The following is a 282,952-nucleotide window of genomic DNA, read 5'->3' on the forward strand; positions in this document are numbered from 1 at the left end:
GACAGACAAGAAAAACACTTAGTAATTGAAATGTTCTCACAGGCTCCATCCCACATGCAAACAGGGCAGTAAATCACTAACAGTGACAATGTTGTGGTGTTGGGAATCACTGCCCTTCTATTGACTTGGCATTATTGATCTGACTACGGTCTCACCACAACTCATATGAATCTGCAAGGTCAATATTACTAGTCACCAAACTGAACCCTGTGTGGCCTGTGCTTTAGCCTTGCCGTCTGACGTGCGTTATAACGCAGTTTGTCAGGTTGAGATGGAATTTGTGAGATTAATTGTGCATGTTCAAGTTGTAATCCTCATTATTGTATCTTTAAATGTATTTTACTTTTGTTTTTATGCTACTCCCAGAGATCATGTGACAATCAAATGCTGTATGTCAAATAATTTGGAGTTTCTATAATTCAGACAGCTAGTACATGAGTTTATGTTGGTGTTAACCTGCAAATATGACTGATTCATCACATGAGCATGTACGGCTGATGAGCCAATGTGCATTATTCCTGTTCCCACATTATTCATGCTACAATAAATATTTTAACACAAGCAAATGTCATTATATGCAAATCTATGGAGACCTATTAGGCTTCTATTGTGTGCTGAAAAGATTATTAGCCCTGGGTGTTTGGAGCAGGAAATGTAAACACATTCACAAACTGGCTACGCTGACTCATTGTAATTTATCTATCAGCTTATGAGACAAGCAAAAACAGACATTTAATTCCATGAAAATACCATTGTTAATTTAACCTTGTGGCTGTTTCATTAGGTATGTATAGACATGCATGTTAATGGTGTAGCAGAGTAGCGTTCTCTCCATGTCACCCAGAGATGATCCATAGGAAGCAGCTCGAAAGAAGGAAAACTCTTCAGTTTGAATCATTATGGCGAGCACGTTGCATCTTCAGTAATTGCACGAGGGACCTTGCAGTTGCACTTGAATTTGTTTGTGTTGTTCTTTCAAGGTCTGCTGCGCCTCAAAAGGACAGACGCTCCTATTCCTTTCTGCAGCGGCTTGTCAACCTGACTCTCTGTCCAGCGGAGCAGAAAAAGGGGTCCAGTCCGTGTCCCGTCTGACTGGCATGTCGCTCACAATGTCCGGATAAAGGGAATGAGAAGTGAGTTATGCTTGTAAATACCAAGCAGACATCTGTGCGTAACATGGAGAGGTATTTCAGAAAGCAGAGTACATGGCTGCTGTCACAATAATACTGCTGGGGTCTTGAAGGTTCACCTGCTTTACATAATTTTGATATATGAAAACCACAACTGGGAAGCTTTTTATATGTATCCTTGTGATACACTAGCAGCACTGCAGAAGATGATCGCCATTACATTGATTTTAGTCAGTATCCTGATTTTTGTTGCTGACTCTTACTTTGTGTTCTTACTGAGAACAGGTGATTGCATACAAAGTCAGGTTTCCTAAGGCTTTATGGATCTGCTACATAAATGTACAGAGACCAGAGGAAAGAGGAGCTTGGTTAGATGAAAATAGAAGAAAGAACTGGAGTTTTGGTTGAGTTCAATTAGATGCTGAGCTGAAACACACTCCCATAAACAGTGTGTGATTACTAGCTAGCGTAAATCTAATGTCTGTAGAGTCGGCACATGGCCTCTCAAACCATAACTGTATGAAGTTATTTGTCTGTATGCTCAATACTTTCCAAATACTCTGATCTTCACTAAAATATTTCTAAATACAGGTTTTCTTTGTTGGTAGTATAGTAAGCTTTCATCTTTTTTGTAAAGAGCTAACCATGCCAGCTACAGATGACAGCTGTGCATTTTGTAAACTTTGGTGAAAATGTCAGTTTTTGAATATCAGTGAACATAGTGAGGCTCAGGGGAGAAGGAGATAATGCTGCAGGAGTGGGGTGCGATGTCTCTGACATTTTGGCCATTTTGTTTTACACTGAAATTGATTCAGCATTGGAACTGCTGTGAATCCAAGCAGAAAACAACTTGTGTCCTCTTCAAATGAAGAAGGCACAAACTTTTCAGAGCTACCTTTCAAGTACGTTGGTAGTGAGTGCTTTTACTTTAAAGATAGATTTTCTGTGGAGAATTGCTTAGTTTTGAATTCTGATGACCACATTTCTATTGCAGTTTTTGTTGGACTTTATCTGTGACACACAGAAATCAATCCACAAATGTATTTTTTTCAATTTGTGTTGATTTGCAAATATGCATAACATACTCTGTAAACGGTTATGTATGTGTGGATCCGTTTGTACATATGAAACATTTGTTTTTAGATTTCTGTCCAACTTGTACTACAGCTGACATGCCTAAAAATGAGGTGTCCAAATGTGATTGTCTTCTGTGTCCACAGAAGACAATCCAAAAATGCGTGCCATGATACGCAAATATTTCACCATGCATAAACTTCTACTAGCCTGCTTCTACTCATCCTTCCAAACTGTCCCACCACTTGATCCTACCCTTGGTCCCACCCCAGCAGGCTAAAACTGTCCACAGTTAACTAGCTAATAACAATGGTAAGAATAAAGTATATTCCACAGAAATTAAAAAAGAGAGAGAGAGGGAATGGTATCATACATACAGCTACAACTGCTGATCCACATGGTCTTGCATCCTTACATAGAGGCAGCCCTAAGAGTCATTCCTTTTTGGGCCAGCTGTGCCTCAGGAGGTAGTGGTCCACTAATCAGAGGGTCGGTGGTTTGATCCACGGTCCAATGTCCTTCGACAAGATTGTGAACCCCAAACTGTACCTGATGTGCCCATCAGTGTGTGAATGTGTGTGTTAATTAAAGCACTCTATGCTTAGCAAGAAAGTGATGTATGAATTCTTGGTCCTCTTGAAGAATGAAGCACTTTATCATTTGTATGAACATATGCCAGTGAAACCATGAATAGCAGTTTCATTTAAGAAATAACATTTTGCCAGAATCTAGATTTCTTTTTTTAAGAGAAAGTCCATCTCTACTTGATCATATGCTTTTTCTGCATCCGTGGATATCACAAGCTGGGTGGTAGCTCAATATGTATGATAAAGAGCTTACGAGTATCAAAAAAGGAGGTACCTCCTTTGGAAGAATCCTGTCTGATCTGTGGAAATAATGTGAAGGAGAACTTTTTCTAAGTGTTAAGCAAGATATTGCTTGCCAGAACTTTGTAATCCCAGTTGTAGAGCAATATTGATCTATGTGACTCACATAGCAACAAGTCCTGATCTTTTTTGTTTTTTTAAGGTAGAAGACATACTACTACTATTGACACTTGTCTCAAAGTGGGGGGTGACTGATCTTTTGATAATGCCTCTGAGTGCATAGCTAGAAGCAAAGGTGCAAGGTAATTTTCAAAATGCTTTATAAATTTATGTCACAAATCCATCAGAGCTGGGAACCTTGCCTGACTGCGTCCTCATTATAGCACCTTGAATCTCCTCAATCGATAGGACAATCTTTATTCATATCTATATTCAGAAAATGTGTCATTAAGTTGATCATGGTCTGAGACTGTGGAACCCTAAGAGGTCTTAATTTGCATTATTTGCCTTAAGACGAAAGACTGATGTGCCTGACTTATCACCATGTTCACAGATCAGGTGACAAGCCCTAAGGATTAGTTGCTCTGCTTTAGTAGTAGAGGCCAAATCATATTCAGTTTGAAGGCTGATCTATTTTTGATAGAGCTCAGGGGTTGGGGATGTAGCATACTGTCTACCTCTGCTATACAGTCAGAGAAGCTCCCTCAGTTTAGAAATACTCTTTTTACTATTTGCTCCATAGCTGATAATATGACCATGCAGGAATGCTTTCAGAGTCTAAAAGGGCTGGGCTGCTTTGGAAAAATCAATTCGAGGAATGAGGGACATGATAGGAGATTATAATAAAATAATCATTTTGAGAGAAAGAAAGAGTGTACCCTGCCATTCCAATATTTGAGCCTCCAAGCCAAACTGCAATGAAGCTGTTTAAAACAGTGGCCATTTTTAATGGTTGAGCAGATCTGGTCGATGCATGATCCAGTTCAGAACAATTTATATCTCCCCCAATTATAAGAGAGTGGCTATCTACATTTGGCAGGGTAGAGAACCAAGAACATATAGAACCGTCATCATTCCAGTTGGGACGGTAGATGCTAGCCAGGTTGACAGGAGTTGTCGGGAGGCAATAATTTACCTACCATTTGGATCTGCAATAATTTCCCTAGTTTCTAAGGGAATGTCTTTATGGATAGGACTTGAGGGATGCCTCTGGCTATAGAATCAAATCTAGAATTTTAATTTCACATAAAAAAAATATAAAGGTTTTACAAAACTAAAAAGTTTTACCACAACAATACATGTAAAGTGACATTTAGGCATTTGTGGATCCATGAAACATGTGAAACAGGTTTTGTGCGTTTGTGAATTGCTTCCTGTCAGTTTGTAACTGCTGGTGTAGCTAGTAACCGTGCCTCACATTTTTGGAATTTTTTTCTACAGATCAGCTGCGAAAGGAATTGGACAAAAAAACTGCAAACAAATTGGAGGGAAGTCCCAAATGTCACTTGGCTCACAAACTGGCAGGAAGCAGTCCACAAAAGCACATTTCACATGTACAAATGGATCCATATGTGTGTAAACGTTTACATAGTAAGCTATGCGTATTTGCAAATGACTATGTATTTTTGTGGATATGATTTTACACAACATAAATAAAAAAACGCATGTTTGTTGGTAGTGAAGCATTTGTGAATCATAGTGCATATAGTGGGTTGTCTTTTGTGGGATTCAAATAATAAAGTCCAGTAAAAACTTTCATAAATATTCTCCCACTGTCTCAAAAATTTTGCTGAAGAATGGTCCATTTTAACAGATGCTTTGAGGCACCATATGCTCCTCTGCAGCATGTAAGCAAAGGTAGTGAACAGCTGGTGGCTGGAAACCCAGGATTGGAGTTGGGTGTCCACATGGATGTGGCCTGTCTTAGTTTGATATAAGCTAACAAATTACATTCCTGAGATGCCTGCTTATCTTAATGCCTGTGCTCATAAATTTGGGGGGTCCTAATTTGCCTTTTTCCCTCAGTGATTTGACAAATGTTGCAATTTACTGTAACAAATTCTCCATCTGTTCCAGTAAAACCATGTTTATGTGAGATCTTGTGAACAGGCATAATTAACATAACAGAAAATTAGCTGCAATATGCTATAATAGCTTTTGGAAAGTAAAAATTTCGACAAGATTTCTAGTTTTTGTTTGATTTTTAAGTTCTCAGTCTTGTCCTTCTTTGATCCAGACATTGCCTCCCACCAGATCTATTGCTTTGTAGTTGACCTAGACCTTTGACCTTCCTCTCTTGAGTCTCAGCATCCAAACTTGATCTATTTTACTGTAGGTTCTGTAAAACAAAGCTACTGAACAAAGACTACTTTTTGTATGGTTTAGATATGTCACATGAAACAATGAAACAGTGAACATCATTATTTTACATAAGCTCTTCTAACTTTCCATTCACTGTAAATATGTGCTGCCTGCTCTGAGCAGCCACACACTGTAGGACCAAAGACCAAATCCACTTTCTATATACATAAGCAAACATCCTGAATCAGGTCTTCAAAAGTCGCTTGAAGACCTACCTTTTCCCAGAATATCTACTCACCTAATATTCTGTTCTTTATCTCTCTCTCTCTCCCTCACTCTTTCTCAGTTTCTCCGTTCATTGTTCTTTCTATTTCTTTCTCTAATATTAATTGTCATTTCAAAGACTTCTGCTTGATCTACTGTGGCTTGGCCTGTACCTCATTTGTGTGTTACTTTGGACAAAAGCAACGGCCAAATGAATACATGTAAATCTAATTAGGTCACAGAAACACTTGATCAACTGCTCCATTGTTCCTACTGGTATTTTTTGATTCTTTTGATTCATCTTTTATGGTTTCAGTCCCTTGTTGATGTTCGCTGCACTGAAGTCAGTTAGGTAAAGTTATGACTATGTGAAATTTACTCTGTTCAGCTTGTGTGTGTGTGTGTGTGTGTGTGTGTGTGTGTGTGTGTGTGTGTGTGTGTGTGTGTGTGTGTGTGTGTGTCTGTGTGTCTGTGTGTCTGTGTGTCTGTGTGTCTGTGTGTCTGTGTGTGTTAAAACTTGGTCTTCAGAGTAAGCTGTTGTGTAGTAGAGTCATGGTCTAAACTAACCTTAAAATGGAGATAAACTAAGTGCAAGCACCTCAAAGCTGTATTTAATTGCAGTACTTGAAAAATGTACAGAGTTACTTTCCACCTCCTGCAGAAACTATACAAACAAGTGACGTCTTTGTTCTGGTTACAGATGACAGCCAAATAACAGCTTTAATGATAATCTTTGCTAAAGTGTAATAATCCCATGTAGCAGACAGTTGTGCTCAAGCACAAGAATCCAGCATGAATATATTGCATTTTCTTTTCTTGCTGAGCACAGCCCTTTTAATGTGCATATAGTATTGTGTCTCTGGCATTACTATTATAAGAATCCACACATGCACAAATGCAATTAGAAATAAGTCTGTATACTACTGGTAAACATGAATATAAATATGATGGGTAAAAATAAACTGGCAGAACTTTTACAACCCTGTCAGTCACAGTGATGGATTATGATTAATTACACTGCGGCCCCTGCTGGGACATCATTCAGACAGACTGAAACGTGGTTCTTAACTCTGATAGCTAGCTGAGCTGAGCTTCAGGCGAGAGAGGGAAACAAACCTCATCTCAGCAGCCGAACTCTTCCTGTCGTTTTACCACAATCGGGCAAGTAAGTACAGTGCTGCAGCTGGTTACAGTGATGCAGTAAACAGTAAACATCAGCAGGTTTAAAGAAATGACGCCCTGATGTGGGTTAGGGCTGGAAAAAAATCGACAAAGTATCCCTTTTAATACTCAACAAATGCACGGTCTTTGCAGTGTGAGTAATTTTTCATACATTACACTGATGATGTGACAGGCCCTGGCCTGGGCCAATACGTCATCATAAAAGCCATTCAGTGAAAGCCTGATAGCACAGCAGTGCACAGGGAGAACTTCTCCATCTGCTAATAAAGTGCACATTCACTGCTCATGGAATCTGGTGTATGTGTGTGTGAGTGAAGGGGGAGGGGGGGGTGAGTTATAGTAATGGTCCTCGAGTGGCAAGGGAGTCTTAAATGGTGCTCTTTCAGAAGATAGACTGGCATCTGCAAAGCTTTAGCTCACACACATACACTGGATACACACACTCAGGGAAGCATGTGCCTCCATGTGTACACACTTGAGGCTTGTTGTGATATTACGCTGTATATAATAATGTAACTTCTGCAATAAAGAGCTCTGAGGCACTGTGCATGCTGTCCTCTAAAGGAGCAAACCTCTTGCATTTTCCCAGAATGCTACTGTGCTAAATGTTAACCGTAGTCCCCAGACCATGCAGCCCTCAAGGACGTTTTCCACCTACCAGAGAGGGCATAAAGACATGGAGAAAAGTAACATGTCAGAATGTGGGGAGGCTGGTGCTGCTTTGTGTCTCCCTATGGGCTGAGATGGGACATCTTCGTGTGTATAAATAAGCATCATCATCTACAGTTTTGGATTTATAGCCTGGGAGCTCAAAGTTTTTTTTTTTCCCTACTTTGAGGAGGGAATTAGGACACTGTGTTTGTGTGTGTGTGTGTGTGTGTGTGTGTGTGTGTGTGAGTGAGAGAGAGAGAGAGAGAGAGAGAGAGAGAGCAGATGGAAACACTGTAACTCAAAGCAACTCAGTGTACAGCAGCAGCAGTGTTTCCTTCCATGGATGGATGGTGGGGAAATCCTCTTGTTCGCCGTCGCCTGCATGCAAATCGAGCCGACCGAGACAGAGTAAGGCTGGTTTCATCCGTTACCAGCACTTGACTTTTGCAAGGAGGGTAGCTTTTCCTCGAGCCCGAGGAAAAAAGGCATCGCCACTGAGAAATTTCCAGAGCCTCCACAAAGGCTCATACAGGTGACAAGTGTGCCCAAGTTCACCGCACCGCCTGTAGCCTACCGACGCGCTCAGAGTGCGTTTTATCCAGCGGCAGTGCGCTGCTTGAGACCGCACTTGTTTTGACGTGACATTTCGCTTGCGCTGCTGTGCATATGTGGCCACAAATGACGCATTTGCGCCCATAGCTGTTTTTTTTTTTTTTTTTTTCTAACGCCAGTTTTGGCCGCTGGATTGATGCGTTTTCGCACAAGTTTCCGTGTCGATTGGTGTGTTCGACATGTCCGCCGGGGTTAAGTTGTGCGTTCCTCTGTAGAGTCGCACAGAGCCGGGCTCGATGCAGAAGTTGTTTGGGAATAATAAGAATTATAACAGTGCGGAGCGCGGAGGAGGAAAAAAAAGAGGTGACAGCGGCTTTCAGGGGGTGTTGAGTGGCTGAATTTACAACCAGCATCATCAGCATCTCCGTGTGAGGATCAGAACTGCGGGAGACTGCTGCTGCTCACTCCTCTTCATCTTCATACTTCTAGTTTTTATTTATTTTTATTATTATTATTTTTTTTTTTTACAGAAGCCTGTCAGTGAATCCAAGGTCCTGAAACCACAGCTGCGTAAACTTGGCCAGATCTGGTGACATTATAGTCTCTGTGCGTGTTTGCCGAGCAGCCTGGATGGATATGCGGCTCACCGAGGGAATTTGAAAAGCAAGGGGGGATTACTATCAGTCCCTCTCTTATTATAACCTCAAAATGGATGCCGACGACAGGCTGTGGAGACGCCGCTGGATTAGCCATTCTTGCGCAGATCTGCTTGACATCTAAGCGGCACAAGCGTTCAAAGTTTGGATAATCTAAAAGGCTGAAGGTGTAGGATGCAGTCTGGAGTGAAGACGCTCTCCGCAGGTGGAGGTGCGTCACTCTGCTGCCTGCTGCTCCTCTGGCTCATCTACTCCCATCTGCTCAGAGAGGGTAAGGACACTTATTGCTATTTATTACTTTGTCAGCAGCACCATTGTCTCTTAGGGCTTCTTATTGGGATGCAGCTGCGCATGGTGTGGTCAGACTGTGATCCCGTGGCAAAATCCCCATAATGTCCAATAAAACAGCACTAAGGGGACTTGTAATACGTCTGTGCTCAGAACTAGTCCTTTTATGGTGACCTTGTTGCACCTTATGGTTATTTTGTGATCTGATGTGATATTTCTATTATAATATTCCTGTAGGGAGGTCTGTGATACTGAACAGCCAGTGACAGTATTGAATCTAACCACATACTGTAATATAGTTTATAATATATCACAGTGACTGTATTTTCACAGTAATGTTCCGATAGGGCACTTTTTTTTTTATTTAAACAGTGAATTTTGAATAGTATTTGGAATAGTTGTAACCTTTTTGCCAAACTAAATTCATATTTTTTCTTATTCTGATGCTGCAACATAACACAGGCTCTTTGCTGCCTCTGTGGATTATAATTTGGAGAAGCCATAATTGAGCTTCAGGTGAAAAAGCAACACACTGTGCTTGTTTAAATTCTTCATGCAGACAGAAAAAAAACAGCCTGTCTTCTGCCTTCAGAACTTTATAATTTCACTCAGGTTAAGGCTATATCCATCCATGCCATGCTTTCCTCTTGAATAATACATTGACTGGTGCAATTACACCTTCACCCTGACACAGAGTAGAAAGCAAAAGGATGTTTCCCTGCACTTCATTGGCTGCTGTCCATGACAAGATATTTTGGATTCTGGTGCTGTCAAAGACACAGAGAACGGGCTTAAAGCACTGGAACTTGTTGGGAGATGTTGAACACTAAGTTTGCAGATTAGATCTTTTAATCAAGCATTGGCCAGCAGCATAATTACCGCTGTGGAGGAGGGATAGTGCCTACATCAATGTCTTTGGCAGCTTGCCGGGAACAAAAGTAGACACTGATGTGAAAAATGAACTGCCTGTGCACTGAAATGTGCTCCCTTTGCCTCTAATTTGCAGTGTTTTCTCCTAGAATGCCACTGTCACCAGCCTCTTATTGCCACCCGTGAATTGAACCGTCTTTCAAGCCTTTGCATATTATCTGTGGAGCCACTGCAGCCCTCCCCTTCCCCTCAGCCATCTATTATTGACTCATTTTCAACTGAAAATGATCTCATTAGCATGTTATTGTACAAAATCACTCAATCAATCTCTCGTGAACTTTATTACCCTTGATATTCCTAGAGTAAATAGATTCTCCGGGGTTTGGCCTGCTAGTTAAAACCTCTGGATATGATTTGAGCTTTGACAGTCTCTGTATGACGCTCGCTCCTCTTTACAGCTCTGAGCTGAATTTCAAGAATGAAGCGTTTAGTATTTTTGATGCGGAATTTCAATATTCAAACCCTCCTGAAATCCCCCTGCTTTGACCAGTCAGTGCTGTTGTAGTAGGAAGTAGTTCTGCCCACCACTGATGGTTTATCATTTCATCAGCAAGTATAAGACTCTGTTTATTTTTGTGTGTTTTCGGACTGCACGCCACTCACAGAGCCAAAGCACCCTTCACTTTCCATGACTATATACCAGCTCTTTACCACTTCCGTATCCATGACTCTCCCAGGGGCCCCATGAGCACCGTCGAGTGTGGGTGAACTGGTGGGCAGAGAGGTGAAGCCTTGTGGTGGTGAGTGGCTGCGTCACCTCCACCCTCTCCATGGCTCATCTGTCATGGCGGCCAAGACAGGAAATCAAAGCACACCAGCCTTGTCCGCGCATGCCACTGGGCCAGCGCCCGCCACGATGAATGGCCTGTCAGCCACTCTCAACGCTGCCAGTTTATTCAACAATAAATTTGGAAAATGTCTGGATTTTCCTCAGATTCTGGTTCAGCGGTGCAGTCACAGAGTAGAGCAGTGGCAACTTCTCTCTGCTTTGTCAACCACAAACCTTTGTGCTGGTGTGAAAGGAGGTGGGCGGCATTTTTACCCACATTTCTAACTTGTAGGTGAACAGAATGTAAAGGCCAAGGCTGAATTTCAACTTAAGGTGAGAGCATGAAAAAAAAAAATCCTCAGACTGAAATAATGTGAACAAATGAGGCAAATGTGCATCTCAGAAGTAGACATTTCCAAAATTTCTTGCCTCTTTGATGCTGTGGTGTTTCTACACTGCTCTTTCCAAAGGTCACCGGTCAGTCGCACAGTTTGTACAGAACTGTACCGTCTTTTTCTTTTTTCTTTCTCCTGTTCAAGACGTTTAAAGCTCCACTAAAAATATTTTTTGGATCAAATGACCATGTGAAAGCTTTGTGTTAATGAACCCACTGAGAACTGAGCTTTTGATCCTCTTTTAAAAGAATTTTGAAAGAATTTTATTTAAAACATGAGCAAATATCATTAATGCGACAAAATAAGTTGGATGAACCAAATTACTTCAATTTGAATCTACATACACATATCCTAAACGTGGTGTTGTATTAGTGCAACAGGCAGTAATGCTGCTTTTTACAGCACAAGTCACAATTAACACGTCGCTGTGATTTGTTTGAATAATCCAATCAGTGCTTCTGAACACAAACAACAGCATCCTGAAGCTGAGAAGCAGACATGACAATCTATCCTGTCATCCTGATCTGCAGTACAAGCTGTCGATGGGAGCGACACCACACGTTTTATGAGATGCGTCTACAGGCTGTGTCACTAAATCACGAGGTGACTCACTTTGGCTTTACAATCAGTACAGAACTCCATTGATGATGGACTCGCGTAGTCAGTCCGCTCTCTGAATTGTGGACTCGTGGACTGTAACATATCTCCGATGTTTCCTGTCCGAGTGTAATTTACAGACCAGGCTGATTTTATCCCAGTAAATTATCCTGGATGCCATGGCAGCTGCTTTTTCCATTTTTAACCGTTCAGCTCCTGTGTGTGGGGACAGGACATCTTGATGGGTTACCATAACGATGAATTTAAAAATCTTTGGTTAGTATTCTCTTTTAAGTCCCGCAGCAGGGTCTGTCCATCTGAGCATTAAACTAATCAGAGAGAGAATTACAGACTTTTTTTTAAGTGAAAAGGATGATTTTCATTCCAGTCTTCTTCAAGGCGGCATTAAGCATGCAAAGGGAGACCCGCTTTGATTATGACCTTGGCTGTAAATTGTAAGCAAATCATCGAGGCTTGCTTCTATAGGCGGAGGAGCTGTAAAAGTATGAGCATCTTTATGGAGCAAAATGAAAAGAATTTTTACAGCTAAATCAATTTGGCAGCACACAAAGCTCATATCTCATAGCTCCCTGAATATGAATTCTTTCTAGCCGTCAGCTTTGACCTCCCTTGTGGTTGAGTGAAGTGCACCGCTCAGTGCATTTCTACATTGTTATTTTCTCTGCAGAAGGCTCTGGGCTTGAAACTGCTCCATCACTGGCAGAGTGGTGTAAATGATTTGAGTTATGTTCCTTCAGTCTTGTGTCCTGTTCTATTTTCTGCCTGATGCCGTGATCATATTTTCTGTGAGGGTTGTGCTTGAATATTAAACCCACAGTTCACACAGTCACGCATTACTGTTCCAAACTTATGGGGGCATAATGGTCTTCCGACGCTCACCATTTTCTCCGTGTTTGCGTTAAAGAAGGAGGGCATCCTGGAGGGTTATCTGAGTGAAATTTGACGTGAGTCACCTTAGCTTTAGAGTCCTCTCTGCATTACATTCAGCAGAGCTACTGTTTGCTTTTGCAAGGCATATTGCACATTCACTCTTTATGCCTCAAGCCTGTGTTCCTCCACAACCCATTTGTCTGAGTATACTCTACATTGTAATAACTCTGCAGCCTGGATTGTGCTGCATCACTGCAACAGCAATCTATCAGAGGCCTCCATCATGTGTACTGTACAAGACGTGTTGAAGGCCAGACCTGAATTACAGTGTCAGTCCTAGCACGGGATGTATGTAAGGGGAATATTTTCTATTTTAACACTGCCCTTGGCAATGTCACACAATGGCAGCTTTGAATGTTAGCGAGTGGTAACTGTGCAAAAAAAAAAAAAAAAAAAAGAAGTGAACTGCAAAGATCTAGGAGTCCTGTAAAGTGACGTTAGCAAGTCATACAGCACGCGCCTGCTTTCCAGTGAGAAAGGAAACAGTCTAACGCTGTTGAGTCTGGCTTCCTCCCGAGGGAGCGCCATCCTACTGCTGCTACGAGAAGTTTCAATTTGTCATTCTCTGTGGGCGGAGTAGCGTACACACCTGACACGAGAATTAAATTTGGGCAAATAGAGCACATCTCTGGCATCTCACTCGGTGGGGGTACAATGCTTTTCTCTCTTTCTCTGCAGCCCCACTGGGTGCTCGTGATTGCATAAAAATCACGCTTGGTGCAGCTTTAAAAATTCCCACATGTGAACACAGTGCACATTCTAACGTGAAGGGCTTTTTAGTGCATAAACCCCAACTAGTACTGTCTTCAGGATGTGAGAGTAGGAACTGCTCCTCAGTACAATAAATGGTGGACTGACGGTGGGCCAACACGGTACTTATTTTACTGCTTGCAGATAAATGAGCATCATCCTGTATTAGCATAATATACCCCTCATCTCCAGAAGTCACTGCATCTGCTCCCACACTTCCCTTTACCATTGTTTCTGATTAATTTCTGTTAGCTTCAGATTAAGTTGCATACTTAGGTGCCATTACAGGTCCTCCAACTACAGCAGAGAGTTGTTCACTTGCATAAATATTGATCAGACTGCCGTAGAGTATTCTAATGTTATGTGAAATCAAGTGATGGAATTCACTTTAAACCAAGCACATTAATATAAAGTGCATGTTTCGCTCCACTGCTCCACTGCCCTACTCGTTTAGCAGCAGAAGATCACGGTGGTGTCAGGAAGCGTGTAGCATGGGGTCAGTCAAACATCCGCCTCTCTCACCTATTAAATGCTACCTACTGCGCCATACACGCCAAATGGCGTTAAGGTAATAAGATGCACTTGGCTGTGGCTGCCTTGATGAGCATATGCTCAGTCAAATAAGACTGCTGTTTGATGTCATCCTGACTTGTTAATAACAAGCAGAGCTGTGGGATCAGAACGGGCACAAGGGAGAATTGGGTCTTAGCACTGCAATCAAAAGCGACTGACCAAGGTGAGCTAATGCAGGTCATAAGAGCGCTGAAATACTGATTCAATTAATTATTTCATTTACACAAAATTTATGATGAATAATTTTTATAATTAATGACTTTTTAAAAATAATTTGTTATGGAAGAAATTCAAACAAGAAAATAAAGGGGGAACTATATATTATAAATGAAAGGGAAACTATTTTGATAATTGATTAATCGTCAAAGTAATTTTTCAAACAAAAGTGCTGAACAGTCCCTACAAATTTTCCTTCCTGAGTATAAACTATATAATCACCTTAGGTTTTAGGAGATTGTGATGAGCATTTTGCACAAATTTCTAACATTTTAAAGCCCTAATTCTCATCCTAAACCTCCCTCACTATTTTTCTGTGAGGTTTCCAACGTAAAGTGTTTCTGTCAATATGAGCACATTCTTTTGATTGTACAAACCCGTCTTAAATTGCTTATTTTCACTTAATGAATTCTACCCGTTTGTGAGTAGGTGCAAGTTTGTAACATTAGCACACTAAACATCCCAAAACTGCCACATAAAGCTACTTGTTTTTCTCAGTTTCATACTGCAGAGCTTCACAGTATCACAGAAATAAAGATGGATGCCTTGACATCAAATTAGATACCAGAAAATGCCTTTGTAAATCCAAGTGTTCCACAGTTGACATGGGAGGAGCTCAAGGAGGCGTAGCAGTCACGGAGATAGACAACAGAATACATTTCATTACGGGTGAAGTTACATGGTTGAGTGTTACAATAGAGGCTGTTCTCTTAAATCACCTCGTATGTGCCTGGTTTGGTGCTATTCATTGGAAATTAAATATTTATTAAATTTATTAAATATTTAAATATTCTGGCCGGACAAAACAAATCAGCAATCATTTCATCATTTTCTGATACTTGGTACTCATACCTGAGTTGCAGCCAGGTGGTAGGTTGTTCATTAATTGCAGGCTTTGTGGTTTTATTTCAGCTCCTTCTGTCTCCACACAAGTGTTTTTGAGCAACACACTGAACCCAAAATTGTGCCTTGTGTAGCCATGGGTATGTGAGTGTGTTTGTGTGTGTGTGGGTGAATAAGAAATTTAGAAAAACCTTTGTGCCCAAAAGCATTTTATATAAATGCAGTCCATTTGAATAATCCAAATTGATCATGAAAATAATCATCAGTTGCAGCCCCAAACACAAGGCTAAATGGCTTAAAGAGAAAGGAATAAATCTACTTCATACTGAGAGCTGGCTGGATTCAGGGGTTTAGTCAGTGCTCATTACATTTTAAATTTGATAACTGCAGCCACTACAAATCAATTCTGACTGATTACCTGCATCATTAATATTTATAACATCTCACGCAATTTTTTAAATCTTCCATAAAAGATCAGTTGAATTCATATCTGATTTGATCTTTGTTAATATGATTGTCATGCTCTCTAAACTGGTGTTTTGTTGGCAGCTCCATTTTCATCCTTGAGAACCTTCTATCAAAAAAGGAACATACAATGGAATGAAGATAATCACTCAGACTTATTATTGTATGCCAGTGTAGTGATTAGAGTCTGATTGGCTCTCTCAGGAAAAACTGGTTCAGATTCAATGCCAGGGCATTTAAGCCAAGCCAGCACAGAATGGCTCTGCGCTGTAGCTGTGTCTTAATGGGAATAATACCAAATACAATACATATTGTCATGAATAATTAACTGCACTAGCTTTACAAGAAGTAGAATTTATAATAAATATGGTTTGAAGCTGTGGCTTGCAAAGGTACTCTTTACAATAAAACATTGTAAAACATCAATTCCATCTTTAGCAGCCCACAAGTAATTACACTCCATAAAGGAAGATTGTTTTAATATGGAAATGGAATTCTTGTCATAGTTCATTCAGTGCAGCCTGTCATATAATTTTATGGCAAGTTCCCTGAGGAGAAGCAGAGCCTTTCTCACAGCTCCCAGTCTGGTTTAGGCTGTATGGAAGCAGTGCAGAGCTGTGTCTCCTGTAATTGCTTGTTAGATCTGATAAAGGTATTTTATCAGTTAGGACTAACTACTGATGTAGTTATCTGCACTGTCTTAATCAAAGAGACAAACAAGTAAAAAGATAAGCTTGAATGAAATGAATGTATTGTTGTTTGTTAGGTTCAACCGTCTAGAAAACATTAAATAGCTGGAATAGATTGCAATGTTTACCAGATGGATGATAATTGGTGGTTCTCTATATTCACTGTACGTTGTCAGGGTCAGTCAGTGTAATGTATCTTGAGTTTAATAACCTCATCATGCCCACCAGCTCTTAGTCCTGCAATGACGCACATAGAATCAGGGGAACATTGTGAAAGCGACTGTGGACTGCTGGCAGCCTATTTCAGGCAGAGATATTAAGATATTTGTGCTCCTGTACTTTGGTGATCTGCAGTGTGTCTGATCAAAGCGCTGATATGTAGAGCACAGGCTCACATCTTTGCTCTAAGCTGTGTGCGTTTGAACGCCTATGTGCGTATGCACTGCCACTTTGCACTCGTGTAGTGTTGTGATTCACTGATAAGGTCATCGGGCTGCCAGTCAGTGCTGAGAGCCAGTCTAAGTGCTGTGTATCGGCTTCCTGTAGCCCTCTAGATGTCATTTCTGACAGGATCCAGAGCCTGGACAGCGACGTGCTGCCATCCTTCACTGGGCACGCTCCTCGCCGCCGTACCCACGCGTCATCATGTGAAATAGAGACGAGGCTCAGTGTCTTCACACTGTTGAGTGACAGAAACCCCCTGTCACATGAATTAGCTCCTGTATGTATGATGGAACGCTGGCCGTGGCTAAGGGCAGTTTACAAAGCACCCCCTCGACCCACCCACACCCACACACACACACACCCTATGCAACTTCCCACTTCAACTCTCCCCTCCGCCTTACTTATTCTCCACCTTCAGGCTTATTGCATGAAGCCCATTCATCTGTTCAATGTTGAAACATGGCAGGGAGCACTGATATCTAATGGCACCTCCGTCCTCCAAGCACACACCAAGTGTGCAGGGACTTGCCTCAGCAAAAAGAGAGAGGAGGGTGGGCTGAGTGATTATGGTGATGGTGAGTGGGTGGGGGGAGAAAGATGGGCGGCCCAGCTGATGCTATGAAATGAAATGTGCATTGCACTTCTTTGTAGAGGTGATTGTGTTTTATGACTCCCAGCACTGGTGTAGGTAATAATTTTATGTAAAAATACATCAATCTTATTAGCCTAAATCACAAAGTGTGGCTGCCACAGAGAATAGAAACTGACTCGTAAGGTCTTGAGTATGGATTTGACAGGGAAAAGTATTTCACAAAAGTCTAAAACCTGGGTAGCAGGAATGAAAAAGGTTTATCTTCTGGTGAGTAGGAAGGTATTTAAGGCCAATTTCAACATTAGATTTCTTCTGTACAAATAGAAACACTGACCTGGTTGTAATGTTAGAGATAAGGTCAGGGATTCACCAACAATATAAGGCTCCCTCACTGTGGTTCATGAATATCTTCTCAGCCCTTTTGTTTTCCATATAGCTTGTCACAGACCAAACTGTTGATCAAGGAGAAGTTTCACCTGACAACAATGCCACTGTATTACAAAGATCGATTCTCTGGAGACCACAAATTTAGGCAGCAGAGGAAATTCATCTGTTTTATGACTTGGGTCAGGAACAAGGCTGGATTACAGACCAGGCAAAGCTGACCTCTCCAGTGCCTGAAAGCTGTAAGTTCACTGTGTGCCTTTTGAGTCATGGTCATTTGATCCATTGATTTGTTAGAGAATATTGATTTCTAAAGTACAAAATGAACCAAAGTCAAATGATAAGGGACTTAAAGGAACAGTTCAACATGTTGGGAAATATGCCTGTTCGCTTTCTGACAGAGTTAGATGAGAAGATTAGTAACTTCTTGGAGTCTCTGCTGGTTGCCTGGCAACTACTCAGAGCCAAGAAATAGTCTGGCACACAAATCTGTGTAAAATGGTGAACTGTTGTTAAGGCACTGGTTTTTCTGTGGATTAAATGAGACAGATGTTAATTACTAAGCTTTAGAGGTGCTTGTAGACTACTGGAATCTAAGAGCTTTTCTAAGTCAAAAGATGTTTGAGGAATAGTTTTTATTCTTTGAGTAGTATGAGGAGGAGTAAAAGTGACTTGTTGTCTTTCACTTAAGTCCAAATTTTTACCTTCAGCAGATTCTGCTAAATGTGGGTGCAGGTGCATTTTTAAAACTCTTCCTCAGTTTTTATTATACTTATAGGAGTTGGTGCACATTTTTAAATCATGAACATGAAATTAACATGAACTTAAACAAATAAAAATGGGCATCACTTAAAGGTTATGTTACATTCTTGAGAGTTGAAGGGTCACTGGGGCCTTAACTTAATTTTTACCACAGGGCCCTCTTGCAGGTTAATCTGACCGCGGCGAGCAGACATTTTGACCTTATGATATAGCTAAAATAAAGGTTACGGGGTTGCCATGATCAGTGGAAATCATCCTCTGTGATATTTCCAACTTGTCTTGCCCTGAAACTTAGTAGCCTCTGAAACTCAAACATCTAAGCACCTGCTGAGGTAATTTTAGGTGTCATTTGTGTTGATCAACAGTGCTTTCAACCTTTGCCATTATTACAGTCATTTCATGCTATAGAGCAGTTAGCGTCTCACTTAATGAACCTTTGAGGGTGTTGGGGAGCGTCTAGAAGCAGCAGTATAAAGGAGTGATGGTTGGTGAATGCCAGGGATTGACCTTAAAGGAACTGCGGCACCGACTCCCCTCTAATCTACCTTCACTGAGCTGATTTTATTTCAGTGTCCGCCTGAATGGCTTTCACTGGCAGCTTTCCATTCAATAAAGAAAAGAAGGAGGAAACCATGTTACTTTTTCCAGATCATTACAAAGGTGAGGGAAGGTTCCTCAACTTTTTCTGAGATTTACTGTTAAACCTACAGTAGATGTGTCGCGAGATTCTGTACATTTTAAATGCATTTATATTACACTCAGAAATGCAGCTCAAGATGAGTCCGATTGGATGTGGTCACACATATTAATATTGTTCGACTTTAGTTCGGCTGGTTATTGTTTAGCTTTGTTTTTTGTTTTCTCGTGTTAGGCTGCAGCAAAACTCCCTTTGATTTTAAATGACAAATGTGTCATCTGCATATATTGAAACACTTGTTTTTGCAAATGTGATTTTGAAAGCAGCAGAGACACCCTCAAGCAGTTTACTGTGATTAAAGCTCGCTTATCTGTAAAACACAAGCCTATTAACAGTTAATAACTCCCTCAAACGCACCAGGAAGGCCTAAATAAAAGACAATTAAGTGTTCCCTCGGGTTTCCAAATAATTTACCCAAACAAAACTACTACCTCAACATTAAGTGTTGAGGGAAATTGTCAGCTACAAAAAGGCCACGCATAGGGTTCATTTAATAAATCCAAACACTGAAAACATCATTGTTACAGCTCTTCTTTTGTTTGCATGTGGCTGCTGGAAAGTTTTCAGTGTGACACATCAGAAATGATCATCAGAGACATGCATGAACTCTAGCTGCAATTCCTGGCACAAAGCTCATCTCTTCACCTTGACATGGGTGTCTGTTTGAATGCTGAGCAGCTCCCACTGCTAGGAATTCATCTTTTGGTGTAACACAATCTTGAAACTCAGTATTTCAAACGAACACGATTCAAATTAGAATCATTTCATCATGCAATTTGCCAAGTAGAAAGTTGAGCGGAAATTTTGAAAAAAAAAATCTACATTTTTAACTCCCCTGAAATGAAAAAGTCAAGATGATGAATTCACTCTTAGATGGATTTTTGTTTAATTCTTTTCCCCCTCCCTAGTTCCATTTGTGTGCTGCAGATTTCTCCAGTTTCTGTAATTAATTGAGCGATCACATTCTAACAAACTTTAAACTCAAAAACCTGTTTAACCACAGGTTCTTGGCCACAGTTATCCATCCATCATTTGTAACGCCTGGTGAACTCTGACATAACTCTCTTTGCATGGATAGAAGTGTAAGAATAGCACACACACATACAGCAGAGCGGGGTAATCATCACTCTGAGACATTCTGTACATTTGCCTTCTCAGCAGAGCTTCACTTGGCTTGAACATTACTCTTTTGTAGGAACATGGTGCCCAGCAGCCACTGCCATGTCAACCAAGTCACACATTATTTCAGCCAGTAGTTAAATTGATAATTCATTTGTCAAAAAAATAAATATTAAATAAGAAGATGTAAGTTGAGCAATGGCTTTGATTTCCCACAATTCTCCTCCAATCAACACGCGACACTAAAAACCCCACTACATATCAACCAAATATAATCAATATGAAATTATAACATAGAAATATAATTATATATGATCTCAAGCAGGTTGTGCTGTGCTGTAACGATGTCATCTGCCTTCTGCCCTGGCTTCTGAAAGACAAAGTCTTTGTTAGCAAACAATAAGCGGCCCTCGTCATGTAAAAACATAATTTGCTTTAGTCATTTGAACATGTGACCAATGCTGTCGTCTTCATAATGTTATGGGCTGATTATAATGAAATTTGCTGAGAATATTCATGTTCACAGTCTGAAAAACTGCTTTGATTTTATCCCTAAAGCTCTGAGAAAAGTAAAACAGGCAGGATGTTGTTTCTTCCCTTTAGCACTTTCACATCTTGGAGCTTGAAACTTGCAGGCTTGTTAACTTGCAGTTATGACTAACCAAATAGAAAATATCCTTTTAACAGATTCTTGGAGGAACTTTTGTTTTCCACATGATCACTTATAAGGCACTTTTATCACAGCAGCCAGCCGCACTGTATTAAAACTGAAGAAGCGCTCCAGCCTGCTGCTTTTAAAACATTGGAATTAGTTTCTCATTTTTCTATTTGAGACTTTAAATGAGAGTAATAAACTGCTCTGCGTCCAGGCTGCCTGCTGTTTGTACCTTCAAACACCAGTTGCTTCTCTGTAATATGTTCATTATAGTCTCATTATGCTAATGTGATGTACTTTGTCCCTCGCTGCTGTGTTTGGCAGGCCAGTTAGCGGTGGGAACCTGCGAGATAGTGATGCTCAACAGAGACAGCAGCGTTCCCAGGCGGACCATCGCCAGGCAGACAGCCCGCTGTGCCTGTCGGAGAGGCCAGATCGCCGGGACCACGAGGGCGAGGCCAGCCTGTGTAGACGGTAAGTTCAGTGACCTTTCTAGCCCAGTGGTGGGCAATTGTCCCATGGAGGGCAGATTTCACACACTTAAGTTAGAATGAGTCAAAGTAACAGGCCAACTGGTTTGAGAAGCAAGTGAAAAAAAGGAAAAGTGAATGTTTTTCCTTTGTTTCAGTACCGCCGCAGGCGAGCCCAGTCTTATGAATGTGAAGCAGGGTGTTTCTGTGGATAAATAAATGTTAAATTAATGAAAAATAGGTTCCTCGGATTCTCTTTAGGATCATTTGAAACGGTTTAATTTTATCGTAAATTAATTCACTGGATGTTGGTTTGTTCCAAGTGTAACCATTACTAATCCCATCATATCCACCTCTGCCTCACCTGTAATAACCTTTATATTTTATTACTAAATGAACAACAACATTCTGGCAGTGGGTCAGAGCCCTGTAATATTAGTCTTTATAGAGTCCATTGCATGAGTCCCAGTGGTGTTGTGTTTAAACTACAATTACTCTCTCAACATTTCTTTTGTTTGAAGCCTTTAATGTGCACCAGGTGAGCACTGGGTAAATGCTTGACTCATGACTTTATTTTAGCGCAGTGGTAAATATAAAGTTGATGAAGTTATATTATAGATGTTTATATTAGTTAAAGCAATAGTTTGACATTTTGTTAAATAACACTGTGGTGAATTTGAAGCTACTTGCGAGTAGCTGGTTAGCTTAGCATAAAGACTGGCTCAGACCAGTTGGCAGGCAATTCCAGAGAGTAACTGGTCCAAGCCAAGAAATAGTCCGCCACATAAGTGAGCTGTAGAGATGCTTGTAGATGGATTTAGTTCCCTTTGGACAGGGCTAGATATTTCACCCTTTATGGTAAGCTTGAGCTTAACTCAGACAAAAAAGCGAACAAGTGTTTTGTCAAAATATTGAACTATTCCTTTGAGGCAGGTAAAGTGGTACAAAAACAGAACCATGGTATCGGTTGTTCTTTCCAGTATAGCACTTGTGTACTCTCTCCCATATAGTGCAACAATGGTGACACGTACCAGCAAACCAGACATTTAATCCTGAATTTTGGACACACCTCGTAAAATATTCTAATACTGAATATACGGTAAGTTTTAAAGGCCTCACAAAGGGCACTAATGCTACACACAACAGACCAGTCCCCCTAATATAATACACTGTGAACAAGATTCACAGAAATAGATTACTAAACAACATCACAGTACAACACTGCAGTGACTAAAAATACAATGAAATAAACATTGATAGTGGCACATGAAACCATTAACTCTGCTTCAGCAGAATCCACAGTTTTTTTTTTCTGGGAGACGTTTCGACGTAACAGGAACATCATGAAAAATCATAACAGGAAAAGCACCGGTGTAACTATTAACATTAATGATGTCTCTGTTCCATTATGTGTCCCATTCCAGTGAGCCAGCATGCGCAATACCAGGGCCCTGTCGCTGTTATTAATGTTATTAATTACACCTGTGCCTTTCCTGCTGTGATATGTCAAAATGTCACAATATCCTGAGAACAGCTCTTTTGTGACAGGACCTTTTTTCTTTTCTCTCTCTTTTTCTGATCTCTCTTTTAAAATTTCTCACATCATGACATTAGTGATATTGTGACAACATTCACTGGGAACAAACACAGCAGAAACTGAAATTGCTGCTGGCTCCACTCTGGAGGAATTAGTTGCAGAGGCGACTGCAATATCGGTAGTGCGGAGGTGGTTTGATTATAAAAGATTAGATCTACAGTGTGTAGAGTCAGTAGAGTAAGAATACTGTAACAGTAAAATTGATCATTGGCAGGTTGAGAAAACAACCTCACCATGCTGTTGGTTTTGTGGGTGTTCATGGAGCTTTTGATCATATCACATAAGATATAACATCATGAGACATCCCTACTGTTCTCAGAAATAATTTAAATGTGAAAATTCTGGGCTTCAATAACAGCAACAGAGCACAGCCTCACCCCCCCCCCTCCAAAAAAAAGTACAATAGAACAAAATGTATGGGCTTCCTCCTCTCTCCACTAAAAGCAGCCACCATTATAATGTGCTTGTTCAAGCAGCTAATCAATAATCACATTGTGTGTCAACCTTTTCGATGCCTTTTAGACTGCTTAACTTTAACTATGTGACTGATTGTCTGCATTTGGCCTCCTCTATTCAGCCGCTGTGACACCAGCAAATCACTTTTCCTCCTCCCCGGCGTTTTTAAATATACTCCATCTGACCTGAGATCACTTGTAATGGTGAATGTGCAGCGTTCATCCACTTTGTAGATAAGATTTCATACTTTGGAGCGTTCTCTGTGTTACTGGACACTATCTACAGGAGGGTGATAAGACAAATGAGAAGATTGGGGGGGTGGTCACAGTCCATCTGCGATGCTGATTGGATCTCACAATATCACATTCACATGCATCAGATGCACCATTAGTTCCATCGTGCAATGACTCATGTTAGTCTTGATCTAATAGCCCTGACATGAGGCTGCAGTCCCACAGCCTGTGTGACGCTTGCCACGCTGCTTTTAACCACCTCTCCCTCTCCGCCGATGCCTCTCCGTGACACTCAACAGATGCTAATTAACTTACAGAGAACTATGATTACAGCAGCAGGAAATTGATTATTACTGGCTTCCCGCCGCACCACACCCTACACTCCATTAATACCCAGTGCATTAAAGATGGAACCTGTTGCTCACAGGCTCATTTAAAGGCTTTCTGCTGACAGCCGAGATGGCATCCATCATCACGTGGCTTTAAAGTGGAATTTCTGCATATAGCATGAGAATGCAGTGGATCTAATGCTGCCACTGTTTAGATATCCTCCCTGACCTTTAGTTCAGAGTATATTCAGTTATGTTTGCTTTTGATGTGAATTCCCATAAATGCCCCTTTGCCCTTCTAAGCACATAAACCAATTTACTGACTTATAAACATGTTAATTCATTTGTATCTCTCACTGAGCCTTTGCAACAGTTCAGATTTTTTTTGCAGTGAGTTGTTATTAACACAGCAAGGGCTCACTGTCCTCTGGGTCAATTTAATATAACTCTTTCACAGCAGCAGCAGGAGGAGGATCGCTGCCTTTTTGAGATGTGTGGTGATAGAATAGTGACCTTTAATGAAAGTGGAGCCATCACTGAGTGAGTTAGCAAAGGCTAAGAGCTCTGTCCTGGTTTTGTGTGTTTAGATTAACTACAATATTATTCCTCATTTTCAGCCATGTCTGAACTTCTAGAAAAATACATGTAGTTACAAAACCAAGCTTGCATTTCAGGTTAAAGAGTAACTTGATAGTAATACTTGTTTTTTGATGCACTTAATGTCACTTAATTATACTATCAGCTTATTCTGGTCCAAGTCTATAGCAATGGCAGTGCTTTCCCTTTGTCCAGAAAAAAATCAAGTATTTGTCTTTTCTGTCCTCTAAAACAAAGATTACAAAAAAAAAAAAAAAAAAAAAAAATCTGTGAAAAATTGATGTTGCCTTGTACACTCCACCCCAAAAGTACAAAGCAATGCACATTCACTCAGATGTGAGAAATTCCCCCCTATCAAGACACATAAAAACAGAAATCAAATCTCAGTGGTGTCTGACTGTCAGACAGGGGAAAGTCAGATATTTCAGACCCTTTCTGTTAACCAGGATTTGTAGAATTCTAGTTTCATATGTGTAACTCTTGTTTGCATTCATTTGTTCATTTGTTTGTGTTGACCATATAACTGTGGTCCTCCATGTTTCCTGGCTGTACCTACACTGTCACTGTCTTATAAAATGCTAAAAAAATATATATAAAATAAAAATTCCCCCCAAAAAAGATCAAATAGAGACTCACTGGAGCGAAGATCTGTCAGAGCTGTGAGGCAGGTGGGGGTGTCACTGGTTGTTAGCCTGATTTCTTGGCCCTTGCTGTATTTCTTAAAGTTTTTAGTCTGCATTTGCATGAAAAAGGCCCAGAGACAGTAAACTAATCTTGGACAGTTGTGTTGTCAGAGGAACGCTTGTGCCTTTCTGGTAATAACAAAGTGTTTTTTTAAAGTTGATGATTCACAGGTGAAACAATGCCAGAGACAATAAAAACTTCACAATATGTTCAGCACAGTCCATTTATGTTTGCAGCGGTGCGATAAAGGCCGATAATCATGCTAAATGCTAAATAGGGTCCAGGTGCACAGAGAACACACCAACCGTGATTACAAATCTTTACAAAGCTTATGCAGAAGTGACAAAGAGCCACAGTGGGCAGAGATACCCAAATTGGTGCAGACATTAGGCAACTAAACTCATAATAACTAAAACGATCTCCTAAAAATGCACAACAGACTAAACAAAGGCCACCTGGTGAGGTGTCTCCACGACTCAGGAACCAGGATCTGTATCAGCAATAGCTTAAGAGGTGAGGCAAATGATGAGGCTGAGGCAACCTATTTGCCCTCAGTCCTTATCAGCAGGAATCCAGTCTACCAGCACAAATGATGACGAACACCGAGGACAGCTCCAGAGTCAGCACCACGGACAGCGGTCAAGACAGATTTACTGAGTGGATTCATTTTCTTGGAAACACTTCAGATGTATCCCAGTTCCAAACTACAAACTCCTACATGTAACTTCTAACTGGATTTAAGTATGTAGTGTGTTCAAGCTGGAAAAAAATGCCTCAGTTAAGTATTCACAAAAGTATCAGGACCCCTTCTAAAATCATTGATTGTTTTTTGAAGGCAGGATGAGCTGACATTCTTGTCCCACAATGGATGTACGAAGGAAAACCTTTGGTACATGTCTTACATTGTTTCTTTTTAGTACAAAAGTACCTTAATGTCTTGTAAACTAACTGAAAAGACAGTGTGCCGTGAAGATTAGCAGTGTTGGTAATGTGATTTCCGGACAAAGCATTTATTTCAGCCTCGGCTGGTGTCTCTGCTTGACTTTTCTGAATTGTAAATTAAATGAGTGGGCAATAATAGATTTGCCTGTTCACATGTCTGTTTGTTCATCTGTCACATGGAATATCTCAGGTGCAACTGACTGGATTTTTAATGAGCCTCAAAGAAATGGCACATCTTAACAGTGTTCAAGCGTTTCCACTGCCAGTTAGAGTGATTGGCGTGTTGGTGGTGGCGGCGGGCTTACAAATCAGAGCTGAAAGTTTAATAAACATCCACTGCTACTCCGCAGGTTTGACTGATGTGGGATTTAGTGCACATACACAGCAACGCCTGCATTAAAAAACTTACTTCAAGGACCATCAGTTTATGTCATATTAGATTTTCCACCGTTTTGAGTCTCCCACAGCAGCAAGAAACAGACGCTAGCACACAGGACCATCAGCTTTGCTTTCTGTCAACAGATTTGTGCTGTGCTACTTTTCACACAGTACCCTGATCAAGTACCATACACTGCGTTTGCAGTTGGCCTTTCAGAGTGAGTCCAGGCAACTTTATGCAGTGAGAAACTCATCTGGACCGTTATAATCACCATCAGAAGCTCATGGATTTGAGCCTCTTTGCTGTTTCCTGTAATGAATAAAAACTAAAATCCGGGGTTTACATCTGATGCAGCCTCTGGGACATTTTCAAATTTACACCAGTCTGCAGCTGGTGGCTTAAAGGAGATAAATTGGACAAATATTTCCAACTCCCTTGTCATTCTGTTAGTGTTCACACTTCCATATTATGACATACCAACAGGCTTACCTAAGCCCCACAGTGACTAAAGTTTGTTATATGTGATTTACCTAAGAATTTATCGGCTGATTGGCCCAGATGGCAGCTGCAGCGTTCGTGCAGTGTGACATGTTTGCTCCGTTATTCCTTATTTATTTTAATTCACTGAACAATTTCTCACCATGCGACTAGTGCTGTGTTTTTGTTTTTTTGGTTTTTTTTACAGAGCTGCCTTTTTTGTTAGTCTTGTTCGGGACATATTTCAAGCTTTTTGCCCTCTTTTTGTGCTGCTGTGTGTCACTGTTGGGCAGGTTTAGTCTGCACACTGTACACAGGAGGATTATGTGCTTTTCCTTGCTTGTCTCCCTGCTCTCACTGTAATCTGCTCCCCGACTCTCTCCCTTTCCCTTTCTCTGCTTGGCCCATTGTTGCCATGCCACCACATCACACTGTAATCGTATGAAGCTTGATGGCCCCAATGATAAGAGTCTGCAGGCTGCAGGGAGACTGTTTATATGCTGGCGGCAAGCTTCTGCTTTCACACCCAGCGAAATGATTTCTGAGGTTTCTGCACATTTACAATGCAAACACACAATTGAGGAGATTTGTTGTACTCGCTTTATTTCAACTGCTTAGCGAGACCTATATTTAAAACAGGCTTGTATTGGAGGCAGGTTTTTTTTTCTCAAGTATATTTTAACATATTTCCATAAGACGCCTCCCTTTTTATGATCTGCTCCTGTTTAGATTTGCTGTTGATGCGGTTTGTTTTTCATGCAGACTCATCACTTCCTCCCTGTTTACCTGTTGTATTTATAAATTCAGTATTATATACATGTTCACAGCTGTAATTCTGCTGTACAACAACAGGGTCATGTACTCATCACTGAGCTGAGTCTCCCTTCACCAACAGAAATATTGTTTGCATTCACAAAGCATCTCCAACTGTTTGTTTTTTTTCAGTTTCTGTTAAGCTAATGTCAGTGCAGCTCAACACCTGCTTAGATGTTTCACAATAAAAAACCTTGCAGTGTCTCACATAGCATAATCCATGCTTTTTAATTTCAAAAATATAAAGAACTGAGTTTCATTCACAGCAGCTTGACATTGATTACAACAATTGGAAAGGAAAAAGCCACTGGGCTTCTCAATATATAACCAATGGAGACTAAATTTTCCATCCATGTTATCAACAGCAAAACCAAAGAATTATATATCTACTGATAAAAGTTAGCGTGTTTTCCACAAATGCCAAATGGACAAATTAATGTGACATATCAGAAAAATTAATATCTCTGGCAATGAAAATGTTTGTGACAACAGTGTGGTGTTTCTCTCAAAGCAACATTTATAAAATGACCCTGAAATATCTTGTTAGAATTTCATCATTACTAGCAAACCGTACTAATGAATGACTGACTCATGCCCTCTGAGCTAACATCAGAGAGTCAGTTTAGATTTAGATTCTTACTATCACACTGCTGCTAAATGCTTGAAATGTACTGATGAGTTCCCTACAATTGATTCAATGTGTGATCTAAGTTACCAACTCGAGCATTACCAGCCAGTTATACGGAGAAAGAAAAGCCATTTTGAAAAAAAAAAAATGCAACAGAAAAATCTCAGTAATTCTCAGCAACAGCTTGCTCAACAAAACACAGTTTATGATGGAGTATGGAGACATTTGTAGCTTGGCTGCTGGCTGTGTTTGATATGCATTTATGTTGGATTTTTCTGTTGTCATAATTAGAACTGAAAGATCATCAGGCCACTGGTAGCAGGCTGGAGGACAGAGGGCCCAAAATCTGGCCGCTTCAAATTGATCCATGATTGAAGCTTAATTAACGACGGCCAGAAACCCTTTAAAAACCTGCTACTGTGTTTCTGATGCCCAGCTAAGCTAGTTAGCTTATCTTGTTGGATACTTAGCAAAAGAAGGATCAGTACTTGTATCATTATTAAATTACCAGGAGAGACACATAATTTATTGCTTCACTTTATGTCGTCTTTTCAATGCAATGAACTTTCTCTTGGCGTCTTCAGAAGCTGCCTCTGAATCCGTATCTTTTTGTTTGTTGTACCTCATCTGAATGCATTTTATATGTGCTGCCTGTGGCTTTAGTAAAAATTTGATGTTATTTTTCACTTGTGCAGAGGCAGACTTTCATCAGACTAACAGTGTGTCTGGTTTAAAAGTCAGTGCTGTGCCTTCTGCTCTGCTCTGATTCCCATCTGGCAGTGCTGTGTTGCAGGGCAGGGCAGGGCTTGGCACTATGCACGGGGGGGACAGATGGTCTTACGTGTGATCTAGTTGGAGGTCCAGAGCCGTACCCCAGTAGGGACCCTGGCAGGTGACAAGCTTGGCCCAACGTCCACTTTCCCTGGGTGGGACTCCGGCAGTGACGGCAACAGGAGGGGCCACCCAGGTGTCAGCCAGACAGACAGAGACTCTCTCTGTCTTCCAGCCACCACAGTCAGCTGTTTCACCTCTGCTGCTGCTGCTGCACACTGCCACCATCACACGCAGGAAAAAATTACACAGCAGGACGGAAATCATGTTCAAACACAACGCCAAACAGATATTGCCAACATGGCCACAAAAATTCTCAGCCATTTGCATCCAACAAGCCAGATTTATTATAAGAAAAGACACTGTAGGATGAAATATAGCAGCAGACAGATATTTTCAGACAGCTTCAGCTCAGTAGCTTAAAGTCTGCTCTGGATGATGTTGATGTGTGTAGGTGGTTGTACCATATAAGCATTTTAATGTGTCTACAATTGCGTGTGCCAACATATTGGACAGATAGCTTTGATGGATGGAGACGTGCCGAAGCCAAACTGCAGCGATGCTGTTTTGCTGCTGCGTGTGTTATTCATGATGTCGCTGTTGATGAAGTTATCGCGCCGACGCTCCCATACGAACAAGCGCAAGCCGAGTGAGCTCCACGGCTTGTGGCACCAGGAAACTCATCAAGTCATCATAGATCGAGTCACGCTGTCATTGATGGCATTGAAAAAGTAACAAGGACAGGGTATCGAGTGCCCGGATACTGTGGCAGCAGCTAAAAAATGCATTTATTTTAGCCAACCTCCGCGACTCTGGGCTGGCTGGGCTGATGCACTCCACGGTTAGTCAGCACTCCCGCCGCTTTGCCAGCTCAGCTTTTATTCCGTGCCCTGGAAATTGAGTTTTGCTGGCCCTGTAATGTACTCAAAACTACATCTGCAACTGACTGATAAATCTACGCTTTGTTGCGCCTGACGGATGGCTGTGAAAATGAAAATTCACCACGGCATGTTGCTGTGTCAGGAGGAAGGTCACTTTAGATTTTCCTCTGCTCGGTGAGGAATCTCTGCTCGGGGTGAGGCCGGAATGACCGTCTTGTCTCAGAATCACATTGAGAAGCTTTAATATTTTCTTAAGCTTGTTCGGTTCAATGAGATGACAGGTTCCTGGGTTGCTTAGTTCCACTGCTGTGTCTCCTAGCCACCTGACCGCACAGGGAGGGCACACTAAAAAAAACAAACCCACTGCTCTCTTATGATGTGTCAACAATATCTATTATTTGCTGAGGAACAATGACTTTATATCTACAGAGCAGTAATTGCATGTGTGTGTGTGTGGTTACATGCATGAGGGTGCTGTTCAGCCAGCTTGATAAATACCACAAGATGACAGATCTTTATTGCAGAGCAGCAGTCAGGGTCTGACACTCCAAAGACCAATTTCAGACTGTTAACAAGGCCTGGATCAGGAATACCTCACAGCAAAATGTCACAAGGCCTCCCTTTCCACACCTCTTTACTCTCGCTCACTCCCACTCCCTCTCCGTTCTGCCCTCAGCTCTCCCATGGACATTCAACGAATTGTAGTTCCTCTCTTTCAATTTTCCGACCATGTTACCTCGTTCCACAATGTGCTGCCCCGGGGGGATAGTGGGTAGGCAAGAGCAGCGGACCCGGCCAGGTCCGCAGAGAGCTGATAACCTTTCAGTGTTGCTTTAGCACACTGTGTAAAGAACAATCAGTGCTTATCACCGTCGACTACAGGCGAATGCTAATTCAGTGTCATGCAGGCAGACTGCAGAGGGAGAATGAGAGCATCACTGGCTTTCCCTCCGACAGCCTGACGTCTCCAGCAGACAAATAACTTTTAGAAGACTGAAGTTTTTTGGCTTTTTATTCCCTTTCTGTTCTGTCACCCACTCCCTCAAATCCATGAGTTGAAATATTACTGAAAATGTATGTTAGGTTTACAGAGCCCTGCAGTTGTCGCTATATATATATATATATATATAGTTAATGATTTGTGAGTAATTAATTACAGATAATGAGATCAGTTGTGTTAACATTTTAACATATGTTTGGATAAGGATGTCATATGTAACAGATTCATATATCATATATCTAAAATCTGGACAAAACTGGATTAAATCCAAGTGGCTCATTTAGATCAGATTTGCAAACACATTAATACCAAAACACAGATGCTAGCCTGATGCTAACTGTGGTTTTCCTAAACAACCTCTTGTATTTCTTTCCCCATCTCTCTCTCTCTCCCCTAATTTTCTGTAATCTCGCTACTGTCACTGATTCATTTAAAAAAGATTTTAAAGAAGTGCCCCCCAAAAAAATACTATGAAAGAGAAAAAAAAACAGCACTGACTACATGCAGACAGAGTTCTAACACCTTTTAGCTTTACAGTTGAGTTTACAAGTATTTCCAAAGGGCATCTGCTAATTTATCACAGGAAACTGTAATCACACTGCATTCTTTTGTGTAGCAGGTAATAATTACTTTTTTTTTTTTTTATAAAGAAAAAAAATGCAAATGTAAAATTCAGCACTGGTCCAATTGTAGTACTAAAGCTCTTTTGCAAATGTTTATTGCTTTCCTTGTTCACTTGCAGAGTCTTTGTAGAGAAATTACTCTGTGCTTGGGCATAAGGCGACAAGGCCTTTTTCATGGCCCTTGTTACAAACCAACAATGAACCTGCACTCTTGATATTCCTGCTATGTGGCTCTATTCACTTCCACTGCAGGAAGCGATGTCCAAGATATGTGTGATATACTATAAAGTACATCGCCACAAGATCTCATAGGGAAACAATTTGGTCCATTATTGTTCATTGAACGCAAATTGGAGAAGAAGTTGTATAGTATATCTGCAAGACGAGAAATTCAACAAAATTATGCTGTTAAATTGTACAAAGTACTTTTTACCTGGAACCTTTTACCCTAAATTACTTAGAAAAACCTTTTCAGGAGGAATATTAATTGTAACAAAATGTCAAAAGGAAGAAGCAGTCTTTCTGCAGCAGCAGTGAAAGCAAGAATTAGCAGGAAAGTAATTTATGGACCGCCAGCTGGTCTGTAAAGGTTACTACCACAGGCAATTCTGACATGGGAGTTCAACAAGAACCTAATTAAAATACTACAGGCTTGTGGACACATCAACATATGAAGAAGCTTTCCTGCCCAGTGAGCATAAAAGAGACAGCTTTGTTGTTTGTTAGTCTTTCCCTGGGTCTGTGGATCTGTCTGTCTGACTTGCCTCTTTGCCCTCTTGTTTTTCGTCCTCCCAGCGCGAATCGTGCGGAGCCGTCAGTGGTGTGAGATGGCTCCCTGCCTGGAGGGGGAAGTCTGCAGCCTCCTGTTCAACCGGTCCGGCTGGACCTGCACCAGGGGCAGCGGTCGCATCAAGACCGTCACGGTAATTTACAAGACGTGACATTAATATATGCCATATGCACTTAACAGCATCACACCCTCATTTTTCAGCATGGGTTACCCCTTCAAGCTGATGGTGCCATGTGAAGCCTCAGCTCAGAGCTAGAGGCAGCGCATTTTTGTTCAAACAGCAGGCCGGTGTCCAGGTTTCAAAGGCTGCATCAATACTGAATCACAAAGGGAAGAAAACTAATTCTGCACTTCTCTCTGTGAGCTTAAACCTCCAAGCAGCAGATGTTTAATGGTTTCATTACAATCCACAATTTAACCTGTCATTGCTGGATGCCCTACTGGAACAAAATCAAATAAACACACTACAGGGCCTCACTTTAATTCACCAACTGTGTTAGACTTAACACACTGATAATGCTATAAAGGACACTGAGGCATAAACAGGAGTAGAACGTGATCTGAAGATTATGAACATAGTTATATGATCTAGCTCAACTCTAATATTGCTTGATTGTTTGATCTTTTGGTCAACTTAAATACACCCACCCAGAAACACCAGCATCTGAATTAAAAAGGTGCAGGATCACTTTGTACAGAACCTCTTCAGATTTGAGCCATGAGTGACCAGCACATATCAAATATGTTACGAATACAAAAAGCTTGAAATTGCAAGTGAAATATACTGGGTGTTAGGTGATTTGGTCAAATGTAATATAACAATTTAATTATGTGGGTTATGTACCAATCCAGTCTTTTAAACTCATTTGTGTAATTGTTCTTTTTTATATATTTTTGCTGTGTTTTACATTCCACATGTGTATATATGGACCCCGGGAAAACAGGCCACTCTATCTAATGGTGATCAGGATCCTATTCAGTCGCAAGTGCAACGCTGAGCTGCTCACTGTTTTAACCACTGGTGAGCAGTTCAGCAGCTGTGCTGTTTGATTCGCTGTTCTGCATCTAACAATCAAACAAATCTGTGTGAGGTTTTTCCTTGTGCGTGTACAGTAAAGCTTCAGATTAATGCTGACAAAATGTGACTTTAAATATGAAGACGAGCAGCTGATTAAATAATTTGCTCAAATATGAGACCAGAGATTTTAGATATCGCCTCAGTGCTGAGTTAAATAGCAATATCTGACAACACTCTGTGACCTCTCCTTGACTCTGTGAGAGATGTAAATGAACACAAAACATGGTGAATTTTTAAAACCTTCAATATGGTGTCATCTGGTCTACTGTAGGCTCCTCTCGCAGCAACATGCATCCAATGCCTCGGAGCTGCCAGTGCTGCAGTGCTAACTGAGGCCGTGCAGTCTGATTAACTCTATTTTTAAAAATACTTAAACAACAACACACAGCCGTAACGTCATCGTGTCAGTATAAGTGATTATTAACTTGGTCCTTTAGTTGTTTTTGTATCATTATAAAGGATGTATTATTATAAATGTGTTTGAATGAAGGCACCTACAGACTGGCCAACAATAGTCACTCTCTGGGTGCTACACTACTGCTTGCCCAATGATTGAGTCACCATGGATACAGGTCTCACTGTAGCTTTGTGGTTCACACCATACCACTTGGTAATTTCACACTATGCAACTGTATGCACATTGGAAACAGGAGTTCTCTGTGCCGTCTTTCACCAGGTGACCGTCTTTCACCAGGTATCTCTGGTGGTGGTGATTATTAATGTGTTTGACATGTCCAGGAAACACATTAACATTCCCACAGTTCCACCTGCTTTGTCTCTCACAACCTGGCTCCACTGCTATTATTCGTATCTATATATTTGTTGTCCAAAAGCCGACACTTCACAAGTTCAGCTTTTCTGGTTTTGGCGGGAATTTTCTCTGCTTCATGTTTCCTTGTGCATCCACTGGTTGCTTGATCTCTGAAATCACTTACAAACTGGGAACTCTGTCTGTGTCGCCCTCTGAAACCACATTACATCACATCACTTCGGGGAGTGCGTAACCATGCAGATACTAAAATCTGAACGGCCTAATGTGACCTTTTATCGCTTTTATCTCTTTGATTAAACAGTGACAGGAACTTAAATGAAAGGCATCTCTCCATTTGATCCTTATTTTGTCCACATTTTGTCTGCTGCTTAATAAGGTCAGGGTCTTAGTGATGTGCTCATTAATCCTGTTTCAAGAGCCAATGATGTGGTCTCAAGACGTCTCATTAATAGATACAAGTGTGACTTTGTAAACTCGGGTTTTGCAGCTGCAGGGTTGTGGTGGCTTAAGTTTAACTTTTTGTTTCATCACAGTTATTACAGTTACAGTTAGTTTCTGTAATTGTCAGTCCTTTCTTGTTACTTATCAGCCCACATATCATATCAATGTAATATATTAGTGATAATCTAATTACTGGCCAATATGTCTGCCCAGCTGATTCATAGATTCCAGTAGACCATTTCAATTATAATTTTCCACCAGCGTAAAAGGAATAAATCTGCTCAAAGAGTAGCAAATACACAGATATCTGCCTCAGGTATGCAGATGTCAAAATATATCGAGACAGAGAAACTAAAGGACGACGCAGAGGGACTTAACTTAAAGAGACAGAGCGAGTGAAACGGCACAATACAGCATGTTGATGTCAGCAAGAGATGACAAGATGGACAGAGCAGGAGGGACTGCTGTCCTCATCATCAGGTACAGAAGGCCAAAGGTCAACCTGCGACTGGCTCTGTTGATTTCAACTCTCTCGATTTTATCCCTCTCTCTTGCTGTGTCTTTATCTCTCTCGCTCTTCTGCCTCCTCCGTCCAGCAGCCCTGGGCAGCTGTGGCAGATTTCACGCACGCATTCCCACTGTGCTGTAATCTACCCTGACAGCACTCTTAGGTTAGTGTTTTGCTTTTGTACATATATTTACAAAATGCAGATTATGTGTTCCACTGAATATCCTCAGTTAGCTGTTGCTGAGCAGTTTTATTCCAGAAGTTAAGCGATGCTGGTGTTTTTTGAGGGCAGGGATGGTGAGGATTTGGCAGCAGAAGAGAGGACGTATTTGTTGTAAGACCTGAAATGGGAGGAAAGCACATTCTGGAAGATAAATGAAAATGAGAAATCTATAAAGAGGATTGATCAGGCTGGAGCAAGAAGAGATGGATGGAGATAGAGAAGCAACGGGACAGAGGGCCAGGCTGTCGCTCGGCCACTGGCCAAGCTCTGTCTGTCCACATCTGTGTGCAACTATGTGTGAGAAAGCGAGTGCAGAGAGGGAGTTTTAATTGTGAGAGAATCTGTCTTTGCGTGCCCATAATCACATTACATACTAGCATTCAGTGTGACAATGTGGGCTTCTGAAAGCTGATAATGGCAGCAGTAATTATTCACGCTGTGGTGCACAGGTTTGATGTAGGTGGAGTGAGCCGCTCGAATTAAGTGACAAATGTACCTGATGGTGGTAGATCACGCAGAAAATCGTGCATCTATTAAAACACATATTATGTTGTTAATATCAATTGCACATTGGGTTTGGGTTCAGTAGCATTTTACCAAATATAAACCCAGTGTCAAAGTACTTATTGAATCCAATTAGTTTCTAATGCCTTTTCAAATCTAAGTTCAGTTTTTGTACGTTAACTAAAGTTAACAGTGACTTCAAGGTTAAATCTGATTGGCTCAATGTCTGTTTTGTTGGTTGAGGATGCAGAAACACTTTTCAGCCGCAGCCTAATTAATTTTCACAACATGTAGCTACATCCTGAAAATATGACGAGCAGCAGAAGATATGAAATGTTTTCAATGAATTTTATACCTTGAAAAAGCTGGTGTAGCCTATTCACTTGTAACACCTTACGTTTCACAAGCTAATTCGGAAATATGAAGTTCAAATGTTTAAGTGACTGATACCATGTGTGATATTATATATTTGAAAACTTTCTTGTGAAAAAGACAGACAGCAAGTTGACAGCAATTAAAACTTAATATTACTTAAAATATTTAATGAATATTTACATTGTACAACTGGTTATTTAAGACAGGAGAGGAGAGGAGAGGAGATGAGCTCACAACAACACTATTCAGTTCAACAGCTGTGTTGTGTTACCAGAAGACATATTTATATGTCCTCTAGGGAACCCTCTCTGTTATTTTTCAGCTGTAGCATGATTTTGTTTTACCTGTGTTGGCTTCTAGACACCATTTTTATATTGTGTGTTGTTGAAATTAGTGAAAGTGAACCCACTGATAACATTGTCCTGTTTGGAGCTCAGGGAATTGTGTTATTGATCTGTTTGTCCACCTCTTCTGTCCAGAGAATGACATATCAACAGCTATTGGCCAGCTTACCCCGCAATTCTCACAGTTATAGTCCCCAGTGGGTGACTGCTGATGTGATTCCTTGATTTTAGCAACCCAGTGACCTTTCCTCTAACACCATAGTGACACCTAAATTTCTTTTTGACTAACACTTTAACACTGGCCAGTCTTAAAAACTAAAGTTTCCATGAAATTTGCTGTGAATATTCCTGGTCCTCTTGGGATGAATCCTGTTTTGTTGCTGACTCCCTGACCCTTCCTCTACCACCACTCTCAGAATGCCAAGACAAGAAATATTAAAAATAAAAAGGCAAATTTACTGAGAGCGTTTGCTCTCCTGAGAGGAGGAACTCTTTGCATTTTCAATACTTGATGAGTCACCCTTAGAGCAAAATACAAGCACAAAAATAATCCAGGTAAAATGCACATCAGAGTATTTATAAACACTTATATAAAGTATTTATATAGATAATAATGTTTTTTTCTTGTTAGCCATTGAGGAAAAAAAGCCTCTTGCGTGGACAAATGTCCAGGGTTATGTGTGTGTAAGAACAACCAGTTCTACAATAAGTATCAATAAAAAGGCTGAACATTGTGAGAAATGTCTGACTAAAATGCTACAATCAACTTGATGTATTGATAAAATTATATGCCAGTCTACCTGCATTTTACACACACACGTGCACATATTTAAGACACCTCACCCTGCACCTCTAACTCTTTCTAAACACAGCCCCCTCATCCTCATCCTCATCCTCCTCCTTCTCCTCACCGCCCAATCTCCTGTGTGTGCAGCTCACGGTGGCACAGCCAGGTCACACTGTCCAGCCTAACCTGTTAATGGAGTTTGCATATGCAGCCCGCTCTCCACTGCCAGCTAGCCATTAATATGAATCACTCTCTGGCGGCCCCCCCACCAAACAAGCTGGCAATTTGTCTTCACTAGTGAGCGGCTGAAAGATCTACATATGATATTCTCTACGGTGGAAAGTGCATTTCAGGAGGGATGGGGTGGAGTGTTATGAGATTGGTTTCATACACTTGACAGGGAGGGTGTGGATGTGAGTTGCTAGGCTACAAAAGAGCATGGTCATGTGTGTGTGTGTAGGGAAGGTGGATATGGCCTTCAGGTAGAAAATTGACAAGACACAGACAGAATTTAGGACAGATGATGATGATAATTTTTCTCTTTGCAATCAGGAAGGTTGTAAGATTGCGTCACTTGCTCCCTGCTTAGTGAAAGTACTACTGAGGTCCGTTATCAGCCTTTGCTAATCAAGTGATGGGCTCAAATTGAAACTACAAAATGCTCCTTCAGTGCAGGACAAGATCAGACTATTTTCCCAAATATTATGTTCTGAGCTTCAAATGTTACTTCACAGTCTACAAGGAGCTTAAATCATAAAATGTAGGTACTTGAAACCCTGATTGGACCATATTCAGACTGTAGTTTCATGTGCACTCTGTCCCTCAGACAATACTTGACAGTAGCTGGGAAGAAGAAGAAAAAAAAATCTTCCTACACCCACACAACAAATGCCACCGCTCAGCTAGTGTGTGGCCTAGAGAGGAACAGACCAGTCGCAGTTTGGCGTTTTTGCCAAACAAAGGAGAGTTGCAAAATGAACAGCGTAGACACAGACACAGACACAGACACAGACACAGACACAGACACACAAACACACACACAGCATGACCCAGGAGGTCAGAGAGACTTGCATCATGTTTTTTAGCATTTTCTTTTTTTTCTGCTCTGGTGGCCCTCCTCCAGCTATGTGCTCTTTGTTCCAGTGTCAGCCAGGGCAGAAAACTAGTGGAGTGTGTGTAGTCCTGCCAGTGTTGCTGTAAACATGAAGACATCATAGCCAGTTAGCCCTGCAAGATTTTTGAAAGGATGCCATGTGAAAAAAAAAATCTTGGTTTGTACAGGGAAAAAAAAAAGAGGTAAAAGGTGTATATTACTGAGAAAAAGAGAAATGTTTCAAATGTGATACACGAGGGCAAAACAAAAACTGGATAGTATTGATGGCACTGCATCGATACAAATGTTCCTGCTCAGTTATGAAATTCTCACCTCTTATGAAAGAGGTGAGAAAATGACATGGGCAGATGATGTAGTTCCACAGGGTCGTAATGCAGCACTTGCTACCACCTCCGTTATAAAGGCTTCAGTGTCTTCGACAAACAGCCAGGCCGCCAAGTCATGTGTCGCCGCGGTCACTGCTGTGCTGGCAAACCATCTGACCTGAGACAGACTTCTAATGAGCTTGCTTCTCAAAGGGAATGCAACACACTCCCAGGCTCTGTCAGCAACACGACTGTTTGTCTGCGGCTTCTTGAAATGAACTGTTGATTAGTTGGTGAGGTTGGAGAGTCGCATTGGAGATGACAGATCTCTGATCGGCTTGGTATCATTACTGTAAAGGGATGGAAAAGGATGTAGTGCTCAAGTAAGAATAAACAGAAAGCAATAAGGTTTAAAATTGAGTCTCAGGTGCACCGTCCAAAATGTCCTTGCGTGTCGTCTGTCTCAGACTGTCTTCTTTTTGAAAAAGAAGACTGTCTCAGACTGTCTTCTTTTTCAAAAACAGCTGGTCAAAATTTAATATTGTGGTGACATCATTTCACTTTTCCAGCAACCGCAATTCAACTTATTTCAACCATTTTCTTAAATGTATTTCATTTCCTATACTGGTGAGTTGTTTTAACAAGTCATCAACAAATCCCATGGAAACACCAGCAACAATGAATTAATATATATTAGCAGGGTATGTTCATTATATCTTAATAAACGAAGCGGCTGATGCCACGTCTGATACATATCATTCCTCAGTTCTTGTATTAAAAACACATCAGTGAGATGTGAGACGCACATGCTACCTCATTATCATGAACATACACAGTGTAGTTTATTTTGAGTCAATCACAGATACACAGCCCTGCTGCTGCTGTATGCACTCACTTAATCAGCAAATGTGTATTAATCCTCCGCTGAAAATAGTCCCCAACAAGTGCAGTGCTTACTCCTATTCCAGTAATCTCCAGTGATGTTTGCTAAAAACTACAGTTCCCAGCTGTTTTAGGAAATTATAAAGGCTTTTGTAAAATGACAATTTATATTTGCAATCTGTTTTTGAAGATTTACATCTTCAATAGGAACCAATGGACATATAACTCATGGTTTTGATCTTTTCATGGGATTTGTTGACAAGAAATATAATTATTTAAGACAGAATGTACATTTTCCTAATCATTCAGGTGTGGCCTGTTAAAACAAAGTCATATCTGCTACAGATCTAATTTAATTGCTCAAAGAGTGTATCCGTGTAACAAAAAATAAATAAATACAAACACATTATTTATTTTCTTTTTAGTAAAGTTGGCCTACACTGGGACTACATGCTTGAATTTTTGCTTTTTCAATATGCTGCTAAAAGATTCAGATGCAGACGCCCACACAGCTCTCATACATACTGCTTCCTTGCTACTGATGCAACACAACCAGTTTAGACCAAATATAACATTAGTCAACCAGAAATACAGAGGTGCCTTTGCTCTTCTGATTTATTATCCTGAAAGCTGCTCTGTCTCTGGAAAAAAAAAATGTTTGTATGTTATATATAAACCCCCAATCTGCATATAGTGATTCATATATGCCTCATGTGTGTGCCACAAAAGAGCATTTTGCACAGAGTGATGTATTACAACAGTGTTAGAAACAACCTGTGAGCACTGTTGGCTCTTTGCTAATGAAATCCTGCAGAAAATGTTTCCAAACGATGAACAAATTCAGCTGAGAGGCCTGAAGCCTGCTGGTGGTGAAGGGGGTCACATTAGCAGCCAATCTTTTATCTGTGAATGTGATTTCATTTTTACAGGCACATTTTTCATTCTGATTGTACCAAATCTTTATCTAAACAGCTCATCCCACGGAGACTATAATCTATTTTTCAAGTGGTCCTTTAGTCCTCTTTTAGCGTTAACTCTAATTTGTTAGCATTTGCATTAGCGCGTATCTGACTTCGCACTTATCTTTTATATGACTTGAGTGTATTAAGTTATGTAAATTGTTGCTTTTTGTTCTTGTACAACTCCTGTATTCGTCACAGAGCTGCCTCCTTAACCTCTTGCCAGCAGATTTGTATTCTCGGTGGGACGCCATCTTTAGATAAAGGTTGTCTTTGATGGTGAAATCACTTTCATTAGGTGCTGTAGTGCAGAGACCAGCAGCATTCATTTAGCCCAAATAAAATGCATAATGAGAGAAGTAAAGTAGGTTGTTTCTTGAATAGTAACTCCTCGTACTGAAGGCTGTGAAGGATACAGTAAAAATGGTCCCTGAGTAAGAGGATGTGTTATAAATGTTCTCGTTTCTTATACAGCAGGAAAATATTAAGGAGGAAATCAGGACTGGAGGTCATTAGAGAAATATTTGCATCTTTGAAATGCATTGAAAAACCAGGGCAGAACATTTTCAAATATTAGATATGCATACTGTGCACCGTGTCCTTCAATGCTCTGCTGGTTTTCAGTCTCATTTGCAGTTGAAATTATTAAATTCTGTGCACCAGCAAGTAAATTCCAACATTCTCGCACCAGTAATAGAATCTATTTCTGCAGGGTTGAGTTGAAAAAAAAAAAAAACTACAGATTTACTTTTACTGGAGTTTTTTGCAGCTGCATGTACTGAGAGTGATTCAAATCTGCAGTTAACTGAAACTATTATTTTCAATTAATTCTCAGTTTGACAGCTTGAATGCACCACAATCCTCTCTTTGACTCACACGTCAGACAAAAGAGCATGAGTCCTGCTCTTATGTTTTATGTTTCACTAGCTCACCCCCAGGCTTTCATATACATTCCTGTTTGTGAACTGACAGTAGCCCTGCCATATTATATCTGACAGCCCCTCTCTGTGGATCCTCGAGTATAACATGATGTAGCCTTTGGATGTACATTTATAAAGTAACTGACATCCAAACAACACGCATGCCCCCTGCCAAACACACACAGAGGTTACGCTAGATAAGAAAACATACTCTTTATTTCAGTTTCATTTACAGATCTTCTATTTATCAGGCGGAAAAGAGAAATGCACTCCTTGGGCTTCAACTCATCTATTTGGCGGATGCTACGGCATGATCATCAGTCTTGAGCCGATAGCGTGTGGACTGATGCAGAAAATATATTGAAATAGGTTAGATTGATGGAGATGTTCAGAAAAGAGAGAAATTGCTAAACCAAGCCCACGTTTCCATTTCCCTCTTTCATTTGTGTTATCATAGATGTGGTGTTATTGAACATGTATGCTGCGGGAAGCTTCATGATTACATTTACAGCAACTAATATTTTCTTTGGTTGTCATTCACAGGGTGTAAAACAACACACATTGCTTTTCGTTTTTGTTTCCTCTGGTATTGCCATTGTCTATTAAAAGAGTTCTTTTTTCAATTTGACTTTGCTGGGCATATGTTGCCCCCCCCCCCCCCCCCCCCCGCCCCCTTCTCTGTCTGAGATGGGAATGAATGTGGTCCCTTCTGCTGTCACTTTCAGCACACTTTACCCCACTCCCCTATTTGAAGTTCTGTCATAGCCAGGCTTTGAACTGCCATTTGTGTTTTTACCCGGCACACTGCTTGTCTCCAGAGCTTCATCTGGTGTGAAAATTGTCGGAGCCATAGGCCACATTTCAGCACAGGGTTGTTGTAATAAGTAATGCAGAAAGCCTCTTTATGGACTGGACCACATCCTATTTCGGAGCTCTCATGCCTTTTGTGCCCTTTGGATCTTTTGTTTATGCATTTTTAATGAAGTGTTTAGTGCTGCTACCACTGATGCAGCCAGCCACAATCTATCATCTCTGTGTTATTTTAGATACAGTAGACACCCTCAAAAATGTAACCTCAGATCTGTTTTCAGTGGGAGAAAACAGATAACTGCAATTACTCAAATACTATACTTAAGTAGTACAAAGTATAATTTAGAAGTATTTGCACCTTTGTTGTTTATTTTGAGGGGGGCTATTTTCAAGTTCCAGTGAGGGTCTAAGGATTGAGGGTGTTGTATGCGGTACAGATGGTTAAGTTCCTTGAGGGGCCCAATATCACAAATGTGTGATTTGAGATGTTGGGCTTTATAATTAAAATTGACTTGACTCGACCATATGTTCTCTTAATTCCAAAATGTTTATGTGACAACTGTAAATACTAGTTACTTAGCAGGTTATGATTTTATGAACAAATGATCAAGTGATAGATTATGATGAATTAATTGAACCACATGCTGACATGTTAGTGCATCAGTAATAATAATATAAAATATATGATACCTGTTTATTGGTTTTCACACCATACAGAAATGAATGGAAACCAGTGTCTGTCTGAAACAAATACATCTAAAAATGCTCAGCAAAAAGCTCTGGGTCTGATGGTCTTGAAGCTATTGTACATCAGACTCATTCTTTGGCCATGAAGCATCCACTCAGGATCTTCAGTAAGCTATAGCTGTGCTTGTTAAGCCTAATAACAACAGCTGGAGTGGCTGGTAATGACTGGGGGACCTCTATGAGTCTCCAGTTGATGAAACCAGCTAAGTCCTGTGCAGGAGTCCACTTGTTACAAGAAACCCCGGGGAAAGATCTTTAGTTACCGCAGTGATGGCACACTGCCTGTCTCCATAATGGCTGGGTGGGCTGCTGGTGAGAATTTTGTGGTCTCTGTTCATTTCCCCTTGAGCACTGAGAAAACAAGCTGTCTTCTGTACCTGCAGTGGTTCTCCCTATCGGCTACAAAGATTCCTGGGAGTTGTAATGCTACCTTGGCTGAGCGTTTTATTTGTGTAATGCAAAGCATACTGTATCTTAAAAATACTTTGATCCTAAAATATGCTGCGTTGATGATAAGGAAGGAAGTTAATTGAATCCCTTAATATTTTTGCCAATCTCCACTGGCACTTGCTCAAAGATCCAGGCTATGCACCTCATTTGAACCGTGAAACTTTATCATTTATGCACAGTGCTCAGTGTTTACAAGTGATGATGAAACAAGGACACCCCAAGCTCAGAGACGAGGTCCAAATGTTTCCATTTCACCACAACATATCCAATTAGCAAAGCTCTTATTAGTGCGTTCCCTCTATTCTTTCTCTCCCTCACGCACTCTTTATCTGTGGATCTTCCTCATCGTTCATGCCAGCGGGAGATGAATATGTCTTCAATGTCCTTGGATTCCGGTCATGTAAACACCAGAGGTGGTGAGCACTGTTTACCGGTGTGCATGGCAGGCAAACAGCCAGCTCTGTCGCTTGCACAGTTCGTCCCATGGGGCCAAACTCACCTTGTTACCCTTTTAATTAGTAGGAGCAGTTAATAGTACTGGCTGCTTCTGCCACCTCAGCACTCTGCTCCGACTTCAAGAATCCCTCAAATCGATGGCTAAGAGTTGGACTGAGAAAGGGAGCCGAGGGAGAGGGAAGGGGTTCATATTATTTTCTTTGAAGGAACCTTTGGGGGAAGTGTACCAATAACTGTCCCCTCTCTTTTCTCCATGTACATTTGAAGGGATAACAAGGTGTCTGGGTTCCTCATGCACATTCCTTTCACCCAGTGTCTCCTCTTCTGCGTTTCCTCTCCCTCGAAAATGAATGTAATCAAAAAGCTAAGGGTTTGCTCTGCAGATTCTATTATGCCCTTATAAGCTTTTATCCCTTCCAACTGCTCGCCCTGTGCTCATTTCTTTTCTTGTTTTGATTTAAAGATGCAGTGGAAGTACTTAGCATTTAGATGACATGCTGCTGGAGAGGTGTGATGGATCAGCGCCTCTTCAGAGGACTGAATTTCCTCGACAGCGCTGCAGCCAGTCGGCTGGTCGGACAGACAGAGCGACAGGTCGTGGGACGTCAGGCTGAGTGGGCACCGGAATACCAAGTCTGCCTCGCTGCTGCAGAAAGCCTGGCACAGCCGAGCGGAGAGCAGCTACAGCTGGGAATGCCAATTCGTTGCCCAGACACCCATCTCGCCTTGGCTCCTCTGATTGGCTAAACAGACCATTAGCTTCCTGATTATGATTAGCAGAGTCATTATCTACACAAAAGTGGCTCATTCACCAATATTAAGAAGGCAAGGGAGCTGTTTTCTTCCTCCAGTCAAGGGGAAAACAGCATGTTTTCATGTGTTCTCCTAAAGATGAATGTAGGAGGCAAGAAGTTGTTGTTCACAGAGAAACAAAGTGGAACACTGTTTATCACCCTGCCCTACAGCTAATGTGATAAAAGTTTCTATCTGTGTGATGCCATTGATGGAGGAAAGGAAAAGCCTCTCGCTCATTAACACGGATGATGAGGTGGCCATTAGTCGCTCGTATTTTTCGGTCGAGGAGAGAAGGGGAGTCCTCACAGGTCATAAAAACTGGAAGAGAGTAAAATAACCTTCATCTTCCTTCATCTCGCCTTAGATATAATTGGAAGACATGCCATCTGTGCTTTTAAATAGACATATGCTTCTCTGCGTCCAAGACCACTATGCTTAAGGAAAGTTGAATAAAACGTAAGTGAAGGCTGGCCCTCTGTTCCTCTGATGCTGACCTTCTGCTTTTCTTTTCCAGCCTTTGCCCAAGGAGCCGTCGTAGGATGCAGAGGAAAACAGCAGGTATGTGAGTTTTTAATGATGTATTTTATTTGAATTTGCATACTGAGTGCAGGTTCAGGTCACTTTGGTATACGGGCAACCAGAGACTTTCTTATTGCTGCATTTTGTAGGAAGCAGGAGTAATAACTTTTAAAGGAAACTTAATGAACAGCAGAATCCCTGCCTCTATTTTAAGTTGTATGCAGGTTCAGTGTAGCTCAGACCTGGGATGAATCAGCCATTAGTGTCTATTCATCAAGTATTTTCCAGTACCACTCTCACCACTGAGCTTAAACAAAGATCATCCAGGACTTGGAGAAGACACAATGGAATCCATCGTTTCTTAGGATGCAGTAACTTTGATGTATCTATGCAAAAAAGAGAAATCAAAGCGGGTTATTGGATTTGCGGAAATGCATAAGGGTGGAAACTTAAAAAGCCCCTCTGTGGTTACATCAAAGGGAGAGGCTACTTCGAGTGCCGAGGCTTTCTTCTATGACAAAGGCAGAAGACTTATCACTATATGGGAGGCTGTTTTTGACAAAGCAATAACCTATAGAAAAAAACATTATAATACATTATGTAATAAAAACAACGATAATAACAAAAACTTTCTAAATGCCACGGTAAAAGATTCTTAAAATTTTTCTGTCTTATTTTCTTCGAAGTTGATATCCACTCATTGAAAGTCAGCGTGTGAACGAGAGTCAGGAGCAGGTTAGCCAGACTCTGCCGGCAGGTTAACTTCACTTCCACAAACATTTTTTTTCTCTAAAAAACAAGGAAATCTACTAAAGATTAAACTGAATTCTTCTCCAAAGAACATTGACTGAGTATCTGTGAAGCTTTTATATTCTGAAGAACCACAGGCATTTGGAATCTGCATGCTTTATGTCTCCTAGCCAATATTCTAAGATTGATTTTCCCTCTTCCACCGAGAAAACAAAATGAATCACGCACAATTACCAAGGACAGGGAGAAGAGGGGAATTGGGGGCGTCATAAATATTTATTTGCCAGCCCTGGGAATTTGTGCAATTCTGTGTGGATTTGCCAACTCATATTTAAGTGTCTGAATGATTTATATGGGCAGTCCTGGGTGTCACATTTGTCCACTGTCACCCTGAATCATTTATGTATTAACATTTATGGATTTATCCATATAACATATTCATGGCAGAGTTCTGTTATCATTCAAATGGGTTTCTTGATCAAATGATTGCTTAAATGAAGTCATTAACTGCAGGATTTCACTGGAGGCTAAATGTATTCTATGTGGAAATGAATACATTAGTACATATACTGATGGACCCGTCCCTTTTCAGAATACTTCATAAAATTTGCTTTGTTAAAGACATGAAAGAAGAGCTAAAAGACTATCCTTAAATAAAGCCCATTTCAAATCTGGAATACATAAAATTGCTGATTTCGCCATCTGCTTAAATAATGGCTGTTTTTCATTCAGACATGTCCGTTACACAAATGTTCAGCATTATTAAGACCGTTACGGACCAAAGCTGACACTTTATTTGGCACCATTGGCACCAAAGGTAGAACTGGCACTCCTATGAACAGCAGTGAGTTAAGAAGTAAAGCTATGAAGGAAGAAAGTGTTTTCCGTTATCTCACAGGTTGCATTAGGGATGGATTTTAAAACCTATTTTGCTGCTGAAGCATTAATCAGTGACCATCGGGAGCATGATGTACTCTCTCTCTCTCTCTCAGCCTTCACACTGTGAAGCCCATCATAATATTTCTTGTCAATTTCATCATTTATTATATATATATATATATATATATATATATATAGATAGAGTTAACGGTGAAATATGCCAAAAGAAGAATTCCATTGCCTGTTTTTATAAAGCCTTACAGTGCACGAGCACAGAATGACAAGACGTTAATTTGGGACTCTCATTTAATTCTTAATTTGCTCACACGCTGTATGTGAAGTGTTTTGCTGGACTTGGCACAGATGAAAATTGAAAATACAGGGAGGCATTGCTGGTCTGTTTATAACTGTAGATATGTTTTGGGGGGTTTTTTTTATGTTTCTTTTTTTTTCTTGCCCTGTTTTGTGTTTTATTAAGCTGATTTAATTTTTTAATGAAAATACAACAAATCATGAACCACTTCTCAGATATGACAGTGATGTGATAGAAAATCCTGATGCACAGCAGCAATAAGTGTCCACAAAAAAAGGGAATGAATTTATAAAAAAGTCAGTACTTCCTGCTTTATCAAGGTACACATGTTAAAAATCTTTTGTAGTGTGTAGTATTTATAGTGAATATAATACACAGGATTAAAGACAAGACATTCTTATTTTCTCTGTGCAGAAGAAATGATAATTAAGTCGCTAAATTTACTATGTTGGTCTCAAGTAGGGGGATGACATGCACTTAATCTCTATGCATATTAAACATTGTTTAGTTCTGCTGTAGCCTTTAGGTTAATGAGACAGTATTCAGTTTGGTGTCACAGAAAATGTTAGGGAGATGTTACACTACATTTGACCTTGTAGTACTGCTATCCTAACTTGAACATAAAAGTGTCTCTGTGCCTGTTCAGGCTTTAAACCAACATCTAAAACTGTCAGTAACTGACCTAACAAAGTCGATGTCTGAGAGAGGCTTACTGTGTCAGAAAAACATGTAATTTTTATCTTAACCTTATGTTTTTCTTCGGTTCCTCAACAGGCTCATCGACATCCATGATTTAAAAAGGAACTGATGCCAGTCACTACAACCGAACATTGTGTCCATTCACCGACGAGGTTCCAAAATTTTTACACCAGGCCTGACCTTCAGTAAATAAAAAATGAAAAAAATTAAAAATTACCCCGAGCTTCTCCAATCACCAACGTGAAAGACTCTCGGCAGACACTTGTGAGAACTCTGAGAAGTCTCAAGTGAGCAGCATGGTACACCATCGGCATTGATTCTTCACTGCAGCCAAATTCACGGACACATCATAGAGCAAAATCCCTGTAAAGAACAGTTATGAACGGGGCAGTGGAATATTCATTGAAGTACTTTACCTTTTTTTTTTTTTTTATTTGCCACCATGCAGCGTGCAGGGGACGGCTTCTTGAAGATTTTTCGTACCTTTGTGACTAGATTTAGACTTTGTCAGAAGGTCATTCAAAAGTCAGCTCCCTTCATCTTCTTTACTGTCACCGCTTTGAAGCTGTCCAGGGTTATATTCCAGCCAAGTTTCTTTAATGACAGCTCGCTGCTAAAGAGCCGGCTTTACTGAGGTTGAGCCAGGCCATGTTGTCCATTGGGTTCTAGCCTTTTAACACCTCTCTCTCATTTGGCTGGGTGAAACTTTACAAGGCCATATCCTCTGAAATCTCTGCATACACAGTATGGATAATGTGGATGTGAAAAAGCATGAAAGTCTGATGGAAATGTCACAGAAGAGACGACACAGACGAGTTGACTGTCTCCTCAGTGAATCAAGGTCGTGGTGGTGAAGTGTGGACATTTTGGACGACTTAGCTTATAACTTATGGGTTTTTTTTGTTTTGTTTTGTGTTTTTTTTTAATGTGGTGCCAACATAGACTAGAAGAGTAGTTTTTGTCAATGAACCTCACACATCTTGTACACACCACCGGGAGCATTTAGCAGATGTGGACCCTTGGCTCATTTTAATGGTCTATACTTTGTGTGTGTGGGCGTGTGTGAGTGCATGTTTGCATCTGTCCATGTGTGAAAATGTGTGTGTACGTGTATGCTTGTGTGGCAGTGTGTGGGTGTGTGTGCACATGCAGCAATACACTGTGAAATAAGTCTTATCCAATGCATTATTCATACTCTTGTATATTTTTGGGACACGCCCAGACCAGAGCTCACCATCTGGCAAAAAGAAGCATTTGTGATTTTACAGATGTTGGATTTCATTTGGATCTTCACAGATGAATCCTGTGTTTGCCTTTTCTTTTTCTTTCTTGTCTTTTGTTTAGTACATAGAGATATTTATATTTGGGGGAAATATTATTGAAACTGGGGAAAGATCTAAAGTATGTCACATAAGTTAAATTCTGTAATTAAAATCAATTTATGTGTGATTAAATGTATTTCAGAATCCTTTCAAAATCCCTAAAATTTACTGTTTTCGTATGAAATGTTTTGGCCAGCCGGAAGTGATATTTGCTGAAGGGGGGGAGCAGACAGAATAACATGAACACAAGTAGGATATTTCACATATAGAAGACATGAATCAATATACATCAACCCAGAATAAAATAAAGCACAATCAAAGTATCACAATACAACAACGGTAATCTTAGTGTACGTTGTTGCAGGGTGATTTCAATATGTTCTATTGTACAGTCTTTCCTGTTAATGTGTCTGCTCCCTGTTTTTCCTTCTTACTTCTTTGTACTAAAGAATCTTGTACATCTCCATCTTAATGTATGCATTTGAAATATATAATGAGAGCGTCTGCTATTTGGGGTGTGGGTGTCGGTGTGGGTGTGTGTGTTCCAGGTTAACAGTGGTTTGTGTAGTGAAAAATCACCAATTTCAACCTGCTCACATACCTTTGATTTCATGCTGCCTTTATTTATTGCTTCTTTGGTTTGCACTCGCTGTAAATGAATTGTCCCTTTGATTTGACTCACCTTAAACCCTCTAAAACCTACACAGACAAAGAAACACCGGGACAGAGTTTTATGTTTTTGCCAATTCAGAGCTTATTTTTTCAGTCAGGTGTTATATCAAGTGTTATACATCATACGATTCAGGGCAACCTACCCTTTCTTTCTGATGCAGTGTAAAATCACCATCATGAACACGTGCGTAAGGATCATCAGTGCTGCGCTCGAAGTTAACGGCTCTTAGAGTCACACTCAGCAGGGTAGTGGCTGCTGGATCTTTTAGTAAAATATAAAAAAGAACAAATATCTGGATCTCTTTCTGTACTTGTAAAGTGGTGTAGAAATGTCAGTAGTTAGGCAGTTGTGGCAGCATATATCACTAAGTTCTGAAAGTTCTATCTCTAAGCTGATGGCGCTCGAGCTCTGATGCAGTGTGGTGGAGGGACTATTGGGCCCCAAAGTTGAGGGAGTGTCCTTAAACTTTCAGGACTATAAATGCCTTTTGTGGTCCTCAAATGTCTCTATATTGATGTTTTGTCCTTTTATTTCACACTGTCCTTGTTTTGAAAGAGGCTTTAGGTGAAAACTACAAAACTGCAGGACAGTTATTTCCCAAACATGACAAAGCAACAATATCTGAGACAAGGTCGATAGATAGATAGAGATATACATATACATACAGATGGATTGATAGAAATAGATTACCGTTGTTGTATTATATATGATGTATTATACTGCAGTATAACAGTAGCAGTCAAGTACCACAGTTGCTTATAATCACTCAAGCTCTTTCTTTGACAGGTCCCTAAATGACTTATCATTTCCTTATATCTCCATACATTTATGTACAAATGGAGAGTTAAGTCTTTCCATGAGTGATCAATACATTTTACATGGGTCTAAACTGATCAGCTCTTTCAAAGAAATCTCTAATGGAACAAACAACTGCAGATGAACTCAATACAAATAACTTACTCTAATAACTGTCCCAGAACATTTAGTTCCAAGTAACATAATTCTTTCCAGGAAACCCCCAAGAACTCCTTAGTCTTCACAACATAAAAAAAATAGGTAACGTTTGCTGGAATAAACGCCAAAATATAACACACAGTGGCATGAAGAATACTGTGTGTTCCACTTGGCTGTAGAAAGAAGAGATGTGTGGTTTCTGTGGTTGCTGCCGAGCCAGTATTCCCACTCAACTCCCACTCAGCTTGAGATGTTCTTTTAACGATTCCCTGCCACTGCCTCCTTCCATTTTGAATGTCTGTCTTGCTGTCTCAGGGTTTTGACCGTGGGCTGCTGTCAGGATCAATGGTATGACGGTGGTATCCTGCCCCCTGCCATCTATGGTGCAGTACAGTGTGTTTGCTGGAAAGCCCTCGCATTAACAGGAGTAGTCGTGAAGCTGCTCTGAGAAGCTGTAACCACAGTCTTTGTATACTGTGGTTACAGAAAGAACCATAATGTTCATCATACTTTATGATCTTTCATGCAGAAAAAGAACATGTGCAGTAGTGGTATTTGATGTAATTATTATTCTTTGAATGGTTTTGGCATTTGTTAGTGGAGAACATCGTACACAAAGGGTTGTAGAAAGTCTTATGATGCATTATACATGTGTTAAAATATGTTACTATATATTGACATCAGACATTGTAGACATGGCCTTTATAGAAAATGACCTCCCTTCGAAGATCACCAACTGGCGCTAGCTATGTGTCCAGTGATTGAGGAATAAAACAATGTGTGGATATGTGTCGTAGTTGTAGAAGGATAGACATGGGATAATGGTGGTGTGGAAACAGAAGTGCTTTATTTCTGAGCTACACACTTGCTCAAGTGTTGTCAAGTAGCTTCAGATTGTGTCAGTGCTTGTCCCAGATAGTAACAACCAATCATGTAACATAATAACATCTGGTTTCTGGTCTTAGAGGCTGTTTTTCTTCTTTCAAAAAAGCAACTGTGCCTGCATTCGTGGGATATCTTTCCCCTCTTCAATAAAACCTTCAGGTGCAGCAAGGACAGTGTTTTCAGCACTGCAGGCCTTTCATCATTGTATTTCTGTTTTGCCACTGAGTCCTCCCTGTCCACAATAGATCCCTGGCCGAGCCTAACAAGACACAAACACACCCCAGAGGCTCAGACTGACTTGCTAAACACAGCATCGTTTAACAGCGCAGCCGTGTAGTGAATTAGCATTTATGCCCACATAAAAATCCATTTACTGATCCATTAGCTTAGCATAGTGCTAATGAGTTGCCGTTGATGACTCGCAAGGGACTTTGGTTAGCAAGCGAATCGTCATTAAAGGTAGACACTTAAAAAGGCAATGGCTTCATACATGTAAAGAGAACACTACCAGGGCCTGCACTAAGACTTAGTATTAACCTCACTTTTCATGTGTATCATTGCTATGTTTTTTCATCATGTTCAATTCTACTTCTTGTTCCACAGCTTCTCAAATGCTGTCCAGACACCTGCATGTTTTGCCTCTGGGAAATAGAAGTGCTGCTGTCACAGGAAATCTGTTGCACTATCCCTGAAACTCATGATGAGGGTGCATACTACCCTTCACACATGGTAAGTGAAAAGAAGAATATATAATCAAAGCTATCAATGCACTGGGTCCTAAGCAGCTTATACAGACCAAAAGATTCCTGGAGATGGATTTTTGACTTTTATTTTCTTGGCCTTCACTTTCTATTATTACAACAGACACTTCAATGTCAAACTCAGACCTGTTTAGGTGAAGGTAGGTGCAGCATGGCACCACGCCATACCCACTTGACACCGATGAATGTGAAAAGCAGACATGCAGCTGAATTAAATGTCACTCACACCACTGAGTGATTTCCTATGAGGAGAGAAGCAGCCAGAGTGATATCAGCGTCATCTGAAAATGTTTCCTTGCTGCCAAAGCCTCTCAGTCCTGGGCCCTTTGCGGCGCTTCCACACTAAAGGAGGAGTCATCTCCGTGGGGGAAGATGAAGGTATAAAATGGTCGTTTTGCTAGAGCAACACAAGACAATTTATCATTCTCCAGGGGTCAGGCGACGCTCCCCTGGTTGTGAATTTTAATGTTGTTTTTTATGGGTCTTAATAAACTCTATTTTGCTGCGAGCGTTTATGCAGAAGAGCACAACATCCTTCACTCGGCTCATTTAGTGAGTCAAGGAGAGAGGGGCCGGAGCCAAATTTAACCAATGGAGTCATCATTTTCTTACACTATTAGGACACAGTGAGGTGAAACATTGAAGGTATTGGAAAAGTTATGAGAGTCATCTATGTGTTTTTTTAAAGATCTGTGTTGCAGTGTCATATTGTTCACATTCATACTCATTACTCAGCAGCAATATTTGAACAGTAATGTTAATCCTTTACTGAAAATCAGTAGATCAAACGTTTTACATATAACACCCCCATATTTCTAGATTTTTTTTTTTTTTTTTATTTCATCAGTTCAAGTCCAGTGAATAACCTTAAAAGGTACAAAGGTACATCATAAATGAAACCTTGAAAGTTAATGCAAACCCTCTGTCTGTACAAAGGCAGTGTTGGAACAAAAATTGTTACTACACTCTCTGATGCTTTATTAGGACAATACTGTGCTACAGGAAGTAGTTCTGTGTATTGATCTCAGAAAGGCGAAAAAAAGACAAGCAACAAAGGACTGGTTGTTCAGAAGTTCATCCTACAGCAAGAAAATGACCCAAAACCTTAGAAGAACAGAACTATATGGTGGCTTCACATGATGAAGACCAGAACAGTCTCCAGACTGAAACCCCATGGAGCTACTTTGGGATGAACTGGACTGAAAATGAAGCCAAAGCAACCTGTAAGTGCAGTGCTGGGATGAACTTTCTGAATAATATTTCATTGTTGTTGTAGAAAGAACATCATGAGTGTGTTCAGCTGTTTTGGCTGGCTGAGTCAAGAATTTAGATTAAAGTTAGTTCAGCAAGAAGATTTCATGATTCCTTCTTTTAAATTTCCATTTGTTCATTGGTTCCATGCTTTAATGTCAGAAACATTGAACAGAGACATTGAATTATGTCATTTTAAATGGCAGCTGGAAATACGGGGGTGTTTAAAAACATTTGACAGGTAATGTATTTTGTATGATAATTAGGTTGAATATGTTGCATAATCACTTTATGTTTTCCTTGTTTTCAGACCAGCCTGGCTCTATGGATGGTAATGTATATCTGTCAGTTAGTCCACCGCTTTGGTCCAGACTGAAATATCTCGGTAACTACTGGATGGATTTCCATTAACATTTATACAGACCTTCATGGTCCCCAGAGGATAAATCCTGATGACTTTGTTAATCCCCTGACGTTCCTCCAGCCATCATTAAAATTTTGACATGGTGATGGCACTACAGGATGGCAAACCAGTACTTTGGTTTATGACTGTATTGTTGCAAAACCAATGATATTCCCATCAGCTTTAGCTGTACTTTGTTGTTATTGCTAATAAGCAAATGTAATTAAATAGCGTACTGAGATGGTGAACATAAAGTTTAAGTTATACCTGCTAAGCATCATCATGTTAGCATGTAACATTTAGCTCAAACCACAGCTGCGTCTGAGCCTCAAAAAGCAACTAATGTGACTGTTGCCTCACAGTATAATGTCATGAGAAAACTGTAAATTCAACACAAGAGAAAACTTTCCAGCAATTTTTCATCTAAGCTAGATGAGTGTGAAAGAATAATGACTAACAGAACAGCAAGACAGGACTGGAATTTCATTTTTAAATATTTTACATGGATAATTTAGCAATTTATCACTAGAAAAAGAACTGGTATTAGAGCAGCTGCCCAAAGCTAATGGTGAATTGTCCCTTAAGTGTCAGGGACGGCTCTTGGACCACCCTGAAAAGGGTAAGTCAGAGGTCACATTTTGCCATTGACCCATTTACGCAGCAGGAAATTCACTGTGATGAGGGTATGGATCTCCATGCAGGCCTACTGACTTGTTTATCGAATTTTAAAAGGTTAAGTGGCACCATTTAACTCCAGGGTCAATTCATCACATGATCGCTTCCTGCCGCATCTGTCTCACTGATCCCCAGCGCTGCATGCAGTCAATTAACAGGCCTACTGCTGAGGACTCGGTTGTTTATTTGAACGTATTTTGCCTTTGGACTCGACCCTGGGACACACACAAAGAGAACATCCAGATGTCACAGAGAATGCTGGGTACTTGCGTAAGGAAAAGGACAAATGTACATTTTATTACAGCAACAGCAGAGAGATGCAGTAGGCTCAAAGTCAAGCACAAAGCCTCTGAAACACAGCATTCTCTACTCAAGGACAGCATTCAATCAACTGTATTTCTTATGATGAAATGAAACATAATAGGTGTATTATGAGCAGGGAAACAAACAGCACTGGAGCTCCAACACAATCATTGTGTGATTGTGTTATTGATGAAGAAGTGGATGGTAAAATATCCTAAGAGAACAAGACTGGCAATATTCTATGTTTTTCAGTTTGTCAACAAATCTGCTGAAAAGTCCTAAACCTATAATGAATTGATCAGACTAACAAATGTTGTTTGTGTTGCCAAAGCCTGATTTGTCTGTGCCATAGAGCTCCACTGATGCCATGTGGTTGTAGTTTACTTTGAGTCAATCAAAACATACTGATTTGCTGAAATAAATCCTCACTAGGACACCCAATGTCTATTAATCGGTGGCTGATCCTGTTTAAGTAAGTATGCTAAAAAATAAAATAAAAAATACAGTGTCCTGCTGTTTTAGGAAATTTCTTAGACGTTTTGCAATTTAAGGATTTGTGACCTGTTTTATTTGTAAAATTCATGTCTTTAGTAGGAACAAATGGAATTTAAATAGTGTGCCACAGGCAGTGCAGAGAGGTCACAAACTATTGAGATACAGACTAACGTGGTTTTTGTTTCCAGGGCATTTATTGAAAATCAGAGAAAAACAAGAGAGACTCAAGCTTTAACTAGTTTGCAGAGTAAAGTTCACCTACGTATTCACCTTTAATAAATATTTATATTTATCATGGAAATTTATCATATAAAAACCTGAGTGCCGTCTTTCATGCATTCCTCTTGGTTATATATTGAAACATATACTTTGAGTATTCATTTATGATGTCTGTCCTTTGAGACAGACATCATAAATGAATACTTTTCTGAATATAATAGGATTGGGCTCCATTCTGTTCGTTAGCCTCATAATTGTCAGTGACTGAAGCCCATAATTTACCTTTATTATTTTTCTCACTATTGAATAACTGATTATAGCTCATGGCACTGACCTGCTGTGATAATACTTTTTTCCTGCATTTTCCCTGCACCAGAAAGACTGCAATTAATAATAAAAATTATTAATTATTACTTTATTGTTCATATAATTATTGTCAGTAAATATGGCTGAATAACCCGAAGCCGTCTATCCATTCAGACATGTGCCTCAGTCCCATGACAGGTGATTAAGCACGATCCATATTTGCCCTACAGGACAGATTCCCTTTTTCCATGCCTCCAACCAAAGAAATGGGATATCCTCAACTGTGAAATATGTAAAAGTGGAAAAAAAAAGTCTGTCATTGCAGGCAGTCTGTCATTGCCAGTCTTGATTAGCTCAAACTCTGCTGAGCTCAGTGTACTGTCCCAGCCCTCCTGACTCGAAGACGAGGTCCTCTGGGTTTTAGCTGTGACAGATTGAGGGTGTCAGGAGGGACTCCCAAGGGTGTGTGTGTGTGTGGGTGTGTGCGACTTTGTGTATGTGTGTGGAACCCATTTAAGTGTGTGTACATGCATGTGCTTTTTCTGCATCAGTGCATGATCTAATGTGTGTTCATTTGTGTGTATGTGTTTGCTGCCCACATACTGTAAATGTGTGTGCATGCACTAGCTTAAATGTGTGTATGTGTGTGTGTGTCCATACTTGGAGGCTGAGTGTACCAGGGCCAAAATTTCTTCTGTGAATCACATGTCTCCCATCAGTCTGACAGCATTAACCCAAGCCCAAGCAATACCTCGAGGGCCTCCAATCCTTGCAACTGGACAACAGACAGACACACAGAGAGACAGATAGACACACTAGCGGGTGACTGAGAAAGGATGAGAGGAGGAGAGGGTGATGGAGAAATTACTTGTTAACTGATGAACAAGAGCCTTGGGTCCAAGGCTATGTTCACGTTGCAGCCAAAGTGTCCCTTGTCTCATTTTTGTCCTCGCATTTAACTCACAGTCTGATTTTTTTAGTCTTAAGTATCAAAAACATGCACTTCGATCTTGACAATATGAACCTCAAACTTCCAAAATCTGCTCACTTCATCTTTGAGTGACAGTGAACATTTGTGCAAATTTTAAAGAACATCCTTCAAAGTATTCTTCAGATATCACATTTGCCTGCATAAAGTTAAATGTATGATCACAGCGACTGTGACCTTTGACCTCTGACTTCCAAAATCTACCCAGTTCATCCTTGAGTCAGTCAAAATTTGTGCAAAGTTTGACAGGGAGACCTCAAAGCATTCTTGAGATATTGCACATAAAAGAATCTGGGACAGACGGACGGATGGAAGGACGGATAACCCGAAAACATAATGCCTCGGGCATTGGCATAAAAATGTGTCTACTTGAAAAATTTAAATTGAAACATTTGCAAAATGTTTGGAGTTCAGTTTAAAGTTGAGGTGTCACACAAACACAGTGTTACATACTTTGCAGGCTAGTTACAGCACATGTCTGAACAATAATCTGTTTGTGGCAAATTAACACAGACTGCACAAACAGCCCACTGCTCAGATGCGAGAATAAAGAGAGATGCCTCAGCACGAGGCTGTTTTCAGCCAAAAATCTCTAAAAACAGACAATGTGCCACCTGCTCAGCACCAAGCAGACAGACATAGTAGGCGACTAGCTTGTGAACATAGTGGAGCATTTAGCAGCTAGAGAGCCAGATATTTCCCTCAGGAGTTTGTAGAGTAAAAAATGAGGAAATATTGGACTTGTATTTGCCATGTGGACAGAAACACAACTCAAAATAAATGTTAATGTTGCTGGATGTGTAAAAAAGCTACAATTGCCAATTCAATTTAAAAGCTGATAATATGTCAGTGTTGCAAGTGGCTAAAACATCAGTTATTGGAGGTTTAAAAATGTAGCACTCACAGCAGTCTGTATTAGCATGAATGACTGTGGCCATGAACAGGATCCCCAAGGATCCCCAAATTGGTAGAAAAAGATAAGAAGTTTTGAAATAAATGCATTAGTGCACACTTGGTCTATAAAACAAACAATATAAATATAAATATAAATATAAATATAAATATAAATATATATATATATATATATATATATATATATATATATATATATACTGTCAAACTGTGAGAAACCAGATTCTCTGGTCTGATGGAACAAAGATTGATCCGTTTGGCCTCAATTCTAAGCGTCATGTCTGGAGGAAGCTAGGCACCACATATCACCTGTCCAACACCATCCCACCAGTGAAGCAATGGTTATGGCAGCAGGACCTCAGGCTGGGCTGAAGCTTTATCTTCCAACAGGACAAGAAAACTTGAGGCTGTAATCGCTGCCAAAGGAGCTTCAACTAAGTGATGAGTAAAGGGTCTGAATACGTCAAACGATATTTCAGTTTTTCTTCTTTAATAAATTTGCAAAACAAAGTTTAAAATTCTGTTTTCACTTTGTCATTATAGGGAAGTGAGTTTAGACTGATGAGGAAAAATGAATTTAACATAATGAACATACATGAAACAACAAAAATGTGAAAAAAGTGAAGGGATCTGAATATTTTATGAATGTGCTGTAGATAGAGAAAAAGAGAAGGAGAGAGACAAACAGATCAAGCATGTTTTGCTCTGTGTCCCCTGGGGGGGCCCATGTCCAGATGGCTCACTGGAAAGTATCCCCCACCCTCCATACACAAGAGTCCTGTCTCTCATGCAACACAGAAGGCTTGTTATTCCTGACTGTTCCTCCATACTGTGGTCTAGAGGTGGGCGATATCTCGAATATACTCAGTGTATTGTGGCTTGTTCTGCTGGGGATGTAGTAAATGGTTATATTGACAACATTGAGCACAAATTGTCATGTCGTGTTTTTTTTAGCTGTCAGAATGAGCCTCATTTTAGCGTTTTGCTTCTTTCACTCTCTTCTATGGCTCCCTCTCACAGTCACACACACTCTTCTTCTTCTTCTTCTTCTTCTACTACTATGACTACTGCTTCTTCTTTTCTGTGTTTATTGGTGGATTGCAAAGGTGCATACCGCCACCTACTGTGTCAGAACCTATGGTCAGAGTGTGCAGAATCATGGCATTAGATCATCTGAATAATGATTGTGCTGTAGACAGAAAATAATCACACCCTACTTCTTAATAATCCCTAACTAAACCTTAACCCTAAAACCATAAGACTCAAGCAGCCATTTAAACATGAGTGGTCCAGCATTTTAGTCCTCCAAAAGCTGTCTGACCCCACAAGTATAGTGGGCTATGTAGCTGATGCACTCATCAACTCGTTTGCTCTGAACTTGTGTCAATTGCTATGTTAAGGACTTTGAAGAACTTTGATGTGTTGATATGTAAAATTATATGTTTGAGTACAAATGTCAGCCTCAATAACAGCTTAATGAAACATATTACACTCTGCAAGTGTTTGTAAGTCTCTGCAAATGATAAGGGGAAATGCTCATTGTTTGGTTCATAAATGGCAGAATTTTTTTTTTCCTTTGCTATCAGGAGGTGCATGCTTTGGATGAAAATTTTAATTCTCTTCCTCTATTTATAAAAAGTCCCAGTCAGCAGTGTTGCTTTTCACTGGGGGTTTTAATGTGCACTTCTTTGGCATGCAAATCAATGAGTTAGCAAAGCGGTGATTGGAATTCCACACATGTGGGCATTTGATCGGAATTTGCACCAAGATCCATGGGGCAAGTCGATCAAGGGTAATTCACTATGAAATATCCAGAGTTACGCTTCGGTGGGCGCATCTGGCCCCAGCCATTCATTTTGTTTAGCCATTCCAATGTGGCAATCAAAATGAATTAGCATGACAATTTTATTTCTGAAAAGGCTTAGGGTGGCCCATTTTTATTGATGAATTTCAATAAGGACTTGACAAAAGGTCCTTTGAAATTGACTGCCCCCCCTTCCTCCACTTGACCTTCAGGTATCTGTGTCTCTTCTGTGTATGAATGTGGGCACAGTAAATGTCCATATCAGCCGTAATCATTTTATATTGCTGTCCAGAGCTGTATTGGTCAGGGCTTGAGAAGGTAAGCACCCGAGGTGATGGAAAGGTCTGAATAGATGATGATGATAGTCATAAATCTCCCAACGTGTTGTGTTAGAAAGTGGCACTGCTCATTCTAATCTTTTCCTCAGTTTGTCCGTGGGTTTAATACATTGTAATTTGCATGATTAATGGTTAGTTTTCTAGAGTATTGAAGGTGATACAGTTAAATGGAATATCTCTAGCTCTAGTTTTAAGATTTATTATTGTTCTAGGCTGGATAATGTAGAATGTGTAACAAGATTTGAACTAAAGAAAATTATACGACCTACTGGTTGGTGTTTTATGTACTAGATCCACAAATAGACGTTTACATGGTGTTATAATGGTGGTTTTTTTCCCTACTTTAGAACTGTGGTTGTTGCATTTGTCTGTAAAGCCCACTGAGACATGACTTGACACCTGTTACAATTTGTACTGTTTAATGTAGGTCCCAAAGAGCACCTGATTTAATTTTTAATTGTACAACTTTCTGTACTTCATGTACGACAAAAAAGAGGAGGAAGTGAATCAAATGACTGAACCATCTTTGTTTTGGATATTTTATTCTGCTCTCCAAACAAATGTTGAAATAATTGATTTGTCATTTTGTCAACTGACTGAAAATTGATCAAAAACAATTATTAATTTAACAATTTTTTTTTTATAAAGCCAGAATGTCAGATCGTTGTTGATCCTAGTTTCTCAAATGTGAGGATTAGGTGAGTTTTTCTCTTTCATATCATTATTAATTGAATGTCCTTTGGTTTTGGATTGTTGGTCAGACAAAAAAAGCAATGTGATCTCGGGCTCTGAGAACTTGTGTTGATATGATGTTAGACACGTTAGACAGTGTATTGTATTCCACATGAGGGAATATCGTGGAATGGTTCTCCATGCACAGTTGTATATATATATATATATATATATATATATATATATATATATATATATATATATATATATATATATATATATATACATATGTGTGTATATATAGAAAGGTTTCTCTCTATATACATCTATATATACAGACACACTGAATAATAAAGTTTATATTTTCTACTTTTGAAGTTTTTTTTACAGCTACAGCTTCTCTTATTGGAGCCGCTTTGTACCAGTACAAACACAACACTGGAGGCCGAGCAGCCTTGGATGTGACTTTGTTAAAGTAGAAGTGTCCAAGTGAAAGGGATGTATTCATTACTAAACCTTCATCATGGTTCACATTGTTGAAACTACTATGACTATTAGCATGTATTAAAGACAAATAATACATTTCAGATGGCTCTCTGAAGAGTTCTCACCCTGAAAACTGCATTCTGGTGATGCTTCTTAGGAAACTTAATGAGCTGAGTGAACTCTGAGCAGTTTCTTCAACTCATTTCATGTGAAAAGACTTTAGTTCAGAGGAACTCATATTTATGAGTTCTGAAGTGGTTGGAAAATTAAAACAACTTTTTGTTGAATTAAGTGGAAATTAATGAAACATAAACATTTGCATTAAGTTAATAAGACTATTTGATTTGATTTGATTTGATTTGATTTGATTTGATTTGATTTGATTTGATTGATAGTTTCACCAAATTTCATTGCAATCTATCCTCATCAAGACATTTCACTAAAAGCCAAAAATATCAACCTGCTGGTGGAGCTGGAAGAAAGTCATGAAATTAACAGCATCACCAGGATTCATCGTCTGGGGACCATGAAGGTTTGTCTGAAATATTCATCCAATAGTTATTGAGATATTTCAGTCTGGACCAAAGTCGTGCACAAACTGACACTGCCATCCGTAGAACCTGCAAGCTGCAAGCATGGCCTCACTCAAAACCACCAATGTCAACCTTCTGGTGGTGCTAGAAGAAAAGTCAGAGGATCACCAAGTTCATTAGAATATATAATCTGGGAACCATGAATGTCTAGTGCCTAGTAGATGTCGAAATATTCATTAAATAAGTAAAACATTTTGACCTGCAGTTGGCACTAAATGGAAGACTAGGGGATCGCCAAAATCATATGGATTCTCTCTTCTGGACACCATGCATTATTTATAAGGAATTTAATTGCAATCCATCCGATTATAACCAAAAATCTCAGAGGAATTGTTTCTCTAGGGACCAAGAATGATTGTAGAAAACTGTGTGGCAATACATGCAACAGTTGTTGAGATATTTCAGTCTGGACCAATTGATGGATTGACTGACTGACAGAACAATCAACATCCTATGGCCAGAACCATGCTGCTTGCATGGCTGAAAAGAAACTCTATGCACTACTTGATAACCAATACTATTAGCTGCACTTATACTACACAAAATTCCTCCCTTTTCTCTGCTCATCTTTTGTGGGTTGGCCCAAACCTGTGCCAGTCATTATGACTCATTTACTTCTTGGCTCCTCCACCTGTGCATCACAGCACACTCCAACAGTGGAACTCCTCAAACACTCCTTTTTTTTGTGGTGCCTCCCGCTAAGAGCGTAACTGCAGGCTTGCTGCTACAGGTTGTTAGGCTTTTCCAGTGATAAACTGAGGGGGATCTGATGCCCTGGGATCCTTAGTACTACCACCATCTCTGCTGTCATCAAAGAGCAGCTGGTGTTTGATCTGGCCTGGATCAAAAGGTGAAGGACAGAACTGTCCTGCGGTGCTACAAGAGATGTAGGGATGTCATGCAGAGAGAGCTAGAGACTGTAGAGAAGAAACACTGCAGTACCAAGCAGAGGCTGGTATAATTGAAGCCGAGGGGAGTCCATCTTGGGTCCTGAGGGGATTTCCCAAAAGGCCTCATCTGCGTTTCTTCAAAGGCAAAAGCTACATGTCACTCTGCTCACAGATCTTCATCCTCCACAACCCTTGAATCGGATAGAGATACAGGAAGAGTCACATCATTATCATAGGGAAGCAAAGAAGACTTGAGGGGTGGAAGCTCTAACAAGTCGGCGACGACCCTTCATTGGTTTTCCACAAGAGGGTTCTTAACCGACTTCTGAGTAGATTTTTTTCCTTTTTTTTCAGTCTCAACCCTGTTTGTGTCCAACTGTCTTTGTTCTATTGATGTTCGATGGCCAAGGAAGTAGCTTTTGGCCCTAATCATTTGAAAGCACATCATCTCCCTCCCAAAGGCGCATTCTCATTAGCTTCAAAAGTGCATCAAAGAAAACAAAGTCAAGACCATGTGAAAGAAAGGAGGAAAGATAGAAAGAAAACGACAGAGAGGGAGAGAGATGTGGTTTGCCTCAGCATTCATCACCATCCATCTGTCTTAAAGGCTTGGCTCAGATCCCTCGTAGTGGAATATGTTGATGAGGAAGAAAGAAAGAATGGCAGCAAGGGAGAAAGAAGGAAGGAGTTATTAGCAGAGTGAGCGGAGGACAGGAGGAGGGGCACTGGATAAAAGAGAGAGAAAGGAAAAGGAGCAAGAGGAATAGAGGACAGAAGGATGAAGAAAGAGGGTATGTAAGAGACAGTGTTCTCCATCAGATCAATGCTGCGCGTTGGAGGCCGCAGCGGCAGCGCTGAGTGCAGAGACGCTGTGTATAGTCAATTAGATGAGCTGCTTCACCTCCTCCTGTCAGATGCTGGTTAAAGCTCCCGGCAGTCATGGCAGGTTGTCCTCTTCGTCTAGACTAAGACAAGCTTCCTATTGCTTTCTGTTTGTGTCTGCATGAGGTTATGTGATGTGCATGTGTGAGTCAGAGCTTTCAGTATTCAGGTTACTCATTGAAGACCTAATCACAGTAAATTATTTAATAACTTTACTTAACCAGTCACTGATCAACAGAAATAATAAGTTACATTATTTATTACATAACTCTATGCTACTCAGCCCAGCCTCGTCAGAGGTCCCTCTGATGTTCCCAAGTATATGACGTTACAACACACACTGGGAGCACTTTATAGAGCCATGGTATTTGGTGGCTCAACGCAATGCAAAAAGTAAGAAGCTACACTCAATTGGACAGGAACTTGTGCTTCCAGCGGCGGTGGACATGTGTGAAGTTGTGCATTTGAAAGCAGTATAACTGAAATTTGTATCACTTTCAAATGACACGGTGAGGAGGAGAATAGAAGAACAATCGGCTGACATTCAGGCACAGCTACTGGATAGACTATGTTCATGTGAGCAAATATCTATTCAGTTGAACGAATTGACAGACATTTCCAGTGCAGCTCAATTGATAGTTTTAGTGCACTATCTCTGGGATTTTTTTTTTTTTACATTTTTTAATCGCCGTGACGATTTTAAGGGGGTCCTTTTGTATTTTCTCTCCTGCAGGGGGTCCCTACCAGCGGAGCTATTCAGCTGTGCTGCTGTGTGACAAAAATTTGACAGTGCCTTCCAACAACTCAAAAGCTGACACACCCACATATTCTTCTTCCAGCCTATGCGTTTGAGGTATTTACACACACACACACACACACACAGGTGATTCCTGAATGTAAAAATGTCCCAAAATAAAACAATCCTCAAAATACCATCCTTCTCTCTGGCAAATCTGTGAATCAGTTCAAACTGCATTTAACAGTAAAAAATAATCCCACCATATTGGCACGTTTTGAATGTTTTAAAAGCATACTAAGTGGATTTCTGCTGTGAGTGGATTGTAAACAGCTTGCAAAGTGACCCATCTCTCTCCAGATCAACATAATGCCAAGGTCACGGCTCCCTGAACGCAGCTGCCAGAATTCAGCAGCAACAGAGCCTCTGAAACCTCAGGGAGCTGCTTGGGAAGGACAGAACTGAATAGGCCTGAGTGATGAGGTGATAGGTATAGTAACAGATATTAGGCTAATATGGAATAAAATGTTTTTATGGTGTTGCCTAATTTCAAGTTCCATGCAGTAGATCGCACTGCAGGTTCATGCACTCGCTATCTAATAATATTTTAATCGCTAATATTTTAAGATTACATACATGGTATGATGCATATTGTTTTTGCAGCATTTTTTGCTCTGTGTGTATGTATGTGTGTCTGTATGGCTGTTTGTATGTGTACGTACATGTTATTGTTACCTTTTCAGAGACCTTTTCCAGTATAAACACTGACATTGTTGGGACCGGCAGCCCTAATGGGGATCAAAGCCTGGTCCTAATTAGGCAAAATGTGATTTCTGAGGTCCTGGTAAAGGTTAGGATTAGGTTTAGGCGATCCACAATGAATGGAAGTCAATGAAATGTTCCAAAATGGATAGCTAAGCAAACTTGTCTGTATGTGTATATGTGTGTGTGTGTGTGTGTGTGTGTGTGTGTGTGTGTGTGTGTGTGTGTGTGTGTGTGTGTGTGTGTGTGTGTGCGTGTGTGTGTATGCATACACTCCATTTTTAGCACAAGTAGTCACCAGATAGGGCAAGCTGAGGGGAGTTAGTGTGATTGATTGAGAGAATGAGTGAGTCCGACCGAGTTTGAAGGAGTACGTGCGCACCAGTAGCCTCTAATAAAGTATTAGCAGGACAAGCAATTTGCTTCTTTGCCAGGCTCCTTGGCATGAAAAGAAGGACTTTTATAATAATGAGAGAAGTAGAGAAGGCAGTGGAAATGAACTCCTATCTCAACTAAAAGAGGAAAAGAAGGAGACTTAAATAGCATAATATATCAGCATAGCGCAGGAGGAAGGGGAGGGGGTAAATAGAGACACAGAGAGAGAGGAAAGGCTGATTATTCGCACGTTAGCCCTTTTTAACCTCTGGTTAGGATGAACCAATTACACTAACAAAACACCTATGGTAACACTGCGTGTGTGGACAGTCAAATATGTGTAATAATTGTCATCATTACACTTACAATTAAAAAATGTATGTTTAAAAAGTCATACACAATGATGAATGAGACAGTTTAATCCTTTTATGGGAAACATGAACAAACTCTCACAATGAGACCCACATATCAGAAAGCCTGGACATTAACCTACGAGATCATCATGATTAATCAAGAGCAGCTCCACTGATGATAAGTGTGAGTCTGATTTAATTCAAACCACAGAATATTTTAAAATGATACCATCTACTGAATGAAAAAAATATCCTGTTCTACCTGGAGGACACCCCTGGGTGCTCTGCCAGCTTCCCAATTACTCCTGATTCTGACTTTACATTTGAATGCAATACGTTTCACTTTGAAGGATTGTTCACTTTATTACAGCTTAAGTCTAATTTTCATAGTTTTATGTAGTTTATTCCACATAATAATGAGATTGTGTTTGTCGAGTTAATTGATGGTTAGCTTTAGCTACAACAAGGTCCAACAGGGAAAGGAACAGTTTAGCCAGACTATCCAAAACACTTTATTTGGCAGAAAAATTGAAAGTGAGTCTAAAATATTGGTGATAGTCCCTCTTTACACAGGAACAACTACTTTATGTATGTAGGTCAAAGTAGAACCAGGAGGTTGATCTGTAAACTGTGATGGATGTCTGGACAGTTTGAGTCATCATTTTACTGTTTGAATTTGTTTTCTCTTTAAAACATGTCATTCTAACCTGTTTATAACCAGACCATATGATCATCTGAGTTTCTTGGGATATTGGGATGTTTCAGTGTGGACCAAAGTGTTGGCACGAATGATCAGCTAACATTGTCATCCAAAGAGCTACAGCTAAATTTAAAAGCTAAGTCATACTTTCAGTGGTTCTGTTGTTACTTCCTGAGAGCAGAATAAAGTAATTCAGAAGCTAAACGTCATGGATTGAATATTTTACACAACTTTTAGTGTTTTTTTCTCTCTAAGATGTTTTTAGATTTTTATATGACATTCAGGTTCATCTTGTTAGAAATACACTGGCCCCATGTTGTTCAGGGTAGTGTTATGGCCTGCTGTTAGCTCTCACCAACCTCTGCCTTCACTCTCTAAGGTAAAGCCCTGCCCTGTATTTTCTTTTACCACATTACCACATCAGTGTCTGGTGCTTTAAATTTTGATGCACCGAGGGACTGTGGAGTGGTGGGTGGGTAGAACCAGTACAAACAGTGGAAGTGACTCAGACGAGCTGGATGCCAGCCTGCATTCAGTAACAGAGGACCACAGGCCTCTTCCAACACCGATCACACCAGGTACTGAAAGACTGGCACGGCAGGAAGCCGTGGAGGAGGGGGGGATGAGAGCAGAAAGTTTTGTCCTGGGTTTGAGGCCAAAAATAACTAAATGTACTGCTGCAGGATGTGTGTCACTTTGAAAACTGTGAGGCTGCAGGTTTAGTTGCAGATTAGATGTGAGGGAGTGGTGTTTATTAAAAGTATAAGTGATTGCAATCTTTATTTACACCTACTGGAGTGGTGACTTTATCAAGTAAATATAACCAGATTTCACAACACAGTATAGTTAATAAGTACATTATTGTCTGGCTTATTCATAATGGAAACTTAACTCTGTTAGTCTGTTAGTCTAATGTGGATTCTGTTTGTAGGTTGCCACCTATATTTTTGGATCTGACATGGAAAATGTTGGAAAATTTTTGGTGTAAATTTCATCCTCATACTAAAAAATAATATTAAGTGACATTTCAGCAGAATTTTATTCTTGCCAGAATGGAAAAGCCTCTGTAGCAGCAGATTCAGGGCTTCTCATACACAGCAAATGTAGTATTGATTAATTCCACGATGAATTTGTGATCAAACTGGATCAAACCAGATGTGGATTGCACTGACTGGCAGATATCTGATCTTTAATTCTTAAAGTCCGTCTGGGAGTCATGTATCAGCTCCATACTCATACTGTACATCCCTTTGGAACTTTTTTTTTGCATTAAATACCTGTTTCCTTAGCAATCAAATGAATAGAAATCTTTGAAAGTCACGATGAAAAAAGATGAAAAGTGTGAGCAGCCTGTGAAATTGTGTACCCATACAATATCTCAAACGAAGCTAACTTTATTGTTCATTGCCATGGCAAGAATAAATGAGAAAAGCTGGCAAAGAAAGGTCATTTTTCATGTCACTTTTTATCCTGCTCTCTCTCTTCCTTCTTTTCTTTCTCTCTCACACTTCCTGTCACCCTGTCTTTTCCCAGCTTTGCAAATGTAGGGTTTCAGCTCTCTCGTTTTCCCTCCATCAGTCTTCCTCTCTCCCTCTGCCATTCTCCCCTGCCTCCTCTCTTCTCTCCTCCTCCTCTCATCTCTCTATCTCCGTCATCATCTCGTCCCTCTTGCTCCATCTCTCCTCACTGTCTTCGCCCTCCCCTCACTCTCTTTCTTTTTCTTTCTCGGCGTGAAATGTGTAGCTCATTAGTTTGCTCGCCACACCGTCTCATGTCAGTCTGTCCTTCACATCTCGCTGCACTGCTAAGAAGTCATTTATGCTGCCATGTAGCTCCCCCTCCCCTTCCCTGCCCCACGCCCCCCAACACCCCCAACCCCACCACCACCACCAGCCTCCATATGGTTTCATCATCATCTTGCAGTAGCACAAGAAAAAGACATCCCAACCCTGCCAACCTTCCCCCGCCTCCACTTCCTCCTCCCACTCTGAACACCCTGTAAAACAGAAGAATTTGAAGGGTGAGGCTCAAGACTTTAAGAAGGAGGGAGGGGCGAGGGGATCAGGATTATCCCGAGCGTAATGATACAGCACTTTGATAGAGCAGAAGGGGAATGCAGAACGAGAGGAAAAGGAAAGGGAGGAGAGGAGAGGAAGGAGGCGGAGGAGAGGGAAGGGTGGAGGAATAAAGCCAAAGCTGCTCCCAAAAATCATGTAAATGCAGAGATAATAAAGGAACTGTTTGGCATTCATGGGAGTGGGTGGCAAATCAGTGGGGAGAAATCTCAGCGAGAATGTAGACTACTGCCAACTCACTCACTCTCTCACTCTCTCTCCTGCTCCAGAGCCAGCAGGGTGTCTGGGTATCTTTTGAAGAGGTGGTGGGATGGAGCCCTGCAAGATACTTGATGGCATGAAAGTCAAATGTTTTCTGTGATGAGTTGCGACATGTAACATTTTGTACATTAGGAGTTTACTGTAAAATTATGAATGGCAAATCATGAAATACAGTGCATTCTGATACACAATGTGTTAGGTAACTTAAATTAGCTCCACCTCAGCTAGCTACGCGATAAAAATGCTACTTACACAGGACTACAGTACAACAGTCATTCAGTATAATAGCACCAGTAGTGCTGGGGCATTGTGCTGCCTAACATTTTACTTTTGGTGCTTTAAGTGTGTGTCGTTGCTAAATTTTATTAAAGGAAAATTTCTGACATTTTGGCAAATATGCTTACTAGTAAAATGAGAAGATCAATACTGCTCCCATGTATGCTGGGCAGTAAAGACTGGAAACAGGAGGGAACAGCTAACCTAAACACTGGATAGCTTCATAGTACAGTCAGTGTGCAGATATGAGTCAGTCTTCTCATCTACCTCTTGGCAAGAAAACTAAAGTATGTACAGTGCATCCCAAGATGTCAAACTTTTCCTCAGAAGCGGCATCAGATGATTTTTTTTTTGGTCACTTGGTGGCAGCAGAAAACACATCTGACAGATTATTGCCTTATAAAGTTGACGTGGAGAATGTGTGAGCAAACATTTGCATATTTTCACATCCAGCAGACACAAGACAGGATTAGTATTCATTTGGAGCTGCGTCTTTCTTCACCTGATGAATTCCAATATCCACAATGCTTTTAGCTCTGTTTTGGTCTAACTCTAACATATCTGAGTCATTAGCTGCTTACTGGGACTGTCTGCACAGTTAACAACATAGACATTTCAGTGGAAGGCACATATTCAGTATCAAGAAGTCCTTCCCCACATGATTAGACCACCACCAGCACCCTTCACTGATGACACAAGACACAATTTATGTAGTCTGCACCATGTTCTGAATTTGTCATTAACATGCCACAGCAGTATCTGGACCACTCCAAAATTATCACTCATTCAGTCCAATTTTGTGGCCACAGTATCTTTTACTGCTTCATCTTCATATTGACAGGAGTGAATAGCTGGGATTGTCTTGTTATGGCACCTTTCTTGTTCTCTAGATTCTCTGCAGACTCTGGGCTCTATAGTGCCAAATCCTTCCTGAAATTGAATCATTTCTGAGATTGGATTGAAGTGTCTGACACCAGCAGTCATACCATAATCGTCAGGTCAAGTCAAGCTTTTTTTTTTCTTCTACGCTACTTATAATTTTCAGTTTATTTCACTCCACATCATTCCCACACCACCACTTCTACTTTCACACCATGACAAATAGCTTAGGCCCGAGAAAATGGTATGACAGTATACAGCAACAAATAAAAACGTATAAACGCAGGGGGGAAAAAACAATGACCAAAAGAAAAAATGGTACAGAATGTGTTATTTCCACACAGTCACAACATTTGACAGTGTAGTTATTCAAGCAACATTAATGACTAATCACACCAAAGAGAGAGGCCTTCCACAAACACCACAAAATGTTACTAACTTTATTTTTATAGTGCTTTAAAAACTAACTGACCTAAACTAATTAAACATGTAAGCAGCATTTATAGAAGCATTCAGATTCCTTTCTTAAGTAAAAGTAAGTTTTTTATATTGTTGATTTTACTAAGATTTGTGCTCATGTATGTATATTAAGGAGAATCACTTCTTCCAGAAGAATCCTTGTTGCTGCTCTGGTTCTTTGTAATCATTTCCTGAAAGCAATCAATTCCTAGTTGGTGTTTCTGACTGAATAGATAGTGTTTGAGTAAATACAGTTAATTACTTTGCACCTCTGTGTTGTTAGGGTTGTACGAAAAAGGGAGAAAGTATGGAGCACAAGCAGCAAAATACAGAAGCTTGAAAGGAGATCATTATAACAGCAGGACACAGTGAGTCAGATGCGATGAAAAGCAAATAACCAATGTTGACTAATGCAGCTGTTTTGATGCCTCTGGAGGACCTTGGGACTGTTAGAAGCCCCTAATTAAAGGATATGGAGGACTTAGGGGTACTAATGTAAGGATGTGCAGTAAGTTGCTCTATTCTGATGTTCAGAGAAACAGTTACTGAGCCTCTCAACCCCGCCTGCACGTGTCACACTTATGCTTTATTCATATTTGACTCACTGTCTGGAGCAGGGTGTTACTCTAAATGATGAGGTGCACCTGTTAAAGGGGATACTCAGCGAATCGCAAAATGTCAAGGGCAAGTTTGCCTTAATGTGAAGATGAACTAGTGTTGTGCGCATATGGTGAAGTTGACATTTCAGTGGCACAAGGTGCAGCCAACCCCAAACACACCCCTTTCACGCTTTTACCAAAACCAGGGTCCATCCACATTTGTGGATATTTTTCTCTCTCACTCTTCTCTCAGATTTGCTCGTTTTTGTTTTGTTTTTTTTGTTATGTATTCACTCTTTTCATCCATTAACCAACATTCTGTTGATGCAATATGCAGCCCATAACACATGCATCTTCCCTGTACATTTTTCCTCTACTTGTCCAAGAAATATATTGCTCCTTGTATTCCCAGACTTTAGAAAATGAACCTCAGAATAATTCAGTCCGTCGGTGTCTTTCACAGAGTGCTTTCTTTCTGGCAGTTGGCAAGGATAACTTAATGACAGCAGCGTTTGCACAATAAAACAATAAGGTACATATATATTGTATACAGTGTTATGTAGGACAGCATGTAGTAGAACTACATTACCCTGTGTGACAGATGACTGTTATTCTGCTGTCTACCTGCTCAACAAAGGAATGTTTATGACTGCGTGTAGATGTGTGCACTCAATCATGCATGCGTTCTTGCCTCTGTATGTGAGAGTGAGAGTGAATCAGAGCGACAGTCTGCATTAGAAAAGAGAAATAATACGAGGTAGAGAGCGCGGAAAGAAAAAATACAGAAAAAACGCAATAATGTGAAATCTGTCTGATGTGGGGTGCGTGTTAGCATATTGCTATATTTTATGTAAATCTTAACCTTTCTGCCAGTGCTGGCTATCAGGCTTGTTGACAGCATGGTGCGTATCTGTCCTGTTGACAAGACGAGCAAAGGGAGAACGAGAGAGAGAAAAGACCTGTCACCGCTGACTAATTACACTGCAAGCAAACAGTTGAGTCCTCTGTTTACATTTGGATAGCCAAGGGAGGCTGAGATGAACATCATTAATCAGATTTTTCTATTGCATACTACCAACACGCACACACACACATGCACTCATAAGATTACAAATAGCCATCAGTCATGCTTTTGATTTGACATGAAGGACGGTCTTTCTAATTACCAAAGAGTTTGCTGCGATGAATCCCAATAAAGAGCGGGACCAGATGTGGTTAATCAAAACTCTCTGGGGTTTCTGGAACAGCACAGGGCTGCAAAGCTTCAGTCAAAGTCACGGACACGGACCATTTCTCCCAAAATCATTTGCAAACGGTTCCATTAGGTTGCAGAAGATATTGTAGGATCTGATTTGGAGAGAAAAATAAATAGATTTCCCATTGACTCCCATGGGCATTACCATGGAAATATTAAGCTGTTGACTGGCTTTCCAAAACTAAATCAATGGTGGAGAGATTTTTTTCTTTTTTTTTTCAGGTTGACTGAAAGAATTTTTTCAGATCAGTCACAAAGGCTTGAGAAAGGCTTGTGAGTTACAGTGCATCATTTTTAAAAATGATGGGGTTTTCTTAATATGAACAAAAAAAGGCTAATTACAGCACATTTATAATATTAATGTGATGTTAAATAATTGAATACATTCCGCTAAAAAGGAGAGAAACCTTCATTTGAATTAGAGAAATTCTGCTTTCTTTTTTCTTCATTTGGCTCAGTGCTGAACTAAATAAACTTTAAGTATATTGAGCTGCAAATAGCAATGAGACATTTCTCTAACTCTGATGGTCTGTGATTTTCTGAAAGGTAAATCATGTTGCATTTATTTTTATTGTTTTTTTGGTATTATCTTTTTTTATTTTCCTCTTAAGATTAAGGGACCAACGGTCAATTACAACCCACGCTGGTTGTGAAAGGCTGGCACCGATCAATACAAATACCGGTTTTGGTTTTTATGTCAATAGACATAACCTAGCAAAGGAAAGGAAAGGAGAGAGCCAACAAAATCAAAGGTGATGAGAGGAGAGTAAAGAGGGTACGGGAAGGAGAGGAGTCCCCTGCCTTATCGTTTTAGCCGTGGACCACTGGTCATGGGTGGCTTCAGGTCATCTGGCACTAACACACTGGGCCTCAGAGAGAGGTACAAATACACACTTAGACAAGGGCCACTGGACAGAAGAGAGAGGGAGGAAGAAGAGGAAGAGGAGGGGTTTGTGAGAGAGAAAGAGCAAGTGTAGCTGGGTCGATGTGCTGCAGGGTGGAAGGCAGAGGTTTGGATATGGTTATGGATAAATGGTTATTGGTTATGGATAAATAGGATTAAAATATTAACAAGGTAAAGTGATAGTTGCAAACATGATGATGAGGTGCTGATAATTCAAGCTTAAACACCACTTTGTCCACATCATAGTGGACAAAGTTAGCTTTCATTGTATTCTCACGGCCATTCTTACTGCTGTTTACAAATCTCTGCATTATCTCGTGAAAAGCTAAATATTTCATGTCTAATATTACAGTTTTGTATTGTATCTGACATAACATCAAAATTTGAGTCACTAATTGGATTGAAGCTGCATTAATATGTGTTTTTGTCCACTTGGGTGCTGTGGAAGATGCTTTGTTAACTGTAAATAAATAAATAACAAACAACCACAATGAAGGCAGAGACAACAAACAATATGTGCTAAATGCAAACATACACAGATAAAGATGCACACACATGTACCTGCACATACAGTGGTGCAAAATAGAAGATGTTATGCTAAAGGATATTAGGAAAAGGCAAGGATAAAGGTTGGGTTTAGTTAAGATGGATGATGGATGAGCTTTAGAGCAGTTTGTCACAGTATTAACTCAAGCCCCCTTAATTCTGGCAGTGGATCTTTAGGTTTAAATCTCTGGGTTTAAACCGGTTCTTAATAATGGTTTTGTTTTTTGTAGCAGCGGTTTTGAGACATCTAGAATTAAGCATTTCTCCTGAAACGATAACAGTATATTCAGATCGTACCTGATCAGATAAAGAGCAGAAAAGCTGTGAAGGTCTTTATCAATGGTACTTCCAACAATCATATCATATATTCCCAAAAAGGTTTGATAGTAGAGCAATTCCAGAACATTTTGGTAATTTTAAGGGCAAGAGATTATGTTAAAGGACCAGTGTGTAGAATGTAGTGGTATCTAGTGGTGAGGTTGCAGATTGCAACCAACTGAATACTGCTGCCTTCACCCCTCCCTTTCCAAGCACATATAACAATCTACAGCGGTCTTCAGGTAACACAAAAGCCCCTCTCTACAGCCGGTGTTTGGTTTGTCCATTCAGGGCTACTGTAGAAACATGGCAGGGCAACATGCATGTTCCGCTCCCTATGTAGATATGAAGGGCTCAACTTTTGTTTCAGGTGAAAATACCATGAAAACATAATCATGAGTATTATGTTTCATTAGGTCCTTTAATGTCTGCTCCATATCATGAATATTTAGAACAATGTGAGCCGGGGAGCAGGCAAAGGGTGGGACCAAAATGGAGTGGGTGAAAAGAGAGTGAAGTACAGGTGAGCTGTCAAACTACATTATAACACTGTAACATACATTTTGTTAGGTGATAGGGAGGATTCATGCAGAAAATTTTGACTTTTACTAGCTCATGTTGCAATTGTATGTCCTGTTATATTTGTCGGGGAAGGAAAAGTGTGTGTGTGTGTGTGTGTGTGTGTGTGTGTGTGTGTGTGTGTGTGTGTGTGTGTGTGTGTGTGTGTGTGTGTGTGTGTGTGTGTGTGTGTGTGTGTGTGTGTGTGTGTGTGTGTGTGTTGACAGGTGACAGGTCTTCTGGGCCAGTGAGCTTGACAGACAAGACACATCACTGTCACCTCACGGCTGGTCTGACAGGCAGCCAGGGCGGCCATGACAGGCGTAAGTAACACGTTTTAGCCTGGACGCTAACACACTGTGACATATGCTCTATAACACACAGGCTGCCCACTCACCACTTACAGTTTTTACACTAATTATAGGCACCACACAATGTTTTCTGTGAAATGCCAGTGATTTGGATGAAACTTGGTGGTGAATGATGTCTGGTGCATGTTAGTCAGTGTTGTGATACGGAGCCAGTTCTGTGCTTAAAAATGTTTTGGTGTTTTTTTTTCTTCAGAAGTCTAGAATGCCTCTAATGTATCTGTAACACCACTTACTGAGATGACAAATTAAGTATTTGGAGTAGAAAGATCTTACAAGTCACTGGTTTCTCTTAATCAAGTTTCAATTTAGAAAAGAAAAAGCCTGCGCGCTTTATTGTTGATAAACTCAATCAACAAACATAATGAGAGCTAATGGGCTCTATCGTCATGCAAATGCAGACTAAGGGGATGAAAAACTCAACAAAATTTCCACCCTCATATTGTCTCATGCAGTTATGTGTATCATCAATCTATGGCGTTTAAAATGTGCTGGGCGTAGTTTTGTGACTTATTGTTGTAAGTATCTTTATATCATATCCACTTTCCTCAGCCTGTCTTGTGTATTTATGCTCTAATTCACCCACTCTTCCCAGGATAACTGTCAGTAATGTTAATAAAGCAAATTAACTTTTAATGATGCATACATGTCACAGACAGGTTTTCTAGCTTTCTTATAAAACAGGTAATTTATGTGTCTATAATCATAACCCATCCATTAATCACTGAACAAATTCCCAGTACATACAGCAACACATTAGCATGGCTAAAAAAATTAACTCTAAAATAACTCAAGCAACATATGTTATGTTATATATGTAATATATTAATGATCAAAACTGAAAAAGAATAATAATAAACCTCATCTTACCTGAAAATACCTGAAAAGCCAGTAGCAACAGTCACAATGCAATATTAAAATGGTAGTGGCTGAAGGGGTGGACTTCTTCACTAGAGGTTTTGACTGGGTCAACAGCATATCTCAGGGACAGATGTGGTCGCTCAACCTCTAAACTCTAGTAATTCATTTATGAAGTGTCCAGAGTTCCTCTGCGTTCACAAGCTGTTTAAAGCGACAATGTGTAAAAACTGACCAACTGTCGAACTCATGCTACAAATAGAGAGCAGTATCAAGTTTCTTTGAGGTCTTTCAACAACATTTTTCATCTTAAACGAATTTGGTCAAAAAGCATGTTGTACTACTTGCGGTATTTGTGATGTCAGTGAAAGTAAAAAGATAAAATAGATAAAATGTTTAGTAAAATTAACTGAAGTGAAAACACTGGCTTGTGCATACACAAGGGATATCCTGCTGTGTGTGCAGTAGTGTGTACAATACATAAACATAGCATGCCACACATGGGAATGTTACAAGAGCACATGGGGAACAACACAAAGTTCAGTCATGTAAACATGGATTTTATACACACACTGTGCTTTGCTGCTGTGTTTCCCAGCTCCTTGTAAAGCTGCTCTCACCACAATTAGGCTGAATGCAGACTTATTAAAAAATATGGCACCTAGCTGCACAGCTGTACACCATGATAATTGTGTAAAATGTGTTATTTCCTTGGGGTTCATTCTATGTCTGATCCTTTTCTTTAAATGCACTAACTATTTCTTTCAGATGACTACAAATGAATTGTAAGTTATAGTTACTGGGCCCAGTTTGAGCCCGGTCTGCTGTCCCAGTTTTTGTTTTGGTCAGGAAAGGCAACCACAACCAGCAATCACATGCCTGCAGTAAGGCTTTCACATGAGGATTAATACCACAAGTAAAAGATCATTCTGGTTTATCATAATATGATCATAATACTGTGCTCAGAAACTTTACAACATGCCTGACTTTTTGACTGCTTGTGTTTCTTGCTTCATCAGACTTCATAGCGATGTCACTCTTTTCCTAGATCTCAACAGTTTCTTTGGTGAGTGCAGTGTTATTATAACTGGTGCGAATGATGACCCAACAGTGGAAATAAAACCTAAATTGGAATAAACCTCAATTATCCTTTAAGGTAAGCGAATTATGTCTTTGCTTATACTGATTAAAGGATATTTAGTCTCACATGTCTGTTGCCTGAACAAAGCCAGACTAAGAGGATCCCTTTACGACTGTTGTCCTGTTGTGTTTGTGTTGTAACTTTACAACACTAGAGATTTTCTGTCTTTGACTCACTACTGTGAGTCAAAACTGCAACCAATGCTTCTCCTTCATTATGCCTCCCTAGAAAGCTGTCGAACCCAGCAGATTATATCCAGATTACAGTTTGTCCGGAATTCTGCAGCCGCTTTCCTGATGGGAGCTAAGTGGAGAGGACAGTCTAATATTCCTTCTTAGCTTCACTTCATTGGGTACCAGGGCAATTTAGGATTGACTGTAAAATTTTATTGATCAGCACTAGCTGCACTTTTCTCCTTAGAGTAGCCTAATAACACCACATTGTTCCACGGTTGCAGCAATAAAATTGCCATTTAGGCCGCATTGAATATACAGACAGAGATACATTTTGCAGATATGAACAACTGTCTTATTATAGCCTCTCACTCACATGGCTCTGTAACCTCTGACACAATTTGGGTCATCATTCTCACAAATGAATACACTAGCCTGGCTAATGCTCATTATTATCTCCTTTTTCCTCAGTCTCACTCTCAAGAATGAAAAGTCAATGTCCTGAATACTTTATAAGGCCTGCGTTGGGCCATTATGCTGAGGGTCACCCCAGTAACAGCCTCCAATAGCCCATTATTGCCGTACTCTCCAGAAATGCTGCAATTACACACCATGTATACTATTAGAATTGGCTGGCGTTGCTACAGAGGCAGCCAGCAGACAAACTGTGGTAAAGCTGAGGTCTGTCATGTGCTGGCCAGCAAGCATCATTAATGGCTGGATGAGATGAAACATGGCACAATGACTTGCATGTCTCTGAGGCTCAGTAAAGTGGCACCGCAGGGACTTCCTGTACTGCAGGAGGAGCTGTCATCGTCTGGGCAGCCTCGTCTGACATGGTAATCGCAGTTTAGATGAGCGCTACTGTGCAGTACTATTGCTGGCATTGTTTGTGTGCATGTGCGTGTATTACCCATCTGTTACCAAATGTTAATCTGCAACAAAACAAATGCAACATCTGCAACGGTTGGAGAGTTATTTTAACTAATGTATTTTCCTCTTCATCCTCATTAGGACAAGATATGTGCTGACCTGATGCTGGGTCAGACGGAAAGAGAGCCAGGTGGCTGTCTGAATGGAGTGGACACATTTGGGATTGTAAACCATCCATGATCAGAGTCCTGATCATCGGAGTGGATGATGTGACTGTTGATCTTTAGTTTTACAGCAGTCTGCACAGCCACATCCAAGCCTAACAGCACCACTTTATCATGCTACCTGCAGGTCATATAGCATACTAACAATGGATCAAATGACTGTGTATACAGTGGCAAGAACAGATTGTTGAACCCCATGGAATTACCTGCATTTATCTCAAAATGTGGTTAGATCTTCATCTAATGAATATTATAAATAAAACACAAATTATTATATTAATATAATTAATATACAACTATTTTGTTGTATCGTTGTGAACTCCCTGACCTAATGGCATTGACAAAAGCTATTTGGATTCAAGAGTCAAGAGTAAACTTGGAGTCCTATCAGTGAAACAAGATTGGAGGTGTGGGTCAGAGCTGACTTTAAAAAAAAAACACTCAAACATTTTGAGTTTGCTATTCACAAGAGGCCTCAGAGATCTCAGAAGACTTGAGAGCAAGAATTTTTGATTTGCATAAAGCTGGAAAGGGTTATAAAGTGATCTCAGAGTTTAGATGTTCATCAGTCCACAGTCAAACAAACTGTCTATAAATGGAGATGGTTTAGTACTGTGGCTGCTCTCCTTAGAAGTGGGCGCCCAGCTAAGATGACTCCAAAGGCACAACACAGAATGCTCAATGAGGGAAAAAAAAAGAACCCCAGAGGAATAACTAAAGGCTTAAAGGACTCATTGGTGCTGGTTAACATCTTTGCTCATGAGTCTACCACACACAAATCACAAACACAGCTCGACGTATGCGCATGTCATACAAGGGCATTGTATGTTAACGTGAAAATATCATCCAGAAGGTGAAGTACAGTGGAAGGAGAATCATGATTTGAGGCTGCTTTGCTGCCTCTGGGCCTGGACAGCTCACTATCAGCCAGAGTAAAATGAATTCCCAAGTTTATCCAGGTATCATACAGGATAAAGTCAGAGCGGCTGCCTGCCAGCTGAAGCTCAGTAGAAGCTGGAGTAATTCAGCAGGATAATGACCCCGGACATCACAGTAAATCTACTATGGAATCACTTCAAACAAAGAAAATCCACCTTTTGCAGTGGCCCAGTCAGAGCCCAGACCTCAACCCAGTAGACATGCTGTGGAATGACCTCAAGAGAGCTGTTCACACCAGACATCCTAAGAATACAGCTGATCTGAAGAAAGGTCCAAAATTCCTCCTGAACGTGGTCTGATCTGCAGCTACTGGAGGCACTTGTTTGAGCTTATTGCTGATAAGCTCATAAATTAGCTTAAGCACATTGTGTTTGTCTGTACTTAGATTTTACTGGATTTAGATGAAGATCAGATCACATTTTATGACCAATTAATGCAGAACAGAGTCATGCCAGAGGGTTCACAGAATTTTTCTTGCTATTGTAGTTTGAAAAGTGTTGCTCAGAGTGGCAAACACGCGGATAACTTTAATGGCACTCAATAGATCATATACCTATGCCAAGGTGAAAAATGCCCTATCTCACAATGGTTTAGGAAAGTGATGTAAAATTCCTGGATCTGCCCCTTTAACCGGATCTGCACCAAAAACAAACCAACAAACTGAAATGGGTGAAAACATAACTTCTTTAGTGAAGATCATTTACAACCAACTCTGTACTTTACAACAGAGCTATGGGTTTTTTTGTTTTGTTTTTTTGCCTGTCTTAGTTACTTGTTTTGATTTCCCTGCCTGCACCTGCAGCCTCATTTTCACAACAGTCACAGCAGTTGACTGTTTTTGGCAAAAAAGGCTCTGATAAACCCAGTGTATGCCACCTGCTCAGCAATGACAGCAGACAAGCCAACCCTGTCTGCTAGTAATTGCATTAATGTACTACTAAACTGCTTTCCCAGTAACTCTGTAGTGGCAACAAAATCTCTGGCTGGATTACGTTCAGAGGCACCATTTGTATTTTTGTTTTTTTTTTAAATAAATGAAAGAAGTGCAACATTTTTCGACAGTGGCAAAGTCACTGCAAAGTGGTTGTGGTGGATACATTTATGTGTACAGAACCAGAGTTTGCATCCAGAGTCCTGTCTGTGGTTAGGTTAAATTATTATATGTATTAATTTCATTAATAGTACTGCAAGATCAGATATTTTGGTTTAGAACAAATACATTGTTTGCGAACATTTTACTGATCTGTTCAGTATCAAGATAATTGTAACTTGCCAAAATAAATAAATGAACAACATATCCTCGTTACATTAACAGAAAAAGTAATCCAGTGAACATATTGGAGCATTTAGCAGCTAAAGAGCCAGGTTTTTTTCTCAGGGGCTGGTGGACCATAACAGAGCTAAAAGGAGTAGTTGGTAGACATTCACTAATTGGCCAGGAACACAAAATAAATGGTATTGTTAACTGTGAATGCTCAAAATGATATAGAGCATTGCTTGTACAGACGTTGGCCAGAACCACCTTATAAGGTGATAATACAGTATGTCAGATGTTCTGTTTTTATTATTAGAATTTATATTAATACATGGGATTGAAAGAAGTGTTGCCTTCACTGTGTTTATTAATTTACTTTCACCTCAGTTTGGGCCCAAGGGTCTATAATGTTCAGTCTGAGACTAACACAGGACTTTTTTTAAAAACCATTTTTATGTCATTGTGTTTATCTCCCTGTGGCATTAACATGTCAGCTGTATTTCTATTGATGTTACTGGGGTCATTAAACACTTATTCCATTTAGCTCTATCTCAGCTCCTCTAAAACTACCATCTTTGTATCTTTGTACAGTTCAAAAAGCATAGAATAGCACAAAATAAATACATAAAACACCCAGCAATTTTCTCCAGACAGCTCCTGCAGCATAATTCAAGGGTTTTGTGTCAACAAAATACCTCATTATTATTTGTGCCAGAAAAGATTCAGAGCTTTCTACATGTACCTTTAAAGACTCTATATGTACTAATATGATATGTGTTTGCAATGTCCAAGTGTACCACAGTAGATTAAACAGGTAATACTGTACAGTGTAAGTAGTATAAATAGAAACTGCAGTCATGTAACTATCTTGTGTGTTTTCTTGTATAAATTAAGTCCATGCCTGCTTGGTGAGCCTTTCCATGTTGAAAACACAGTTCTTCCCCCCTTGCTCTCCAGTGTGAAGAATGAATATAGCCTACATGCTTGGCTTGTCTTGTTCTAGTGGGAATGGTACCAATATAAAAATGTTAATGCCATGCTCCACCAACTGAGGCCCATGGGAAAAAATATGGAAATTTCTCAGGAGAAGTCTTTGGGCACCCATTAATATCATTATCGTCACCACTACCACCACCATCACGTTTGCATGGCAGTGGACGGTGCACTAAAGCTTTAAGGAATAATAGCAGTTCACTGTACTTGCTACAATGACAATAATCTTCAGTCATATAGTGGGGTCCAAAAGTCTGAGACCACAAACTGGTAAACAGAGACAGTGAGGAACCTCAGATATGACGTCCTGAGACATTAGTTTCGTAAGTTTTGCATCTGCACCATAGCCAGGTGCTGATGGTGAAGGTCGCGTGTGTGCATGTGTGTGTTTTGTTGCATCTGGATGCTGAGTGTATGGGTGCTCCAACCAGCCATCCTGCCGGAGGTCACTTTGAAATGGAATAGATTTTTCTAGATCTCAGCCAAGGCTGTAGGGAAGGTCACTTCATTAATCACAGCTAAATGCCACTGTCTGCCCGTCTCCCTTCTTAACCAAGTAACACTCACAGATAACACCATTGATTAATACTAATAATTTATTCTCCCTCGGTACAGAACGACAGAGAGTATCATTCAGTGGGGAACCTTTAATTACGATGTAAAGACTCATTAGGTTAATGCCATCGTGTGCTCCGGTGGCAAAGGGGGCAAATAGATGTCTTCCTCTGTTCGTGGCCTTTTGTGAAACAAGCTGCTTCCCCTCTCTCTCTCTCTCTCTCTCTCTCTCTCTCTCCTCCTCTCACTTCCTATGTCTCTCGAGCAGTATCCATCGACGTGCTAGCCTACTTTCTCTGCTGATTCAGTGTTCGAAAATGTCAAGTCAGATTTTGCTTGAGAGGATTTTGGCAGATGGGTTGAAGCACAAATGATGGGGGAAAGAACAGACATACAGCCTCCGGGTGTGTGTCTGCCTTATTGCATGACTGCTAGTTTGTGTGCATTTATTTTTGCAATGATGTATACGTATGTGTATGCATGAGTCTGACTTTGACTTGAATCACGTAAACGCCACCAGTAATGCCAGTGTATCTGCATCATAAGCAAGAATAGAGGACATGCCATGTTATTTTATTATCTACAAATCCATGTTGTATACTGATGCAATGTACCACCCAGAGGCCTCTACTTTTAAAATAATACTCTGTGACATGTTCACATAAATAAATGTGTCATCTACTATTGTCTCATTCAATCTGTTTTTTTTTCCATCGCCAATTATTAATGATTCAACCTATGAATGCTTTTACGTTTGCTGTTTGCATCTGTCAGTGCCTGGAAGATCTTTCTTGGGAATAACCCTCCTGCACACAGGAAGTGATGCATTTTACATTTCTGATTTGCCACGAATAAAACAACTTGGCTGTTAGCATTAGCACTGATAGCCACAGTTCCTGAAAGAAAAGACCAGCACCTGCAGAAACTCACCTGTCTCTGAACAAAAATTCAAGGAAAAAGATGGATTTTTTGGATTACCACAATATGATTCATTCTCTACAAGATCAAAACCCCATACATGAGTATTATTTTACTTCCTAAACAGTTAACACGTGAACATATTTAAACAGTACACACAGTCAGGCTGACACAAAGCTGCAGTGCTCACTGATCTGATTAAATGGCCTGAATGCACCATTCAGCTCATCCTGTGGCCCACTGCTATACGTTAGCTCCATCTTGTGGACTTTAGTATTTTCCAGAAAATTGTGAGCTGCAACAGAACAGCTACAACCTACATGTAGCATCTTTTCACATTTCCACAATCACTGCTTTTATTCACATGGCCGAACTGAACTTAAGTTGGACCAGGAGACGTGTGTGGTAGGACCAGGAACAGGGGCCATCAATCTATTACATCTTATAACAGTACCATTTCCAAATAGGCTTACTGCTAAAAGCATATGTGGTGGGTTTGGCAGGTTTTAAAGAATGTGAAGCTATGTTTTTGAAAATGGAATCAACATTTCATTGTTTAAGCAAAACGAACAAATCCACATAGACCGAGATGATTGTGGCTGCTGTTTGCAGCCTTTATAATACAAACTGTTAGTTTCAATCACTGTGTGGGTGAAATTAAATATGCATGAGCATATCATCATTTTACTGAATGCATTTTACTTTATATGACTGACAAATGGCATGAAAATCCTTTGATTAGTGTCTGAATTATTGTGACGTTATGGAAATCACCTTTTAACAACTCTTAGAAAATACAGGCAAATTTCCTCTGCTCAGCTCTGACTAGTAATTGACATGTTTACCATAATTCTGGCAGCAATAGTGCACAGTAGACTCTTACTAACACAAGTTTTGTTTCTGTATGATGATTTCAGATAAACTGATGTAATTCATTCACTGGAACTTGATCTAAATCATTTATGTTTGGTTTCTCAAAGACTCTGAAAATATCTCTGACAGTTGGCATTTCATCGACATTTACCCAGGCAGAGTGACAGCGGCCCTCTGTAAGAAGTTGATTGAAACTATTTTTGGAAATGACCTCGAAAAATTGACAAAATGCAAATAAACAGAGAAGAGCAAATGGATTTATGATCAATATTGGCAACAGCAGACAGACAACAGATGTCTGTCAAATTTGATTTCTTAATTTTTCATATATTAGCCAGCAGGTATGTGAAGTAATTACATAGAACAATGTAAAGTATGCAGACTTACTTATAATCTGCATCTATAGTAGAGTGAATCTAATAAATCAAATGCAAATCTCCCAAACTTCATAAGGACACAGGGAGAGAGTGGCTGCCCGAACATACTTAAAACTTTTCAGCTTATGGTCAAGGTGAATAACAAGGTGAAGGAAACTAGCTCATTTGATTCATTTTACAGTGAGACTATTAAATTAAACCACTGCCAGGTGCTAAATTGTCCTTTGAAAATAACTGGCTCCAGCCATTAGTGGATTATTCCTTTAAACGTTACTTTGCAGGAGAAAGCCCATCGTAAACCACACGCATGACAATTACATCATGACACTGGATTTTTATGTGTTTTCTAAACTGATATGCATCTGATGTTTATTGATTTATTAATTGCTGCAGCTGTACTATACTGCACTGTGGCTTAGTAGTTGCAGCAGTAAGGTCTTGGGTTCGAACCTCAGATGAGACCTATCTCCAAAGAGAAAGGCCTGTATGTTTTTAGGATCGCTTTACTAGATTTTGGGATATTTATATGGATCATTGATGCATTCGTGTTCTTTCTGTAAGTATGTGCTGCAGAGTGGAGGTGCATTCCCTTTATGTTAAAGAGTTAGCTACATCAAAGCACTGATAAGCTCAATTTTCTTTTTTCCACCCAGACAGCTGTTGCTTTTTGCAGACAAAGTCAAACTTGTGTTGGGGCTTCAGGCTCAAACTGAACCCAGTACACACTTTCTTTCTTTTTTTTTTTTTTTTCTTTTTTATTTGGCCATGCTAGCTGTGTGGCTTTAGGGCTCTTGGTCGGCCAGTTCACAGCACTGTCCAGACTGAAATATCAATTTATGTCTGTATGAGACAGATAGGATAGATTTCCATGAAATTCTGCACAATGTTTACCGTCCCCAGAGGATGAATTCTAATGGTGATCCCTTGACCTTTCCTCTAGTGCCTCCAGCAGGTCAAAGTTTAACTTATCCTGTGAATTATCTAAAAATCTACTAATACACAAAGTTTTGATCTAGTCCATCCATGAATCCTAATGACTTTGTTGATTCCTCTGACTTCTTCTAAGAGCACTCATAGGGAGCACTGCAAGCCAGAGATCTTACTGAATCATAATTGTACAAACAGAGGTGTGGACAATCTAGCCAAGCTGCTATCCAGCTGCAGCTGTAACAGAAACAACACACAATGTCCAGAGGTCCAGTCTGAGTAACAGATCAACAAGTTTTAAGGACTGACAGATGCCAAAACAATATCCAGTCGGTTGTAATACTCACAGAATTTCACAACTCTGGAAAGTTATGTTGGTAACAATTTTATCTTTCTTTGAGAGGATTGCAAAGTAAACACTACGAGCACACTGTTCATGTCACAGCGTAGACTAGCAGTAATGAGTGCGTGCAAGTATTTAATTGGCCACTGCAGTGCACCCCCACTGTGTTGTTGGACTAGCCTCATTCAAACTAATGACGGGGCTGCATTTTTTTCACACAGGGCTGAAGTCAGTCTGACTGCAACCTTAGAATCTCAATTTGGATAAGGAAAAACTCTGAAAATAAACGACCCTTTAATGGAGAAAAAAGCAGGAAACCTCAGGAAGAGTAACAGAGGAGGCATATAGAGTGTACAGAGTAGGCTCACACACTAACAATAAAGTAAAATATGGAAATTCAGAATGACAGATTGATGGCACACATATATCAAGAATCATCAACAACTTCAAGATACAAAGCAAAATACATAGGACCTGAGCCACACATCCTCCTCTCCATCTAACAGATGTGGAAAGAGAACAGACTACACAAATGCACAAGAGGCAGAAATCACCGATCAAAGCACATCATTCACACAGAGGCAGGAGTGACAAGAGGTGAAGCTGAGGACAAAGATCCAGATCAAAAACATCAGGAAATGAGGCTCCAACTGACAAAGACAGAGGGAGGTCACAGGACAGCTGATGGTGCAGCACAGAAAAGCCTCAGTACTGAAAAGACAGGACAAGGACGAAAACAGGGGGAGAGAGGGAGAAGCAAGAGAGAAAAAGAGGGAGAGAGATTAGGCACACAGCTCTACTCATGTGCTCAAGGGTGCTTAGAGAGATGCTGTGGTTTTCAGGAAGTTTATAGTGTTCCATTCAGCAAGACAGACACTGACTTTAAGCACTAGCTGTAACAGTTCTTGGCATCAAACATCACAGCAGAGAGTCTCTAACAGGTGCAGGATTTTATTCTTCTGTCATCAAGACATGCAGCATCCTTTCGAGCACTGTGAAAACTACAAAATAAGCACAAAATTGCTGCTCATTAAGCGTTTCATTTCATAAAGTTGCAAACACAGTTGTAAATATATCCTCACAGTTTACAGTGTTATATTGCATATGCATAATTATACACTGCACCTTAAATGATGTTTTAATTTGTTTCAAATAACACAATACATGAACCGAGAAAATAATAACCATGAATGAATCAGCTAGCGGTCATTTACACCAGTCTTCACAGACAGAGAGAGTGAGAACAACCCCCCCATGAGGATGATAGTAACAGGTACAAGGGCCCACAGTGACCATCCAAAGCAACATCTAGACAACAAATAAAGTTTTAAGTTACGATTTTAAGGACTCAATAGAGTCGGACTGTCTGATGACTGCTGGAAGATTAACACACTACAATGTGCATGGGGTGGGCGGCCATCTGCCTTGACTTGTTGGGTTGAGTGGAGAGAGAGAAACAGTAAGATAAGTAAGAGAGAGGAGAAGTGAGAGAGAGAACAGGAACAGCTGTATATACTTTTATATTCAAGCACTGTTAGACCGGTTGCTGTAATAGGGTCCTATGAGGTCTATATGAGACTGTTTGGTCATGAAAGACTTTGTATTATGTAAAAGGATTTTTAATTCTATTGAGGGAGCCAATGCAGAGAAGCTAACCAGGGAGAAAGAGGATCTCTTTTTCTAGTTCCAGCCAGTACTTGTGCTGCAGCACTTTGGATCAGCTGGGATCTTTGAAGGGTGGCTAGCTATAAGCAGCTGCGGACAAGTGTGCATGTCCTCAACTCAGCTTCCACAGTCCTGAGATCAGTTGTGTGCTGATGTGTGTGGAAACTGTACTTGCATATTAAATTACTTCAGAAGTCTTTTCTTCCTAAACGTTATCATGTAGCAGTAGCGAGTGAAGGAGCAAATTCCACTGTGATTTATCATCTCCAATCAGTGTGAGTTGTCCTGCTAGTTACCATGTTAAAGGTGTTATGGCAAGGAGTTTGGGGGTGTTGTAGAGCAGCTTTAAATATCTCCTTCTGCAAAAAGAGCTTTCACGGACATATTTATTTATTTTACATGTTTACAGTTAACCATGTAACTAGTTTTTTTTGTAACAAGCCTTTTAATTCTGTTCTGGGTTTTAGTTTTCATATTAATATCGTTTCCTTTCTGTAAGTCGAGGAGTGACATTCTGGTGAAAAGTTACTCCAGGGCTCCTCACAGAAAAGGTAATGTTATCCAAAGTAACTATATAATAAAGAGAATGTTTTTCTGAAGTATTTATTGCTGAGTACAGTAAGTTAAGTTTTGTCTTAATTTAGATATAAAAATTACAGGTAGTTCAGGCGGTTATGTCTTTAAGACACGCCTGAAGTTTGTCTACCTGATTAGTTTAATCTGGCTTCATAGACAAATACAGCTTGGTGTCATCTGTGTAGCAATGGAAATTTATGTGATGCTTCCGATAATATGAGGTGTAAAGTATTGGTCCCAGCACAAAACACAGTGGAACTTCATGACTAACTAAAGAACATCAAAAAGCCAAATGAGCAGTGGGTCCAGGAAGAACCACTTGATGCCAGCCCAGCCAAAAGTCTGATGCTTTAAACTGCTAAATGAGAGGAGTCATCATCATTATCACCATCACTGATCATCATCAAACCCATTATCATCATCGTTATTAGCATTTTTCTGAGTCTTTTTTGTTCTTGGATGATATGATCTCATAACCAGAATTAGACCAGTCAGACATCATCATCAGTATCATCAGTGTCTTCGTCATTCTCTTCATCACCCAAACTCTCTTAATGATCATCTTACTCAAGCTTGTCTTCATCATCAGATGAAGAATAACTATGACCTCCAGTTCCTGTGTGTACAATTATTTAAGAGGACCAAAGAGGCTTTTTAAGACAAAAATAACTCTGACTTTGGGACCATGTAATACTTGAACACTTACACAAAAATGTACAGCATGCCAGTGATTATGTGGATTATTTACAGAAAGTTCATTTAAAACCCAGAGAGAAATACGTGCTGAACATATACACTTGTGTAAATATAATGACATCTCAATAATATACAGAAGTTTACTGTCTACAGGGACTGAACTGAATTGAATAAGGTTGTGTTCAGTCAGATTAGATTTAGTTAGATTTAGTTACATTTACATGCAACAGTAAAGCCTCTACTGCTAAGTGTGAGTGATGACTTGGTCCTTTTAAGTCATGTTTGTATAAAATAGTCCATATCTAAACATGCCATCCTTTTACTGAGCAAATTTACCAAATTTGGCCAAATCCTTTTTCATAAATCTGCCATGTCACATCGTGTTGTAATTACTTTGGTGAGTTCAAACATTCAGGGATATGAAGAGACGAGGAAAGCAGATGACTTTTGTGACACTGAGAGAATTGTGTTTGCAAGACTGTTTTTGTTTGCTTGAGCTGTGTAAACTATTGATGTAGCCAACTAGTTGTTTTGATGTGCATAAAAAAGTGCATAATTACGTATGTTGAACTTTGTGTACCTAGGCTAAGTAATAACACACAGCCTAGCGTAATAGCACAACCAACAACAGGATTTGTCCAAAATAATCAGGAAAACGCCTGAGCATTTTTTTGTATATTGTAAAAGTAACTTTATGTGATTCAACATCACCCTCAGCTGTAGTTTCTGTTTAGTGCATATAAGCAAATGTTAGCATACTAACAGGGTAAACATCCGTATGTTAAAATGGTCATTGTGAGTGAGTCTGGCAGAGCAACCAGCTTGGCTGTAGATTCTTGGTTCTTATGCTCCTAGTGCTGAAGGATCCAAACCTAGCTCAGATGAGAGAACGTGCACATCTGCCAGTTCAACCAGTCCATGGGGGTGCAAAGGAAGTATTTGTGTTGAGTGTGAAAGTTCATTCCTGACTTCATAAATGGTACTTAGATAAAAGAATCTTAAGATCTGTGAGATGTAGTTGGAAACTTAAGTAAAAAGCTACACAGTTAAGCTTCAGTAAAGATTATGTAGTGGCGTGTCCTCCTTGTCACATGGAAGGTACTGTTTCATCTTCCTTAAGGCTAGTCTACTCTGCTAATCACTTGATTAAACAGAGACTGGTTTAGATTATGTCTTGAAACTCCAGTAGGTGGGTGGGATGTTTTCCAAAACAGAGGACAGGATGGAAAGGGATTTTTGAAAGCCGGCAAGTTCAGCAGCTGGCCAAATAACAGTTGAGTCATAGGTACCGATCCATAACCCTTTCAACCCCCACAGATTTTATCCCATTCAGCAGTAAAGATCTTACTTATTGCACTCTTGAAAACCATCTCATCCCTTTTCACTTTAAATGCTGCCACCAAAATATGGGAGCTGTGTTGACTCAAATCCCAAACATTGCAAAACACTATCCCTGAATACGGGGGTTATTTCAATCATTCATCTTTTACTATATCAGTTCATAAGATTTGATTCCCACCATCTTCCAGCATCCACCCTGAGTCTTACATTTCCCAGCTGAATGAAATAACCTTTGCTAATACCTTCACAGATAGCATTTAACTGATATGAGCCCAACATAAGAAACACAGAAAATACAAATTTGCTTTTATACTCATAGTCCACCTTATAATTTCATACTCATCTGAATTTCACTCAATCTACCCCTTAACTCCACCTGCTTGAAACGCATGTAGTCCCCACCTGATCTTGCAACATATTTCATGTTTTGATTTGTGATGTTGCACATTGTTATCTAAAGATCATTCCAAATAGCCTATGTGTATTCTATGTGAATTCGAATTTGCAACCCCAGTACATACAATATATGTATACAACATACAGAAAGATTTGAACATTTAAAACTACCCACAACATACGTGAATACATATGAGTTTTGGTTCAATTAAATCTGGATTTGTGGAGAACTTATGGAGATTTTCTGAGGGGAAAAAAACATTGGAAACTGACTCAAGGTGAAGCCTGTTATTTCACAGGTTAATCTACTACTCCATGGAAATTTCACTTATTGTGAAGTGCAGTGCTGATAACTGAGAACTGTTGTTACCACTGTAACAGGACACTCCTTCAGATGGAAAAAAAAAAAAAAAATCATCCAACAGGTTATGTGTGTTGATGACTGTGGATTTCAGCTTTTGAGGCTTTAGCGTGTTCTTTTACACAAATGGGCTGCAGTGCTGCACTAACATTTGTCTTTTTTCTACATTGTAGGCTTCCTTCATATCATAACACTAAAAACAGCATAAATCTGTTTTATAAATGTGGATCACTTTATTAATTTGATAACAAATAAATATTGGTGTACATAGTAAAATCTCCAGACTTGGTGTACATGTTTTTGTCCATCCCTGTAAGTGTGAATGTCCTGCTGTAGGCTGTCGTGATTCATAAACTTCTAGCAATGTACAGTTATTATTCATGACAAGTAACACCTACCATGTGTGGGTGGGAGCAAATCGAGTCATGTTGACATGTTGGAACAAGCAGGCCGTCTGATATTTCACTCTAGGTATTTTGGTGGTTTAGTTAGTGTTTACATCATTTAATTATTTTCCACTCGGTGCACGAAGTTTGTTACAGCGAAATAGTTTTTCTGCCAATGGACGCTACATGTTAGTCCTCCTGGCTACTTAACACGTTATCTGCGGTAACAGATTGACCGTAATTTACTGTTAGTACAGTACTGTGGTGGTGCTGCTGTGTAAAGCCCACCAGAGGATTAGACCGGAACTGTGGTGATTTTCATTCAAAATAAAGTCCATTTTTCTAAACATTACATCCCCAGACCTCGTTTTGTTTAAAATGAAATTCATGAAAAACATGAACATGGGAGTCTTATAAAATAATAAAATCAAAAATACCTCAAATTAAAAGTCATGTACATTATACATCTCACCGGTGCATGATTGTTGTTGTTATTGTTGTTGTTTTTGCCATTTTGGGGGACAAACTTATAATTAATGAGGGCAAAAACTGACAAAGAAGCAAATACAAGTCGCAACTAGCTATGCGATACGAGTACAGTCAGTTTATACAGCAGCATTTTGATCGCGTTACTCCCACACAGTTGGCGACTAACGGATATTACTTTGAAAACCCCTAGCGGAAGTGAAGATGTAGCATGTATTATCTCGTGCTTGAGCAGTGTTTTGCCTTACCTTCAGAACAAGTGACAGACGTACGGGAGGAGGGAGGAGAAGTTTTTTTTTCTAGCTTCGCCTTCTCCTCTTCATCATGGAGGCTCGGGCACATTTTACTCGGGAGGAAATCAACAGCACGGTGTGGGAAGTACCGGAGAAATACACACGGCTCAAACAGATAGGAACCGGGGCGTACGGCTCGGTGTGGTGAGTGATTTGCCATTTACTGTACGCTGCATGAACTGTGTGTGTGTGTGTGAGTGAGAAAGAGAGAGAGTGTGTGTGTGTGTCGTAGTTGGGACTGGACCTTGTAGAAATACTGTTCAGCCTGAGCCCAGCACTCATCAACGACAGCTACAGCTTGCAGCCTGTGGTGGGCCTGCGTTACATCCTGTACACCTACACTGTCAACACTGAAGGCACAGTTGTAACTCATGTAACAAGTTATTATACCTGACATCGTGTAACACATCTTAACACAGTGTGCCGTGTGTCAGCACGGAGGACACACGTCTTAGATCACGTACCTTGCAACCATATGTGTTTTTGTCTGTACAGAGGAGATGTAGCTGTCTTTACTGTGTCTCTATTAAAGATGGCCACTTTGCAGTTTCATCTCTACATGCAGTTACATGCAAGGTACAGTAACACATGGTGAAAGCCACAGAAACAGATAACATCCATACTGAATAATACAATGCACCTTTTACTTACTTTATGTGTCTACATGTATTTACAAGATACATGGTGCAGAGATGAAATTAAATTTTTTTGGGGGGGACAGGCATCGAGTGCCGTAAGAGAAACTCAACTTTCAGTGATAACATGTTGTTGTAGTTGTGACATTCACATGTTTATTTAAAGCAAACACAGTAACTACCTCAGGCACACCCAACGTCACTCAACATTATTAATTTACAGGTGCCATGTTTTTTTATCCAGCTAGCGAGATAAATAAAATCAGTGTGGGACAGTTGTCGTACATCCAACTCTGCAGTCAAGTTTCATACAAACATACATTTATGAGAATCAGCCAGCATGCGTAATATTGGAGTAATTATAGGATGTAAACTTCTTTTCACATCAGTAGCCCCCCTTAAATTCCTAAAAATATTACAGAGGGCGTAACCTTGTTGTCCTACCTACACTGTGCTTCTATTTCATTATTGTGATAGACCACACACGCTTTAGTCAACCTCAGTCTAAATCAAATTACGTTTTGTTTATCCTATGCAGTGCATGTATAGCATGTACAATAACTTTTATTATAGCTTATTATCCACATAATAGTCACTGACTTATGGCCAGGTTTGGTGTTAGGCAACACCAAACCTCTATTGCTTTGTTTTTTATCCCTTTGAGCTTGTTTACTGATCACTTGTTTGTGTGCACTGGCCAGTAAAGCATAATAAGAAAACATTCTCTGAGAACCATGGTAAAGGGGTTAAAGGGTTTTTGTTTTGTTTTTTGATTGAAATGGTGTAACATCTGTCATAGTGGACTTTGGTGCTCCTGTTGTCAGAGCTGCAGGTATTGGCCTGCTGACTATGGTTACCAGGGTTTTGAGCATTATAATGTGGGAGTTACAGTTTGTTAAAGCTTAAAATATCTGACCTTTAAAAGAAGCACCATCTGAAGAACTGGGATCAATCCACCACCATTAGCTGTAATTTTGCCAATTGTGCATCTTTGAAAAACCACCCTCTGAGATGCAGCAAACACAGGAGGAGAAGGAAATAAACAAAACATAAATAAACACAAACATATACTACCAGGTCATTGCTACAGTATGTGTGAGATGCACTGTATTTATTTTAGATGTTCGTCTGGCATGGATCAGCTGTTGTGTGTAAATTGACTGTAATATCCTACATTATTGCATCGGTGTTGTCCACATCACTGATGTGTGTAATGTGTGTTGGTGGATGCAGCTCCAAATAGTCTAACAAGCCTTTCCTCCTACGATTCAGTGCCCTGCAGATCACTGCAAATGTGCACATGATGATTTACATGTTGATACTCAATAAAACACAGACCCCCTACTTAAGTTAGAGAGTGGGAACCACATACAGTTCCTCCATCTGAGAACATTTTTGCTGTTGTATATGATTTCATGCAGAGCGTCTTAGCGAGTGTGAAACCTCAAAATAGACTGGTCTCTGTCATTTCTGACTTCAAAAGAGTGGAATCGTAGTGAAACTAGAACGCACATGCAGACTCAGACTGCAAAGCTAATGACGTGTTATTCCATTATTCACCACAGCTCAGCAATAAATGAAAAGACTACAGAGAAGGTGGCCATCAAGAAGCTCCACAGGCCCTTTCAGTCAGAGATCTTTGCTAAGAGGGCCTACAGAGAGCTCCGACTGCTCAAACACATGAAGCACGAAAATGTGAGTAGATGAACATATTTCCTGCCTTGTGATCTCATAAGCATTGTGCATTGGTGTGAATACTTCACCCCCCCACTCCCATGTCTCTGTATTGGTTGGTCACGTCTCTCTCTCTCATTCCAACCAGGTGATAGGACTTCTTGATGTGTTTACACCTGCCTCAGGCCTCAATGACTTCCAAGACTTGTGAGTATTTTTCACCATATTAGCAAACCCCTCAGGCAGAGGCCGACAGCGTCTGTCTGATGATCTGCAGGTTTGGTATTCACCTGCAGCAATGCCTACAGGACTGCAGAACCTTTAGGAACAAGGACTGTTCTCTGAGCTAAACAATAGGCCCGTCTCCAGACTGATGAGAGTGAATTGAATTGAATTGAATTGAAAAACTGATTTAGCCTGCATTCTCTTCTCACTTTTCTGACCGGAGCATAGCATGTTAAACAATATCATACACTCTATGGCCATAAGTATGTGGACACACATATATTACACTGACGTGATTGTAAAACACGTCATTATAAAACCACCACATCCTTGTGCATGGGGCTCCTGTCATTTTGAAACAGGAACGGGTCTTACCTAAACTGTTGGCACAAAGGCGGGAAGCCTTCTGTTGTCTAAAATTTCTCTTTGTCAAATGTCACTGTAGCATAAAAATGTTCCTGAACTGAAACAATTAACATCACCAGGGATTTCTGCATACTTTTGGCCATATAGTGTATGCTGTAGTAGAATAATCTGCTGAAGAGGGAGAAAGGGTCAAACTGCATCAGGAGGAATCCCTATATACAGAGACCAAACTCTACCAATCAATGTAGAACTTAAGGTCTGGATGAAGGAACGCTAAGATGGAAAAAAACAGTCCATCATGAAACTAGACAGTCAGTAAGCAGTTTGACATTGAGCAGACCAGACAGTCTGCATGGTTTTCAGCGAGGATTGTTCAAAAAAATTGTTATGGTTCCCTGTCATAGTCTTATCCTATTGGTCTTTCCACTGTGTGTTTCAGGGAGCCATAGAGCAGTAAGCTTTAGGTTCATTAATAAATTTTGATTTATGGCTCTGGCACAGTATGGTGTACACAAAACATACGCATTATTTTATTTTGCTATTTATTATTAAATAATTGTACATTGTAACATGGAAAAGTTTTGTCAGGATATTTTTTTCAATTAATCTGAAGGATTATTTATTTTTCTGACTAAATTTAATGTGCTAATAAGATGAATACGTGGAGCTGCAAGCTTGAGCTGTTGCAGCAGCACATTAGGAGCATACAATACAGAGGAAGACTACTGTATATTGAGGGTTACATAAACATAGACAAGCACCCTAAGCTCCTTAGTCAAAGTATGAAAAGACGTGGATTATACTATTAACCGGGTGTGTACCATAGCAGTGGGACACCTTGCTGTGGAAAAGGTAAAGTTTTTTTTTCTTAGCTGTGATCTTGACTGAATAAATCTATTGTGACATGACTGAACTGTTCAGCAGAGGTTATTGTTTTTACTGTCTCTCTCAGTACTCATCTGTTCTTGCTCTGCCTCTCTTTTTCCTCAGCTACCTGGTGATGCCTTACATGTTTACTGACCTGTCAAAGGTGCGAGGTCATCTCTCAGAAGACAAAGTCCAGTTTCTCGTCTACCAGATGCTCTGTGGACTCAGGGTGAGCCAGGGAAGCCAACCGTTCAGGAAGTTAGAATTTAATCAAGTATCATAAGAACATTTGAAGTGATGAATTAAACCTTCACTGAATACATTTTATGATAATAATATAGCACATGTATGTAATAAGGGGTGCAGTTTAGAGTTCAACCTTTTGTGCCATGTAAGACACCCATGGTGTAATCTATATAATTATAGTATAGTTTTATAAGTATTAGAAGTTAATTAGAGAAATGAAAGAAGCACAGATTCAGTGCTCTTTGTTAAAACATAATAGATTTTTATATTTTTAGATTTATATGTCATTTGCCATAAAGGAATTCTAAGTATAACTCTACTCAAAACTTAATTTTGAGTTAACTTTTTGGGGGGGACAGTAGCTTTTACAACATGATGTATGTTTTCAGGAACAAACTTAATCAGCTCATAATGCAAACAGACATACTAATCAAACCAGCCATATTAAAAATACCCAAAACATAATACTGTGTCATAAATTGTGCATATAAATGGATTATAAATGTCTGCCTGTTCTGTCTCTCTCTTTCTGCAGTATATCCACAAGGCTGGAATCATCCACAGGGTAAGTACAAGTCAATATGTCGTAGAGAGTTGACGTTAGAGCTTAGGGGAAAAAAATAGCTACACTTCGATGTCTTTGATATTTTAAATTTATAGGGTGGGTGTTATTAAGAAATTGTAATGTGCACAGTGCTTTGTACTGTGCTTTCTGGCTCAGATTGCAGATTTGCACTTCTGATTAAACCCTGCCCCAACAGGTAGGATGAGTTGACTCGTCTGTGATGTATGACTACGTGTCTAGAGATGTTAGGTCACACCCTTCGGCACCAGTGCCAAGACTTTTAGGTGTGTAAGGAATAGGGAAAGTAGAGTTGGACTAGATAGATATTGGTTTGTTATCTAAGGGCCTCTCACTCTCACCTTTAATGCAGACTCATGCTGCTTCTAAGACAAATAGTGTAATTTTATGCAGAATAAAATGAATGGAGATGTGTGGAAAAACAGTAGTAATATACTAATACTAGGTTAATATTCCCTACTGTTTAAAAGATTTTTCTTGACCACTTAGCGGGCCATATCACTTTCTTACCTTTTTAACTTATTTATATTTATTTACTTGTTTAGTGACATTTTTATCAGTTATGCTTAATATTAATTTAGCTGTTAGTGTGTGGTGGTTGTAATCTGAACATTTGTTAGAGATCAAGTAACTACGTGTTTGTGTGTTGTTTAGACTGCAGAAAACACAGTCTTGCACACTCTGACTCAGTCCTCTGTTAAAGTGTTACCCTGCTATTACTGCAGTAATTCCTAAAGCAGTGAAGGTGTTATCAACACTCAACACTTATCAGTCCAACACTTATCACACATTATGTCACAGTATTTTATGAATGGTTCTGCAGAAATGCCACAGTAAGACTTATGGTCAGCTTATAGTTGAGTCACAACAATGACTCCCCACAGTATTTATGCTTTGAGACAAACAGCTGAGCCATGTTAGACCAGGGGAACTGCAAACTCTAAAGCTCCTCCCAGTCCCAGTTTTGATACTGCTCAGTCCAAACACTATAATTTTCCGTTAATCACTGTGTGCAATGAGTAACCATCACTGAGCTCATTCTTATTTACAGGATCTTAAGCCTGGAAACTTGGCAGTAAACCAAGACTGTGAACTGAAGGTTTGTACTTCTAAGGATTTCAATAGAAAAACATGACCAAACATAAACAACAGGGCTGCTGCACGTAACAGGATTCAGAGGGTACAAAGAGAATGTGATAAGATACAGAATATATTATTGTTAAATTAGTTTGGTTGTTTCTGTCGTGAGACAGATGTTACTGTTTTGACTCTTCCTTAAATCAGGCTCAGAAAACGTTAATGTATAAACTGTGTGTAGAATAATCTTGTTGAGTATATGAAAATATCATGTATCTCAAACATTGTACATGAAGTATCCACACATGTGGACATGCACACTTCAATCTAACGACATATTAACATAACAGATTTTAGTTAAGCAGTATGCAGTGTTCACGTTCCAGACTGTGGTTTGTTTCTTGCTTCTGATGCAGATCCTGGACTTTGGTCTGGCTCGCAGCACTGATGCTGAGATGACGGGCTACGTGGTGACCCGTTGGTACCGGGCACCTGAGGTCATTCTGAACTGGATGCACTACACCCAGACTGGCAAGACAATCGTAGCTGTTACATATTCTTGCCTGTGTCCTTGCTGTTGTCTCAGTGCTCAGTTGGCCTGTCGGTGCTGTAACTGTTTGCTGTTTGTCGTGTGAAAACATCCCAACTCCAGTCACTGGGATTTCTTTCTTTTAGATGTGGCTTTGATGGTGCTTTATGGGTCAGCAGTTTTTATAATCCTGTCACTGAGGCATGAAACCCATTTGAAGTTGCATGGGTGTCATTCTGACAATAAATCTTTTTTTCCCTTAATCTGCTAGCTGTTGACACAGATGGGTCTGACAGCAGTCTGATAGTGCTGGGACTGAATGACAGCGCTGTCGCTGCCATGTCACTGACTTTCCCAGGATTTATGTTTCTTTAGAAGATTCTGTAGGAGGTTTTTCATTTTGTAAACAACATCTACAGGATGGAACGTAGCACAGACAGCCACTCCGGCAAGTTTACAATCTTCACAGGGTTGTATTATTCTCCAAGTATCCTCAGTATAAACAGCACAATAGCTCTGTCGAGAATAGGAACTTTGCTCTGGCGTGTAAATGCCACCTTCCTCTTTTCTACTCCACCGAGCTAAACTTAAAATACTTATAGTGATGTGTTTTCTGCTTGGATTGTCACTGATGTTTTTTTTTCCTTTGGTGTTTATTCTAGTGGACATCTGGTCTGTGGGCTGTATCATGGCAGAAATGATCAATGGAAAGACCCTTTTCAAAGGAAAAGACTGTATCCTTTCATCTGCATTTTCTGTGGACTGGACATGTGACTTTTGAAGCCTGTGTAGTGATAAGTAATGACAAAGGTTTCTGTGTAGGAAAAATGGAAATATACCAAAATAACCACAAGATTAAAAGCCACTTGATTAAACAGTGACAGTTTGATGATGGACACTATAAATCTAGTGTAAATTGAACACTAAAGGCAGGTATAGTATATTACAGGCAGTGAAAGCAACACATTTCCTCAGGTAGCATCCCAGTGCAGCTTTTACTGCGCTATTACATGCTTTTTCTACATGTTTTATACTTGCTTTTTATGTGTTTTTTTCTTTTTTTTTGCACCTGATGCACTTTACTGATTCATAGCACCAACTAGCAAATAAAGCTGTCACTGTTTCATCAAACGACTTTAATTTTCCTTTATTATTCGGTTTTATGGATCTGCTTGGTAACGCTTGTTTCCAAGGCTTCTGTGTGGACACACTCTTATTAAACCACCAGAACATCATAGGTTTTAAAATCCTTGATTATAACCCCTTTTCTACCAGACATGGACCAGCTGACTCAAATCATGAAAGTGACTGGAGTACCTGGGCCCGAGTTCATACAGAAGCTGGACAGTCCAGAGGTGGGACAAATAATTTTTAAATCACTGACCTGAAAGATATTTTGTTCATATTCATCACAGTTAAATGTAAAAAAAAGATAAATGCTAAGGATTCTTTGATTTTCACTACAGTGTGTTGATACCTCATGTCTGTAAAAGCATTTGGACCATGGTACACTAAATCCCTCACTGAAACTAAACCCATGAAAATAAAATTAACAAGGATAAGCCCTTACATACAACAACTAGAATGTCACTCAGAAGAGCACATACCTCTGCAAAGGTCAGACTTATAATTGAAAATTTAAAAGAAAAGGGAAGTAGTCTTCTGCTTCAGCAGAAATGGGTGTTAATAAAGGGTCCTGAGGGTGGCACTAGAGGAATAGTCAGGGCATTAGCAAAAATATCCAGGAGGATGTGTTCAATAAGGTTAAAGAAGGATGTGGAAAATAATGACAGAAATATGAATTTTGTCCACCAGGTGCCACCAGTATCAGCTTAAACACATTTTTACCAGTCTATGTGCACACCAAGCTCAGAAATTATTGCCTATCTTTACATTACACAGCAGGCTCATTTCTGCACATAGAAAGTTTCAATAGATATTTTTTCTCTTTCCAAGAAAGGTGTTTAGATTTCCTTATATTGTTTCTGTCTGGGAATTTCAAGGCCCCTGTTTTCCTGCTGTGTTTTTATCCCACTTTTCATCAGCTTTGAATATCTGTTAATGATACCCTCAGTCACTTTATGATCAATCAAGAGATTGAGATTACATTGGAAATTAAATTATTCTTGTAAATATTTAGATTAGACACAAAATATGTCTGTTTTTGGATAGATTCCGTATAAGCTGTTGTTCTGATTTGCATTGTAATTTGTTTTTTTCTTTGGTCTTTAAAAACAGGCCAAAAACTATGTTAAGGGCCTTCCACGTTATCCCAGAAAAGACTTCTTAACGTTGTTCCCCAGAGCCAGTGTAAATGGTGAGTCCAGCTACAGTATTTTTTGGGGGGTTTTTTTACCTCTTGACAGGTTGACAGATTCACAGTTTTTTCTTTTTACCTTTTATTACACAGAGAGACTCACAGAAAGTGTTCTACTTGTGTCCACAGTGCTGGACCCAACAAAGCAGTTCAGGGTCAGGTGTTTGTTGTCAAAGTAATCATCTGCTTCATTTGTTAATATGTTCATTTTGCTAATGTCTGTCTCTGAATGATTTAACACCATGATGACTCCCCCTGTACCAAAAAGCTCATGAAAGCTTTTCCGCTTACTGTTCTGGATGATCGGTCTGTCAAGAGCAGGAGAAATTCTCTAAGTGGTACATTTTATGTCTCTGGCAGCAGCAAAATTGCTTCTTTTTTGCATCTTTTGGAATTCATTTAAAAAGTACTACATGTCAGCTAATAAACAATGTGTCCTTTGTGCATACTTTAATGTTTGTCTACAGGAGCGTCTGCAGCAACCTGCAATATGACTCGTCAATAAAATAGTTTTACACGTTCATAGATCAAATTGCTTCATTACTCTGTACCACTGATCGTTTGCAGGTATCGACCTTCTGGAGAAGATGCTGGTTCTCGATGGAGACGAGAGGCCCACAGCGGAGTTGGCTCTGGAGCACCCGTACTTCAGCAGCCTAAGGGACCCAGATGACTTTCCAGAGCCTGCGCCATATGATGACAGCCATGACAACGCCACCTTGTCCCTGGATGAATGGAAGCGTAAGTCAAAAAGAATAAGAAAACATTAATTAGAAAGGAATTACTATAGTTTAATCAATGTGCAGATGTGATTAGTGTAAATATAGATTTTAATTGAATTTTTTTTCTATGGCGTCACATGACAAAGATACAAATATAAATAATATTGAAATGGTTCAAATGGTTAAAGTGAACATTTTCTTTTTACCATACTGGCCATGTTGAATGATTTACAACTGCACAAACATTTTGTTGCAGGGCTTCTGTTAATGTAATAATGAATAATTAATGTTAAAATGCCATGCGATACGTCTTCAATGGCTTTCAGATTAAATTATTGTGGACCTGCTGCATGTGCAAAAAAAAACAAATGGTTTCCCCCTTCTGCTCACAGGGTTATGTTTCAAAGAGGTGAAAAGCTTCATTCCCTTCCCACGGCGTGACTCCAAGAGGAAAAACACTTTGACTATGTCTCCATGACCTGATGAATGTTGTGCCCCAACCAACACAGAATACAGCCAATGGTGCCCTTGTATATTCTAACCATGGATTCACAGTTTCTTTTAGCCTGGATATGTTTAGATTTTGAGTCAGTGTTCAGAGGAGTGATCATTTTAAAACATTTTTTGTAATGTGCAGTTATTTCTTTATTGTAGATTGCTCTTTGTGTTACACTTTCCCTATCAGTGAATTGTCTTGCAAATTTATTGTGACTAAATATCACAGGTTTTACTGTAAGATTTACTGTAATATTGTTTTCCAATTAAACAATAAGACAAGATATGTATGAAGTTATTTTTTGCAGTGCTGCCTAAGAGAAATTTCACCAAAAGATTCTGGTCTAATTTAGATCATTTATCATTAAAATGAATGCAGCCCAGAGGTGGAAATTGCATCTCTCTATGTTAATTAGCAGGCGAGGAGTTTGGATAAATCTGGGTTTTGCCAGCGAACACCCTGAAAACCCCTGACCAACAAAGGCCCCAGAAAATCACTATGTGAATGTGCAATATGTCGCCAGTGTATGTTGGAGTATGTGACCATGACAGTGTGCATGATGCTGAAAGCAACTAATCCTTTAATTCATGTCTCTGCTTTTAGGGCTTGTGGTTCCAATCTTCACTACTGTAATGTCTGCCGTGCTCTATCACTTCTTCACACTTGAACACAATTCTAAGCCCAACCCTTATGGGTCTGTCCAGCATCTCGCAGCGTTTAAATATGTACTTGACTGGGCTGGTACATTTAGAGGCTGCTGTGTGATGTATGATTGCACAGAGGTTGTTCATTAAGGTTATTCTGTTTAATTTGTTGTGTCATCTGTTTTTTGGCATCCAGGACAGGACATCCTGCTGCCCTTGAGACTAACTTCAACCATGTAATACTTTAAAATACAATGCTGGTCTGTCACATTTTCTAAATGAATGTGTGTGCATGTGTGCATATGAACAGAATAAACATGAGAATGAGCATGCATGTGTGTGCACACGTTTTGTGTAGAAGGGGGTGGCAGGACAGGTGTCAAGCTTCAAAAGCACAGTTCCACTGAAAATATACTTAATATATACTTAATAGCGCAGTGTTGAAATTGTGTGTTTAGTATGCATTAAGCTGATCTATATAAGATCTATATAGACTGATATGCCATTGACCCTGTTAAATAGCTTGCGCGCGAAAATCATGGCCTGATGACGTCGAGAGGGCGGGCTAAACTTGTACCAATCTGTTGTTATGAAGGTAGCCCACAGAAGACCAAGAAAGCGGAAGTAGGGGATTTTGCCGTCAAAATAAAAGAATACAGTAATGTAACTGAATAGCATAACTATAGATTTTCTACACGATTCAACTTAACACGTTTGAAAGTCAAACCTCAAAAACAATACGTTATTAAACTAATTTCTCCCAAAATATGCCATGGAAAGAAAAAGCAATTTCGTGCAAACGAAAAATGATCATCCCTTCAAAATAAATGTAAATGAGCATTATATGCACCGGGAAAATTGGATGTTGAATGTAAGAGGATCAAACATCTTCAGAAAATGTTACAGCAGGAAATAGTTACACAGGATAGGGGGGATACAATTTAAGAGCAGTAAAACATTGAACAAGAGAATTTCAAAAACACATTAAATATGGATGCATCGAAGTCAATTACAACACAAAAGTCAGTGAATAAAAAGTGTCCTTGATAGACTTCACAGTGTGCATTGGTATCAGTGATAACTACAACACTTCGTCATAAGCTGAACGGCCGTGAAATACTGTGAAAAGGACATCTTAGTTAGGGGACAAAGCTAGATGTAATTAAATTCGGGCTTACATTAAATGTAATTCCTTCGAGTTGAATTACGAAATGTTAAAACACGGTTTAGCCCCCCTAAGGACTTTATTTCGAAAGGTATATCCGGAAGTCCCGTGTTTTCACTTCGGCTAATATGGATTTAGCACATACTCTAGTCTAGGCTCCAAATAGCTAGCCAGCTAGCCGAAGGAGGCTAGTATTTCTCCTTCTCATAAAATTGGATCGACAATAAGCTGTTTCTCAAATTATTAATGCAGATATACCAGTCGTGTTCTCAGTAAATCTTTGGGATTGACAGCTTGCCTCCCAGATGCTGTGTTGTGAAGAAACGGATGCGTTATAAAATAGCGAAATAAACCGGCTGTACCAGCAAACTGTAGCTGGCTAACTGTAGCTGTTAGCTTCGAAAGTACAGCAAGTTAGGCGGCTGGCTAGGCAACCATTACTGGAGAGGCGGCTTCAGACCGCCGGCTGTCGAGCTACTTGTGTCTGTCAGTTGCCATAATAGGTAAGATGTCTTATGTTTGCTACCTGCTGTTTCTTTATTATAGAGTGGTTCGGAACTTTTACACAGATTAAACTAGCAATAGTTTAACTTGTCCTGCGCCTTGTCAACGTTAAAAAATAACAAGACAGCTACCGTTAGTACTGTTAGTCTGTTAAAGTTAGCAGGCTAGCTAGCTGATATCTTTACTTGCCTCTGTATTTTTATGTCAGATTATCAGAATACTGTCAAAATACTGTGCCTTTCGCATGCCGAAATTACAAGATAATGTACTGCTTCAAAATCACAAAGCAATTATTAAGATTTAAACTGCAGAAGAGCTTTTAACGGTGTTTTAAAACTGTAAATATGGCTGACATTTTACTCTCGAAATAGGGGCACTGATCAGTGGAGACCGTGGTATTCTTGAAAACGATTGGCTCTGGGGTGGATCAGTCAAACTTTCTTCAAAGCTGATTGGATGTTGCCGTTGTGTTGTGGCTAGTCCTTATTGTAGTTGCCAACAGTTAATGAGATAAGGTCGAGAATAATCTACAGACAGTTTTTTCTTTACTGGCAGTGTGTGTTTAGACAGTGAAGAGTAAACCGCGGAGTGATTGCTGTTAACTGGCAATACATTGGTCTATGTATATGTAGTTACTGGCTTTGAGAGAGTTACTGTTGTGAGTGGAGGTGTGTGACGGAATGTTTACGCTACAGGTGATAGCCCTGCCTAGTATGTGTGTGTTTACTTAGACTCTGTTCCCTTGCTATAGCACCGGCACTTCTGCAGTCAAATAACAGAACCCCCCCCCCCCCCCAGCCAGCCGAGAGGAAAAGGAGAATTTGTAATATGTCCCCAAAGACCTTTTTTCTTCCTTATAATGATAATTTGTTAATTATTTATTATTCATTTAAAAACAGCTTGGCATTTTGGACTACGAAAAGGGATTACTGAATGTGATTTCTGTGGTACTTTAAAGGGTGAAGTAATTGCATAACATTTTCATATTCTGTTGTGGCATCATCAAATGTTTATTCTTGTGCAGTATATAAAATATGTTTTTGTACTGTTATTCGCAGTCTTAACACCACCAGTAATTTCTGATATTATTTTCTTTTAATTAATAGGAGAAAAATTGTGATCAGTGGCCTATGAGGAAGCCACATCGAAAAGGCCAGGTGGCCGGAGGAGGTGGAGGAGATGTCAGGAAGTCCAATGGGACTGTTGGCGGGCGTGGGGGTGCCCGCCAGCGATCTCCATCCCCTTACAGCCTCAAAGCATCTCCAAGCAGAGAAACCCTCACCTATGCCCAGGCCCAGAAGGTGGTGGAGGTGGAACTGGAAGGCAGGCTACACCGCATTTCCGTTCTGGAGCCCCTTGAGGTCATTACTGAAGATGAGATGATGGCTCAGGACATAAGTGAGTGTAACAGCAACAAGGAGAACAGTGAGCAGTCATCACCTCCCGCCAGCAGTGCCCAAACGGTCCGCAAACCAGTCACACCCCGAGGCCGCAGGAAAGACTCCAAATGTTCCTCTATTAAGTCACCACCACCTTCCAAGAACCACTGCCCCAATTCTCACCCACAAAGCCCCGAAAAGTTCCATACAACACACCATCACCACATGACCCTCCCTGAGCCTAAGTTCCGTGTGCTAGAAACCTTCACGCCAGTCGAGGCACCTCCTCTGCCTACGGCGTATTACCGTTACATTGAACGCTCAGCTGAGGAGCAGGAAGCTGAGGCGGAATATGACATGGACGAAGAGGACACCGCCTGGCTGGAGATGGTTAATGCTGGCCGGGCGTCAGAGGGTTACTCGGCCGTCTCACCAGACACCTTTGAGCTGCTGGTGGACCGGCTGGAGGAGGAAGCGTACCGTGAAGCCCGCAGTCGTGCACCTTCTCAAAGCACTGTCGACGATGATGCCTTCTGCTGCGTGTGCCTGGATGATGAGTGCCTCAACAGCAACGTCATCCTCTTCTGTGACTCCTGCAACCTGGCTGTGCACCAGGAGTGTTACGGAGTGCCCTATATCCCTGAGGGCCAGTGGCTATGCCGCTGTTGCCTCCAGTCCCCTCAGAAACCTGTTGACTGTGTTCTATGTCCAAACCGTGGCGGCGCCTTCAAGCAAACGAGTGACGGCCGCTGGGCACATGTAGTCTGTGCCATCTGGATCCCTGAAGTCTGCTTTGCCAACACAGTGTTTCTGGAACCCGTGGAAGGGGTCAGTAACATTCCCCCAGCACGCTGGAAACTGACCTGCTACCTGTGCAAGCAGAAGGGCCGGGGTGCATCTATTCAGTGCCATAAGGCCAACTGTTACACTGCATTTCACGTCACATGTGCTCAGCGTGCTGGCCTGTTTATGAAGATTGATCCTGTGCGAGAGACAAACGTCAACGGGACCATGTTCTCTGTTAAGAAGACGGCATTCTGTGAGGCCCATTCGCCACCAGGACAGGAAACTGTATCAGATGAGGAGAGTGAAGGAAGAGTGGTGGGCAGCAGAGGGAGGGCTAGCAGAGGGCGGAGCGCCTACACAGAGGGGCCGACAACACCGAAAAAAGGCAGAAAATCTGATGATGATGGCAAAACAGATAAAAAGAAAGGGAAGAAGAGCACAGAGTCAACAACTCGACACACTGCTTCACCACAAGTGACAGTGCCTCAGATACCCACAAGCAGGTTAGATGTTCTTTTATTCTCAATAAGCTAAAATGTTGTGCTTCTGTTGTTGTTCACCAGAAATTAAACAGCGCTTTTTTTTGCCAAACATTTGATAAAGATAGTTTTCATCACACCTCGTTCATGTTGACAGTACGACCAACCTGCATCTATCTCTGTTATACAGGCTGAATATCATCTGCAAAGGAATCATCTTCCAAAGGAAAAACCAGTTCATGCAGAGGCTGCATAGCTACTGGTTACTGAAGCGTCAGTCGAGGAACGGTGTGCCGCTGGTCCGGCGTTTGCACTCTAACATCCAATCCCAAAGGAATACTGAACAGGTCAGGACAGGAAACAGAACTGCAGCCTCTGCACTCTGACTGTTTTTGTATCTGATGATTACATTTTTTGTTTTGTTACTCTTTGTATTTTTTTTTTTTTGGCCATTGTCAAAGCAAACAATTACTGAAATTCATTGTTTATCTTTAGATACATTTTTGGAATGATACTTATACACTGGAATTCTAAAAAATGTCTTGTATTTTGTAGCCTGAGGTGGATGAGAAGGTTTCTGCAGCAAGAGAGGCACTGAGGTATTGGCAGAAGCTTCGGCATGACCTTGAAAAAGCCAGGCTGCTGGTGGAGCTCATTCGCAAGAGGGAGAAACTCAAACGAGAACAGGTAACAGACAAAGATGAGTCTCACATGCTCACAAGCATGGATGCTAACTGTATTTTCTTTTCAGGCTGATCAGTTTTCCATTTACCTGTTTCAAGGCTAAAATGATAATGGTTTGAAATACATGGACACCACAGTTACTTTGGCCTGTGCTTTAAGAAAACCATCTAAACCAGTTACATTTTAAGGTGTCCTTATATGTAGTGTGATGTTCTGAGATGTTTGGATGGTCTTACTTTTCTTAATCTGTCCTAAAGGGAGTGTACATTCACTTCATCTTACTAGGAAGACAAATAAACAAATACCTTTTCAAATGTAAAGGCCATCCGATTTGACAGCTAACCATGTGATGTACTGGGCAGCCAGTGGTCTGGGGATGTTGAAATCTGACCAGATGAAGACTGCAAATTATATTCTGGTTGTATGTGGACAATCCATATCCACAAATCTTTGTAGAACGATTAGGTTTTTATCATGTTCTCACATTCTCTGGATATCTACTTAGAAAACCACTGGTTTGGTTAGTTAACATTACAAGGCCCCTCATGAAATCAGTTCACATTGCTTCTCTTCCCTTGAGCCTTCAGCAGTGTGTAAAAACCTGTCTAAATTCCTTATTGCACGTAGCTTCCACATATGTCGACATCACATGTATATCATCTCAACAAATGCAGGTCAAAGTTCACCAGGCAGCCCTGGAGATGCAGTTGACCCCCATGTTGGTGCTACTCCGCTCCACTCTGAACCAACTCCAGGAGAAGGACACAGCCCAGATCTTTGCACAGCCAGTCGACATCAAGGAGGTCAGACATTTCACTGTTACATCACTGCCAGCAGACGCATACACACAGTTTATATGGAGTTGCAATGTTGGAGGGCCCGCTGGACATGTTTTTCCCCCATTCTGCATTCCCATTTCAAATAATATGCATATTGTTACTTGTGAGAGACATGGGATTTTCCCAGATAATGTAAAGACCCTATAGGTCTATGTTCTCACCACCAGTTTCAGTTATTTCACATTTATTTTGTCTGTCATTTTGGTGAACAGTTCTAAATACCACAGTACCTATGAGTCTGTCAGAGGTGCACATCAGAGAGGCAGCAGATTCAGAGCTCTTCAATTGCGCTTGCAGTTGTAAACAAAGCATGGCTCCAACTGTGAGTCACATAACATCGTCTGTGGCAATAGATGGAAGGGACCTTTACATTATAAAGAAAACCATTAGAACTGCACAGGGCTTAATGTTTTTTCCACCTGTCAGTAGTGGCTCATAGTTTTTAGACTGAAATCAAATCTCATCTGAAACACACAGAGCTCGAAAAAAATCTTTCCATACATGATGAGATCTCAGTGCACCCATGGCGGCATATTGTTTGGTGTTTACATTAAAGTGGGGTTCTTATATAATGTAATTTACATAAAATGGCACTTCTTGTTGCATGGCACACTAGTTTGCAGTTATATCATCATCCTCAGGTCCCAGATTATCTGGAGTTCATCAGCCAACCCATGGACTTCTCCACCATGTGCTTTAAACTGGAGAGTCACGGCTACCGCTCAGTGGCTGACCTAGAGGCCGACTTCAACCTTATGGTGTCCAACTGCCTCCTGTACAACGCCAAGGACACAGTCTTCCACCGCTCAGCACTGCGTCTTCGAGACTTAGGGGGGGCTATACTGCGCCATGCACAACGACAAGCCACCAACACTGGCCTGGACCTGGGCACTGGCATGCACCTCCCAGAGTCACCACAGAAAAGAGACTTTTACAGCTGCAGCTGGGAGGATGGTAAGTCACAGTGCTGGGAATCAAGAGGAAATGTGAACACATGCATGTCTTTAGTATTTTAGGTAGGTACTGTTAGGCGTCTTATTTTGCATATTGCACCTCTGTTGAGATTCCGGGCTTTGTGTGTGTGTGTGTGTGTGTGTGTGTGTGTGTGTGTGTGTGTGTGTGTGTGTGTGTGTGTGTGTGTGTGTGTGTATTGGAGTCTGACATTTGGTTCTGTGAGGGATTTTCTTCTGGGAAGTTTGAGGTTTGAATGAGGTATTAGATTTGGTAAATTGGCAGGAGAAGGGTGGTTCCTACAAACTTAACTGGTTCATATTTTTTGACTTTTCAGACGAACTTTTTTCTCATAATTTGTTTTGGATCTGTGCTTTTGTGTCTGTTTAGTTGTGTCTCTTACTGTGGTAGTAATTTATTGATAGGTTGCCTTTTAACTACCATCTCCAGTGTACAGTGTAGATAGCTCTGCCAGTTTGTGTATATGTAAAAGTGGCACAGCTCTAGCCATGTCCATATCCAGTGTACTGGTTATATAGAGAATATTGAAGCTGAAGTTGGGAGGGGCTTTTCTTTAATAAATTTGTGAGTACTGAGTAGTGACTTTATTCATAATCAGTTTAAAGGATCTCATTTCTCATTTGCCCCTGCACTGAGGCTTGCATATTTAGCTACTCAGCTTCAATTAAAAAAAAAAATCAGTATTAAACTCATATTTGTTGTACTTAGCGGAACATACACGCTAGCTTCACTGTTAGCCCACTTCCTTTCTGTTGTGTCCAGTTGACAGTGTGCTGGATCCAGACAACCGGCTTCATATGACAGTGGAGGAACAGCTGAAAGAGCTGCTAGAAAAGCTGGACTTTGTCACCTCCATGCGATGCAGTGGCGCCCGAACTCGACGCATCCGCCTGCTTCGCCGCGAGATCAACAACATCCGCTACAGGCAGGGCCAACACCCCCGCCACAGCCTTCACAACGGACATCTGAAAGAAGACGACGAGGACGACGATGATGAGGAAGACGACGACAAAGACACCAAGGCAGATAACGGCCTTTCGTCTTCAGACAAAGGTGGGCGATGAAAAGCACCAACGCTTCAACAGTATGAAATTGCCAATGCATGTACCTTTTAAAAACCACTTTTTTTCAATGAGACCAGTTGTGAACATGAGCTAACAGAACATTGTCCTCAGGTAATTGAGCCAGGGCCCCCCCCACGCACCAACCCCAACCACCCCACTGTCTCCAGTCTAGTAAGTAGGGGCCCACAGAGTCTCGTTAGCCATGGCTGCCTCACAACTCCTCTCTCCCAGTGCACTCTATGTCTGCACCCCTTCTATACATCACTCTCATGGACTCACCACTCTCCATTGGCCTCGTACAGTCATGCCATATCATCCCACGTACTACAGGCTACTCCAGTCAAACAGTCTCTTGTCACAGTAGAGGAGGGCAGCAGAACACCTGTGATTTGTGTCAGTTAAGTCATAAAATGCTGCCATGTTACCATATTGCTGGTGTGCAGTTGTGAGAGCAAAGTTATTTATTCACCCGTCTTGACAAGGTCCTCCATATCTACAGAACACGTCGACTCCCTTTGGACTGTGGTTAGACTGTCAGAATGAAATGCAAATCATTATCAAGTGACACCATTTTCCAGTGTGAATACTACACCACCACATCACACCACATACTAAATGGACATTCATGTCAAATAAATGCTGAGTGAAATGGAATTTCATTTTTCTCCTCTCATCTTCCAGAAGACCTCAAATCCACTTCGCCGCCAACACTGGAACCTACCGGGCCGGCCCCTCCTCCACGACAGGGGGACACGCCTCTGGAGCCTCCCACCCTGCGGCCAATCACAGGGGAGCCCCAGTCCCCCAGCTGGCCATGCAAGCGCTTAAAGATGGACAGTGACCTCTCAGACAGCACCACAGAGAACATTAATTGCACTAAAACACAGGAGCGGCCAGTGTCGCCGCCTCCCAGTTTGCACAGCGAAGGGCATGCGATAGCCAACGGCCTGCCAGATCTCAGCGTCCCCCCAAGGCCCACCACTGGGGGAGTCGGACGACGAACCTCTGTGTTATTCAAGAAGGCAAAAAATGGAGCGAAGCTGTTCAGAGACAGAGACAATCCTTTACTGAATGGAAAGGGACTGCAGGACGAGAACACAAGCAACACCCCCACAGCACCCAGCTCCACAGCCAGCACCCCATCTTCCACACCTTTGTCCACTCCATCTAAGACCCCACAGAAAAGCCCAGGACCCATCACCCTCAATGAACAGTGGACCCCCAGTCGAGACATGTGCTCAGATGGTGAGCTAGAGAGGACGCCAAATCACACACTGGAAAGTGGTGAGCAGCTTTATGTTGTTACATTCTGCTGACTTCACATTTGATATCAGCTACCAGTTGACTGTCTCAGCAGCTATGCTACAAATAATGACAATGTGAGACAATAAAAAATGTGAAGTAACATAGGAGTTGTTGGAGTGTAGTTACAGATTGTAGTTTCCCACGAAATATAGCTACATTCTGGCTTGTCATCCCTCTTCAAAAGACAAAAGAGCAGGCTTCAACTTGTCTTCATCCATTTTTGTTTTCAACAATATCTGTTTATCACTTCAGGTTAGCTAGCTAATACTCATTTCATATTTTGGAATATGTCAGACTCTATTTTTGTTACATTTCATTTATATTATGAGTAGGGCTGGGCGATATGGACCAAAAGTCATATCCCGATATCTTCAGGCTGAATATCGATTTACGATATATATCCCGATATTTTTATCACAAAGTGAGAGCAAATGTTCAGTCAAAGTCAAAGCCAAATATGACATGTCACATGTCACGATTAATTTATTTAACCTCTATTTAACAATCAGTTTTTCAACAGAGACCTGGTCGAAATAGCAGAATAAAACACAAAGTAAAACACCAATAGCCAAGTGTAATATGTGACCGAAGCACTGCATCCTCAGCCACCCATTCAGCTCTGGAAGCGGTGCTGAGAGCTCCGGGTTAGCAGCTTGCTTGGATCAGATCAGATCAGAATCAGAAAAAACTTTATTAATTCCCGTAGGGAAATTTTTTGAAGTCACCCGAGATAGCAATGAATGCACTCGGGTGCGGAGTCTGTAACCGGGCTATTGCAGAGTGAATGACGTCACACGCGGTGTTTGGGTTTGCAGAGGGGGGAACATAAACTGCCACCATGATAACATGAGAAAACTCCCTGGGCAGATAATATGGACGAATTCCGACAGCACACAGTTCAACATCCGGGCCACAGATGCGCTCCTTCACGGTGATGTGAGCGGGGTTACACCACCGATTATTCACCAGAACGGCAAGCCTTCCTCCTTTGCGCTTACCGCTCCTGACGCAGTCTCTGTCGGCACGGACAGTGTGGAAGCCCCTGATGGTAGCGTTATCATCAGGAACATCCTGGTGCAGCCATGTCTCCGTGAAGCACATCACACTACACTCACGATACTCCCTCTGACTCTGGGCCAGCGCCATCAGCTCGTCCATCTTATTTGCGAGGGACCTCACGTTCCCCATGATGATAGAGGGGAGACACGGCTTAATACTTCTCCTTTGATGTTTCAGAGCCTCCCTCTTCCTCTTTTTGTTTCCTCTGCATCCCCGGTGTGTCTTGTGCCAAATTTCAACAGGGATCTCCTCTTGCCTTGTCAGTGAAAAAGCCGGCTTGAGGTCTAACAGCTGATCCCTGGTGTAAACAATGCGGGCCGTGTGGTGTTGTTGCGTCGCTACGCCGAAAAAAAGTAATGCAACGGCAAACAAAAGCCCCAAAAATCTCACAACCCACATGTCTCAGTGTGATGAAAAGAAAGTAATCCAACGTATTAAAGAAAAATAACGAAAAGTGCCTCAAAGATAAGAAAAGTAGAATAAAAGTGAAAGAAAATCGGGAGCTGCCGTAACAGGCTGCACACGTAGTGACGCATGCGCACTGGATGGATCAAGGATCACAGCGCAAGTTTGAACTATATCGATATATACGATATGGCCTAATTTCATATCCCATTTAAAAATATATCGATATATCTTTTATATCGATATATCGCCCAGCCCTAATTATGAGTTGTTTCTCTTTCTTGTGACGTGAGGAAACAAAGCAAGCTACTTAAAGCGTAGGAGTTTGTGTTTGCCTACGTCAGTATTACCGAATCAACAAAACTAACAATTCCCCAATTCCTTCTCCCCGTGCACCACCTTCCGCCCTTGTTATCTATGGCTATTAGGGGCTATAGTTTTTTGCTCGCATTATTGTCATGGTAATGCATTGTGTTGTTGTTTTCGTTGTGACTGAGATAAGACTAAATATATCCTTTGCTTAGATGTCCTCTTTTCTGTTTTCCTCCTGCTCTTATTTCAGCAGCAGCTGATCTGAGATTTCTCTCATTTGCTTTCAGGACTGACCAACGGCTTCAACAAGCACAAAGACGGAGGGTCTGACTCTGAGTACAGCCCTTGCCCTGTCCTCCACAAAGAAATGTAAGACATGGTGTGTTTGTCGTTGCTAGTCTGCTTTTAGTAATAACTGACAGTACATTAACAATACAACGTGCTGTCTTACAGCAGCTCGCCACCCAAACGAAGCCTCGGGAAACCAGCTCTTTCCAAAGTTCCCTTCCTGGAGATCATCAATGGAGACTCAGATTACACTGGTATGTTTCTGTTTTGTTTTTTTGGCAAGGGAAATTAAATTTAATGTTTTCTTTTTATATAAAATAAAAAAACAATCGCACGTCAGATGTTCACTTCAAAGCAGTGCCCAAAAGGGAGAAATTTAAGTTCTGTGTTTGTTGGTCTCATAAATGTGTCCTCTGTGCATTAACCATGTGCTTCATTACCTTTCCACCCGCACTAAGAAGCTCTCTGCATTCAGCCAATCAAAACACCTCTTTTAAACTGTATTTGTATGGGACGTTCTGGCTTGACGATGCAAACCAACAATTATAAATGTCTGCTGCTGTTTTTCAGGGAACGGCAGCCAAACATCTGAGGAGGAGACTGAGCTGGAACCTCTAGATCTGGTTTGGGCAAAGTGTCGTGGATATCCCTCCTATCCTGCTCTGGTAATCCCTTGTTTCATCTAATATTACTGAAGCTCTGTCTAATATGGTTTAGGAAGACGTGGTGTAGCTTTTAAGCAGGCAGCTTTCACCAAAATATATTTTGAGAGCTTACAATAAAACATGAGGGGTTCCCTGTGATTATATTAAAACTGTGTGAGAGTGCAGTGATATAGGAACTAAAGTCCATCTTGGTTTGCCTGTGTGCGTGTGTGTTCCAGATCATAGACCCAGAGATGCCAGAGGAGGGCCTGCTGCACAACGGAGTACCCATCCCTGTCCCACCCAAAGACGTTCTCCGTCTGGGGGATCAGAGACAGGAGGAGACCAATGAGAGGCTTTACCTGGTGCTTTTCTTTGACAACAAGCGAACATGGTGAGTTTGACTTTTGCTCAGATGTAAAATTAACGCTCCTGTTGTCACAGTGTCAGTCTCACCATCACAGCAGCTGTGTGAAACACACTCCAGCTGTCGGAACTGTTCAGGCCAGGAGGATTATAATTACCTGTCGTTATCTATGATGTCGCAGGCAGTGGCTCCCACGTGAAAAGGTGACACCCTTGGGTGTAGACGACACAGCGGACAAGCTGCGAATAATGGAGGCCCGCAAGTCCAGCATCCGCAAGTCTGTCCAGGTGGCGTACGACCGTGCCATGATCCACCAGAGCCGGGTCAGTCACAGCCACGGCTTTGTGGCATCTAACTACCTGTAGAGGGCGAAGGTGAGCCCTGCATGTACCCACAGTCAGCCACTATGCATTTCTCTGTGGTCTTAAAGCAGCAGGCGGGCCGAATCCCGCTGCGAGTTGAATACTTATTCACACTGTGGTCTGAAGAGGTTGCCATGGCAGCACAGAGTCCTGGACCGTAGTAGTTCATTACCAAACCACTAGTGTCTGACACACAGAGCGGTGGTGTTTGCCTTCGTTGAGGACGTGGAGCTCCAGATGTGAATGAAGTTAGGTCCCGTGTCACTGGGGTCAGTAAGCATTCATTCACTGTTCAGGGTTGTGTCCAGGTGTTTGCTTACTCCACCTGGATGTGTTGAGGCTGCGTGTCTGGATCAAATGTAAGAGAATTCCCCTCTATTTTGTGTAATGCTACTGCCAAGGAATCAAACTGTCAGAAAAGAGATTTGACATATTTATATTGAACCGCAGAAGACGAATGAATGGATCACTGCCATCTTTTATACAATAGCTTTTTACATTTTAATCTTTTACAGAGACACTTGTATATTATAAAGGCACACTTTGTGTACATATGTATGTGTATTATCAAACCCAATTTAATTTAATGTCGCTGTTTTAAAATGCGTATTTCAATCAACCCAGAAGGGGCAAAGTGAGGCTGTGTATATTTGTGGAGATAAAACAATTCCTGACTTGCTGCAGTGTACTAAGATTGTCTTTGATGTAATTTCATTGTGCTGTGTGTATGTGTGCGCGCGCAGGTGTGTACATTCAGAGCATACAACACAATGAGCCGTTGTTCTTTATATTTGAATTCTCTTTTTGATACAGAGAGAAATAATTTATTTATGGAAGACAGAACTATAGAAATAAAACTATATTGGTTAAAGTTGAGAATTAAATTTTATTTAAAACAAATGGAGTGAGGTTTAAAAAAAAACATGCAGCCAGCATTTTAACAGATGAATTCACTGTTGGTTTGATATCGCTGATCTAACTCTGAACCAAACGCCAACATTCACTGTCGATCCCCAGATTCTATTTATTGTCGAGAGCCCCATTTTATCAAATGGAAAAATACACCTTTATAAGCTTGTACTACCTGCATATTTTACCTGCTCACCAAATATTTTGTCTGAACCAGTATTTCCTCATTTTGGGAGATAAATGCTCTATTAAAAACTTTTTGGGATACTTAACTGCAGTTTTGTGTTTTGTTTTTTTTTGTTTTGTTTTGTTTTTCTTTTTAAAATCAAAAGTGATAAAATGTAACATCAGTTTGGTTCCAGATTTCAATCACAAAACCATCTTTCCCACTGACAATCTCCAGTTAACACACAGTTTACAGTCTTTTTTATTTTAACAATACTCAGCATAGTGAAAAGTACTGTAAGTGTACATGCTATAAACAGATATAAAAAGACCCATGAACATTTCTTTGCTCAAACAAACTACAGCAATCCACAGGCACGTCAGTGCCGTTTAGGAGCTGAAATTCAATAATGACTGCAGGACTGAAGTCAACTGAGAAAATGGTGGAAGATCAATATCAGGTGAAAAGTCGCATTTCCATAATGAAAATGTTACTTTCTCAAAAACAGTGTTTGTACAGTTTCTCAGCTGCTACATGACCATTTAGTCCTTAAAGTTAATATGAAACTCCCCGGAGATGTCGGTGGAGGTGTTCATCGTTTCCGGCAAGTCCTCTCCATCAGGCTCCAGGCTGCTGTCTTGTCAGGAGGAAGTAATTGTGACGAAGGGTTCGGAGCTCCGTCAGTCTGCCCAGCAGGCGGCCAAACCTCTGCGGTCCTCCTCGCGCAGCTCCAGCCTGGGCCCCACACACCCTGGACAACAGGTCCAGGATCAGCTCCTGCATTTTCTCAACACAGCTGGCCGCCTGCAGTGATGCCCGGTCTGCAAGATGGGGACACACAAGAGATCTGTTTCTTTGTGTTTATTAGGGATGACATTTTGAGGCGAAAAAAAAATTTGACTTTTTTTGGCCGATTTTGACGCCTTACTATACTATGACGTTTTTTATGACATTTTGAGGTCAAAAAAATTTTGGACTTTTTTTGTCCAATTTTGACGCCTTACTATACTATGACGTTTTTTATGACATTTTGAGGTCAAAAAAAATTTGGACTTTTTTTGTCCAATTTTGACGCCTTACTATACTATGACGTTTTTTATGACATTTTGAGGTCAAAAAAAATTTGGACTTTTTTTGTCCAATTTTGACGCCTTACTATACTATGACCTTTTTTATGACATTTTGAGGTCTAAAAATTTTTTGACTTTTTTTGTCCAATTTTGACGCCTTACTATACTATGACGTTTTTTATGACATTTTGAGGTCTAAAAATTTTTTGACTTTTTTTGTCCAATTTTGACGCCTTACTATACTATGACGTTTTTTATGACATTTTGAGGTCAAAAAAAATTTGGACTTTTTTGTCCAATTTTGACGCCTTACTATACTATGACGTTTTTTATGACATTTTGAGGTCTAAAAATTTTTTGACTTTTTTTGTCCAATTTTGACGCCTTACTATACTATGACGTTTTTTATGACATTTTGAGGTCAAAAAAAATTTGGACTTTTTTTGTCCAATTTTGACGCCTTACTATACTATGACGTTTTTTATGACATTTTGAGGTAAAAAAAAAATTGGACTTTTTTTGCCCAAAAAAAACGCCATACTATACTATGACGTTTTTTATGACATTTTGAGGTCAAAAAATTTTTTGACTTTTGTTGTCCAATTTTGACACCTTACTATACTATGACGTTTTTTATGACATTTTGAGGTCAAAAAAATTTGGGACTTTTTTTGTCCAATTTTGACGCCTTACTATACTATGACGTTTTTTATGACATTTTGATGTCAAAAAAAATTTGGACTTTTTTTGTCCAATTTTGACGCCTTACTATACTATGACGTTTTTTATGACATTTTGAGGTCAAAAAAAATTTGGACTTTTTTTGTCCAATTTTGACGCCTTACTATACTATGACGTTTTTTATGACATTTTGAGGTCAAAAAAAATTTGGACTTTTTTTGTCCAATTTTGACGCCTTACTATACTATGACGTTTTTTATGACATTTTGAGGTCAAAAAAATGTTTTTGACTTTTTTTGCCCGAAAAAAACGCCATACTATACTATGACGTTTTTTATGACATTTTGAGGTAAAAAAAAATTTGGACTTTTTTTGTCCAATTTTGACGCCTTACTATACTATGACGTTTTTTATGACATTTTGAGGTCAAAAAAAATTTGGACTTTTTTTGTCCAATTTTGACGCCTTACTATACTATGACGTTTTTTATGACATTTTGAGTTAAAAAAAAATTTGGACTTTTTTTGTCCAGTTTTGACGCCTTACTATACTATGACGTTTTTTATGACATTTTGAGGTCAAAAAATTTTTTGACTTTTTTTGCCCGAAAAAAACGCCATACTATACTATGACGTTTTTTATGACATTTTGAGGTAAAAAAAAATTTGGACTTTTTTTGTCCAATTTTGACGCCTTACTATACTATGACGTTTTTTATGACATTTTGAGGTCAAAAAATTTTTGACTTTTTTTGCCCGAAAAAAACGCCATACTATACTATGACGTTTTTTATGACATTTTGAGGTCAAAAAAAATTTGGACTTTTTTTGTCCAATTTTGACGCCTTACTATACTATGACGTTTTTTATGACATTTTGAGGTCAAAAAAAATTTGGACTTTTTTTGTCCAATTTTGACGCCTTACTATACTATGACGTTTTTTATGACATTTTGAGGTCTAAAAATTTTTGGATTTTTTTTGTCCAATTTTGACGCCTTACTATACTATGACGTTTTTTATGACATTTTGAGGTCAAAAAAAATTTGGACTTTTTTTGTCCAATTTTGACGCCTTACTATACTATGACGTTTTTTATGACATTTTGAGGTAAAAAAAAAATTGGACTTTTTTTGCCCAAAAAAAACGCCATACTATACTATGACGTTTTTTATGACATTTTGAGGTCAAAAAATTTTTTGACTTTTGTTGTCCAATTTTGACACCTTACTATACTATGACGTTTTTTATGACATTTTGAGGTCAAAAAAAATTTGGACTTTTTTTGTCCAATTTTGACGCCTTACTATACTATGACGTTTTTTATGACATTTTGAGGTCAAAAAAAATTTGGACTTTTTTTGTCCAATTTTGATGCCTTACTATACTATGACGTTTTTTATGACATTTTGAGGTCAAAAATTTTTTTGACTTTTTTTGCCCGAAAAAAACGCCATACTATACTATGACGTTTTTTATGACATTTTGAGGTCAAAAAAAATTTGGACTTTTTTTGTCCAATTTTGACGCCTTACTATACTATGACGTTTTTTATGACATTTTGAGGTCAAAAGAAATTGTAACTTTTTTTGTTCAATTTTGACGCCTTACTATACTATGATGTTTTTTATGACATTTTGAGGTCAAAAAAAATTTGGACTTTTTTTGTCCAATTTTGACGCCTTACTATACTATGACGTTTTTTATGACATTTTGAGGTAAAAAAAAATTTGGACTTTTTTTGTCCAATTTTGACGCCTTACTATACTATGACGTTTTTTATGACATTTTGAGGTCTAAAAATTTTTTGACTTTTTTTGTCCAATTTTGACGCCTTACTATACTATGACGGTTTTTATGACATTTTGAGGTCAAAAAAAATTTGGACTTTTTTTGTCCAATTTTGACGCCTTACTATACTATGACGTTTTTTATGACATTTTGAGGTCTAAAAATTTTTTGACTTTTTTTGTCCAATTTTGACGCCTTACTATACTATGACGTTTTTTATGACATTTTGAGGTCAAAAAATTTTTTGACTTTTTTTGCCCGAAAAAAACGCCATACTATACTATGACGTTTTTTATGACATTTTGAGGTAAAAAAAAATTTGGACTTTTTTTGTCCAATTTTGACGCCTTACTATACTATGACGTTTTTTATGACATTTTGAGGTCAAAAAATTTTTTGACTTTTTTTGCCCGAAAAAAACGCCATACTATACTATGACGTTTTTTATGACATTTTGAGGTCAAAAAAAATTTGGACTTTTTTTGTCCAATTTTGACGCCTTACTATACTATGACGTTTTTTATGACATTTTGAGGTCAAAAAAAATTTGGACTTTTTTTGTCCAATTTTGACGCCTTACTATACTATGACGTTTTTTATGACATTTTGAGGTCTAAAAATTTTTTGACTTTTTTTGTCCAATTTTGACGCCTTACTATACTATGACGTTTTTTATGACATTTTGAGGTCAAAAAAAATTTGGACTTTTTTTGTCCAATTTTGACGCCTTACTATACTATGACGTTTTTTATGACATTTTGAGGTCAAAAAAAATTTGGACTTTTTTTGACCAATTTTGACACCTTACTATACTATGACGTTTTTTATGACATTTTGAGGTCTAAAAATTTTTTGACTTTTTTTGTCCAATTTTGACGCCTTACTATACTATGACGTTTTTTATGACATTTTGAGGTCTAAAATTTTTTTGACTTTTTTTGTCCAATTTTGACGCCTTACTATACTATGACGTTTTTTATGACATTTTGAGGTAAAAAAAAATTTGGACTTTTTTTGTCCAATTTTGATGCCTTACTATACTATGACGTTTTTTATGACATTTTGAGGTCAAAAAATTTTTTGACTTTTTTTGCCCGAAAAAAACGCCATACTATACTATGACGTTTTTTATGACATTTTGAGGTCAAAAAAAATTTGGACTTTTTTTGTCCAATTTTGACGCCTTACTATACTATGACGTTTTTTATGACATTTTGAGGTCAAAAGAAATTTTAACTTTTTTTGTTCAATTTTGACGCCTTACTATACTATGATGTTTTTTATGACATTTTGAGGTCAAAAAAAATTTGGACTTTTTTTGTCCAATTTTGACGCCTTACTATACTATGACGTTTTTTATGACATTTTGAGGTCAAAAAAAATTTGGACTTTTTTTGTCCAATTTTGACGCCTTACTATACTATGACGTTTTTTATGACATTTTGAGGTCTAAAAATTTTTGGACTTTTTTTGTCCAATTTTGACGCCTTACTATACTATGACGGTTTATATGACATTTTGAGGTCAAAAAAAATTTGGACTTTTTTTGTCCAATTTTGACGCCTTACTATACTATGACGTTTTTTATGACATTTTGAGGTCAAAAAAAATTTGGACTTTTTTTGTCCAGTTTTGACGCCTTACTATACTATGACGTTTTTTATGACATTTTGAGGTCAAAAATTTTTTTGACTTTTTTTGCCCGAAAAAAACGCCTTACTATACTATGACGTTTTTTATGACATTTTGAGGTCAAAAATTTTTTTGACTTTTTTTGCCCGAAAAAAACGCCATACTATACTATGACGTTTTTTATGACATTTTGAGGTCAAAAAAATTTTGGACTTTTTTTGTCCAATTTTGACGCCTTACTATACTATGACGTTTTTTATGACATTTTGAGGTCTAAAAATTTTTTGACTTTTTTTGTCCAATTTTGACGCCTTACTATACTATGACGTTTTTTATGACATTTTGAGGTCAAAAAAAATTTTGACTTTTTTTGTTCAATTTTCACGCCTTACTATACTATGACGTTTTTTATGACATTTTGAGGTAAAAAAAAATTTGGACTTTTTTTGTCCAATTTTGACGCCTTACTATACTATGACGTTTTTTATGACATTTTGAGGTCAAAAAAATGTTTTTGACTTTTTTTGCCCGAAAAAAACGCCATACTATACTATGACGTTTTTTATGACATTTTGAGGTCAAAAAAAATTTGGACTTTTTTTGTCCAATTTTGACGCCTTACTATACTATGACGTTTTTTATGACATTTTGAGGTCAAAAAAAATTTGGACTTTTTTGTCCAATTTTGACGCCTTACTATACTATGACGTTTTTTATGACATTTTGAGGTCTAAAAATTTTTTGACTTTTTTTGTCCAATTTTGACGCCTTACTATACTATGACGTTTTTTATGACATTTTGAGGTCAAAAAAAATTTGGACTTTTTTTGTCCAATTTTGACGCCTTACTATACTATGACGTTTTTTATGACATTTTGAGGTAAAAAAAAAATTGGACTTTTTTTGCCCAAAAAAAACGCCATACTATACTATGACGTTTTTTATGACATTTTGAGGTCAAAAAATTTTTTGACTTTTGTTGTCCAATTTTGACACCTTACTATACTATGACGTTTTTTATGACATTTTGAGGTCAAAAAAATTTGGGACTTTTTTTGTCCAATTTTGACGCCTTACTATACTATGACGTTTTTTATGACATTTTGATGTCAAAAAAAATTTGGACTTTTTTTGTCCAATTTTGACGCCTTACTATACTATGACGTTTTTTATGACATTTTGAGGTCAAAAAAAATTTGGACTTTTTTTGTCCAATTTTGACGCCTTACTATACTATGACGTTTTTTATGACATTTTGAGGTCAAAAAAAATTTGGACTTTTTTTGTCCAATTTTGACGCCTTACTATACTATGACGTTTTTTATGACATTTTGAGGTCAAAAAAATGTTTTTGACTTTTTTTGCCCGAAAAAAACGCCATACTATACTATGACGTTTTTTATGACATTTTGAGGTCAAAAAAAATTTGGACTTTTTTTGTCCAATTTTGACGCCTTACTATACTATGACGTTTTTTATGACATTTTGAGGTCAAAAAAAATTTGGACTTTTTTTGTCCAATTTTGACGCCTTACTATACTATGACGTTTTTTATGACATTTTGAGTTAAAAAAAAATTTGGACTTTTTTTGTCCAGTTTTGACGCCTTACTATACTATGACGTTTTTTATGACATTTTGAGGTCAAAAAATTTTTTGACTTTTTTTGCCCGAAAAAAACGCCATACTATACTATGACGTTTTTTATGACATTTTGAGGTAAAAAAAAATTTGGACTTTTTTTGTCCAATTTTGACGCCTTACTATACTATGACGTTTTTTATGACATTTTGAGGTCAAAAAAAATTTGGACTTTTTTTGTCCAATTTTGACGCCTTACTATACTATGACGTTTTTTATGACATTTTGAGGTCAAAAAAAATTTGGACTTTTTTTGTCCAATTTTGACGCCTTACTATACTATGACGTTTTTTATGACATTTTGAGGTCTAAAAATTTTTGGACTTTTTTTGTCCAATTTTGACGCCTTACTATACTATGACGTTTTTTATGACATTTTGAGGTCAAAAAAAATTTGGACTTTTTTTGTCCAATTTTGACGCCTTACTATACTATGACGTTTTTTATGACATTTTGAGGTAAAAAAAAAATTGGACTTTTTTTGCCCAAAAAAAACGCCATACTATACTATGACGTTTTTTATGACATTTTGAGGTCAAAAAATTTTTTGACTTTTGTTGTCCAATTTTGACACCTTACTATACTATGACGTTTTTTATGACATTTTGAGGTCAAAAAAAATTTGGACTTTTTTTGTCCAATTTTGACGCCTTACTATACTATGACGTTTTTTATGACATTTTGAGGTCAAAAAAAATTTGGACTTTTTTTGTCCAATTTTGATGCCTTACTATACTATGACGTTTTTTATGACATTTTGAGGTCAAAATTTTTTTTGACTTTTTTTGCCCGAAAAAAACGCCATACTATACTATGACGTTTTTTATGACATTTTGAGGTCAAAAAAAATTTGGACTTTTTTTGTCCAATTTTGACGCCTTACTATACTATGACGTTTTTTATGACATTTTGAGGTCAAAAGAAATTGTAACTTTTTTTGTTCAATTTTGACGCCTTACTATACTATGATGTTTTTTATGACATTTTGAGGTCAAAAAAAATTTGGACTTTTTTTGTCCAATTTTGACGCCTTACTATACTATGACGTTTTTTATGACATTTTGAGGTAAAAAAAAATTTGGACTTTTTTTGTCCAATTTTGACGCCTTACTATACTATGACGTTTTTTATGACATTTTGAGGTCTAAAAATTTTTTGACTTTTTTTGTCCAATTTTGACGCCTTACTATACTATGACGGTTTTTATGACATTTTGAGGTCAAAAAAAATTTGGACTTTTTTTGTCCAATTTTGACGCCTTACTATACTATGACGTTTTTTATGACATTTTGAGGTCTAAAAATTTTTTGACTTTTTTTGTCCAATTTTGACGCCTTACTATACTATGACGTTTTTTATGACATTTTGAGGTCAAAAAATTTTTTGACTTTTTTTGCCCGAAAAAAACGCCATACTATACTATGACGTTTTTTATGACATTTTGAGGTAAAAAAAAATTTGGACTTTTTTTGTCCAATTTTGACGCCTTACTATACTATGACATTTTTTATGACATTTTGAGGTCAAAAGAAATTGTAACTTTTTTTGTTCAATTTTGACGCCTTACTATACTATGATGTTTTTTATGACATTTTGAGGTCAAAAAAAATTTGGACTTTTTTTGTCCAATTTTGACGCCTTACTATACTATGACGTTTTTTATGACATTTTGAGGTAAAAAAAAATTTGGACTTTTTTTGTCCAATTTTGACGCCTTACTATACTATGACGTTTTTTATGACATTTTGAGGTCTAAAAATTTTTGGACTTTTTTTGTCCAATTTTGACGCCTTACTATACTATGACGTTTTTTATGACATTTTGAGGTCAAAAAAAATTTGGACTTTTTTTGTCCAATTTTGACGCCTTACTATACTATGACGTTTTTTATGACATTTTGAGGTCAAAAAATTTTTTGACTTTTTTTGCCCGAAAAAAACGCCATACTATACTATGACGTTTTTTATGACATTTTGAGGTAAAAAAAAATTTGGACTTTTTTTGTCCAATTTTGACGCCTTACTATACTATGACGTTTTTTATGACATTTTGAGGTCAAAAAAAATTTGGACTTTTTTTGTCCAATTTTGACGCCTTACTATACTATGACGTTTTTTATGACATTTTGAGGTCTAAAAATTTTTTGACTTTTTTTGTCCAATTTTGACGCCTTACTATACTATGACGTTTTTTATGACATTTTGAGGTAAAAAAAAATTTGGACTTTTTTTGTCCAATTTTGACGCCTTACTATACTATGACGTTTTTTATGACATTTTGAGGTCAAAAAAAATTTGGACTTTTTTTGTCCAATTTTGACGCCTTACTATACTATGACGTTTTTTATGACATTTTGAGGTCTAAAAATTTTTTGACTTTTTTTGTCCAATTTTGACGCCTTACTATACTATGACGTTTTTTATGACATTTTGAGGTCTAAAAATTTTTTGACTTTTTTTGTCCAATTTTGACGCCTTACTATACTATGACGTTTTTTATGACATTTTGAGGTAAAAAAAAATTTGGACTTTTTTTGTCCAATTTTGATGCCTTACTATACTATGACGTTTTTTATGACATTTTGAGGTCAAAAAATTTTTTGACTTTTTTTGCCCGAAAAAAACGCCATACTATACTATGACGTTTTTTATGACATTTTGAGGTCAAAAAAAATTTGGACTTTTTTTGTCCAATTTTGACGCCTTACTATACTATGACGTTTTTTATGACATTTTGAGGTCAAAAAAAATTTGGACTTTTTTTGTCCAATTTTGACGCCTTACTATACTATGACGTTTTTTATGACATTTTGAGGTCTAAAAATTTTTTGACTTTTTTTGTCCAATTTTGACGCCTTACTATACTATGACGTTTTTTATGACATTTTGAGGTCAAAAAAAATTTGGACTTTTTTTGTCCAATTTTGATGCCTTACTATACTATGACGTTTTTTATGACATTTTGAGGTCAAAAATTTTTTTGACTTTTTTTGCCCGAAAAAAACGCCATACTATACTATGACGTTTTTTATGACATTTTGAGGTCAAAAAAAATTTGGACTTTTTTTGTCCAATTTTGACGCCTTACTATACTATGACGTTTTTTATGACATTTTGAGGTCAAAAAAATGTTTTTGACTTTTTTTGCCCGAAAAAAACGCCATACTATACTATGACGTTTTTTATGACATTTTGAGGTCAAAAAAAATTTGGACTTTTTTTGTCCAATTTTGACGCCTTACTATACTATGACGTTTTTTATGACATTTTGAGGTCAAAAAAAATTTGGACTTTTTTTGTCCAATTTTGACGCCTTACTATACTATGACGTTTTTTATGACATTTTGAGGTCAAAAAAAATTGGACTTTTTTTGCCCAAAAAAAATGCCATACTATACTATGACGTTTTTTATGACATTTTGAGGTCAAAAAATTTTTTGACTTTTGTTGTCCAATTTTGACACCTTACTATACTATGACGTTTTTTATGACATTTTGAGGTCAAAAAAAATTTGGACTTTTTTTGTCCAATTTTGACGCCTTACTATACTATGACGTTTTTTATGACATTTTGAGGTCAAAAAAAATTTGGACTTTTTTTGTCCAATTTTGATGCCTTACTATACTATGACGTTTTTTATGACATTTTGAGGTCAAAAATTTTTTTGACTTTTTTTGCCCGAAAAAAACGCCATACTATACTATGACGTTTTTTATGACATTTTGAGGTCAAAAAAAATTTGGACTTTTTTTGTCCAATTTTGACGCCTTACTATACTATGACATTTTTTATGACATTTTGAGGTCAAAAGAAATTGTAACTTTTTTTGTTCAATTTTGACGCCTTACTATACTATGATGTTTTTTATGACATTTTGAGGTCAAAAAAAATTTGGACTTTTTTTGTCCAATTTTGACGCCTTACTATACTATGACGTTTTTTATGACATTTTGAGGTAAAAAAAAATTTGGACTTTTTTTGTCCAATTTTGACGCCTTACTATACTATGACGTTTTTTATGACATTTTGAGGTCTAAAAATTTTTGGACTTTTTTTGTCCAATTTTGACGCCTTACTATACTATGACGTTTTTTATGACATTTTGAGGTCAAAAAAATGTTTTTGACTTTTTTTGCCCGAAAAAAACGCCATACTATACTATGACGTTTTTTATGACATTTTGAGGTCAAAAAATTTTTGACTTTTTTTGCCCGAAAAAAACGCCATACTATACTATGACGTTTTTTATGACATTTTGAGGTCAAAAAAAATTTGGACTTTTTTTGTCCAATTTTGACGCCTTACTATACTATGACGTTTTTTATGACATTTTGAGGTCAAAAAAAATTTGGACTTTTTTTGTCCAATTTTGACGCCTTACTATACTATGACGTTTTTTATGACATTTTGAGGTCTAAAAATTTTTGGACTTTTTTTGTCCAATTTTGACGCCTTACTATACTATGACGTTTTTTATGACATTTTGAGGTCAAAAAAAATTTGGACTTTTTTTGTCCAATTTTGACGCCTTACTATACTATGACGTTTTTTATGACATTTTGAGGTAAAAAAAAAATTGGACTTTTTTTGCCCAAAAAAAACGCCATACTATACTATGACGTTTTTTATGACATTTTGAGGTCAAAAAATTTTTTGACTTTTGTTGTCCAATTTTGACACCTTACTATACTATGACGTTTTTTATGACATTTTGAGGTCAAAAAAAATTTGGACTTTTTTTGTCCAATTTTGACGCCTTACTATACTATGACGTTTTTTATGACATTTTGAGGTCAAAAAAAATTTGGACTTTTTTTGTCCAATTTTGACGCCTTACTATACTATGACGTTTTTTATGACATTTTGAGTTAAAAAAAATTTGGACTTTTTTGTCCAATTTTGACGCCTTACTATACTATGATGTTTTTTATGACATTTTGAGGTCAAAAAATTTTTTGACTTTTTTTGCCCGAAAAAGACGCCATACTATACTATGACGTTTTTTATGACATTTTGAGGTCAAAAAATTTTTTGACTTTTTTTGCCGGAAAAAAAACGCCATACTATACTATGACGTTTTTTATGACATTTTGAGGTCAAAAAATTTTTTGACTTTTTTTGCCCGAAAAAAACGCCATACTATACTATGACGTTTTTTATGACATTTTGAGGTCAAAAAAAATTTGGACTTTTTTTGTCCAATTTTGACGCCTTACTATACTATGACGTTTTTTATGACATTTTGAGGTCAAAAAAAATTTGGACTTTTTTTGTCCAATTTTGACGCCTTACTATACTATGACGTTTTTTATGACATTTTGAGGTCTAAAAATTTTTTGACTTTTTTTGTCCAATTTTGACGCCTTACTATACTATGACGTTTTTTATGACATTTTGAGGTCTAAAAATTTTTTGACTTTTTTTGTCCAATTTTGACGCCTTACTATACTATGACGTTTTTTATGACATTTTGAGGTCAAAAAAAATTTGGACTTTTTTTGTCCAATTTTGACGCCTTACTATACTATGACGTTTTTTATGACATTTTGAGGTAAAAAAAATTGGACTTTTTTTGCCCAAAAAAAACGCCATACTATACTATGACGTTTTTTATGACATTTTGAGGTCAAAAAATTTTTTGACTTTTTTTGCCGGAAAAAAACGCCATATTATACTATGACGTTTTTTATGACATTTTGAGGTCAAAAAATTTTTTGACTTTTTTTGCCCGAAAAAGACGCCATACTATACTATGACGTTTTTTATGACATTTTGAGGTCAAAAAAAATTTTGACTTTTTTTGGCCGATTTTGACGCCTTACTATACTATGACATTTTGAGGTCAAAAAAAATTTTGACTTTTTTTGGCCGATTTTGACGCCATACTATACTATGACATTTTGAGGTCAAAAAATTTTTTGACTTTTTTTGCCCGAAAAAAACGCCATACTATACTATGACGTTTTTTATGACATTTTGAGGTCAAAAAAAATTTGGACTTTTTTTGTCCAATTTTGACGCCTTACTATACTATGACGTTTTTTATGACATTTTGAGGTCAAAAAAAATTTGGACTTTTTTTGTCCAATTTTGACGCCTTACTATACTATGACGTTTTTTATGACATTTTGAGTTAAAAAAAAATTTGGACTTTTTTGTCCAATTTTGACGCCTTACTATAATATGACGTTTTTTATGACATTTTGAGGTCAAAAATTTTTTTGACTTTTTTTGCCGGAAAAAAACGCCATACTATACTATGACGTTTTTTGTGACATTTTGAGGTCAAAAAATTTTTTGACTTTTTTTGTCCGATTTTGACGCCTTACTATACTATGACATTTTTTATGACATTTTGAGGTCAAAAGAAATTGTAACTTTTTTTGTTCAATTTTGACGCCTTACTATACTATGATGTTTTTTATGACATTTTGAGGTAAAAAAAAATTTGGACTTTTTTTGTCCAATTTTGACGCCTTACTATACTATGACGTTTTTTATGACATTTTGAGGTAAAAAAAAATTTGGACTTTTTTTGTCCAATTTTGACGCCTTACTATACTATGACGTTTTTTATGACATTTTGAGGTCTAAAAATTTTTGGACTTTTTTTGTCCAATTTTGACGCCTTACTATACTATGACGTTTTTTATGACATTTTGAGGTCAAAAAAAATTTGGACTTTTTTTGTCCAATTTTGACGCCTTACTATACTATGACGTTTTTTATGACATTTTGAGGTCTAAAAATTTTTTGACTTTTTTTGTCCAATTTTGACGCCTTACTATACTATGACGTTTTTTATGACATTTTGAGGTCAAAAATTTTTTTGACTTTTTTTGCCCGAAAAAAACGCCATACTATACTATGACGTTTTTTATGACATTTTGAGGTAAAAAAAAATTTGGACTTTTTTTGTCCAATTTTGACGCCTTACTATACTATGACGTTTTTTATGACATTTTGAGGTCTAAAAATTTTTTGACTTTTTTTGTCCAATTTTGACGCCTTACTATACTATGACGTTTTTTATGACATTTTGAGGTCAAAAAAAATTTTGACTTTTTTTGTTCAATTTTCACGCCTTACTATACTATGACGTTTTTTATGACATTTTGAGGTAAAAAAAAATTTGGACTTTTTTTGTCCAATTTTGACGCCTTACTATACTATGACGTTTTTTATGACATTTTGAGGTCAAAAATTTTTTTGACTTTTTTTGCCCGAAAAAAACGCCATACTATACTATGACGTTTTTTATGACATTTTGAGGTCAAAAAAAATTTGGACTTTTTTTGTCCAATTTTGACGCCTTACTATACTATGACGTTTTTTATGACATTTTGAGGTCAAAAAAATGTTTTTGACTTTTTTTGCCCGAAAAAAACGCCATACTATACTATGACGTTTTTTATGACATTTTGAGGTCAAAAAAAATTTGGACTTTTTTTGTCCAATTTTGACGCCTTACTATACTATGACGTTTTTTATGACATTTTGAGGTCAAAAAAAATTTGGACTTTTTTTGTCCAATTTTGACGCCTTACTATACTATGACGTTTTTTATGACATTTTGAGGTCAAAAAAAATTTGGACTTTTTTTGTCCAGTTTTGACGCCTTACTATACTATGACGTTTTTTATGACATTTTGAGGTCAAAAAATTTTTTGACTTTTTTTGCCCGAAAAAAACGCCATACTATACTATGACGTTTTTTATGACATTTTGAGGTAAAAAAAAATTTGGACTTTTTTTGTCCAATTTTGACGCCTTACTATACTATGACGTTTTTTATGACATTTTGAGGTCAAAAAATTTTTTGACTTTTTTTGCCCGAAAAAAACGCCATAGTATACTATGACGTTTTTTATGACATTTTGAGGTCAAAAAAAATTTGGACTTTTTTTGTCCAATTTTGACGCCTTACTATACTATGACGTTTTTTATGACATTTTGAGGTCAAAAAAATGTTTTTGACTTTTTTTGCCCGAAAAAAAACGCCATACTATACTATGACGTTTTTTATGACATTTTGAGGTCAAAAAAAAATTGGACTTTTTTTGTCCAATTTTGACGCCTTACTATACTATGACGTTTTTTATGACATTTTGAGGTCAAAAAAAATTTGGACTTTTTTTGTCCAATTTTGACGCCTTACTATACTATGACGTTTTTTATGACATTTTGAGGTAAAAAAAAATTTGGACTTTTTTTGTCCAGTTTTGACGCCTTACTATACTATGACGTTTTTTATGACATTTTGAGTTAAAAAAAAATTTGGACTTTTTTGTCCAATTTTGACGCCTTACTATAATATGACGTTTTTTATGACATTTTGAGGTCAAAAATTTTTTTGACTTTTTTTGCCGGAAAAAAACGCCATACTATACTATGACGTTTTTTGTGACATTTTGAGGTCAAAAAATTTTTTGACTTTTTTTGTCCGATTTTGACGCCTTACTATACTATGACATTTTTTATGACATTTTGAGGTCAAAAGAAATTGTAACTTTTTTTGTTCAATTTTGACGCCTTACTATACTATGATGTTTTTTATGACATTTTGAGGTAAAAAAAAATTTGGACTTTTTTTGTCCAATTTTGACGCCTTACTATACTATGACGTTTTTTATGACATTTTGAGGTAAAAAAAAATTTGGACTTTTTTTGTCCAATTTTGACGCCTTACTATACTATGACGTTTTTTATGACATTTTGAGGTCTAAAAATTTTTGGACTTTTTTTGTCCAATTTTGACGCCTTACTATACTATGACGTTTTTTATGACATTTTGAGGTCAAAAAAAATTTGGACTTTTTTTGTCCAATTTTGACGCCTTACTATACTATGACGTTTTTTATGACATTTTGAGGTCTAAAAATTTTTTGACTTTTTTTGTCCAATTTTGACGCCTTACTATACTATGACGTTTTTTATGACATTTTGAGGTCAAAAATTTTTTTGACTTTTTTTGCCCGAAAAAAACGCCATACTATACTATGACGTTTTTTATGACATTTTGAGGTAAAAAAAAATTTGGACTTTTTTTGTCCAATTTTGACGCCTTACTATACTATGACGTTTTTTATGACATTTTGAGGTCTAAAAATTTTTTGACTTTTTTTGTCCAATTTTGACGCCTTACTATACTATGACGTTTTTTATGACATTTTGAGGTCAAAAAAAATTTTGACTTTTTTTGTTCAATTTTCACGCCTTACTATACTATGACGTTTTTTATGACATTTTGAGGTAAAAAAAAATTTGGACTTTTTTTGTCCAATTTTGACGCCTTACTATACTATGACGTTTTTTATGACATTTTGAGGTCAAAAATTTTTTTGACTTTTTTTGCCCGAAAAAAACGCCATACTATACTATGACGTTTTTTATGACATTTTGAGGTCAAAAAAAATTTGGACTTTTTTTGTCCAATTTTGACGCCTTACTATACTATGACGTTTTTTATGACATTTTGAGGTCAAAAAAATGTTTTTGACTTTTTTTGCCCGAAAAAAACGCCATACTATACTATGACGTTTTTTATGACATTTTGAGGTCAAAAAAAATTTGGACTTTTTTTGTCCAATTTTGACGCCTTACTATACTATGACGTTTTTTATGACATTTTGAGGTCAAAAAAAATTTGGACTTTTTTTGTCCAATTTTGACGCCTTACTATACTATGACGTTTTTTATGACATTTTGAGGTCAAAAAAAATTTGGACTTTTTTTGTCCAGTTTTGACGCCTTACTATACTATGACGTTTTTTATGACATTTTGAGGTCAAAAAATTTTTTGACTTTTTTTGCCCGAAAAAAACGCCATACTATACTATGACGTTTTTTATGACATTTTGAGGTAAAAAAAAATTTGGACTTTTTTTGTCCAATTTTGACGCCTTACTATACTATGACGTTTTTTATGACATTTTGAGGTCAAAAAATTTTTTGACTTTTTTTGCCCGAAAAAAACGCCATAGTATACTATGACGTTTTTTATGACATTTTGAGGTCAAAAAAAATTTGGACTTTTTTTGTCCAATTTTGACGCCTTACTATACTATGACGTTTTTTATGACATTTTGAGGTCAAAAAAATGTTTTTGACTTTTTTTGCCCGAAAAAAACGCCATACTATACTATGACGTTTTTTATGACATTTTGAGGTCAAAAAAAAATTGGACTTTTTTTGTCCAATTTTGACGCCTTACTATACTATGACGTTTTTTATGACATTTTGAGGTCAAAAAAAATTTGGACTTTTTTTGTCCAATTTTGACGCCTTACTATACTATGACGTTTTTTATGACATTTTGAGGTAAAAAAAAATTTGGACTTTTTTTGTCCAGTTTTGACGCCTTACTATACTATGACGTTTTTTATGACATTTTGAGGTCAAAAATTTTTTTGACTTTTTTTGCCCGAAAAAAACGCCATACTATACTATGACGTTTTTTATGACATTTTGAGGTAAAAAAAAATTTGGACTTTTTTTGTCCAATTTTGACGCCTTACTATACTATGACGTTTTTTATGACATTTTGAGGTCAAAAAATTTTTGACTTTTTTTGCCCGAAAAAAACGCCATACTATACTATGACGTTTTTTATGACATTTTGAGGTCAAAAAAAATTTGGACTTTTTTTGTCCAATTTTGACGCCTTACTATACTATGACGTTTTTTATGACATTTTGAGGTCAAAAAAAATTTGGACTTTTTTTGTCCAATTTTGACGCCTTACTATACTATGACGTTTTTTATGACATTTTGAGGTCTAAAAATTTTTGGACTTTTTTTGTCCAATTTTGACGCCTTACTATACTATGACGTTTTTTATGACATTTTGAGGTCAAAAAAAATTTGGACTTTTTTTGTCCAATTTTGACGCCTTACTATACTATGACGTTTTTTATGACATTTTGAGGTAAAAAAAAAATTGGACTTTTTTTGCCCAAAAAAAACGCCATACTATACTATGACGTTTTTTATGACATTTTGAGGTCAAAAAATTTTTTGACTTTTGTTGTCCAATTTTGACACCTTACTATACTATGACGTTTTTTATGACATTTTGAGGTCAAAAAAAATTTGGACTTTTTTTGTCCAATTTTGACGCCTTACTATACTATGACGTTTTTTATGACATTTTGAGGTCAAAAAAAATTTGGACTTTTTTTGTCCAATTTTGACGCCTTACTATACTATGACGTTTTTTATGACATTTTGAGTTAAAAAAAAATTTGGACTTTTTTGTCCAATTTTGACGCCTTACTATACTATGATGTTTTTTATGACATTTTGAGGTCAAAAAATTTTTTGACTTTTTTTGCCCGAAAAAGACGCCATACTATACTATGACGTTTTTTATGACATTTTGAGGTCAAAAAATTTTTTGACTTTTTTTGCCGGAAAAAAACGCCATACTATACTATGACGTTTTTTATGACATTTTGAGGTCAAAAAATTTTTTGACTTTTTTTGCCCGAAAAAAACGCCATACTATACTATGACGTTTTTTATGACATTTTGAGGTCAAAAAAAATTTGGACTTTTTTTGTCCAATTTTGACGCCTTACTATACTATGACGTTTTTTATGACATTTTGAGGTCAAAAAAAATTTGGACTTTTTTTGTCCAATTTTGACGCCTTACTATACTATGACGTTTTTTATGACATTTTGAGGTCTAAAAATTTTTTGACTTTTTTTGTCCAATTTTGACGCCTTACTATACTATGACGTTTTTTATGACATTTTGAGGTCTAAAAATTTTTTGACTTTTTTTGTCCAATTTTGACGCCTTACTATACTATGACGTTTTTTATGACATTTTGAGGTCAAAAAAAATTTGGACTTTTTTTGTCCAATTTTGACGCCTTACTATACTATGACGTTTTTTATGACATTTTGAGGTAAAAAAAATTGGACTTTTTTTGCCCAAAAAAAACGCCATACTATACTATGACGTTTTTTATGACATTTTGAGGTCAAAAAATTTTTTGACTTTTTTTGCCGGAAAAAAACGCCATATTATACTATGACGTTTTTTATGACATTTTGAGGTCAAAAAATTTTTTGACTTTTTTTGCCCGAAAAAGACGCCATACTATACTATGACGTTTTTTATGACATTTTGAGGTCAAAAAAAATTTTGACTTTTTTTGGCCGATTTTGACGCCTTACTATACTATGACATTTTGAGGTCAAAAAAAATTTTGACTTTTTTTGGCCGATTTTGACGCCATACTATACTATGACATTTTGAGGTCAAAAAATTTTTTGACTTTTTTTGCCCGAAAAAAACGCCATACTATACTATGACGTTTTTTATGACATTTTGAGGTCAAAAAAAATTTGGACTTTTTTTGTCCAATTTTGACGCCTTACTATACTATGACGTTTTTTATGACATTTTGAGGTCAAAAAAAATTTGGACTTTTTTTGTCCAATTTTGACGCCTTACTATACTATGACGTTTTTTATGACATTTTGAGGTAAAAAAAAAATTGGACTTTTTTTGCCCAAAAAAAACGCCTTACTATACTATGACGTTTTTTATGACATTTTGATGTCAAAAAAAATTTGGACTTTTTTTGTCCAATTTTGACGCCTTACTATACTATGACGTTTTTTATGACATTTTGAGGTCAAAAATTTTTTTGACTTTTTTTGCCCAAAAAAAAACGCCATACTATACTATGACGTTTTTTATGACATTTTGAGGTCAAAAATTTTTTTGACTTTTTTTGTCCAATTTTGACGCCTTACTATACTATGACGTTTTTTATGACATTTTGAGGTCAAAAAATTTTTTGACTTTTTTTGCCCGAAAAAAACGCCATACTATACTATGACGTTTTTTATGACATTTTGAGGTAAAAAAAAATTGTAACTTTTTTTGCCCGAAAAAAACGCCATACTATGACGTTTTTTATGACATTTTGAGGTCAAAAAATTTTTTGACTTTTTTTGTCCAATTTTGACGCCTTACTATACTATGACGTTTTTTATGACATTTTGAGGTCAAAAAAAATTTGGACTTTTTTTGCCCGAAAAAAACGCCATACTATACTATGACGTTTTTTATGACATTTTGAGGTAAAAAAAAATGTGGACTTTTTTTGTCCGATTTTGACGCCTTACTATACTATGACGTTTTTTATGACATTTTGAGGTAAAAAAAAAATTGGACTTTTTTTGTCCAATTTTGACGCCTTACTATACTATGATGTTTTTTATGACATTTTGAGGTCAAAAAAAATTTTGACTTTTTTTGCCCAAAAAAAACGCCATACTATACTATGACTTTTTTTATGACATTTTGAGGTCAAAAAAATTTTTCATTTTTTTGTCCAATTTTGACGCCTTACTATACTATGATGTTTTTTATGACATTTTGAGGTCAAAAAAATTTTTGACTTTTTTTGCCCAAAAAAAACGCCATACTATACTATGACTTTTTTTATGACATTTTGAGGTCAAAAAAATTTTTGACTTTTTTTGTCCAATTTTGACGCCTTACTATACTATGACGTTTTTTATGACATTTTGAGGTCAAAACATTTTTTGACTTTTTTTGTCCAATTTTGACGCCATACTATACTATGACGTTTTTTATGACATTTTGAGGTCAAAAAAAATTTGGACTTTTTTTTGGCCGATTTTGACGCTTTACTATAGTATGACCATTTTTATGACATTTTTAGGCCCAAAAAAAATGTGTCTTTTTTTGTCCAATTTTGATGCCTTACTATACTATGACCATTTTTATGACATTTTGAGGCCAAAAAAAAATTTTACTTTTTTTGTCCGATTTTGACGCTTTACTATACTATGACCATTTTTATGACATTTTTAGGCCAAAAAAAAAAGTGACATTTTTTGGCCAATTTTGATGCCTTACTATACTATGCCCATTTTTATGATATTTTGAGGTCGTTCTGAAAAATGACTTTTTTTGGCCGATTTTGACGCCTTACTATACTGCGACCATTTTTATGATATTTTGACGCCGTTTTGAAAAATGACTTTTTTTGGTCGATTTTGAAGCCTTACTATACTATGATGTTTTTCTTGGCATATTTTGAGGCTATACTAAAGTGTAACTTTTTTTGGCCTCTTTCGAAGCCCTACTATACTATAACCATTTTTATAATATTTTGAGGCCATACTGTTTAATTTACTATCAACAATAATGTAAAAATATGTGCAAAATGAATTCATAATTTATTTTTTTATTTATATATGTTTAGTATATAAATATGCCTTCATTTACTCCAGATAAAAAAATAAATTATAAAAAACACAAAAAACAATTATTTACAATTCAACTTTTAACAATATTAAACTTTCAGCTTTTTTCTTTTAATCAAATTTTAATTAAACAAACAATTCTCAGGTGCCTGTGCAGGTTGTTTGTGGAGCCAGCTCTATATGAAATTCTTTTCTTGCAGACTCTACACTCTGCCTTTGTGTTATCATTATAATTTAAATGGTTCCAGATTTTACTTCTTTTCCTGATGTCACTCATTTTCTTAACTATACCTTTCTAATGCGTTGATGTTTCTTGTGGTCCCTGGCTCTCTATCTCTCTGCCCCTCCTGCTCTCCTGTTCATGTGCTACTGCTGCTGCGAGTGTAACTACTGCCCCTCCCCCTCTACTCAGCACAAACACAGGCCGCAAACACATATTGATCAATCACGTGCAGCTTGAAGAACAAAGAGAAAATGAAAAAAAAAAACTTCAAAGAGCCGACTCTAGGAGTGTTTATATCCAGACACTGACTGATGTATTCAACTTGCCAAACAGCTACTGTATAGAAAAAGTCAAATGTATTGTATGAGGTTGAATACAGCTGTCAGACTTTGAAAACCCCTGCTATGGAGCGTGAGAGTGTGTTAATGCCCTAATAAAGCCTAAAGCCAGATCCTTTGAGACTCACTGAGTGAATCATTCAGAGACGTCATTTTACTATCACAACCTGCTGAAGAGCTCCAGATAGGTTTCACAGTGATTATTTACAGTTCAGCAGAGCGCTTGCATGTCTTGACTTAACAGCTGATTGTATTATTTAAAAAACAAACGCCCACAAACTGGAAAGCTGGTCTGACCTGAGCAGAGCAGAGCTGTAGCAGTGAGCAGGCTGTATTCAGCCTCCGTCACCCGCAGAGTTTTCATGCTGTGGAAGAAGTTGAGCACCGGCCCGAAGAGATCCTCATTACTTCCTGTTCACACGAGAAAATGGGAAATGCTTCGTTCATTTCAGCGTGAAATACTGTGAACTTTTTTTCTTTTTATCTGTGGACTCACCTGAATTGACCATTGCCCTGCTGTGGATGTTTTCCTTTGACTCCACATTTCTCAGCCAGTTGTGTGCAGATGTACTTAAAACCTGCAGGGCTGATAATAGAGAAAAAAAAATTTTTTTTTACATGCATACTGAATTGTATGAAAGCCATAAATCAAGATTTTCTGAAACACCGTGTGTGATTTTTTTGTGACCTCCCTTCTTGTTCCTTCCTCTCCTGTCAGTTTGTTTACCTGGACTGGGGCTTGTTGGGTTATTGGAGAACTGCTGGGCTGAGAGCAGAAACATGACTTCCAGTGAAGAGACAGACAAGAGAGAGCTTTGGTCTGAAAAATCCAGCAGGTCAAAACCTGTAACAAGAACATGCTTTTTGAAATAACATTATATTCGCACCACTGGCTAGACACAGTGCACAGATATACAACACTGCATGTCTGTATCTTTTCCTTTATCCTGAGTCTTCGTTTTTTTTATTATTAACAAGCAAAGTAAATGAATGACACATCAGTGAGCCACAACATTGCACTGTGACATGTTCCTCTATTACCATGGAAACTGGGGTTTGCACCAAAGCCTGTCTAATCGGTAAGTAGACTATTTACTCCTGTCTGAGTGTTAATTCAAAATCAAACAACTCACGAGAATACCAAATGTGTATTAATCCACAGCTGTAAATAGTTCCAAGCCAATGCACTGTTTATTTCTGTTTGAATAATGAACTAAAAGCTACAGTGTCCAGTTGTCATAGGAAATTATTGAGCTTTATAAAATGTGACTTAATTTTAAATTTAATTTATGTGCATAAGAACAAAAGGGCTTTAGGGCAAAAGATGGGATTGGGAAGTCAGACCGTGTTGTGACATGGACTAACACGTTGTTAGTTAGGGTCTTTTCAGGGGATTCAGCAAGGATAACAAAAATATAGACTATTGCCAACATTGTCCTTTAAAAGTTCCATTAGAAAATGAAAGTTTATGAAACTTTGAAGTAGCTCAACGTTGGTTAAATTGTTACCACCGATATTAATATCCTGATGCAGAGAATTGTAAAATTTCAGATTCCTTTTTTTTCTTGGCTTAAAAAATTGATTTCAGTGATCACATTCTATCCACCCATTCTATTACCTGGCACTGTCCTGGCAAACTGCAGCAGTCTTTGCAGGTGGGGTGATACAACTTCAGACAGGCCCTCTCCTTCTTCTGCATATGGCCACTCAAACAACTGATCCCATACACACAATAAATCATCAGGAGAACATGAAAATGTTGACTGTATTTTTGGGAGAACAAGTAATGTTTCCACACTGTGACCTACCCTGCTGTGGCTGCCGTTCTGTGCCCTGTACAGTCGATGGGCCTCCACCATCCTGTCCACAATGTACTTCTGTTCTCGTGTTAGACCGACAGACAAAGCCTGATGAAGATGGAAGTTAACACAACACAGGATTAAACTAGTATCAACATTATAATATAATTTCAATAAAATAAAAAATAACAAGGTAGAAAGCTTTGAGATGGTAGATTAATGTCAAGTGACTTTGACCACCTGTGGGCGAGGAATGTTTACAGTTTGGTTTAATTATCCAACCAGCTACCAACCAGTAAGTTATCTAACCAGCCAACAAAACAAACCACAAAATGACCACCCATCCAACAAACAACGTCTGTACCAACTAACCCTCTGCTCAATCATGTCACTAACCAAATCCTCTGTGTTCTGAACTATTCAATCAATCAACCACATGACCATCAGCTAACCAACTAGTCAACAACCAAACAACCAAACCATCTAATCAAAACAATAAACCAGCCAATATCCAACCACACACCATCATTTCCATCATAAACATCCATAATGTTTATACTGTGGTATATTCATTTAATTCTCTGAGTGTATTAGGCTATTGTGGTCGTTGTTGCAAAACCATGAGCAAGATTGCTTCATGGCAGAACTGGATATGTCAACTATTTAACTTGCTATATTAGCCTAAAGCAAACATTTCAGTTATTCAATTTATTTACCACAGAAAATAAATTAATAAATGAAAAAGGATGTTATCCAAAATGACGTCCATCTGACCCTCTATTTAATCAAAGAGCCACCACTCCACTATCCTGCAAACTACTATTCAAAGGAAATGGACAAATAACCAACAATTTCCAAACAAAATTAAGGTGTACTGTACAGCTGTAGCTGTACTTAGGCACAGTTGGGCTTTGAGCTAAATGCTAAAGGAAGCATGCTAACGAGCTCACAATGACAATGCTAACATGCTAATGTTTGGCCGGCAGAGCTTACTATGTTCACCATAGACCAGGGGTCGGCAACCTGCGGCTCCAGAGCCACATGTGGCTCCTTCATCCCTCTGCTGTGGCTCCCTGTGACTTTGGAAAATAAATAATGAGTATTTCATATAAATATATTTTTATTTTAGTTCAGTATTTTTAATTTTTTGTCGCTCAAAATATGCGTCCGCCGCTGTGCAACACCCAGTGGCAACATTTTCAGGTTGACAGCTGACTGCACGCTCCAGTGCATGCGATAAAGTGATGACGGAACACAGCAGGCGGCATTTTTGGTTTGGAAAATAAAATAATGTTTAAGTTTGGATTTTTATTTCATAAATACGAGGAGGACTCAAATAGACACAGTATTTTACTGCGTCTTTTTTTCAGAGTTCAAAATGTTTTTGTTACATGCAGAAATAAAATTTCGTGTTCTCTGTAGCAGTTCACTGATTTCATAACTGCAACACAATAGTTTTTTATCCATAGCATACAGGTTAAAAAAACAAAAAACAAAACAAAAAAAAAAACACGATATATGCAGTGTTATCCTCATTTTAGATGTCAAAAGGGTTTTGTGGCTCCGGGTGTTTACTTTTCTGTGGGAGACAGTCCACATGGCTCTCTGAGTATTTAAGGTTGCCAACCCCTGGCATAGACTGTATAAGACATGGACGTAGCACCCGTGACGTCACCCATTGGTTTTGAGCAAGGGGGGAGGTGTAGGTTTCAGCAGTGAGGATCACTTCTGCATTCAAAAAGCTGCACTTCCTCGGCTGCCGCTGGGGGCTGGCTCCAGAAGTGAACAATTCTCCATTGACCCCCATGTTAAAATAGCCAACTTTACAGCCTAAAAAAACATATTGTTTTTGTTTGCCATTGTTCGGATAGATTTTTGTGACACTATGGCTTGTTGTAGTTTAGGCTGTACTAACCGACCGTTGAAAGAGTCTGTGTTGCAGTTGAAACATTATTATTATTATTGTTGTTGACATTATTATTAATGATAACAATAAAATAATGATAAAAATAATAATATATTAAAATGTTTAATATTTAATATTTACCGGCTTTCACCGCTGCCTCCATCCACAATTAGTGATGGGAATTCTGGCTCTTTTTAGAGAACCAGCTCTTTTGGCTCGGCTCACTAAAAAGAGCCTATTTTGAAGCCTTACTATAATATGACCATTTTTATGACATTTTGAGGCCATACTAAAGTATGACTTTTTGGGCCTATTTTGAAGCCTTACTATACTATGACCTTTTTTGGCATATTTTGAGGCCATACTAAAGCCCACCCCACAGTGTTCACGGAGGTGGAGACCAAAAACAAAAAATGTACCAGGCTGTAAATATGTTTTTTTTAGGCTGTAAAGTTGGCTATTTTAACATGGGGGTCAATGGAGAATTGCTCATTTCTGGAGCCAGCCACCAGCAGCAGCCGAGGAAGTGCAGCTTTTTGAACACGGAATTGATCCTCACTGCTGAAACCTAAAACTCCCCTCTTGATGTTCACCATCTTAATTTAGTACTTCAGCATGCTACATTTGCTAATTAGTACTCAACACAAAGTCCCATTGAGGCTGATGGGAACATCAATAGTTTTGTATTGGACAAATTTTGTCCTAATGATGGTTGTGGATTAAAACTCATGGGATCACCAAAGTGTTTACAGCTCATCTTGAGGGGGACATGAATGACAGTAACAAATATTTTAAAAATCTATCTAGTGACTGTTGAGTGACTCCAGCTGTGCCGTCTTGAGAACCACTATGTGGCTGACATGAGCAAAAAACTGCCATTCGCTCGAGCAACCATCCAGTCAACAACGGGCCAAGTCAGTCCTGCTGCACAGCACCTGTCCAGGTAGTCTGCTGGTAGAGCTGACCCTCCTACTGTCTGTGTTCTCCTCCTCATCCTGCCCTCTGCCTTTACCTCCTTTCCTCAGTCGCTTGGATTGGCACTGCACCTCCGTCAGAAGGCCTGGGGAGAGAAAATATACATTTACAGACTCAAGCATTGTCATATTAGTCAAATGTGTATTGTTTTAGGAGATACTGATTACTGTCAGCAGTCCTTTGATTTTCATTGTAATAAGTTAAACATTTGATCAACTAGTTTTCCCTTACACTCAGCCAGCATTCCTACTGCGCGGCACTTCCTCAGCCGGCAGTCTTGGCACTTCCTCCTCATGTACATGTCCATCTCACAGCCACCACCACTCTTACAGTGATACACAGCCTTCTTAGTCACGCTACGCCTGAAGAAACCTGCAGCGAGGGGGAAAGAAGAGCCAGATGAGGTTTAAACTAAAAGCAAATCAATAAAAAACAAAGAATACAAAGACAACAGGCTAAGAAATACCTTTGCATCCCTCACAAGTGAGAGCATTGTAGTGATACCCCGATGCTTTATCTCCACACACCACACACAGCTCATCCTGACCTCTGCTCTTCCCTCCTGACCCCACCCGTGACCTCCGTCCCAGAGGTAGACCTACAGCTCCAAGCCCCTGAGCCAGTTCTCCACAGTGGGGCTCGGGACAGGGATCACAGGGGGCCTCCAAGCAATGAGAGCTGTAGTGGTACGGGGGATGGCAGAGCTGCGAGGAGGAAGAGGAGGAGGACGGAGAGGAGGTGGAGGAGGGTGGAGAGCTGTAGAGGGAGAAGGGCAGGTTGGCAGGACTGTACTGTTGTTGGTTGTACGGGAGCAGCTGGAGGTCAGGGTCCTGCAGGGGGTAGCCCAGAGGGTCAGCCAGCATGTCTGAAATGAAAAAGGACGGAGGTTCAGAGCAATCCGATTCAATGTTCCTTTACAATACCAGAATTTGGAAGATGATTCTAATATAAGTCTTCAAGCATTTAGACCTCACTTTTTTCCAAAAACTACGGTGTCCAGCTGTTTTAGGAAATTATTGAAAATGAAACTGTATATGTGTGACCAGTTTTTAAAGATTTACATCTTCAACAGGAACAAATGGACTTGGGAGTGAGAGCCACAGGTTGGGTAGCTTGATTATTTCAAGCTGTAATAAACCTAAATCACCCTTTAATGTAACAGGATGCTTAAAACTTCAATTGTAACCTTTTCTTTGATGCCTGAGGTACAAGTGTCCTTCCCACAAAGTAAATCTTGTCAGTACCATCAAGGTTTCAGATACTCATCCGAACTACAGAAGCAAACACAGTGGAGGCAGACTTGATTGCATTAGCACGGCAAAAATGTGAATTAACATTTGAAGCAACAGAATTACGCTGTTGCAAGTCAAAGAGCGTCACAGGAATGTGATCTTACGTGATTCGTGTGACTTCACTGCTTTTATGGCTCCTGGGGGAAATAATAAAAAGCAGAGTGAGACCTTGTGAACTTGTTCAGACTGCTGAAACAGGATGCAGCTGAGAACTCCCAGTGCCAGTTAGGTTTTTTTTTTATCCTCTTTTCTGGACACTTCATTCAAGTCTGTAATGGTCATTCAGTGTTGTGATGGCCTTAAAACATCTTTTAGTGTGGGTAAGCAGCATGTGTTTTGCAAGTCCAGTCTCTGCTGAGAAAACATGTGTGACCACTGGCAGCTTCTTAAAGTACAGCTGGACCAGTACAACTGGGACTGCTGTGGGACGTGTTATGTAATGTTAAAAAGAGAGACCACCCAACAGTCAGGGGTGTTACGACTGCTGGAGATGCAAGAATAAAGGGTAAAACATTTCAAAACATGAAGATGGGCAGATAATAATATTGATTATTGTGTGGAAAATGCATTTCACGTATTTTAAAATGAGGTTGAATAGCATGTTTAAGCTTTAACGGGGCAGTCAACCAATCATTCTTGTAGCTTAGTAGTGTTATTAAAAGGATTTGGTAATGCACATCCATAAAGTTGGGGGAATCATGATTTTTAGTCCCTAGTATGTGTCAAGGTTAAAAAAACACTGGATCCTACTGTGCCCATAAGGCAACTTGCCACCAGTTTTTGGTTAGAACCGCCCCATCTGACAGGTGGCCATGTATTTTGAAACTCCACACCCCTTGGTTGTAATACAGACTTTCTGTTAAAAAGCCACAAAGCCTGAGCTGAGATAACCCTGAAGACCGCTGATGGGTTACTTAACGGTGCAACTCTGCAAAGGGCCCAGGGGCCCACAGGTCCAAAGGCTCTGGGTCCAGTCAGATCAACTCCTAAAACTCTCTGGTGTTGCTTCCATTTTTCAGGCTCCTCGCTCTCTTTCATCACGTCCCTGATTTATAGAAAATACACTTCCCACGTCTCTTGCTCATCACCTTCAAGACTTTTTCTGTTTGTTTTGTTTTTTGGCATTTTGCCTGTATTTGACTGCAGAGTGAGAACTGTGGATGCTGCGTCTCTGTGGTGAGTCCATGCAGCACAGACTTGTGTGATGCCCTCTCATTTCTCATCCTTATTTTATAAAGACACAGCCAGCTCTGCCCCCTGACTCACAGAAGTCTAAAGAACATGGCAAGGGCTGGTACTCTCACTGTTTTATTCTGACTCCATTATTTTTCTTAGCTTTGCGTCTCTATGTTGAGGCAAAATAAAGAGCAAACTTAACCCTAATCATGCATATAGCTAAGGTGCAATTTATAGAGTCTGTACATGCATCTGTCAAGATTTATCAGTTATCAACCTTCAGTCTTTACTGATTGAACATTGATGACTGATAGAGCTGACAGATTTGGTCCCACAGTACTTTGGAGAGTTTTGATGATGGGTGTTTGTAGACGAAAAAAGCTGCTGCATCTTAAGACCTCAGTGGACTGACACCCCTACTCCATCAGTTTAAAGGGCACTTATTAACTGTCCTTACTCCTTCTTTTGTCTTCTCTCTTTCATTCTTTCTCCAGATGTTTCCTGTCTTCAACCAGACTGTGACAGCGATGGTTTGGGTGGGGGGGTCCTTGCTTTCTCGGCATGTGACAGAGCTGTGGTTTGCACTGTTTGTAAACCATTTGAACGCTATCTAAACACTCCTCAACCTCCCTTCCATCCCACGCACGCTAGAGAGCCAAACAACACACACCAGCAAACTACCCCCCATGGAGTCCCCTCCAAAGTCCCCCACCTCCCCCTCCTCTTAAGGGCAAGAGAGGAGACAACAGGGGGGAATTTGTTGATGATACACGTCAGTATAAATAGATCCTCCAATGCACGCTCAGCCTCCATGTGTGCTGCGAATGCAGTGAGCCAGCTGAATCTCCTCAAGATCTATTTTCTCCATGTCATCATGTTCTCAAAGGTGGTAAATAAATGCTCAGCGTTCATTCATCAAGTGTGAGAGGGAATGATATGAGGCTGTGTTGCACAGAGAGTGCAGTCATTGTGCAGCCACATCCTCTTGTATAACAATTTTATATATAAATGACCCACTTACATAAAGTGAGCCTGCGTAACTTTTAAACACAAATGACAATTATGGAATAATGTACAAATGTTACAGTAGAAATCCAATAAAAAAAATCACATAGTCACGAATCTGACTCAGTAGTGTCTAGTTTACAGCAATATGTATATGAAGTTTTCTAAAGTAATCTAACAGTAGCATTAACCACCATAAGCTACTGCTCAAAACAGACCACATGAAGGTGCAGCAGCAAACCCCTGAGTGTAATGAAAAGGATAAATTGTGTTGGCTGTGAATTCAGTTTTTTGTTTGTAAGAAGTAAGACTGTTATTTCCTCTCTCAAAAGTTAAATAGTGATGCTTTAAATTAGCATTGGATGGATTTAACAAATCAGCTGACTCATGTTGAAAAGATGAAGAAAGGGGTAGAATCTCACACACATCAGTGTGTGTATTTTGAATTTTATAAATGCAATTTGTCAAAGTTGACATCACCACAAAGGAATGAAGGAGAATATCTTAAAAAATGTGAAGAGGTTAAACCAAGAGCTAAATGAAGTAAGAGAGAAATTTAGGTTTGTAGTTTTGGTGAACCAAATTACAGCAGCCTCCTTTCTGTTCCAGGTAAGAAATATTTACCTGTCAGTGAAACAAATGAAGTAATACACTATCATTTGAATTGATTTACCTATAACTGATAACACTGAAAGCGTTTTGCACATAACATTCAAATCACATCAGACACGAACACTCATGTCTGCATGTCCAGTTTTTCATGCACTTACTTTAGTAGGTGGTTCATATGTGTTAGTATCAAAAGTCCAGTAAAGACAGAGCATCACAAAAATCTCATATCAGTCCATCTTCCGTGTTTTATCTTGTGATGTCACAACTTATTTTAGAGAAGAAGTAAAAAAAAAAAACTCGAAGGAGCAGAAGAGAAAGAAGTGTCACTGTGGACTCACCGTAGTACTGGAGCTGCTCGGTGGAGCAGAAACCATCCGAGGCGGAGAGAAAACCCCCTGCTGAAAAGTTCATCTCCAACTCAGTCCACTCTCTCATCTGGACAGAAGATCCTCTCTTCAGCTAGTAATACAGGATCTATCTTTACACACACACATGCAAACACATAAACACACACACAATTACTCAGAGGATTCACACAGATATGAAGGATCTGGGAAGTGCAGAGACATTCCTCAATCCCCAAGATGTGTTCAGGTCTCTAAGCTGTCCAGGCTGATGTCCCAGCCTATTTTTAAAAAGCAGAGGAAGAGTGCAGCTGATGCACTTGGTCTGTGGTGGATGATGTGCTGGAGGAGGTCTTATCCGTCCCCGGGGGGATAGACGAAAGGGAAAGCGGAGACACCCATGAAGGACAGGGATGGGACTGTGGTCCAAACAGCTGGACCTGGCTGGGACTTCACAGATCAGAACAGAGGAGAAGGATGGATGGAGGGAAAGATGGAGACCTTATCCCTCGTGGGCAGAGTGTGGGACACTCAGCACTCATGGTGTGTGTATATGGTGAGTGTGTGTTGAGATTTGGACTGAACAGATGTGTCCCAGAGCACAACAGCTGGGCTGGGCAAAAGAAATATTTTCTCAATTTAATCTGATGAGTTGTACCAAAAAAATCTCATCATTAAATGAATTGTTTAAAAAAATCCTGAGAATCTCATGAACTAAATGCTCTTTATGAAGCTTTTGACAGGTTGAGTCCAATTAAACAAACTCTATGACTTATACTCAACTATTTTCTGTTCTTAACGTGTGTGTGTGTGTGTCTGTGTGTGCTGTGCATGCTTATGTCTGTCCACGTTGTCCTCTGAGCCTTGGGAGTGTGTTTACTCTGTCTTTTGTTTACCACTGTTCTGTTTGTGCTGCAGTTAATATTGGACAGCAGTTAGATTTAAGGGGCCCGAGGACCTCGGCCTCCCCCACAGACAGTTAACCAGGCCGAGCAAAGAGCGAAAGGAGTCGAGGCCCGAAACCACCCAGAGGAGACAGAGGAGTGACCTCAGCACTGGCCTGCTCATCTCTGAGCAGGGCTGTTTGACATGCAGCATGCTTACTGAGGATTAACTGCGTCCTCCCACCCGCATATCATCCCTTTCACTGGCTCATTATGGGAACCAGGGCTGACCAGTGGATTGCAAAGGGTGAGGGGAGAGCCAGTCATGGTCAGTGTAGCTGTAGCCTTCACTGGAGTGATCACGATCGATCATGATGACAAATGAAGCAGGAATTTGGTTGCTAGCTACACGTTGTCTTTCTTTTGAAGATTATGTCCAAAGGGTAAATTGGTACAAGTGTGGCCACAGTTCACAATGACAACACTGCTTCAAGATGAACTGTAGGAAAGGGACGAGCACAAACTTAAAGACAGCAAATAGATAAAAAGGAGAAAAAATGTGGAAAGCCTGCAGTAACTTTAACTTTAGAGTAATTAAAATTACCAAAATATAAACACTAAAAATATTGCATTTGAAAACTACAAATTAGCAGAAGAGGAAAAAGAATAATAACAGAAAATAAATTATTGAGGGGCATAAAGTATAAAGACATGAAGTCATACAGTCAACAGACTGGATAAATTTAACAATGGAAGCCTATCTGTACATGGTGAAAGGAATAAAAACTACATTAATAATATTATTTTTAAGGTTTTAGTATTATTTTAAAGTCCATCTTAAACTTGGTGAGGATCAGCAGTGAGCCCACTGTGAGAATATATTTTTGCTTTATTGATTTAATATTGTCATTCTGTTTCTTCCTTTTTTTCCTTTCTTTTTTGTCTTTTTCTGTAGAGTTGTTGTTAAAGCAAAATCTGAATGATGAAACAGTACAGTCTACAGCCATGCTAGCTGCTTTGTGCTGCTTTGAGCTAAATGCTAGCGCATCCCTGTGGCCACCCAATGCTCCCTCTTGGTGACAGCCCTCATTAACATCAGCATAGTAGCCAAACATGGTCACAATGATAATAGTAATATGCTTTTGTTTAGCAGGTATAGGTATTTTAGAATTTAAGCATGCTAACACTTGCTTATTAGCACTAAACACAAAGTACAGCAGAGGCTTGATGGCAATTTGGTTTTGCAAGTATTTGGTCACAAATCAAAGTTTTGACCTGATGATGGGACTACAAAAAAAGTTAGTACAGTTCATCCTGTGGGGAACATGAATATCTGTACCTCAGTGCTCCTCAATCCTAATGTAATTGTTGTGTTGTTCATTTAAAACCCTCAAATGTCAAGGTTATGGTGGCACTAGAGGAAAAGTCAGAGCTTCACCAAAACTTTTAACTTGTTTTCAGACCATTCCTCCAACTGTCTCTGACCTCTGAGGATGGGAAGCAGAGATCAGGCAGCAGCACTGAGTGACACTAAATGATGGGGACAATATCTGAGAGCGTGCAAGTGTCACCATGGATCTTCTGGAGGTGTCACACTGTTGGACACATTGTTGGACACGGGCCTGGATATGAGGGCTCGCCCCAAGGGAGATGGGTGTCACGAAAGAACGAGGAGAGGAGGAGGAAAGAGGGAAAGACTTTTGAGCTTGTTAACATTAATCAAGGTTTGTTCAACTGGACTCGTTCTCTTTGCACCAACTAACTGAACTGTGATGCCTGAAAAGGAATGCAGTGTGATGAGATGAACACTAGAAAAATACAGCAAAGTTTGGCATTTCCACTTAACCCAAACTTAAACAAACCAAACAGAAATACACAACTAAGTCAACTTTTCCTCTATGGTTCAGACCAAAGAAAACAAAAAGGAATGGCATGTTCAAACTCATGAAACTCATTAGTCCTGAATCACTCAGAGCACAGGCCTGAGATAAATTCAGCAGATCATAAATCCCTTCAGGACGTCCCCTCTTTATCAGAGAGCTGCTGGCTGGTAGCTGCAGCTCGATAATGGCCTGGATTGTTTACTGATTCTTGCAGGAAACTCACGCTCACAGTAAAGTGGCCTCACGATTTTGCGAGTAAAGTCGATAGCTTATGTCTGAGCATATGTGAGTGAGTGTCGTTGTGGGGTATTTGGCTATCATGAGTGAGAAGGAATGTAAATTGTCCAATGTTAGTAATGTCCACTTGAAGCATTTGTTTGAAACCATTTCCTCAGTTCGGTAGAGGTTATTGTGAGATCGGACTTTTAGAGTACATTGTTTGCTCATTTTCATCTCTGCTTTTTTGAAATAGAAGTCATGTATGAAGGATTAAACCAAATACAGTGAATACACACTGAACCCTATTAAAAAAAGTACCCCACTGGACCTTAATGAAGCATGTAAAAAGTGGTATTCATAATAGCACCTGTAACTTCAGTCAAAAACTGGGCTGTGGGAAAAAAAAGGCCCAAGATTTTACTGAATTTTTGTCAACTGTCAGAACATTTTTTCAAGTTTTTTCCTTCGAGTAGGCTGAAAAACAGTACAGTGCTAATAGTATCCCTATAGTATCCCATTTTACTCATTCGTTTTTTTCTTTTTGCATACAACTCTGTTTGACAATGGTAACTTTCTTGTCTTGAGGTTACTTATTCTATGTGAGCTCACCAAAAGAAATTCCTGTAAGATACACTGGAACGACAGCAAAGTGCTGAATAACATACCGCAGCAGGAGAAAACTCAAATTGTCAAATTGTAATGTTAAACATCCTTTTTAACAACCCCTCTAAGTTTGATCAGTTACACCAAATTCAACACTTACTGGACATACTGGATGCAGGACATGAACCTACTGATCTTCAGGTCAGGATCACTACACAACACCTTTTATCTTTCAGCTGTGTTAGGAACACTCACCGCTGATGAGCCTTCCCGCTGTGTTGAGCGTTCCAGTGCGTCCTCTCGCTTTGGTTTCAACGCTCACTTTTTGTAATGTTGACTACAGTCCTGCCTCCATTCTCTCTCTCTCTCTCACACACACACACGCACACACACACAAACACACAAAGTAAACAGAACCTTTCAAATGAGACAGTTGCTCTTCATGTGTGTTTTAGCTGGACATGCGGGACCCGGACCAAAGATCTTCTGCTTTTCCTGTAAATGTTCTCTAGTGGGACAAGAATCTGTCAGTGAGGAGAGGATATAATTCACAGGCATTTTATGGGAATGAATTGGGAAAACATGAAAAACACAGCGGGGGAACAACAGCATTTGAAGGTAATGTGTGTCACTATGTGTGTCAATGATGGGAAACTGCAAAATAACACAGGTCTATCATGAAAATTACCAGTGTGGGGCCCTTTGGTTGCACTTGGGATTTGAACTGGCAACCTTTGAGCCACAGAGGACCCCCTCCTCTCCCCCGCTAGTAGAAACTGGAATCATCTCATTAAGAAATTCCCAGTATAGAGTGTTTATAAACAGGCTCTTGTCCATCCCTGGTGATGGATGCATGCTCCCTATCACAGGCTCTTCCTGCTAACTCCCCAGTCTGCTTAACAATCTATCTGCCACTGTTTCACAACCACACTCTATAACACCCTCCACCACCCAATACACACACACACACACTTACTGAACGCTTGATTTCTTTCAGTACTGACCTTACTGCCTCAATGGGTGGGCCCTTACTAATTTGAGCGTATGGGATTGCTTTATGTTTAATAGTGAGAAAAAATGTGTGTGTGTGTCTCTGTGTGTGTGTATGTGTGTGGGTGGATGTGTGTGTGTGTGTGTGCGTGGGTGTTACGGGGGACGAGGGTGCAACTGAGAGGCCAGTGTGAATCTGCTAATGAAGAAAAACAACGTGGCTGTCAAGGCCTCCCAGGAGCAGGCCAAACACAGTGGCTGGGGGTTGAGGTCAGTGGGGGCAAAGGGTCAAAGGTCATAATCAAGGCCAAGAGCAGGCCTTGACCTCTGCCGGGCTGCAAAAAAGTGGGAGGTGAAGAGAGTAAACTGTTTTAAGGGGAGGGGGCTGTGATAGCATTTTTCTTCTTAAGAGGAGCAGTTATAAAAAATTCAAAGCAAATAGGAAACAAACTGGGACCAACTGTAAATGACTCAATTGACCTAGAATGAAAGGAATAGATCAACAGTGTTATTCATATGTTTAATGTTTACAGTACACTGATCCACCAAACACATTTAACATTTCTCAAAGTACAAAACCAACTTTTGCTTCAAAATGTGCAAAATGGTGAAAAAGAAATTGTGTAAATCGAACAAAGTAGTGAAAATCTGAGTCAGGTTACGTGACTTTTCTCACCAGTGCAAACAAAACTGATCAAGTTTTTGTATTTGGAAAAAAAATAAAATAAATTGTAGGACTACAATTAAAAAGGTATCTAAAATGCACAAAAAAACATAAATGCTCAATAAACATTTTTTTGATTTTGGCACTTAGTTTAAACATCTATTAAAAATTAACTAACTACAATTTTTTTTTTACAAAGTTACAAAACATTTCTTCTTTTCCAATGAGACATGTAACTGCATATACCTGTCTGAGAGACCAAAAAATAAAAGACTTATGTTACAGAGGTATCCTGAAAAACTGTAAACTGTAAACGAGACAGGGCTTCATGTAGAGGTTAATTTTATATCTGTCAAAGTGTTGAGCAACCAGCAGGTTTCTGATATCTATCAGAGGCCTTACATCAAATTAAGGTTGTGACCTAAAATCAGGAGGAGTTCAGGTTGACAGGAAGAGTTTCATGTCCCACACCTGAAACTCTCAAATATCCCTTTAAAACTCTAATAAAAAAAAATAAAGAGCACTGTCAGTCAGAAGCTGAAATCAAGTGAAGAACTTCATCTGCCACTGTACTTTGCAGATAAAAAAATAATTGTAAACATAAAAAAGAGCACAATAAATAAAAACTATAAAATTAAACTAACGTACAGTTTTGTTCATCTTGATTTTGTGTTGTAAATATGATTTTGAGGGTTCATTGGAAGCGAGTGTCTGCTTGTATCCCACCAGTGCAGCCTTAGTGTGTTGGTTTAGCTCCCCATCAGTGGCGTTGTCTCATCGTAGCCGCTGTTCGCCTCCTCCGGAGCTTTACGGTAAATGATGAATTGCATGGAGATCTGAACCACACACTGTTAAGGAAATACATCCTGGGAAAGAGTCTGTTTAATGCAAAACCAGCTAATGTCAGAGGAGTTCAGCTAGTAAAACACACAACCATGAAGAAAAGCTCATTATGAATGAAATTATGAATCAAAATTATGAATCAATTATGAATTATGAATCAAAACATTTGGGATTTTTCTGAGGAGCAGACACTAACTTGAGCCTCAGAGTCCCTCAGGGTTCACTGTGGGGCAAATGTTTTTAGTAACTTAATTACAGTATCAACTAAGTTGTATCCATTATTGTTACCTAATCTTATCCCCGCCTTGCCAGCAAAGTCTGACATTTTCAGGAAACAGGCTTATTCACTTATTTTTTATGTCTTATTTGTTTGATCCATGTAAAAACTAAAGTTTAAGAACAACACACTTTGGTTTGCTGGATTTCTCTGCCAAGTGCAGAGACTTCCTGGCGACTCTACTCGTTATATACAGTTTATGCAAAGCTAACCATCTCCCAGCTTTGTATTTACTGCACAGATAGGAGGATGGTATCAATCTTCTCATCTAACTCTATATTGAAATATTCCTTGACTACACACAAGGGCAACAAGGTACACAATAATAGATTTTTACCCCAGGTCTGCCTAACAGGTTAATCTATCTAATCTTAGTCTGAGGACTAGCCCATAAAAAACTACAAGCCCCATTCATCATCATGTCACATGATTCTGCGTCATCTATATCTACACTGAAAACACAGAGAGAAGCAACTTGATACTTCAGTCCACCACTTTTGTAGAGTATAAAGAGACATGTGGCCTCCAGGGGCCACTAGTGTAACAAAGCCAGATTCACTGTTAGTGTTTGGACCTTTGATACTGTGTATCGTGTTTCCACACACACACACACACACACACACACACACACACACACACACACACACACACACACACACACACACACAGTCGCGAGACCTGAACCTCTGATGAACTGCCCTCGCTTACCGCTCAGCACTGCCTAAAATGTAGCACATACATGGGATTAAGGAGAGCCCAGAGGCCGGATGGCGGCGGCAGCAACAGCAGTGGCCATATTTTGGGTTTTTTTTTTTCATTTGTTTGAAAGGATACAATCAGGTCTAAACACAGGGTCCCGAGGCTGCCGATGAGCCAGGGCAGGTGATGGACCATGTAGCTTTTCTCGCCTTGGCCCTCATCAGGGTTCTTCAGTAGGACACTCATGCCATATGTGGTGTTTCCCAGGATGACCAGCGCGAACAGGAAGTAAGAGACTCCCTCTGTTGACTTCCTCTTGAACTGGGGGGAGACATGAAAGGATGGGAGGGGAAGTGTGAAGAACAAAAGTCTTTTTTCTTATAAAGAAAGAGAAGCTGTTTTACACCGCCGTCACGTATGTTGCACCAGACTGACACCTCTATACCAGACTATCTGAATTTCATTGTTTATAATTTATGGTATTGGATGTAGTTTTACCAACATTACTCTAAAGACAAACATACTTTGGACTACTCAGTGATGCATCAGCACCTACAGTATGCAGCTGATAGTGCTAAAGAATTTATCCATTAGTAGCAGAACCCACTTTGTCATACTCACATTAGTGTAAATCTGGGGGAGCCTGGAACAGAGGTAGAGCACTGACGACACTGAGCCGATGGAGAAACCAATAATCTCTTTAGTGGTAAAAGCCTGAAGCGACAGACAGGCAGATACAACGTCACTGTGGAAAAAAACATCCAGACATAACTAGTTCACTTCACTCAGGCCACTAACTAAACAAATGAATAGGACTCACCTTGATATGGCTGACATCAGAAGTTGAGAGCAAGGCCCGACTTCTGAACCCAGAAGGAATCATTTCCTGTTGGGTGCCAAACCCAGGAGGGTGGACGAGGTTTACGGTGAAACCCAGGACGCAGGCTACACCTACCACCCTCAAAACCCTACTGTCTGGGAAAGATACAGAACCTGAGTTTACTGTTCATATTGGAAAAGACAACTCAGCACATTCCTCCGGGCAAGGGTTACTGTGTCAAAGGTAGGTAGGGGAACAAACACCACCACAACATAAAACGTGATGACATCATTACAGGGTACAGGGATTGTACTCATCCTCAGTCTGGACTAGTGTTGGATCATTGTTCATCAGCAGTGATGTAAGAAGCTTGTTTATTCAGCAGCTATGTCAGATAAAACTCTCAGAAATAAGCAGTGCCTTGGTAGTAGCTGAATCATTAAAGATTATGGTTGCAGTTTTACAGTTGAGGATAAAATACATGTTGGTGTTTTTTTATGTTTATTCTGTATGAGAACAAAGGCCTGTGAGAGCAGGATACTAAATGAGGAGCTAGGATACAAAGAAGGCACTGAAACTCAGCACAAGGAAAATTGAGAAGTAAAACAAAAATAACAAAGTAAAACACTCACTTTCAGCCATTTTGTTCCTCATCTTGTAGTATGAGTACATGGCCAGCATCAGTAAATCAGCCAAAACGTAATAAATGGCTGTATATGTCTGGATGACAGGGAGAAAGATACACATAACAAGTCAGAGATGAAGGGAAGTTAGATTGTCGTTACAAAGTCTTTGTCATGAAAAAGCTATTTTCTATCATTATATGGCGCCCACTGTGACGCTGACACATTACATTACATTAAGTTCATCAATTGACATTAAACATTTTAGTCATTGATCAAGACATATGACAATTTGTTTGCATTTTTGGTCCTAACAGTATAAAACAGATGCTTTTGTTTATTTACAAAAGGCTATCTGGTTTTAATAACTAATGAGCATTTCTCCCTGTTTTTGACATTTTATAAACCAAACAATTGATCAAAAACAGTGATTTTAGATTAACTGACACTAAAACTGATTAACTGACACCACTCAGCGTTGTCATGTCAAACACTTTAACTGAGGCAAACATTATATCACCACAGGTCACCTGAAGTGGAAGCTGGTCTGCCAAGAAGGAGCCCACTAGATTGCAACTGTCACCTCCCAACCACAGTAGCAGGAACCAAATAGAAAGGGCACTGTCCATATTGCCCTTTTTGCACGAGCTGTAGTACTGTCTGAAATCACCACAACCAAAACAACAGAATTATACAAAGGGTATAGATAAAATGAAAAGCACATCCTCTAAGAGACACAGACATCAAAACACTTACGGAAGAGAAGACACCATGAAGCACAGGATTGACAGGAGGCCTAAGTAGACACTGGCCATATCCCTCGCATCCTGGGCACATTCCCCAAGCCCTTCCCAAACCCATTTGGATCCATTAGGGCACAAAGAGGTGAAGTTGGCCGGTTGACTGGTCGTTCCAATGGTTTGTGTGACGGCTCCATCTGTCCACATATTCTGCTGGAGACAAGAGTCTCTGTAAGGATCCAAGGACTACTGGCAATAACAATTATTAATTTATTAACAGCTTTATGTATGTCATTACGTCGCCAGCCTACAAACAATGTGCTTCCAAGAAAGCACCGAATGAAAAATGAAAAAAAAAAAAAAAAAATCTCAACCATATGGTACAGATGTGAAATTTCAGAGCTTCATCACAGTCTCAAAATAAGCCATATAAACATCAAAAACAACATCACATACGGACCACAAATTTCAAAATAACTTAGTTTTTCAGTTAACGCAGTCGTCAAGGGGTTAAAGGCTGTAGGATACTTAAAACAAGATGAAAACCGCCTATTTCAGATCCATATTCTGCTGCTGTTCCGCTGATTAGATCAAGACAGAGGCGACTGAGCAAAGTGGTGGTGTGAGTACAGTCATTTCTACTGGGTAACGCTAAAAGAAACATAGGTTTCCCCCAACATACCCACACACACACAAAATACAGTAAAAAGAAACCAGGGGGTAAATATACCAAACGTGTTAGACAACTAGCGACCAGCTAGCGACGACAAAAACAACCTAATAAAAGACAGCTAGTGCTCGTCTGTGGCCTGTGCGTCGCAAACGTCGACAAACCTTCACACTGGGAATGAATAAAAGAAGAGAATTATCTTGCCTGTGTGGCCTCGGACATCCCAGCAGAAGTCCTCTGCAAAACAAAACTGACCCGGACCGCGGAGAAATAACAAGGAAGCGTAAACAAGACCGATGTGTCCGTGAGCTGATTGGTCGCCACGCTGATACGTCACGACGTTTTCAGCGTAGCAGTCACAAAAAAAAAAAAACAGTCCCGCCTTCTAAATAAAGCTTTAACCTTAAAAACTGTTTATAACACATTTTAACACAACGTGGACTTAAGAAGCATAAAAATGAGTATGGCAAGAAAGTTTATCTTTTTTCATAATAATTGTAAAAACACAATAAACGTTAGTCAAGGTGATATTATTCCGTCACAGAGGTACTGTAAAGAACAAGTGTCTTCATCATGGATACATCCAACATAGTTATTTTTCTTTCCTTCTAAAATCCCACCGTGACTTACTGTCTTACTTACTCTCATGAAAATAGCAAATGTTCAAATCTGAGAAGCTGCAACCATTGAATCTTTTAGCATTTTTGCATAAAGACAACCTAACAGATTAATCAATTATCCAACTTGTTGCCAGCTACTTTTCTGTCAGTCAACTGACTGATTAATCAACTAATCAATTCAGCTCTCCTGCACTGGTTGGTTTCTGGGTGGCTGGGGACATAATGAATCTGCCATGTATAGTTGAGGTCAGTAGGGGCTGCAGAACTTTCTTTGATCTCTGATGCAAATATTTCTTTCCCTCTGAGGATTTTTTATGACTTCGAAGGTTGAGAACTAAATTGTTATTCTGCTTCACACAGTTCAGGATTTACAGCATAACAGTGCATGTATGACAGTCTCTGCTGCAGACTGTTCAATTGTAAGATTTATTAAGGTTGCGGAACAAGCTAATGGTATGCTTTCATGTTAATGTTACTTTTCTCTTGAACGGGGACAATATAGCGGTGCCAATCTGATGATCCGGCGCTCACACATTTCACACACTCTCATCACATATCAACAAGCCTTGTTAAAGTGGATTATTTCGCTGCACATGGTAATTCAGTCTTTAGTCCTGAGGCCTCATACATTCTTCAACAAGCTTTGCATTTTAGTGTGCGGCCGTGAAAAACAATTTCATATCCAGGTCCGTAAGGGTTAATCCGACGTAAAACAGGCTTGTATGCAAATGTTGTTACTCAGTGATCTTCGAAGAGGTCGTTAGTCTGTAGAGGACTGTTTTTTTTATGTATGAAGAGATGATGAGTTGTGTCTATCATAATTAATTAAGAACCTATCCCAGTTGTTCCCAGTACACAAAACGTACAGTACACAAAAAGTTTATAATGTCACTTTTACTTTGTGACGAGTGACAACATCTCCCCCCGACATTAAATCAACTACAGCCAAAGACAGTTGTAAAGAGAAAACATCCTACCTGGAGAGGATGATTCAATCCACCGTCAGACTTTGAATGAAAAGGCAGAGAGAAAGGACTTTACTTGGCTATTTCCGCAGTTTCTGAGGCATAAAATGTGTCAGCTGACGATCTGTCAGACTGACGACTCAGCACCTCGCCACGCTGATGTCAGCTCGTCTGAATCTCTGGTTAAGTTTCCACTGCTTCTGTCACGTGCCACTGTTGTATGTCGATGCCCGACTTCTCCTTGTCAGAGATCACTGCAGCTGTTTAACTCTGAAGCCTGGGAGTGGAAACTGCTCAGTTTGTTTGAATGGTGCCTTTCATTTTACAGCTAGAACATGATGGTGGGTGAACATGAAGTTAAGACGGGCTAGCAGAATTGCTGAATGTTACTTAGGCCGTGTTTAGTAGTTTAACAGGTAAGAGTACCACATGACTGACCGACTCATCTCACAGGCGTTTATGCTTTGAGTCCACTGGCCTTCATCATGAGAGACATTTGATATATCAGTAAGAAAAGCACAGCTCTAAATTATAAAGTTAATGATGGTTGTCTGCTTCAGTGTCAAGGTCCTGGTATTGTGCATCTTGGCTCCCTGTCATGTCTTACTGGGGACGCTTTGATATAACAGAGTCAGCGTTAATGTCCTTGCTAACACTTTTGCTTCTCCTACAGTGAAATGTGAAAGTGAAATACCTGCTTTGAAAAAAAAAAAACAGCATTAAATTTAATTATACCATCCACAAGGCTAGATATCACTGAGGGTGTGTGAGATGTGTTTAAGGTGAACTACTTCTTTAAGAACTCCCTGGGAAGGCCAAACCTACTCATCACCACACATTTTCTTTGATATATTTCAAGAACAGTTTTTATTGATGACGCACCCAAACATCTATACTGTAGGAATACCTTCAGTGGGCTAGATTCTCTTATTTACATAATGCTTCCACAAAGTCATACAAATACTTGGTAGGTTTCATGTCAAAGTATAGATATAATACATTAAACAGAACATGGGATTTAAATGTTTTATAAAGCAATTGTCACAACAAATCTACAAATGAAAACGGGTGATAGAAAATAAAAGACCAATCGTTAATTTAACTACTGCAAAACAAGTCCTACTTCAAAATCTGTACAAGCCAGTTGAGTGTCCATGACATAAGGAGGGGAATGCAGCTCCTCTATTTTTCTGTCCTCAAGAGCTCTGATCAAGGCAGCCTTCTTATGTAGTTGACAGCAATTCTTTCAAAGGCAAGGATTAGATAAACCAAGCAGTTTGTACAGCGAATCTTGTCCTTTTTGTTTGCTGCCCCAAACTAAGGAGAAGTGGGGGACACGAGGAAGACAGTTTTTCACCTCTCGTTTCTTTTGCGGTTGGTTCTCACTTGATGTGGACCACTTTCTCATCTGTTTTTAATCGTTTGCGTCTGGGCTGTATGAAGTCATCCTCAGAGTCGTCTGTGTCATCCTCCTCCTTCTCCTTGTCATCTAGAGACTCCGGTTCAGGTGTTTCTGGGAAGCTCTGCCCTGGAAACATCTCCTGCAGCTTCTCCTCAAAGTACAGACTCACCGCCTTCCCAGATATTGCCATCTCCGATCCCACCTGCCAGATGAAGAGGAGGAGGGTGGGGGGTGGGGGGGGTGGAAGGGGAAGAGGGTGAAGAGTGATGTGGAGGAAGCAGGTGTGAGGAATGAATGGGTTGAAGCAGGGAAGAGGACAATGAGGAGACAAATTAGATGTGATTAAGACTCCAGGTGGCAGGCTGGCCCCGGCTCAACCTTGTTGTACAGAGCAGAGATATCCTGCCTCCCCGTCCCACTGTGGCTCCATGAAGCATTTCCACAATTCAGAGTCAAGTGCAAAAATTCCAGTAAGGCTGGTTTCAAATGTGTCCATATAATTTCAGGGAAGAAATTAAGTATCTGCATTTTTAAAGTCTGTTGCAAGGCTTTATGCCAGCTAAGACAACTTTTTTAATGCGACTGACACATAAAAAGCACTTCTTCTTCTTCTGTGTTACATGAAAAGTCTAGCTGCACGTCCAACACCCACTGACTTCCCCAGTTTCTCAACAGACAGTTGGAGCTGTGTGGAGTTTTTCAGATTAACTCTGATTTTATTGTTCAGTGTTGTCTCAAACTACTACCTCACCTACCTGTGGTCCCCAGGTAATTTGAGTTCGAGACACCTCACTGTGTTTGCTTGGCTACCTACCTTAACTCTACTGCCGCTAAATGACTCCACAGCCCAATTTCTGAAAGTAATATTTGAGCCAGCTACAGGAATATAATACTGTGAACTTAAATGAACCATATACTCCCATACACTATGAGAGGCTGTGCAAGCTATAATTCACTTTGGGCCTCTCAGGTTCTTCTTTCACTTGCATACACCGTCACTTGCATGAATATACTGTACACAATAATGATGTATAATCAGTTTTTGTTCAAACTGTTGTTGATTCAACTTTTCAGCTTTAAGGTCATTTTGGAGGCTGGCATCATGATCACCAGAAAATTATATTATTAAATATAATGTTATATAAATTATATGATTATTTTTAAAATTATATTATTAATTATATTTGAAGCAGTGCTCTTCTGGATACTGTTCTTCTCTCCTGACCTCACATCCCCTAAATTCACTCTCTGTTCCTCTTTTCTTTTAACGCCTCAAACACATTTTTAAGTATGCATGAACACCCAGACTTCACTGTAGAGCTGCTTGTCGGTGTTTTTACCATGTCCTGCTCAAGCATTCTAGATTTCATAGATCCAGTCAGACACAAGTGAAAATCTTCTCCTCTACCACGGTTAAATGAGGAAATGAGGAATTTATAAAGACAATACAGGAAGGCAGAGTGGAAATGAAAGAAGGATGAACATACTGATTTCCTTTCCCCTCTGAAATATCTTATTTCCACTTAGTGTGCAGACCAGTAAGCAAGGAACTCTTACATCTTGCAGCTGATACCTAACCACAGCCATAGACACAGAACTCGGTGATTAGTCCCCCACTTAGCCCGCCACCTGAATCCTCCTCAGACAGATGTGAAGAATTTCTTCATTATTTGTCTATAGAATAATGGTGGAGATTCAGCAGCACATTAACACAGAATTCAGAGACCATCTTAAGCACTAACTCACTTGAGTGAAAGCTCTTTGAAAACCCTGGAAGACAGTCTCCCACATCCCTAAGCTGCCTTTTTTTTATATAAGACTTGAGAAAAATGGATCCACACAACTGATTCCTCTTCTGAACAATAATTTCAATCTGGTTTTTACTCCCTGCTCTACTCTCCATTTTAATCCACCTTGACCTCAGCTCAGCCTTTGACACAGTGGACCACAATGTCTCAATCAGCTGTTTGAAAAACTATGTCGTTATCTGTGATGTGGCTCTGGATTAACAAGTCCTTCTCTGCTGAGCTTGGAGATGCCTCTTCTCTTTATGGGGTTCCACGTGAGTCTACTCCTGGTCCCTGTTCATGTACTTTAAACATGCCACCCCTGGGGCAAATAATGTGCAGCAATAATTTTGATTTCCGCTGCTACATGGACAATAAGAGTTCATTATGTCCAGATAAAGTTCTCTATTATGTCCAGCCTTGATGAAATTAAGCACTGGATGTCCAATTATTTCCTATAGTTGAAGGACTCCAAATCAGAAATAATCATAAATACACCATCTGGCCCCAGCAGCAGCAGCTTTAACAATCTGCTGTGTAGTCTGAGTGTTTTATCTAATAATGTTTAAAAAAAAAAAGAGACCTATAACCTATATGTTATTTTTGGCTCAGAGTTGTGCAATCCTGATTTGTCCAACTGAGACATTTGTTCAGTTCTTTCATCTGCAGATCCAGAAAAGGTTGTCCATGTTTTTATCTCCTCCAGACTAGACTTTTGCAAACCTCTTTATTCTGGTATTAGCAGGCGGAACATTTAAAGACTACAGCAAAACACTGCAGCAAGGCTTTTAACATGTTTTAAAAGGAGCAACCACATCACACCAATCCCTGCTGCCAGTCACTGGTTTCCTGTGAGATTCAGAACTGGGTTTGAGATCTTACTGCTTGTTTTTAAACACTTAAATGGTCTAAACTGCCAATAGAGATTATATTTACACACAATACACATATACGCTTATATTATATATATATATATATATATATATATATATATATATATATATATATATATATATATATTATATATGCACATATGTGCTATATGTTTATTTATACTCTTACATAGCTATTTATTCTCATATAATATAGATCTGAAAGTGAAAATATATGTACATGAGAATATGTGAGAGGACCAGAATTAATTCCAATTTGCACAGCCACTAATACAAAACACATCTACATCATATTTTGTATCTAAGAGTCCGAACCGTTCACGTGGTCACACCCTAACACTGAATGGACTGGTTTCAGGACTGCTGAAGTAAATTCAACCAAATAAAACATGGAGGTTATTACTGCCTTAGACTTCTTCAGGGCCTGCAGGCACCCTGTAATCTATCATACCGTTCTTACCACCTTTTCTTTAAGATTACATGGAAAGAAATCTAATCCATTCTTTCAGCATTTTTATTAACAATTTTTGTAGTCTGAAAATGTATGACTGCCCAAATCTGCTACTCATGGATCCTCTGTTCTCTCTAAGATGAAGGGCAAAAAACGCTTCTTGAAGCCTCAGTGGGAGGGGACAGGACATCTGTGCTCTATTTGAAACGGCTTACCTGTGTATTAATCTGTTTCTCCTCATCATAAACCTGGATTATTCGAGACATCTAAAAAGGGGCAATAACATTACAACAAAGACAGTGAAGCAGCAGGGGGAAGAAAAGAGTTCACAGCACAGGCAGGTTAGATAATAACAGATCAGAAATCTGCTTACGGCCTACCGTGCCCAAGCCTACGGGGTGTGCATCACCAAGTCGTTACTGCAGAAATTAACAGCAAGTAAAGGTCTATATAGTCACACAGACTATGGGAGACTGAAGGGTATGTGTGATAATTTCAGTTAATCCTGAGTTTATAAATCTTACTCATTCATTTTTCTGCAGCACATTTCCTTTATCACCATCTGTATGGTGGTACATATAATGCACTTCATTTTCTGAATGGACACATTTCCTGTTCTACCACACGTCAGGCCTCACAAGTCTGTCTTTGATCTTTCTTCACCACTTACAAATACAGTATTTAAGGTTCTATATGTATATGCACGTGTTGATAGCATCTGTCATGAATGTTGTATTTACAGCTGATGTAATCACAGGAATGAATCAATCAGACTATATAATTGAAAATGGTTTATTCAGTTAACTTAACCAGAGTTTCTGATGCTGCTAAGCTTCAAAACTCTCCATCCTTACTTCTGATAGCCTTTGAAAACATTTTTCTATTTTTCTATGCAGTTGTGGTTTATAGACAGATTTTTCTTCGCAGGGATAGCATTCAACCGGACAGCTTTTCTTAGTTCATCTTCTGAATTTTATGGCTATCTTTCTCTCAAGCTCACATTTAGAAAATTGGATTTTTGTTGTGTTTTTTTTTGTTGTGTGTTGTGAAGATTCTCGTTTAAAATATGTACCTATACCTGATCCTGCCACTTCCTGTTACAGAGAAACTGATTTTTTAATTATTCAAATGCAACTTATTGTAATAAGAATTAAATCACAGGTTTTAACGTCTGCTGTTTGGGAGATGTAACAATGAAAAGCTTCAATCCATCTGGAAAATCTACATTTTCACACGTTGCCATGGGTGCCCTATGTGACCTCCTGAATAATCACTTGAGAAATTATCACCAATTAATGGCTTACCACTTAGTTCAACGTTTGAGTGATCTAATCACATTACAATGATGATGTCCTGCTGAAAGGTCTTTCACTATTTGCTAATTTAACACAAGATGTACTGAGCATTACCAACATGCTTCTCAGGTGGGGACCCTGCTTGCTGTTAATTCTGGTTACATAACAACACATGTATAGTGAGGTCATTCTGTGAGGCTCAAAGAAGCGATGGGTTGTCTGAGTTGTCTTTCCAGACACTGTTCACTTCTTCATAAAATAGAAGCTCCCCCATGTGGTTGTGCAGTATAATACATGAGCATATACAGCGTACAAACTGTGTTCCAGTATAGACGGAGAACTCACAGTATCATAAGCAATTTCACTGATTCCCACAGCATCCCAGTGTAAAGAGGCAACAAAAATTATACATCAGTTATACTTCAAAATATATTGTTCCTCTAAAAACAGAATACGTTTAAAGACGAAACATAACATAGTGAAGTGACCACAGCCATCGGTTAAAAAAAACAAACTCGTGATTAATCATTGTGATGCCGACAGTGTTAATAGAGTTCAGACAGTGTTCCTGCAGCCAGTGCGAGGAGAGTACAGAGGAGCATTTACACTCCATCCTCCAACAACCAGTGTTAGTGAGTGTACAAAACTACACACAATGCAGGCCGTAAGCACCACCTCCCACTTCTTTTTCCAATGTAAGGCCGTGTCTCCACATTGAGGTTAGACTAATATATTGGTTTGCCAACTCTGGCCATATTGAAAAGATCAATAATGCCTGACACTGATATATGAATCTTTTTTTTAATTTACTCATTGCATTGTTCACCTCAGTCAATGAGTTACTCCCTTTAGGGCCTGATGCATTAGCATTTTATCATTTGAGCATGAAAACGGTCAAATTATTCAGTCTATGCTTTTGAATATGCTGGTGGCATTTTAAACTTAAACCCATACCAGTCTAACCCTTGTCTGCATGCACACACACACACAAGCAGATGCCATTCCCCAAAGCAGGCACAGGACTCATGCTGCTCACCTCATTGTACTTCGCACAGTTTTTGAAGACCAGGCGCATATCGGACACAAACTCCTGGGTGGATTTGTAGTACTGGGAGCTCCGTAACTGCAGCTTCTTCTTCACCTTCTTCAGGTCCATGGGCTGCTTGATAATCTTGTAGTAATTGGGCACCTGAGTTAAACAAAAGTGGGTTAGACAACATGAGGATGGCAACATTTTTTGTGATTTTCAGTTTGTCAGACATTACAGAAACACAGAAATCAGAGATCAGCTCCAAAGACAGCAGAACTGAGGTTTATGTTTTAAGAACCTCGGGAAACAGTACAACTTTTTGGTACTTTTCAGGATAGCTTTTTTCTTTTTTTAAACATATGGTGGTTTGCATTAGTCAAATGAAGTAAAAATGATAGATGGATATTAAATATGGCTGGGAGTCTTGTGTTGAAAAGTTTCTCAGACAGCTGGTAGCTGGTTAGAACAAAATGAGCTGCAGCATTCAGCCCCTTAAAACAAAAGCATTTCAAGCTACAACAGGCGCTTAAACATTGTCACCATCCACAACAAAAAGCTCATTGATCTTCCACTGATTAATTGTCTTGTCAAGTCTGTCAGAACTTCTTTGTTGCAAGGTTTTGTTTATTACTACACAGCTGTGGAACATCATGATTTGCAACTCCACTGTAGCGCAGAGTAAAATACACAGAAGCCTGACCAGAGAACTAAGCAATGGTGAGAAAACTAGCTTCTGAAACTGTGTAGTGCATGCTACGTCCTGTTGCATGTTGTGTTGTTACATGAAATGCGTTTAATATTGGGGCTCTTTTTGTACTCCCACTGAGAGCTTATATCCATAAATCACTGTACAACCTTTGTTATTGTGTCATGCTGCTTGTTATTGTGTCATGTTTTTTTGTTAACAATCTGAACCGACTGACAATGTTTATCTCTTACAGTTTTTGGAAAGCTGATCATTATAGGGCAGGAAAACAGAAATAAGGGGGAAAATGACTCAAGCAGATCCACAAGGATGTCTAGCATCAGCTGTGTTAGATGACCTCCAAACACTGATTTATTTTTAAGAAGATTGTCCTTTGCCCTTATTTGGTAGCTTGACAGTAGAGACCCAAAAGAAAAGTGGTGAGAGTGTATGGGGCAAGACATGGTGTGTGCCCCCAGACCACGAGGCCACAGGGACACCCTCCTAAACAGTAACTGAAAATAAGAACGTGTTTCCATGTCGCACTGATGAAGAATGGCAAAAACAAAAAGTAGGGTCAACAACTCAACAACAAACACAAGATCACAAGCTCAGCAACAAAAACATTTTACACTTGCCCCAAATATGGAAAATACTGCAGTTATAAATAGTCACATTTCCAGTGAGTCTTTCTTTTCAACACTAACTCATTAATCAATGTGATTATGACTGTCGGTTACCTCATTTGCCGACATGTAAGCTTATGAAATTATGTTCATTTGTACAGCTCTTCATCAAAAGCCCGTCTTTAAGATTTTATGAGTTCATAAAATAAATGAGCCTATCAAGAGGCAAGTAATCAATTATTAATCACAGAAAAAAATCACACTTTGTGCAATTAAAAAAAAAAAAAAACAAGGAAAAAATATCAGCACACAGGACACAAATTAGGTGCAGCCTGTTTTTGTCAGTGCATTTCAAAATCGTTCTGGTTTGCTAAAAGGATAAAATATTGTAGGAATTTTAATCAAAAGTTACTGTTGGTTCCACAATAAATTAAAGAGGCATTTATTTTTGCTTTGTCCCAGTGGTAGAAATGTCTACTTCAAACATGTCTGTGACTCTGTGTCCAATCTGTTTGGGCAGAACAACAACAAAGATGAGAAAGGACGAATAAAAAAACAAGGACGAATGAAGACACTTTGCCACTACTTGACAAACTGGAAACATTCATGAGATCACAAATGAGGAAGCGGTTGACCATCGGGTAGTAGAACTGGCTAAACCCTGTGCTCAAGTGTGTGTGCGTGTGTGTGCACGTGTGTTGTAAGGAGCCACTTACAGAACTAGGAACGGGTTCCCTAAAGCCCACGCTGAGCTCATGACAGAAGATGTACAGCAGGAGGCGTTCACATCTCTGCACAAAGAGGGAGAGAGAGAATTAGCTGCCTCGTACTAATCCCAAAGAGGTTCTCTGAGGACGGTGGATGGTGGATGTGCTGACCCTTTGGTCCTCGGGACTCATGGACTGCTCTCCTTTAACTTTCCTGCTGTCGTCACAGTATTCTATCTCAGGGTTGGTTAGACTCCGGCAAAAAGTGCAGAGGAAGTCTCCCCTGAGATGCAAAAACCAGACAGAGGACATTATGTTACTATCATATTTTGTTTAGCCTTTAATTTGCATTGTGAAATAACAGCTGCCAAAGCCAAATGTTTTGAGAACATCCAGAACATTCAGAATAATATGGAGTGGTGTATTTAGACATTAGGTTTAGACTGACATATCTTTTTGCAAGTAGGGGTTTCTGACTACAAATAAGGCGTCAACTTTGTCAATGTTTAAAACATGTTCTGGTTTTACTTTTGCTTCTGTGCATCATTCTGCTGTTTCTTTTTTGATCTCTTTTCTTTTTAAACTTTGTGGTTTTGCTTGTGTGTATTTGTTTGTTTCAGCAAAAGAGTCAAAAATAATAATCAAACTGCTCATATTCTAATAAACTTGGACGTCTGAGTTTTACAAGAGTCCCTGTAGCAGACTGTTACAGCAGTTTACACCTTCAAAATAGAAAATCACCCATACTGACCACTTACTTTGGGAAGATTTTTATGGTGGGTACATGGCATTTCATGTGAAACACTTTGGGGCAGTGGTCACAGCACAGAAGGTCACCACCGTTGATACACACGGCACACCAGTCTTCATTGGGGTCCTCGTCTTTCCCACCGGCATTGCCTGTTCCAGCAGACGCCCCGCTCTCTTTGGCCTCTGTCCCCTTGTCCAAGTTTCCATTAGTGAGCGGAGGGCCTGACGTGCTGCTGCTGTTCTCAGTGGATGACGAGGTAGTGGAGGTCAAAGTGGTAGAGGAAGATGATGTGGTGGTTGCACTGGAGCCGTTTAGTCCAGAACAAGGTGTCTCAGACTGGGGTTCTGTTTTAATGCGATCTCCTAGAGCCTTGACAGTATCTTGGACTACGACTCCTAATGCGGGCAGGGGGCTGTTCTCGGGACTGCTCATCTGGGGAAAAAACACACAAAAACATTAGCATGTTTTCATATGGTATGATAATCTTTACAGTTTTGCTTATTTTCACACATATTTTACTTAGTGTCAGTTGGTATGGAGCACAGGAAGCATCAAATGTCACTAAAAGGCAATCTGACAAGTAAAAAGTCCATTAAAATACATGAAATATTTCTTCAGTCCTAGCACATATAGTCTTTTATCCACTTCCCATTTTGTTCATTCTATATTTCCAATTTTCTTTATTACTTGACAGGGTGAGACATATCATGATAGTATATCAAGTATAGTCAAACAGTTGCCAACAAGTATGGCAGCAATCACTATTCATACCATGCAGGCACTCCTCCCGGCATCTTTGCCACGCTCTGTCTTCAGAGACGAAGAGGGACAGGGATAGCTATCTTCTGTGCCAGGCTCCTGCTTCACCTTCACCTGCTCCACCGCAGCTCCACTCCCTGGGCCCGCCCTCCCTGCCGAACTACAGCTTAAACACACACAAAAACAAATCATGGAGAACATTGCTGCAATTTTTGTTTAAACTCATTAACAACATCAAAGCTACTGACTGCTAAATACAATCTACACATTTGGTTCAGTAACACTGCAGAGATCATAACTGTAGTGACTTCGTCCCTATGTCGAGCACAGGACAAATTTATGGACCACATAGGTATTAGTGTTTTACAATGTAAAGCAAGGCAAAATTAAAATGACACATTTTTGCATGGGGTTTGGTGATTTCTTGTGTGACAAATTATTGAGTATTGGGGTAACTCTTTAAAGTTAGGCAATTGGTCTGGGAAAGACTGAAGCAGTTGTTAAATTGTAAAATGCTGGTTTCCAGTACAAGACAAAAGGAGCCACACTTTAATGTCCACCCACTGTCATTAATCCAGGTGTTTATTCTAAAGGGCCTGGTTTAAGCTGCAGCACATAAGGGGTCAAACTAAACTGTTAAAATACACGTGGAAGAATGTCATCACCTTCCTGCTGTCAGAATGTCAGCTCCCATTGTTTCAGAGTATCTGCAGCTTGAGCAAGTTCAGTCTGTATTAACTGATTGTGTCAGTCTGGGCAATTAATTTTTACCAGTGTCACTCAGCAGTGTGCATTCTCCCTCGACCTCTGCATTGGTTGCGAGTTTTTCTCTGCTGTCACTTTCAATTTAGTGGTTATGGCATAAAGACAGAAACCCTTTCTCATCAACCACTTCTCTGTGTTGGCTCTCACTCTGTCAAGGTGTAAATTACGCTCAGCAAATGTAACATAATGAACTTTCTCTCACACACACTTTGCCAATATTGATGTATTAATGCTTAAAGACACAAAGCGCTCACAAAGCAAGCGCTCAAAGCAACATGGAGGTAGTCAAATGAAACCAGTAACCACTGTAGGCGTTCAGAATTACAATTCGATGAACGCTCCCCCAAAAACCTATAACCTAATGATCACTTACTTACTGCCAAACACCTGTATTGATTACTACCACAATTAGCTATTTATATCTGTCACATTCAGCTACTTCTGCTGGACTAGCAACAAATTAAAAGTCTGGTTAGGTCTTTGGTTAATGTATTAAATTTAAATTCACTTCAGTGTTAGTATGTTCTATAAACTTTAACAGGGTGTTTTGCTACTAAAACCGTCCTATTATCTTACCTGCCTCTGCTGCCTGTGCTGGACGTGCTCGAAGGTCGTGCTGGTGTGTGGGCATTGGACAAACCTGCGGACAGAGATGAGACAGGAACCAGATGATGCAGCAGTGATCACTTCTTATTGTACAAGCACATGAAAGTTTCATTTCACCAAGAGAAATGAAACAAAGATGTACACAGTATCTAAAACACCACTAAAGCAACACTAACAATATTTTACAGTATATCTAATTTTATGACATGGTAATGACATTTGTCATAATATGGTAATTTTATGCAAATCTTTTAATTAAAACTAAATTTAGGACATGAAAGTATTTTGTTTTAATGCTTTTGTGGCTAATCCACTGTATCATGTAAACACTTTGTCACACCTGATTATGTGGCAGTATTACACAGTCAAAGCCGATGACAATGAACGTGTGTGTACCTGAAGATCCAGGAGAGTGTGTGGACAGTCCAGGTGAGGGGTTCATGTCTACTGAGCCCAGCTGATGCTGCGTGCTGGCTGTGATGTAGCGAGACAGGAGGTGTCCAAGGCTGCTAGAACCTGCATCCTCCAGCTAGTAACGCCAGAAAAGCACAGTGATGGGGAAAATATCAACAGTGGTATCAAAGTTAGTCACAAGAAAAAAGGGATTCAGTAAAAACTTGACTCTCTGTAACAGACAAATATGGGAAGGTTTTGGCTGCGTGCTAAATTTGACGACTCATACACTGCCTCAAACTAGTTGTAGATCTTGCCTAGTCACTATAGCTTCATAGCAACAGCTCTATAAATTCATTATATTTTCTTATTTTCCTTTTCATTCCCTTTCATTCATCTACATATATTTTACTATTTCTCTAAATATTGTGCACAGCTTTACTCTCTTACATTTCTCATCTCAAAATGTTCAGCTGTTCATTACAACACTAGGACTAATTAATGTGACATTTCTAATTGATACATTTACATTTGATATGTTTTTGAAATGTTAGAATTATCAATAACTTTCATTGAATGAATCCTGGTTGAAACATCATTAGAATGTGCGCACCTGAATGGGCGGGATCTCAGGTAGGCAGGGCAGGTTCTCAGGATTGGTTACAGAAGGGATGAGCTCGATGGGACCTATGATGGGGCTGGCAGGGCCGCGGTGAGCGTGGGCACCGGCCATACTGGCACTGGTGGGACTTGTGGGGTTGGCATTATGGAGGGACGCCACTGGGAAAGGGCCTGCGTGCCCTGGGTTGGAATGCTGCACAGAAAAAGAGAGGGAGGGATGTAGGAAGAGATGACCATAGGAAGGAGGAAAGGAAGGACAAAGACAGGAGGGATGAAAGAAAGAGGATAGGAAGGAAGGAAGGAAGGAAGGAAGGACAGAAACAATGAGGCAGGTCACTCACTCATTTAAAAAAAAAAACTTTGTTGTGAAAACAACATAATTGCATGATCATGCATTTGGCTGACAACACATGCTGCACAAGACACACAAATGACAAAATAGGAAAAAGGTGCCAAACCCCTGATTGTAGTAAGAAACGAAACCTTTGGTGGCTCATCTCAGATTCTATAGACATCTGGACACAAAGAAAAAGGGGCTGGATATAATGGAGGTGTCTCTTACCTAGTCTTACATGCAGGCAGTGAATGCACATTTTCATACTGTACACATTACTTGAGTTGAGAAAATAACCAGCCTTTTATGTATAGATACATTGGTGAGGCAATAATAGGTCATCTTGTGTATGGAATTTCAGCTATGACAGTATTTAAATGAAGCCATTTAATCAAATTTAAATTTCAACTGCCATTTGTGTGCACAAAACTCAAATTAAAAAACAAAACCTACTTTTCATATTCACGTTTGAAAAGGCACTATTTCTGCCATAATTAAAATTAATATTTCATGGTCAAATAGTTTTCAGTGCACTCACATTGCACCCTGCCAGAATTATAACAAATCTGAATAAAACTGACCACACAATTATTTTTTAAACCGACAATTCTGTTAAAATTTTAGCACAAAGACAGCACTTTGCATTTTCATTTGAATAAAAGCTACATTCTCTTAGGATTGCTTTAGGTAATCTGTCAGTGACCCATCCAAAGTCATGGACAGATAACATCTAATAGCTCTCTTCTCCTGCAGGAACTGGTAACATTAAAAATCATGTAGCCACTGTAGTTGGTACTTGCAATGCAGATGGCAACAAAGGCGACTACATCAAACACTACGTCTAGCATCCAGCAGAAATGGAGATAAAACAATGCAAAGTAGTTCAACACACTATGCTCTGTTGTGGGCTACCAACCAGCCTAGGAATCATTATCACTTATTTCTACTTGTGTTTTTGTCTCCAGATATCTGAGATATCTGGCTCTTTAGCTGCTAAATCCTCAGCTGTGTTCGCCAGCCAGTCGCTAACTGTGTCTGTCTGCTGTTTGGTGCTGAGCAGAGCGAGCAGGTGTATGTATTTTTTAAATAGCTGTTTCTCTGCAAACAACCACCCGCTGGTCTGAAAACACTGTAACTGGACAAGTGAGAGTGACCCAAAACCGTAAAGCTGCAGTCTGAACAGCTAATAACATGAGCTGAGACTTGCTATAAAGCTCTGTAATGTTGAGGGGAGCTGCAGATTCAGGTGATAATTCTATGTAGGTTCATCACTTTGAGTGACCCCTTTATCTGCAAAGGTTAGAGGAATTTGGGGTAAAAAAAATTAATAAATAAATCATTGCATAGTAGTCTGGTTGCGGGTTGGACGTGTTTTTTTTTCCCAACAATGCTTTCTTTGAGCTTATTTGTGTCTGGCTGATTAAAGTCTAATGCAAATGAAAACGTAAAGTTCCATGTTCAGTTTCACTGCAATAATGTTACACTCACAAGTAACCTGAAATGTTTTTGTCAGAGGAGTTTTCTATTTAATTTTGTCAGTAATAATGCATTTTCAAGCATTCAAAAGGAAATTAGATTTTTCTATTTATATCATGCACACACCAACAGCTTACGAAATTTCACTTTAATTTTATTTTAAAACTGGCAAACTGTCAAGATGGATAGTTGTGCCACCAACCCTGTTAAGCATATGCAGTGCATCTACACATTTCACAAACGGTCATCCATTTTGGCTTTTTCACTTAACAATAAACTAAAGAGACATTTTTGATAAGGATCCCTTAAATTAAAAATAAACTGCTTAGTGCTCTCTGGTGGACTATGTCATGGCTTTCTGTGCTGCTGTGTCTTGTTACTTAATGGCTTACATACACTCCTATACCAAATACCTGCGATAAGTTAGTATGTAGTAAATAATATATAGTAAATATAATGGCCCAGCTGTAAAAAGAAGTCAGCTAGAGAATCATACTCTGCACAAACTGTGCTGAAGAATCAAAACCACAATCGTATCCACAAACATGGGAAAAGAATCTTGGAAATCTGTTGCAGCCTGACTGTCCCTGAATTCCTACAAGACTAACAAATGCAAAAAGCCAAATTAAACTTTACTTCAGTGCCTTCAAGTTTGTTACTTTGGTTTTTTTTTGTTGTTTGTTTTTGGCATTATGATGCACAATATACACTGTATATTTCTATATATATTCTTCTTAATCAGCCTCTTTGGTTGCTTCAGACAAGCCTCATCCTGTGTATCTATACAGTAACTGCTAACACGCTAGAACTGACATTTTGTGTGAAACAACCTTTTAATACATTTGTGCAGTTTCAGTTGATCCAACATTTACATCAACAAATGTGTTACACACACACAAAAAAGCATTCCTCATAAACTAGTCACAATATGCAATAAAATACCAAAATTACATTATTTCCATACAGTGAAACCAGAATGGTTGTACTGACCTGTCTCTGTAGCTGAGGCTGCATCATGGGGGAATACTGCTGTCCGTTAAGTCTCGGCTGGGCTGTGGGCATTCTGCCCTGCGGTGGACCCGGCAGACGCATGTGGTGGGGGGAAGGGTACATGGGAGGACCTGGTCCACCGTTCATACCCCCAGGCCCTCTTGGTAGCTGCTGCATACTGATGAGCCTTGGAGGCTGGTAAAATTCATACGTACATACATGCAGTGTGTGAAAATCAGATCACTGGATAAACACAACCAGGGCCATGCAAACATAGGAACAAAATATAATTAATTATATTTATTGATTTGTTGATCTAAAAAACATTACCACTTAATCATTTATTTAGATAGATTAAATATTTGCTGATCCTCAAATACAATTAGTTTAACAACACTGTAAACTGGATATTATGGGGCTTTTGACTACTGGTTGGACAAATTAAGTAATTTTAACAGATTACAGTAATCATTTTTAAAAAAGCTGTCTGAAAGGTAGGAGATCAATCTAAAATTTGCAATTACACTGCAAAATAATTTACAGCACTGTTTAACGGCCTGAAAAATATCACTGTTATGATCCTTTAAGTCGAATAAAGAAAACAAAATAGAAAACAAAGGAAGTAACCGTGTAAAACCACCAGTGATCTCTAGATGTGCATTTGTTCCAAGTGTGTGTTCACCGTGGACTATGTGACTGGAGAAAGGAAGTCTGTCACCAAATCTTCTCACTGCTCCCTTAATGCTAATCTTGTATAGACAGACCCCCATCTGGTTAAGTGCACACAGATCTGGGAAAAAATCTCATCCAAAGCTAATTGAACCAATATTTAAGTTAGAATAATATTAAATATGATAATAATAATAATTGTTGCACTAAGAATAATATTTAGAAGTAAGCTTCTAATAACTTGATGAGTGACTTGGGTTATCCCCTGGGGCACAGATCGCCATTCTCTTCCAAAGTGGTACCTTCTGCTTTCCGTACCTGCTGCTGAACCATGGGTGGGCCGGCCTGTCTGGCGTGCTGCTGGGACATTTGGGAGGCGATGCGCATCTGTTGCTGGATCTGCTGCTGGTGCTGGTGCTGCTGCTGCTGGTGCTGCTGCTGCTTTTGCTGTGCATAGGCTGCCTGCTGCATGTGCTGTAGCCGGAGCTGGGCCAGGTTGATCTGTCCTGGGTGTTTGCTGGGATGACCCTGGCCTGGTGAAATAGGCGGCCCTCCTACCATCACATTGGGCGGTTGAGCAGGTGGAGGTGGTTTTTCAATTACCAAATTACCTATAGTTAGAAGAAGAAGGCCGGAAGTAAGCATAACGAAGTGCACATGCTCTAGAGAGGTGAGAAATATTCCTTTATTTTGTTCATAGTTAATAAGCCACTTAAAGTTTATATTTATTACACAGAAATATTGACTGATGAGTACTAAAAAGGTAATGGACTCCTCTCACCTAAGTTCACCACGTTTTTTGCCCAGAAGGTGGGGTCACAAAAGAAGCGCACAACTCCGTTGGCCTGCGGTGCTGGTTCGAGTCTAGCCTTGAAAAGCTGGCGAAGCTGGAACAGGATCTACGTATCCGCACAGAGAGAGAGATTAATGTTCCTTGGTTAGTAAGCCTGCCTACATCAAAGCAACAAAAGACCCATTTGTCAACATGCCCTTTAGAAAGCATTACTCCACAATCCCACAATAAAGTTATCTCAGTTATCATATTTGCTGACTGTCTTGTGGTAAGTAGTCAAATCCACGTGGCAGCAGCATCCCTTGTTTGAGCCAAAAAAAAAAAAAAAATCTCATCCACATAATGTAGGGAAAAGACTGGTTCTGCAACATCACCAATAAATCTAGAAAAGACTGGGCCAGCAGTATACTCCAAACAGTGTTGTGTTGTGTTCTTTGACTTGCAGCTGAACACAGACTTACAGGGCCGAAAATACCAACTACCACCCTACATCTCACAGAGAGGTCACAAGTTGTGGGAAAGTGGTCTCAGACTTTTGGACCCCACAGTATGTTGGAAGCAAATACAGCCTCATTCCTCAAAACAAGAATTAAACACTATAGTTCAATTATGGTCAGATACAACACTTTTCGTGCCCGTGATGTAAATTCGGTTTTGTTCCAAGTACACAGTCAACGTTAGCCTTTCTAACTGCTGAACATCTGGAGCTCATGAGAAACATACCAGCCTCTTGCTGTAGAGCAGCGCCGTGCTGCTGCCAGTAGTGATGGCCCACTGGCAGAAGTTGAGCACATGGTGGATCTGTTGGGCCAGCTGGGTGGTATCCTTATGCTGAGACACGAGCCTCATACTGCGCTCTTTGTTCACAGTCTGCACAGAAAGGGACATCGCTTTAGTAAAGGGACAGCTACTGAAAGAGCCTGAAGACCCTAGTTAAATGAATGAGACTTGACCAAGCCAAATGTCTAATGAACCTATTACAGAAAACGTTAGCATATGCATGGAGATGGATTAGGTGATTAGATGAAAATTTAATTATCCCAGTGGGGAGTTTGGGTTATTGCAGCAGTCAATACAGACTGCAGCAAAGAAAAGCAAATAAATAAATAAATAAACAAGAGCACAGCAAATGGGGAGGAAGCCAAGTATACAACATAATATGAACTTGTTTTAATCTGAAAAAATTGCAGGGAAAAAAAAAATCACAGCAAGTGGTTTAAAAGCAGCAGCCATAAGAAAGAGGAAATTAATGAAAATTAGTGTAATTCACCAGGTCTAAGAACATATTCAGTAAACAGAATCCATCACAATATCAAGATATATTATATATCTTTAACAAATAGGAAGGTGTAATGACATCTTTCATCATATTTTTATGTCCAGACACAAACGGGGCTCTCCAGACAGAGAAAACAGTTTGCCAACCATATACTATACTTTCATATGCTGTATTTTCAACTCCAGTAGAAAAGTTAGCATGTTTCAGTGCAGTTACAGTGAATCAACAGGCACAGGCTAAGCTTGCATATGTGGTGACGGGGTCTTGAGTGGTTTGTTGCAAACTTGTTTATGTTTTACCTATCTATACTTTGTTTCACTGTGTGCACTGAAATATGGTGATTTACGGGGATTTCTGCAGGGTGTTTACCTGATAGACACCAGCTGTTTTGTGTATCACTCTTTGTCTAGCACTGCTGAACCTTGAGGGAGCTATTATTAAAGCTTGTAGGAGTAAAACTGAGATAAGATTGGCTTGGACAGTGTTTAAAAAATAAATAATGAAACTTCCTGACACCATTAGATAACAACATATGCCCAAGGTACATCCGACGGGAGGAGCCTATAACTCATCCAAGGAGAAAAAGACACCATTGTAACTCAGACCTGTCAAGTACCTGAAAAATAAGATTTAGTGAGGAAGTGGTTGACACTGATAAAAACTGGCTAATATTAATTACGGAAATGGGAAGGGACATGCCCAAACATGTCAATACACGTCCGGACATGCCCCTGAGTACAGGTGCAACCCACCATATAAAATATGATGTACATTTGACTAAGTTTTAGTTGTTCCTGCAGGACTGCTCATGCTCTTGAACTCTGTATTGAGGAATAAAGCATCCTGGACTCAACTTCTCTGATCTCCAGCCTCTGATTGACTCTGTGCATTTACTCTGACTAAAGATCTGAAAAACTTAGAATTCTACAGGAGACAAAAGACTACAAGAAGAAGGTGGGGGGCCTCAGCTGGGCCTGAGCTCTGCTTCAACTGGCCATTGACGGGGTTCAGCCACCCAGCCTGCAGAAAAAATCCACATCACATACTGCAAACTATTGTTCCTGATCCATAACATAAAATGTACCAATTGACTTTGCAGAACCCTATGAGGCTCTTGGCCTGACTGACTTTCATGATTGTTCTCTTACCTCCAGCTGCTGCAGCAAGGACTTGCCCTTCTTGTTGATCTCATTTATAAGAGTAAATACTGCGATTTTGATTTCATGCTCCACCTTCTTATGTGTCTCACTCAGCTCTTTTAACCTGGATAAAAACATAGTAAAAGAGTTCATTTAGAGGCGCTAGCCACCAATAACAACGCTGACTGCATTTGTCAGCCCACTGACATGGGTATGAAAATACAGAAATTCTGTCATGGGGAAGCACTGGAGAGAAATCTGGAGATGAAAAACTCGCACCTGCTTTGCACCTGAGAGACAGAGTAATGGACGTAGTTTTTCTTTTCCTGTAGCTTGGCCATGCTGGTCTCAATTATTCCTTTCTGGTTCTGGAAAGCCTCCTCCAGGAACTGGTACCTGAGAGCAGAGGGGTAACGGAATAGCCATGATTTTACAAAGTATATTACGCTGTTTTTTTTGTTGTTTTTTTTTTTAAAAGGCTCAAAAAATAAATGAGGCTTCAGGAGGAAAATGTCAGTGACAGTTCACAAATGGGACAAATAGGGTACCTGTCAACTGAGAAGGTTCACATTTTATTCATCAATACTGAAGAATCATACATGCATTTTTATTAGTACTGGATCCATTATGATTGGTCTTATTTCTGTGTTTTGTTGCCTGTAATTGATAAATTTTATGTTCATTTATTGTAAACACTACTGAAATATCACAGGAGTTAAAGAGGTGTCTCTTTATGAATTTTTTTTCCCCACATTTTGGCCGCGGTGTCAAGTGGGAGCTTGTAAAGCCCACTGAAACACTGCATGTGATAATGAGCCACACAATTAAGCATGAGTAGACACACTATTATTTAGGAAAAAATGATTATCGTGGTCCTTTTATTACCTTTTCTGAGGAGATGACGAATGTGACTGGTTTGTCAAAATGTTTGTTTATTTTTTGGCAAACAAATCTTAAAGCCTTATGGCTGGATAAATGTGATGCAGATCATTCATCCTCCCAGTTACACAAACAGAAAAGCAGTATGTGGCTCACTGTTACAAATTACCTATTTCAAGCATATTTCAGTTCACTACAACTTATCTTTCTAATGTACTGAAATGAGATGAACTCAATAGCTGCCTGCAGGGTGGACGATTAATCCAAACCTTATGGTATGCTGTGGGAAATGGCCAGTAATGTGGGGAATGGGGCAGTAAAGTCTATGCAAACTGAGGTTAAGGACTTAAAACACACAAAACAACTATACAACCAATGCACAAGGTTGACTACTGACAGAATCAGTCAAAAATACTGGTACCTTATCAGCTGAAGAACTTGAAAGACAAGAAACTGACAGTACATTACTAATAAAAAACTGTAGATGTGTGCATGCTTAGTTACCTGTGCTCCTTGTGCTCCAGCAGCTGACAGTCCCTACATGTCAAAGTGTCACAGGTTTCACAAAAAAGCTTCAGTGGCTCCTGCTTGTGAACGGGACAGAAAACAGGCCTCTGTCCTGACGTACTAACAGATTCTACAGACGAACAGGAGAAAAGACACCACTGATGCTCAGCAGGACAGGAAGTAATAAAAAGTGCACATTATCCATAGAAACTAGTGAGAGAAAGAACAAAAAAAAAAAAAAAAAAAAGAAGAACACAAAAGTTGTGTTCAAGACCTAGCAGTTAGGTCAAAGCCAGTTTAAATTTGCAAACAGACAGAAAAGCCATCAGAAAACTCTGGTAAGAGCTATAGGGTGTGTGGTCTCCCCAGCTAGAGGTACCATCTAAGCAACCAGACTCTGCAGCACTGTTACCATGGCAACAGCCTACCAGCAGCACCACATTCACAGTGCTTCAACTACAGTTTGTCCTATTCAGGCTTTTGAGGTTTTTGCTTCAGTAAATATTAGTCTTTCCTTTGCTTTGAGGGTCACTCATCTTACCAGAGGCAGCATCAGCGTCAGCATCCTCCTTCGTGCGGATCTTGTGGTCCTTGGTGATTTTGACCCTCTGGTGGGCTTCCACGCAAGTCTTGCACAGCCATTCTCCACACTCCACACAAAAGCCTATGGTGCCTGCATTGTCTTCACAACTGGTGCACACCTTGAGAAGATAACACCAATGAGCATCTACAAACCAGAGAGTCTACTCTGAGTCTCTCCAGAATCTGTAGTGGTGCTGAATGACACAGCTCCTACAAATGTGTGTGCCTTGATACTGACACAGTGTTCTGCTGAACATTGGGACAATATGAAGACAAATGTACAACATGAAAGTGCTCACCTACTAATACTCATCTGTTGTTTAGAAAAGTTTACTGTACAGCTTAAACCCCATTCTGATATATTAAAGCCTCATTTACCCATTTACCCAAGTGTTGTCATGCTACACAAAATCTGAGAGCAATACTTAAAGCACTCCATAGAGTAGAGGCCACTAAGATCTAATATTATTAGAGCTATGTCTCCACAGTCGACACTGTACTTTGTAAATGCACTTTGTGAGTGTTATGTAATTTAACAACTGGGGGGTCAGGAGTTCGTCACTTCAAAAGTCTGCTCTTATAGTGATACTAATCATATGACAATGGGTCCTCTATAATCATTTGAATTGGGTCTGAGAAAAGGGTCAAGAGATGCATAGTGTGGTTTTATCAGTGGCACTAGAGGAAAGCCACTGAAAACAAAACAAAAATAAGCTTTTCCACTTGGCTGGGTGAACATGCATTTAAAATTTCATGCCGTCATTTCATGGTCACAAATAAACAAACATATGTATGGGTGAAGGTGAACACTAACTCTGATCCTTTGCAGAAGTGTAATTAATGTAACATAAATGTTTTTTGCTCCACTACAAAGCATGGTGGGCTACTCAGTGCTATTACTATATCTTTAGTTGCCAAATCACTTCTACTATGGAAAATGTTTTTAAAGACTGTCGACACTTTCACCTCTGGTATAGAGTTTTAAACATATCTTTAATATTTATAACCTTGAAAAAACAAAATTTCCTCAACAGAACTGAACCAGTGAACTTGATCAACTTATAGTTACACAAAAGGTAAAAAGCTTAGAAATCTCAAACAAAAAAAAATCCGTGGATAAACTTTTTTCAACAAGAAATTGGAGAGTATGGCCTGAAAATCCTGAAGAAGACTGGAATAATATATGAATAAGACAGACTAAATTTAATCTAACGTAATGTCTTGGCAAGAATCCTGCTTGAAGGATGACAGGATGAACACCTCTTTAAAATACTCATTGCAGCTACCAAGATAATTGTAGAAAAGTAAGTGGTCTGATTGTTGGTATTTATATTTGTTCTTGGTAGACTAAATGGGTTTGGTGCTTATTTGGATACAACTGCCCTGAACCATGAACAAACTTGTCTTCACTTTAACTTGTCTTCACTTTATCAGAAAATGGAATATTAGAAAACCAAGGTAATGCCAAGACCCCTCCAAACAGTAGAGGAGAGCCTGAGGGCACTGATGTGGACACACTTATATGTGTTGCCATTAGGTTAACCGTTTTGACAAACCTGAGCAGCCTTTTCATCAGATGTGCTGGAGGCTTCTGTGGTATCTTTGACAAAGTAGTTGTCAATAATGTCACTCTGTTTGTAGTCCTGGTGGCACACCGAACAGCGCATAACATTTACTAAAGACAGAAAGACAGGAGAGACAGAACATGAGAAGGGACATGAGTCACGTGAGATACAAAGGTCAAACACTGGGCTACAAATTCAGTGCTTAGTGATATTTCATCTGTGACTGATCTCTGGAAAAAAATGGAAAAAAGCAAAACAAGTGGTCACCATCAAGTCAACAAGTCCATGAGCAAACGATTACCTGTAGCCACCAAAATTCTCAGCTCAGAATTGTACTGCTTCACTCAAAGTAGGAATAATAGGAGGCCTTCAGCAAGACTTTCAGCTAATTTCTATAATTTCCTTTAGGTAAATTCTTGTTGTTATTAAAAATTCTTGGCACTGTGGGATACCCGCTGCCTGTTTGTGGAGGCTAATTGATTTAGCCCCTCTCTCCAGAAGATTCAATCTCGTCTTCCCTGGCATTTTTTATTAGAATATTAAATCACATGGCCAAACAACAAGGACTGTTTCACTTAATCAATTTAGTTGGATTTGTTAATGGACTTAGTTGAATTACCACTATAATCATACACCCCAACAAATAATTAGTTCAGACCATTAAATTTGCCACTTATTCTCTAAAGTCTAATGTGAAGCACAAGATTAAACTTCACATAAATGTTTTAGTCAGCATAATATGTCACCCCCTGTAACTCATAAACCCATGAACCCCCCCCCCACCAGCCAGCTGAGGCAAAAACCGGTGTAAGCTGGTTTGAGCCGGTCTACACTGACTTGAGCAGCACAGAGCCGGTTTGTGTAAGCTCCAGCTGCATGGATCCCTGAGTGATTGGTTGTGAAAGCAGCTGGACTGGAATTGTGCTGAGGAACCCACACAACCCCTAAACACAAACACACACACAAAATCAAATGCACCACACAGCTGTCACTTTGAACACACCCCCCCTCCAAACACACGCACACACACACACACACACACACACACACACACACACACACACACACACACAATTAAAACTATTTTAAACACGATTAGGGTTGTGTATTCCTCCTTCCAAATCAGGCTATTGTTTTGCCAAATATTAACCTAGACGTTGTACAAGTTGCAAGTGCCAGCCGCTGCTGGTACAAGTGGCAGACCAGAGCTCAACCGAAGCTTAAACTTGGACCAAGCTATGACCAAAGCTTGCTGAAATACAGGAGAAGAGACAAATCTCAGAGGACATCCCTCATCTTGCAGAAGTGATAGATGTCATTACATCTCAACTACCTGCTTGATGCTGACTGTATTCACTTTCATTTAATTGAGATTCAATAAACCCTGCCTGTAATCAGTAAGTATTCACTTACTGATTACTAGACCAGGTTCACATACATAGCTTTCTTGACACTTGACAGCTACTTCTGGATATTATAAAGCCTATTATAAGCATATTATTTTATGTCAGAGGTTAAACAACATGTCACATTACAAGCTGCTACCAAATATTACAGCAGACATTACAAATGAGAAGCAGAGAGTGAGGATGAATTAGTGAGTGAAATATGAACTTGTCGGTCCAAGTAGGAAACTGTGAAGTTATTTCAGTGACACTGTTTACGAACGCAGCATACTCATCTGGATTTTACATTTCCTCATTTAATGTACATGACTTCAGAAATAAATGTGGACTTTAACTTATTATCTATCATTTAAAAGCTTTGGTAATTACCACAAATTCTGATAACTCATCATTAGATAGCCCTCCTTTGGCCAGGTAGAGCACAGGCTTTTTCACTATCAATCAGTGGCCTGGCTAAGTGTTGTGACAGGGGCATGGATGGTTGATATCATTTGTAATCCTTTATGTCAATCAGTGCTACAAATCTATTAACTAACAAACCATTTTGTAGGATTTAAGTGATGAGGTGGAAGTGATAAATTTATAATTTTCTGAGATGTTAAGACTTTCACAAACTGAGGAAAGTAAGTAGAAGGGGAGACCGGGCCTGATGCTGTGTAGTTCATTATTATGTTAGAGGGAGATTGAAGACACCACCTCCCAAAATTCTAGCCCAACTGTGGCCAAAGAAACATTTAAAGTGAAAACATTTTCCCCTGTCAATGTCAAATTAAAAGGCTGAGTCAGATCATATTAACCACATCATCTACTAAAGGTAAATAGAAAAATCCCCCTAAAACAGAGTATTTTCCAGTTTTACCCCAGAAGCAATCCTCTGTGGTGACAGGCTGTTCTGTAAATACAGTTCAGACCATGGGATATTGAATCTCTCCGGAGACCAGTATTAATGTGATTTCTGACAACAGCCTTTGGATCATGCGATATTAAAACTGAGAATGAAGCCAATAAACTTGTATGAAGCTCTGTTGCAGGTACTGTAAGGAGGTAAAACTCCACGCAGGTAGTTGAAAACCAGATAATAAGGTGTAATATGAGATGTCACTATGAGGCACTTGTAAGACTCCCTTCGTTGAACTCGAAACACAACACTTATTCTGGGTAGACTGCCAGTACTCAGTTTTCCAAGGATGTTGTGGTTACATTTTCTGGTACAGCCCTGCAGTAAAATTATTCTTGTGTTGTGGATAACATAAACATGAAATGAGTCCAGACACCTGCCAGTGTATCATCAGCAGAGCTTTCGCCCGGTATCTGACAATCAAGCTTTCCAAAACTGTAATTACGTCACAGAGTCTACTTGGCAGACAGAGTGATGTGTACATCTTTTAAAAGCACAGAGGCTGCAAACATACTGGCAAGTTCGTGCATCCACTTACACATCATAGTAATTTACACTGACTTGCATTCACCAGAGAAAAACACCTGTAGACCCTATCAAGTAAATAGGACTTCCATACTTCATAGTTGTGACTTTTGATATTAATTACTACTACAGAGCCTCTTCACTGGATAATGTCCCACTGTTGCAAGGTGCTACTGAATACACCGCAGTGGATTATCAGTTTGACTAAGAGCCCACAGTGTTTAATCAGCATCCATTCATGTTCATGTTATCTAGCTGACCATCTACTTGTGTGTGTTAAACATCATTACAAAAAACATGTAATGACCAAACAGCTTTGGCTGAGGGACATTTAATAACTTAACCCTGAGAAAGACTGGCATGCCACAGGTTGCTGAAAATCTGTCAAATGAATATTGCCTGGGTATTGACCCTGGCAAGTATGATATAACACAACGTGAATCTGTCATCAATTCGATGTGATTCCCAGACAGCCATTTTACCAATCAAAACTCAACTGATCGATCTGGTTCATGTTACTCGCTGTTTATATCTATCATGTTGGAAGAGGTGATTAACGGCAGGACCATTGATAGTTCACCATGGGAGATGGGAGTGTCCTTAACCACAGACATAAGAGCCATCTTCCCCTGTGCAATGCTACATAAGTTCAACTCCCTTGTGGGAAACATTATTGTCTTGAGGTGTAAAGTCTCAGATCAACCCCCCAGGTGTCACTTAGCCTGACACCAGAAATCAATCAAGTTCGCTGTTAAACTCTCCCCTGAACACAGCAATTCATCTTAACTAACAGCAGATGACACAGCAGAGTACCTGTTTACAGGCAGATCTAGTTTGTTACTCGTAAAAGAAAAACTCACCTATGTGTGTGTCCGTTTGACCGTGTGGTCCAGGCACCTGTACGCTTATTTGCCTGTCTGGTTGCGGGATACATTTTAGGCAAAACGAGTGCAGACAAGGCAGAAGTTTTGGTTCACAGTCTCGGCTCTGAAGACTTTGTTTACACACTGCGCACGTATCCAGTAAATTAATGGGAGTGGATACCGGCGTGGCCGCTGGAGCGGTAGGAGGGGGGGACATTTCAGTAGTGAGTCCGCCAACGGGAGCATCTCCGGTGGCCAGGGTTTCAGCTGCCGTTGGCTCTGCACCGGCGCTACTGGTCCCAGCCGGACTGACGGCGTTGCTAGCGCTACCGTTGGCTTCCCTTCCCGCACTCGCAGCCCCGCCGCTGCTAACGTCCCCTCCGTCGCTGGTGGGTGTAGGTGCCTCGTTAGTGTTATCATGAGGCTCTGTTTCTTCGCCGCCCTTTGTATTCGCTTCTATGACTATTAACGCATTTTCGACTTTCGCCTCTGGTTGCTCGTTATCTTGCGCTAAAGGCACTGAGTCCGAATCAGCAGACGGTTTCATATCCTCCTCGTCTTTGTTGTCCGCCATCTTCCTTCCTCTTTGAACCGCTGCACGTCCTGCGTAACTTCTCGAACCAGGAGTACGTATGGTTTTACGTCGTGACGTCGAGTGAGACCCGACTTTGTTTAATTGCTTGTTTGCTTGTTTATTTACACTCAGTTGGCAGTTTATTAGGTAGGTCTAACGAAAACTTATGCAGTCTAATACAACGGCCCTGAAATAAATTCTGTCTACATGAAGGTTATATTTGTTGGCACGAATGTCAAGTTAATGATGACAAAAAATGTATATCTATATCTTTATAGTTTATATCTATATCTATATCTATATATAGCTATTTGTATAGATAGATAAGCATAGTCAATTCAATGAGCAAAGTAAATAAATAAATGATTAAGAGACATAAAAGAACATTTAAATAAACTAGAAGTACCTCATGGAGGTGGTATGCCTCTGCGAGGTTGGGTGCCTGTTTGTAGCAGATGTAGAGGTAGAGGTTATGGGTGCTTTGTAGTAATAATGGCAATGTTTGGGAAGGTCAGTGTTGGGAGTTCACAGGCAAAACTTACACAAGATCACAGTGGCCTTGACCTTTGATCTCTGACTTCCAATACATATTGACTCCATCTTTGACAAGCAGTGGTAATATGTGCAAAGTTTAAATAACATCAGTCAAAGCACTGTAGAGATAACACATTCTGAAGCACAACATTTGCATTAAGGTCACAGCGACCTTGACCTTTCACCTCTGACCTCCACAATCTAATCAGTTCATCCTTGAGTCATAGTTGACATTTGTGCAAAGTTTGAAAGCCATCCCTCAAACGGTTCTTATCGCATTACCATCCAAAACATAAATTTGGTCATAGTGACCTTGCCCTTTGATCTTTGACCAAACTCCTTTCAGATCAGCCTTAAGTCACAGTCAACATTTGTGCACAGAGAGACCTCAAAGCGTTCTTGAGATATCGCGCATGGAAGAATCCGGGATGGACGGACAGACGGACAACCCAAAAACATAATACTTCCAGCCTTTTTTTTTCTTTTTGTCCTTCAGTTTGTAACATACTGTCACATATTGTGCAGTTAGGTTCACTGCATGTCCCTCTCCTAACAGAAGCTGTAGCTTTTCACTGTCACTTTCACTGTATCCAGCTCTGTGAAGTTTGAGATTAACAAATCAAATTTCTTACAGTATTCCACTTTGATATTATTATAAATGTCACATTTTAAGAGGAGGTGCATCTCTATCTCCACCTGACCTGTTGTGCAGTGATTCTTTTCTCTGTTGGTATCCAGGACTTTGTGTGTCATCCTTTCTCTATGGTTAGACTGTGGTCACTGAGTCTGTATTTGGTTTGTTTTAAACAGTCTATGATTTGGTCAGGGTCTGTCTCTGCTTTGTGTCTCTGACAGTAAAGAGATACTCTGCCAATTTATATTCATGGTTTTATGGCCAGATAGCAATTAAGTTTGTTTTGAATTTTGGTTTGATTCATCCAATGTTCCAGAAAGGCATCTTTTGTTAATTTAATCATTTGGTTTACTCTGATTAGTGGTTGGAAAGCAGTGCTGGTCTGAGGTGGAATAGTACTTGGTGTTATTTGATCAGTGAGTCTCAGGACCAGCTGACCAAAGGGATTCTTTAGGAGGTTTGAATTAGTATGTCTAGTTTATAAAATGTTTGTTTCAGTGCATTCAGTGCCAGACTAAAGTTACCTGAGCTCCAGGTAATCATGATAGAGGGTATGATCTACACGAGTGATCAAGACTTTAGATTTGTTGAAGCTGACTGTCCAGTTCTGACAGTCTTGCTCCAGGAGGCCTAGGTGCTTCTGTAGTCCTTGATGTGTGGGTGGCAGCAGCACAGAGCAAGGATTTAACTTCTTTATTGTTAAGGGTTGAGCCAGGAGCTCCTGTTTGTTCCAGCAGTCCTGCTAGGTCATTAATATAGATATTAAACAGAGCTGGAGACAAGCTGTTGCCCTGAAAGATGCCTTTCTCTTAACTAAAGAGATCTGTAGTTTTGTTGCCAATTTATACTCCACATTTATTGCTGTCAAACAGTGACTTAATTATGTCATAAAATTTGCCCCCTACACCACGTTGGAGAATTTTATAATACAGTCCTTCTTGCCAAATAGAATCATAAGCCTTTTTAAAATCAATGAAACATGCAAACATTACCCTTGTTTTTTTTTCTTGTGAATTATGATTAATTAGAGCGTGTAGAGAGTAAACATGGTCAGTAGAGGAGTGATCTAAAAAGCCAGTTTACTCAGGGCCTTGTCTTCATCAAACTGCAGGAGGGATAATGCTGCAAAAACCTGTCCCAGATTATTGCTCATACAGATGCCTCTGTAGTGGTTAGGGTCTAATTTATCTCCACTCCCATGAATTAAGAAACAAAACCCCTGGCTCCAGATCTCAGGAAAGCAGCCTGACTGAAGAACAAGACTGAACAACTGAAGCAGGGTCTGTCTCAGCTCAGGGCTACTGTGTCTCAGCATCTCTGTCCTGATGCCGTCAGGTCCACATGCTTTGCCAGACTTCTTATGTAGTTTTCTAATTTTCATTGTAATTAGGTAATCAGGGGGCGGTTTGATTATATTTGATTGTTGATTTATGGAGATTGAATGAAATTTGCTCATGTAGTTTTTCAAAATTATCTTTCTCTGTGTTACTGTTTTGTAGGGTTGTCATTTTTGTTGTTAAAGTCGTTCCATCTCTCCCAGAACTGATTTTGATCAGTGAACTCCTCCATTTCTCTTAGTTTCTGATCATGATGTTTTCTCTTATGTCTTAGTGTCTGCTTTGCTGGCTTATTTAAGAGAAATCTTATTTTCTGTATTTTTTGTAACAGACATTTTTTTGTGGTTTGGTTGAAACCCTACAGAGAAGAACAAATTAATTAGACCAGTAATTTCAGGTGAAGTGACCACATTTTAAAATAATTTTTAAATCTCTTCACCCCCCAGGGGTCCATTTATATTGTTTGTTAATTTTATGTAATGTACAGGGCTAAGGTTCTGTTAAAAAATATATTTGCATTAAATTCATGAGCAACCTACAAGCACGGCAAAAAATTAACTAAATGTGGTTGACTGACTACCATGGCAGCATTAAGCATGTCCCAGCTACACTGTTTAGTGTCCCCTGGAAACATTCTTTTTTTGTTGTAACCTGTGCTACTTGTGGCTTCCTGTATTTGGTTGAGTTTTCTGTATTTGCAACCTTTGCTGTATTTGGTTGTAATTTATCACTTATGCAGCACATGTGTTATCATGTTTTATCTGTTTACATGTGCTTTCTTACATTGTAGAGCTTAAGCTCTCAGAGCTCCTATATGAATGCCCAACCCCAACCCCCCCTTCCCCAACACACACACACACACACACACACACACACACACACACACACACACACACACACACACACACACACACACACACACACACACACACACACACACACACACACACACACACTATTTTTCCAAAGTATATAGGATATATTAATTGTACTGTGAACAACAAATAGTAGTACTTAAGTATACTATACACGCTATGTTTTGTTAACACACACAGTAACATGTGCCTGTGAACTATATAAATGTCACAACAGCTGTGCAATGGTGAAAGGTTGAACTGTCAGAAACTAGAACAATCTAATTTTTAATACAACTGTGGTAAATTCATTGGACTGCAAAAAACATTCAATTTATTAATCAAAACATATTTGTGTCATTGTAATGACAGTGTCATGATATAGGTATCAGTGTATTAAACTATGTCTCAACACGCCTTGTTTTATCTAATGTTTTTTTGCTTTCATTACACAGTTGCAGATCATATGGTAAAGTATAGTAATGCTGTATTTTGTAGAATTTGCACACCTTTCTTAGACAGCCCTCTTTTTTTCTATAGTCATTCCAAGTAAGCAAATTCTGAATAAAATAACACAATATATTCCTTTCACTACAATTCATCCCATCCCTACACCACAGGGAGAGAGGGAGAGAGAATGAGGGAGCGGTTATGTGTGTGATAACCACAGCTGGCCTGCTTCTGAGCTTAATTTCTGTCAGCAATTACATCACATGCTATTAAATTACAGCTTGATTATGTATTTAAATGTAATTTGAAATCAAAACTCATTTAGTTCAAAAGCATAAAGTTTATGAATAGACTAAATATATCTGCACATTAGCTAAAACAGCTGTGTAGTTAGTCTGAGTTTGAGCAGAGCTTTTTGTGAGTTGAGTGAACTGTGCAATAGAAAAACAGTGAAAGTTAAACAGCTGAACCCAGTTCAAGAGCTGCTGACAGGGAAAAAACAATGCAGCCAATCAAAACACCATGAATTAGCATAATGAAAGCTGACTGGTTGAGAAGGACAGGAGGGAATAATGGCCTTGTCCTAAATGGTGCCCTAGCACCGTGGTTCTTTGCTGAGTGTGCACTTTTAGTAGTGATGTCAACAATGGTGTGTTGCGGTGCATGAGTACTCAAGGATGCATGGATTTAAAACTGCATCCTTGCAACCCCCTTGACAAAATGGGTGTTTAAATTTGACACAGGGCAACATTTTCACTGTCTACAAGTGAGATCCCACTGCTTTCGGAACAAATGTTAGCAGTCCAAATCAAAAGGACCTGTCAAACACAGCTGGGTGTATTGAAAATATCCATCTACTAAACTAAGAAACTAAGCAGGTCGGTCTAATTACTATTTTTCCTTCAAGCTTTAGTACCATGATATTAACAGCTGCATGTATAGGGAGTTCATATATGTGTGTTTGCTGGATAACAGTGTCCATCCTTATAAACCTGGACCCAGATGAAACAGAAAAATGGAAAGATGCTGATACACAAGACTTGTAGATTGTCAACACAAAAGGTTGGCTCTAAATAAAAGCTAATTCAGATTAATTGAATTCATCTAAATTTTTCAGTTGTATCAGCCATGGCTTGACAAACAAGTCAAGGTGTAAAATCGGTAACATCAAATAAACTGATGTTGAGTGCTTTGGTTTTTTTAAGGTTACATTAAAGAAAAATACAAAGACAAGACAAAGCAAAACATTTGTCAGATTATTTACATTTCTATTTGGGTGCTTCACCTTAACACCTGTGCTTTGCAGCTGAGTTTCGTCACGCAGCACTTCTATTCCACTCCACTAGATGTCACTAACAAAAACTCACCACCATGTCAGGTGAGGATTTTATTTTGAAATTCGGGACCGGAACTCTATCGTTGGTTGGCTGCCTTGGGAAGTGTGTCAGCTAGAGAGAGGCAGAAATTGAATAAAGTCAATAATACACACTGAATAAAAATGGCCGGAACAGCTTCAGTAGCTGGTGAAGTGTTCGTCGATGCTTTGCCATATTTTGACCAAGGTTACGATGCAGCAGGTGTCAGAGAAGCGGTGAGTGGACACGAAGTTCGTTTGAATCAGACCGGGAATTTGCTAACCGCAACATGTTAGCTTAGCTAACCATGCTGTACATAAAGATGGATGGAATCGACACACTGGGACGTTTTAGTAACAGTTCAGTATCGCTTTAAGCAGTTAAAAACTGCGCCTAATTTGCTCACAGTTAGCTAAATTAATACGTGTGACAGGTAGTGTTTCATTTTAGCTCATAGCTCACTGGGCTTAAGAGTAGTTACAGTGTACAAAAGTATGTGTACAGACTGAAGCTCACTCCTGTTAGGAAAGTCAAAAAGATAAACACACTTTAAGTTAGTTTTCCAGGTCCTTTAATAGAAGAAATTACTTTTGTGTTCTTACATTTATCATTCTGTCTTTAATACCCCTCAAAAAGCATGTCCAAATGTATGTATGTATATGCTCCTGTCAGTCTGTGTTTTATTACCACAGTACAATAACTAAACGAATGTTCAGCAACAATACAGTACAGACCATGTGAGCACAAGGTATTCTATAATAATTAAGGTTTAAAACTAGATTTTAACTCATTAAGGCTTAAGACCTTTAATGATAAGCTCAGTTGCGCATCATCACACCTAATGTAGACTGTCATTTCACAGTGTCTGTGAAGCTGAGTTGTTTTTGTTCCCCTGAAAGCAGCGTGTGTCCATTTCATTTGGTTTATGATCAGGCCTGTTTAGTTTGGATGTGTCTGTTGGTCAGAAGTGAGTGTGTCGCACAATTTGAAGACCATTTACAAAACTTACAGATGCTTTGACGCACTACAGTAAACTGCTAGTGTTCGACTACCAGTTGAAAACAGCAGGTGTGTAAAGTAAATAAAAATTGTCAAGAAAACTGGAGGAAGAAAATTGATTTAATATTTCAGTGCAAAACATCTTATGCTTTTGCAGGAGGGGGTGTGGAAAGTTAGGAATAAAATGCCCCCTCAGTGATCTCTTAAATCAGGGTCTAAAGTAGTAAGAAAACTTTTTTGTCATATTCCTTTATTTGCACTTCAGGCTTGTCTCATCATGTGGATAGGACAGTTTCAGATACACCCTCTAGGCTGTTATGGATAAAATTAGTATCACGTCTTGTGGTTTAAGTCAGGTATAGGAAGTTATGTGAGCTGAAAGAGTCAGTTTCTTTTTTCATTTAACGATGACATAACACTGAGGAGTGAATCTCAGGCCTTCTTGACACATTATTGCCTGTGTTAGGTCTGAATACAGTTTCAGGTGCGTTTCTACTTTCTTCTTATGTAAGATTATATGGAAATGGTAAAAAATCTATTGGTAGTTAAATGCAAATGCAAGTTTAATTAGAGAATCACCTGTACCAGATGGATGTTGAGACATGTATTTTTCTATGCAAAATTTGATTCTCCTTTGGTCTCCAGGCTGCAGCGTTGGTCGAGGAAGAGACCAGAAGGTACCGACCGACCAAGAACTACCTGAGTTACCTGCCCACACCTGACTTCTCTGCTTTTGAGGTGATAAACTCCTCAAACCTCTGAAACCTCCTTGGTGGCTTCGACCAGTGTGACAAAAAAATAACAGCATTTCTTACTTCTTATCGCCCTTCAGACAGAAATTATGAGGAATGAATTCGAACGGCTTGCGGCTCGGCAGCCCATGGATCTCCTGAGCATGAAGAGGTAAACACTGCAGGATCCTGTGCTGGAGCCTCATGATAGTTTAAACAGAATTTGTACTTTTTCCTTCCTTTGCTTCAGAGGACAAATTGTATGTGCTTTAATTTAAAATATACCGCTCAGAGAGGTATTACAGTATTTGTAATGATGAATATATTTTAAACTTTTTCAGCCTATTTACATTCATACATTGTCCTGATGTGAATCATCTGTGAAGTGCTAAACTACTGTTTGAACAGTAAACATTGTCTTGTAACAAACCAAATTAATTCACAAATTCCCAGAGTGTTGTCTTCCATAGTGATATCTTCCAGTGTCTTATTTCATCCAACCAGTCGTCCTAAGCCCAAAGAAGTTTAGTTTACTGTGACAGAATACTAAAGGAAAAAAACTTTTAACTTTTTTAAACTTTATTCACATTTAAAAGCTGGAACAAGTGAAATTTTTGCCAATTAATTTTTTCTCTGTGGCTCCAAATGTTGTTGATCTCATTTGACCTTTTTCTTCCCTGTGGAGATATGAGCTGCCAGCGCCTTCAGCAGGACAGAAGAACGACATTACAGCGTGGCAGGAGTGTGTCAACAACTCAATGGCCCAGCTGGAGCACCAGGCAGTCCGCATTGAGAACCTGGAGCTCATGTCACAATATGGAACCAACGCATGGAAAGTTTACAATGAGTATGTGACAGCAGCCTTTTTTTCTCACAGACAGTAACTCAGTGTTTAATTAGTCTAAAGACCACTGACGTTATGTTGTCTTCCTCCTGCAGTAACTTGGCCTTCATGATTGAGATGGCACAAAAGGAACTTCAGAAATTCAGGTGAACAATAGGACATTTTTTGCTTGCTAAAAGTGTTATTAAATATGTATTTTTTCACATTAAACTATTTTACTTTTTTTTGGGGTACACAGAAAGCAAATTCAGGATATAAACTGGCAGCGTAAGAACGATCAGTTGGCAGGAGGAGCCAAACTGCGAGAGCTGGAGTCAAAGTATGTGCATGTTTATATCACGCTACATAGGGAATGTGTGTAGGTTAGATTTCCCTCTGTCTTAACATCTGTATCTGTCCCTCAAACAGCTGGGTGTCTCTGGTCAGCAAGAACTATGAGATCGAGCGGGCCATCGTCCAGCTGGAGAATGAAGCCGCACAGCTCAGGCAACAGCAGGGGGACGAGAACAAGGAGAATATCCGACAGGACTTCTAGAGCAGCAGCAGCTTTCACCCTCAGAGAACTGATCTACAAACTAATGATCCCTCAGTCAAACAGATTTCGTCTTGTACCATAAGGCTTACTGGACTAAGAAGCCAGAGGAGTGAAATTACCCGTATGGAGGAGTTTTAATGTGAAACTGCATCCTCCAACAACTTTGATACTCAGAAGGAGCTGTCCAGAAACCTCAGTGACAACACACATTTTAAAAGACCTCACACCTCTTATTCTACTGTACAGACTGTGGTGGAATATGGTGTAATGCGACTTTTTGAGTGTACTTTTATTTTTTTTTTTCCCCCCCAAGAATCACAGATGCTTAAAGCAAGACTATGCACAGTTTGCAGAAAAGATGGAACACATTCACCTTCCAGTAAAGCTGAATTCAAGTGATAAAACACACACCTTTACTTTAGTATTCTCATGCAGGGTTTCCCACAGGTTGCAAATTTACTTGTGGTGGTGGGTGACGCGGCGTGTGACCGATGCATATGATGAGTGTAACCCAGGTTATTTTCTAAATGCCTCATGGTAGCTTATGGTGGCTAATGCTAGCTAGGTTTAGATAGATATTGTTGTGTAACTGGCATTGTGGAGACTCCTTTCTCCTTGTGCTACTGTTGTATCAGCATTAGCATTTAATATTATTTCATAAATGCCATGTAACATTATTCAGCTACAGTTACATAGTCTTACTTCAACATGCGATTTATACCAGCATGTAGGTTTCAGTCTCTCAGGCTGCCTACCAACATAGGAGTGTGTTTAGAATTGAGTGTACATAGTGTGTCAAGTCTGTTGATCACAAAATTAACTCTGTGAGTCCTTGCCTTGACTTCCATTCATGTTATTTTTATGATGTTTTAATAAAATGAACATTTCTTATATTTCGTAGTATGTGAATTGGATTATTTCTCACGTCTGATATAACTGTACATGCAAACTGACTTTAATGTGTGGTACATTTCTGCTTATGTGTTTTACATTTTTGAAAGTACTTCTGTTTGGCACATTCAAGTAAACATCCAGTTTGTCAGAAATCATGGCTTTATTCTCGTGGAAATTATGAAACACCATTTGTCGAATTATCAACACGTCAAGAAGCAAATGCTCAACGACCCGTTAGAGAAAAAACTCCACTCTGAACCCTCGGCCTGCACCCCCACCAGAGCTATCAGACCCATAACAGTAGTGTGAGTCCAGTGTAATACTCCCAACGGTTAGGATTTTTTTTTTTTTTTTTTATCATTCATCTATCTTGGTTTAATAATTACACATCTGGCATACAACAGTTTGACCACTCAAATATGGTGGAGAGGTCTAGTTAGAATAACAGCCAGTCAAATATTTAATTGTACGTTAACCGATTATAAAGCTAGGCAAAGATGAATTATGTGCCCTGTAACTTATCAGCCACAGTCAGTGAGGGGATGGGATGTATTCAAAGGCGAAATAACATTTACACTTGCCAGTGATACAATCCAACAGCACTGCACAGCCTCAGCTGCTGTGTGATTACAAAGTTGAATCAACACGCCTCTACCAGAATCAAAACACCTGAGCTGCACAACACGACTGATGGCTGAGTTTCATTGAATTGCATTAACATATACTGGGTGTTTTTTTGTTTTCTGTCTCCAGGGAATCATTTTGCACAAGGAGTAGCCATGTTTGCTTTGTATATTGAAACCTCAGTGTTTTGCTAAAATGTGCCATTTGTCTGTTGATGTTAATGATTCAATTTGTTGTATTTAGGTTATTTTTTCCAGCACTGTGAGAAATTACTAAAGAAGGAAATACGTCACCCTGGATGATATGCAATATATCATCTGATGCACATAAACAGTAAATACTCTTTTATTAGTTTTTATTGCCACATTCCTTACACAGTGTGCATAACGATCATTCATCTGCCGCTCTTCCTTCACTTCCATCTTTGGTCAGATCGAACAAACAGAATGATCTGAACATCTGAATAAACATTAACTCAATCTGTGGCAAATCAAAAGGCCCAGCTGCACGAGATTATCTGCATGGCTGTCGTGGAAAGCCAGATGTCCAGCATAGAAAGGGGATAGGTAGCGTAGGTAGACCGGCTCTGAGGAGTTTCTACATACACCAACACCAACCAGGGATTGAACTGAATCAAAACCCAACGAAAATACTGAAAGCCGCGTTCTTTCACTCTCTGTCGTTTACAACTTTCACACGTCTCACACGCACACACACGAATTTGCAGGCACCGTTATACTGTTTGGAAAGAAACTATAGGGTTCTAGGAAAAGTTATCCGCTGTAACTGAATCATATTTGACTATGTGCAAAACTTTGTGGACAGCATCAGCCACCGGTAGCTGGAGTAGCGGCAGGTAATTTTGGCCATGCTCCAGTCTATATACTGAGAGTGTTGAGAGCTGGTACTAAAGTAACCGCTTCCGGCAGGTTCTGGTTCTGGTCCACGCTTCCTTTGCTCTGGAGAAACTTCTGCCGATGCCTCTCCTCCTGACGCTTCTTCTTCTCTTGCCTCTGCTGCTCTTTCCTCTGCTTGTTAGATACCTGGGAATGATGGAAACAAAAACATGTTTGTAAGTAACTTCATTTTGACCGAGATGTTTAATGAATAAAATGAATTCTAACGTAAAAGAGACTCGGGTTACAATTAATTTGGTGAGATAGGCTGTGAAACAAAATGGCAGTTAACAGGAATCCCTAAAACTGAAACTTTTGTGTCAGATGAAAAATTCCTCCTTTGAGTCCACCTTAAGTTTTTGTACATTGCTGCCCTCTGCTGAGTGCTTGTGCTCACTGCAGTCTGTGGCTGCAGCTCTGCAGGCTGAGCAGGATCCCGAGGCACACTGGCCCTGGCAGGACTGGCCCAGCACAGAGCCAACTAGCCATTCAGCATTGATGGTTGCCGCACTCAGCTGGAGGAGATTCTCCTCATCACCTAAAGCAGAAAACACAAACATAAAGACATGTATATAACAAGTCAGTGTGATACAATAGTCACTGTCACAATCAGAAAACCAGTCTACACAAGCACAGGCTGATCTGTCTATGTTATCACTGGACAACGTAGCTGAAAGGACAAGTCTGAATGCATGATGGTTATAAAGTCTGCAACAAAGTTGGTTCCTAGTTGCTCTCTTTTGCCTTGACAGTCTAATCCTTCCTGCAGCTAATGAGTCCAGTCTAACTTCTGACCCTGGATTCCTCGATTCTTGATGGAGCTCAGGATCACGTTGTCCTCCTCCGAGGCCGTGGGGGAAGGGTTTTTCTGCCTGTCCCTCTGACCATCCCCGAACTCACGCTGCTGGCCTCGTGAATTCTGCATGTTCTGGCGACGGCAAAGGCAAGAAATCATCAGAAACACATTAGTAGAGCTAGCCTCAATAGGTGTACCATTACAACACTCAAGCCTGTAAATGTTTAACATGACACATTCTTCACATCTACAGATGCAGGCCTGGAATTTACTATATGATTTCAGCTATTACAATATATACCTCTATGCGGAGCTGAGCAGGACTCTCAGAGTTGTCTCCGATCCGCCTCACACTGTCATAATGATCTCCGTAACGGTAGGCAATGTGTAGCTCTCTGCACACCTGCTTCTCTGCACCATTTATCTAAAATTAAGACATAACATATAAACTGTGTGGTGTACCAAAAAGGTGTTCGATATCACAGAGTAGCAGCACATTAGATTACATGGTGTCATTTTAAAGTCTCTGCCTGTCCCTACCTCCCACAGCGGTGTGTTCAGCTGATGGATGACCACTTTCACCTGCTGACTGCGAGCAAAGGCCACAATAGCGTCATTGCCAGCAAAAGTACCAGGCTGCGAAAGGTTGGACACTGGGTGGAAGGAAACAAAAACATTTACTCACAAGATAAACCTAAGCAGTGATCAGTTTAACCAACAAATAAGTTTTGCCCTAGTTTGTACTTGTTTTTTCGAATGATATGCATCCTGAAGCACAAAAATGACAGGAAGTCTGAAAACATGAATACTATTTGTGTAGCAAAACTGTGTTCTTTATATCATCCCTATACTATGTCTGTGAATGTTCTCATTCATCCAGGTCATAGTTCTCTCTTTGAAAATTGAATCGAAAATTGAATTGAAGGCACTAGTCTGACTTGGTCAGACTAGTGCGGACTAGATAGACCGATGCGTATGAACTGATGAAGCCCCTTGGATAAGAGGCGAAACGTCTTCCCAGACAAACATATGTCCAGTTGCCTTCGATTCAATTTTCAAAGAGATCCCTATACTATGAATCACCTAGGAACCCCCCTGGGGTTGGGAACAACTGATAAACACAATCTGCTGCTCCATTGCAAGCAGAAGTGATGACCACCAGGGGTCAGCGCATAGTTGCTGCTCAAAACTCTCTCTTTTAAAGCAATAGACTCAGCATTTAAAGTAACATCACATAATTGTTCATTGTCAGAGAGATATTAGTAAAAGTCTCTTATCTGATCACAGTCTTTTTATTTCCTTTTGTTGATTTAGTCAGTGTCGGACACTGGGTCATTTTCTTACAGTGCTGTGAGAAGGGCACGTCATCCTCGACAAAGGGTTCAAAGTCTTGTCGATGAGACATCATATACTGAACAGTCTCCTGGCGAAGCCGCAGGTGACCCCGGGAGTGACCCTCTAACTGGTCGCCTAGAGCTCTGAACAGGCAGTTTCTGCAGGATATAAAGCCAAAATGAAAGTTCCTCAGTGATAAAGCTGGCAGCATGTTTCAATCAAAGGCTCATATCATTGCCATTGCCAGCTAATGCCGTTGTTACAGCCGGCATTAGCTGGAAAAGTTATACGTTTTGGATAATAACCTTTGGCCCAGTGACAAACATGACTGATGAATATTGACAAACTATGGCACTTGTGACATTTGCCTTTACTATGCAGCAGCACAGGCAAGTACTTTAGTTAACAGTCCATTGTTATTGTTATTGTGGGATAGGGAGAAATAGACATGGAGGATGGAGACATTATGTTCCTCCTGGTTAGTAATGCTGAAACAGATGTCGCCAGCTTGTAACTAAGCTTTCAGCACATATACAGAATATATACAGTTAAAGACACCGAAATGTTACATTATCAGTGGTGCTAAAGGACAACAAAGATGGAGACAAAGCACATCTGTTTCTGGTTCTCACCCATCTCCAGGGACTTCTCTCAGCTTGAGCCCCAGTGCCTGGAGCTGATTGGAGAAACTGACAAATTCTGCCCCTTCATCACCATCCTGAGCCCGGTTTTTGCGGTCTTTTACAATGGCACGGCGTGCTGCCCGCTCGTCCCTCTTGCGTTCCAGTTCATTCTTTTTATTGCTCCGCACGGGTTTGGATGTCTGTTTCCTAGACATGCTGGCTGCAGTTGTTTCTGCAGGCCTACAACACCAAAGTATGTCTTCTTATAGTAATGAGCTGGCACTTGTATCAAGCACTGCTCCACATCTGGAACCTATTAAAAATACACAGAAACAGAGGTGTGGGGTGGGCAAGTTTTCAATGTATAAAAAGACGTGCTTTAGTTTTCCCCGAACATCATAGTATACTAAAGGTGTCATTAGACCCAGTTAGTTTTCTGTAAAGCTTTAATTCGCAAGAGAAGAACATCCCACCGTAGTCTGTCCTTGTTATAGAAGACATACCAAACTCCAGTAGGAGATGTGGCGCTTTTATGCTGGGATTCTTACACTATAGACATGGACAGTATCTGGTAAACCATGAGCAATCTATTTAGTCTGATTCTCTAGTGCATACTGGGAAAGTCAAAATATAAAATATGTGTTTGCATTGCAAACTGGATAGTCAACTGGGAAAGTCAAAATATAAAATATGTGTTTGCATTGCAAACTGCCGCTCTTCACGGTGAATGGAAGCAGATTTTCTGAGCAACAGAAAAACCGAGTGTCATATCTATCTAATCCCTTACGTGAGGTGATATTTGGTGTAAGCGTTTACCACAACTGAAGACTGAATACAACATAAAAGGGGAAAAAAAACATCTTAAATCAGTGTTTTCACGTTTTAGGGAGGAAATTTTTCTGAGATAAAATGTGATATGACCGCTTCTTAACAGTATTATTTTGAATTTAAATTCTCTGCGGCGTTACTACTGAAGCTACAAAACAATGTAACTTGTTTCGTTACATAGCCAACTAGACAGTAGTACTAAGATTAAGTAAGGTTAAGTTAGTAGTTGAAAGTTAATTCCTAAAAACTAGTACTATTCAGTAGTGTTAGCTAATGTTACTTTAGCTGACTCAGACCGAGTATTATCGGTTTCAGGTGTGCTATCATGAAGTTCGACAGCTAGCAGCTAGCTAGCATTCACGGCTGCATATTACATAACAAAACGTTTCTGCTCGCTTGTAGCACTCACTACATAGTAAGCGTCTAAATAACATGGCGTTGTTAAAAGACTAATACCTACCTTTAACACGATGTGTTCGACGAGATATGTCTTTGTATCGTTTCTTCTTTATTTATTTATATTTTGGCTCAGAAGGGTAATGTAATGATTGTCGTTTTTGTTTACAAGTGATGTTCCGCATACGTATCTACGTGTACGTCAAAACGTACGGAAAGAGGAATGGGCCAAACGGCAGAGGCGATTAAAAATTTGTATTGGGCTGATGGTAGCAGCAGATTTCTTAAATGAATGCACAAAAATTTTTATATTTGCTAACTTTTGTTTTTTAGCAACACACAGGACTTGACAAGTTTGAAAAATAGGAATTTGTAATGTGCATTGGTATCAGCACACTCATTCTGTGAGGGTACAATCAATCAAAGGATTGTCAGCAAACTAATCAATTTATCAATGTAACAATTAGATACGTTGTTCTATCTATCTATATGTCTGTCTATCTATATATGTGTTTGATAATTGCGACAAGTCAGAAAGCTGTGAGTCATTTTATATTACAGACTGTGACTCAGGACAAAGTAGGAGGTTGAGTTACGATTTTGAAAGAAATTTTGCATCTGAAAATCCCTCCACCATTCTACTCTCCCCAACCCTTAGAAAATCTACTCACCACCAACTCCTTCTGATGACTCCACAAGCTAGAGAATATAATGTGGGGGAGGAGTGGGCTGAGAAGCAATAAACAGGATGTTTGCAATGTAAAAAAGACCAGCAGACACTCTGAGACAAAAAAAAAATAGCCTGAAGACTTAAAACTGCATCAGAAAACCAGAGGAAGCAGTGAGACTATTCTATTTCCTAAAACTAAAAAAAAAAGAAATAAATTTGTACCAAACCAGTTGGTGAAAGAAACAGGACATACAGATGCAAGTTCGTATGTGTTTTATTATAGAGCTCAGTGAGTAATGGCATTGTGTGTGAGCAGATGTAATTGCCTGAAGGTTATCCTATGCATTTCTGCGTGTGCAGCAATCAGTCACCTGAGTGGAGCAGAAGAGCAATCAGCCAAGTGTGGACAACATATCATTTATACTGTACATGTACAGTATGTGTGTGTGTGTGTGTGTGTGTGCATGTGTGTGTGTGTGTGTGTGTGTGTGTGTGTGTGTGTGTGTGTGTGAGAGAGAGAGAGAGCAAGAGAGTGAGTCCAAACAGGGTACATCAAATCACTGTGGAAGCGCCTTTTTGACTTGATACCAGACTGAAATAGAACATTCTTTTCAACTGATGTTGTGATGTTACATTTTTAACTCGTGCACTTTTTTTTTTTTTTTTTTTTTTTTAGAAACTTACAATCTTTGCAGCTTCACTAAGTTGCTCAAGGGTTTTTTTTGGACATAAGGTTATTCGTATGGATACCACCTGGAAAAAACTATGGTTATGAAACCATAATCAACCTCTTGGCCTGTGCTAATATCTAATGTGAAGAAATGCCTCTGTGCACTGAGAAATCTGAGTTCCTGCAAAAGGCAAAAACTACATTTTTTTTCATCCTAACTGCTTTAACACATAGACAGATTGCACTGTTCATTTCATAACAGCCAATAGCCTACATAAAGGCTCGCAGCTGTGATAAAGTGGAAGAGGTTTCCTACTCTGGTCTCTTCCAGTTTTGCGGAGTAATGTCTGTATGCAAATATTGCAATTTTCAGTAAAATGAAGGAAGACAACCCACAGGAGGTTGACAAAATGACTGCAGAGAGGCCTAGACTTTAAAGGTTCATTTCACCTAATTCAAAGAAAAGCATTTTCCAATTCACGGATAGTGGAGTCTACTGTAGCCATGCAGGTAGCTAATATATTTAGGTTTTCAGGTATTTGATTTACCTGAAAAAGAGCTTCTAAGACAAAGAAAAGGAAAAGAAATGTTGCAACTGAATTTTTTGAAACATCATTTTCTCTGTATTGGACACCACATATGAAATTTCATGCACTCATATCGGAGCGGCAGCAGAAACCTAAGACACAAATATCTTAAAATCTCAACAAAACCAAAACTGCCTGCCCGTGTAGATATGACCAAATGGGAAAATGTGATTTTTTTGTAACTAAATTGACCCTTTAAATGTGAACTGAATTACTACAAGCTCTGCTACAAAAGGGGCCTTATCAGCTTGCATGTCCTCTGCTTGTTTGTGCAGCTATTCAGAGCTTTGTTGGATGTTTCGTGCATCTAAGTGCAAGTGATTGGCCGACCACCTTTATAGCTGACAAATGCTGTTAACTCACAGTCAGCCTTGTGTTTGTAGCTGCACTCACAACTGTGACTGTTCTGGACACAGTTTTCTTACTATCAAATGTTTACTATATCCACATTCTACCCCCTGTAGATTTTAATTAGAGTGTGCTACACTGGTACCTAGCTTGCCTGTGTTTCTTCACTGGGGGAGGTCGAAATGAAGGAGCACTAGCGGTGCGCCTGTGGGTGACAACAGCAGATGTTTTTGAATCCTGCACCCTCAAAGACAAAGAATAGTACAAGAGCGGTTGTTGATTATTTTGTTACAGTGTTTCCCTTTTGGTAGTTAATACAACACGCATGTAAAATGTTATGTTTTTTTTACAGAGAATCAGAAAATGTTTTCCACTTTATCAGCCGGTAAATGCAGGCTGCTCTGTGGACGCTGTCCATGGTGCTGAGACCATGTATGTCACTGTTCACTGTATATCACTATAGTGATTACATTAGGAATTAACATGATGCATTTCTCTGTTCTCTGTTGATGTTTATTTGTCATATTGTTACTGAGCCTGATGAGTTGAACTTGACACGTTTGGGGAAACTGTTGGCCTTGATTTTACTTTGACATTTCTCCTCGGGTTCACATTTTACAGGATGGGTTGTAGTTTGGTCTGAATAATGATCAGCAACATCACAGAAATGAATTTTTGTGTGTTATATTTTAGCCTGTCACATCAACATTTGACACTGTATTCTTTTTACTTACTGCAGATAGTAAGAGCAGAAACAGCAGGAATTGTGCAGAATCAGAAAGTGAAGAGCTGCAATGTCTGGAGAAGAGAAACAGAAAGCCAGGCAGTGTGTGTGTGTCCAAGTGGCAGTACTGAGGGGTAAAAGGGGTTAAGCCTCTGGACAAAGAGGAGGTTAAATCATCATGAAGAGTGCCATTCCTGAAGCCTGCTCCAGTGAATCTGCAGGTATCCACTATAAATAATGAGCCTATAGGCCAATGCCATATATGCAGTTTGCAGTTCTCCCCCTTCATACCGCCCACTACACACACACACACACACACACACACTCTCTCTCTCTCTCTCTCTCTCTCTCTCTCTCTCTCTCTCTCTCTCTCTCTCTGTCTCTCTCTCTCTCTTTCTCACACGCGCGCGCCTACACGTGCACGCGCATATGTACTAGAGGTGGGAGTGGATGCTCGTGTAGCTGCTGGAAGCCAGGATGGGATAATCATGCGTGTCTGGATTCGGGCGTTGATGCAGCTGCCGTTGCTGGATCCGGACTGGACTCAGGGCGAAGGGTGGGTCTAGTTCCCGACTGGAGCTATCTGGACCTCATGTCGATGTTATCAAGTATTCCGAGAAAGACGAGGGCGATGGCCGTGAGAGGAGTTGATGCAGCTTTTTGAAAAGGTCCAGGCGAGAGAAATCGACCGTTTTCGCCGATGGAGGACAGAATTCGCCGGTATTAAAGCGCAGCCCCGGTTTGGAATAACTTGGAACAGGGCAGGAAGGATACCGAGGCACCCCTCAGAGGATATCGAAGGAGCCCATCTCTTGTTTTCTTCATGGTTTTCTAAACTGGGATAGAGATTGAACCGAAACGCGCCTGGAAGAACGGATCACTTTTGCATCGGTAATTAGGAGAGGACTGCCTCCTTGGAGCGAGCGGCAGCCGCATCCGACAGACCGGGGCGGGGGGAATACTTGGATGGAGAGGGCGCAGTGAGGGCTGAGAGAGCGGCTCGCCGTGTGTAGGAGGAGACGGAGGGAGACCGGGCAGTTTGAAGGGACGGGGAGCCAGGAGCGGCGCGGCGGCTCCATGAGCGGCTCCTGCCGGGACAGAGCGCCCAGAGCCCAGCCGGAGCGTCTCCACCGCCGCGGGTAAATCCCCGGGCTACAGGACGGCGGCCAGTTTGGAAGTTTTGATGCATATGATCACAACCACCATGATTTTTATGATTCTTGGTGCTTCAGTTGTAATGGTAAGACACATTCACCTCCCTCAGCCACAAGATGATTTTTTGATTCACTCACCGATGGCTATTTAATCAGAATTTTACAAATGTGCCATAAACGCTTAACATTTTGGGAGAAAGTACCTTACAGCAGGCCTATCAATGACATGTGGAAGTAGGTTAGCCTACCTATAATTACCTGCTGTCATAAATAAATAATCTAAGTCCGTTTTGAGGCAAGAGTCCCCCCTCTTAGGATCGGGAGGATCTACCAAGGATATTTTCTGTCCCTTTCTTTGTGATTCTTATTGTTGTTATCCATCCTAATAATAATGAAAAGAATCATCCGCTGTCTGTAGGAATAGCCTAGCCTATTGCTTGACATGTCCCAGCTGACTGGCATGGTTCTTTGCAGGCGATAGCCTGTTTAATGGACATGAACGCACTACTGGATCGCTTTCACAACTACATCTTACCGCATCTACGAGGGGAGGACCGCGTCTGTCACTGCAACTGTGGAAGGTAAATGCCATCATCCTCGTACAATGTTTGGGGATAAACGCGGTGGTGTGTGCTTTGTTATTATTTTTTTCCCCCCACATTTTTATTTCTATTTTTCTACCCGTCTGTTCTTAATTGCTGAAGAGGCCTCGAAGATTTCTGGCGGTGAAGCCCTGCAAAGCCAACGTGATATCAGCCCGTCTGTGCTTTTTACATAGCGACTGATGTTTTCACAGAGGTTTTTATTATTCGGTCTAACAGATAAACCCATCACACGTTCGGTCGCGGTGTGTGTGTGTGTTTATATTTATATACATATACATCGGCTGCGAGGATTTCGGCTTTGCTGCATATAACCTACGAAGGTGTGTGTCGGAGCCATAAATAGGTAATGAACTATGAGCAATCTAAGGCCGTTCAAAAACAATCTGAGCATCAAGTGTGCGATTCGGGCAGGCCTACGCGGTGTCGGCGAGAATATAAACCTGCTGAGCCAATTATGAACATATGAGAGCTGAAGTGAAGTGGTTATGGCTTAAGAAGTGCTATAGGGCTGAAGGGCTGCTCATCAAATTACCTGCTGTTTGCTGTCACAGTGAGAGCAGGTTTGAAGTCGGGGAAACAGCAGCAAGACACTCATTAATATATAAATTCTGATTTAGTCTGCACTATTATGCATTTTCCATCCACAGTAAAGCATGTAGCATGTAATACAGCAGGATGTAGGCTGTGTGGATGAGCAGAGACACAAGTGGGCCTCTGGTTTTTTTTTTTTTTTTCAGATTTAAGTCTCTACAGTGTCTGAGGGCATGAAAACAATGCTGGAACCAGATTATAAAGTAAGAGTCCCTTTTTAGCCAATAGATTCACCTCTGTCTTGTCCTCAGATATTGGATCCTGATTGGTCCATGTCCTACAGGCAACCTAGCTGCAGCCATGTGAACAGATCAGTGGTTTAGGAAGGGAAATGTCACTCTTCATGTTGGTGCAAGCTGAACAGATGCACATTAAACCCAAACAGCAGTCTATAGTGTGCATACTGCAGTGAGGGGGTTGGTGTAATAGCAGTTCATTGGCAGCATTAACTGGCCAGTTCCACTGTGTTGTTTTTAGCTTGTAAATACAGAAATCCTTCATCATCAGGTGGTATTAGATGATGTTTGTCAGAGAGGGATAATCTGAGTCAAAGTTTGGAGAGGCCTCTTGCACACCCCCAATATATGTGATGTGATATACTAATCAAGACAAAAAAAAAAAAAAAAAACATTTGGACACAGGGCTTATGATGAGATGAGGCATCAGTGAGAGTTTGTAATATTTTGACAATCACTTAACCCTTGCTACTGCAAACAGAGCTGTGATTATGAATGCAAGAATAATTTTGAAACTGTAGAAATATCTACATCAGATTCACTGACCTCCTCTAATACATTGATGAAATAAAACTACATACCACTGAACAGTATGCACAGTCAACCCTCTGCTCCTCCTGTTAGTTTTCAGGTTACTGTAACCACAGTGTCTTTCACTGACCTGGAAACACTCCTGAATGAGAGTCAGTCAACTGTTTTCACGTAAACAGCAGAAACGTGGGATACGTGGATGAATAGAGCAGAGCTTGGGCTTTGCTCGCCTGCCCTTCCATCCGTGATGTGTGGAGGTGTCGTGACGCCCACAGTGCTCACCTTATCAGGCTCGAGGACACAGCCAGTGTCTTTTTATTTGGCAGCCTCTGCGCTCTGATTTGGATGTAGTTTGTAGCTTCTCTGACGGACCAAAGCCTGGCCTACGATAGCTCCCTCTGGGGCAGAGAGGAGATCTAGGAGTGGACAGTGTGTGTTGCTGGGTGCCCCCGTATTGGTATCATGCTGTTTTTTTTGCAAGGCTGCAGGATAGTTGTCCTAAGGTGATCTAAATGCTCCGATTGAGGCATTTCCATTCCATTGCTGAAGGATTTTCATTTTAATACTAGAAAAAGAAGACAAACACATTTAAAAGATTAGCAGGGCACAGGTGAACAGGACTCACATCAGTTTAAAGATATACAGGCAACATTAAGTATTTTACTCACTGGTTTAGGTGTAGAAGTCCTCCTCAGGGAAAAGAAAGAAACCTGGAGGAAGATGTCTTTACGCATTGCTTAGATTTGTTTATTGTGAAAGATGTTTTGGTGTTAATGGACTTCGGTGGCAGTGTGGCTCAGGTCAGTGAGGTTTAATAGCGGGGTTTGATCCCCCATGTGGCCATGCTTCTTCAGAAACATACTTAAGGTGCTAATCTACAAGATCAGTTTTTTTTTTCTCCACATTTAGTACAAAGTGTTGTTGTGTTCCTGCTCTGCACCTCCCAGAGATCATCTGTCAATCAAACAGTGTAGGTGGAATTTCTGTTTATGGAGTTGCATGTCTGTAGGTGGAAATTTTATTCTTTGTCTGCAGCTGCTCATGATTCTTTCCTCTTCCTAAGTTTATGCCAAACAAGCTGGAACCATTAGTGCCGACTTCCAGTTAACTAAAGATAGCAGCTTTCAGATGTTGTGTCAGTCAGTAATGAAGATAAGCAAAGCAGACATTTATTTAAATAGGCAGAAAACGTGTGTTACCAACTCGGGGTGTGGAGTCACAAACCAGGGAGCGTCTAAAGAAAGACACTATCATGTTGCACTACAGAAAATGTACAATCTACTGCTCTTGGAGCTTGGCCCATACTAGGGATTAAAAGTCAGGATATCTCCGCTGCTTAAATTTCGACCATACATTTTTTTTTTTATCTCTCTCTCCTGCAAGTCCTTCAGTTTTCAGAAGTGCAACATTAAATTGCTGGAGTACTTTACTACTCTTTCACTATGCAAAGTTTTGGTAATGCACATCAAAAACCTGCATCAGTCTAAACCTGTTATCAGCGTAATACCCCAAAGTGTGTGAGTGTATCTGTACACATTTCCAGCAGTTAAATCTCTCAGCTCCCACTGTGTTCCCTTACAGCATTTTGTCAGACGACTGCCTGTGTTGTTAGTTTTTGTAAAAAAGCTTTCAAACCCTCTCAGGAGAGCAGGTAATATCACCATAGTAAGACTTTCATATCAACTGGATATATCTGTTTTACAATGGAGCGGAGTCAGCGCAGGGAAATGTGGCAAAGTGAAACTGATGATCGTTGAGCAGAAGCTGCTGCAACAGTTGATATTCACAGATACATATAATGTTATCATGCACGGTGTTCCTTAGCTGTAATGCAGCAGACTGATGTGTATGTATATGTAACATTTCAGAGCAACATTTCCATATTTTTTTGCCACAGTTCCTCTTTCTTCTAATGTGGGATGTGATTACCTGGTTAGTAGCAACTCGCACGCTGTCCTTTCACGTTTTAAAACTTTAAAGAGTCTTTTTAGTCTTTATTTTGGATTTAAATAGGATTTTAATTTAAGCCCACTCCGACAATTATTGATAGTTATAGGAAGACTCAAGAAATATATTTGCTCACTTTTAATACATTTTATATTACAGTGGAGCAGAACAGAGCAGATACCTGTTTGAATATGGGAGTCAACGTCTTGCTGAAAGACACCTCAACAGTAGTCACTGAAGGAATTAGCAAACTATTGCTCACTCTCTTTTCAGGTCATGAGGTTTTTCTGCTAATTCACAATCACAAACCGGCCATAAACTTCTCTGCCTAAAGTGCAGCCTGGGGACACCCAGTAGTCCTTCGGTGGGGAGGGGGAGCTTCAGGAGGTTTCAAGCAAAGTGCAATCTGATTAAAATTTCAAAATTTTAAGGCGTCATCTGAGTTCAAAGTGTAGATAGAATACTATTTTCATTTTAGGTGCTCATATTATGTAGCCTAGTCCAGTGGTGTCTGTGGTCCTCAGGGTCAGGGAAATTTGGACAGTCGTTTTTCAAGGTAAGGTTATACAGGCAAGGAGCAAATTAAATGGAACACATGAATAAATGAATGGAGAAACATAACAAATGCAGCCACTGATACACAGGATTCGAGGGCTCACTAAATGGTTCAGTGAGTATGACAATGATGTGAATCATGCTATGGCCTTCATAGTCGCAAATTCTTGATGAAACCAAACACTTTTGGGAGATTTTGGAGCGACATGTTAAACAGTGCTCTCCACCATCATCATCAAAACACCAGATGAGGAAATATATTTTGTGACAAATACTGTTCATCTTTTCAGTAGAGTTCAGAGACTATGAAGACTGAAGCTGTTTTTCCCTTTAATTTCTGTCCCATCTGTCTCTGTCAGACATGTCTAAAAATAGTTTTAACAAAATTATATGTTGGTTTAATTACTCTTATAAGGACACAAAACTGATTTAGATCTTCTCATATATATGTATATCTAACCCTCCCATCACATTACCCTGTCTGTCCTCCTTCCAGGCATCATGTCCACTATGTAATCCCATACGATGGGGACCATTCCTTGGTGGACTCATCAGAGAACTACTTTGTGAGTGACAGTGTGACCAAGCAGGAGATGGACTTGATGCTGGGGCTACTGCTGGGCTTCTGCATTAGCTGGCTGCTGCTGTGGCTGGACGGAGTCCTACACTGTGCCGTCAGGGCCTGGAGGGCGAGCCGCTACTATGGTGAGCTGGACATTGTCTGCCATACATACACACGGACACAACTCCAACAAGAGCTCAGCAGATTTTTAAATATCTCATCTCTATATCTATCTCTGTTCATTTCGGCTGTGTGTGCTGTGATGTGAATATACGGCTACATGAAAAAACATGTCACAGCATGTCCACAGGGACAAAAATTTAAATAATCTAAATTTGTCAAAATATCTATATATAAATCAGAGCAGGATTTGCAGTGGTACATCTTATTAGCAAAATACTTCTATGCATAAAAATATGCATTCACCATGTATCTGTATGTGTAAGCGCCTGCCAGGTTAACACAGCAGTTGGTGGAGCTTTGGAAAATGACCTTCCCCCCATTGCTTGGCCCATTTTTGGCTCTTCTCATGGATTTTGTTTTTCTCAGTTTACTGCGACCTCTTGGAAAATCACAGCTAAACCTTCCAACTGTGTAATGATTCAGACACAGTGATATCAGTAGAGGTGAAACAAAATTTAAATGGCTGTCCTAAATACCTCAAACCCCATTTCACTAATAATCCTCTTAATTTGTTTTCGGGAAACAGCACTAGTAACATGCTAACGTAACAGCACCATCATTAAGTGTAATTACTACAATCTGAATATATTAAACTCAAAATTATCTAATAAGACAACACAAAATGAACGTAAAATCATACCTTAATGAGACCTGCAACAACACAGAACCCCCAACAGACCATGATCATTTTATATTTTCAGAGTAGAAAATATGAGGTTAAAAGCTACACTTTTTACTCTAATAGAAAAAATAAATAAAATAAATTTGTACTGAAAAAAACCCCACTAAGTAAGTTATTTACTTATTAATTGAAATTATAAATGCTGAAGATAAAGGGGAGTTTTGAGGAGGGGTTTAAAAAAGGACACTGACTTCCACAGCTGATGGACCCAGAAGGTAAACATAGGTCTCCCATGGTGATAGGGATCATTTGAAGGGCTCTGAAAGAGGATCTCAAAAAGCAGTCAGACAAATCACAGGAATGGTGACAAGGGTGACAAGGACTTAAGTAATTTGGCCTCTTCTGTCTTCTGATTAGCGTAGGTCCAGTGTTCTGAACTAACTGCAGTATGTTTATATTTCTCCTGCTAAAGACCACAAGCACGTGACAACAATCAAGCCTGAGGAGCTAAAAGCAGGAGTGACCTTCTCCAGGCCAGCAAATAAAAGAAACAAAATCTCATCATAGTGATGTGCTCCAGCTAAATAAAACATGATTATGCTTCTTAAACAGCTAATGCCAGACCTAACATGTTTGGCTTCATTATGTTTGTTAACAGGCTACTCTCACTACACATAAGATTTATAGTGCTTGTACAGGGACAGGAAGGAACAGGACCCTTGAGTCTTTCAGGTGGAAGGAATGTTCATACATTTAGCTTTAGCTATAGAAATATGACATAATGTCAGATACATCTATAACACAAGGCTTTATTGGGCTTTAAGCTGTGTGTCAGCTGCATAACAGTGGAGTTAAATCTGTCTGTGGATGATATTCCCCAAAGACAGCATATAAATAGAGAATAGTCAGGCACCCCAGCTAGACCCTTGGGGAACTCCACAAGAGAGTGGGGTCCATAAAGACAGTTTTATCAAAGAAACCACACTGGCAGCATATCACTGATACGAATAAAACTTTTCAGAAAATGTATTCAAATACTATGGTCCACTCTGTCAAAGGCCAAGCTATGGGTCAAGGAAAATTAAACCAGTTCCTGACTTCGAAATAGTATCTGCTGGTTGGCTGGCAACCTCACACTAATGACAAGGCACCAGTCACAGTGCCTGGCCAGGAAATAGTCCCAGCATGTAACTCCCCAGAAAACCACAACTTGTCATTTTTAACCTAATAATATACACCATATTAATAGTTGAGCTTTAGCGATTAATTCAGCTGTGGACAGAGCCATGCTAGCTGTCTCCCCTGAACTACCTACTGGCTCCAGGCCCTGGCTCTAGCACCACAGTTGTCTCTAGCTCCATGTACAGACATGAGAGTGGTATCCATCTTGTCATGTAACTTTCTGAAGAAGACTAATGAGCGTATTTCCAAAAATGTCAAACTATATCCTGCAGAAATCATCATCATCTTATTATAGAAACATGCTTTGATCTTTGTACACTAAAGATGAGCAGTGTAAAACCTGCACTGAAGACTGGGAGCCAGGATGATGTGTTGACCCATTTACACAGACAGCAAACATGGAGTTTGGGCCTTTGCTTGCTTCAGAAAGGGACTTATGTTATATAGGCTCTTTTCACAGCAGACATTTTGATTTGTCATGGTCCTCTGTTCAAGTTTCTCGGTAAGTCATGAAAGTGTGACAGTGAATCAGCATGAACTATACCATTACCCTGAAACTGAAGCAGCTGAATGGAATTCAACCATCATTAATTTTATTATTTACGCCTGTGCTTTTCCTGCTGTGATGAGTCAAAACGTCTTCAGTGACATTTTGAAAAACCATCACAGGTGTTTCCAATTACTCTTGCTGATTAGACGTCCTCTCAGGTTGAAGATGGGTGGGGCTATGCTAGGATTTACATGAGGTCACCAGACTCCATTAATCAAAAAGAATGGCTGCGCTACCTTTGGCCATGCCGCTGGTTACGTAGGGGTAAGGGCGGGGAAACCTGCTTAAATGGAGTGCAAGCGGCATATGAGGCGGCTGGTATGACATTGAAGCTCTATCAGAAAATTAAAGTAATCTTTTCACAGCTTTTAAGTGTTGGCAGAGACAGTACAGTGCCTTTTCTGCTTGAATTCAGCCAAGACAAGCCGCGTGACATATGTTCTTATTTGACTGTATTGTGTACAGTGCCGTCGGTACACGTGGTACTTTGTTTACTTGTTGGAAAAAGCTGTGGATTCCAGTCAACATAAATTACGTTAATGTTTTGAATGCCAAAACATCAGTGTGAGGGTCAGGTTTTACACCTCACACAGTGATAAAGGTGTAGTATGTCCCACTCAAAAAAAAGAAGAAGCTAATAGGGGACGCAGGGAAGAACAAAGATCAGTCTGTACACACCTATACAGTCCTGAAAAGAGGTCTAACCATTCGAAATAATTAGAATCACTCTTTAACATGACTAATGACATTACTTCTGCCTCAGTAGTAGCTGTATGTCCCAGAAATGTGTGTCCACCCAATTATTGAGACCGTTACCATTATGCAGTGGTTCAGTGGTTACACCACAGCAAGAAGATCCCGGTGTGGACTCTGGCCCTGTAACTGTCTGGACGGTGTTACATGTGTGCTCTCTGCATGTTTGCATCATTTCCCTGTTTCAGGTCCAAAGTCAGGTGATGGATGGAAACTCAGTATTATCCACAATGTGAATAGGAGCATCTACACACTAATATGTGAGAAAAACATGAGAATAAGAAAAAAAATAATTTACAGGGTGCGTAAAATATGGATCAAATTTACAGGTTTACAGAAAGCCACAACCACTGATAGATACATCAAGTGTCTTAGTGTATAGATGTATGTATATTGCCTAAATGCACATCCTGTCACTTTACACTGAAGATAACATGAAATAATCTGCAGTACTACCTAAAAAATAGCTGTCTAATGAAAAACCGTTGTGTCTATATTAAAGAAACATTGCTTTTGTGTGATAACAGCAGTTACTGAGACTGGTTCAAACCAGGCCAGAGAAACAGAGATTGAGAAATGACTTCACTCCCACCATCTGCCATGCTGTAGTGAAAGCCACATTCCCACATACTATGTGTTTAAGTCCAACTGAGTGTGATAGTTGCTCCTTAATTTCCTGTCTGCTGTCAGCACCCCGTCTCTCTGAAATATCTCTCTCAGTCCTCGTGCCATCTCCTCCTGACAGATGAAGGATGCATGTTACTTTAGTACAAGAGAAGGAACGCAGCAGGTTTAATGAGACAGAACATGTGCTGTACAGTTTACAAGTATCATTTGGCTTGTGTTATTGTGCAGACACAAGCAAAGAAATAAAAAGCTTTTAGTGATATTAAAGCCATGCAGCTATTAGACGCACATGTGAAATCATGACAGCATGAAAGCTCTCATAGTCTGGTGCTCTGCTGATGAGATATCAACCACTGACAATGCAGAGCATCATAATATCAGAGCCCTGACAAGATGCTCACTGATGAGCTTGGTATTAGCATCCTGGATTACAGTGTGTTTTAGTTTCTCAAGGCCACAGATGTTGCACAGGCTTCTTGACCCTGCCAAGATTAAAACCTGACAAAGTTTTTGTTGTGTTCTGTTGGCACAAATGAGCTAAATTTAGAAATAGTGACTATAAGCAATGAATCTAAAAAAAAAAAACTGGATTTGGAGGGATTCGGGTTGAATATTGTATGTACTCTCTGCTGTTTGGTGTCAGGGCAGGCTTGTATTGTGGAGGTGGCCTGGATCTTCAGTTTTAAAGATAATGCTAAAGTAGGTGATATGTGACCTGGATACTTGGACCGCCATGGAAAAGCTCCTCAGGCAAGGATGGGAAAGTATCAAGCGATGATCAAAGAACGATGGTTATCACTTAGAAGTTATCTGAAAGTGCACTAATCTGGGTTTTTTAGAACAGAAAATATCATGTGATACTCAGAGATTTCACTGTTTTCTTTAGATGCCACTACAATAAACAAGGTGCTTGAATTACACAAGCTTTGATAGTTGCAGGCTTCTGCTCTGCACAGAGGTGTGGATGGTTGTGCAGCAGCGGGTGAGACAATGCTGTTTTCACCAGTGCATTAGCACAACAGTGTAAAATACATCATCATGAAAAAAAAACACCCAGAGAGGAGGGAACATCCATATTCATCAGCAGCAGTTATAGAGTGGGGGATATAGGCTTCTTCTTTTGTAGCGGGAGGGAATATCCCCTTGCTTGTGTGTGTGTGTGTGTGTGTGTGTGTGCGCATGTGTGTGTGTGTGGACTGTGACGTTGATGCTAGGTCAGACTCGTTTAGCCTCCCCAAGATGAGGAGTGAAGGTGAGGCTGACAGGGTGGGGAATGGTGTGTGTGTGTGTGTGCTGGTGTGTTGGGGGTGCAGGATGGAGATGCTGTCATATCCCCACCCCCCACATACACACATTCTCTCCGCCAGAGCTATAAATAGAATGAGAGAGAGCAGCTGGAATGGCAAATGAGAAACAACACACACACACACACACACACACACACACACACACACACACACACACACACACACACACACACACACACGGTGCATTGAGATGCACGTTGATTCCCATTGCTTTTTTTCCCCACCTAATTCCATTTCTAGCTCCGCCCTCTCCCCCTCCCTCTTCACTTATTGAATCGACTCATGGCCATTTCCTTTACAATGCTTCCTGCTACTATTTTTTTTTTTTAATCGCTAATGTGTCATGAATATACCATACTAGAGTCTCTTTTTGCAAAGACACAAGGGACAGAGAAACACAAAAACTCTCTCAAAAATGGAGAAAATGATGACCTGGCGTTCAGCATTAACCCCCTCCCCCGATCTCCTTTCCCTCTCCTCTAAAAGAGAATAACAATTGTGTCTTCGCCTCCCATTTTCTGCCTTGCATTATCATTTCTCTCGACTCCATCTCCATCCTTTTATTCAAATGAGAAAAACCTGTCTTCGTTGCCCCTTTTTCTTTGGATACCCTTCAGAGCAGTCCTTGTGGACAGCATACCCATTCACAGCTATAAATAACTCTGTCTCTCTCCCTCCTCACCTCCACCCAACACCTCACCCCCCAACTCCACCACCACCACCACTGGCTCATCCTCTAGCAGGGCCATTTGCCACTGGGTTTGCTGTCTAGGGCTCTCCCCTCCTTCTCTCTGTGCTGTCTCTGTGGACCTCGCTCTGCCTCACCGGCTCCAGTTTATAACCCGAGAAGCACAAATGTCTGCTCCGCCATTCCCCTCTCCACGTTATACACCACACATTCATGAAATCCCACTTCGTTTCCAGACAGTCACCGATTTCGGGCCTGGGCAGCCTTTCTATTGTTTAGCCTGTGTATTTTGTATGTACAATACAGCACAGTGGGTGCAGAGAGATACATTTGTTACACTCTATTAAAAAAAAAAATCAGTGTTTAGTCTTAATCTCACCTGTGGTATCATTTTGACTGTAGAGAAATAATGCCCAGGCACATGTTAAACAGTCCACCTAAACACAAACGTGGAAAATCAAGGGCAATGCCATGGTGCACTTCAAGAGATTGGTACCATTTAACATTCTCATCCAATATTTCAATGTCCCAAGCTTTTGTCTCATCTCTTGTCACTCTGTCCTCACTGTAAAAAGCTCACCCCTACTTCCCAGAATTAAAAGTTACAGCTATGATAAAGCTGGTGGCTAAAACACATATTAAACATCAGCATTTAAAGTCTGAAGTCCGCATGGAGCTCACAACTTATTTTTTATGCAATGCACCATGGAGAACAAAAAACCTTTAGGCATCTGATTCTGGGTCACTTTTTGGGTTTAACTGGCACATCTTTTAAAATATTAAATGTTGTATGGAATATATGATTTAGAGATACATGACCTGCATTTTTATGTTTGCCTGTTCTGGGTTTACTTTAAAATTTCACAAATGAAACACATTTTGCTCAGAACATGGCAGAAAAGTAAAATCTAGGCCATCGTGGAACTTATTTCTCCACTGAAACGGAGCATGACAATTTTAAAAAATGCATCATATCAGAGACAGGACAAACTGACAAACCAATTCCTACATATTCCAGAACAAACTGAATGACAAAGAAGTGCTTGGACTTGGAAAAGTAGAGTTCACAGCACAGAGATTAGTCCTCTGTGTTGCTGGTTGTTGATGTGTCCTGTCTGCCTCTAACTGGATTTAGAGCCAGAAAACCAGGCTAAGAAGGATTTTACACTATTGTGTGTCTTTATCTCATGAGTGTGTCTTATAGCTACTTGGCTTTGGTGTCTGCAAAAAACCTGCATTCAGTTGTCTTTGCTCATGTCTGCACAAGAGAGACAATAAACCACATAGACTGTGACTGCACACACTTGTGAGTAGAGGTAAAGAAGGGGAACAGGAAAGGAAATAATCACCTCCTCCTTCTTCTTGAGGCTTAATAGACCCCCAGAGCTCATTGTTGACCCCTAGCAGGTTAAGTTACCCTGTGATTCTGTATCCTATTTTGAGGAATCTGATCTAAATTACGCATCAGAGCAAATGGTACTGACTTCAAACAGACAACCAGTTCTTCAGTCACACTTGTGCCACCGGCCTCTTCTGACAACCCTGTTGCCTCTCATCTGCTTCTTCCAGATACCCCATCCTGGTCATGGCTGCCGCAGTTCTGCAACCTTCGAGACCTTCGTCGCCGAGCCCAGCTCCGACAACTGGAGGATTCCAGCGGCAACATGGTCCACATCAAGCAGAAGCTCTACCACAACGGCCACCCCAGTCCCCGCCACCTCTGACTCTTAAAAACTACACAACAAAATCAACAACAAAAAGATAAATCTACATCCCCTTTCCTAAAACACCTTCTCCTTTCCCCTCCAAAACCCCTCACCTTCCTTCCCAAACTGCCCTTAGGCCAACTATTGCCTCAGAGACCCTGGAAAACTGCCCTCCCACTGTTCATAACATGGCCCCCTTAAAACTCCCATGACAGGACTTTCTTATGACTAATCCTGGCCCCTGTCAGCACTAAAAAACAAAACAAAACAAAAAAAAAAATCCCAAAAATGGAGCAAGATGACGATTATTTGTTGCCACTGAAATCTTGTCTTATGTCCATGTCCACCATTGTGGGAGGAGGAAGGAAAAAAAAACATTTTTAAGGGTGTTTTTTCTGTATAGAGACATTTTCTGTGTTCATTGTTAAACTTGGCATGCTCTTTTAGAACAGGGTAAGATGTGGGCAGTGTATGGAACGGGGCGGCAAGATGGGTGTCATGATATTTTTTTTTCTCTATTGGGTGGGAGGGGGACTTTGTTGGCGTGGGGCGGGGCGAATGCGACTGGTGGGTGGGTGGGTTTTTGTGATAGTTAGGTTGCTGCTTCTGTAAATAGTTATAAATATGGGCAAATGGGATTTAAGAGTCTTTAAGAGGGGGTGTGTGGGGGGATTTTTGTGTGAGTCGGTTATCAATAGGAAACCTAATGATGAACTGTGTGAGTAAAGATTAGGAATGGAACAGAAAGACGAGTCTGTTTGAAAACTGGATGTGAAACCATGTGATTTCTGCTAAAAACACAGATTAATTAGCTTTGTTACTTAGTGAATTAACTGAATGTATTAATTTTTTCTGTAAATATGTGAGGGGGAGGGGAGCGTGTACAGTTGCGGTCAGGGTTCTCTTCGCTATATTATCATTCTTTAGAAGACACGAGAGGAGAAATAAATGCCAGCCAAGATGAGTCAGTTCAATACACACTCACACACACAAACACACACACACACATCCTTCTCCATCTTCCCCACAATGTGCTCAACAGCACAGTTCAATTTTCTTTATCCAATTCCCTCTCACTTATCAGGAGCAACCAGCCTATCAGCAGAGGGAACCCTCACCCAGCCCCCCCCCTCGCCCTCTCTGTCCAGACATTGCTGTTGTGAGGATGAAATGTCTGTTTTATTAAAAGTGCCATTGAAGCACAACAGTGACCTCTGATGTTTGATTGTGTCATTCCAATCATATGAGCGAAGATGAGAACACATTCTCATAGCCAGAGGTTGTTCCAGAGCACCAACAACAGACAGATTATACAGAGAGGTCCTGCTGACAACTTCAGTTCTGTTTATTATAAATTCAAATAGAAATTTCATAAGCACTGACTAACAACACTTCTGAAATGACTAACAATGCCAATGACATCCTGATGCTGCTGAGAAAAGCCCTCCACTGTTATCATCCTGTGGTACACTGTGACACGTTCCAGAGAGAGTGAGGGCATTTAAGAATATTTTCACCTTGGTTTTGATATTATTTAGCAAATATATACATACCTCTTCAGTCTGCATGGACAGTCATAAATACTGCCCACCACAGGTGTTCACTATGTCAGTTTGAATATATAAACTACAGCTGAGACTAATGATTTTCATTATTGATTAACCACTTGAGTACAGAGAGATGAGTTTAATCTATAAAATGTGCATAACAGTTTTCTACAGCCTAAGTTGACATCTTTAAGTTGTGTCTCCTCTCCGGGCAGCAGTCTCACAGCCAAAGGTATCAAAATTACAGTGATGTAAAACTGACAAAGGCAGATCTGAGAAGCTGAAACTAATGAACATTTGGCCATTTGTTCTTGAAAAATGACCAAATTTAACACGACCAAAGTTGCTGTTGAACTAATCATTTTAGCACCAAGCTACACCTGATGTTTTTTTATTTATTTATTTTTTACTCTGCACAAGTGTGAGAAAAGTACCACAGTCACCTGCACAAGCACTGTGATTGTAAAGCACCTGTACTACCAGCAGTAAGACAAAACAAATGTCACCTGATATAAACAGTGGTTATTGAGAAATCTAGGTTATTGAAAACCTACTGTCACATTGTCAGACCTACAAAACATCTCCAAATAAGGGTCTGGACAAACCCACTGTTATTCTACAAGAGGTGAAAAAATTATTTGTCAAGAACAGGCCTCAGCCAACCTAGCACTCTTGCTAAGAAGAGCCAAGGAAGAAATGTTCTTAAACATTGTGCAGACGTGTAATACAACTCTTTCCAAAACTGGTCAGCATCTAAAAGAAATACTGAGTTCTCACTTTTTTTTTGCATGTTCTTCTTTTTCCAAAGCCACAGACTTTGAAAATGGCAATGACGGCCAGAAGAGCAAAGAATCAGAATGTAACAGTGGGCCAACCCCAGTGGTCCACACATCCTTTAACTAAGACACATGCAAACCCACAGACCCTAATCAAACCATTACCCTAATCATGGCATTCACAGTAACTGAGTTATAAACATGTTGATTGAAGAGCAGACAGAATTCAAAGTGAATGTTTCAGACTTGAAGCTCAAGCTGCTTAAGAGTTACAACAGCTCTTCATTGACAAGCATTTAATCAAAGATCCCAAGTGATCATTTCATTGGACTAGACTCGGCTTATGGTTTGTTGTTGGCATCTCCACTCTGTTTGTTTGAAAGAGGTTTCTCAGTTGGACTGGGTTCAGGTTCTTCAGTGCAGAGAGTCTGAGAGGCAGCTGACTCCTCTGTGGTTGGACCCCCAAGTTTCTCAGTAGGTTCTGACACAAAAGAATCCTCAGTTTCTGTGTTGGGAACAGCTGCTGAGTCCTTCACATCAGATATTACTTTTACTACAGACTCTACCTCCTCTACAGTCTCTGCAGGTTTTGTCTCAGCTTCCTCTTTGGCAGCTTCAGTCCCTTTGGTTTGTAGGACTTGTGCTTCTTTGGCAGCAATCTCTGTGGATACAGGCTCTTTGACAGTCCTTGCAGTCAGAATGTCCACGGCAAAGTCTGCAGCTGCTGTCTGAGCATCAGTTTCTGTTGGGGTTCCTTTAATTGGTAGGATTTCTGCTTCATCTGTATCTTCTGCTAGGATCATCTCTGCTTCCTTGGCAGCAACCTCTGTGATTAAAGGGTCTTTCACAATCTCTGCAGTCAAAGTCTCAGCTTCTGTGATCAACTGCCAAGCAGTGGTCTGACTCTTGGGTTCCTCCTCTGTTGAGACGACTTTAGCTTCCTTGGCAGCAGTCTCAGTCATCGGTGGTTCTACCTTTTTAAAAACCTCTGTTTCCAAACTCTTTGACTCCTTGTCCTCCTCTGTAACTACCACTTCAACCTGTTTAGTAACCTCTGACGTTTCAGACTCAGTTTCCACTACAACTTCATTTGCATCCCTGACAACATCACCTTCCATCGCTTCAACCTCCTTTGGTACAACTGCCTCCATCTCCTCTGCACTATTTGCCGCAGCATCAGCCACATTAGCCACATCGGTTGCTACTGATTCAACCTCTTTTACAACGTTTGCCAAAGGCTCAGCCATTTGAGCTCCACTGTTTGCAATTTCCACCACCTCTGCAGCATCAGTTGTTTCGTCCTCAGAAGTCTTAGTGGCTTCAGTTTCTACACCATCAACAGAAGTGGCTGCTGACACATTTTCCTGAACAGTCTCCTGGCAGAGTTTGGCTGCTGTAGGTTCTGTCTCCTGGACAACATCACCAGAGACAACAGTGTCCAATTTCTTCTCCAAGGCAACAGCAGAGACTGTCGTTTCTAACTGTACTGCAGCATCAATTTCCTCCTTGACTATTCCTGTGGCCTCTGTCTCTTGCACAACATCAATAATTGTCTCTTCTTTACTCACAACAGAAGTTTCTTGTGCTGTGGAAGCTGGTAAACCCTGACTCTCTTTAACCTCAGTCAATAAATCCTTCACCTCTGGTACAACAGTGTCTATAGCTACAGCTGTGCCTAGAGCCTCCTCTGTCAGGTCCTTGATGGTCTCAACCTCCTGTACCAACGGGACAGCAGTAGCTTTCTCAACAATGGGTTCAACAGGTTCTGCTTCATTCAAGGTTGGAGTTCCTACAGTTGTTGCAGGAACGTCACTTTCTTTAACTAAGATGGTGGCTTCTTTGAGGATAACATCTGCTTCAACCTCTAAAGGTGGACTGGCTGCTTCTGCCAGGGCGGTGCTGCTCACAACCTCGAGCAGTGGAAACACTTCTTGTTGTGTGTATGGGGTTGTATCTTCGCATTGTGCAAGAGAAGCACCTTCCTGTGCTACGATTCCTGTAGCCATTTCCTTAGGGACGAGTATGCCGACCTTGCCAACCCCCACACCTGCTTCCATCAGCAGCCAGTCCACTTTCTGTGCATGCTGTTTGATGGCATCATCAACTCTTGAGTCAATCATTGCTTCAGTCAAAACTCCATCTTCAGAAGAGTAGGCGGCAGCCTTCCAGGAAAACAAATTCAATAAAAAAGCTGGCTTTGGATATGATACTAAGCAGATTCATATTTTGTGTCAACAGGCTTTTCTACTTACCTGCCAAGCCACACCAAGTTTAGAGATTTCACGACCGGACATTCCCTCGGTTTGCTTTGCAATGTCTGAACACTTCTGTCCATAGTCGAACTGAGTCAACTTTAATCTCCTGTTGAGTTAAAGCACAAGAGATCTGTATGGTAAATGAGCCTTTAGCTTTAACTTGTTTCCTATCATTCATCATCTCTACATTTACTGGTTTCAACTGACCAGTGCACTCTGCTCGTGCACAACTTCATTAGGACTTAAAGACCATTTCATTAAGGCAGTAAGTTAAGACTCAGACATCACTTTGGTTTCAGGACTGCACACATTATACACACCATTATGCAACTTGAGCTAGCAAGGTGACCTCTAGGGACTAGTGCTTTCCGTTGCGGTAGTAAATCACCTCTGCTACAGAGCAGAAACAGTAGACATTATTGAAATAAGACAAGTGTACTCACTGTCTTCCTGTAGTGGCAGGACCCAGCACAAATTTGTCAAAATACAGGCGAACCAATCTTTCCCTCTCCTCCAGACCTGGTAGCGCAAAGTCTACTATCTCGTCAATGCGGTCGTTAATGGCCCAGTCGAACTGTTCAGGCTGGTTACTAGCAAGCATCAGCATGAACCTGAGGAGAGAAAATGAGACTGCTGAGACCTGGCCAGTGACCTTTTCAGTCATGGCGATGACCTTTTCATGCCCAGCCATGCACAGTGAATAATGTAAGACACCAACTTGTTGCTCTGCTCCCCGGTGCGGTAGAGGAAAGCATTGAGGGTAGCTCTGAGGTCCTCACTGATTTTCTCCTGCAACACAAAAATCATGACTCATGGAAATATGATTAAAACCCAGTGCATCGTCACCATGCATACGGCACTGCAGCTGAACTCACTGTGGCTCGCTTACGCAGGAATGCATCAGCTTCATCTACGAACAGCAAGAGGCTGCAGAGAATCAGAGAACATCAAAAAGAATGAGCTTAAAAACTGAAAATGTCTTTAAGGCCTTTAATGTAATGTAAGTATTTAGTGGAATAAAAGCGACTACATATGTAACATGTCTACACTATTGAACTTTCAAAGACGATATTTAACAGCTGATACACATTAGAGTGCTAATTCATTGAGTGTTAAAGGAGCAATTTAAAGTGCCCTACCCTCGCCTGCTGGTGCTGGCCCAGTCAAACACCTTGTGCATGGCAGTGACTCCATCGCGCCCCATGGGTGCCACGTCCCCACCTGTCATGATGGCATAGTCCATCCCTGAATGAATAGCCAGTTTCTGAAAGCCAGTGGAAGAAGCTTCGGTCTTAAATATTAAGTAACAAGTCAAAGACATAGGAAATTATTATGCATTATTAGGGCAAGAAACAAAGATCCTTAAAGAGTATCAAAATATACTGTAAATATGTTTCTGTACATAAACATATCTGAAAGATCTGTAATGTTTTGTGGTGAAATGTTTCATAATCCATCGTTACAGTGGCATTTTCTGGGTTAATCGGTCACTGTTTATGGTAACAACCTCATTATTTTTCTATAGATTCAAAACAAGCCAGCCAATTATGTTTTGACCAAGCCAAACACAAGTCATTATATCATATGGGCAGAGATTTTGACAGAACAAACCTATCAGAGAGTTAGCCCAAAACATGAAAAAACTTGCAGGAACATATTGAGGTATGTAAATCACCAGTGAGGAGTACCAAAACAAGCTTTTATTTATTTTAAAAAGTCCCTCTATTGACCTTCAACCGTCTACTAAAGCCAAAAATGTCAAAAAAAAACATGAAAAGAGAAGAAAATCAAAGGGTGTCTGATCCAGCCATACCTTGGCAAATAGTGTTTTTCCTGTTCCAGGGGGTCCATACATCAGGATGTTCCTGTACAGGCCTCTGTTCTGCTTGGTGTTACGAGTGACGACGGCAATGTCCCTCACACGTTCTTCCAAAGCTGGCTGTGTGATCAGGAGCGCAATAACATCATTCAGCATTTTTAACAGTCACAGAATGAGAACACAAATGTTGAATGCTGAAGATTTCAATATGAGAAAAAGCACAAACAGCAAATGACTCACACTGAGCACCACGCCCTCTAAGGCATCCTGCGGTCTGCTTCTCAAACGCTTGGCTGTCTAAAAATAAGGAAAACAGAGGGAATTGCACAGTGACTTGTTTCTATCACAAATCGTTTTTCCATTAACAGCTAGACACAGGAATTATGTCTGAAATCTGAGTGCTTCTAAACAGAATTTGTTACGGTCTAACTGTAAAAAAACAGAAAAGCTGCACCATTTTAACACCTTAGCACACATGAGTCTCTTCTGTTCTTCTACACACAAATTCAGATGTTCAGTTTCTGGTCCGCTCAGTCCTGAAAATAACAACTCAAAGATTCAGTGCACGTCCCTCCCTTATTGTTTTGGTGTCTGAGAAATAAAATGAATATATTCACCCATTTTGCACACTTCATCAGTATAACTGATAGCATTTTTTTAAAGTTTTTGCTATTTTTATGACACATTGTAAAATTCTCCCAAATTCAGTCCATTTGGCAGGATTAGCAGGATTTGCTGCAGATAATACATAAATAAACAAATCCATTCATACAATTTCTTATCAGAAAATACATTTGATGCACTTCCAGTTGTTACTGGCTGATGTTGCAAACTTCAAATATGATAAGACCCCAGACATTTCACTGTTATTTATCAACAGTGGTTCTTAAAAACTGCTAAATAATCCCAAGTATTTATTTACATCTAAAGTCGACCTCATTAAAATACAGTATTTACTCACATTATGCAAGTATCTCATTCTTGTGTAGGGGATACAAGTTGGTTTTTTATCACTCGCACAATAAACAGTAAAGACATGAACATCTGGATCAGGTTTGACCTTGATAGGGTGTTTGATGGCCTCCGCAACTGTTAACCTGGAGGTCTCTCGGACCAGTGAGGGCTTGCCCATACGAGCCTCTATGTAGCGCCCAGCCACCGCTGTGGCATTCCTGGCAGAATACACTCCTGCTGCCAACAGGGTCAACCCAGCGACCTGTGGGGGGGGGGCAGGACAACACACATTGTCAAACGTGTGCAGTATATCAAATATGAAGACCACTGGCTCCCATACTCCTCTGCAGTCCTCCTGTGGTGAAAGTGTGACAAAGCGTGACAGGTCTGACATGGATTTACCGTGGCAGTGAGTTTGTCCCAGTCAGAGACAAAGGCCCTGAATCCTTCCCCAAACACTGCTCCCAAAGTCCTGCCAGGAACAAAGCACAATTATCACACTGACTGCCTCCGCTGTGGCAGCTACACTCACTGCCGCCCTCTGGGATTTTTGTTTAACAGCTACTTAGAGCTGAGAGAGTTTAAAGGAGGATAACATGCCAGTTACTCTGAGAATTAAGGAAAGTGGAAAGTCATTTTGCCTTCACCTTATAGATTCAAGGACAGTTTGTCGGTGTTCAGCAGCTTTCAGGCGGATCTGTTCCCTAATCAGGTCTGCGTTCTCCCGCTCCACCTGAGCACGAGCTTTGGCCTCCGCTTCAACCTGAAGCAGGTCGTTCTTGTGTCTCAGCTCCATTTCATGTTCAATGGTAGCTGGGAGGAAAAGAAGAGGATATTAATAACCACATTCTTATGACCACTTCTGACAGAGCTGTGCATTTGACCTACTTTAAATCAGCATGGTTTAACTTAATATTACACTAAGCTAAAAGCAGAATGAGCTGATTTAAAGATACAGTTCCTTTATACTTGGCTCTTCTAATATGGAAACTGTGCATTCATGCTGAAGGTGGAACTGGGTAACATATGATTTTCATCAGCCTTTGACTGTCATCAACAGGACGTATCATGGCTCTGAAAAAGCTTGCAGTGGCATGTAACTGAAATAGTCACATTTCTCTGATAATGGGACTTTTTTCATAGAAATGCAAACAAATGTGCTGAATAAAGGACTGGTCCTTGTGACTGCTTTCACTAAGCCTGTTTCTAGTCAATTTGTCATCTATTATTGTTTCTGCTCCTTTAATTTTATTTCTCGGTGTAACTGCAGGGTGTTGTTGTAGAAGAGTATGTATGTTCAATCAACCTACTACATGTAAATACAGCACAAATTAATAGAATTATTAAAAATTTTTTCCACTTGGGGGCAACGGAACAAACTATAAACACAACACTGAAATATCATTAACTTGTAAAGTCGTTATACAGAACATTATAGCAAACCGTTGCCTATTTACACATCCAGCAGACACTAAACAAAAATAGCATTTATTTGGAATTAACTTTCAGGCCACCTGAAGAACGTAAGCCCAAGGTTCACTCTCCTTATAGCTCTTATGTAGTAATTCAAATATATGACTCTTTAGCTGTGTTCACCGGCTCATTGCTGACTGTGTGTGTCTGCGGTGTGTTGCTGAGCAGGTAACATACAGAGTGTTTATCAGACCTTCTCTGCTAAAAACTGTGGCCTGTTACAGCTGGAAAAGAGGTTGATGAGAGAGGTGAGACTGAACCAAAACCTCAAAGCTGTGGGCTAAAAAACTGAATTACAAATGGTCTGTTTGTATGAAAGTTTTTGTTTTTCAGTTAAAGGAAATAAAAAGAGGAGTAACCTTACTATTTAGAGGAAAGACACAATGCAAATATCTAGTGAAGAGTAATTCATCAACAAGAATTAGAGCTGTAAGGACATAGGATTTGCAGGTTAGTCAGCTGACAGGAAAACAACCTGCAACCACTTTGATAATGAAATTATCATTTTAGTTAAGCTTCTCATATTGGAGGATCAGATACTTTTCTTTGTCATACATGATAGCAAACTCAAAACCTTTTGTTTTGAACTGCTGGTGAAACAAAACATGAAGACGTCACTTTGGGCTTTGGGAAATGTTTTCAACATTTCTTATATTTTACAAACAAAACAAATTATTAATTAATTGTGAAAATAATTGGCAGGTCAGTTGATAATGAAAGTGATTTTTAGCTGCAGCCCTAATAACAATGACATTATGATTCTGTGAATGTCTTGAAACCCCAATGAGTTGGGCAGCTCTGCTCCGCTACAGAGTACAGGCCAAAGACGAGCCACAAATCTCACAGCGAGCCATGTAATCACTGAGTCACTGCGAATGATCAACCTCCTTATTGACCCTTGCAGATATATTATGGCCATTCTTTGCGACGAAGCAGCACAAATCCTACTTTTTACATCTAATAAAAAGTTCTTACATGACGTCATGAGTGGGTGAGTAATGTGTAATACGAAGGTGAATCTGGGTTTATGTTTTACCTTTCCTCATTGCCTCTTGCTTCATAACAGAGTCCTCTTGTTTGCGAAGATTGTCCTCATTGAGGAATTGCTGTGGAAAAACACATGAACATCGGTGCTCCACTCAGGTATGACTGATATCCATTTCAGGTGTCTATTTAAAAGGTTTACCTGTTGCCTAAGCTGATCATCATACCTCTGTCTGGCCAGTTTGTCTTGATATTGTGCCCTCTAGAGGTGAGAAAACAATTTATTACATTGATATTTAAGTATTTATATTACTTTTAGCTAAAACAAGTGTTTTACTGCCAGAACAGTAGCATGGTGTATGAATTGTTAACTCCATACTGCTTGGTTTTGCTTTGTCTCCTCTGCAAATGTTTTCCGTCTCTCCTCCCCTTGGAGTTGGATCTGCTCTCCCTTCATCTGCTCCAAAGCTGCCTCATATTCCTGTTGGAGAGTTTCAGTTTGTGTTGTGTTTACTGACATCAGCCCTTAGCACTTACTTCTTCTGAACATAGTATGATCACAAAATAACACCAGAGGCATATCACTTGGATGATGAAGTACTGTCACCCCACCCTACCCCCTCCTGGTCGAAACACCTACTTTCACTTTACTCTGATGCTCCAGCTGTACAGTCTGCTCCTGCATACGAGCCAGCTCCAGTGCTTCTTTAGCATATCCTGTAGAAATAAATAAGAAAGAACAGTGGATGATGCTGCTTTATTCATTCGTCCATATACATTTTGACCACCTGGACAACTGCAGTTACACTTTTGGGTATAACCTATTTTAAACTGTGCCCACAAGATGATCCTGATTGTCATAGCTGAAATTTAAAAACCTGAATATATATTTAAACAAACAAATATACTGTGCTTAACATAAACTGCGTAAAAATACAGTGAACAGCAGGAAGCATGTTCATCTGCACATACTGACATGGAGGGCATGATGTGTGGTACAGGTGAGGAGCTGAGCTCAGGACACTTTGTTCCTCTCTGCTCCCTGACACGCCCACCAAAACTCTCCAACTTTGCTGCACATTGTGTGGAGGTCAAACAGGCTGGCACAACGACGACAAAGTAATCATGTAGGTACATAAGATACCGAGATCCAATCTGTCATTGACCTGGAGCAAGTGTGTGCAACGTTGTGAGAAATTTTGCAGCCTAGATTCAGTTCTCACTCGTGTCAAAGTAAGAGAGACTCGCAAGCCAAACTCCATTTAAAAACACCTGCAAAATGCACGTACCTCAGCACTACATTAGACTGAGGAATTATTACAAGTTTCTGATAACGCTGGTACAAATCACATTCAGGCAGAGCACATCATTGTTATAGTCGGGTCAGTATTGTTTCATATTTTTGCTTTCCGCTGGCCTCGGGTGTTTATTGGAGGCAAACGATAACAGTTACAAAACCTGTAATATTGTCAGTGTTAAGCTGCTCAGTCTGACAATTATGAGCCGAATTAAAGAAAGACACTTGTTAGTTTAGCAGGACTCTCAGACCATGATCTTCAAAGTGTGAAGGTTTACCAAATGGATAGATGTAAAAATCAACATGTTGTTTAAGGAATTCGGCGTGAGGGTCTCTCAACCGAAAAGAACAGCACGTGCCAACATGAGAAAGTTTGTCCAGTCAACTAAAGACAACAACAAACTTAAAAAATAACGCACAAATATAGAGAGAATGCAATTGTTTTTAATTTTACAGAAAAACGTGAAATTAGTTCGCACGTGATTTGTCGAGCTCCTTTGCAGCTTTTGCAGCTCTCTCCAGCCCAGTCGGGTCAAAATTACTCCACTTATCCCCGGGTTTGTCTCCCCCTGGACCTCCCGGTGCTCCCCCGGCCCCTTCAGCAGGAGCAGCCGCTGCCTGTTCCTCCACCGGCGGCGACCCGGAGCCCTTCCTCCAGCCGAAGAACCACGACATGCTGTTTCAGAGGTGAGGACGCCACAGGCTGAAGTTTGAGTTACAATGCCTCGGTGGTACACAGGACCATGCTTATTGGACCCGAGCCAAGAAGAGGACAGTAAAACTTCCGGTCAAACCTTTAAAAAATAAAATAATTATTGACTAATAGCAATACCATTGTGCAACATTATTCAGGTTAATCGAGAAGAGGAAGACTGAAATTATGGTTGATATAATAATAATAATACATGTAAAGAATATCTCATTCCAAACCTGCATTTATGGTTATATATAGCCAGTCGTTTATGCCCTGTATCCATTAAAATCTGAACAAATCACAGCCCTAAACTCTGATTTTTTTCTATATGAAGAAGAAGAAGAAGACGAAGAAGAAGAAGAAGAAGAAGTTTTACTGTCGTTGTCTGGTAAAAACAATGAAATACAGTTTAGCAGTTCTCTGGTTCAGCAGCAATAAAAATAAAAGCTATAGCAGCAAATGACAGTTCCACCCTGTTTGGTCGTCAAGTGGAGAACTGTCTTTATCTAAGAATTATTCCTTCAGATGACCAGTTGAATGCTTTTACGCTGAAAAAAAAAATATTAATGATTATAATTATTATTATTATTATTATGTCCAGTATATCCGTGCTTATTACTTATTTGTGTGAATGATAGATATGCCGTTTTACAATTTTAAATGAAATAAATCATCAGAAAATATTGTATTTATTGGGAAAACATGGACGGTCTGAGCCAGGAAGATCTTTTGGCAGCATCATAAGCTGTGTACAACAATATCACTGATCTCAGAGCTGCTTATTTATAATCTGGTGAGTCAGTGGTGAGTACTCAGTTGTACTGACCATGTGGACAAAGCTCGTTGAATCAATCTCAATCTACATGAGAATAAATTTTTCCCTTGACCTTCAAATTAATTACCATCAGAATAGTTTGTGTGTGATGTGCTGCATGGCGAATGATAGTGCAGTCAGAGCAGAACAGTAAGAGGTCTATCAAAAGTGACTGTATTATTCAAGAATAAACTTAAATGACAAAGCATAGAGCATATGTTTTCATGACTATATATGGATGGGTCAAGGACATATTGAGTAACAGTGTTAGCTAAGAGTAACATAAAATCTAAAGTACTTCACTGACATGACCAAACAAAAAAACAAAAAAACATACTGAGTCAAAGGAGAAATTAGATGAATATATGCCCCGAAATTGGAATAAATTTGGCAAAGTTGTGAAAATATTTTTAAGAGATGAATTATACATTCTGTATCATCGTCAAGAACAGTTGAGAAATGGGAGCAAAACGATATTATGATCATTATCCAATTAAAACTGACTTACACATACCACCAGCATATCACTGTATGTTTTCTGTTATGGATACATACGTAACTGACCCTCGTTTACATCAATGAGAGTTGTGAAAGAGGGTCTCTCTTGTGGTGCGTTCATGTACAATGGGATAAATATGTTTCTCATGGGTGGAGTTTACATGTACTACCAAATTAAGTGCAAATTGTGTTTTTATATAGTGACATGACCGGTGCCATGTTCATGCTTGAAGCTGATTTTGTCATTGCTCCACTCCGGCAGCAGCACAGTGTATGTATGTGTATGTTGTGACTGCCGGATAGAAGAGCTGGGAGGGGAGCACGTGAAGGCAACAACCGTGACGCACGTAGAGGGCGGGGCTTCTGTTTAACATACAAGGTGGTTGAGACAAAAGTGAGCAGTCCTCTCTGTGCTGTGGTGTAATTACTGTCAAACATATCCAGTCAGCAAGATGTCCGTGGCCTGTGTTGCCCTGAGTCGAAATGTTTTGGCTATTAGGAACTCTGGCATGATGGTGGTAAGTATAAAATAATGTTATTTAGCTTTAGAACAGGCATTTCTCATAGACTACTTTGAGAAATGTGTTTGTTAACAACTGGGTGTTTTTTGTTGATGTACTGACTGTGTATTTAATGCTAGGCTCCAGGTTGTCATCCAAAAGAGTGTGTAATAGTGGCTTTGTCACTGTAAGGACAAACCCTGCTCTTAGGCGATGTGGGTGAAAGTGACAGAATATATAAGAAACCTATTCTAGTAGTACCTGCTTCACTTTGAAGTGTGAATGAATATAGTAGAAGTTTTCATTTCATTTTCAATACACAATCAAAAAAAAGTTAAACATACAATTAGCCATTGTGAATGAGCTGAGCTGTTGTGCAACTCCTTCCTCCTATTAAAGACTGATATACGAAGTCTGAAAGTTTTTTGAGCTCAGGGTACAAAAATATCTGTTTACTTCTTATAACTGTACAGAAATATTTAACTTATTGTTCTTAAGCCCATCGTTCATTGTCCTTTAAGAGTCAGTTAGGTAATCATAAAAACTGCAGTGATGTAACACTTCCACGACAGTTAATCTAAGCCACCACTAGGGGGAGACACTACACCTTCTTATGCAAAAAGCAGAAGTACTGGCCAAACATTCATACAGTGTAGTAACAGTGATTTATAAAATGATAGTGTGTCTCAAAGGTTCTAATTGTATTTTTTAATGTTTTCAATAATGAATTTTTGTAACATTCATGATATCATTTTCAAAGGCTTTTATCTGAATGATTTTATTGGTTGGGTTTGTATTCATGCTCCCTTCCTTGTATAGTGTTATATTGCCACTTCATTCTGAAGTCTTTGGGATTTGTGCAATACAATTAAAGTATCATGATTGTTTTTGTTTCTATGAGTTGATGTGACAGTACTAGTCATATCCTCTGGTGTTACAGGTTAGGTGCTTCGTTTTAGCCTTGGTTGACCTCACCAATAGCTCTGTCACATTATGAAGTGTTCTCTTGTACCCATCTCTGTATTGTATTTTTACCTGAAACATTGTGCTTTAGTGGTCACGATTAAAGTCGGGAATACCAGAAGGAATTAAAAATGCATAAACAATAATAAAGAATGACTCTGGTGTCTCTGTGTATGACTTCTCTTATCTGTGATACAGATGGTGCGGTATGCTCAGACTGCAGCTGCTCCGGTTCCTGAACCCAGAATCAAGAAGTTCCAGGTTTACCGCTGGGACCCCGACACCTCCGGAGACAAACCACGAATGCAGACTTATGAAGTTGATCTTAACACGTGAGTCATGACCAGGTCCATTATTAGGACTCTGTTGAGCTGTATTTTACCTTATACAGTAATGTATTACATGTTACTGACATATTCCTCTTTCTATAGCTGTGGTCCAATGGTTCTGGATGCACTCATTAAGATCAAGAATGAGATTGACCCCACGCTCACATTCAGACGCTCCTGTCGTGAGGGTAAGAAACAAACATCTGGATTCAACTTGCACACAGTAATGTAAACACTTTCCACTCAAACTTTAAAAAGTCAAAGTAAATGGATCATGTAAACATGAACCTTTATGCCAGATTTCCACGACCCACTGACTTGTCTGTCTCCTCAGGTATCTGTGGCTCATGTGCCATGAACATCAACGGAGGCAACACGCTGGCATGCCTTAACAAAATTGACACAAACACAAGCAAACCGACAAAAATCTACCCACTCCCACACATGTATGTGGTCAAAGATCTGGTGCCTGTAAGTACTTCAAGTGCAGAGTACAGTTGAATTCCATATTTGAAAGTGCTATAGCAGATGCACATGGACATTAGAAGATGATGAAGACAGACGTGTAAAAATAGAATTAATTTTAAAAAAGTAATGATAGAAATAAATAAAATGCATTTATTGGTTGTTTGAGTTCCTAAAGTGGCATATTCCTCATATAATTTCCACCAGGATATGAGCAACTTCTATGCACAGTACAAATCCATCGAGCCATACCTGAAAAAGAAGGATGAAACTCAAGAAGGGAAGGAGCAGTATTTCCAGTCAGTGGAGGACAGGCAAAAACTGGTAAATAAACCAACTTCTTACTGGAAGATTTACAGAAATGCATAAATGATACAACACATCCCTTGGCAGCCATATTGCAGGTTGTGATATCTTGGCAGTAGCTGCTAACAGATGAGCTGACCTGTCATGCATTAACAGGGTATTCAGCAGAATCACATTTGTAATGATGGCATTATGCTTTGCCCATGGAGTGGTAAAACAGCACAGAGACTGTCAGAATAAGCTGTTGTCTTTGACCCAACAGGACGGCCTGTATGAGTGCATCCTCTGTGCTTGCTGCAGCACCAGCTGTCCCAGCTACTGGTGGAATGGAGACAAATACCTGGGACCTGCTGTCCTAATGCAGGTGGGTAAAGACAATTTCAGAACATCTATCTTAAATATATTCAATTATGAAATTCATGTCCCCGTATTTTAATTTTTATATGAGTGTCTTTCTAAAATTCACTCACTGTTACTGTGCATAACAGGCTTATCGGTGGATGATTGACTCCCGTGATGAATTCACTGAGGAACGTCTGTCTAAACTTCAGGACCCCTTCTCTCTCTACCGCTGCCACACTATCATGAACTGCACTAAGACTTGCCCCAAGGTACCTAAAATCATTCACACACACTCACAGTCCTACTGAGTGAATAGAGTTTTAGTTTCTCACAGTGTGTTTGACACACTTCTCCACAGGGACTCAACCCAGGAAAGGCAATCGCAGAGATCAAGAAAATGATGGCGACTTACAAAGAGAAGAAAGCAGCAGCTTCATGAACGTCTGAAAACCCAGCTCTCTCAAGATCCTCCAAGAATACCTCAAACTAAGTTAAGAGGAAGAGAAGAGCAAACCAGGGAGTTTTGCCTGCATCAGCACCTTTTATGATTTTCATGCATGTGTGAGATGTGAGTGTGTGGATGTGAGAGAGTGTAATTGTATAAGGGAGCAGAAAACAGGAAAGAGTCAGAATAAGGTGATGGAAAGAACTTCTCGAGCAAAACATTTTGAGTGATGCAACATGTTGGACCATATCTCTGCTATTTGTGTGCACAGTGGAAAAAACAAGGCTCTGTTGTAATTGCTCTTGAAAATTGTATTCAGACTGTAAATATTTAAATATTTGTTAATTAAATATGTGCTGAACTTATTATGGAATTCAAACGTATGTTTTTGGATGAGTAAAGCACATTTGTTGATTGCCTTTGCAACTTACTTTACAATTAACAATCCTGAAGGATCTAATGGGACATTTTCATTTGAAAAAGGTTCCACATGAGAATAAATAATTCACTACAACAATATGTTTTCATATTATGATATTTTTAATGGTTATAATCAGATACAAACGTATCTCTTTGGCAACATAACAATATCATATCTCAAATCTTTTTTGTTATAATGAGATAATGTTGAATGTTATGATACCAAACTTGCATATGTTATCACAATGAGAACAAGATCCAGTCAAAGCCTGAAAAGAGGACATGGTATGTGTTCTTAGATAATGCCTACAGTAATGTTTTTCATCTGCTTATGATATTTACTGAGCACTGAACAGTTTCTATAACCCTGGTGTGTTATACATGACACAAGGGTCAGTTTAATATAAAACACAATTTTATAAAATATAGGGGGATAGGGGGTCCCTGCTCCATCTGTCCATCAGTTTCTGGGTCTTTGACCTGAAAAACGTTGAAGACCCCTGCTGTAGAACACTCAGCTCACTCACTGTGTGGTTCATTATAACCACTGCCTCCACTACCACCTCTCAACCTCTTTAAGTCACTCATTGTACTTGACAAGTTATCGTGTTCTGGAGGAAGAAAATTGTGAGAATGACATCCAGAGAACTTTAAAAAAGTTGCTACTCGCTGAACCTAGATGCTTGCTGACCCCAGGATCATCTGGGGTCTTCAGTAGGCGGGACCAAAGAGGGCCGACAAGAGGATCAGGACACTGCCTACAACACAGAAGACCCCAGGATCATCTGGATAAAAGAGGACCCAGTGTTGTAGGTGGTGTCCTGCTGCTCGCTAGTCCTGGAGTCTTCGGTGTTGTAGGTGGTGTGTCCAGCTCCTCGCTGACCCCAGGATCATCTGGACCAGGACACCGCCTACAAGGAGCAGGACACCACCTACCTTGTAGGCAGTGTCTGGACCAGGACACCGCCTACAAAAACCAGGACACCACCTACCACCTACCACCACCCCAGGCGTCTTCAATGTTGTAGGCGTTGAAGACCCGGTGTTGAAGACCTCTGTGTTGTAGAAGGTGTCCTGATCCTGGGGTCGTCGGTCTTGTGGGCGGTGTCCTGCTGCTCCTCTTTGGTCTTCGGTGGGTCTTTGGTGTTGTAGGCGCTGAAGTGTGTCCTATTTCCTATGGAAAAAGTAGTCACAAAAACGTAAATGTCAGATATGTCATAAATAAAATAAAAATACAAATACTCTTTGTCCTGGGGTCTCCAGTGTCCTGCTGACGGTGTCCTGCTGCTCCTTTTTGGTCATGTTGTGGGCGGTGTCCTGTTGCTCCTCTTTGGTCGTGTTGTGGGCCGTGTCCTGTTGGCGGTGTCCTGCTGCTCGCTGGTCCTGGAGTCTTCGGTGTTGTGGGTGATGTGTCCAGCTCCTCGCTGACTCAAGGATCATCTGGACCAGGACACCGCCTAAAAGAACCAGGACACCACCTACCTTGTAGGCGGTGTTTGGACCAGGACACCGCCTACAAGGACCAGGAAACCACCTACCACCACCCCTGGGGTCTTCGGTGTTGTAGGCATTGAAGACCCGGTGTTGAAGACCTCTGTGTTGTAGAAGGTGTCCTGATCCTGGGGTCTTCAGTGCTGTGGGCGGTGTCCTGCTGCTCACTGGTCCTGGAGTCTTCGGTGTTGCAGGTGGTGTGTCCAGCTCCTCACTGACCCCAGGATCATCTGGACCAGGACACCGCCTACAAGGAGCAGGACACCGCCTACCTTGTAGGCAGTGTCTGGACCAGGACACCGCCTACAAGGACCAGGACACCACCTACCACCACCCCTGGGGTCTTTGGTGTTGAAGACCCGGTGTGGAAGACCCGGTGTTGAAGACCCGGTGTAGAAGACCTCTGTGTTGTAGGTGTCCTGATCCTGGGGTCTTCTGTGTTGTGGGCGGTGTCCTGCTGCTCCTCTTGGTCTTTGGTGGGTCTTTGGTGTTGTAGGCACTGAAGTGTGTCCTATTTCCTATGAACCTTAAAAAAACATAAATGTCAGATATGTCATAAATAAAATACCAATACAAATACTTATTTTACTGCGCCTGCTGCTCCTCTTTGGTCATGTTGTGGGCGGTGTCCTGCTGGAGGTGACCTGTTGCTCCTCTTTGGTCGTGTTGTGGGCGATGTCCTGCTGGCGGTGTCCTCCTCCTCTTTGATCGTGTTGTAGGTGGTGTCCTGCTGCTCGCTGGTCCTGGAGTCTTCGGTGTTGTAGGTGGTGTGTCCAGCTCCTCGCTGACCCCAGGATCATCTGGACAAGGACACCGCCTACAAGGACCAGGACACCACCTACCTTGTAGGCAGTGATTGGACCAGGACACCGCCTACAAGGACCAGGACACCACATACCACCACCCCTGGGGTCTTCGGTGTTGTAGGCGTTGAAGACCCGGTGTTGAAGACCTCTGTGTTGTAGAAGGTGTCCTGATCCTGGGATCTTCGGTGCTGTGGGCGGTGTCCTGCTGCTCACTGGTCCTGAAGTCTTCAGTATTGTAGGTGGTCAGTCCAGCTCCTCACTGACCCCAGGATCATCTGGACCAGGACACCGCCTACAAGGACCAGGACACCACCTACCACCACCCCTGGGGTCTTCGGTGTTGAAGACCCAGTGTTGAAGACCTCTGTATTGTAGAAGGTGTCCTGATCCTGGGGTCTTCTGTGTTGTGGGCGGTGTCCTGCTGCTCCTCTTTGGTTTTTTGTGGGTCTTTGGTGTTGTAGGCGCTGAAGACCCGGTGTTGAAGACCTCTGTGTTGTAGAAGGTGTCCTGATCCTGGGGTCTTCTGTGTTGTGGGCGGTGCCCTGCTGCTCCTCTTTGGTCTTTGGTGGGTCTTTGGTGTTGTAGGCACTGAAGTGTGTCCTATTTCCTATGAACCTTAAAAAAACATAAATGTCAGATATGTCATAAATACAATACAAATACAAATACTTATTTTACTGCGCCTGCTGCTCCTCTTTGGTCATGTTCTGGGCGGTGTCCTGCTGTAGGTGTCCTATTGCTCCTCTTTGGTCGTGTTGTGGGCGATGTCCTGCTGGCGGTGTCCTCCTCCTCTTTGGTCGTGTTGTAGGTGGTGTCCTTCTGGTGGTGTCCTGCTGCTCGCTGGTCCTGGAGTCTTCAGTGTTGTAGGTGGTGTGTCCAGCTCCTCGCTGACCCCAGGATCATCTGGACCAGGACACCACCTACAAGGACCAGGACACCTACCTTGTAGGCGGTGTCTGGACCAGGACACCGCCTACAAAGACCAGGACACCACCTACCACCTACCACCACCCCAGGCGTCTTCAATGTTGTAGGAGTTGAAGACCCGGTGTTGAAGACCTCTGTGTTGTAGAAGGTGTCCTGATCCTGGGGTCTTCGGTGTTGTGGGCGGTGTCCTGCTGCTCCTCTTTGCTTTTTTGTGGGTCTTTGGTGTTGTAGGCGCTGAAGTATGTCCTATTTCCTATGAACCTTAAAAAACATAAATGTCAGATATGTCATAAATAAAATACAAATACAAATACTTATTTTACTGTGCCTGTTGCCCCTCTTTGGTCCTGGGGTCTCCAGCGCCCTGCTGGCGGTGTCCTGCTGCTCTTCTTTGGTCGTGTTGTGGGCGGTGTCCTGCTGGAGGTGTCCTATTGCTCCTCTTTGGTCGTGTTGTGGGCGATGTCCTGCTGGCGGTGTCCTCCTCCTCTTTGGTCGTGTTGTAGGTGGTGTCCTTCTGGTGGTGTCCTGCTGCTCGCTGGTCCTGGAGTCTTCGGTGTTGTAGGTGGTGTGTCCAGCTCCTCGCTGACCCCAGGATCATCTGGACCAGGACACCGCCTACAAGGAGCAGGACACCACCTACCTTGTAGGCAGTGTCTGGACCAGGACACCGCCTACAAGGACCAGGACACCACCTACCACCACCCCTGGGGTCTTCGGTGTTGTAGGCGTTGAAGACCCGGTGTTGAAGACCTCTGTGTTGTAGAAGGTGTCCTGATCCTGGGGTCTTCGGTGCTGTGGGCGGTGTCCTGCTGCTCACTGGTCCTGGAGTCTTCAGTATTGTAGGTGGTCAGTCCAGCTCCTCACTGACCCCAGGATCATCTGGACCAGGACACCGCCTACAAGGACCAGGACACCACCTACCACCACCCCTGGGGTCTTCGGTGTTGAAGACCCGGTGTTGAAGACCTCTGTGTTGTAGAAGGTGTCCTGATCCTGGGGTCTTCGGTGTTGTGGGCGGTGTCCTGCTGCTCCTCTTTGCTTTTTTGTGGGTTTTTGGTGTTGTAGGCGCTGAAGTATGTCCTATTTCCTATGAACCTTAAAAAACATAAATGTGAGATATGTCATAAATAAAATACAAATACTTATTTTACTGTGCCTGTTGCTCCTCTTTGGTAATGTTGTGGGCGGTGTCCTGCTGGAGGTGACCTGTTGCTCCTCTTTGCTCGTGTTGTGGGCGATGTCCTGCTGGCGGTGTCCTCCTCCTCTTTGATCGTGTTGTAGGTGGTGTCCTTCTGGTGGTGTCCTGCTGCTCGCTGGTCCTGGAGTCTTCGGTGTTGTAGGTGGTGTGTCCAGCTCCTCGCTGACCCCAGGATCATCTGGACCAGGACACCGCCTACAAGGACCAGGACACCACCTACCACCACCCCTGGGGTCTTCGGTGTTGAAGACCCGGTGTTGAAGACCTCTGTGTTGTAGAAGGTGTCCTGATCCTGGGGTCTTCGGTGTTGTGGGCGGTGTCCTGCTGCTCCTCTTTGCTTTTTTGTGGGTTTTTGGTGTTGTAGGCGCTGAAGTATGTCCTATTTCCTATGAACCTTAAAAAACATAAATGTCAGATATGTCATAAATAAAATACAAATACTTATTTTACTGTGCCTGTTGCTCCTCTTTGGTAATGTTGTGGGCGGAGTCCTGCTGGAGGTGACCTGTTGCTCCTCTTTGCTCGTGTTGTGGGCGATGTCCTGCTGGCGGTGTCCTCCTCCTCTTTGATCGTGTTGTAGGTGGTGTCCTTCTGGTGGTGTCCTGCTGCTCGCTGGTCCTGGAGTCTTCGGTGTTGTAGGTGGTGTGTCCAGCTCCTCGCTGACCCCAGGATCATCTGGACCAGGACACCGCCTACAAGGACCAGGACACCTACCTTGTAGGCGGTGTCTGGACCAGAACCCCGCCTACAAGGACCAGGACACCACCTACCACCACCCCTGGGGTCTTCTGTGTTGTAGGCGTTGAAGACCTCTGTGTTGTAGAAGGTGTCCTGATCCTGGGGTCTTTGGTGGGTCTTTGGTGTTGTAGGCGCTGAAGTGTGTTCTATTTCCTATGAACCTTAAAAAAACATAAATGTCAGATATGTCATAAATAAAATACAAATACAAATACTTATTTTACTTCGCCTGTTGCTCCTCTTTGGTCCTGGGGTCTCCAGTGTCCTGCTGCTCTTCTTTGGTCGTGTTGTGGGCGGTGTCCTGCTGGAGGTGACCTGTTGCTCCTCTTTGCTCGTGTTGTGGGCGATGTCCTGCTGGCGGTGTCCTCCTCCTCTTTGATCGTGTTGTAGGTGGTGTCCTGCTGCTCGCTGGTCCTGGAGTCTTCGGTGTTGTAGGTGGTGTGTCCAGCTCCTCGCTGACCCCAGGATCATCTGGACCAGGACACCGCCTACAAGGAGCAGGACACCACCTACCTTGTAGGCAGTGTCTGGACCAGGACACCGCCTACAAGGACCAGGACACCACCTACCACCACCCCTGGGGTCTTCGGTGTTGTAGGCGTTGAAGACCCGATGTTGAAGACCTCTGTGTTGTAGAAGGTGTCCTGATCCTGGGGTCTTCGGTGCTGTGGGTGGTGTCCTGCTGCTCACTGGTCCTGGAGTCTTCAGTATTGTAGGTGGTCAGTCCAGCTCCTCACTGACCCCAGGATCATCTGGACCAGGACACCGCCTACAAGGACCAGGACACCACCTACCACCACCCCTGGGGTCTTCGGTGTTGAAGACCCGGTGTTGAAGACCTCTGTGTTGTAGAAGGTGTCCTGATCCTGGGGTCTTCGGTGTTGTGGGCGGTGTCCTGCTGCTCCTCTTTGGTTTTTTGTGGGTTTTTGGTGTTGTAGGTGCTGAAGTATGTCCTATTTCCTATGAACCTTAAAAAACATAAATGTCAGATATGTCATAAATAAAATACAAATACTTATTTTACTGTGCCTGTTGCCCCTCTTTGGTCCTGGGGTCTCCAGTGCCCTGCTGGCGGTGTCCTGCTGCTCTTCTTTGGTCGTGTTCTGGGCAGTGTCCTGCTGGAGGTGTCCTATTGCTCCTCTTTGGTCGTGTTGTGGGCGATGTCCTGCTGGCGGTGTCCTCCTCCTCTTTGGTCGTGTTGTAGGTGGTGTCCTTCTGGTGGTGTCCTGCTGCTCGCTGGTCCTGGAGTCTTCGGTGTTGTAGGTGGTGTGTCCAGCTCCTCGCTGACCCCAGGATCATCTGGACCAGGACACCGCCTACAAGGACCAGGACACCTACCTTGTAGGCGGTGTCTGGACCAGAACACCGCCTACAAGGACCAGGACACCACCTACCACCACCCCTGGGGTCTTCTGTGTTGTAGGCGTTGAAGACCTCTGTGTTGTAGAAGGTGTCCTGATCCTGGGGTCTTTGGTGGGTCTTTGGTGTTGTAGGCGCTGAAGTATGTCCTATTTCCTATGAACCTTAAAAAACATAAATGTCAGATATGTCATAAATAAAATACAAATACAAATACTTATTTAACTGTGCCTGTTGCCCCTCTTTGGTCCTGGGGTCTCCAGTGCCCTGCTGGCGGTGTCCTGCTGCTCTTCTTTGGTCGTGTTCTGGGCGGTGTCCTGCTGGAGGTGTCCTATTGCTCCTCTTTGGTCGTGTTGTGGGCGATGTCCTGCTGGCGGTGTCCTCCTCCTCTTTGGTCGTGTTGTAGGTGGTGTCCTTCTGGTGGTGTCCTGCTGCTCGCTGGTCCTGGAGTCTTCGGTGTTGTAGGTGGTGTGTCCAGCTCCTCGCTGACCCCAGGATCATCTGGACCAGGACACCGCCTACAAGGAGCAGGACACCACCTACCTTGTAGGCAGTGTCTGGACCAGGACACCGCCTACAAGGACCAGGACACCACCTACCACCACCCCTGGGGTCTTCGGTGTTGTAGGCGTTGAAGACCCGATGTTGAAGACCTCTGTGTTGTAGAAGGTGTCCTGATCCTGGGGTCTTCGGTGCTGTGGGCGGTGTCCTGCTGCTCACTGGTCCTGGAGTCTTCAGTATTGTAGGTGGTCAGTCCAGCTCCTCACTGACCCCAGGATCATCTGGACCAGGACACCGCCTACAAGGACCAGGACACCACCTACCACCACCCCTGGGGTCTTCGGTGTTGAAGACCCGGTGTTGAAGACCTCTGTGTTGTAGAAGGTGTCCTGATCCTGGGGTCTTCGGTGTTGTGGGCGGTGTCCTGCTGCTCCTCTTTGGTTTTTTGTGGGTCTTTGGTGTTGTAGGCGCTGAAGTATGTCCTATTTCCTATGAACCTTAAAAAACATAAATGTCAGATATGTCATAAATAAAATACAAATACTTATTTTACTGTGCCTGTTGCTCCTCTTTGGTCATGTTGTGGGCGGTGTCCAGCTGGAGGTGACCTGTTGCTCCTCTTTGCTCGTGTTGTGGGCGATGTCCTGCTGGCGGTGTCCTCCTCCTCTTTGATCGTGTTGTAGGTGGTGTCCTTCTGGTGGTGTCCTGCTGCTCGCTAGTCCTGGAGTCTTCGGTGTTGTAGGTGATGTGTCCAGCTCCTCGCTGACCCCAGGATCATCTGGACCAGGACACCGCCTACAAGGACCAGGACACCTACCTTGTAGGCGGTGTCTGGACCAGAACACCGCCTACAAGGACCAGGACACCACCTACCACCACCCCTGGGGTCTTCTGTGTTGTAGGCGTTGAAGACCCGGTGTTGAAGACCTCTGTGTTGTAGAAGGTGTCCTGATCCTGGGGTCTTTGGTGTTGTGGGCGGTGTCCTGCTGCTCCTCTTTGGTCTTTGGTGGGTCTTTGGTGTTGTAGGCGCTGAAGTGTGTTCTATTTCCTATGAACCTTAAAAAAACATAAATGTCAGATATGTCATAAATAAAATACAAATACAAATACTTATTTTACTTCGCCTGTTGCTCCTCTTTGGTCCTGGGGTCTCCAGTGTCCTGCTGCTCTTCTTTGGTCGTGTTGTGGGCGGTGTCCTGCTGGAGGTGACCTGTTGCTCCTCTTTGGTCGTGTTGTGGGCGATGTCCTGCTGGCGGTGTCCTCCTCCTCTTTGATCGTGTTGTAGGTGGTGTCCTGCTGCTCGCTGGTCCTGGAGTCTTCGGTGTTGTAGGTGGTGTGTCCAGCTCCTCGCTGACCCCAGGATCATCTGGACCAGGACACCGCCTACAAGGAGCAGGACACCACCTACCTTGTAGGCAGTGTCTGGACCAGGACACCGCCTACAAGGACCAGGACACCACCTACCACCACCCCTGGGGTCTTCGGTGTTGTAGGCGTTGAAGACCCGATGTTGAAGACCTCTGTGTTGTAGAAGGTGTCCTGATCCTGGGGTCTTCGGTGCTGTGGGCGGTGTCCTGCTGCTCACTGGTCCTGGAGTCTTCAGTATTGTAGGTGGTCAGTCCAGCTCCTCACTGACCCCAGGATCATCTGGACCAGGACACCGCCTACAAGGACCAGGACACCACCTACCACCACCCCTGGGGTCTTCGGTGTTGAAGACCCGGTGTTGAAGACCTCTGTGTTGTAGAAGGTGTCCTGATCCTGGGGTCTTCGGTGTTGTGGGCGGTGTCCTGCTGCTCCTCTTTGGTTTTTTGTGGGTCTTTGGTGTTGTAGGCGCTGAAGTATGTCCTATTTCCTATGAACCTTAAAAAACATAAATGTCAGATATGTCATAAATAAAATACAAATACTTATTTTACTGTGCCTGTTGCCCCTCTTTGGTCCTGGGGTCTCCAGTGCCCTGCTGGCGGTGTCCTGCTGCTCTTCTTTGGTCGTGTTCTGGGCGGTGTCCTGCTGGAGGTGTCCTATTGCTCCTCTTTGGTCGTGTTGTGGGCGATGTCCTGCTGGCGGTGTCCTCCTCCTCTTTGGTCGTGTTGTAGGTGGTGTCCTTCTGGTGGTGTCCTGCTGCTCGCTGGTCCTGGAGTCTTCGGTGTTGTAGGTGGTGTGTCCAGCTCCTCGCTGACCCCAGGATCATCTGGACCAGGACACCGCCTACAAGGAGCAGGACACCACCTACCTTGTAGGCAGTGTCTGGACCAGGACACCGCCTACAAGGACCAGGACACCACCTACCACCACCCCTGAGGTCTTCGGTGTTGTAGGCGTTGAAGACCCGGTGTTGAAGACCTCTGTGTTGTAGAAGGTGTCCTGATCCTGGGGTCTTCGGTGCTGTGGGCGGTGTCCTGCTGCTCACTGGTCCTGGAGTCTTCAGTATTGTAGGTGGTCAGTCCAGCTCCTCACTGACCCCAGGATCATCTGGACCAGGACACCGCCTACAAGGACCAGGACACCACCTACCACCACCCCTGGGGTCTTCGGTGTTGAAGACCCGGTGTTGAAGACCTCTGTGTTGTAGAAGGTGTCCTGATCCTGGGGTCTTCGGTGTTGTGGGCGGTGTCCTGCTGCTCCTCTTTGGTTTTTTGTGGGTCTTTGGTGTTGTAGGCGCTGAAGTATGTCCTATTTCCTATGAACCTTAAAAAACATAAATGTCAGATATGTCATAAATAAAATACAAATACTTATTTTACTGTGCCTGTTGCCCCTCTTTGGTCCTGGGGTCTCCAGTGCCCTGCTGGCGGTGTCCTGCTGCTCTTCTTTGGTCGTGTTCTGGGCGGTGTCCTGCTGGAGGTGTCCTATTGCTCCTCTTTGGTCGTGTTGTGGGCGATGTCCTGCTGGCGGTGTCCTCCTCCTCTTTGGTCGTGTTGTAGGTGGTGTCCTTCTGGTGGTGTCCTGCTGCTCGCTGGTCCTGGAGTCTTCGGTGTTGTAGGTGGTGTGTCCAGCTCCTCGTTGACCCCAGGATCATCTGGACCAGGACACCGCCTACAAGGAGCAGGACACCACCTACCTTGTAGGCAGTGTCTGGACCAGGACACCGCCTACAAGGACCAGGACACCACCTACCACCACCCCTGGGGTCTTCGGTGTTGTAGGCGTTGAAGACCCGATGTTGAAGACCTCTGTGTTGTAGAAGGTGTCCTGATCCTGGGGTCTTCGGTGCTGTGGGCAGTGTCCTGCTGCTCACTGGTCCTGGAGTCTTCAGTATTGTAGGTGGTCAGTCCAGCTCCTCACTGACCCCAGGATCATCTGGACCAGGACACCGCCTACAAGGACCAGGACACCACCTACCACCACCCCTGGGGTCTTCGGTGTTGAAGACCCGGTGTTGAAGACCTCTGTGTTGTAGAAGGTGTCCTGATCCTGGGGTCTTCGGTGTTGTGGGCGGTGTCCTGCTGCTCCTCTTTGGTTTTTTGTGGGTCTTTGGTGTTGTAGGCGCTGAAGTATGTCCTATTTCCTATGAACCTTAAAAAACATAAATGTCAGATATGTCATAAATAAAATACAAATACTTATTTTACTGTGCCTGTTGCTCCTCTTTGGTCATGTTGTGGGCGGTGTCCTGCTGGAGGTGACCTGTTGCTCCTCTTTGCTCGTGTTGTGGGCGATGTCCTGCTGGCGGTGTCCTCCTCCTCTTTGATCGTGTTGTAGGTGGTGTCCTTCTGGTGGTGTCCTGCTGCTCGCTAGTCCTGGAGTCTTCGGTGTTGTAGGTGATGTGTCCAGCTCCTCGCTGACCCCAGGATCATCTGGACCAGGACACCGCCTACAAGGACCAGGACACCTACCTTGTAGGCGGTGTCTGGACCAGAACACCGCCTACAAGGACCAGGACACCACCTACCACCACCCCTGGGGTCTTCTGTGTTGTAGGCGTTGAAGACCCGGTGTTGAAGACCTCTGTGTTGTAGAAGGTGTCCTGATCCTGGGGTCTTTGGTGTTGTGGGCGGTGTCCTGCTGCTCCTCTTTGGTCTTTGGTGGGTCTTTGGTGTTGTAGGCGCTGAAGTGTGTTCTATTTCCTATGAACCTTAAAAAAACATAAATGTCAGATATGTCATAAATAAAATACAAATACAAATACTTATTTTACTTCGCCTGTTGCTCCTCTTTGGTCCTGGGGTCTCCAGTGTCCTGCTGCTCTTCTTTGGTCGTGTTGTGGGCGGTGTCCTGCTGGAGGTGACCTGTTGCTCCTCTTTGGTCGTGTTGTGGGCGATGTCCTGCTGGCGGTGTCCTCCTCCTCTTTGATCGTGTTGTAGGTGGTGTCCTGCTGCTCGCTGGTCCTGGAGTCTTCGGTGTTGTAGGTGGTGTGTCCAGCTCCTCGCTGACCCCAGGATCATCTGGACCAGGACACCGCCTACAAGGAGCAGGACACCACCTACCTTGTAGGCAGTGTCTGGACCAGGACACCGCCTACAAGGACCAGGACACCACCTACCACCACCCCTGGGGTCTTCGGTGTTGTAGGCGTTGAAGACCCGGTGTTGAAGACCTCTGTGTTGTAGAAGGTGTCCTGATCCTGGGGTCTTCGGTGCTGTGGGCGGTGTCCTGCTGCTCACTGGTCCTGGAGTCTTCAGTATTGTAGGTGGTCAGTCCAGCTCCTCACTGACCCCAGGATCATCTGGACCAGGACACCGCCTACAAGGACCAGGACACCACCTACCACCACCCCTGGGGTCTTCGGTGTTGAAGACCCGGTGTTGAAGACCTCTGTGTTGTAGAAGGTGTCCTGATCCTGGGGTCTTCGGTGTTGTGGGCGGTGTCCTGCTGCTCCTCTTTGCTTTTTTGTGGGTTTTTGGTGTTGTAGGCGCTGAAGTATGTCCTATTTCCTATGAACCTTAAAAAACATAAATGTCAGATATGTCATAAATAAAATACAAATACTTATTTTACTGTGCCTGTTGCTCCTCTTTGGTCATGTTGTGGGCGGTGTCCTGCTGGAGGTGACCTGTTGCTCCTCTTTGCTCGTGTTGTGGGCGATGTCCTGCTGGCGGTGTCCTCCTCCTCTTTGATCGTGTTGTAGGTGGTGTCCTTCTGGTGGTGTCCTGCTGCTCGCTGGTCCTGGAGTCTTCGGTGTTGTAGGTGGTGTGTCCAGCTCCTCGCTGACCCCAGGATCATCTGGACCAGGACACCGCCTACAAGGAGCAGGACACCACCTACCTTGTAGGCAGTGTCTGGACCAGGACACCGCCTACAAGGACCAGGACACCACCTACCACCACCCCTGGGGTCTTCGGTGTTGTAGGCGTTGAAGACCCGATGTTGAAGACCTCTGTGTTGTAGAAGGTGTCCTGATCCTGGGGTCTTCGGTGCTGTGGGCGGTGTCCTGCTGCTCACTGGTCCTGGAGTCTTCAGTATTGTAGGTGGTCAGTCCAGCTCCTCACTGACCCCAGGATCATCTGGACCAGGACACCGCCTACAAGGACCAGGACACCACCTACCACCACCCCTGGGGTCTTCGGTGTTGAAGACCCGGTGTTGAAGACCTCTGTGTTGTAGAAGGTGTCCTGATCCTGGGGTCTTCGGTGTTGTGGGCGGTGTCCTGCTGCTCCTCTTTGCTTTTTTGTGGGTCTTTGGTGTTGTAGGCGCTGAAGTATGTCCTATTTCCTATGAACCTTAAAAAACATAAATGTCAGATATGTCATAAATAAAATACAAATACTTATTTTACTGTGCCTGTTGCCCCTCTTTGGTCCTGGGGTCTCCAGTGCCCTGCTGGCGGTGTCCTGCTGCTCTTCTTTGGTCGTGTTCTGGGCGGTGTCCTGCTGGAGGTGTCCTATTGCTCCTCTTTGGTCGTGTTGTGGGCGATGTCCTGCTGGCGGTGTCCTCCTCCTCTTTGGTCGTGTTGTAGGTGGTGTCCTTCTGGTGGTGTCCTGCTGCTCGCTGGTCCTGGAGTCTTCGGTGTTGTAGGTGGTGTGTCCAGCTCCTCGCTGACCCCAGGATCATCTGGACCAGGACACCGCCTACAAGGAGCAGGACACCACCTACCTTGTAGGCAGTGTCTGGACCAGGACACCACCTACAAGGACCAGGACACCACCTACCACCACCCCTGGGGTCTTCGGTGTTGTAGGCGTTGAAGACCCGGTGTTGAAGACCTCTGTGTTGTAGAAGGTGTCCTGATCCTGGGGTCTTCGGTGCTGTGGGCGGTGTCCTGCTGCTCACTGGTCCTGGAGTCTTCAGTATTGTAGGTGGTCAGTCCAGCTCCTCACTGACCCCAGGATCATCTGGACCAGGACACCGCCTACAAGGACCAGGACACCACCTACCACCACCCCTGGGGTCTTCTGTGTTGTAGGCGTTGAAGACCTCTGTGTTGTAGAAGGTGTCCTGATCCTGGGGTCTTTGGTGGGTCTTTGGTGTTGTAGGCGCTGAAGTGTGTTCTATTTCCTATGAACCTTAAAAAAACATAAATGTCAGATATGTCATAAATAAAATACAAATACAAATACTTATTTTACTTCGCCTGTTGCTCCTCTTTGGTCCTGGGGTCTCCAGTGTCCTGCTGCTCTTCTTTGGTCATGTTGTGGGCGGTGTCCTGCTGGAGGTGACCTGTTGCTCCTCTTTGCTCGTGTTGTGGGCGATGTCCTGCTGGCGGTGTCCTCCTCCTCTTTGATCGTGTTGTAGGTGGTGTCCTTCTGGTGGTGTCCTGCTGCTCGCTGGTCCTGGAGTCTTCGGTGTTGTAGGTGGTGTGTCCAGCTCCTCGCTGACCCCAGGATCATCTGGACCAGGACACCGCCTACAAGGAGCAGGACACCACCTACCTTGTAGGCAGTGTCTGGACCAGGACACCGCCTACAAGGACCAGGACACCACCTACCACCACCCCTGGGGTCTTCGGTGTTGTAGGCGTTGAAGACCCGATGTTGAAGACCTCTGTGTTGTAGAAGGTGTCCTGATCCTGGGGTCTTCGGTGCTGTGGGCGGTGTCCTGCTGCTCACTGGTCCTGGAGTCTTCAGTATTGTAGGTGGTCAGTCCAGCTCCTCACTGACCCCAGGATCATCTGGACCAGGACACCGCCTACAAGGACCAGGACACCACCTACCACCACCCCTGGGGTCTTCGGTGTTGAAGACCCGGTGTTGAAGACCTCTGTGTTGTAGAAGGTGTCCTGATCCTGGGGTCTTCGGTGTTGTGGGCGGTGTCCTGCTGCTCCTCTTTGCTTTTTTGTGGGTCTTTGGTGTTGTAGGCGCTGAAGTATGTCCTATTTCCTATGAACCTTAAAAAACATAAATGTCAGATATGTCATAAATAAAATACAAATACTTATTTTACTGTGCCTGTTGCCCCTCTTTGGTCCTGGGGTCTCCAGTGCCCTGCTGGCGGTGTCCTGCTGCTCTTCTTTGGTCGTGTTCTGGGCGGTGTCCTGCTGGAGGTGTCCTATTGCTCCTCTTTGGTCGTGTTGTGGGCGATGTCCTGCTGGCGGTGTCCTCCTCCTCTTTGGTCGTGTTGTAGGTGGTGTCCTTCTGGTGGTGTCCTGCTGCTCGCTGGTCCTGGAGTCTTCGGTGTTGTAGGTGGTGTGTCCAGCTCCTCGCTGACCCCAGGATCATCTGGACCAGGACACCGCCTACAAGGAGCAGGACACCACCTACCTTGTAGGCAGTGTCTGGACCAGGACACCGCCTACAAGGACCAGGACACCACCTACCACCACCCCTGGGGTCTTCGGTGTTGTAGGCGTTGAAGACCCGGTGTTGAAGACCTCTGTTGTAGAAGGTGTCCTGATCCTGGGGTCTTCGGTGCTGTGGGCGGTGTCCTGCTGCTCACTGGTCCTGGAGTCTTCAGTATTGTAGGTGGTCAGTCCAGCTCCTCACTGACCCCAGGATCATCTGGACCAGGACACCGCCTACAAGGACCAGGACACCACCTACCACCACCCCTGGGGTCTTCGGTGTTGAAGACCCGGTGTTGAAGACCTCTGTGTTGTAGAAGGTGTCCTGATCCTGGGGTCTTCGGTGTTGTGGGCGGTGTCCTGCTGCTCCTCTTTGCTTTTTTGTGGGTTTTTGGTGTTGTAGGCGCTGAAGTATGTCCTATTTCCTATGAACCTTAAAAAACATAAATGTCAGATATGTCATAAATAAAATACAAATACTTATTTTACTGTGCCTGTTGCTCCTCTTTGGTCATGTTGTGGGCGGTGTCCTGCTGGAGGTGACCTGTTGCTCCTCTTTGCTCGTGTTGTGGGCGATGTCCTGCTGGCGGTGTCCTCCTCCTCTTTGATCGTGTTGTAGGTGGTGTCCTTCTGGTGGTGTCCTGCTGCTCGCTGGTCCTGGAGTCTTCGGTGTTGTAGGTGGTGTGTCCAGCTCCTCGCTGACCCCAGGATCATCTGGACCAGGACACCGCCTACAAGGAGCAGGACACCACCTACCTTGTAGGCAGTGTCTGGACCAGGACACCGCCTACAAGGACCAGGACACCACCTACCACCACCCCTGGGGTCTTCGGTGTTGTAGGCGTTGAAGACCCGATGTTGAAGACCTCTGTGTTGTAGAAGGTGTCCTGATCCTGGGGTCTTCGGTGCTGTGGGCGGTGTCCTGCTGCTCACTGGTCCTGGAGTCTTCAGTATTGTAGGTGGTCAGTCCAGCTCCTCACTGACCCCAGGATCATCTGGACCAGGACACCGCCTACAAGGACCAGGACACCACCTACCACCACCCCTGGGGTCTTCGGTGTTGAAGACCCGGTGTTGAAGACCTCTGTGTTGTAGAAGGTGTCCTGATCCTGGGGTCTTCGGTGTTGTGGGCGGTGTCCTGCTGCTCCTCTTTGCTTTTTTGTGGGTCTTTGGTGTTGTAGGCGCTGAAGTATGTCCTATTTCCTATGAACCTTAAAAAACATAAATGTCAGATATGTCATAAATAAAATACAAATACTTATTTTACTGTGCCTGTTGCCCCTCTTTGGTCCTGGGGTCTCCAGTGCCCTGCTGGCGGTGTCCTGCTGCTCTTCTTTGGTCGTGTTCTGGGCGGTGTCCTGCTGGAGGTGTCCTATTGCTCCTCTTTGGTCGTGTTGTGGGCGATGTCCTGCTGGCGGTGTCCTCCTCCTCTTTGGTCGTGTTGTAGGTGGTGTCCTTCTGGTGGTGTCCTGCTGCTCGCTGGTCCTGGAGTCTTCGGTGTTGTAGGTGGTGTGTCCAGCTCCTCGCTGACCCCAGGATCATCTGGACCAGGACACCGCCTACAAGGAGCAGGACACCACCTACCTTGTAGGCAGTGTCTGGACCAGGACACCGCCTACAAGGACCAGGACACCACCTACCACCACCCCTGGGGTCTTCGGTGTTGTAGGCGTTGAAGACCCGGTGTTGAAGACCTCTGTTGTAGAAGGTGTCCTGATCCTGGGGTCTTCGGTGCTGTGGGCGGTGTCCTGCTGCTCACTGGTCCTGGAGTCTTCAGTATTGTAGGTGGTCAGTCCAGCTCCTCACTGACCCCAGGATCATCTGGACCAGGACACCGCCTACAAGGACCAGGACACCACCTACCACCACCCCTGGGGTCTTCGGTGTTGAAGACCCGGTGTTGAAGACCTCTGTGTTGTAGAAGGTGTCCTGATCCTGGGGTCTTCGGTGTTGTGGGCGGTGTCCTGCTGCTCCTCTTTGCTTTTTTGTGGGTTTTTGGTGTTGTAGGCGCTGAAGTATGTCCTATTTCCTATGAACCTTAAAAAACATAAATGTCAGATATGTCATAAATAAAATACAAATACTTATTTTACTGTGCCTGTTGCTCCTCTTTGGTCATGTTGTGGGCGGTGTCCTGCTGGAGGTGACCTGTTGCTCCTCTTTGCTCGTGTTGTGGGCGATGTCCTGCTGGCGGTGTCCTCCTCCTCTTTGATCGTGTTGTAGGTGGTGTCCTTCTGGTGGTGTCCTGCTGCTCGCTGGTCCTGGAGTCTTCGGTGTTGTAGGTGGTGTGTCCAGCTCCTCGCTGACCCCAGGATCATCTGGACCAGGACACCGCCTACAAGGAGCAGGACACCACCTACCTTGTAGGCAGTGTCTGGACCAGGACACCGCCTACAAGGACCAGGACACCACCTACCACCACCCCTGGGGTCTTCGGTGTTGTAGGCGTTGAAGACCCGATGTTGAAGACCTCTGTGTTGTAGAAGGTGTCCTGATCCTGGGGTCTTCGGTGCTGTGGGCGGTGTCCTGCTGCTCACTGGTCCTGGAGTCTTCAGTATTGTAGGTGGTCAGTCCAGCTCCTCACTGACCCCAGGATCATCTGGACCAGGACACCGCCTACAAGGACCAGGACACCACCTACCACCACCCCTGGGGTCTTCGGTGTTGAAGACCCGGTGTTGAAGACCTCTGTGTTGTAGAAGGTGTCCTGATCCTGGGGTCTTCGGTGTTGTGGGCGGTGTCCTGCTGCTCCTCTTTGCTTTTTTGTGGGTCTTTGGTGTTGTAGGCGCTGAAGTATGTCCTATTTCCTATGAACCTTAAAAAACATAAATGTCAGATATGTCATAAATAAAATACAAATACTTATTTTACTGTGCCTGTTGCCCCTCTTTGGTCCTGGGGTCTCCAGTGCCCTGCTGGCGGTGTCCTGCTGCTCTTCTTTGGTCGTGTTCTGGGCGGTGTCCTGCTGGAGGTGTCCTATTGCTCCTCTTTGGTCGTGTTGTGGGCGATGTCCTGCTGGCGGTGTCCTCCTCCTCTTTGGTCGTGTTGTAGGTGGTGTCCTTCTGGTGGTGTCCTGCTGCTCGCTGGTCCAGGAGTCTTCGGTGTTGTAGGTGGTGTGTCCAGCTCCTCGCTGACCCCAGGATCATCTGGACCAGGACACCGCCTACAAGGAGCAGGACACCACCTACCTTGTAGGCAGTGTCTGGACCAGGACACCGCCTACAAGGACCAGGACACCACCTACCACCACCCCTGAGGTCTTCGGTGTTGTAGGCGTTGAAGACCCGGTGTTGAAGACCTCTGTGTTGTAGAAGGTGTCCTGATCCTGGGGTCTTCGGTGTTGTGGGCGGTGTCCTGCTGCTCCTCTTTGGTTTTTTGTGGGTCTTTGGTGTTGTAGGCGCTGAAGTATGTCCTATTTCCTATGAACCTTAAAAAACATAAATGTCAGATATGTCATAAATAAAATACAAATACAAATACTTATTTTACTGTGCCTGTTGCCCCTCTTTGGTCCTGGGGTCTCCAGTGCCCTGCTGGCGGTGTCCTGCTGCTCTTCTTTGGTCGTGTTCTGGGCGGTGTCCTGCTGGAGGTGTCCTATTGCTCCTCTTTGGTCGTGTTGTGGGCGATGTCCTGCTGGCGGTGTCCTCCTCCTCTTTGGTCGTGTTGTAGGTGGTGTCCTTCTGGTGGTGTCCTGCTGCTCGCTGGTCCTGGAGTCTTCGGTGTTGTAGGTGGTGTGTCCAGCTCCTCGCTGACCCCAGGATCATCTGGACCAGGACACCGCCTACAAGGAGCAGGACACCACCTACCTTGTAGGCAGTGTCTGGACCAGGACACCACCTACAAGGACCAGGACACCACCTACCACCACCCCTGGGGTCTTCGGTGTTGTAGGCGTTGAAGACCCGGTGTTGAAGACCTCTGTGTTGTAGAAGGTGTCCTGATCCTGGGGTCTTCGGTGCTGTGGGCGGTGTCCTGCTGCTCACTGGTCCTGGAGTCTTCAGTATTGTAGGTGGTCAGTCCAGCTCCTCACTGACCCCAGGATCATCTGGACCAGGACACCGCCTACAAGGACCAGGACACCACCTACCACCACCCCTGGGGTCTTCTGTGTTGTAGGCGTTGAAGACCTCTGTGTTGTAGAAGGTGTCCTGATCCTGGGGTCTTTGGTGGGTCTTTGGTGTTGTAGGCGCTGAAGTGTGTTCTATTTCCTATGAACCTTAAAAAAACATAAATGTCAGATATGTCATAAATAAAATACAAATACAAATACTTATTTTACTTCGCCTGTTGCTCCTCTTTGGTCCTGGGGTCTCCAGTGTCCTGCTGCTCTTCTTTGGTCATGTTGTGGGCGGTGTCCTGCTGGAGGTGACCTGTTGCTCCTCTTTGCTCGTGTTGTGGGCGATGTCCTGCTGGCGGTGTCCTCCTCCTCTTTGATCGTGTTGTAGGTGGTGTCCTTCTGGTGGTGTCCTGCTGCTCGCTGGTCCTGGAGTCTTCGGTGTTGTAGGTGGTGTGTCCAGCTCCTCGCTGACCCCAGGATCATCTGGACCAGGACACCGCCTACAAGGAGCAGGACACCACCTACCTTGTAGGCAGTGTCTGGACCAGGACACCGCCTACAAGGACCAGGACACCACCTACCACCACCCTTGGGGTCTTCGGTGTTGTAGGCGTTGAAGACCCGATGTTGAAGACCTCTGTGTTGTAGAAGGTGTCCTGATCCTGGGGTCTTCGGTGCTGTGGGCGGTGTCCTGCTGCTCACTGGTCCTGGAGTCTTCAGTATTGTAGGTGGTCAGTCCAGCTCCTCACTGACCCCAGGATCATCTGGACCAGGACACCGCCTACAAGGACCAGGACACCACCTACCACCACCCCTGGGGTCTTCGGTGTTGAAGACCCGGTGTTGAAGACCTCTGTGTTGTAGAAGGTGCCCTGATCCTGGGGTCTTCGGTGTTGTGGGCGGTGTCCTGCTGCTCCTCTTTGGTTTTTTGTGGGTCTTTGGTGTTGTAGGCGCTGAAGTATGTCCTATTTCCTATGAACCTTAAAAAACATAAATGTCAGATATGTCATAAATAAAATACAAATACTTATTTTACTGTGCCTGTTGCCCCTCTTTGGTCCTGGGGTCTCCAGTGCCCTGCTGGCGGTGTCCTGCTGCTCTTCTTTGGTCGTGTTCTGGGCGGTGTCCTGCTGGAGGTGTCCTATTGCTCCTCTTTGGTCGTGTTGTGGGCGATGTCCTGCTGGCGGTGTCCTCCTCCTCTTTGGTCGTGTTGTAGGTGGTGTCCTTCTGGTGGTGTCCTGCTGCTCGCTGGTCCTGGAGTCTTCGGTGTTGTAGGTGGTGTGTCCAGCTCCTCGCTGACCCCAGGATCATCTGGACCAGGACACCGCCTACAAGGAGCAGGACACCACCTACCTTGTAGGCAGTGTCTGGACCAGGACACCGCCTACAAGGACCAGGACACCACCTACCACCACCCCTGGGGTCTTCGGTGTTGTAGGCGTTGAAGACCCGGTGTTGAAGACCTCTGTGTTGTAGAAGGTGTCCTGATCCTGGGGTCTTCGGTGCTGTGGGCGGTGTCCTGCTGCTCACTGGTCCTGGAGTCTTCAGTATTGTAGGTGGTCAGTCCAGCTCCTCACTGACCCCAGGATCATCTGGACCAGGACACCGCCTACAAGGACCAGGACACCACCTACCACCACCCCTGGGGTCTTCGGTGTTGAAGACCCGGTGTTGAAGACCTCTGTGTTGTAGAAGGTGTCCTGATCCTGGGGTCTTCGGTGTTGTGGGCGGTGTCCTGCTGCTCCTCTTTGCTTTTTTGTGGGTTTTTGGTGTTGTAGGCGCTGAAGTATGTCCTATTTCCTATGAACCTTAAAAAACATAAATGTCAGATATGTCATAAATAAAATACAAATACTTATTTTACTGTGCCTGTTGCTCCTCTTTGGTCATGTTGTGGGCGGTGTCCTGCTGGAGGTGACCTGTTGCTCCTCTTTGCTCGTGTTGTGGGCGATGTCCTGCTGGCGGTGTCCTCCTCCTCTTTGATCGTGTTGTAGGTGGTGTCCTTCTGGTGGTGTCCTGCTGCTCGCTGGTCCTGGAGTCTTCGGTGTTGTAGGTGGTGTGTCCAGCTCCTCGCTGACCCCAGGATCATCTGGACCAGGACACCGCCTACAAGGAGCAGGACACCACCTACCTTGTAGGCAGTGTCTGGACCAGGACACCGCCTACAAGGACCAGGACACCACCTACCACCACCCCTGGGGTCTTCGGTGTTGTAGGCGTTGAAGACCCGATGTTGAAGACCTCTGTGTTGTAGAAGGTGTCCTGATCCTGGGGTCTTCGGTGCTGTGGGCGGTGTCCTGCTGCTCACTGGTCCTGGAGTCTTCAGTATTGTAGGTGGTCAGTCCAGCTCCTCACTGACCCCAGGATCATCTGGACCAGGACACCGCCTACAAGGACCAGGACACCACCTACCACCACCCCTGGGGTCTTCGGTGTTGAAGACCCGGTGTTGAAGACCTCTGTGTTGTAGAAGGTGTCCTGATCCTGGGGTCTTCGGTGTTGTGGGCGGTGTCCTGCTGCTCCTCTTTGGTTTTTTGTGGGTCTTTGGTGTTGTAGGCGCTGAAGTATGTCCTATTTCCTATGAACCTTAAAAAACATAAATGTCAGATATGTCATAAATAAAATACAAATACTTATTTTACTGTGCCTGTTGCTCCTCTTTGGTCATGTTGTGGGCGGTGTCCAGCTGGAGGTGACCTGTTGCTCCTCTTTGCTCGTGTTGTGGGCGATGTCCTGCTGGCGGTGTCCTCCTCCTCTTTGATCGTGTTGTAGGTGGTGTCCTTCTGGTGGTGTCCTGCTGCTCGCTAGTCCTGGAGTCTTCGGTGTTGTAGGTGATGTGTCCAGCTCCTCGCTGACCCCAGGATCATCTGGACCAGGACACCGCCTACAAGGACCAGGACACCTACCTTGTAGGCGGTGTCTGGACCAGAACACCGCCTACAAGGACCAGGACACCACCTACCACCACCCCTGGGGTCTTCTGTGTTGTAGGCGTTGAAGACCCGGTGTTGAAGACCTCTGTGTTGTAGAAGGTGTCCTGATCCTGGGGTCTTTGGTGTTGTGGGCGGTGTCCTGCTGCTCCTCTTTGGTCTTTGGTGGGTCTTTGGTGTTGTAGGCGCTGAAGTGTGTTCTATTTCCTATGAACCTTAAAAAAACATAAATGTCAGATATGTCATAAATAAAATACAAATACAAATACTTATTTTACTTCGCCTGTTGCTCCTCTTTGGTCCTGGGGTCTCCAGTGTCCTGCTGCTCTTCTTTGGTCGTGTTGTGGGCGGTGTCCTGCTGGAGGTGACCTGTTGCTCCTCTTTGGTCGTGTTGTGGGCGATGTCCTGCTGGCGGTGTCCTCCTCCTCTTTGATCGTGTTGTAGGTGGTGTCCTGCTGCTCGCTGGTCCTGGAGTCTTCGGTGTTGTAGGTGGTGTGTCCAGCTCCTCGCTGACCCCAGGATCATCTGGACCAGGACACCGCCTACAAGGAGCAGGACACCACCTACCTTGTAGGCAGTGTCTGGACCAGGACACCGCCTACAAGGACCAGGACACCACCTACCACCACCCCTGGGGTCTTCGGTGTTGTAGGCGTTGAAGACCCGATGTTGAAGACCTCTGTGTTGTAGAAGGTGTCCTGATCCTGGGGTCTTCGGTGCTGTGGGCGGTGTCCTGCTGCTCACTGGTCCTGGAGTCTTCAGTATTGTAGGTGGTCAGTCCAGCTCCTCACTGACCCCAGGATCATCTGGACCAGGACACCGCCTACAAGGACCAGGACACCACCTACCACCACCCCTGGGGTCTTCGGTGTTGAAGACCCGGTGTTGAAGACCTCTGTGTTGTAGAAGGTGTCCTGATCCTGGGGTCTTCGGTGTTGTGGGCGGTGTCCTGCTGCTCCTCTTTGGTTTTTTGTGGGTCTTTGGTGTTGTAGGCGCTGAAGTATGTCCTATTTCCTATGAACCTTAAAAAACATAAATGTCAGATATGTCATAAATAAAATACAAATACTTATTTTACTGTGCCTGTTGCCCCTCTTTGGTCCTGGGGTCTCCAGTGCCCTGCTGGCGGTGTCCTGCTGCTCTTCTTTGGTCGTGTTCTGGGCGGTGTCCTGCTGGAGGTGTCCTATTGCTCCTCTTTGGTCGTGTTGTGGGCGATGTCCTGCTGGCGGTGTCCTCCTCCTCTTTGGTCGTGTTGTAGGTGGTGTCCTTCTGGTGGTGTCCTGCTGCTCGCTGGTCCTGGAGTCTTCGGTGTTGTAGGTGGTGTGTCCAGCTCCTCGCTGACCCCAGGATCATCTGGACCAGGACACCGCCTACAAGGAGCAGGACACCACCTACCTTGTAGGCAGTGTCTGGACCAGGACACCGCCTACAAGGACCAGGACACCACCTACCACCACCCCTGAGGTCTTCGGTGTTGTAGGCGTTGAAGACCCGGTGTTGAAGACCTCTGTGTTGTAGAAGGTGTCCTGATCCTGGGGTCTTCGGTGCTGTGGGCGGTGTCCTGCTGCTCACTGGTCCTGGAGTCTTCAGTATTGTAGGTGGTCAGTCCAGCTCCTCACTGACCCCAGGATCATCTGGACCAGGACACCGCCTACAAGGACCAGGACACCACCTACCACCACCCCTGGGGTCTTCGGTGTTGAAGACCCGGTGTTGAAGACCTCTGTGTTGTAGAAGGTGTCCTGATCCTGGGGTCTTCGGTGTTGTGGGCGGTGTCCTGCTGCTCCTCTTTGCTTTTTTGTGGGTCTTTGGTGTTGTAGGCGCTGAAGTATGTCCTATTTCCTATGAACCTTAAAAAACATAAATGTCAGATATGTCATAAATAAAATACAAATACTTATTTTACTGTGCCTGTTGCCCCTCTTTGGTCCTGGGGTCTCCAGTGCCCTGCTGGCGGTGTCCTGCTGCTCTTCTTTGGTCGTGTTCTGGGCGGTGTCCTGCTGGAGGTGTCCTATTGCTCCTCTTTGGTCGTGTTGTGGGCGATGTCCTGCTGGCGGTGTCCTCCTCCTCTTTGGTCGTGTTGTAGGTGGTGTCCTTCTGGTGGTGTCCTGCTGCTCGCTGGTCCTGGAGTCTTCGGTGTTGTAGGTGGTGTGTCCAGCTCCTCGTTGACCCCAGGATCATCTGGACCAGGACACCGCCTACAAGGAGCAGGACACCACCTACCTTGTAGGCAGTGTCTGGACCAGGACACCGCCTACAAGGACCAGGACACCACCTACCACCACCCCTGGGGTCTTCGGTGTTGTAGGCGTTGAAGACCCGATGTTGAAGACCTCTGTGTTGTAGAAGGTGTCCTGATCCTGGGGTCTTCGGTGCTGTGGGCAGTGTCCTGCTGCTCACTGGTCCTGGAGTCTTCAGTATTGTAGGTGGTCAGTCCAGCTCCTCACTGACCCCAGGATCATCTGGACCAGGACACCGCCTACAAGGACCAGGACACCACCTACCACCACCCCTGGGGTCTTCGGTGTTGAAGACCCGGTGTTGAAGACCTCTGTGTTGTAGAAGGTGTCCTGATCCTGGGGTCTTCGGTGTTGTGGGCGGTGTCCTGCTGCTCCTCTTTGGTTTTTTGTGGGTCTTTGGTGTTGTAGGCGCTGAAGTATGTCCTATTTCCTATGAACCTTAAAAAACATAAATGTCAGATATGTCATAAATAAAATACAAATACTTATTTTACTGTGCCTGTTGCTCCTCTTTGGTCATGTTGTGGGCGGTGTCCTGCTGGAGGTGACCTGTTGCTCCTCTTTGCTCGTGTTGTGGGCGATGTCCTGCTGGCGGTGTCCTCCTCCTCTTTGATCGTGTTGTAGGTGGTGTCCTTCTGGTGGTGTCCTGCTGCTCGCTAGTCCTGGAGTCTTCGGTGTTGTAGGTGATGTGTCCAGCTCCTCGCTGACCCCAGGATCATCTGGACCAGGACACCGCCTACAAGGACCAGGACACCTACCTTGTAGGCGGTGTCTGGACCAGAACACCGCCTACAAGGACCAGGACACCACCTACCACCACCCCTGGGGTCTTCTGTGTTGTAGGCGTTGAAGACCCGGTGTTGAAGACCTCTGTGTTGTAGAAGGTGTCCTGATCCTGGGGTCTTTGGTGTTGTGGGCGGTGTCCTGCTGCTCCTCTTTGGTCTTTGGTGGGTCTTTGGTGTTGTAGGCGCTGAAGTGTGTTCTATTTCCTATGAACCTTAAAAAAACATAAATGTCAGATATGTCATAAATAAAATACAAATACAAATACTTATTTTACTTCGCCTGTTGCTCCTCTTTGGTCCTGGGGTCTCCAGTGTCCTGCTGCTCTTCTTTGGTCGTGTTGTGGGCGGTGTCCTGCTGGAGGTGACCTGTTGCTCCTCTTTGGTCGTGTTGTGGGCGATGTCCTGCTGGCGGTGTCCTCCTCCTCTTTGATCGTGTTGTAGGTGGTGTCCTGCTGCTCGCTGGTCCTGGAGTCTTCGGTGTTGTAGGTGGTGTGTCCAGCTCCTCGCTGACCCCAGGATCATCTGGACCAGGACACCGCCTACAAGGAGCAGGACACCACCTACCTTGTAGGCAGTGTCTGGACCAGGACACCGCCTACAAGGACCAGGACACCACCTACCACCACCCCTGGGGTCTTCGGTGTTGTAGGCGTTGAAGACCCGGTGTTGAAGACCTCTGTGTTGTAGAAGGTGTCCTGATCCTGGGGTCTTCGGTGCTGTGGGCGGTGTCCTGCTGCTCACTGGTCCTGGAGTCTTCAGTATTGTAGGTGGTCAGTCCAGCTCCTCACTGACCCCAGGATCATCTGGACCAGGACACCGCCTACAAGGACCAGGACACCACCTACCACCACCCCTGGGGTCTTCGGTGTTGAAGACCCGGTGTTGAAGACCTCTGTGTTGTAGAAGGTGTCCTGATCCTGGGGTCTTCGGTGTTGTGGGCGGTGTCCTGCTGCTCCTCTTTGCTTTTTTGTGGGTTTTTGGTGTTGTAGGCGCTGAAGTATGTCCTATTTCCTATGAACCTTAAAAAACATAAATGTCAGATATGTCATAAATAAAATACAAATACTTATTTTACTGTGCCTGTTGCTCCTCTTTGGTCATGTTGTGGGCGGTGTCCTGCTGGAGGTGACCTGTTGCTCCTCTTTGCTCGTGTTGTGGGCGATGTCCTGCTGGCGGTGTCCTCCTCCTCTTTGATCGTGTTGTAGGTGGTGTCCTTCTGGTGGTGTCCTGCTGCTCGCTGGTCCTGGAGTCTTCGGTGTTGTAGGTGGTGTGTCCAGCTCCTCGCTGACCCCAGGATCATCTGGACCAGGACACCGCCTACAAGGAGCAGGACACCACCTACCTTGTAGGCAGTGTCTGGACCAGGACACCGCCTACAAGGACCAGGACACCACCTACCACCACCCCTGGGGTCTTCGGTGTTGTAGGCGTTGAAGACCCGATGTTGAAGACCTCTGTGTTGTAGAAGGTGTCCTGATCCTGGGGTCTTCGGTGCTGTGGGCGGTGTCCTGCTGCTCACTGGTCCTGGAGTCTTCAGTATTGTAGGTGGTCAGTCCAGCTCCTCACTGACCCCAGGATCATCTGGACCAGGACACCGCCTACAAGGACCAGGACACCACCTACCACCACCCCTGGGGTCTTCGGTGTTGAAGACCCGGTGTTGAAGACCTCTGTGTTGTAGAAGGTGTCCTGATCCTGGGGTCTTCGGTGTTGTGGGCGGTGTCCTGCTGCTCCTCTTTGCTTTTTTGTGGGTCTTTGGTGTTGTAGGCGCTGAAGTATGTCCTATTTCCTATGAACCTTAAAAAACATAAATGTCAGATATGTCATAAATAAAATACAAATACTTATTTTACTGTGCCTGTTGCCCCTCTTTGGTCCTGGGGTCTCCAGTGCCCTGCTGGCGGTGTCCTGCTGCTCTTCTTTGGTCGTGTTCTGGGCGGTGTCCTGCTGGAGGTGTCCTATTGCTCCTCTTTGGTCGTGTTGTGGGCGATGTCCTGCTGGCGGTGTCCTCCTCCTCTTTGGTCGTGTTGTAGGTGGTGTCCTTCTGGTGGTGTCCTGCTGCTCGCTGGTCCTGGAGTCTTCGGTGTTGTAGGTGGTGTGTCCAGCTCCTCGCTGACCCCAGGATCATCTGGACCAGGACACCGCCTACAAGGAGCAGGACACCACCTACCTTGTAGGCAGTGTCTGGACCAGGACACCACCTACAAGGACCAGGACACCACCTACCACCACCCCTGGGGTCTTCGGTGTTGTAGGCGTTGAAGACCCGGTGTTGAAGACCTCTGTGTTGTAGAAGGTGTCCTGATCCTGGGGTCTTCGGTGCTGTGGGCGGTGTCCTGCTGCTCACTGGTCCTGGAGTCTTCAGTATTGTAGGTGGTCAGTCCAGCTCCTCACTGACCCCAGGATCATCTGGACCAGGACACCGCCTACAAGGACCAGGACACCACCTACCACCACCCCTGGGGTCTTCTGTGTTGTAGGCGTTGAAGACCTCTGTGTTGTAGAAGGTGTCCTGATCCTGGGGTCTTTGGTGGGTCTTTGGTGTTGTAGGCGCTGAAGTGTGTTCTATTTCCTATGAACCTTAAAAAAACATAAATGTCAGATATGTCATAAATAAAATACAAATACAAATACTTATTTTACTTCGCCTGTTGCTCCTCTTTGGTCCTGGGGTCTCCAGTGTCCTGCTGCTCTTCTTTGGTCATGTTGTGGGCGGTGTCCTGCTGGAGGTGACCTGTTGCTCCTCTTTGCTCGTGTTGTGGGCGATGTCCTGCTGGCGGTGTCCTCCTCCTCTTTGATCGTGTTGTAGGTGGTGTCCTTCTGGTGGTGTCCTGCTGCTCGCTGGTCCTGGAGTCTTCGGTGTTGTAGGTGGTGTGTCCAGCTCCTCGCTGACCCCAGGATCATCTGGACCAGGACACCGCCTACAAGGAGCAGGACACCACCTACCTTGTAGGCAGTGTCTGGACCAGGACACCGCCTACAAGGACCAGGACACCACCTACCACCACCCCTGGGGTCTTCGGTGTTGTAGGCGTTGAAGACCCGATGTTGAAGACCTCTGTGTTGTAGAAGGTGTCCTGATCCTGGGGTCTTCGGTGCTGTGGGCGGTGTCCTGCTGCTCACTGGTCCTGGAGTCTTCAGTATTGTAGGTGGTCAGTCCAGCTCCTCACTGACCCCAGGATCATCTGGACCAGGACACCGCCTACAAGGACCAGGACACCACCTACCACCACCCCTGGGGTCTTCGGTGTTGAAGACCCGGTGTTGAAGACCTCTGTGTTGTAGAAGGTGTCCTGATCCTGGGGTCTTCGGTGTTGTGGGCGGTGTCCTGCTGCTCCTCTTTGCTTTTTTGTGGGTCTTTGGTGTTGTAGGCGCTGAAGTATGTCCTATTTCCTATGAACCTTAAAAAACATAAATGTCAGATATGTCATAAATAAAATACAAATACTTATTTTACTGTGCCTGTTGCCCCTCTTTGGTCCTGGGGTCTCCAGTGCCCTGCTGGCGGTGTCCTGCTGCTCTTCTTTGGTCGTGTTCTGGGCGGTGTCCTGCTGGAGGTGTCCTATTGCTCCTCTTTGGTCGTGTTGTGGGCGATGTCCTGCTGGCGGTGTCCTCCTCCTCTTTGGTCGTGTTGTAGGTGGTGTCCTTCTGGTGGTGTCCTGCTGCTCGCTGGTCCTGGAGTCTTCGGTGTTGTAGGTGGTGTGTCCAGCTCCTCGCTGACCCCAGGATCATCTGGACCAGGACACCGCCTACAAGGAGCAGGACACCACCTACCTTGTAGGCAGTGTCTGGACCAGGACACCGCCTACAAGGACCAGGACACCACCTACCACCACCCCTGGGGTCTTCGGTGTTGTAGGCGTTGAAGACCCGGTGTTGAAGACCTCTGTTGTAGAAGGTGTCCTGATCCTGGGGTCTTCGGTGCTGTGGGCGGTGTCCTGCTGCTCACTGGTCCTGGAGTCTTCAGTATTGTAGGTGGTCAGTCCAGCTCCTCACTGACCCCAGGATCATCTGGACCAGGACACCGCCTACAAGGACCAGGACACCACCTACCACCACCCCTGGGGTCTTCGGTGTTGAAGACCCGGTGTTGAAGACCTCTGTGTTGTAGAAGGTGTCCTGATCCTGGGGTCTTCGGTGTTGTGGGCGGTGTCCTGCTGCTCCTCTTTGCTTTTTTGTGGGTTTTTGGTGTTGTAGGCGCTGAAGTATGTCCTATTTCCTATGAACCTTAAAAAACATAAATGTCAGATATGTCATAAATAAAATACAAATACTTATTTTACTGTGCCTGTTGCTCCTCTTTGGTCATGTTGTGGGCGGTGTCCTGCTGGAGGTGACCTGTTGCTCCTCTTTGCTCGTGTTGTGGGCGATGTCCTGCTGGCGGTGTCCTCCTCCTCTTTGATCGTGTTGTAGGTGGTGTCCTTCTGGTGGTGTCCTGCTGCTCGCTGGTCCTGGAGTCTTCGGTGTTGTAGGTGGTGTGTCCAGCTCCTCGCTGACCCCAGGATCATCTGGACCAGGACACCGCCTACAAGGAGCAGGACACCACCTACCTTGTAGGCAGTGTCTGGACCAGGACACCGCCTACAAGGACCAGGACACCACCTACCACCACCCCTGGGGTCTTCGGTGTTGTAGGCGTTGAAGACCCGATGTTGAAGACCTCTGTGTTGTAGAAGGTGTCCTGATCCTGGGGTCTTCGGTGCTGTGGGCGGTGTCCTGCTGCTCACTGGTCCTGGAGTCTTCAGTATTGTAGGTGGTCAGTCCAGCTCCTCACTGACCCCAGGATCATCTGGACCAGGACACCGCCTACAAGGACCAGGACACCACCTACCACCACCCCTGGGGTCTTCGGTGTTGAAGACCCGGTGTTGAAGACCTCTGTGTTGTAGAAGGTGTCCTGATCCTGGGGTCTTCGGTGTTGTGGGCGGTGTCCTGCTGCTCCTCTTTGCTTTTTTGTGGGTCTTTGGTGTTGTAGGCGCTGAAGTATGTCCTATTTCCTATGAACCTTAAAAAACATAAATGTCAGATATGTCATAAATAAAATACAAATACTTATTTTACTGTGCCTGTTGCCCCTCTTTGGTCCTGGGGTCTCCAGTGCCCTGCTGGCGGTGTCCTGCTGCTCTTCTTTGGTCGTGTTCTGGGCGGTGTCCTGCTGGAGGTGTCCTATTGCTCCTCTTTGGTCGTGTTGTGGGCGATGTCCTGCTGGCGGTGTCCTCCTCCTCTTTGGTCGTGTTGTAGGTGGTGTCCTTCTGGTGGTGTCCTGCTGCTCGCTGGTCCTGGAGTCTTCGGTGTTGTAGGTGGTGTGTCCAGCTCCTCGCTGACCCCAGGATCATCTGGACCAGGACACCGCCTACAAGGAGCAGGACACCACCTACCTTGTAGGCAGTGTCTGGACCAGGACACCGCCTACAAGGACCAGGACACCACCTACCACCACCCCTGGGGTCTTCGGTGTTGTAGGCGTTGAAGACCCGGTGTTGAAGACCTCTGTTGTAGAAGGTGTCCTGATCCTGGGGTCTTCGGTGCTGTGGGCGGTGTCCTGCTGCTCACTGGTCCTGGAGTCTTCAGTATTGTAGGTGGTCAGTCCAGCTCCTCACTGACCCCAGGATCATCTGGACCAGGACACCGCCTACAAGGACCAGGACACCACCTACCACCACCCCTGGGGTCTTCGGTGTTGAAGACCCGGTGTTGAAGACCTCTGTGTTGTAGAAGGTGTCCTGATCCTGGGGTCTTCGGTGTTGTGGGCGGTGTCCTGCTGCTCCTCTTTGCTTTTTTGTGGGTTTTTGGTGTTGTAGGCGCTGAAGTATGTCCTATTTCCTATGAACCTTAAAAAACATAAATGTCAGATATGTCATAAATAAAATACAAATACTTATTTTACTGTGCCTGTTGCTCCTCTTTGGTCATGTTGTGGGCGGTGTCCTGCTGGAGGTGACCTGTTGCTCCTCTTTGCTCGTGTTGTGGGCGATGTCCTGCTGGCGGTGTCCTCCTCCTCTTTGATCGTGTTGTAGGTGGTGTCCTTCTGGTGGTGTCCTGCTGCTCGCTGGTCCTGGAGTCTTCGGTGTTGTAGGTGGTGTGTCCAGCTCCTCGCTGACCCCAGGATCATCTGGACCAGGACACCGCCTACAAGGAGCAGGACACCACCTACCTTGTAGGCAGTGTCTGGACCAGGACACCGCCTACAAGGACCAGGACACCACCTACCACCACCCCTGGGGTCTTCGGTGTTGTAGGCGTTGAAGACCCGATGTTGAAGACCTCTGTGTTGTAGAAGGTGTCCTGATCCTGGGGTCTTCGGTGCTGTGGGCGGTGTCCTGCTGCTCACTGGTCCTGGAGTCTTCAGTATTGTAGGTGGTCAGTCCAGCTCCTCACTGACCCCAGGATCATCTGGACCAGGACACCGCCTACAAGGACCAGGACACCACCTACCACCACCCCTGGGGTCTTCGGTGTTGAAGACCCGGTGTTGAAGACCTCTGTGTTGTAGAAGGTGTCCTGATCCTGGGGTCTTCGGTGTTGTGGGCGGTGTCCTGCTGCTCCTCTTTGCTTTTTTGTGGGTCTTTGGTGTTGTAGGCGCTGAAGTATGTCCTATTTCCTATGAACCTTAAAAAACATAAATGTCAGATATGTCATAAATAAAATACAAATACTTATTTTACTGTGCCTGTTGCCCCTCTTTGGTCCTGGGGTCTCCAGTGCCCTGCTGGCGGTGTCCTGCTGCTCTTCTTTGGTCGTGTTCTGGGCGGTGTCCTGCTGGAGGTGTCCTATTGCTCCTCTTTGGTCGTGTTGTGGGCGATGTCCTGCTGGCGGTGTCCTCCTCCTCTTTGGTCGTGTTGTAGGTGGTGTCCTTCTGGTGGTGTCCTGCTGCTCGCTGGTCCAGGAGTCTTCGGTGTTGTAGGTGGTGTGTCCAGCTCCTCGCTGACCCCAGGATCATCTGGACCAGGACACCGCCTACAAGGAGCAGGACACCACCTACCTTGTAGGCAGTGTCTGGACCAGGACACCGCCTACAAGGACCAGGACACCACCTACCACCACCCCTGAGGTCTTCGGTGTTGTAGGCGTTGAAGACCCGGTGTTGAAGACCTCTGTGTTGTAGAAGGTGTCCTGATCCTGGGGTCTTCGGTGTTGTGGGCGGTGTCCTGCTGCTCCTCTTTGGTTTTTTGTGGGTCTTTGGTGTTGTAGGCGCTGAAGTATGTCCTATTTCCTATGAACCTTAAAAAACATAAATGTCAGATATGTCATAAATAAAATACAAATACAAATACTTATTTTACTGTGCCTGTTGCCCCTCTTTGGTCCTGGGGTCTCCAGTGCCCTGCTGGCGGTGTCCTGCTGCTCTTCTTTGGTCGTGTTCTGGGCGGTGTCCTGCTGGAGGTGTCCTATTGCTCCTCTTTGGTCGTGTTGTGGGCGATGTCCTGCTGGCGGTGTCCTCCTCCTCTTTGGTCGTGTTGTAGGTGGTGTCCTTCTGGTGGTGTCCTGCTGCTCGCTGGTCCTGGAGTCTTCGGTGTTGTAGGTGGTGTGTCCAGCTCCTCGCTGACCCCAGGATCATCTGGACCAGGACACCGCCTACAAGGAGCAGGACACCACCTACCTTGTAGGCAGTGTCTGGACCAGGACACCACCTACAAGGACCAGGACACCACCTACCACCACCCCTGGGGTCTTCGGTGTTGTAGGCGTTGAAGACCCGGTGTTGAAGACCTCTGTGTTGTAGAAGGTGTCCTGATCCTGGGGTCTTCGGTGCTGTGGGCGGTGTCCTGCTGCTCACTGGTCCTGGAGTCTTCAGTATTGTAGGTGGTCAGTCCAGCTCCTCACTGACCCCAGGATCATCTGGACCAGGACACCGCCTACAAGGACCAGGACACCACCTACCACCACCCCTGGGGTCTTCTGTGTTGTAGGCGTTGAAGACCTCTGTGTTGTAGAAGGTGTCCTGATCCTGGGGTCTTTGGTGGGTCTTTGGTGTTGTAGGCGCTGAAGTGTGTTCTATTTCCTATGAACCTTAAAAAAACATAAATGTCAGATATGTCATAAATAAAATACAAATACAAATACTTATTTTACTTCGCCTGTTGCTCCTCTTTGGTCCTGGGGTCTCCAGTGTCCTGCTGCTCTTCTTTGGTCATGTTGTGGGCGGTGTCCTGCTGGAGGTGACCTGTTGCTCCTCTTTGCTCGTGTTGTGGGCGATGTCCTGCTGGCGGTGTCCTCCTCCTCTTTGATCGTGTTGTAGGTGGTGTCCTTCTGGTGGTGTCCTGCTGCTCGCTGGTCCTGGAGTCTTCGGTGTTGTAGGTGGTGTGTCCAGCTCCTCGCTGACCCCAGGATCATCTGGACCAGGACACCGCCTACAAGGAGCAGGACACCACCTACCTTGTAGGCAGTGTCTGGACCAGGACACCGCCTACAAGGACCAGGACACCACCTACCACCACCCTTGGGGTCTTCGGTGTTGTAGGCGTTGAAGACCCGATGTTGAAGACCTCTGTGTTGTAGAAGGTGTCCTGATCCTGGGGTCTTCGGTGCTGTGGGCGGTGTCCTGCTGCTCACTGGTCCTGGAGTCTTCAGTATTGTAGGTGGTCAGTCCAGCTCCTCACTGACCCCAGGATCATCTGGACCAGGACACCGCCTACAAGGACCAGGACACCACCTACCACCACCCCTGGGGTCTTCGGTGTTGAAGACCCGGTGTTGAAGACCTCTGTGTTGTAGAAGGTGCCCTGATCCTGGGGTCTTCGGTGTTGTGGGCGGTGTCCTGCTGCTCCTCTTTGGTTTTTTGTGGGTCTTTGGTGTTGTAGGCGCTGAAGTATGTCCTATTTCCTATGAACCTTAAAAAACATAAATGTCAGATATGTCATAAATAAAATACAAATACTTATTTTACTGTGCCTGTTGCCCCTCTTTGGTCCTGGGGTCTCCAGTGCCCTGCTGGCGGTGTCCTGCTGCTCTTCTTTGGTCGTGTTCTGGGCGGTGTCCTGCTGGAGGTGTCCTATTGCTCCTCTTTGGTCGTGTTGTGGGCGATGTCCTGCTGGCGGTGTCCTCCTCCTCTTTGGTCGTGTTGTAGGTGGTGTCCTTCTGGTGGTGTCCTGCTGCTCGCTGGTCCTGGAGTCTTCGGTGTTGTAGGTGGTGTGTCCAGCTCCTCGCTGACCCCAGGATCATCTGGACCAGGACACCGCCTACAAGGAGCAGGACACCACCTACCTTGTAGGCAGTGTCTGGACCAGGACACCGCCTACAAGGACCAGGACACCACCTACCACCACCCCTGGGGTCTTCGGTGTTGTAGGCGTTGAAGACCCGGTGTTGAAGACCTCTGTGTTGTAGAAGGTGTCCTGATCCTGGGGTCTTCGGTGCTGTGGGCGGTGTCCTGCTGCTCACTGGTCCTGGAGTCTTCAGTATTGTAGGTGGTCAGTCCAGCTCCTCACTGACCCCAGGATCATCTGGACCAGGACACCGCCTACAAGGACCAGGACACCACCTACCACCACCCCTGGGGTCTTCGGTGTTGAAGACCCGGTGTTGAAGACCTCTGTGTTGTAGAAGGTGTCCTGATCCTGGGGTCTTCGGTGTTGTGGGCGGTGTCCTGCTGCTCCTCTTTGCTTTTTTGTGGGTTTTTGGTGTTGTAGGCGCTGAAGTATGTCCTATTTCCTATGAACCTTAAAAAACATAAATGTCAGATATGTCATAAATAAAATACAAATACTTATTTTACTGTGCCTGTTGCTCCTCTTTGGTCATGTTGTGGGCGGTGTCCTGCTGGAGGTGACCTGTTGCTCCTCTTTGCTCGTGTTGTGGGCGATGTCCTGCTGGCGGTGTCCTCCTCCTCTTTGATCGTGTTGTAGGTGGTGTCCTTCTGGTGGTGTCCTGCTGCTCGCTGGTCCTGGAGTCTTCGGTGTTGTAGGTGGTGTGTCCAGCTCCTCGCTGACCCCAGGATCATCTGGACCAGGACACCGCCTACAAGGAGCAGGACACCACCTACCTTGTAGGCAGTGTCTGGACCAGGACACCGCCTACAAGGACCAGGACACCACCTACCACCACCCCTGGGGTCTTCGGTGTTGTAGGCGTTGAAGACCCGATGTTGAAGACCTCTGTGTTGTAGAAGGTGTCCTGATCCTGGGGTCTTCGGTGCTGTGGGCGGTGTCCTGCTGCTCACTGGTCCTGGAGTCTTCAGTATTGTAGGTGGTCAGTCCAGCTCCTCACTGACCCCAGGATCATCTGGACCAGGACACCGCCTACAAGGACCAGGACACCACCTACCACCACCCCTGGGGTCTTCGGTGTTGAAGACCCGGTGTTGAAGACCTCTGTGTTGTAGAAGGTGTCCTGATCCTGGGGTCTTCGGTGTTGTGGGCGGTGTCCTGCTGCTCCTCTTTGGTTTTTTGTGGGTCTTTGGTGTTGTAGGCGCTGAAGTATGTCCTATTTCCTATGAACCTTAAAAAACATAAATGTCAGATATGTCATAAATAAAATACAAATACTTATTTTACTGTGCCTGTTGCTCCTCTTTGGTCATGTTGTGGGCGGTGTCCAGCTGGAGGTGACCTGTTGCTCCTCTTTGCTCGTGTTGTGGGCGATGTCCTGCTGGCGGTGTCCTCCTCCTCTTTGATCGTGTTGTAGGTGGTGTCCTTCTGGTGGTGTCCTGCTGCTCGCTAGTCCTGGAGTCTTCGGTGTTGTAGGTGATGTGTCCAGCTCCTCGCTGACCCCAGGATCATCTGGACCAGGACACCGCCTACAAGGACCAGGACACCTACCTTGTAGGCGGTGTCTGGACCAGAACACCGCCTACAAGGACCAGGACACCACCTACCACCACCCCTGGGGTCTTCTGTGTTGTAGGCGTTGAAGACCCGGTGTTGAAGACCTCTGTGTTGTAGAAGGTGTCCTGATCCTGGGGTCTTTGGTGTTGTGGGCGGTGTCCTGCTGCTCCTCTTTGGTCTTTGGTGGGTCTTTGGTGTTGTAGGCGCTGAAGTGTGTTCTATTTCCTATGAACCTTAAAAAAACATAAATGTCAGATATGTCATAAATAAAATACAAATACAAATACTTATTTTACTTCGCCTGTTGCTCCTCTTTGGTCCTGGGGTCTCCAGTGTCCTGCTGCTCTTCTTTGGTCGTGTTGTGGGCGGTGTCCTGCTGGAGGTGACCTGTTGCTCCTCTTTGGTCGTGTTGTGGGCGATGTCCTGCTGGCGGTGTCCTCCTCCTCTTTGATCGTGTTGTAGGTGGTGTCCTGCTGCTCGCTGGTCCTGGAGTCTTCGGTGTTGTAGGTGGTGTGTCCAGCTCCTCGCTGACCCCAGGATCATCTGGACCAGGACACCGCCTACAAGGAGCAGGACACCACCTACCTTGTAGGCAGTGTCTGGACCAGGACACCGCCTACAAGGACCAGGACACCACCTACCACCACCCCTGGGGTCTTCGGTGTTGTAGGCGTTGAAGACCCGATGTTGAAGACCTCTGTGTTGTAGAAGGTGTCCTGATCCTGGGGTCTTCGGTGCTGTGGGCGGTGTCCTGCTGCTCACTGGTCCTGGAGTCTTCAGTATTGTAGGTGGTCAGTCCAGCTCCTCACTGACCCCAGGATCATCTGGACCAGGACACCGCCTACAAGGACCAGGACACCACCTACCACCACCCCTGGGGTCTTCGGTGTTGAAGACCCGGTGTTGAAGACCTCTGTGTTGTAGAAGGTGTCCTGATCCTGGGGTCTTCGGTGTTGTGGGCGGTGTCCTGCTGCTCCTCTTTGGTTTTTTGTGGGTCTTTGGTGTTGTAGGCGCTGAAGTATGTCCTATTTCCTATGAACCTTAAAAAACATAAATGTCAGATATGTCATAAATAAAATACAAATACTTATTTTACTGTGCCTGTTGCCCCTCTTTGGTCCTGGGGTCTCCAGTGCCCTGCTGGCGGTGTCCTGCTGCTCTTCTTTGGTCGTGTTCTGGGCGGTGTCCTGCTGGAGGTGTCCTATTGCTCCTCTTTGGTCGTGTTGTGGGCGATGTCCTGCTGGCGGTGTCCTCCTCCTCTTTGGTCGTGTTGTAGGTGGTGTCCTTCTGGTGGTGTCCTGCTGCTCGCTGGTCCTGGAGTCTTCGGTGTTGTAGGTGGTGTGTCCAGCTCCTCGCTGACCCCAGGATCATCTGGACCAGGACACCGCCTACAAGGAGCAGGACACCACCTACCTTGTAGGCAGTGTCTGGACCAGGACACCGCCTACAAGGACCAGGACACCACCTACCACCACCCCTGAGGTCTTCGGTGTTGTAGGCGTTGAAGACCCGGTGTTGAAGACCTCTGTGTTGTAGAAGGTGTCCTGATCCTGGGGTCTTCGGTGCTGTGGGCGGTGTCCTGCTGCTCACTGGTCCTGGAGTCTTCAGTATTGTAGGTGGTCAGTCCAGCTCCTCACTGACCCCAGGATCATCTGGACCAGGACACCGCCTACAAGGACCAGGACACCACCTACCACCACCCCTGGGGTCTTCGGTGTTGAAGACCCGGTGTTGAAGACCTCTGTGTTGTAGAAGGTGTCCTGATCCTGGGGTCTTCGGTGTTGTGGGCGGTGTCCTGCTGCTCCTCTTTGCTTTTTTGTGGGTCTTTGGTGTTGTAGGCGCTGAAGTATGTCCTATTTCCTATGAACCTTAAAAAACATAAATGTCAGATATGTCATAAATAAAATACAAATACTTATTTTACTGTGCCTGTTGCCCCTCTTTGGTCCTGGGGTCTCCAGTGCCCTGCTGGCGGTGTCCTGCTGCTCTTCTTTGGTCGTGTTCTGGGCGGTGTCCTGCTGGAGGTGTCCTATTGCTCCTCTTTGGTCGTGTTGTGGGCGATGTCCTGCTGGCGGTGTCCTCCTCCTCTTTGGTCGTGTTGTAGGTGGTGTCCTTCTGGTGGTGTCCTGCTGCTCGCTGGTCCTGGAGTCTTCGGTGTTGTAGGTGGTGTGTCCAGCTCCTCGTTGACCCCAGGATCATCTGGACCAGGACACCGCCTACAAGGAGCAGGACACCACCTACCTTGTAGGCAGTGTCTGGACCAGGACACCGCCTACAAGGACCAGGACACCACCTACCACCACCCCTGGGGTCTTCGGTGTTGTAGGCGTTGAAGACCCGATGTTGAAGACCTCTGTGTTGTAGAAGGTGTCCTGATCCTGGGGTCTTCGGTGCTGTGGGCAGTGTCCTGCTGCTCACTGGTCCTGGAGTCTTCAGTATTGTAGGTGGTCAGTCCAGCTCCTCACTGACCCCAGGATCATCTGGACCAGGACACCGCCTACAAGGACCAGGACACCACCTACCACCACCCCTGGGGTCTTCGGTGTTGAAGACCCGGTGTTGAAGACCTCTGTGTTGTAGAAGGTGTCCTGATCCTGGGGTCTTCGGTGTTGTGGGCGGTGTCCTGCTGCTCCTCTTTGGTTTTTTGTGGGTCTTTGGTGTTGTAGGCGCTGAAGTATGTCCTATTTCCTATGAACCTTAAAAAACATAAATGTCAGATATGTCATAAATAAAATACAAATACTTATTTTACTGTGCCTGTTGCTCCTCTTTGGTCATGTTGTGGGCGGTGTCCTGCTGGAGGTGACCTGTTGCTCCTCTTTGCTCGTGTTGTGGGCGATGTCCTGCTGGCGGTGTCCTCCTCCTCTTTGATCGTGTTGTAGGTGGTGTCCTTCTGGTGGTGTCCTGCTGCTCGCTAGTCCTGGAGTCTTCGGTGTTGTAGGTGATGTGTCCAGCTCCTCGCTGACCCCAGGATCATCTGGACCAGGACACCGCCTACAAGGACCAGGACACCTACCTTGTAGGCGGTGTCTGGACCAGAACACCGCCTACAAGGACCAGGACACCACCTACCACCACCCCTGGGGTCTTCTGTGTTGTAGGCGTTGAAGACCCGGTGTTGAAGACCTCTGTGTTGTAGAAGGTGTCCTGATCCTGGGGTCTTTGGTGTTGTGGGCGGTGTCCTGCTGCTCCTCTTTGGTCTTTGGTGGGTCTTTGGTGTTGTAGGCGCTGAAGTGTGTTCTATTTCCTATGAACCTTAAAAAAACATAAATGTCAGATATGTCATAAATAAAATACAAATACAAATACTTATTTTACTTCGCCTGTTGCTCCTCTTTGGTCCTGGGGTCTCCAGTGTCCTGCTGCTCTTCTTTGGTCGTGTTGTGGGCGGTGTCCTGCTGGAGGTGACCTGTTGCTCCTCTTTGGTCGTGTTGTGGGCGATGTCCTGCTGGCGGTGTCCTCCTCCTCTTTGATCGTGTTGTAGGTGGTGTCCTGCTGCTCGCTGGTCCTGGAGTCTTCGGTGTTGTAGGTGGTGTGTCCAGCTCCTCGCTGACCCCAGGATCATCTGGACCAGGACACCGCCTACAAGGAGCAGGACACCACCTACCTTGTAGGCAGTGTCTGGACCAGGACACCGCCTACAAGGACCAGGACACCACCTACCACCACCCCTGGGGTCTTCGGTGTTGTAGGCGTTGAAGACCCGGTGTTGAAGACCTCTGTGTTGTAGAAGGTGTCCTGATCCTGGGGTCTTCGGTGCTGTGGGCGGTGTCCTGCTGCTCACTGGTCCTGGAGTCTTCAGTATTGTAGGTGGTCAGTCCAGCTCCTCACTGACCCCAGGATCATCTGGACCAGGACACCGCCTACAAGGACCAGGACACCACCTACCACCACCCCTGGGGTCTTCGGTGTTGAAGACCCGGTGTTGAAGACCTCTGTGTTGTAGAAGGTGTCCTGATCCTGGGGTCTTCGGTGTTGTGGGCGGTGTCCTGCTGCTCCTCTTTGCTTTTTTGTGGGTTTTTGGTGTTGTAGGCGCTGAAGTATGTCCTATTTCCTATGAACCTTAAAAAACATAAATGTCAGATATGTCATAAATAAAATACAAATACTTATTTTACTGTGCCTGTTGCTCCTCTTTGGTCATGTTGTGGGCGGTGTCCTGCTGGAGGTGACCTGTTGCTCCTCTTTGCTCGTGTTGTGGGCGATGTCCTGCTGGCGGTGTCCTCCTCCTCTTTGATCGTGTTGTAGGTGGTGTCCTTCTGGTGGTGTCCTGCTGCTCGCTGGTCCTGGAGTCTTCGGTGTTGTAGGTGGTGTGTCCAGCTCCTCGCTGACCCCAGGATCATCTGGACCAGGACACCGCCTACAAGGAGCAGGACACCACCTACCTTGTAGGCAGTGTCTGGACCAGGACACCGCCTACAAGGACCAGGACACCACCTACCACCACCCCTGGGGTCTTCGGTGTTGTAGGCGTTGAAGACCCGATGTTGAAGACCTCTGTGTTGTAGAAGGTGTCCTGATCCTGGGGTCTTCGGTGCTGTGGGCGGTGTCCTGCTGCTCACTGGTCCTGGAGTCTTCAGTATTGTAGGTGGTCAGTCCAGCTCCTCACTGACCCCAGGATCATCTGGACCAGGACACCGCCTACAAGGACCAGGACACCACCTACCACCACCCCTGGGGTCTTCGGTGTTGAAGACCCGGTGTTGAAGACCTCTGTGTTGTAGAAGGTGTCCTGATCCTGGGGTCTTCGGTGTTGTGGGCGGTGTCCTGCTGCTCCTCTTTGCTTTTTTGTGGGTCTTTGGTGTTGTAGGCGCTGAAGTATGTCCTATTTCCTATGAACCTTAAAAAACATAAATGTCAGATATGTCATAAATAAAATACAAATACTTATTTTACTGTGCCTGTTGCCCCTCTTTGGTCCTGGGGTCTCCAGTGCCCTGCTGGCGGTGTCCTGCTGCTCTTCTTTGGTCGTGTTCTGGGCGGTGTCCTGCTGGAGGTGTCCTATTGCTCCTCTTTGGTCGTGTTGTGGGCGATGTCCTGCTGGCGGTGTCCTCCTCCTCTTTGGTCGTGTTGTAGGTGGTGTCCTTCTGGTGGTGTCCTGCTGCTCGCTGGTCCTGGAGTCTTCGGTGTTGTAGGTGGTGTGTCCAGCTCCTCGCTGACCCCAGGATCATCTGGACCAGGACACCGCCTACAAGGAGCAGGACACCACCTACCTTGTAGGCAGTGTCTGGACCAGGACACCACCTACAAGGACCAGGACACCACCTACCACCACCCCTGGGGTCTTCGGTGTTGTAGGCGTTGAAGACCCGGTGTTGAAGACCTCTGTGTTGTAGAAGGTGTCCTGATCCTGGGGTCTTCGGTGCTGTGGGCGGTGTCCTGCTGCTCACTGGTCCTGGAGTCTTCAGTATTGTAGGTGGTCAGTCCAGCTCCTCACTGACCCCAGGATCATCTGGACCAGGACACCGCCTACAAGGACCAGGACACCACCTACCACCACCCCTGGGGTCTTCTGTGTTGTAGGCGTTGAAGACCTCTGTGTTGTAGAAGGTGTCCTGATCCTGGGGTCTTTGGTGGGTCTTTGGTGTTGTAGGCGCTGAAGTGTGTTCTATTTCCTATGAACCTTAAAAAAACATAAATGTCAGATATGTCATAAATAAAATACAAATACAAATACTTATTTTACTTCGCCTGTTGCTCCTCTTTGGTCCTGGGGTCTCCAGTGTCCTGCTGCTCTTCTTTGGTCATGTTGTGGGCGGTGTCCTGCTGGAGGTGACCTGTTGCTCCTCTTTGCTCGTGTTGTGGGCGATGTCCTGCTGGCGGTGTCCTCCTCCTCTTTGATCGTGTTGTAGGTGGTGTCCTTCTGGTGGTGTCCTGCTGCTCGCTGGTCCTGGAGTCTTCGGTGTTGTAGGTGGTGTGTCCAGCTCCTCGCTGACCCCAGGATCATCTGGACCAGGACACCGCCTACAAGGAGCAGGACACCACCTACCTTGTAGGCAGTGTCTGGACCAGGACACCGCCTACAAGGACCAGGACACCACCTACCACCACCCCTGGGGTCTTCGGTGTTGTAGGCGTTGAAGACCCGATGTTGAAGACCTCTGTGTTGTAGAAGGTGTCCTGATCCTGGGGTCTTCGGTGCTGTGGGCGGTGTCCTGCTGCTCACTGGTCCTGGAGTCTTCAGTATTGTAGGTGGTCAGTCCAGCTCCTCACTGACCCCAGGATCATCTGGACCAGGACACCGCCTACAAGGACCAGGACACCACCTACCACCACCCCTGGGGTCTTCGGTGTTGAAGACCCGGTGTTGAAGACCTCTGTGTTGTAGAAGGTGTCCTGATCCTGGGGTCTTCGGTGTTGTGGGCGGTGTCCTGCTGCTCCTCTTTGCTTTTTTGTGGGTCTTTGGTGTTGTAGGCGCTGAAGTATGTCCTATTTCCTATGAACCTTAAAAAACATAAATGTCAGATATGTCATAAATAAAATACAAATACTTATTTTACTGTGCCTGTTGCCCCTCTTTGGTCCTGGGGTCTCCAGTGCCCTGCTGGCGGTGTCCTGCTGCTCTTCTTTGGTCGTGTTCTGGGCGGTGTCCTGCTGGAGGTGTCCTATTGCTCCTCTTTGGTCGTGTTGTGGGCGATGTCCTGCTGGCGGTGTCCTCCTCCTCTTTGGTCGTGTTGTAGGTGGTGTCCTTCTGGTGGTGTCCTGCTGCTCGCTGGTCCTGGAGTCTTCGGTGTTGTAGGTGGTGTGTCCAGCTCCTCGCTGACCCCAGGATCATCTGGACCAGGACACCGCCTACAAGGAGCAGGACACCACCTACCTTGTAGGCAGTGTCTGGACCAGGACACCGCCTACAAGGACCAGGACACCACCTACCACCACCCCTGGGGTCTTCGGTGTTGTAGGCGTTGAAGACCCGGTGTTGAAGACCTCTGTTGTAGAAGGTGTCCTGATCCTGGGGTCTTCGGTGCTGTGGGCGGTGTCCTGCTGCTCACTGGTCCTGGAGTCTTCAGTATTGTAGGTGGTCAGTCCAGCTCCTCACTGACCCCAGGATCATCTGGACCAGGACACCGCCTACAAGGACCAGGACACCACCTACCACCACCCCTGGGGTCTTCGGTGTTGAAGACCCGGTGTTGAAGACCTCTGTGTTGTAGAAGGTGTCCTGATCCTGGGGTCTTCGGTGTTGTGGGCGGTGTCCTGCTGCTCCTCTTTGCTTTTTTGTGGGTTTTTGGTGTTGTAGGCGCTGAAGTATGTCCTATTTCCTATGAACCTTAAAAAACATAAATGTCAGATATGTCATAAATAAAATACAAATACTTATTTTACTGTGCCTGTTGCTCCTCTTTGGTCATGTTGTGGGCGGTGTCCTGCTGGAGGTGACCTGTTGCTCCTCTTTGCTCGTGTTGTGGGCGATGTCCTGCTGGCGGTGTCCTCCTCCTCTTTGATCGTGTTGTAGGTGGTGTCCTTCTGGTGGTGTCCTGCTGCTCGCTGGTCCTGGAGTCTTCGGTGTTGTAGGTGGTGTGTCCAGCTCCTCGCTGACCCCAGGATCATCTGGACCAGGACACCGCCTACAAGGAGCAGGACACCACCTACCTTGTAGGCAGTGTCTGGACCAGGACACCGCCTACAAGGACCAGGACACCACCTACCACCACCCCTGGGGTCTTCGGTGTTGTAGGCGTTGAAGACCCGATGTTGAAGACCTCTGTGTTGTAGAAGGTGTCCTGATCCTGGGGTCTTCGGTGCTGTGGGCGGTGTCCTGCTGCTCACTGGTCCTGGAGTCTTCAGTATTGTAGGTGGTCAGTCCAGCTCCTCACTGACCCCAGGATCATCTGGACCAGGACACCGCCTACAAGGACCAGGACACCACCTACCACCACCCCTGGGGTCTTCGGTGTTGAAGACCCGGTGTTGAAGACCTCTGTGTTGTAGAAGGTGTCCTGATCCTGGGGTCTTCGGTGTTGTGGGCGGTGTCCTGCTGCTCCTCTTTGCTTTTTTGTGGGTCTTTGGTGTTGTAGGCGCTGAAGTATGTCCTATTTCCTATGAACCTTAAAAAACATAAATGTCAGATATGTCATAAATAAAATACAAATACTTATTTTACTGTGCCTGTTGCCCCTCTTTGGTCCTGGGGTCTCCAGTGCCCTGCTGGCGGTGTCCTGCTGCTCTTCTTTGGTCGTGTTCTGGGCGGTGTCCTGCTGGAGGTGTCCTATTGCTCCTCTTTGGTCGTGTTGTGGGCGATGTCCTGCTGGCGGTGTCCTCCTCCTCTTTGGTCGTGTTGTAGGTGGTGTCCTTCTGGTGGTGTCCTGCTGCTCGCTGGTCCTGGAGTCTTCGGTGTTGTAGGTGGTGTGTCCAGCTCCTCGCTGACCCCAGGATCATCTGGACCAGGACACCGCCTACAAGGAGCAGGACACCACCTACCTTGTAGGCAGTGTCTGGACCAGGACACCGCCTACAAGGACCAGGACACCACCTACCACCACCCCTGGGGTCTTCGGTGTTGTAGGCGTTGAAGACCCGGTGTTGAAGACCTCTGTTGTAGAAGGTGTCCTGATCCTGGGGTCTTCGGTGCTGTGGGCGGTGTCCTGCTGCTCACTGGTCCTGGAGTCTTCAGTATTGTAGGTGGTCAGTCCAGCTCCTCACTGACCCCAGGATCATCTGGACCAGGACACCGCCTACAAGGACCAGGACACCACCTACCACCACCCCTGGGGTCTTCGGTGTTGAAGACCCGGTGTTGAAGACCTCTGTGTTGTAGAAGGTGTCCTGATCCTGGGGTCTTCGGTGTTGTGGGCGGTGTCCTGCTGCTCCTCTTTGCTTTTTTGTGGGTTTTTGGTGTTGTAGGCGCTGAAGTATGTCCTATTTCCTATGAACCTTAAAAAACATAAATGTCAGATATGTCATAAATAAAATACAAATACTTATTTTACTGTGCCTGTTGCTCCTCTTTGGTCATGTTGTGGGCGGTGTCCTGCTGGAGGTGACCTGTTGCTCCTCTTTGCTCGTGTTGTGGGCGATGTCCTGCTGGCGGTGTCCTCCTCCTCTTTGATCGTGTTGTAGGTGGTGTCCTTCTGGTGGTGTCCTGCTGCTCGCTGGTCCTGGAGTCTTCGGTGTTGTAGGTGGTGTGTCCAGCTCCTCGCTGACCCCAGGATCATCTGGACCAGGACACCGCCTACAAGGAGCAGGACACCACCTACCTTGTAGGCAGTGTCTGGACCAGGACACCGCCTACAAGGACCAGGACACCACCTACCACCACCCCTGGGGTCTTCGGTGTTGTAGGCGTTGAAGACCCGATGTTGAAGACCTCTGTGTTGTAGAAGGTGTCCTGATCCTGGGGTCTTCGGTGCTGTGGGCGGTGTCCTGCTGCTCACTGGTCCTGGAGTCTTCAGTATTGTAGGTGGTCAGTCCAGCTCCTCACTGACCCCAGGATCATCTGGACCAGGACACCGCCTACAAGGACCAGGACACCACCTACCACCACCCCTGGGGTCTTCGGTGTTGAAGACCCGGTGTTGAAGACCTCTGTGTTGTAGAAGGTGTCCTGATCCTGGGGTCTTCGGTGTTGTGGGCGGTGTCCTGCTGCTCCTCTTTGCTTTTTTGTGGGTCTTTGGTGTTGTAGGCGCTGAAGTATGTCCTATTTCCTATGAACCTTAAAAAACATAAATGTCAGATATGTCATAAATAAAATACAAATACTTATTTTACTGTGCCTGTTGCCCCTCTTTGGTCCTGGGGTCTCCAGTGCCCTGCTGGCGGTGTCCTGCTGCTCTTCTTTGGTCGTGTTCTGGGCGGTGTCCTGCTGGAGGTGTCCTATTGCTCCTCTTTGGTCGTGTTGTGGGCGATGTCCTGCTGGCGGTGTCCTCCTCCTCTTTGGTCGTGTTGTAGGTGGTGTCCTTCTGGTGGTGTCCTGCTGCTCGCTGGTCCAGGAGTCTTCGGTGTTGTAGGTGGTGTGTCCAGCTCCTCGCTGACCCCAGGATCATCTGGACCAGGACACCGCCTACAAGGAGCAGGACACCACCTACCTTGTAGGCAGTGTCTGGACCAGGACACCGCCTACAAGGACCAGGACACCACCTACCACCACCCCTGAGGTCTTCGGTGTTGTAGGCGTTGAAGACCCGGTGTTGAAGACCTCTGTGTTGTAGAAGGTGTCCTGATCCTGGGGTCTTCGGTGTTGTGGGCGGTGTCCTGCTGCTCCTCTTTGGTTTTTTGTGGGTCTTTGGTGTTGTAGGCGCTGAAGTATGTCCTATTTCCTATGAACCTTAAAAAACATAAATGTCAGATATGTCATAAATAAAATACAAATACAAATACTTATTTTACTGTGCCTGTTGCCCCTCTTTGGTCCTGGGGTCTCCAGTGCCCTGCTGGCGGTGTCCTGCTGCTCTTCTTTGGTCGTGTTCTGGGCGGTGTCCTGCTGGAGGTGTCCTATTGCTCCTCTTTGGTCGTGTTGTGGGCGATGTCCTGCTGGCGGTGTCCTCCTCCTCTTTGGTCGTGTTGTAGGTGGTGTCCTTCTGGTGGTGTCCTGCTGCTCGCTGGTCCTGGAGTCTTCGGTGTTGTAGGTGGTGTGTCCAGCTCCTCGCTGACCCCAGGATCATCTGGACCAGGACACCGCCTACAAGGAGCAGGACACCACCTACCTTGTAGGCAGTGTCTGGACCAGGACACCACCTACAAGGACCAGGACACCACCTACCACCACCCCTGGGGTCTTCGGTGTTGTAGGCGTTGAAGACCCGGTGTTGAAGACCTCTGTGTTGTAGAAGGTGTCCTGATCCTGGGGTCTTCGGTGCTGTGGGCGGTGTCCTGCTGCTCACTGGTCCTGGAGTCTTCAGTATTGTAGGTGGTCAGTCCAGCTCCTCACTGACCCCAGGATCATCTGGACCAGGACACCGCCTACAAGGACCAGGACACCACCTACCACCACCCCTGGGGTCTTCTGTGTTGTAGGCGTTGAAGACCTCTGTGTTGTAGAAGGTGTCCTGATCCTGGGGTCTTTGGTGGGTCTTTGGTGTTGTAGGCGCTGAAGTGTGTTCTATTTCCTATGAACCTTAAAAAAACATAAATGTCAGATATGTCATAAATAAAATACAAATACAAATACTTATTTTACTTCGCCTGTTGCTCCTCTTTGGTCCTGGGGTCTCCAGTGTCCTGCTGCTCTTCTTTGGTCATGTTGTGGGCGGTGTCCTGCTGGAGGTGACCTGTTGCTCCTCTTTGCTCGTGTTGTGGGCGATGTCCTGCTGGCGGTGTCCTCCTCCTCTTTGATCGTGTTGTAGGTGGTGTCCTTCTGGTGGTGTCCTGCTGCTCGCTGGTCCTGGAGTCTTCGGTGTTGTAGGTGGTGTGTCCAGCTCCTCGCTGACCCCAGGATCATCTGGACCAGGACACCGCCTACAAGGAGCAGGACACCACCTACCTTGTAGGCAGTGTCTGGACCAGGACACCGCCTACAAGGACCAGGACACCACCTACCACCACCCTTGGGGTCTTCGGTGTTGTAGGCGTTGAAGACCCGATGTTGAAGACCTCTGTGTTGTAGAAGGTGTCCTGATCCTGGGGTCTTCGGTGCTGTGGGCGGTGTCCTGCTGCTCACTGGTCCTGGAGTCTTCAGTATTGTAGGTGGTCAGTCCAGCTCCTCACTGACCCCAGGATCATCTGGACCAGGACACCGCCTACAAGGACCAGGACACCACCTACCACCACCCCTGGGGTCTTCGGTGTTGAAGACCCGGTGTTGAAGACCTCTGTGTTGTAGAAGGTGCCCTGATCCTGGGGTCTTCGGTGTTGTGGGCGGTGTCCTGCTGCTCCTCTTTGGTTTTTTGTGGGTCTTTGGTGTTGTAGGCGCTGAAGTATGTCCTATTTCCTATGAACCTTAAAAAACATAAATGTCAGATATGTCATAAATAAAATACAAATACTTATTTTACTGTGCCTGTTGCCCCTCTTTGGTCCTGGGGTCTCCAGTGCCCTGCTGGCGGTGTCCTGCTGCTCTTCTTTGGTCGTGTTCTGGGCGGTGTCCTGCTGGAGGTGTCCTATTGCTCCTCTTTGGTCGTGTTGTGGGCGATGTCCTGCTGGCGGTGTCCTCCTCCTCTTTGGTCGTGTTGTAGGTGGTGTCCTTCTGGTGGTGTCCTGCTGCTCGCTGGTCCTGGAGTCTTCGGTGTTGTAGGTGGTGTGTCCAGCTCCTCGCTGACCCCAGGATCATCTGGACCAGGACACCGCCTACAAGGAGCAGGACACCACCTACCTTGTAGGCAGTGTCTGGACCAGGACACCGCCTACAAGGACCAGGACACCACCTACCACCACCCCTGGGGTCTTCGGTGTTGTAGGCGTTGAAGACCCGGTGTTGAAGACCTCTGTGTTGTAGAAGGTGTCCTGATCCTGGGGTCTTCGGTGCTGTGGGCGGTGTCCTGCTGCTCACTGGTCCTGGAGTCTTCAGTATTGTAGGTGGTCAGTCCAGCTCCTCACTGACCCCAGGATCATCTGGACCAGGACACCGCCTACAAGGACCAGGACACCACCTACCACCACCCCTGGGGTCTTCGGTGTTGAAGACCCGGTGTTGAAGACCTCTGTGTTGTAGAAGGTGTCCTGATCCTGGGGTCTTCGGTGTTGTGGGCGGTGTCCTGCTGCTCCTCTTTGCTTTTTTGTGGGTTTTTGGTGTTGTAGGCGCTGAAGTATGTCCTATTTCCTATGAACCTTAAAAAACATAAATGTCAGATATGTCATAAATAAAATACAAATACTTATTTTACTGTGCCTGTTGCTCCTCTTTGGTCATGTTGTGGGCGGTGTCCTGCTGGAGGTGACCTGTTGCTCCTCTTTGCTCGTGTTGTGGGCGATGTCCTGCTGGCGGTGTCCTCCTCCTCTTTGATCGTGTTGTAGGTGGTGTCCTTCTGGTGGTGTCCTGCTGCTCGCTGGTCCTGGAGTCTTCGGTGTTGTAGGTGGTGTGTCCAGCTCCTCGCTGACCCCAGGATCATCTGGACCAGGACACCGCCTACAAGGAGCAGGACACCACCTACCTTGTAGGCAGTGTCTGGACCAGGACACCGCCTACAAGGACCAGGACACCACCTACCACCACCCCTGGGGTCTTCGGTGTTGTAGGCGTTGAAGACCCGATGTTGAAGACCTCTGTGTTGTAGAAGGTGTCCTGATCCTGGGGTCTTCGGTGCTGTGGGCGGTGTCCTGCTGCTCACTGGTCCTGGAGTCTTCAGTATTGTAGGTGGTCAGTCCAGCTCCTCACTGACCCCAGGATCATCTGGACCAGGACACCGCCTACAAGGACCAGGACACCACCTACCACCACCCCTGGGGTCTTCGGTGTTGAAGACCCGGTGTTGAAGACCTCTGTGTTGTAGAAGGTGTCCTGATCCTGGGGTCTTCGGTGTTGTGGGCGGTGTCCTGCTGCTCCTCTTTGCTTTTTTGTGGGTCTTTGGTGTTGTAGGCGCTGAAGTATGTCCTATTTCCTATGAACCTTAAAAAACATAAATGTCAGATATGTCATAAATAAAATACAAATACTTATTTTACTGTGCCTGTTGCCCCTCTTTGGTCCTGGGGTCTCCAGTGCCCTGCTGGCGGTGTCCTGC

At 42.0% G+C, this 282,952-nt stretch overlaps 10 protein-coding genes across 24 annotated transcripts; 6 read left to right on the top strand and 4 right to left on the bottom strand.

The window, feature by feature from the left end:
* Window positions 1-8,811: 8,811 nt before the first annotated feature.
* Window positions 8,812-48,497, top strand: tafa5l (TAFA chemokine like family member 5, like). The gene is made up of 5 exons (XM_041059722.1): window positions 8,812-8,908; window positions 21,081-21,230; window positions 32,492-32,619; window positions 45,471-45,514; window positions 48,192-48,497. The coding sequence occupies exons 1-4, from the start codon at window positions 8,812-8,814 to the stop codon at window positions 45,492-45,494; spliced, it is 399 nt and encodes a 132-aa protein (XP_040915656.1). The 3' UTR covers window positions 45,495-45,514; window positions 48,192-48,497.
* A 43,440-nt stretch (window positions 48,498-91,937) lies between these two features.
* On the top strand, window positions 91,938-102,714 carry mapk13 (mitogen-activated protein kinase 13). Its single transcript, XM_041053492.1, has 12 exons — window positions 91,938-92,145; window positions 94,202-94,331; window positions 94,459-94,517; window positions 95,892-95,997; window positions 96,550-96,579; window positions 97,649-97,696; window positions 98,091-98,205; window positions 98,866-98,937; window positions 99,479-99,558; window positions 100,442-100,520; window positions 101,088-101,261; window positions 101,635-102,714. The coding sequence occupies exons 1-12, from the start codon at window positions 92,033-92,035 to the stop codon at window positions 101,718-101,720; spliced, it is 1,092 nt and encodes a 363-aa protein (XP_040909426.1). The 5' UTR covers window positions 91,938-92,032; the 3' UTR covers window positions 101,721-102,714.
* A 1,006-nt stretch (window positions 102,715-103,720) lies between these two features.
* Window positions 103,721-116,171, top strand: brpf3b (bromodomain and PHD finger containing, 3b). 3 transcript variants are annotated; one of them, XM_041055848.1, is made up of 13 exons: window positions 103,721-104,050; window positions 105,158-106,719; window positions 106,886-107,042; window positions 107,251-107,382; window positions 108,054-108,182; window positions 108,860-109,172; window positions 109,953-110,243; window positions 110,936-111,538; window positions 113,623-113,704; window positions 113,789-113,877; window positions 114,194-114,288; window positions 114,507-114,661; window positions 114,816-116,171. In XM_041055848.1, the coding sequence occupies exons 2-13, from the start codon at window positions 105,182-105,184 to the stop codon at window positions 114,997-114,999; spliced, it is 3,768 nt and encodes a 1,255-aa protein (XP_040911782.1). In that variant the 5' UTR covers window positions 103,721-104,050; window positions 105,158-105,181; the 3' UTR covers window positions 115,000-116,171. The 3 variants fall into 3 exon arrangements, with proteins under 3 accessions (XP_040911782.1, XP_040911787.1, XP_040911788.1); XM_041055853.1 differs by having other exon boundaries at window positions 113,792-113,877; XM_041055854.1 differs by having other exon boundaries at window positions 110,939-111,538.
* Window positions 116,172-116,205: 34 nt separating this feature from the next.
* Window positions 116,206-150,768, bottom strand: nr1h5 (nuclear receptor subfamily 1, group H, member 5). 5 transcript variants are annotated; one of them, XM_041055894.1, is made up of 11 exons: window positions 150,653-150,768; window positions 146,803-146,942; window positions 142,846-143,244; window positions 142,611-142,751; window positions 142,340-142,464; window positions 139,508-139,606; window positions 139,318-139,414; window positions 138,427-138,543; window positions 138,196-138,285; window positions 137,997-138,110; window positions 116,206-116,892 (listed from the first exon to the last, which is right to left on the bottom strand). In XM_041055894.1, the coding sequence occupies exons 2-11, from the start codon at window positions 146,897-146,899 to the stop codon at window positions 116,690-116,692; spliced, it is 1,482 nt and encodes a 493-aa protein (XP_040911828.1). In that variant the 5' UTR covers window positions 146,900-146,942; window positions 150,653-150,768; the 3' UTR covers window positions 116,206-116,689. The 5 variants fall into 5 exon arrangements, with proteins under 5 accessions (XP_040911828.1, XP_040911803.1, XP_040911797.1 ...); XM_041055869.1 differs by having other exon boundaries at window positions 139,318-139,606; window positions 146,803-146,938; XM_041055863.1 differs by having other exon boundaries at window positions 139,318-139,606.
* A 1,654-nt stretch (window positions 150,769-152,422) lies between these two features.
* On the bottom strand, window positions 152,423-158,468 carry slc66a1 (solute carrier family 66 member 1). Of its 4 annotated transcripts, none has more exons than XM_041055923.1 (8): window positions 158,321-158,468; window positions 156,070-156,266; window positions 155,844-155,973; window positions 155,323-155,410; window positions 154,691-154,845; window positions 154,492-154,584; window positions 154,006-154,191; window positions 152,423-152,887 (listed from the first exon to the last, which is right to left on the bottom strand). In XM_041055923.1, exons 2-8 carry the CDS (start codon window positions 156,258-156,260, stop codon window positions 152,801-152,803), a joined length of 930 nt encoding a protein of 309 aa, XP_040911857.1. In that variant the 5' UTR covers window positions 156,261-156,266; window positions 158,321-158,468; the 3' UTR covers window positions 152,423-152,800. The 4 variants fall into 4 exon arrangements, with proteins under 4 accessions (XP_040911857.1, XP_040911865.1, XP_040911849.1 ...); XM_041055931.1 differs by having other exon boundaries at window positions 156,070-156,263; window positions 158,321-158,466; XM_041055915.1 differs by lacking the exon at window positions 158,321-158,468 and adding an exon at window positions 156,928-157,059 and having other exon boundaries at window positions 156,070-156,263.
* Window positions 158,469-159,163: 695 nt separating this feature from the next.
* Window positions 159,164-185,563, bottom strand: trim33 (tripartite motif containing 33). Of its 5 annotated transcripts, none has more exons than XM_041055857.1 (21): window positions 184,982-185,563; window positions 181,284-181,402; window positions 179,687-179,846; window positions 179,143-179,275; window positions 178,039-178,155; window positions 177,769-177,883; window positions 176,065-176,211; window positions 175,330-175,447; window positions 174,867-175,159; window positions 173,880-174,074; window positions 171,538-171,594; window positions 171,072-171,272; window positions 170,462-170,594; window positions 170,036-170,099; window positions 168,707-168,854; window positions 167,943-168,367; window positions 167,356-167,467; window positions 167,194-167,268; window positions 165,173-165,325; window positions 163,057-163,107; window positions 159,164-159,912 (listed from the first exon to the last, which is right to left on the bottom strand). In XM_041055857.1, exons 1-21 carry the CDS (start codon window positions 185,556-185,558, stop codon window positions 159,691-159,693), a joined length of 3,615 nt encoding a protein of 1,204 aa, XP_040911791.1. In that variant the 5' UTR covers window positions 185,559-185,563; the 3' UTR covers window positions 159,164-159,690. The 5 variants fall into 5 exon arrangements, with proteins under 5 accessions (XP_040911791.1, XP_040911789.1, XP_040911793.1 ...); XM_041055855.1 differs by having other exon boundaries at window positions 168,707-168,860; XM_041055859.1 differs by lacking the exon at window positions 171,538-171,594 and having other exon boundaries at window positions 168,707-168,860.
* A 5,217-nt stretch (window positions 185,564-190,780) lies between these two features.
* bcas2 (BCAS2 pre-mRNA processing factor) lies at window positions 190,781-194,724 on the top strand. The gene is made up of 7 exons (XM_041060264.1): window positions 190,781-190,958; window positions 192,367-192,459; window positions 192,554-192,624; window positions 193,138-193,299; window positions 193,392-193,442; window positions 193,535-193,615; window positions 193,705-194,724. Exons 1-7 carry the CDS (start codon window positions 190,866-190,868, stop codon window positions 193,829-193,831), a joined length of 678 nt encoding a protein of 225 aa, XP_040916198.1. The 5' UTR covers window positions 190,781-190,865; the 3' UTR covers window positions 193,832-194,724.
* A 965-nt stretch (window positions 194,725-195,689) lies between these two features.
* Window positions 195,690-200,421, bottom strand: otud3 (OTU deubiquitinase 3). Of its 2 annotated transcripts, none has more exons than XM_041060240.1 (8): window positions 200,288-200,421; window positions 199,009-199,312; window positions 198,386-198,534; window positions 197,582-197,694; window positions 197,343-197,465; window positions 197,041-197,173; window positions 196,596-196,783; window positions 195,690-196,392 (listed from the first exon to the last, which is right to left on the bottom strand). In XM_041060240.1, the coding sequence occupies exons 2-8, from the start codon at window positions 199,212-199,214 to the stop codon at window positions 196,228-196,230; spliced, it is 1,077 nt and encodes a 358-aa protein (XP_040916174.1). In that variant the 5' UTR covers window positions 199,215-199,312; window positions 200,288-200,421; the 3' UTR covers window positions 195,690-196,227. The 2 variants fall into 2 exon arrangements, with proteins under 2 accessions (XP_040916174.1, XP_040916184.1); XM_041060250.1 differs by having other exon boundaries at window positions 196,251-196,392; window positions 196,643-196,783.
* A 3,984-nt stretch (window positions 200,422-204,405) lies between these two features.
* Window positions 204,406-217,039, top strand: tmem240a (transmembrane protein 240a). The gene is made up of 4 exons (XM_041060374.1): window positions 204,406-204,462; window positions 204,851-204,957; window positions 209,338-209,546; window positions 216,885-217,039. Exons 1-4 carry the CDS (start codon window positions 204,406-204,408, stop codon window positions 217,037-217,039), a joined length of 528 nt encoding a protein of 175 aa, XP_040916308.1.
* A 13,480-nt stretch (window positions 217,040-230,519) lies between these two features.
* LOC121193906 (succinate dehydrogenase [ubiquinone] iron-sulfur subunit, mitochondrial) lies at window positions 230,520-233,942 on the top strand. Its single transcript, XM_041056336.1, has 8 exons — window positions 230,520-230,650; window positions 231,794-231,927; window positions 232,027-232,112; window positions 232,259-232,395; window positions 232,597-232,713; window positions 232,958-233,059; window positions 233,184-233,306; window positions 233,396-233,942. Exons 1-8 carry the CDS (start codon window positions 230,585-230,587, stop codon window positions 233,474-233,476), a joined length of 846 nt encoding a protein of 281 aa, XP_040912270.1. The 5' UTR covers window positions 230,520-230,584; the 3' UTR covers window positions 233,477-233,942.
* The last annotated feature ends 49,010 nt before the right edge of the window (window positions 233,943-282,952 follow it).

Source organism: Toxotes jaculatrix, chromosome 2, assembly GCF_017976425.1.
Source record: "Toxotes jaculatrix isolate fToxJac2 chromosome 2, fToxJac2.pri, whole genome shotgun sequence".
NCBI classification, from domain to species: Eukaryota; Metazoa; Chordata; class Actinopteri; family Toxotidae; genus Toxotes; species Toxotes jaculatrix.

What these genes read in the sequence shown, in the direction of transcription:
- tafa5l (XM_041059722.1), top strand. Translation starts at nt 8,812, where the DNA reads ATGCAGTCTGGAGTGAAGACGCTCTCCGCAGGTGGAGGTGCGTCACTC. An exon ending in CTCCCATCTGCTCAGAGAGG is followed by an intron (nt 8,909 to 21,080) that starts GTAAGGACACTT and finishes TGTGTTTGGCAG; the next exon opens with GCCAGTTAGCGGTGGGAACC. An exon ending in GTCGCATCAAGACCGTCACG is followed by an intron (nt 32,620 to 45,470) that starts GTAATTTACAAG and finishes TTTCTTTTCCAG; the next exon opens with CCTTTGCCCAAGGAGCCGTC.
- mapk13 (XM_041053492.1), top strand. Translation starts at nt 92,033, where the DNA reads ATGGAGGCTCGGGCACATTTTACTCGGGAGGAAATCAACAGCACGGTG. An exon ending in GATGCACTACACCCAGACTG is followed by an intron (nt 98,206 to 98,865) that starts GCAAGACAATCG and finishes TGTTTATTCTAG; the next exon opens with TGGACATCTGGTCTGTGGGC. An exon ending in GTCCCTGGATGAATGGAAGC is followed by an intron (nt 101,262 to 101,634) that starts GTAAGTCAAAAA and finishes TTCTGCTCACAG; the next exon opens with GGTTATGTTTCAAAGAGGTG.
- brpf3b (XM_041055848.1), top strand. Translation starts at nt 105,182, where the DNA reads ATGAGGAAGCCACATCGAAAAGGCCAGGTGGCCGGAGGAGGTGGAGGA. An exon ending in AGAAACTCAAACGAGAACAG is followed by an intron (nt 107,383 to 108,053) that starts GTAACAGACAAA and finishes CAACAAATGCAG; the next exon opens with GTCAAAGTTCACCAGGCAGC. An exon ending in AGCCAGTCGACATCAAGGAG is followed by an intron (nt 108,183 to 108,859) that starts GTCAGACATTTC and finishes CATCATCCTCAG; the next exon opens with GTCCCAGATTATCTGGAGTT.
- nr1h5 (XM_041055869.1), bottom strand. Translation starts at nt 146,899, where the DNA reads ATGAGAGAGTGGACTGAGTTGGAGATGAACTTTTCAGCAGGGGGTTTT. An exon ending in CAGGGCAATGGTCAATTCAG is followed by an intron (nt 138,111 to 138,195) that starts GTGAGTCCACAG and finishes TCGTGTGAACAG; the next exon opens with GAAGTAATGAGGATCTCTTC. An exon ending in TACAGCTCTGCTCTGCTCAG is followed by an intron (nt 116,893 to 137,996) that starts GTCAGACCAGCT and finishes CCCATCTTGCAG; the next exon opens with ACCGGGCATCACTGCAGGCG.
- slc66a1 (XM_041055906.1), bottom strand. An exon ending in CAGACCAGCTTCCACTTCAG is followed by an intron (nt 155,411 to 155,843) that starts GTGACCTGTGGT and finishes CCTGTCATCCAG; the next exon opens with ACATATACAGCCATTTATTA. An exon ending in CTGATGTCAGCCATATCAAG is followed by an intron (nt 154,585 to 154,690) that starts GTGAGTCCTATT and finishes CTGTCGCTTCAG; the next exon opens with GCTTTTACCACTAAAGAGAT.
- trim33 (XM_041055855.1), bottom strand. Translation starts at nt 185,558, where the DNA reads ATGGCGGACAACAAAGACGAGGAGGATATGAAACCGTCTGCTGATTCG. An exon ending in TGACGCTGATGCTGCCTCTG is followed by an intron (nt 179,276 to 179,686) that starts GTAAGATGAGTG and finishes GTTCGTCTGTAG; the next exon opens with AATCTGTTAGTACGTCAGGA. An exon ending in GTTTCTTACTACAATCAGGG is followed by an intron (nt 171,273 to 171,537) that starts GTTTGGCACCTT and finishes TTTTCTGTGCAG; the next exon opens with CATTCCAACCCAGGGCACGC.
- bcas2 (XM_041060264.1), top strand. Translation starts at nt 190,866, where the DNA reads ATGGCCGGAACAGCTTCAGTAGCTGGTGAAGTGTTCGTCGATGCTTTG. An exon ending in GCATGGAAAGTTTACAATGA is followed by an intron (nt 193,300 to 193,391) that starts GTATGTGACAGC and finishes TTCCTCCTGCAG; the next exon opens with TAACTTGGCCTTCATGATTG. An exon ending in CTGCGAGAGCTGGAGTCAAA is followed by an intron (nt 193,616 to 193,704) that starts GTATGTGCATGT and finishes TCCCTCAAACAG; the next exon opens with CTGGGTGTCTCTGGTCAGCA.
- otud3 (XM_041060240.1), bottom strand. Translation starts at nt 199,214, where the DNA reads ATGTCTAGGAAACAGACATCCAAACCCGTGCGGAGCAATAAAAAGAAT. An exon ending in CGTGCCCTTCTCACAGCACT is followed by an intron (nt 197,695 to 198,385) that starts GTAAGAAAATGA and finishes CCTTCCACCCAG; the next exon opens with TGTCCAACCTTTCGCAGCCT. An exon ending in CTGCTCAGCTCCGCATAGAG is followed by an intron (nt 197,174 to 197,342) that starts GTATATATTGTA and finishes TGCCGTCGCCAG; the next exon opens with AACATGCAGAATTCACGAGG.
- tmem240a (XM_041060374.1), top strand. Translation starts at nt 204,406, where the DNA reads ATGCATATGATCACAACCACCATGATTTTTATGATTCTTGGTGCTTCA. An exon ending in TTGGTGCTTCAGTTGTAATG is followed by an intron (nt 204,463 to 204,850) that starts GTAAGACACATT and finishes GGTTCTTTGCAG; the next exon opens with GCGATAGCCTGTTTAATGGA. An exon ending in TGTCACTGCAACTGTGGAAG is followed by an intron (nt 204,958 to 209,337) that starts GTAAATGCCATC and finishes TCCTCCTTCCAG; the next exon opens with GCATCATGTCCACTATGTAA.
- LOC121193906 (XM_041056336.1), top strand. Translation starts at nt 230,585, where the DNA reads ATGTCCGTGGCCTGTGTTGCCCTGAGTCGAAATGTTTTGGCTATTAGG. An exon ending in CAGACGCTCCTGTCGTGAGG is followed by an intron (nt 232,113 to 232,258) that starts GTAAGAAACAAA and finishes CTGTCTCCTCAG; the next exon opens with GTATCTGTGGCTCATGTGCC. An exon ending in TGGAGGACAGGCAAAAACTG is followed by an intron (nt 232,714 to 232,957) that starts GTAAATAAACCA and finishes TTGACCCAACAG; the next exon opens with GACGGCCTGTATGAGTGCAT.